At 39.5% G+C, this 233,718-nt stretch overlaps 1 protein-coding gene and 2 long non-coding RNA genes across 15 annotated transcripts; 1 reads left to right on the plus strand and 2 right to left on the minus strand.

The window, feature by feature from the left end:
* The first annotated feature begins 89,720 nt into the window (after positions 1 to 89,720).
* Positions 89,721 to 228,026, plus strand: adgrb3 (adhesion G protein-coupled receptor B3). Of its 12 annotated transcripts, none has more exons than XM_037782942.1 (31): positions 89,724 to 90,917; positions 92,456 to 93,224; positions 148,042 to 148,152; positions 150,651 to 150,812; positions 158,839 to 159,003; positions 159,759 to 159,923; positions 161,683 to 161,847; positions 162,356 to 162,457; positions 169,091 to 169,197; positions 170,152 to 170,346; positions 172,621 to 172,689; positions 176,316 to 176,424; positions 183,091 to 183,237; positions 184,157 to 184,232; positions 187,421 to 187,523; positions 188,774 to 188,817; positions 206,130 to 206,256; positions 207,350 to 207,453; positions 207,585 to 207,687; positions 216,028 to 216,178; positions 217,941 to 218,010; positions 218,413 to 218,479; positions 219,822 to 219,925; positions 220,271 to 220,369; positions 220,723 to 220,894; positions 221,527 to 221,622; positions 222,478 to 222,517; positions 223,899 to 224,578; positions 224,717 to 224,752; positions 225,638 to 225,742; positions 226,987 to 228,026. In XM_037782942.1, exons 2-31 carry the CDS (start codon positions 92,471 to 92,473, stop codon positions 227,173 to 227,175), a joined length of 4,617 nt encoding a protein of 1,538 aa, XP_037638870.1. In that variant the 5' UTR covers positions 89,724 to 90,917; positions 92,456 to 92,470; the 3' UTR covers positions 227,176 to 228,026. The 12 variants fall into 12 exon arrangements, with proteins under 12 accessions (XP_037638876.1, XP_037638877.1, XP_037638873.1 ...); XM_037782943.1 differs by having other exon boundaries at positions 219,822 to 219,907; XM_037782939.1 differs by having other exon boundaries at positions 89,727 to 90,917; positions 226,939 to 228,026.
* Positions 136,674 to 157,609, minus strand: LOC119495983. Its single transcript, XR_005208604.1, has 3 exons — positions 154,416 to 157,609; positions 152,483 to 152,611; positions 136,674 to 136,960 (listed from the first exon to the last, which is right to left on the minus strand). It is a non-coding gene; the product is annotated as an uncharacterized LOC119495983 (long non-coding RNA).
* On the minus strand, positions 160,455 to 199,424 carry LOC119495984. 2 transcript variants are annotated; one of them, XR_005208606.1, is made up of 6 exons: positions 198,565 to 199,424; positions 194,400 to 194,524; positions 187,343 to 187,514; positions 180,968 to 181,063; positions 161,663 to 161,839; positions 160,455 to 161,168 (listed from the first exon to the last, which is right to left on the minus strand). It is a non-coding gene; the product is annotated as an uncharacterized LOC119495984 (long non-coding RNA). The 2 variants fall into 2 exon arrangements; XR_005208605.1 differs by lacking the exon at positions 198,565 to 199,424 and having other exon boundaries at positions 194,400 to 196,175.
* Positions 228,027 to 233,718: the final 5,692 nt, after the last annotated feature.

Below are 233,718 nucleotides of genomic sequence, written 5' to 3' on the forward strand. Positions count from 1 at the left end.
TGATGGCTGACTTGTTGTAATGCATGTGGCTCCATTCAAACAGCTGTTTGGTTTTATCAGGCAGGCATCGCCTACGAATTGACAAAACTCTCCAATCCATCCTGGGGCACAAACACACTGCAGGAAAAACAGCACAATGTTTACTGCGCAGTATACAAGAGTGTGTATTAGAGCTCTACTGCAACACACTGGATTTCAAATTAAACAATGAAGGGTTAAGTTGTTGACTTTCAGTTTTAAGGGTGTGTGGCGGTGTTCACTTTCCATGTTGGGTGAACAGTGTAGGAAGCCTGCCTATTTTTACCTTTGGGCAGCATGAATAAAAATGGAAATGATTTGCACACCGTTCATCTATAAACACCCTCAAATAAAGAGGGCAAGTTCACTTAATTTACAAAAAGGTGTTTTGTGGTTGGTTTGTCTTAATTTGCTCGGATTTTGATTTATTCCCAACTGAGATTTCTGCCACTACCTCAATATGATGGAGGTAAGAGGGATTTGTGGCACTCACAGCATTGAAAAATTATTTTAAATAAAGTCTTATTTTTCAAAAGAGTTCACCCGTTGTTGTGGATAGAGTTATCTAGATTAGGAACAATTTCTTCTGTAGACAGTTTAAATGGAAACTGTTGACAATTAAGTTTTTGGATTAGCCTGAGTAACCAGTCAATGGGCCTCATGCAGGAAGCAATATGAACAAAATTAAGAGGATATTTGTTCATATATCCACGATTTGTTCTTATTGTGTTTGTACCCATTGATTTCTGGGATTCACCAATGTTTTCATATTTTTTTGCTCTTCTTTTAGGTAAGAGAACATCTTACGAGTGGTCGAGAGACCAAGATAAGAAAAAAAAAAATCTTTTACAGTCCACAAATTGTTTGTCCAACGCAAAGAGACATACATTTTAAATTACAGGAGGATAAAAAAATGCATGAATATTTCAATCCAATTTACATTATTATATGTTTTAGAGTAATTACAATGATCAAATTATCAAATTTTTGAACTAAATAAATATAATTAATTATTAACGACAATAAGACTATAAATACCCTTGGATGATATTGCGTGCGTTCAGCTCTGAATGGCTTACCTATCAATCCATCTACCTGCTTTTTACATCATTTTTTGGTGGTATCTCTCCAGTTCTTGGGCATGTTCTTGATATAGTGTTTAGGGGGCATTACCTTTGCTAATAATAAAAGAAAACGGCCACACATCTCTAATTTATGATCTAGTGGGTTTCATCATTCAGCCCACCTCGGTAAGAGCACGTTTGATGCATCTGGAGTTGACTTCCATTATTTTTTCTCTTAACAGAAAATAGAGAAAAACAATATAAGAGAAATTGAAGAGAAGGTTGCTGCATGAGGCCAATTGTTTCTGAAAATTAAAGTTGCTACTGATTTTTTTTTTTTTAAATGTAATATATAAATGCTGAGATCACCACAAATGAAATCACATTGTGGTGAAGACAAGGTAACATGAGACATATCAGCATGGCTTAATACTACAGTACTACGGGTAAAGTAAGTGAGAAGACGTTTTATTTATTTGTGTAACCTCAGTCATGTTTTCAATTCAGTGTCCTAGAATACAGAACCAAAGAAAAACAGTCCAATTATTGTCCATAAGTTCTGCTCTGTATATCCACCAATAAAATCAGTTTTATGGGACCTCTAGTTTTGTTCTGTCAGTTAAGAGCATCTCCTTGACAGAAGGAATAAATGAGCAGGCTACCTTTAATGAACTACCCAATGTTTTTTCTTTTCATACTCAAAGGAAAACCACATCAAAAAATATCAATAAAAATGAAAACATAAAAAGAAATGGCCCATTTGCAGAGAATGTTGGATTATGTCTGTACCCTGTTGAAGGAGCATCTAAAAGTGGATTTTAGATTAAGAACACTCTCAGTGGCCTAATGGAACAAGACTGATGGAGAATAATTAGGAGCTATGGGGCATTACGGAGCAGTCTCAGGTGTTGTTAAAAAAAAAATACAGACGTTGGAGGAGACTGAGCAATAGAGAGGCAAATTAGACCAGAGCCAGTCTGTCAGAGCAATGTGTCCACATACTCACAATGATCAATGGCTTAGAATTAGATTACTGCTGTCTGTAGACATATTCTATCAGTGTCCTTTCTGTTATTCTCTTTGTTTTTGTATTTCAACTAATGACAGGTTTTCTTATGCATAAAGCCTATTTTAGGCGTTCAATAGACCACATCTGTTTGAAAACTTGGGTTTAAAGTTTGATGTATTCAAAGATCAAAAAATGTCAGAAGCATTTGGCAGTAAAATCGATCCAATTTAAGGTTTATCATCATTAAAAGACATTTTTTAGTCTTTGAAAACTATTACATGTTGAAATGTAATACACATAAATCATGATGAAACACAAGATTTATGAAATGTATCACACATCTGCTTGTGAGTGTGTTTACTTCATGTTCATACTGTAAATGAGGTGCAGCATGAGCCATCTTTCGGGGGCTTCGGAGTATTTCATTAGGACTGAAACATTGAATTACTTACCTGATGTCCGCCAATTACACTCAAGCACAATCCCTCATTCAGGCAGTTGATATTGAGCAGCCTGCAGTAGTCAATTATTTCTTCACATTTCTTCCCGGAAAACCCTCTCAGACATCTGTTAAGAGGAGGTCAGTGTCATCAGAATCAATTCACCCAAAGCCTTGAGCGCTAACAAGCCATATATTTTTTCTTTTCTTTTACAAGATACATGGGGTTGTAATTTTGTTTTCTGCACCACCTGTTTGTTGACGTTTGTGAGATATAGTCTGCAGATTATTCTTTTAGTTTTTTATGTCCTGGATATCTGAATGGGTGGAGTTAGCATATCAGGACAAATTAAGGTCCATTATAAATCACAGATTATACTTTCCTATAAAAACCCCACTGCTCATTTCACTGATTGTACTGTCTGATATGGCAAACATACCCTTCACTTCCTTTGTATTTTCCATGTACTGTGTGTTTGATTAAGATTTGATTTAATCTAAGAGTATAAGAGCCGTCATAATGAGAAAAAAAATAAATTGTCACATTAATAATATGGAGTCTTGTGTGTTGAGTACTTAAAACTAATCAGTCTTGTGATCTGGTACAGTATAATGACTGGATTTAAAAAGACATCAGCTGTAAGGTACTGGAGAGTTGAGACCTTGAAAGCAGAGCCTAATAAAGACAAATTTCCTTTTCTCATCAATGCAGTAGACCTTGTCATAAAAATCAGAATAGTGAGTCGCGAAAAAAACATTTCTGTCTTGTCAGTTAGAAAGGTGTTTTACATGGGCATCACATTTCAAGGTGTTTCTGTGACTGTACAACTTCAGTTTGAATAAAACATGTTTAGATAAGGACAAAGACCAGCAGAACAAGCAGTAGCAGTAGTTTTTAGTCTGTGTTAGAAACAGGTTTCAGAGCTGATAAGTATCTAGAGAGCATCAAAGGCAGACTAATGTAGTGGAAGTTTGTATCCTCTGAGAAGCAAACTGTTGTAACATTAAATGGAAAATCTGGTTGCCTTTCACTTTTACTGGTTTAAAGTGGAGCCAATACAATACAGGACACTTTGTTGAAAACTATATTTTTTTTCAACACAATCTGAATAAGAATTAACCAATGACTTCATTTATATGCCAGAGGTATTTCAACAATTTGAAAGCTAGCGTAGAAAAGGCTATTAAACACACAAGTTACTGTTAAGGTCCATGAACACCAACCAACCATAATGCATGGAAACATACTCAATACTTTTACAACCACCATGATGTTAAAGGTACAGTGTGTAGGATTTGGCAACATTTAGTGGTGTGGTTGCAGATTGCAACCAACCGAGTGCAAAACTGTGGTAACGCCGTTCGCCTGGCTCAGAGGCCATCCTCACCATAACACTACTTTCACAAGGTGGTTGGAGAACTACGGTGGCCTTCAGCTAACGTAAAAACATGAAATGCTCTCAGTATAGCCAGTGTTTGGTTTGTTTGTTCTGTGTAGAAACATGGTGGAGCAACATGACGGACTCTGTGAAGAGGACCCGCTCCCTTTGTAGATATGAAGGGCTCATTCTAAGCCAACGAAAACACATCAATTCTTAGTTTCAGGTGATTATACACTAATGAAAACATAGTTATGAATATTATATTCCATTTCTGCAAATAGATCCCCTGAAATGTTACAAACTGTTCCTTTAAAAGATGCATGTGGCATTATATTTTTCAAAAACCCATGAAAAGACATAAACTAACATTGTGTTAGCCCATCTCTTAATAATTTCCAACTTCCAAACAATGTCTGCAACACTTTGCCCCAAACCCATTCATTTCTACTAAAGACATAAAAGTTTTCTTTAAAAAAGTGAATAGTGAATTTCGTTTTTATAAGTCACATAATTTCCTAAAACAGCTGAGCACTGTAGTTTTTAGCAAATGTTACTTAAACAGCAGTAAGTAGTGCATTTTTGTAGGGGACTATTTTCAGCTGCGGATTAATACACACTTGGTGTGCATTACAGTATTTACAGCTCCAGGACAGTGTATGCAGGATTGATTTAAATTACAGTTTCCATGCCATCCAGTAGAACAGTGTGACTCACTGATGTTTTTAATAGTCTTTTTCTTAAATAGGTTTTGGATAATAACGGAGGTCTACGGCACAGAGGATTAAGCTACTCCAGGCTATACAGAAAATACTTGTAGCTAGGATCAATTCATTGTTGGTTTTGGTCTTTACATGGGATTATTGACAATAATAGAAATATAGAATACCGCCAGCCAACAGTGAAGCTCGAGGTCTGCCAGACAGGTATGTATTAGTCCTCGAGCTTTTAAGCCGGAAAAATAATAAGACACTGCAGTCATCTAGAGAGGGGACTGTGAGAGTGGCCCCTATTAGAGCCCTGTATGTGTTTTACCTGCAGACATAATCATTTCCCCTGGACACACAGGTGGCATTGTTGAGACACGGTGATGGGCTGCACAGGTTCTGCTGCCTCCTGCATGCTGGGACCACATTACCATCTGCACAGACACATTCAGAGGCCTGCATACAGAGGCAAAACAAACCAGGTCACCAGGCGGCTTGGGAGAACAGGGTTAGATTACACAAAAGGTACAAAAGATCACTAACTGTAGGACCGTTATCAATGAAAGAGTGATTCGTTGTAATGATAAAACTGACTTGATTGACTCACATTATTATTTGTTACTGATGTCTACAGTTATATTGAATGGAATGTAAGTAGGCGAGTAAATAATGGCTTTTATATATGTTTTAATATGAGTTTTAGACACCGCAAGAGGCTAATAAATGCTAATGGTGTTGTAATTCAAAGTTAAAGAGATTTGAATATCACATTAAGCTTTCTAGAAAAATATCTACGTCAAGCTGCAGCAATATCAGGCATTATTTTGATAAATGTCCCTTTTAGTCGGCTCTGCTCTGGTATTTTTAAGGTGGGCTGTGAAAATGTGCAGCGCACTTGGCAAACTGTAATGAACAAAACAAAGGTCAGGGAAAGACAATTAGACCATTACAGTATTTTCCCCTGTGTATCCTCGAGAACATTAGAAACACTACTGCCTTTGCGAAATGTATGACCGCGATGGCATTTCCAGCGGAAGGTGAAAATTGCAGCAGGCGTCTAATTACAAAAAGCTTTTGCTGAGAGCCATTTCAAACTGGCACTTAAACATGCGCTGGGTCATTCAATCGAATTGCTAGAGGAAGCAAACACTCTTTCCCGTCGCTCGTCTTCAGGAGGAAATATTAATTGCTGTTGCAGCCCTCAGAATGAAGCCATTTGATCTTGTTTCAAGACACTATATTCATTTTCATTTCTTGTTTAGCGCCCACTGAGATAAAGCAAATAAGGGAAATTAAATTCTCACATGCCCCCCTGAAGCGCAGATTCGTTCTTCCTGACATGCGTGTGACATGCAAACTCGGGAGTCGCAGTAGACGCCCCCGAATCCTCCTGGACAATTACAAACAAATCCTTCGGGGCTCTCCTCACATACGCCGCCGTTTCTGCATGGGTTTGGATCACAGGGGGCTTTCCTCTTCTCACAAGGTGGGCCTGAAAAAATAGACAACACAAAATGACAGCACTTTGATTCAGACTGTGGGGATTGTATTTACGTCTAGAAACTATTTAAAGTCTGTCAACTGGTGTTCTTTGCCCAGCAGACGTTTACACATCCCTTTAAACCCCAGGTGGTGAACATGGATGGTAACATGAGACAGGTAGGAAATAGCTTCAAAGCAATTTGACCAAGTTTATGCCTGAGAAGACAAGACTGACATGACTTATGATCCATGGAGGAAGGGATGACTGACTATCAATAATTACACAGGATGGAGGCATGTGCACGACCACTAATTTAACTGTGACAGGCACAATTAAACTAAAGGCAGGATCAACTGTAAACAGCGTCATTGCTGTCAGAATCCTATGGCGGCCTGTGATTGATGATGTACCGTTAGAGCCTAATTACCCATTTCAGAAACCATCCCACCGAAGCCAACAAGTCCTACCAACTGGAAAATAAGCTAAATCAGCAACATGTCATCCAGCACATGGAAACTATGGGCCTCATTCAGCAACCGCTGTTAAGAAGAAATTTATACTTAAAACCCACTAACTCATGATGATTCTGGCATTCACCAACGTCGTCTTATTTGGGATTTGTTCTTAGGTAAGAACAGAATCTATACGCACCCTCAAGAGCACTCGTACGCACATTTGAGTGCTGACATGTTTGTGCAAAATAACTGGTTACTGTGTTTTCTTCATTTCTACAGTTGTATAACATAGGATTCAAATTACAATCATATTTTCATCATTTTTTATATTTTATTAATTATTTTCAATATTTTACAAAGTATTATGGTCTTTTAAAATTAACACTAAAATAACACTTACACGCTGAAAAAGTAATACCATCCAATGCATCTTTTTCTATGTTATTTTATATCCATTACGGATTATTATTTATACCAGTTACTAAATATGATCGCTCGTTTGGTGTTCACTTCCTGCAGAAATACCTCCACTTCAGAACTATTGAAAAACCTTGTTTTATGTTTGGAGTAGTAGTAGTAGTAGTAGTAGTAGTAGTAGTAGTAGTAGTAGCAGTAGTAGTAGTAAGTTATGTCAGTCCATATTGTCAACTTTCCAAAAGGAATGCACATGAAAATAAAGAAATAACAATAAGGCATTACATTAAAGGGAAATCAAAAAATACTTTCCAAAAAGGTGTAGGCCTGAACACTTTCACTACTTGGTTTACAGAAACAAAATCAAAGTTCCACTTGTTTCATACAAAATACCTCAGTTTTATATTTGTTTACTACCTTGTGTTTTTGTTTTTTTTATTTAATATGCAAATTGAACTACACATTGTTAATTTCTTGTTTAAATGTACTTATTCCTCTAAATTCATACTGGCTCTGTCTAATTTCTAGCAATCTCTGAATACAGTCAGGAAGCAGATTATTTTTGTGCTTTGTAAATTATCTCTGCAGTTTTAAGATCAACTAAATCACAAATTTGAAAGTGTAAGTTAATAAATAGTGCACTGGTTGGTTTGTAATAATCTGATAAATGTACGATCCTTATAGCTCTCTTCTACTGTAGCATAAAAATGTAATTAGTGTTAGTTTTGTAGGTGTTTCCCCAAACCTCTACACAGTAATGTATGGAACTATGAGACAACAATACATTATATATAGTGAGTTATGATTCAAATGACAGTATATATACAGTATAGTTTTAGATAATATCACAATGGTTTTAGACAAATATTGTTTTTACATTATCTATGTGTTGTTTCAAACATAAATTTATGATCAATTATCACTCCCGGAAAGTAATTTCCATACACTTTCTATTTCAACAACATTTAAAATAATTTTTACTTAATTATTGATTTGCTGATAACCAAATATGATACACTTTCGTCCGGTGTTCCACTCTCTTTACACTCTCGTTTGGCCATTATTGACTTAATTCTCTCTTTTCAAGCTCTTTGTGTGCACACGGCCCTGCAGTCTTATGCCCTTTCATGGGGATTGGCATGGCGTTACCTATGTTAATTATTGGATCAAACGGCACACGCCTTCAACACAGGAGGATAATGGGATTCATCATTAAAAAAACACAGGTACGAGCAATTCTGAGGTTTAAGAACACATTGTGAATCTGACGTAAACTTTTCTTAGGACATTAAGAACACATTTAAGAATAAACTTAGGAAGATATTGGTGAATGAGGCCCGATGTTTACATCAAGATACCGAAAAGACTAACTAGGCACACTATAGTTGCCTCTAAGTTCTTTAGTTCTTGGTGCTGTACAGAATTGCTGTACCAGACTAGTTGTTATTATTAGAGAAGCGAGGCGCCATTACATTTTTACTCACTTCACTTCAGGGAAACCAAACTCGTAGTGAAGAGCGTGACCAATGTTCTGAACAGCTAGCGATACAAATCATTAGGTTTGGTTCACCTAAAAATGCATGGTTTTCTCTGAAAGCTATAAACAGAGAGTTGAGTTTGTGCCCTTGTGTTTTTCCTGCATAGTGCTTGTGGTGGAAAATTGCCTCCATCTCAGGGTACTGGTGTTGTGTTTCATGCTGTGAGGCGTGTGTATTAAAGTTTGAGCTTGTGCAACACAGAGGGGTCAGTCTGCGGCTGCCATCCCGTGAAGTCGAGTTTACTGCAGCATTCATACAAATGAGCATTTGGGTCAGGACCACATGTTGTTTGATCGTACTGTAAACTCTGAAAACACAACTTGCAATATAATACAAATAATGTGCGGTTACAACCTGTGTCAGTAATCTGTGTTTGTGTTTTTTAGGGAAAACAGTTTGCTATTAAATGCTATTATTTTGGTCAATTTGCATTATATTTATTTGATCTCATTTAATTTACGTCAATTTACCTATTTTAACTGATTTTGTTATAATTTGTAATTGTTTTCATTTGTGTTTTTATGTGTTCTTATGTTGTTCTAATACATTTCTTCACCTTCTCTGTGCCTAAAAGTTGCTACAAACAAACTTGCCTGCATCGTGAGTCTATTGCATCATTTCGTATCATGTCTCAAGATGTGCAACAGACTAGGTCCTCCCAAAGTGGGTAGTTATATTCATTATTAATTCTTACTGTATTATTCAATATTTTTGTGCTCGCAATACAGAACGCAGAACATTCAATCGCTTCATTAAAATGCCTAAAAGTTACACATGACAAAATTGTGCAGCCATAATTATTGCTACTTCCACCACATTATTATTATTTCTAGAATAATTTACGACTTTTGTAGCATTACTGTACTGTAATATGCATCACTTTGGTATGTAGCGATCACTAAAAAAAGCGATTGTCAAAGTGGGGTCCGTGGCACTCTGTCAAGGGGTATGCGATATAATTTGCTATAAATTTTAAAATTGTGCTGTATCATTAAAAAGTGCATATCTACAGATAAGGACCATTTACGCCAATAAAACAAGGATATTGTGTCCAATACTACCACCCACATTAGCTTTGGGCCAATAGAAACTCTGTTAAGAGTGTGACACACAACAATAAGTTTATTATTTTTAAGTTGAAGCACTTACTGAAAGTCAGCTTTACACTGATATTTATACATATCTGGATGTATTAGGACTATGCCAGTCCTGCTACTGTTCATTTTATGAATGCTTTTAAGATCAATTACTCAAAAAGTATGTTTTCAAGCTGAGTCCAAATGCAATTTCAACAAAATGACTCTCTGTTTAAAAGGGTATATAAATATTAACATGACTCAAATGTGTTTCTGTTCATCACTATGACACAGATCTGAAGTATATAGGTTGAAAAGTTCTAGAATACAAATAGCTCCGACGGCATCTAAGAGTAGAACTGGTAGTACGCATTATGCTTGATTGGTGTTACGATTATGATGGGGTCCTTGGAACATTTTCTCCCCTGTAAGGGATCCCTGGCCCCAAAAAGTTTTGGAGCCCTTGATTTAAAATATGGACTGAGATAATGACTCCCTTTGCACAGACAGATAACACAAGAGTTCTCAACTTGGAAAGATATTTTGATTCCGTAAACTAAAAAAAGAAGTCGATACCTCTGTAACGAGAACAGTAAAGGAGAGTCGTCTTAATGATGTAGAAATGATTTTCATGGTGGATTTGGACTGAACTGTAAACTAAGTAGTCAGAGCTGCAGCCTGTTTCATAAGCATCTTCCAAGATAAAGTACTTCAGAACTAAGCCCTAGCCGGTAGTTTTGTAAATACTGCAGGACCACAACATTTTCACCAGCAGCAGCAGCAGCAGCAGCAGCAGCAGCAGCATAGCCAGTGACACCGTATGCAAAGGATAAAATTAGACTGAATTCCCTGCAGGTTCAAGGTGAATAAAATTTGATGTTATTCCCCAGTGAGGGTTTTCATTTTTGTGTTCTTCACAAGGTGCCTACACATTTATCTTTCCAGTGACTCTTTCTTTGCATATTTTCTTTAATCCCCCTGCTGATACAAGTGCTCATGTCCCCAAGGCTCCTCATAGCCTCCTCTGTGGGCATCAATCTTACTATGTACAACTTCAGAGCTCGCTTCTTCCACAACTCATTTTCCACCAGAAATTGAGTTTTTTCATAACTGGTCCACTAAAAAGTCCCACAAATACAAACTACTATATGTTGAGGGACACTTCAATCCGTCACATATATATTTATGACATAGATAATGGTTGTAGCACTCAAGAGAGAATCTCCTAATATGTGATAAATCTAGTTTGGGTAATGCATGGTTTAATGTAATTAATTATTTATTTACGATCATTTGTATTTACGCTGGCATTAATGTCAACCATTATTGCAGTGATCATAAACTGCAGCAATCTAATAAACATAAAGAAACAACACTGTGTCAGTATCTAATTAAATTGTTTAACAAGGGGTAATGACTGCATATATAATCCAAATTAAACTTTAAAAATATGATATTGCTACCAACAAGATTGCAAAAACAATTAACACCTTACACCAAATGGAAATGGCCCTATAAAGATGGTAATACCTTGCAACAAATACCCAAGAGATGGTGCAAAGGAGAGTCAAATCAAAAGAAAATCTCATTTGAAACGTCCCATGAGTTTGGCTCATTATTCTGTGCGCATAGACTTTGGCCTGTGAGGGCAGCCGGCGCTGGAGCAGCCACTAACTTCCAGTTGATTAATGAGGCAACTGCAGCGGGGAGGTGGAGGAAGCGCGAGCTCCACAGAACTCCCAAGAAGCTGATGGGACAGCAGGACACCATGACTATGCGAAAGCACCCAGCGGAGTCTGCTTACTTGAGAGAGCAGCGGCAATTAAAGCAAATTAGATAAAAGCTGCAAAGGCAGAGGGTGCACGCAAGTCACCAATTTGTTTCTGATGTGAATTATATGAATTATCCAGTTAACATCAGACAAGGGCGGACATATTTTTTTCACAATGCCACCTGTTTTGTTTGGTTTTATTGGAATGTCCTGTTATATCAGTTATTTATTGCAAATGGCATTTTTTGTCTTTCTCAGCTGTATGCTCGGTCATCATTGACAGCTTGTCTTAAAGGTAGAGTGTGTAGGATTTGGCGGCATCTGGCGGTGTGGTTGCAGATTGCAACCAACTGAGTACCCCTCTGCTCGCTCCTCCCTTTCCAAGACCGTGAGCCGCCGAGGGCAAAACCATGGTAACGGCGTTTGCCTCGCTCAGAGACCATCTTTACCATAATAACACTACTTTAGGAGCAACGGAAGTCAGACGGCGGCTACCGGTACCAAGGTTTAATGCTCAAGTTACCGCAGTTTCACAAGTGTGTCAGAACTACGGTGGCCTTCAGGTAATGTAAAAATGTGAAAGCCGCTCTAAAGCCAGTGTTTGATTTTTTCCGTTGTGGGCTACTGTAGAAACATGGCGGACTCTGTGTAGTCAAAGGCCCAATTCCAATCCACCCCCTACACCCTCTCCCTACCTACTTACACTCCGTTTGCGCATTCGCGTGGAGGGTCCGCCATATTAAGTGCCATCCCAAAACTATTCGCGGGGACTGGAAGTGGGTTATGAAACCTTCCAACAGCGAGCCTGCATCCATGCCGATTTAACCAGCAGCCCTTACTGATGACGTGCAACGCTGTTTTGTGTTCGTCATGGAACACGCTCACCTTTCAGTTCCATGCGACTACCCGTACAAACATGTAATCTGCTCAAACTGATAGACATTTAATCTATTCTACTTTATTGTCATACAGATATCAACAACTTAATGTAAATAGATTGTATTTAGGATCAAATATACCCTTGACCAGTCTAGAAAAACAGTAAACATGTTCATTAGATTGTAAATTGTTGTATATATATCTATATATAAATACACATACATACATACATACATATATACACAACATATATTTCTTATTTTTACTCCTATCAGGAGCAATAACCCCATAATTTATTATATCTTCAACTGTACAATACTGACTTATATACTGACTGCTATGATTTGGTGCAATAATTCAGCTGTGCAATAATCTCATTTACCCTGGCATTAACCCTGCATTTATTTACACAGTACATTTAAAATAATATTCTTGTTTTACTCTATTCTTGCATTTTATAAATGCATGCATTTATATTATTTGCATAGATCCTATTTTTCAGTATTATTATTTTAGCACTTTTGTTATATATATTTCTTATTTATATTTTCTTATGATTTCTATATATATATATATATTTTGGACTGAAAGCAACTACCGAACGCAAGTAAAACGTCCGCCTATAAAGTGCTCTACAAAAGTAAACAATTATTTCTATTCTATTGTCATATTCTACCGAAATGGCCTTTGTTGAACAATAAGATATCATAAATATGGTCTCTTTGCTTCTATACTCTTTGATGAAGAGGACCCGCTCTCTATGTAGATATGAAGTGCTCATTCTAAGCTAATGAAAACACAGAGTATGAAGGGGTTTACCAAAGGAAAATGTAAAATTGCAGAGACATAAATGAGGGGAAAATAATCTCAGAGGTCATTTAAAATTACTTTGACATTCAATCTGGTAATTCAATGTTGCCTTGATAATCAAACATAAACACTTTGCTGAATATAAGATCTATCCTTTATGATTATAAACATCCAGCATTCAATTCAGTATACATTTGGCATTCACTACAAGAGGATGATGCAAAGCGTTATTGTTCCCTTTCAAAGATTCTGAGAATCATCTTGTAATATTTAAATGTTAAATACGTTCAGACTCTGAAATATCCTACCCTTCACCCCCTGTACTGTACTTTCTTCTTCTATACTGTATATGACTTAAAGAACGGATGCCAGACAGCATTGGCAGTAACCTTGAAACCACTTCTCCAAAAATAATAAGCTGAAAGCATGGGCCGGACTCGAAAGAGGCGAAGCTATGACACTTCAAGAATGCTGCCAGGACAAACTGTGCTCCAAACAAAACAATGAATCAATGTGAAGAGCCACCTGGAGTTTTTACTCCAGAAAGTTCAATGCAGGCTTGTTTTTACAGCAGACACTGATATCCAGGGCAACCGGAGGAGGATCCAAAGTCTTGTAACCCACTTGTGTGTGATACCCATTAACCTAACTGTACGTTACTGGAGCAAATGAGGCTCATTACCTAAATCATGGGTGAAGCGATAATGTCTCATAAACAAGCTCACCAGATCATGAGTGCCACCCAGCGAGCCTCCAGCAACTTGTCTACTTCACATGGCGAGGAACACAATTTGGCTGCTAATGACAAATACGTTACAATTGAGTCTGATATGGGGAGAGGCATTAGCATATTTAGACTCGACTTGGCTAAAGCTGAACAGATCACCAAAACCGTGAGCACGGCACACAGTGACAATACGTCGGACTCAATGATCAACGATCCAGTATCATCGAAGCAAAATTAAAACATTGATATAAATCATCTTTAAGACACGCCTTTATTTTGAAATTCCTATGGCATGTCTGTGTCTCCTTTTCCATCCAAGCGCACCTCCTTCCTAAACATTCAAACAGTGCTTAAACATGAGAAATGTGGCACTTTATAGTGAATAACAAGAGGTCTATTTTTATTCTTTTTATTGAATAGAATAAATTGGTTTTCATATAAATGTCTTGAACAACCCAGTAATAAAATTCTCAAATCATATTTTGGTGTTTTGGTTTTTTTTTGGATCATTTTTTTGATTATAATATTGTATCGTGATAAAACTTGTGATTTACACCCCTAGTGATTTATACAGAATTTAGCAGCAATGAGAAATAATAGAAATATAATGTTGAACACCACCATACATTAGATTTTTCTTAGACCAAGCTGCATTAAACAATGAAACATTAAAAAAATCTGAATGTTGTGTTTCAGCCATGCAGCACTTTTTCCCAGCAGGCTCACAGGCATTGACCGGTATCAAAGTTCTGATTTAATACGCTCAGCAGAAACAATACACAATAAATTACATTTTAATTGATTGCTGTAAACCTTTGTTTTATCAACTGTGACACGCTCAGTTAGCCAGCAGTTTAGCACCGGCGTTTTACAACCGCATGTCACCGGTCGTAACACGAGGTGAGGTATTTGATTTGAAGTGGCCGCTTCATATATTATGATGACAAATATAACACCAAGTGGGATTTAAAGCCCACGAGGAAATGCTGATGATGTAAAGATAATACTGCTTTTGTAGTTTTCAGCTTTGACCTTTTCCAGAGATAGTTGCCCCTTTGAGGCAAATGACATGGCTGTGCATATGGAACTGGGATGCAGCAAAAATCTCTTCCACTCCCTTTTGTAAACAGCATCATGAAAATCTGGTGAGGGATCAAAGTTGTACGATTGCATTCAAATATTATGCTTTCATTGTGGAAGTCCCAGATGATCCATCTATATTATACAAACAAACCAGCTGAATACGAGCTGCTTACCAGAGAGTCCTGTGTCACAGATGCATCTGAAGGAAGTGGGCAAACCTTGAACGCACGTCCCATTTTCACAAATTCTTTCACAGTTTTCTTTTCCGACGACTTCGGAACAGTTGACGCCTAAAACAAACGGCAGGTCAGTAACAAAGAAACACACGGAGATAAAACGATATGCCTGGGTTATGAAGTTCATGGGCAATGCACAAAAGCTATAGCTGGTGTTATTTATTAGACTTTCTAATTGAAAAACTAGGAATGAAACATGTGCTGTATTGCAGAGAGAGTGCACGTTGGCAGCAAAGAGATTAAGAAAGAGGTCATTAGGAATGCAAACTGTTTTAATATTAATTCTGTTTGCGTTAGATGCGCGTGTTTGGGTTCATGCTGAATGACATTAACTTGATGTGTCCAATAAATATATAATTAAGAAGGCGGCTTGCATTGCGTTTTAAGTTATTTTTATATTATTTTAGTTACTCTCGACTAATTTGAGAGTAAAATTCTGTCAAATGCATCAACCAGATTACACAAAAAAAAATTATGGGTTTCTCCAGGGAGTTCTTTCATACAGACAAACCAGAATATCAAAAAATATTTGATTTAAAGAGGACCTTTTATGCTTTTTCCCCCTTTCTTTTAGTGTGTTATATAGTTTTTTTATGCATGTAAAAGGTCTGCAAAGTTACAAAGCCCAAAGTCTAGGCCAATGGAGTTACTCTCCCCCAAAGAAACACTGCTCCTGAACTGCCTGAAACGCCTTGTTGAAGTCCTGTCTTTTTTTCCGTAACGTGGTGATGTCACCAAGTAACACATTTGCATAATACCTGCCTAGTGGCTAGTATGGCACGCCCTCAAATAAAGCTAGTTAGAGCGGAGCTGGAGCAGAGTCCAAAGGTTTGGTTCTGTTGACCAATCATAACAGAGTGGGCCAGCTGACCAATCAGAGCAGACTGGGCTTTTTGGGCTCAAACAGAGCGTTTCAGAGAGAAGGTGAAAAGAGGTGCTGCAGCACAGCCGGTATGAGAAAGATAAAGTTTTTTTTTATCATTAAAGCATGTAAACATGTTCTAGTAGAAACCCAAAATACAACAATGAACCGGAAAATAAGCATAATCCCCTTTAAAGCAATTTCATCGAAGAAGAGAGGTAAAAATAGGGATGTACCAATCCAACTTTTTCAGTCCCAATACCGATACCTGGGCTTTGGGTATCGGCCAATACTGAGTAACAAGCCGATACCAGTGTTTAGTTAATAAGCTGTATGCCTCACTGTGTGGAAGTGACACGGATCATTCTTTTATGTGTAAGGCAACTTCAGGCTTGACTTAAACATTGCTTTCCTAATCTTGTAAAACAAAATGTGGCCAATAAATACATATAAATATATATATATTAATTGATTTAATGTTATTTATTATTAAAATAATAATTTGTACACCAGCAACTTGGTAAAAAATCTTCAAAATGAACCATTTCAATGCAGCAACAAATTGGTCAAAACGTAAACAGGAATTAAAATTACAGAATATAATGTATATAGTATATAAACATAAAATTGAATTTAATAAATCGGCCCCATTGTCACCGATATTTGACGTAGCTATTTAATTTGGCATCAGCCCGATCCAGTATCAGTGCATCCGTAGGTAAAAATCAATGAAGTGTAGTGAATTTTTAGATGTTTTTGATCTATTTCAAAGAAGTTAAGGGGCTCAACAACTGGGATCGGTGGGTTTTTGTTGTCCTTACCTGTAAAATGTGGAGGACACAGACATTTATATGTTCTGTGGTTTGGATCTGTGGATCCATTGCTCAAACAGACTCCTTTGTTTTCACAAGGGTTATCCAAACAAGCATCAGACTTTTCACAAAACCTCCCGGAGTAGTGGTGGTGGCATCGACAGTGGTATGCACCTTCCCAGAGGCCTGTTTGACAAACACCGCTCCCTGAACAAAGTCGAAGCAGAGGAGAACGCTGACAAAGTTGCGTTTTAACAGACACATTCAGCCGTAAGCCAAGCTTGCACAGCTGCGCGTCTCCCTCATGCAGCGCGATGAAGTAATGGTGACCCGGGACGAGCCACTTGGCCTCGACTTGCTCACTTCCATTTATATTGTGGGGGAAAAGAAACTGGTCTTTTATCTGTCCACTTGTAGAACAGCCCTCAAAGCTGTCTTTTGACACATTGAGGAGTCTGATGCCGTATGACTTCAGTGTTTCATCAGCGGACATTAGCAGCTTGTCTCCATGTTGTAGCTGAAGTGGGCATATCTGTGGGAAGTTGACAGGGTGCCCAGCTGACTCCGCTCCTTCTTGAGAATCCCAACACTCAGAAACGCTCCTACAGATGTTTCCTATGAGTGTCCAATTCATTTGGATTGCATGTTGTTTAGGGTGCCATTCGAGTGAAGCTTTTCTGTTGCAAACCGTTTGGCAGTGGATCATGTGGACAGCCACAAAGACGGCAATCAAGTAAAACAACGATGCTCCCATGTTTCCTCTCTCTTGTTGTTTAATAAAATCAATCTGAGACTTTTAAACTCAACTTGTCTCATCTGGAGAATAGATGATGAATGGGTTATATTCATGAGACGTTGTTCCACGTACTCCAAGAAGTCCACATGAAGAGTAGTAACCTGAGGAAAACAAAGATTGAGATTAATGATTTGCAAAAGGAAGTTGAGTTCAACAAAACCTATAATGTTTCTATAATATTTTGTTATTTCTACACCTTAAAACTTGATGAACTAGAATTGCCACCTCATAGTTGTATGCCTCCACCAACCACGTTGCAGTTTACATGCATGTCTGTGCAAAATGTCATCACTTTTATCCTATTTGTGTGAAATTGTCTTAATTGGCATGTGAATTCTTGAGTTACGGCCAAAAATATGCTTTGAGAGGTCACAGTGACCTTGACCCTTGACCATGGACTGTACTGTATATAAGAGGTGGACATAGTCACCGTGACATCACCAATTGGTTTGTGGACTGCCGTTTTGAAGCCTTGAATTCTGCAATTTAGCCGTCATCATCTTGGTTTTAGACTGTCGCTATCTTGTTTTTTTGCAACCAAGTGACACAAGAGGGTGGAGCTTAGTACAACCGAATGCTGAATAAGACATTTTTAGGCAACCAAAAAGGTTATAATTAACTTTTATGAACTGAAAACACACTGTGAAAGGGTTAAAATTCTAAGACGAAAACACGGACAACTCTCAGACCAGCCAACGCCGTGGTAGCGACCTCTCAATCACAAGGTAACCACGCCATTAAGCATACCATTCTTTATAGTCTATTTGACTCTAAATGGGACCATAATTTACTAAATGAACATCATGCTGTATTGAAGAAGACTTGAAACTAGCGATTGAGACCATAAACTCATGTTTACAATGTTTACTGAGGTAATAAATCAAGTGAGAAGTAGGCTCATTTTCTCATAGACTTCTATACAATCAGACTTATTTTAGCAACCAGAGGAGTCGCCCCCTGCTGGCTTTTAGAAAGAATGCAAGTTTAAGGCACTTCACCATTGGCTTTACTTCTCAGACCCAGCGGTAGTCCACTGCCTTTGACCACCAAAAATCGAATCAGTTCATCCTCGAGTCCAAGTTAACATTTGTGCCAAATTTGAAGAAACTCCATCAAGAGCGTTCATGAGAATAAGACGGACTGACAGACAACCCTAAAACATAATGCCTCGGCCGTGGAGGCATAAAGACCACAACCACACGGCTATCATGAACACTTTGTTTCATTGTAACAAACAGACTCGTGGCTTCAGCGAGTCTAGCAGAGCTGTCATAATCATATGCAGTGCTGCTGACCACCAAGTGTGTCACAGCAGCCTCGGCCTCCCCGAGGTTTCTACAGAGAGTGACAATGTCAGATAAAATATTCTCTCTTCCCTGCCGGTGCCTGATACCTCAATGTCACGCAGGCAGATGAGTTAAAGCAGACAGCATTGTCTTTTTCCCTCAGGCCCTTTTCATCCGCGCGCAGGAGATAAAACAACAAAGTCGAGAAGCCTCCCTGCAAGAGAAAAACTCTGCTCCTTGATCAGCTCACAAGGGCTGATATGAATAACTGCATGGTGATAAGTAATAAAACGCTGAATATGGAACAACAATATCAATAAAAGGGGGAGTGATAAAGTGAATGAGATTGCGAGTATTATCATGAGGGCTGTGTGGGCACCCAGAAGACCTCATTTACATGAGATGAGGTTGGCTATTGTGTTCCACTGAACAAATCGGAAAGGAGACACCCGATTTCTGAGGAAAAAAATTATTGAATTCAGATTCAAATAAAGAAGATAAGATGTGTTTGTGTACGTAGTTTCTGCAGGATATTCATTATTAGCAGCATTGAAGTAATCTATTTTTGATTCAACTTTTATTTAAAGCTGCTCTAATCAATAATTGTATATTTAACAATGAATCAAATGTGAAAAGATTCCCCCGTAGTTATGAACCTACAGTATACAGAGAATTATCCTTTCAGCTCTACAGGGCGAGGGACACTACCGAAGGTGTCCCTAGCTTAATCAGAGAAGAAGAACATAACACAAGTGTACATGAAAAATTAGTAAGACTGCATTAAAAGGGAAAAAGCAGGACAGCTTGTTAATCTATCTGCTGTGTTTCTTTATTCTTTCATCTGCTCAATTTTGTGATCCAAATGAAATCAATGCAAAAATGATGATTGTGAGTTAATAAAAGAAAAAAAGCCAACCTCCATAATATGACTTTATAACCTTCATGTGTATTTGTTCAATTGTAACTTATATTTAAAGGTGCTAAATGAGAGATTGAGCGCATATATTGCCTCTGCACAGCTCTCAACATGGCGACAGTAGCTAACGGTGCTAACAGCGCTAATAATGAAAACAAACCGAACCGGAGAGTGGGTGCTACACTTACGCATCGGCGCCATTGGTCAGGACGGCGTTATCAGATGTAACTGTGTATGAAAGCGGTGGAGAGCGGTGACCAGTGGGTCACGCTCACATGCACAAGCCGGCCCGGACATGTCAACAAATCACAGAGAAGTTCGGATTACATCACACTCAGAGGGAGAGTGATTTCAATCTCTGCTCAGGTAGACATTACTCCTATATATCTTTACATAGACAATAGTAGTTCGCTGCTATTTGAATAGTGTGAATATCGTATAGAGCAACAATAAGCTGACTTCAATATAGCTGAATCTGTCATTTCTGTATTAAGGCTCCACATTGCACAGAACTTTCCCTCAGATTCTTTAATGTGTGAGTTTGTTGACTTCCTGCTGCTCTGTTCAAAACTGTCTGTCTGGAGAAATATCGGATAATGAACAGCTCAATGTCACCGCAACAAAAAGACAACAAGCATCATTCTCAAGAATCATTTTCTTCTGAAATGTGTCTTTTGTAACATTTTAAATAGCATCTCAAAAAACATAATCAAACCCACAGCTAGTGTGGAATAATGTGTCTAGACTCAAACTGCCTCTAAACATATTCGGTACATAAAATATATAACATTTTCCAGTATTTTTTTTTTTTTAACTCCTTCCCGCTCAGAATAAAAACGCAACCGTACAGTTACTTCATTGATAAACACAAAATCACCGTATTCAACAAGCTAATCTTAGCGTTTAATGTGAGCATTATGTCAGATCCTACTCTATTATTTCCACGCCTTGCCAGAGAAACGCATCTCTAAATAACTACTAATGATACTCCATGTCTGCTAGATGTGTAAATAAGCAACCATTTGCTAACACGCTCACCTGATCAACTTATACGGGTATATCAACTGTTCACAGCTTGTTGCGCTGCTGCCAAAAACAAGTACTTCATACTTACAAGCCCAGGATCAACCTGGAGAGCCGCCTTTAGATTTTAAACCAATATCTAACTCAATGTCCTAGCCAAGATAGGCAGCATTAACGATGAGTTTGAGACTAACAACATATGAGATCATAACTAAAGATAAAAGTGATACTAAGATCATAAATTCAATTGCCAAAAATAATACAAAAGATAACCCAGAAACAATCTAAAGGGGCACTTAAAGACAACCTAAACACAGTTCAAATAAATAAAAAATAAATGAAACTAGGGCTGGGCGATATGGCCAAAATATTCACACTTATATGTAATTTCATATCTCAATAACAATATGAATCACAATATAACATGTTTTGTTCAATAAATAAAGAGTCTATATGACATAACCATATGGTAAAACATATTTTGTATACACCTGTGTGAATTAAATACTTGACAAATTAAGTTTAATTAACAACTTTAGTGCAAAATGAACATGACAGTTTGAAGTGAAATTATAGAGAAAAATGAATACATATTTCCAGCTATACACTGTTTACATGCATGCACACAAATACAGAGTAAATACCTGAGTTTGACCAGATTTTCTGAGAAATTTGTGTTCGTATGTGCTTATTATTATCAATTTAGACATAATTGTGTGTATCACGACAACTCAATAATGTGATTTAATCATGATATGAGTCCATTGAAATACAATAAATTATCATATTGAATTATCGCCCAGCCGAATCAAAAAATGGAATAAGACTAACACACCTGATTGGAATACGCCCCAAAACAATGACTGCCGGAACAGTTTCTGCAGCTGTGGGTAGTACTGTTCTAGCAGTGGTGACTGACATCAGTTGTCTATACAGTAATGTGATTTTGGCAGGAGTTCATGACTGGTACTGCAAATATATATTGGACTTTTATAGCAGCTGCCACAATTCAATAATACACGGCATGCTGTACAATAATATATATAATACAACAATGGACTTATTTTCACCTCATCTACCAAACATAACAAGACCTTGGTCGCCTCGACAGCGATCCTGTCTCACCAAGATCTGTGATCCAAAGTTGGAGCAGAGAGACAGCTGGGATAAAAAGAACATCTTATATCACCACGCATGTGACAGCAAACTGGCAACGTCCACAAGCAGCAGGAGGAACGGATCGATGCTCGAGGAAACACTGTAGCCAGGGGGAAAAATTGCAGGAAATACTGCCATTTTTTTGTCCTCAATTTCCACAGATGTGCAGCAAGGAAGCAACACACATGCAAAGTCTAGTGGTTTATATTCTAGTCAATACATTTGATCCCAATACAGATTTTTTACAACAACCTCTAATACAATTTGTTCAGTGCAAAAAAGAGTGAGATATTCAGAGGCTGCTTCGACTCTACACAGCTTGCATGATGAATGCAATAAAGCACATTCATTCTTCTTAATTGTGCAGCAGTTCAAATTCATTTAATCTGAATTACATTCAATACTAATTTGCACCATTAGAGCAATCTATACTGTTGGCCTCCACCTAGATAAACAGACCAAAAGATTTTCTGGGATATTAAGACGCCTTAAAGGTATTGATCGGTCAGGATTAAACCGCGGGCCACACACTGGAGTGGTTCAAGTAATAAGGGCCACGGGGTCAGAAGCAAGGTCACGTATGTGGGGGGTTTGGCTAAATGTCTCGCACAGCCTCCTGCTTTCATTAGAGCTCAGTTCCACACACATTTTAGGATGCCAATCACGCAGGTGTGCAGGGGGCAATGGATCAAGGGAGCTGTGTAAATCCTCGCTTGACTGATGACTGAGAGAGACGCCGAGAGGACACAACAAATTATCACATCAAACTGGTGGGCCTACATGTCATACGACAAAAAATAGGCTACAACTAGGGATGTCACAATACCAGAAATGAAGTAGTTGATACCAATACCAGTGAAATTCCACAATTCTTGATACCAATTCTATACCACGGTAAAAAAATAAAGTAAAACAATAAATCCCATGTACTTCAACATACACTCCTTTATTACCGTTTGCATACTGGTTATTGTTATGAGGTTACAGAGGTCATAATTCAATCTCTATTATCTATTTTATATTGCTGTGAAAACATATCCTTCAAATAACTGGGTGTTTCTAGGTTCTCGCCAAAAACTAAATTTTACAAAATTACATATGAACACATCATGACAACATTACATTTACCTGCGCCAACATTCATTTTTACTGAATAGAGCCTGAATGCATCATAATATAAATCAATGGCACCTCCAATGTTACCTCCAATATTGAAATCCGCAGGACGAGAGCTAGTTAACATTAGCGGTTAGCAGCTGTAAGCAGCACAGTCCTGCACGGAGCTAACAGCTAACATTAACTAGCTCTCGTCATGCTGATTTCAACACAGATTGGTTGTTCATAATGTAGCATTATCAGGGGAAAAAATAGGGTTGATAGTGAGTTTACTGCGTCCCAAACACATTGTCTATCGTCCCCAAGACAACGGGACACGGTTAGTCTCGAGCTGTGATTGTACCTAGAAGAACGAGTACCGTCACGCTTTCAGAATTTTGGCATCGACTCGGTACAAAAATATCGGTTCTTGTGACATCCCTCGCTACAACTGCTAAAATGCTTGTTCCATTAATTGATTAGGTGATGGACAGAGAAGTAATCTGCTAAATTTATTATAATTGATTAATTGTTGAAGTCATTTGTTATTAGCAAAAATGTATTAGTTCAGTGTCTCAAATGTGAATATTTGGTGTTTTCTTAGTCTTCTTATGACAGTAAATTGACTGTATTTCCATTTGGACTGTTATTTGGACAAAACAAGCAATTGTTATATGTCAACTTGGGTCCTAGGAAGCTGTGATGGCTACTTTTCACTATCATATGACTTAACAATTCACATAATTATCATGAAAATGATCGGCAGATTAATCAATAATTAGATAATCATTGGTTGCAGCCCTGTAGGCTACATACCATTAAAAAAATAAGCACTAGACGAGCTCTTTCATAACAAAGCCCACAGAATACAGTTTGATCGTAAACTAGGCCACATCTGAAAACATTTGCCAACTTGCCATCTAATGAGAAAAAAAATTGCATTTTTCTTTTTTTCTACACAAGTTGCAAAGTTTGGCTCATTAAGCCGTCAGCGCGATGCACAGACGGTGATGAAGATGTTTGGCTAGCGAGTGAGGCGCAACCGCTAGTTACAGTATAATGGCACTTATGCAAGAATGAGGACGCACAGGTGTAAGTTGAGGCAAACACTGTCGAGATAAATAGTGCAAGCCTCCTTGTGTATGGTAATTTCTCATTATGATTTCCTTGATTCAGAACTTCTCAGAGCCCGACAGCTGCAGTGACTGAACGTTGTTAGTGTTTTGTGCTGTATTGTGAGTGCACTGTTGTTTGCCTGCTCAGGGAAAAGGGGAGGACTTCTCGGAAAGTTATATTTGTATTGCATGTTAAATAAAGTAGAATAAAAATAGCCTATCAATTCAAGTTGTAAGCCAAGTCGCTACACTGATGAAAGCTACTGCTTTTCTGTCATATATTCCTCAGGAGCATCAACGAGAAAGAGCCCTTTACAAATCTCTCCACCTCAATGGAGCTGCTGAAATGATTTAATCAGAGGGTGAGAGCAAATATCTCTCCAGTTATCACTACAGATGAGGCAGACAGACTTTATGACTGCCATTATGGAGTCCACGGCCTTTTTTTAATCTCACCAATAATTTGGCAGAGAAAGAACAGCATCTCTCACCAGCATGCCAATTCATTCTAAAAAGCCCAGAGTCCTTTCTTTGCGACAAATAAAACAATCTTTTGGAAAGTTATTTCACCTGAAAAAGCAGTCTCAAAGTAAAAAAAAACACAGGCTTTAAATCAACTGGCACAGAACTCATTTCTCTGTCCACTCACTGTTTAACAGTCTATTTCATTCTGACAACACCGCGGTGATGGATTTGGTAGACGGCGTCCCATTTCAGAGTAGGTTAGAGCAGAAAGAGGTCAACCGCCATCATCATTAAGTGCGCTGGATGGAAAGCAGACGTGTTACTGAACACATTTACAAATCAAATCAGCTCCAAGATTTGCGATGACGGACCAGGAACATTATCATTACTTGATCATGTGAAACATAATAACTCTCCTGTAGCTAAGCTTCAAAACCTATAAAAATCTGTTTCGTTTTCAGTGTTCTATCACCAGCAGGATGCCACTAAAACAGCACCGAGCCATTAATGACAGTGCGGAGCCACTGGAGGACTGATAAGCCAAACACCAGCAGGCTGCTGGCCACAGCCGCTGCCGACTGATCACTGGTGCTCCCTGGGTAGCTATCTGCATCACCGCTAATCAGTTATAACACTGATGAGCACCCGGGCCCCGTAACCCTGAAAACCAACCCCACATCAATTTTCTCACTCTAAATGCCCAGTAATTGAAGCCAAAGGAAAAAACAATTTTAACTGAAATTACAGGATCGTTTTGTGAACCGCTAACATTAATTTACTTGGTAATAGCAAAAAGGAAATTATATCATTCTGAATTATATCTCAGGATTGTTACGAGAGCATGGAACGTTACTTTCACCTACACAAATATACATTTTTTTTGTTCTCCATAACCCCAAGGAGCATTTCAAACTGCAACAGTAGGATGTTTCCAAGACCAATACCTCAAAGAAGTTATAACCATGGGTTAAATTAGGCCGGAGCCAGCAGCAGCACAGCTCCACCAGCGTGACTTCACCTCTATGAATTGCTCATTTTTGTTTGAGGCCATACCTTCATCAGTCACCAGCCCCCCTGTAGTATAGAATGCAGTGTTTCCTGTTTATTTGGTGCTCTGGAGGAGAACCTCAATAAAGCAAGGTTGTGCGTCTTTGTTTGTTTGTAACACTTGTGCAGACCTTCGGGGAATTGCGGTATATACTATTTCAATCACAGAGAGCCTTAAGAGAAAAAAAGGAAATACTGCAGGTCTATGACGCAGCATGCACGGCCACATAATCATTATAAAGTGATAGGTTAGTACTGTATGTGGTACATCTGCAGAACCAGGGAATTGCTTTATGATTTTATCACCGTAGTGGGTATAAGACAATGTATGAATTAAAAAGTTTTTTTTTTATGTTCACCAACACTGAGCAAGCTTTCTCCTTGGTGTTAACAGGTGTTGTTGCTTGAGTTAAAACAGTTCAACTCACTTCAATCAGGCAAACAAATCCTCACCATACCCCCTACCCCTTCTACCGGAAAGATCTAGTGCACTTATTCGCAAAAAATTAATCAGCCGTGACAGCGATGCTGGCATTGTTTTCAACTTATGAGTCTCTGTGTGTGTCATCATGGCAAAATGTGTTCCTGGAGACACTTACTGTAGCGGGAACTAGCACAGAAGTGGTTTGGGGTACTTTATGAGGTGTTTATACAGTATGTCTATAGACAGATTTTGTCACCGCGATAAGAGTCACAACCATGCCAGATGCAGTCACGAAACTTTAAAGATTTATAGTTGAGATCAAAATGAAGGTTGGGTTCGAAGATGGGTGCAGAGGTAAGGGGGTAGGACCTTACGTCCCTAGCCCGATTTGGCGTCGCGGCTGGTGTGATCCCAATGCAAGATGGTCTCTAGTTAAGATTTGTTTCGCACTTCTTTTGCTCTGATATGAGCTGAAGCTCAACACAAATGGAGAAAAACAAACCAACACCTGCTAAATCTGATACTATAAATACATATACATTCTATGGTGAGAATAGAGCTACAGTATATAATAATGAAAATACAACTAAATGTTATGAGATTGCCCTCGGAACATATTTCACAGCTTCTAACGGTTTGCTAATGATAAAAGATTAAGATGGCTTAACAGTTTTATCTACCAACAGAAACAAAAATACATCCAGCATACAGTATAAGGGCTATGGTATGGCACAGTTGATTGTTGGAGATATTTGCTCTATGTGCTTCACCTGATTTCATTTTCAAAATATAGCTGCTAAAAAATCACATGAATACACAGACTAAATAAAGAAGGCAAACACTTTTCTTATCACAAGTAGGTCATGTCTCACTGTTGAGCCCTATTAGCATCATATATCTTGTCATACACGTATACAGTACAGTGTTTGAGTTTTGATCACCCTTGGCAGTATAGGAGGAGGCAGTCTCATTCAGTCAGGCTCTCGGGGCCCTTATATCCACCACATCAGTCATGTGTATTGTTTTTCAGTCGTGAGTTTATGGGGATTTTATGCCATTTTCTCCCTCTTGTGTTACTGCACAGATTGCGTCTATACAGAAGACCAGGTTCCAAATGGTCTGAGCAGGTAAGTGTTGTACATCACAGTGTAAGAGAGTCCACCTGCTCTGAGACTGGCCAGCACGCTGCAGCTCCTTCACACATTTCAAAGCTGAAGTAGGCCTGCAGCCAAGGGGTCTGCACTAAACAACAGCTTAGCGTTAAACTCCACCGACGCGTCTCTCTGCCCCCATTCTGGAAGGCCCAGGATTTACTACAGACGGGTAATCTGACTAGTAGGGTGCACTGAAACACATGGACCATCTGCCACCACACTGCACACTACTAGCAGCCATCTCTGCTGACTGACAATAACACTGTAAGGTTACATCGTGTGTGCCGGTAAGATGCATGCTCACCATTAAGTTGAAAAGGTGGTCCGCCCTGGGAAGGCGACTTGTAACATCATTTTGGAGAGTTTCTCATTCAGAGCTGAGACGTGTTTCTCTCTGGGGGATATGACAGCTGAGCTGGTCTAAGCGCACACGGGAGGAAACATGTTGCTAAGGTAATGTGATCAGACGCTGAGGGCTGAAGGCGGGCCTGCCTGCCTGCTGAGGAGATATGGCCCTCTGGGGCAGCGGGGGGGGGCGGGGATACAGCCTGCCTGATTGATTATTTAATTAAGCTTAACTAAATATTCATTAGCCAAGCACATCTTGTGAAAACAACTGAAGCTCTCTCAGTGAATGGGAATTATTTTATATAGTGACTGTGGGGGGGGGAAACATTTAAAAATTAAACTGACTGGACTGTCTTATGACACTAATTGGCCCATAGCAGATCCGGAAACACATTATTAAAGCAGAAGTAGGCAGATAAAAGCAAATGTGTTAAAAAAAAGTTATTTTTATCAAATGGTCAGGTAATAGGACAGGTAATCTGAAAAAATGTGCTCCATTGTCCTCCAGTGTTCCTAATGGCATCTGCAAGATTTCACAAACCGGAGGAAAACAACCAATCAGAGACGAGCTGGAGCCTGCCGTCTCTGAGCAGCTGTCAATCACTTGTGTACTCCGATCAGCGCTGATCAAATATGAATTAATATTCTAGCTGTTTAGCTGTAAAATGACAGAATGTGTGACCTGGCCACGATGTTGAGATCAGTTGAGGAAATACCAAGCACGAGCAAACTTTCTCATTTAACAGCTAAACGGTACACTACAAGATGTTTCTGAAAACGTTTGAGGTGAGAAATCGGCATTACAGTAACATAATATGAATTAATATTTGATCAGCGTTGCCTAGTTTGACCGTTTGATCAGAGTTTGCGAGTGATTTACAGCTACCTCTGTTGAATGAACAGCCAATAGGAACACTCTCTCTCTGAAATATCCTGTGATTGGCCAAAGTCTCCCGTCATAGGCGATTTTTTAACGCCTAAAAACAGAGCCATGAGGAGGTGCAGAAGTCTAGTTTTCTCTCAGAACACTTGAATTAAAATATGTTGAAAGGTTATTATGGATTTTTTGCCTGATGATGCCAAAGATATTCTGCCTACTGGCACTTTAAGACCCCAAAACTACTTTACCCGTTTATTCAATGAATTGATACTTTGCCATGCAGCTTAACTGATTTGGTTGATAATTAAATGAAGATTATACTATCAATAATGCAGCTATTCAGAAACTTGAATACTGTAGGACTTTTAATGTTGCACTGGATTAAAGGAGACAGTTTGTCATTTTTGGGAAATGCATTTATTTGCTTTCTTGATGAGTGTTAGCTCAAGTCAATTTTATGTAAGTAGCCCAATATCACAAATCACAAATTTGCCTCAGAGGGCTTTACAATATGTACAAGATACGACACCCTCTGTCTTTTACAGTACGATCCTCATATCGGATGAGGAAAAACAAAACCTCAGGAAGAGCAACTGAGGAGGGATCCCTCTTCCAGGACAGACAGACATGCATTTTAATGTGTACAGAGTAACAACATAATGAAAATACAACATAGACAATCCATATGACAAATTGTACGTATAATGTGATCATATATGAAGAGATGGATCCAGGAGATGTCAAGCAGCTTCCAGGTGTCGCCAAACAGATTGAGCCTTAGCAACACAACCTCCTCTCCACCATGTAACCTAGAGAGAGGGAAAGATTTTTTGTATTGTATTCATTCATGTCATATTTAATGTTTATTTGCCCAAGGAATGTTTTTGACAGCTTGTGCATGATGTTTTTTTTTGTAATGACCTACATCCCCTTCACTGTACAGCTAACGTCACACCAGGGATCTGCACTGCAATCAGTCTTGTACTGGTGGTTGCTGAGCAACAGTATAAGTAAGGGGTTAAGTGCCTTGCTCCAGGGCAAATCAGTGGTAGTTGCCGAGGGAGAGGAGAGTGTTGGCCATTTATAAGTTTCCTCCAGCTGGCCAGGGATCCAACTTGGAGACGGTCCATTTGTCTGTCCAGGAAATGTACCTAAGGAAATGAGTTTAGTCATTCAGAGACATCTTCCGTCTTATCAGAATATTGTTGTACATGTCATTTTACTACAATAAAAATAAAAGCACTGATTATTATGGACACCTGACCAAAGCACTGACATGATTCTTTGACCTACTTTAAAGCCCCACCAGCAGAGAAACACAGAGCGAGATGGCAGATGTTTTCATAAAGGTCACTGGCTTCTGTTACACCTTACTTTACTTGATTGTTTGCTCACAGTAGGATTCACACTTTTCATTTTTTACGAGTCTAGATTCCTCTGTGGTTTATGTGGTCTATACTCATTTTGCCCTCTACAAGCTTTCGCCCTACAGAAGCTCTGCAAATAATAGTCTTGCCAGTAGTCAGTTTCAAGTAATTTCAGGATCAATTTTAAGACGACTGTTCTTATCAAGATACATCAGCATGAAGCACCCATCTGACCTTAAGATTTGACATATTCTATCTCCTATGCTTATCCTGGTGAAAGACATTTAAGTTCTCAAATTTGGTTTGCTTCCCCACTGTGACTAGATTAACGAGCTGCCCTTTTGCTTGTAGCGTCGGCCATATTTCCTGCAGCTTTAGGTATCTTCATTAGATGTAGAAATATTGACCTTCAGTGCTTTTTATGAGAATGTATAACAGAGAAAAGCAAGCATTTATCTATATAGCTCTGCAAACTATTCTCATCATTCCTGTACTGTACCAAGTCCATGGCTGGTATTTTCTATTGCACTTTGAGTTCTTATGCGTTGTTCTTATTTTATTTCTTTTGATTCCTATTTCTGAATTTGGTTTTTATAATAAAAATACATTTACAACCATTGCAGTGAATTGGTGAGTGCGATCGGCCACTCTGCTCTCTTAAAACCTCCTTACCACCAAACAAGAAATGAAAAAGACTTTATTGTACTCCAATAAAATGTAATGATTCTGATTATATGAGGACTTGTTCGGTCAGTATAGTGCTAAAACATAATTGAAATGGAGGCCAGCTTTATGTACTATTTGATCCAAACTACATTATGTCCACTATTCCAACACGCCAAGAAATCTATAGGAAGTTGTACTGACACTAAAATGATCACATTTTAATGACTGCAAAGATTTGCTTGTCATATGCTGCATATAAAGCCAGAAAATGTGTATTAAATACACAATTTATTGAATTTAATTTGCCTAAAGGTCTTGGTAACAATTAACTTTAAAATAATTAAGTGAAAGTGTTCAAGCAAATCGACCGTGAGTCGACGATAATCGATCCGCAGTGATTTCTGGTACTTTTTAGCACCTTGCTGTAGGTTAGAAAGTCTGTGGACTTGAAGCACTTTACTACAGCATGTGCTGACTCAACAACTTGTTAATCAAGCCCACAGTTATGCACACACAGTCAGCTGCATGGAGCCCGCTGAGAAATACTCGGATCCCTCTTGAATATAGATATAATTAGATTGTTGCACAAGATGTTGCCGGCTGAATTATGAACTCAGGCACACGCTGTATGTTCACTAAACAGAATGTAGTGAGTGATGCTGCAGTGTGCAATCTAAACAATGTCAAGTCTGAGGTTTGACATTCAGAGGTTCACACATTTCTGCCTACGTTGTGGCTTGTTTGTAATGTAAATAGCTGAAAATGTAAAAGTTTGAGATGATTACATTAAAATATTATATTTCATAATTTTTTTTCTGAGAGTTGTAGAGATTAATCAACATTTACATGTAGCAGCACTTATTCTGCCCCTGAGTTATGTGACCTTTCCTGCTCACTTAACTGCATATAGCAGGGGCTCTGGGGTAAACGCTGTTGTACTGTATGAAGCGTATGCTCATTTAATACAAATGCAATACATTATCCTGCAGAGAACAAACTCACAAAGAATATATTCCCATCAGGTTTGGAGGAAGAAAACATGTACAAAATGAGTAATTGCTGCAAACAGAGGGAAATGAATCTGTGTTTACACAGTTACGAAAATCTTAACGTCCACACGGCAAACACACATTATCACAGATGAAACGGGCGATGTTGTAATGTATGCATCATATGCTGAAAAAGTGGAAATGTCAAATATAAGAACAACCACAAACAAATAGCATCATAATCCTGGCAATTGGGCATGGATATTGCATGAAATTGCTGTATGTGTATCATAACCTTTACACATTTCACATTATGATTGCGTATTGCGCTTTGCTGTTTGACTGATTACCCTGGACCGACTTGATAGAGTAGGGAGGGCGCTTGAAACAAGGACACCGCCATCTTTCTCTCTTTACCTCATGGGATTTAAATATTAAACATAAAGGATGGCAGATTATTATCCCCTTCACCTTGCCTTAAGCAATGATATTCTGTTTTAACAGCGCCATCAAGTACCTGCTGTGTCACATATTAGTGTGATTTCAGGTTCTCTGAAATGTTTATGAGGCAAGTGAGTTAAGGGACAAAACTTAGAGAACAGCTTCGTCAGGCTCATAATCATTGGTTACAGACAGTCTCAAAGACTTAGTGTGAAGTGTGTTTAAATTAATACTATAATGAATTTGTTTTTTTTTCTCTAAATAAAACAACTCTGGATTTAAATCTATTGTTCATGCAGATTACCAAAAGTCTGCAGTGAAAAAGTCTTTGGGCCATCTAATGTGAAATATATTGTGATTTTTTTATGTAAGCTACACCCGATTTGACCGTTATATAGGTCGCTATAAGCACCATAGATGTGGGTAATTAGGGGCCTACTACGCCTACTACGTTGTAAAAATGAAACTTAAAAGCAACATGTTCTAACATGTTGTAAGACTGAATGAAAGGTCATGTTTTGAAGACAAACAAAGAGTCTTCTTTAGATTTAGGTAATAAAACTACAACTTCTTTAGGTTTAGGCAAAAAAACAGTTAGGTTTAGGTAATAAAACTACAACTTCTTTAGGTTTAGGCAATACAACTAAAACTTCTTTAGGCTTGGCAACAAACAACCATTTAGTGTTCAGGGAAAAACATTGTGTTTCATGACAACTACATATTGTTGGTTTCACACGGGATGCGAACTCCAGTCTCCTGGATGAAATTCTTGTGTTTTTGTGTCTCAACCATCGCTTCCGCCTCTGCTCATGTCATAATCACTACAGTCGCTCTAGGCCGCTGTCGTGTTCTTTTATACCTTCTTTTTGGTGATCTACCATGTGAATAGATGATAAAACCTACTAGCGGGTATAGTAGGCCCCTACTGGCCCACATCTATGGGGCTTATAGCAACCAATAACACCTATCTAATAGCTTGTGGATCTTTAAGTTCTTGCTTTTTTAGTGTTGCATTTAGATAATGATCTTTGAGCAACACAAAGCAGCAACGTAACAAGGTTGTTCTTTCCCAATTCAACGTGTCCTTCTACAACATAATCTTTATGTCAAGAAGCTATTTGAAAGTTCATAACACAACAACAAAGAATCTTTTCAGTACTGACGCTAAAGTAAAAAAGCATTCATCAGCCTATTGTATGTTTGTACGGTGATAAAATTAAAGAACCTAATCAAATGCAAGCATAATCAAGATGACCTGTTGAAACGCAGAGGAATATGTCTCCAACAAACCACAGCTCCGAAAATAGCTCTGGGAAAATGATGATAAAATCAATGCTCAGAGGTCAATCTACTGAGAGCTAGTAAAAATTGCTAGTGAGAGCTGGGAATAAAGAGCAAATGTCACATGGTCCTGGTAAGTGCACACTGAAGGTTACAATATTTACACAAAGCTCAGTTATGCTTGATTGCACCAAGTTCAGTCTGTCCTAAAAAATCTGCCAAAGAATAACATTTTGTTTCCCAAGATTTGTACATTTCACATTTCTGGCATGCCAACACAGTACATTTCCACCAGGAGGAGCTCATATTTTCAACTTATTTTCTATAGCCCGTTGCCATGACAACATCATCAAAATTCTGTTGCTGCCATCGCTCTGCATTACAACAGAGATTGACATGACATGCCAGGGTTCATTCAACCCACTCAACGTTTAAATTGGATATATTTCTTTTTACTGAATACAGAATATTTATAGATACACAACAACACATTCACAACTACTCTAAAGAATAATGTGTTTTTATTATTATTTATGTGTTTGGAACCAGAAATGTAAAGCATCTCTAAGGCTATAGCTGTTTTAAAAAAGGAAACTTGGGTTATCTTAAATTCCACAATAGGATAGGGGAGATATAGTTAGAGACGTGACTGCTGTGGCCATAAATAGACTAAGATGTATAATATTCTAAACCACTTCAGCAAAAACTTGTCTTCACAAACTTTATTCAGCAAGCCGGCTGATGGATTTCACGCTAGTTTAAGGAAAGCTACAGAGTCATAGGCATCACATTACAAGTCAAACTTTGTAGTGTCCTAAGAGAGCTATGTGAAATCCTCAAAGCCGGCAAAACATAAATCATCACAGAAGCACCAGATACATCAGTTACTGAGCTCTGCACTCTCATGAAAGTCCACGCTGGGAAAATCAGTGAAGTAAAAATGTCACTACCTGTCTATACTGGTGAGCTTTCTGGCTGCATCCTCAAAGTGTCTCCATGGCTTCCCATACCAAATCATTTGGATCCAAGCTTCATGACACACAGAGAGAAGATACTGTACCCTAGTTTCTTTGACATGGTGTCTTATCTCATAAGACCCACCCAGAATGCAGAGTACACTGCGTTAAGTAAGAAATAACAACATAAAATCAAATAGTTTAATCAAAATGATAATACCAAGATAAGCCAATGGCAGCACAGTAATTTGTTAAGGGTGTGGTAGGGGAAATAGGACCATTGCTTCACTCCCTTCTTCTATGGTTACCTCCTGTTATAGATACTAGTACATTGCCCGTTCGGAGCGATTGCTTGGCCCCCAGAAGTGCTACTTGCAGCGTTGTTGAGAACCATAGTATGGCTGGTTGCACTCGCCAAGTGTAAAGTTGATTGGATGAACAGTTCTTGAGATATATAAAGGAAAATAATACATACATACACGTACAGACAGGCAGATATTCCTTCCTTTATAGTTAGATGATGATGCTAAAGCGCCACCTATTGGCCAAATGGTACCAAATTTGTCATGGGCGCTCAGACATCATATCTACACATGTTCACCAAATGTGGTCACAGTAGCAAAAAGCTGTCAGGAGACATGACGATACAGCAAAACTGTATGGAACATCAACAATCCAAAAAAGTAACTTTTTTCCGGCTTGGTCCAGAGATGTTCTGTACCAAATTTGGAGACTGTTACTAAAAATTTGTTGGACAAGCCGCTAAAAATCTGATTTTGACACAATTCAGAATGGTGGAAAATCCATCTAAATGTAAATAGGTATAGCTGATATGGATAGATTTGTCTGGACCCACATAATTCTGTTTCTGAGAGTTACCGTTCATAAGTTACAGGCCAAAATGTGAAGTTCATTGTTATAGCGCCACCATCTGGTCAAATTACACCACATTCAACACTGCGCTCCCTTGGGTTCCCAGCAATACACCCGCCAAGTGTGAAGTCAATCAGATGACGGGTTCTCGAGATATGTAAAGGACATACATAAATAGAGACAGAAAGAGATTCCTGGCTTTATCGTTAGACACCATGAGCTGCTCACTTCACAATTGAATTTCTATGGGATGTTCGACCGTTTAAGGGTTTTAATTAGACAAAATAATTAAGAATACATTCCTTATAATTGCTTATTAACTATTTCTACCTCCAATCCCAATACACATCCTTTGGAAAATAACTTTTTTGGCCTCAGCTCAAGCTAATTTTTGTTCTGTTTTGGCATCAGCTTTAGTGTTCAGCAAATAACACTTCCTTTAATGGAATTCAATGCACCAAAACAAGCATGCCAGCCGTCCCCTGTAACCCCAAACCAGCTCTGGTACTGAATTTACAGTAGCTTTACCCTGTGTTACTGTAGGGGCTGCCTATTCTCTGTCTTGTGCCCTCACATTTCCGTCTGCACTGCTCTCACACAAGTAAGCCTGGAGTTTTCAACTGCCAAAGTATTATAAAATATGTAGCCATCCATGACAGCCTCCCCGTTGTTATCATGGGAGGCAATTTTTTTTGCTGTTGGCTGAACCAACATTGTTTATTCATCTTTACTGAGTGGTATTTTTGCAGCAAGTTATGCTCTGAGGAGATCCAGTTTCCATTTCACCATCTTTTTAAGTGACATTTGATAAGTGGAGGATTTGAATGCAAGAACATATGCTTGTAGATTTGTTGTACTGGCCAGACTTCACTGCATTAAAGTGGAGGTCAGTCGTGGGAGGTCACTGAAACTGACCACTGAGAATCAGAAATAAGGGGCCAAAATGAGTCTCTATTGACATGCTGCTGTTATGATAATTATCAAGGTGACAGTGCAGGAAAAATAATCACTCAAGTCTGTACAGATTGTCAACATTAGCTCCAGGTAAATAGTTTTGAAATATCACCATAAAATGCCCTGAGTCAACTTCTGTGTTTCAAGAATTGTGAAAATGTCAAACTATTTGGGGGGTTAAGTCTGTCACCTTTACAGCGGGATGGGAAAACTTGATGGAAAATGGCAGTAAATTCTCGTGGTTCATATAAAAGATGAAACCTTTCTTTCAAATAGACAGTGGGTGGCATTTACATCTTCGACATTTCACCCTGAGATCTTGTCAGACTCTAACTGAATATAGAAAATGTGGCCCATGATACTTAAATAACGTTGGATTTCATTTTTGAATGTGTCATCTAGCAGCTTAGTCTAGAAACGTCTCGCAGATCTGTCAAGAAATCACGCTCCTGCACATCTGAACTTGTTCACAACGTCTCTCTTCAGAACTAAATGAAGTCCACCTTTGAAGTGTTATATATCTAATACCACCCATAAGAAATTATCCCTGACACATTTACCCTGACCTGCACACCCAATACACCAATTCTAGTTCAGATTATCTTATGAATATTAATTCACGTAACCCATTAGCAGAGAGAACGGTTTCTGATTGCCGTGAGGTGATGAAAACACTTTTTTTCCCGCTGTAACCGATGAAATAGATTTTTCTTTCCTGTCTTTCTATTAAAAGGAAAAAAAGAATAATTGGAGCCGAGTTGTAGCCATAGGATCTAGAGGGGACGGCTCAAGCACATCCTCCTTTTGACCTAGTTATCAGTCGACCTGGTCTCCCTCCAACTGAATCATTACATCTGTGGCGTGATCCAAACCAGACGCCACTACTGTCCATTACCCACAGGTGTCTTCGAGTCACTTCTGACTTTCCTCAGTCTCGCTGTAACTCCCTTGATATATTATGGGATGGTAATTGGATGGGGAGTAGCCATGACTCAGAGTGGCCGCAACATGAATCAAGTTGGACAGAGCATATCTTTGTACCCAGTGACACCTACGTACGAGGTCATCGCTCTTGGAAACCATAAGTGTGTTTTTTTCTTTCTGATGGGTTACGACAGCACTAAAATTTTACTGTGATGCTATTATGACGGTTATTTCCTGTGCTACATCCTCATATCTGCGGCTGGCTGAGGATAAACTGTGTGACGACAATGTGCTCAAAATGACAGAGAGAGAGAGAGAGAGAGAGAGAGAGAGAGTTGACAATGTTTATTAACTGATGTGATTTAGAATGGTAGTCATTGTTTTGTTGCACCAGACTCTAAGGACAGTATATTCCCTTTAATAGACAATCCATTGCTGAGCACACAGAGGATGACTTGTTTTCGTCAGAGGAATAGTTTGTCATTGTGGGAAATATGCTTATTCGCTTTCTTGCTGAGAGCCAGCTAACAAGATTGATACCACTGTCATGTGTGTGTATGGTAATGGCCAAGCACAGTAATAGTCCGGCACATAACCCCCATTACACCAAAACATGTCTTTTTTTTTATGACTCAGTTTTGGTAAAGATTAAACTAATAAGATATATTGTGTTCATTAGTGAGCTTCAGAGGTGCTGGTGGGCTCATTTTATTACCTTTGGACTGAGCCAGGCTAGCTGTTTCCTCCTGTGTCCAGTCTTTATGCTAAGCAAAGCTAACAGCTGTATGTTCAATTTGGGCTCCAGGAGAAGCCTGGACTCTCTCTAACAGCTCAAAATAGCATACTACTAATAATACATAATAATATTTTGTATGAGACTGTTATCAAGCTATTAAATAGGCGTATCGGTTGTTATAAGCACAATAGATGTGGGTCAGTAGGGGCCTACTACACCCAATAGTATGTTTTATCATCTATTCACATGGTAGATCACTGAAAGAAGGTATAAAAGAAGATGACAGCGACCTCTAGTGACCATAGTAATTATGACGGGAGCAGAAGCGGAAGCGAGGCGCTATAGACTGTGTGAAACTCCAAATGGTGGGGAGGTCAGGGGCGATGGAAGGGACAAATAGCACAGGGTTTCCACCCAGGAGACTAGGGTTCACATCCCATGTGAAACCAACAATATGTAGATGTCTTTGTGTTCACAAGCCTTAACTTTCACTTGTGAAACGTAGTTACTTTAAGCCAAAACGAAATGTTTTTACCAAGACTTAACCAAGTGGTTTTTAGCCTAAACCTAAAGTAGCTGTTTTGTTTGTGTTCAAAACGTAACGTTTAAGTAAGAGATAATGTGCAGCGAGCCGGTCATTGTTGTGAAAGAAACCCTGACAGAGCGATGCCGCGGAAAGCGGAGGGGTTTCTTTCACAACAATGACCCATTAGCTGTACATTATCCCACTTATTACACGGCTACTTACTTAAGAAATCAATAATTTGACACAAAAACGGTCCGCCAGAGTCCGACATCAGAACTGTGCCCTTAGCAACAGTCTGCTATACATAGCAACGGTCTGCTATAAAGAAATAACAGACCGCAGAACACCTTGATTAACCAATCAGAATGGAGTATTCAACAATGCCGTGTAATAATTCAGTTTAACAACATGTTCCTTTTATATGCTTTCATTTTTACTACATAGTAGTTGTAATAGGCTCCTATTGACCCACATGGTGTTTATAGCGACCGATAACGCCTATTTAATGGCCTGATAACAGTCAAATTGGGCGGTTCTTTAATGAGCTTATTGCTAATAAACATGATTTAAATGACATACTGTAAGTCCCTATAATGAATGATAATGTAAAGATCAATTTGAGTTTCTGTTATTACCGTTATAGAACGGTACCATCACTATGAAGGATAAGATACTTTACATGTCCTTGTCTGCGAATGCCCATTTGTTCATTTATTTATTTATTTGTTCATTTGTTATTCATAGAACGAGTAACATTTAAAACATGAATATATAAACATGAAATATCTCCTTATTTGATGTAATACTGTAACAAATTCTTTACCTTCATGTTGTATTTTTTCATATTCATCAAGCCCAATTTGTGGCAACGGGAAAGACTACCAACTTAATACTTTTCTACATATTAGGTTTTAATGAGGTCAGAAAAAAAAGTTGTTGATTTTGCAATTATTATTTGTACACAGACAGAACAGCAGTGGGGTCTCTGGGACCCCAAACAATAAAGAAGGAAGGCCAGCGTCAACAAAAATCACCACACATGTAAAGATCTTAATATCCATGTTTGCATTTGAGAATACAAATGAGTATCAGAGTAAAAGCGAAGCAATAATTAATGTGTGAGAGTGTGTGATCATATCTCTAAAGAGGTGCATTGCATTGTCCTTGCTGCCTCCAGTTTCCAGCCTCTGCTTATTCTGCCAGGTGCTCGGACTGGATCAATTGTGCCTTTGTGAGGCATGAGAGGCTGTTCGCCTTGGAGGTTCCCTTAGTCAGCACACTGGTTCCTTAGATGCAATATCCTGTTCCTATACTGTATGCTGCAAGTTATTTGTTATATTTCCCCTGGCGCTTCATACAATATGTTGTTCAGATGAAGTTGTGTATTGTGAATATAGCAAAAATATTATATGCAATTAGAGGCTAATGGCTCAGAGATTATAATGCGGCATTGGTATTTGTTTGAATAATCAGTATGGAGTCTCATTTCTAATTTGTCTTATAGCCTTGTGCGGCACACACTTTTCTACATTACTGTGCTTGGAGTATTTCAGTTCCAAACGAACCATCTAACGTGAGCTTGAAATAAAAATACATGTGTTCATGTTTCCTCTGGGCCTGGAACTGCATTGTGCTATATTCTCTGCAAGGTGGTGTAATTCCCTGAAGACATGTTCCATCAAAGGCAAGAGTCAACCTTGCAAACTGTAAAGTGAATTATTTCCATATGCATGCAACGCTACAGTATCAATGATAATATCAATAACATGGTTTAACTAGTTTACATGCCCTTGAGACCGCTAACCCGTTCAAGAGGGTCAAGAGCCAACAATCTCAATGTCAATATTTTACCCCACTCAGTAATCATCTCAGAGCTGAAATGTAATGTTTTGAAATGCAATAATTTTGACCCATTTACCCATCAGACTTTATTTGCACAGACAGCAACATTCTCTGCGTCTGTGCTCGGAGGAAGAGATTTACCCCGCTCATTGCATAATCATGTCTTTCTCTTTGCTTGCTATACTTAGCAAGCAGCAGCCTGACATGCCTCACCAACAAGGCCCACAGACACCTCCATCCTCATGTACTGTTTTCCAAGGACTTTTGGCCTTTGATGTACGTAGACCTGGCATTGTTAACATCGGGGGAAGGTGTGTGCCTGTTATGCAAATATAGCCGATATTTCTTATTTTGTACAGGAAAAGCAGAGTGTTTCTCCGGATCGTTTCTCCTTGCTGGCTGTGCTGAAGGTTAGTGTCTGAATCTGCCTGTATTCTAAAAAAAAAGTAATGTTTACTCCGTCTGAAACAGATTTTCTTTTTTACAATATTTACCATATCTGTTATGTAGAGCGTGTTCCCTTGGCAAAATATCATCTGGAGGAATACTGACAGGCTATCTATAGCAGATGTATTCAATGATATTTTCATTTGATGCCATTACTTCTATGATTAATACACAGGAATCATATTTAGTATCCACTGACATGTAATTAGGGCTGACCTGAATATGTCGAAGCTTCAACCGTTGCCATGGTATTCAACCTCCAAATCACTATTTGAGTGTTTTGTTTTTACATTTTTTGTTTTTATTTTTAGATATAAGTATGTAATAATGTATAAATCCCCAAATAGCACATGAAATGAGGAATAATCCCATAACATTATTCATTATTCATATTCAACACTAATTATTATTGAAAAAAAAAAGCTATTCAGGACAGCCTTATGATATAAATGCACTGGATTAAGACCGACTGGAATTAAAGCTGCAGTGGGTAGAAATGGAGCAAATATTATAAAAAAAAAGTATTTTTTATAAAACAGACACTATATCCTGACAGTAGTGCATGAGACAGGTAATCTGAAAGAAATCATGTGCCTCTGTGTCCTCCGGTGCTCCTAACGGCATCTGCAAGATTTCACAGACCGGAGGAAAACAACCAATCAGAGCCGAGCTGGAGTCTGCTGTCTCTGAGCAGCTGTCAATCACTCACAAACTCGCCTTAAAAGGGTCAAACTAGGCAGCGCTGATCAAAAATGAATTAATATTCTGTTAGCTGTTTAGCTGTAAAATGAGAAAGTTTGTGACCTGGCCGCAATGTTGAGATCAGTTGAGGAAATACCAAGCACCGCCCACCAGCCGGAGCAAACTTTCTCATTTTACAGCTAAACCGTACACTACAAGATGTTTCTGAAAACATCTGAGGTGGTTAATAGGCATTATAGTAACAGAATATTAATTCATATTTGATCAGAGTTTGCGAGTGATTTACAGCTGCCTCTGTTGAATGAACAGCCAATAAGAACGCTCTCTTTCTGAAATATCCTGTGATTGGCCAAAGTCTCCCGTCACGGGCGATTTTTTAAAGCCTGAAAACAGCCACAAGGAGGTGCAGAAGTCTAGTTTTCTCTGAAATGTTACTATGGAATTTTTGCCAAATGATGCCAAAAACTTTCTGCCTACTGCAGCTTTAAGACTGACTGGAATCAATAAAAAAAAATCCCTTATCGGAGGGGGACAGGTGATAACAGCTATCTTATGCAATATAGACATATTGGTAGTTTTTCTTTCTGTTGTATACTGCACGTATTTTATTCAACAAAATATGTTAAGCTTACATAACAAAATAAAACGTTCAGCCATACTTATCCCCGGTGAATTGCAGTGAGTGACCAACAGCTATAATGATATCATATAACAACCCACACGCTGCTGGTAGAGTTTCCTAACAACCTCATCACTCAGAAGCTGAATAATAAATGCACCCTCACTCCAAAACAAGACGTCAAAACAAATCTCAGATAGACACCAAATAACTATGAGGAATAAATGCCCTGAGGCTGCATTGTTTTTTTGACATGTTATCTGCTGTCGTTTTTTTTTTTCAAATCATGACTGAAAGTGTGTGTAAAAAATAGAAATCAAAGCAAATTAAAACAAAGCAAAGCACGTCATTTTGAGCAATCAAAGTCAAAATTGATGGATCAGAAAAGCTGAGGGAACAGATATCAGGGCAAGTGTCAATTGCTAAGTATTGACTTTTAATGGATGTTCCTTTGATTTGAAAAAAACACAATGCTGCTGTGATGCCGGCAATTGCACCCCGCGCGCCATTAATCCCCCTCGCGAGACAAATGCTCTTTAAAAAAAGCTGCAGATCAATCGACGATTGCTTTATGTCGCGTATAAACGGAGCGTGAGGAATTGAGGGAGCACAACAATGTGAGGCGGTGTGCTGGCGTTGTTCCAACAGGAGACTTTCAAACAGAAGGGAAGCCGGCTTTGCCAGGTGTGGATGCAGCAACAATGCCAACACCTTGACGTGAGCTGGTGAAACAGAGACTACTCAGTTTAAAGTTATGCACATTCTGTAGTGGTTGGACTCAGGCGGCTGGAGTGGAGGGCTGGGAAAACTGTCAGATGAGTTGATACGTTCCAGATGAAATATAGGCCTACAGTACTTGTGTAAGTAATTGATAGAGTGTCCATGAAACCTGGAGAAGGACCCTTGAACCGTCACATTCTCCGCATATTTCCTGGCAATAATACTAGCAATTGTAATGGTATGAAAAACCCTGAATTCGAGCCTCTTTAGTGAGGCAAGTTCAAATGTTATTATCAGGAAATTGCAGAGTGGAATAATCTTGCATGTTAATATGATTTTAGATATTTGCAAAGCAGATAGATGAGGCGGGTCCTCCTCAATAGAAGCCATAACAGCTCAAAGAAAATTGCTCCCAGCTAATAGCTCAAAAAGCTTCTGAAGGTGTACAAAGGCTGAGACGCAGGTTGCTTTTCCAACCTATTAGCCCACCTCTTCATCCAAACAAACCCCTGCCTTATATTTAAGCCTTTAAAGGTCAACCAGAGTGGCACAGAAAAGGCTGCTGACTGTAGAACTGGCACATCGATTATAGTGAAAATGTTATTGAGATTAGAAACCTTTAATAATGTTGCTTATTTAGCTAAATGCAGTACACTGCAGCACATTACCGCCAAAAGGAAAAGTGTTTATTAGGCCCAGTTCTAATGGCTGCTTCACGGCTCTCAGTTCACAGTGATTCAACCATAAGGGTGTGTTTTGAAAGCTTTTTAACCCTCCACACTAATGACAGAATGAGCACTCAGACACAGCCACCGTCTTTTGAAATACACAGACAGCCGTACTCCCACTCACTCTGCTCCCAGAGTCTCTGTTCTGCAGAAAATATCTCCTGCCCCACGCTGCCAGCTTGAACCGCTCCCATTGGGTTTCTGTCTTTGCCATACCGAGCGGACAACGGATAGACATCGAGCCTGCTTCTTGCCTCGGGCCATCCAGTTACTAAACTAAACAGGACAACAACAAATAACCCATGCATCTAATGCAGAAACAACTCTGTCCGCCTATAAGTAGCAACTGAATAAATGCACTTACTCTTAGGACCTGTGCCTTTGTAGGATCGTAGTTCATTTGCTGTGAAGCACTCTGACCTAAAGCAACTCCTCAGATAAGATGTAAAGATAGCACATATATTGAATTGAAGTACACTGAAGGTAACAGAGCTCGAAGTGAACTGAAATGAACCAAGATGCACTCAACTGCACTGAGTTGGTGGTTTAGAATGGGATGAAATGCAATTGCTAAAAGAGGTTTTAACCGACTAATATGTGAATGTGAGCAATTAAGAGCGTCACCTCACCTCACCTATACTGTTACTGTTGATACTGAAGTGGAAATACAGTCTGTGTCTGCTGCAGAAGAAAACCTGCAGCATAAGGATCTTTGACAGATTGGTGATGTACTGTAGCTCTTGGCACAGAGGTACTAGTGTCTTTCTTCTATGTGGTTTGCGGCCAAAAAAACAAACAAACAAACAAACATATATATTTTTTATACATACTTGTAACATTTTTAGCCACACTAGCAGCATGTCTGTAGGATGGCAATCTCACTTTGGCAATCCTCTGACTTTTCAGGTCTAGTGTCAAAGGTTTTACTTCTCAACCAAAATATCTGTTTATGTACCAGATGAATGGGCACAAATTTTTGTGCAAAAGTGAAGCCAATGCAGAAGTGCCTTAAACTTGCATTCTTTCTAGTAGCCAGCAGGGGGCGACTCCTCTGGTTGCAAAAAGAAGTGAGATTGTATAGAAGACTATGAGAAAATGACCCTACTTCTCACTTGATTTATTACCTCAGTAAACATTGTAAACATGAGTTTATGGTCTCAATTGCTAGTTTCAAGTCTTCTTCAATACAGCATGATGTTCATTTAGTAAATGATGGTCCCATTTAGAAAAGCAGGGTATGCTTTAGGGCGTGGCTACGTTGTGATTGACAGGTCGCTACCACGGTCTTGTCCGGTCTGGTTGTCGTCCTCATATTCGTCTTAGAACGTTAACCCTTTCAAAGTGTGTTTTCAGTTCATGAAAGTTAATATTAACATTTTGGTCGCCTAAAATGTCTTATTCAGGGTTCAGTTGTACTTCACTCCACCCTCTCTTGTCACTTCTGATTCCAAAAAAACAAGATTGGGACCAATGGGTGAGGTCACGGTGACTACGTCCACTTCTTATGTACAGTCTATGTTTATTAGATTTAGAAGGAGGACAACGTTTCAAGCCCAAATTGGCTTTTCATCAGGTACATATAGCATATTAAAAAATGTCGAATTACAGTGTGAGAAATCTGTATTAAAATAGAGGAAACAATCCACTGTGGCAGAAAATATAGGGTAGTAAATGCTACTATCAAAACCATCTTACTCATAAAAAGGGATTTAATAGTGAAACAGAAAGTATCTTAAAAATGTTTGGACATGTAAGATGTAGTATAAATGAAGCGTTTTGCACACTGGTTGTTTAGGTGAAATGTCTCAACTATTGGAAGGATTACCATGACATTTGGTACACACATTCATGTTGTCCTCAGGATGAATTGCAATCGCTACGGTAATCCTCTCACTTTTCTTCTAGCGCCATCATCAGGTCAAAATGTGTATTTGTTTGATTTGTGACTAAATAATAAAACTGTACATTGTGTAAATGCTAATTAGCATGCTCTAAACTAATATGGTAACATCATACCTGCTTAACATCAGCGTGATAGCATTGTTATTGTGAGCATGTTTGCATGCCGATGTTAGCATTTAGCTCAAATGGCTGTAGACTCTTGTTTTATATTGATATATCTGATTTAAAAAGCCCCAAACACTCAGCAGCCTTCTGGTTGTAGCTGTTTAATAAACACACACAAAACTTTTTGCTGGCTCGTTTGTTGTTTTGCTTTTGCTCCCGCTGACCTGGAACCTCTCTTCTCTCACGTATGTCCAATTAAAGTAACAAAATAAGGTTAACTTGTGAAAATCACAGCAGCTGCATCGGGAACTCAGAACAATGAGGCATTTAATCCCTGTTGCCTCGCACGTTGCTCACAGTGACACCACACAGTTTGGTGTCAGGACATAAAAAAAAATTGTCTGGTTTGCACAAATGCATAATAATGATGTGGTTTGTTTGCAGAGAGAAGACAGAGCAGGGGGCATGGAAAGGGCCAAGACGGAGTGGTTTTATTTTGTAAGCTCTGTAATAAAGGTTTTGAACCACAAAATCAAGATGCACACTGATTAGCTAGGTTGTCGACCTGCCTCTGTGACTACAATTACTATCAACAAACACACCGATACTGGTTTATATGAAGCATGTGGGTTAAGTTTGTTTGTTCACTAAATTGGAATTGGGAGAGATTGTGAAATAAAAGTCGTAAAAGTATGCCTCCATATTCCATGATTATACTTAAGTACATTTTGTTATAATTGTTCAGGAGTTTAATCCAACATCTGATTTGATGTAAAGCTTCACCTACTGACTAATTATTATGAGGACTGTAACTGCGACTGCTTGATAAATATGTGCAAGAATTGGAACAATGTGACCTTTTGCAAATATAAATCTCTCTCACAAGACTGTATAATTGGCTGCAGTGAATACCACGGGGAGAACAATTAAGGATAACAAGCAAATATCTTCGTCCCTAAACAGTAATGCGATGGGAGTTAAAAATAAAGGATTCAAAGCTGTAGTCTGCAGGCTTTTACATTAACTTAGCACGGCGTGCATAACATCCCAATAACTCTTCATACTGTATATGCATTTACAGTAAATGTACACTCTGCTGATTACAAGCTGTTCTGTTGAAATAGATTAGACGTACGGTGTACTGCAGAGGTTAAGCAGAGCGCTACACGTGCAGGAAATGACAGTGTAATTACCGAGATGACTGCAACATCCTGGAGACCTCCTTTGGCTCAGTATGCAGCTGACAACAAACAAGCTCAGCCCCTAAATATGACTTGTCATGCCTTTGTAAGAGAAGCTGCAACACACAGCGGTACATACAAACTGATCACAATCAAACAGATGTTTCCGCAACATCGTACAGACATGTGAGGAACATGATTTTAAATCCATCTCTGTTTTCAAGATCTATAATTTTTGACAACAGATAAGGACGGCAAGGGAGTTTTGAATATTGTATTAGATGCTCTACATTCTACAAAGTGTGTAACATTTATAAGATAAGAATAAGAACACTATAATGTTCATTATAAATGAGTTTTGTCTGCTTACTTTTGCTCCTGAGGAGTTTGTGGAGCCTGTGCAGCACCGCTGCTGCAGTATAGCTGTGCTTGAGGAGTCTGTTTTTTTGTTGTCAGCAGGATTTTTTTTTTTTTTTTACTCCTACATAATTCATAACTCTGTCCTTCACTTTCATATAGTTCTACTTGAATGCAAGTCAACCCCCTCCACACAGACACAAAAATAGATTTGAGTTCTGAGCATCCTTTTCCTGGCACGGTAAACCCCCTAACTCACACAGACTTGAAAACTAAAATTTGACTATGGCAAAGTGTAACACTGTGCAGATTACAATGGAGCTTGTATTTGCACTGGTACGCAGTGAATTAGTGGTTTCAAAATATTGTATAACGTAGGCTACAACAATGTGACAATCAACTTTTCAAATATGGTGTGACGGCTATATTTCAGCACGTGGAAGGTTTTTTGTCAAATTTGCAACATAATAAAATGTAGTCAGTGAAATGTTTCTGGAACGTAGACATCTAAAACACTTTCACCAACATTAACCAAACCTGTGCTTACATGCATATTAGTCTTCTGATCATAGAGAAGTGGACGTATTCACCATGAAACACCCATTTCTTTGTGGACAATGTTTTTGAAGCCTCGAGTTCGGCATTTTGACCGTTGCCATCTCGGTTTTTGACCGTTACCATCTTGATATTTTGGAACTAGAAGTGATACGAGAAGGTGGAGCTAAGTACAACCGAATGCTGAATAAGACGTCTTTAGGCAACCAAAATGTTACAATTAACTTTCATGAACTGAAAACACACTGTGAAAGGGTTAAAGTTCTACAACAAAAACATGGACTACTCCCAGACCGGACAACGTTGTGGTAGCGACCTGTCAATCACAAGGTAACCACGCCCTAAAGCATACCCTGCTTTATGGTCTATTTGACCCTAAATGGGACCATAGTTTACTAAATGAACATCATGCTGTATTGAAGAAGACTTGAAACTAGCAGTTGAGACCATAAACTCATGTTTACAATGTTCACGAGAAGTAGATTTTCTCATAAACTTCATACAATCAGACTCGTTTTGCAACCAGAGGATCTACAGTATGATTACGTGTTTAAAATTCAGGAATAGTATAAATAACGTTACTTGAAATGTACAGTTATATTATAATACAGAATTAAAGTAAATCAGATTATTGCACAGTTGAATTATTGCAAATTATTACAATAAAGTCAGTATAGCACAGTTTAGACATATATAGATGATGGTTATAGCTGCAGACAGGGGTGAAATAAGTCTGGTAGGCAGATTGTGTTACCTACGGACAGACTCAGAATAGATTTGTATCCCTGTTTCCATTTTTATGCTAAACTAAGCTACCTGGCTGTTGGAGGTAGCTTCATGTTTAACAGACATGTGAGTTGTATCAACCTGGCAAGAAAGCGAAATAAGCGTATTTTCCAAAACTATTTCTTTAAGAAATGTGATATGAAGCAGCAATTGTGCAATTTACAGGAAAGATGAGCTCATGTGTTGTTATTTGTGATAAAGTCTGAATTATGTTTCCTTTCCCTCCATCTTTCAAGTGTTGTGTTGTCCTGTAGGTTCAGTCAGATTTCATAAAACCAGACCCTTGCTACAGTTGGCTGCCCGTAACGCTTGATAAGAGAAATGCTCTCAGCAACTCAATAATAATTCACAGAGGCTGGAAAACCTGGAAGAAAAAAGTGCATAATTCAAAAGAGTATCAACTATTGAGTATCAGTGTGAAAAAGGATTTTAAAAGCAAGATTATCCCATTTTTCTGTGTTCATCTTGTGCCATATGGGAACCAAACAATAAGGCCAAAGGTCTTGTCTGTCTAAATGTGCTATGGCTCTGTCATTGCATGGGACGTGTTTCCAGAATAGGTCAAATCATGTTGCCATTAATATTTCAAACATGCTAAATGGAAAAAGATGTTCATATCGCTGCGGTTTCCAAATAGCTGTCTCTTTTTCCTAATAAGACAATATATATGAGCGACAATTTCCAACATCAGATCGGGGGAGATGGCCCTATCAATTTCTTGTTGAGCCATTTATCTTACCAACATTGATGAATTCATTATGGTGACAATTCCTGTCGCTATAATGAAATGCCACCCAAAGATTGGCCCCTGGTTGAAATGGAGAGCAGAGATATCTACCCAAATTATTGTAAAAATTCACTCCTTGGGAGATCCATCTTTCTTCTGTAGGCTTATATTATTCAGCACACTATTGTGTCTGCCATCGCTGAAGGTCTCTTTGACATCTAAATGAGTTTAGAACATCCCCCTTCAGCAAACCCTTTCCTTTAATTGGGCCCTTTACAGGTTTAGACAGGGATAGGAAACTTTGATTAAAACTCATTATGGTCCAAACCTGTGTCATGAGTACCAATCAAAATTTTATTACAGTATATTATCAGGTTAAAATGGCTGTTAGTCTTAGATACATGAGTTTATTGGTGACAGACGAGCACGTATACCTTGATTACTACATCACAGTATATTAATACTATTAACATTCGGTAACAAGCACTCTTCCTGAAATCAACAGCTCGAGGAAAACAAAGAGCAGTTATAGCGCATATTATATTCCAATTAATTTAAGTACAAGTTTGGTTATGAAACCATGCAGAGCACAAGAATGATACACTCGAAGCCCTAATGGGGTATGAGTGCATAATGGTTCCCAAGTAGCCAGTTAATATAAGGAAGTGCTCAATAACAATATCTTCTACACAGGCAAGACATGCATAAAATCCATTAGGCAAAACACTTCAATATACTTCAGTTAAAATGAAAACAAAATGGGAAAAAAAAACGCGCTGTCCTTCACAAGCTGTTCTCACTCTCCACTGCCCAGTGCTGTAAAAAGTTTTGATGGGATGTGTGTCACTGGATTATCTCGCCTACATTCCCCCCAGGCTTTCATTGTAGATCTGTGACATGGGCACAGGCATTTAGTGTGACTCCCAAGTGTCAGTGGCAGCACAGCAGGACCCTGCAAGGCTCCAGGAAACACCATCTATCATTGTCATAAGACCAATCATCCACATCAGCAGGGCCTTTCTTTCAGCAGGAACCATGACACCCATTAAGCGGTCTCTCTGACCCTGTTCTGGTATATATCATTTCCCTTTTATCTTGTTTTTCGACTGTGGTTAATAGAATAAAAATATCATCATGCAGCATTAAAATCAAATCACTACCAAATTTGTTTAGTTTTGTGCTGTTACCATGGTTGAAACCATGGTAATCACTTTTTGATGAAATTGCTTCTAACCCCAGGGCAGAGTTTAAGTTAAGTGGTAATTGCCTGCTTAGATATCAAGTTGGATTTGGATATTTTACGCTCCAGATAAAAAGTCCAGGTCATTTGAAATCACAATCGTTTAATCATCACTTTGCTCCTCACCAGATAAGGAACTGTTTGTATGATAAAGAGTTATTGGATATTGGAACTTCAATATTAGCCAACTATTGAGGGGATCACGCTGTAATAAAGTCTATGTGACCAGAATCATGACAGGAAATGAAAGTTCATGTCTTTATTGAAGAGAGAACACTGGGGTAATTCAGGGCTGCGAGAAGAGATTATCTGACATGTTATGAACAGTCCAGAAAGCATACATGACGAAGGTGGAGGCTAGTAAAATCTCAGCTAAAATCAGTGTTGCAAAAATATTTACGGACGTATCTGCATCAATTCTTACTCCTATCTGAAATATACTTTCTTACTTTGGTTTTATTGGAGTTTTTTTTTATCATTTTGTTGATTTAATACATAATTAACCTACATTCTGTTGAATTGCTTGATCATAAACTGGGAAAAAAAAGTTCGGAAACTTGTGTTTGGTGGATTATTTCTCTGTTGTTACAATGCTAATTGGCATTGTATTTACATCGTTGGAAAGCCTGTTTATGAACCTTCACAATGATGTCCAACTTGTAAGGATCATGCATTTGTGGGATGAGCAGCACAGCTGATTATGTGGGTAGCGCCAAAGAAAAAGTTGCCAAAATGCTCTGCCAACAGAGAAATAATCCCAGTTTCCCAGTTTATTATTTCCAGAAACTGGATGTAACAGAGATGTATATTATAATTATAACTTATTTTCTACTTTTCGTGGACACATTACTGTGTCACAAGAGCGTGGATTTGATGAATTTCAAATGTTATAAAGGTTTCTTCCTCCCTCTAGGGTGCCCTTCCAGTGGAGAAAATGTGATCAAGTACTCTTTAGGGTGGCCTTAGAATTAGGGAAAAAAAGATGCAGTGGCTGCCCTACATGCTAGGAAACTTTTTGCGTGCTGGTGCCCCACCGCATGCAGCTGTTGCCCTTTTTATTTTTTTCACCTCTTCCACTCAGAAAGCCTGAGTCCGCCACTGCAAGAAACTGCAGATGATTTGCTCATGTTGATTGAATCTTAAGCTTACACACTAAGCACTAAAGCACTCCTCTGCAGCGTTCATGTGATTTGACTACACCGGCCATAAATAGCAATTCTGATAGCACTATAAATGTTTAAGATGTCTACTTCAGTGCCAGAGTGTGCTCTATAGACTCGGGTGTACGCATTCATAACGACATACATACATGTAGACAAATTGAGGCTTTTAACATACAGTATGCTCCTGCTATAGAAATCACGACGCTATAATCATGCTCATTTTCTTTAATTGCATCTTAACACTAAGCCCAAAGACATAAATGTTATTTGTGTGAACTTAATATGGTGAGGCTGGTTCAACCTTTGTGCTTGCAGGATGCTCCGTCCGGTTATTTAAGGTGAAAACGCTCGGCAAGAAAACATTGTGATTGGTGTTCAAGTTGAAATTCACTAGCGACAGTGCCTAGTGAGCCAAGAAGTTAATTTCAAGCCATGCTGGCAGTACACAAAATGAAATGCAGTTTATTTTGGTCAGTTAAAACGTTTTCATGAGCCTATATTCCTTGCGTGCTTATATTTCACTTTACACAGCCTGTAGCTCAACCATGAAATCCAACTACAAAATGTAAAATTACTGGTCAATCAAAACATGCACATGCCAAATCTCAATGCACCGGCGGTTCTTACAAGACATTCACAAGCGTTATATAGTACATGCTGAGCTCTCTGCCCACACTGCTCCCACGTTCCCGCAGCTTGTTAATGCAGATTCCAACAAGGAGAACCTCAGGCTTTTATTCTCTCGGTGCAGATCATGAAATAGGACGCGGGCTCATTCAGTTTGATGGAGCTTTGGCTTATCCAGGGCGATAGCGCCTTGGCCAAGCCCTGTGCAGAGATGAGCTCCAGCTGTACACATCTGGAATAATTCACCTGCACCTTCAATTCAGGGCACGCAGCCATGTTTCAGCTGACCCGAGTCAAAACAGCTTACAAGCTGGACCATGCATCATTTTCTTTGGTTGTCCAAGCAGCAAATGGACATCGTCATTATCCGTGTCAGTCATTTTGAGGAACCCAGTTACATCAGTGTCCAGCATTAGAATATTTTATTTTAGAAACAATGATGGCAAACATTTCTAGATCCCATTATGTATGAATGTTTTTTGGCATTTTTTCCGCTCTGTTGCACAAATCTGCCATCTCATGTTTGTCTTTTATCTTAAAATATATGATTATCATTATATACACTGAGAGACATTAACTTGGATGGATGGTGTATATCAATCATGACTGAACGCATGGCTGCAGAAGACAGCTGTTTTGCCCCGAGCCGGAGAATAACTGCTCGTGCGCTGTCCTTTTGGAAACATTCGTCGTGAGGGGCTGTGTTGAACAGCAGAGCAAGAAAACATCCTCCAGCCGAACAGCCATAAACAGGATTGATGTCTGCGACCGAGACGTTTGACTTTATCCAGTCGAGCTTGAGAGGGATCATTCAGCTTCATTGAGCTGTACTAAAGTTTTGATGGAATTGTTTTTGCCACAATATTTTCTTTACCTGTTGTCAGCCATTATCACTGCATGCCATATATCGGGAGGATCAAATGAAAGCTACTCTTAGCTAAAAAGATAAGTTTTAAGGTGCCCTCTAGCTGGGGCAACAGTATTTCTTATTGGATTTAGAGTTTAGATTAAACATACTCGACTGAATGTTTAAAGATGTGACGCAAACTCTTCTTCTCCCAAGGAAATATGAAATAACAACACTTAAAAAAGATGGAATTTGTGTTAAAATATGGATATGGATGGCTGCCCAAAACATCGCTTTAGTTGAAAAATCTTAAAATGGAATATTTCCAGTGGAACTATGACCCCATCAACATCCCAAATACTGAGCTCTGAAACATATTAATTTAAATTAGATTCCTAACATCCAGTAAAAAACATTTCCGAATATTAAATTCCAGTATTCATAGTCCACTTTATCTAACATGACTTTTCTACACTCAGAATTGAGGAGAATTCAATTGATGCAGAACGAAGGCAAAGTAATGGAAATACACGACAATATATTAATTCCTTTTGCTTTCACTGCAGGTTCAGTTGCACAAGTGTGTGTCTTGGAATATTAGACAAATCCTCTTTGGTCAGGTATAAAGATAACATAAATCTGCCTCACACTCACATAGAAGTTAAATGATACATACGTTATTCGAGGCCTTAAAAGTGTATTTGACTTCATCTTAGTGTTTATGAAACCACTTTTCTATTTGTTAAGCAGTGTGCTGGGAGGTATCAGCATCCTGCAATATTGGAACATAATAAGAGACTGTTTGCACCATAGTATGCATCTATTCCTGTAAAATAGCCTTATATTCCTTGGTAGCTACTCATAATGCATTGCAATCGTGGGACGTATTGTCTCTCATGGCTTCGCTGTCCATACTATACACCCCCATCATGTTAAACAGTCTGCGGCAGTCAATGCATTTTGAATGTAATCATTTTCTCCAGATTGAAGCCCATCTGGACTTAGAAAAATGGCCGAAAGAAATATTACTTAGTTTGTACTGTTGCTCTTTGGTACAGCAGGTATTGTGCTTTTAACACAAACATATTTTGGGCTTGGTGGTTTCTGCTTAACTTTGTATAGATGCAACCAACATAACATGGTATGTAGCACTCGCTATCCCCACTGGTAACAGTCTCTAAAGACAGATTTGATTTTTACTGGTGCATTTGTTTGTTTTCAGCAAATGATGAGAATAACAGGAAAATACTGAATGAACTGTGATCTGTAATTACTGAATTCACTGTTACCTGTTATCATGATTCTCTAATTAAGTGCCTGAGATATAAGTAAAATTGATATTATGAGTGGTTTTAATAATAAGAGTGAGAGTGATGAATTATTTGACTGAGGCTTGTAGTGGATTCATTTATTTTTTAATGCCCAAAATAACACTTTCTGACAAATTTTTAGTCATATATTAACAATGCATGTAATAAAATCTATTAGTTTGTTGTGGCCTGAGGAAATCATGCAATTTTTAACATATTTTGCAATCCAGTAAATGCATTTTCATTTGAGCATGTTCCCTATTTAACAAAAGAGATAAATAACTGATGTATTGAAAGCACAAAAGGTAGCACACAGCAGCACAGATTGTAAATATTTGACTGATAGGTGAATACATGTTATTACATCAATGAGCAAAGACACTTTATTTTTTGAAAAATGTCGTGCATTAGATCTCCTTGGTTTTATTGTTGTATATCCCTGGTTAATATGTCACTTTAAACATCTTCCTCAAAAACAGTCTAATTAGACTTAGTAACCTCTGCCAGCTGAAATGTGTTTGGTGTTTGAGGTGAGGCAGATGGTGCAAAGGTTTGGCCAGAGTCCAAATTGATATTCATCTTTTTCAGAGACATTTATGCAGCATCGTGTTATCATGTGCAGCCTCAGTCTGACTCAGTTTCCTCTCTGCCGGGCAAACTGTGCTACTGGAGTGTGCATGGAAATGAGCTTGTGGTATAATCCGCAGCGGTATCGGCCCACATCCTACACTCAGACATCTCAGAGTCTCTGCTTATCCAAAGGAGTTGGCTAAGTGCTCTACCTGCCGCACTTTATTCAATGCACCCATTCAGGGCATTGAAAAAAAGAAACTGGGATGAACGATTTATCCTAAAACTTCCTCTCAAAATGAATGAATTTTAAATACATAATTAACCTACATTCTGTTGTATTGCTTCATCGTATTATTTCCAGAAACTGGATGTAACAGAGAAGTATTAATAATAACTTTCTTCCTACTTTTCCTTGACTCAATACTGTGTCACAAGAGTGAGGATTTGTCGAATTGCAAATATGATAAAGGTCCTCTTCAAATGTGATTCCAGATGAAGCATCCCTGGCGCATTTTATACGAGAATGAGGGCACAAAAACTTCACTACTTGAAAGCAGCAAGTGAAGTAAAATAAGACCCTGCTTCTCAGAACTCTCAAAGTATCAGTTGCATGATATAAAGACTGCAGGATAATGCACCTTTTATGTCTGCAATGTCTCCCAGACCCTTTACTCTTTGCATGTTTAACACATCCAGTGATGTTTTGACTCCTGCAGTCTCAGCAACTGTCTTTCTCTCTCATTACCTCATTTTAATTTCACACAGGACCTCGTAAAACAAAAGATAACACACTTTTCTGTCATCTAATTGCCATTACTGCGCTAGATAAATAGATCCTGGAGGATACCAGACTGAATTGCTACTGTATATAATTAAGTGAATGTTATCAATTTCTGTAGTTCCAATTTAACATTGCTGATTACATGTCCTGGGTGAATACTTGATTGTAATAAAAACTGCCTTATCTATGCATCATTATGCATTACAGATCAGACCAAAGTAGGCCAAATTAGGCTTAGAGTGGAAAGGTTTGAAAGGGTGTGCCCCATGCCGAGCAGTCGTGTTAAACCTGCAGTGGGCAGAATGTTTTTGGCATCATTGGGCAAAAAATCCATAATAACCTTTCAGCATATTGTAATTCAAGTGTTCTGAGAGATAACTAGACTTCTGCCCCATCCTCATGGCTCTGTTTTCAGGTTTTAAAAAAATCTAGCCCGTGACCGGAGACCAATCACAGGTCATTTCAGAGAGAGAGCGTTCCTATTGGCTGTGCTCCGGCTGGTGGGCGGTGCTTGGTATTTCCTCAACTGATCTCAACATGGCTGCCGGGTCACAAACTTTCTCATTTTACAGCTAAACAGTACACTACAAGATGTTTCTGAAAACATAGGCGAGAAGTAGGCATTACAGTAACAGAATATTGATTCATATTTAACCAGCGCTGCCTAGTTTGACCGTTTCATTGGAGTTTGCGAGTGATTGACAGCTGCTCAGAGACGGCAGGCTCCAGATCGGCTCTGATTGGTTGTTTTCCTCCGGTCTGTGAAATCTTACAGATACCTTTAGGAGCACCGGAGGACACAGAAGCACATGATTTTTTTCAGATACCTGTCTCGTGCACTACTGTCAGGATATAGTGACCGTTTTATAAAAATAACTTTTTTAAATCATATTTTCTCCAAATCTACCCACTGCTGCTTTAAGTGTAACAAAACACAATGGATTTGAGACTGTTAACAGGCAGATTTGAAAAGATGATCAATGAGACAAATGATTTTTTCCAATATCTTGCTGAGATAAGCATTTCACTTAAAGCAATTTATGCTTATAACTAATGAAAAATTAATGGGATGAGTCCTATATTGGGAGGGCATGCACAAATGGACATTTTCATAGTAATAAGCAAAAAAATCCACCGCTGCAGTGCCTTGTGTTCTGCACGTTCAGTGAGTGATGGCAGCAAGCAGATTAACTGATCATGCAGATCATGCAGACATGCAGAAGCAATCATACCTCTAACCCACAGTGACATGTTTACTCTGAACCCCCTGAAGAATCACGAGCACCAGCGTGCCGTAGCAGCCGCCCCGATCACTAATGCACCATGTGATGAAAAGGGAATCCTGTTTGGAAAAAAAATGCCTAAACGGTATTATTTAGACTAATTTCAAGCATGGTGGCTATGTTTGTAATTCACCTCAAATTACTGAGCATATTTGTAATTACGTAATAAGCACCCAAAAAGATAAAGAGCAAAACAAAAAAAATTGAGTCAGCATTTTCTGTTGCGCATCAATTGCTGAAAGGATGATGAATAATTAACAGGAGCTCCATTTAATGCTAAAAGAATGCTGATGAAATGCCTACCCACATAACTAAAGAAATTTATACCCTACATTAATATATATTGGAAATGGAGTAGAACACATTAATATAGATTGGTATTTTCTATATGGGTCAGTTTAACTGGTCAAATGTCATTAATGCAACCCGGGTTTATGAACATCGCTGTCTAGTTTCTAGACAGCTCACTGAGTTTTAGCTAGGTCATAGCCTATTTACAGGAGGGCTACACAGAATGATCCCGTTATGGAAATGTGATACGGATCACTGAAAATTGTGAGAAGTAAGATGCATTCTGAGCAGAATGAATAACACTTGTTAGCTGCAAATGGCTACTTTACAAAACGTGGTGCTTTCATTTAAAGTTTCAATTATGTGTGTCAATTTTATCTCTCTAAATTATGGTTTAAATGTTCTTTCACAACAATGCCAGGTAATTCTAGTGGATAATTCTAAATTACTTCAATTGCAAATTTTCTTTTCTTTTTTTGTTGTTGCATAAAACCTGATATTTTCAATGGTTTATCACAAAGGTAAAACAAGAAGTAAACACTATGTTCATCACCAGGAGACATGTTTGTAGTTTTCTGGTCTCTTTCCAGATTGTGTAATGATGATGCCGTCTCTGAAGCAACTGACTCAAGATAATCTTAGGAAATTTAATGTGCTATTCTCCTGTAATTGTTTGCAGTGACCGCTGTTCAACAGAATTCACAGTCTCGCTTAAAGGGTAGCTACGGCTCTTTAAACGGCGTTTATTTTCTTAGCAAAAATGTGGTACATTTCACAATAAAAATACCAGTCTTTATTCATATAATGCCTAAGATGTTCTGTGTATTTATTTGTTGAATGTTTTCTTTTAAAGGTACATTTGAAATGCAGATCATTTATATTGCCTCCACATGGCTCTCAACATGGCAACGGCTGAGCCGGCAGCTTGCAGCTAACGGTGCTAACAGCTGCAACAGTGCTGACAGAGCTAACAGTGTTAACCTGAAGGGGGGGGCCCGGAGGGTTGGTGCTGTTCTCCACGACGGCAACATCGGTTGGGACGGCGTTATCAGCTGTAATTGCCATATGAGAGCAGCTAGTGTGGAGCAGTGGGGCATGCTCACATGCTCTAACATGCACTACAGAAGCTCGGATTACAACACACAGAGACAGAGAGCGCAGAGTGACTTCATTCTCTGCTCACGGAGCAGCGCTGATGCACAGAAAGGCGTGTAGAATGCCACAATAATGTGCGAGGCAAAAGCCTGCAGTAAGAATGCTGTTCTTGCTTTAGGCGTGTCATTTGTATGCCATGTAGTCTGTAATGACTGCAATGTGAATGCATCCATGTGAATATGTTCAGAGCTAGTGATATATAAAAGGAATAAAAGGGGAGAAAGACCGCTTATGACAACGGGACGGGAGGTGGATGGGTCCAACAAACACAGGACTTTAAACCAAGAGACCAGTGTTCAAGACTGCTGTTTTGTTTGTTAAGTTACGTTACTGACGTTTGTGACTTGTGTTCCGTACCTATGTCACTTTGTTTCTGTAAATATTTTACTGAGTTTACGTACTTATTTTAATGCCAACCATGATGTTTTCCCTAACCTAAGTGGTTTTGTTGCCCCCTGCTTGTACTGCACCTCCATGCACTCGTGTAATATTCTGCCTCAGCGAGGCAAAAAGTGACACTGACGCGCTATCCTCTGGTGGACAGGCGGGTCTATTATCACTATACCTTTACATAGCAAACGGTTGTTAGCTGCTATATTAATCTCAATGTTGAAGAGAGAACCTTTAACATTGATACATGTGAAGTGGAGATATTGGGAAGATAAAACATAAATATTGTTTTCTACCTGTACCCATGTAAACAAATTGGTAAGGTTTCTAAAAAACCTCTTCTGTGAGATCCTATACTTTGTTATGAAAGTATGAGGACAGAGAGAGAGACAGAACAATGGAAATGTGTCTATCACGATTAAGTTAACTTCAAAGAGCAGTCTCTGTCACCACTGTGGGCTTTTTTGGCTGCTTAAGAGGAGGAGACAGCTTCAGTTGAAACCTGCATTGTTTTCTGACAAATCATGGGCGAATGTTATGTGCTTTCAAATTCTGCTCGGCATACAAAAGAAAAAAGCTCTGAGCAGGTACACGCGGCCCCTGTAATCACCTCTGCACGAATTCAAAACATTAAAGCAAAGGGAAGAAAAAGGCAGTTATAAAGACGTTGCAGTTGCACTGACGCTTTGAGATAAATGTAAGTGGAATATTCCAACATATACTTTTACAATATGTTACACTGAAAGCACTTGTTGTTGGTGAAATAACACACACGTGTATTCAATTGGTATGTCCGATGAATTTATCTTTTAATATCTGTGTTTGGGAGTGTTGAGGACTATTTGTCACTCTTCCCAATAAAAAAAAAAAGCAGGTGAACCACAGTATTCTGACTTTATGCTTTTTATCCTCCTCCAACAGGTATTATAGGTTTACTGCTCTCACTCCTGGGACACGGTAAATATTGTTACTTTAGCAATCGGCAGCCTCCGAGCTGCTCAACAAGCTCCAGTTTTCATTGGATAAACGCTAAATGTGTTTGTCTCCTCGCCACCACCGGAGCTCTAGGAGTGAATTATAAACAAGGAACACAAACCAACCAGCTACACCACAGCGTTTACACAACTGCATGTAGAGTCAAGCACACCGCTCTTCACCTCCTGCTCACAACTAGACATGGGTTAGTTTACATTAAATATTAATGCCCCATTATGCACCCCGGGCACATTGTTGGTAACCTTGGTCCAGCTGCAGGCTGACCTCCGGGAAGGACCCCCGCCACCTGGAGTTACTTGGCTGACCTAAATCCATCCTGGGCAACACCGTAGCGCTCGCTGTGACTCACCTTCTGTCTTTTGGTCTCAGCATATAGCAGGTACACCTGCTATCTTGTGTATGCTCTTTGAATCCTTTTGCGCAGCCTATTGTAGGTGTAGCATCAAAAGCAAAGATGTATGGTGACCTAGATTTATGTTTTACCTTCAGAAAAGCCTGTTTTCACTGAAATGAATAGAAGCTGCCGGGGAATAGTACAGTATGAACCGTCTCCACAAAATAATGCTGATAGAAGGTTTTTTTGAAGTGACGCTCACTACCCTTACAGAAACGGAATAACTGAACACATAACAATAATTGTGTGCTAAAAGTTCAAACAGATAAATAGTATTTTTTAAATTTATTGACATAAATTGTATTCAAACGAACAAATAAAAAGATATCTGCCATGAACTGTGAAGAAAATCCACAGTACATGTTGTATGTATTATATGAACAAGTTATGTTAATAATTGATACGTATATGTATTGATCTGTATATTAATATGCATATAATGCAGGCTTATTAATCTATTTTTTAACGCAGCAGTGTTATATCAGCGCCCTTACACTCTCATATTGCTCAAATAATGGGATAATGAAGTAGAATGATTTGTGGTTGTCTCATGCATGTAATATGTATGCAAGAATGACCTAACCCTTGACTTAAATCAAGTTATTTGGACTATTTTGTTCTAACTAAATATCTCATATACTGTTGAATAATTTAACCAGTAGCATTGCATTGTATTGCATTATAAGATTTTTAAGAGTTTAAAAATATAAATTAAAAATATATAAAATTGGAATCTAACTCAATGTACTGTATCCTCATACAACAGTTCTTCTTACAAAAAGTTATTCCTCTTATTTGTGCGTTCTCCTACGAATGTCCAGCAACACCATGTCAATTTCCGCATATTACGTAGATAGTCTTTTCAAAATAGACTTCTGTCTTCACAGGAAATAACCTATATAACTGGTTAGGTTTAGGCAACAAAACGACTTGGTTAGGTTTAGGAAAAGATTGTGGTTTGGGTTAAAATAACTATGGAAGTGGCGATAATTAAGTACAGAAGTTACGTGACAAATAAATCAACGTTGACTTCTGGTTTCACACGGGACAGGAACAACGGTCTCTTGGGTGAAAGTCCGGTGTTTTTTTCACCAATCCATCCACCCCGACCTCCTCCCTATGCGCCATTCGTCGCTCTTTTCCTGGTTCACGATTACGTGGATTACATATGCATTGATTTTGTGAGGATATACTGTATACGATTTACAGTGTATTACTTTTCATATATAGCTACGAACGGTGTATGAGAACAGCCAGATTAACTATAGGTGTTAAATAAACGTAGTCGAGTACAAAGTACAATATTACCCTCTGAAATGTGGTGGAGGAGAAGAATGAAGTAGCATTAAAATGAAAATACAAAAGTACAAGTACCTTGATATTGTACTTACGTACCCAATTTACATTCCAACACATCACTTACGTTGCAGAATGCTGTCAAACAAACTGAATGTCATCTGGATTACAAAAAGGAAATGTGAAATACGTCAGTGGGTATATTGCCAGAATTAAATGGGACCTAGAATGAACCCTTGAGGTTCTCCACACTTACAGTAACATGTGCTACAGATCACAAGAAGGTCCCTATAAACCCACAGAAAACCCCCTTGAATGGTAAACACCCACAGAGCTATGTCAGCAATAATAACATGCCTTCAGTATTGATCAGGACTGTGATAAATTGTGTTAAAAGAAGCACTAAAGGCTGCTAAATGCATGTCAATACTGATTTAAGGTGACAGCATGTTTGCTGGAATACCATCTTTTAATAAATCAGCAACTCTCATGAAGGCTATCAATTGTCTGAATTTGACTTTATCTCTGTTGTTTGATATAAATAGTATTTACAAACGTGTGATTAACTCAGGCTTTTTGAAAAGAGGCTCGACAATAGCGCATAAACATATGTATTAAAAAAGATCAAAACCAAAAATCAACCTATTGAGGCTGAGCCAGAGCCGAGAGCTGTCAGCCACGACATGACAAAGAGCTGAAAATGTGTCTAATCTGTGATATTGTGATATAATCACATTTCTAGCAGATACTAGCACATGTTCACATATGGTCCTCAGGCGACACATTATATGTGTTTCAGGATTGGGCTCATGTCATCAACCTTTATGACATAAAGATGAATTAACAACATAAAAAATGATATATTACTCAATATAGCTGGCTTATTTATCCTCAGAACATCAGTCCTTTGCTCTCTGTCATGGTGGCCAACAACTACTGAATGAATCTGATCCTCTCTGCAAACGCTGCCAGCTGCGACTCCAAAGGAAACATAGAGTATCCTCCTTATCAGCAGACTACTAACCACAGCAGACAATGATCACAATTTATCACCATCAAACAAGTTCCAGTGAAAAAAACTTTTACTCACCACATTATGTGTCATATCTATTAATGTTAATGTTCACCATCCATATACTGAATGGAATAATCATATTCAGTCAATTTGAAAATGGTAAAGATGGAGGGAAAAACTTGTTAAAGTATTTGTTGAAGATAATGTAAAAAAAAAAAAAAAAAAATGTTCCCATTTCCTGTACTTTTTTATGGAGGTGAGCATTGGAGTGGATAATTAAATGTAAACTGCCCTGTGTAATTTGTCATGTCATGTGAAGGACCCAAGGCGTTTCCACAGCGAGCAGATGCTACTCAGCACTTCTCTAGCTGAAGCTTTCATATGGGTCACAGTTTCCTTTGCTGTTGTTCGTGCCAGATGGCTAAGTTAGAGGGGTTTGCCTTTCAAAACCACCTTTATGCACATTTTAATAGCTTCTAAGTGTAACATTAATGAGAGGCTGGAATATACAGTTGTTGTCCAGGTGCCTTTGAGCAAAGCGCTTGACCCCCAGCTGCTCAGTCATCAGCAGTGAGGCTGTGGTTGTACTGGCCAGATACTGAGTGTAAATACATGGGTACAAATAAATAAGGGTGCTGCTGGAAACACAGAACAGTACAACTGAACTCACTGGATGCATTAACCCTTGACCGACTTTACTGTCTTTAGAGGCTGTAGCAGGTTCAATAATGCGCCAAAGTAATTTTCAAAGGGGTCCCTTGACCTCTGACCTCAAGATATGTGAATAAAAATGGGTTCTATGGGTACCCACGAGTCTCCCCTTTACAGGCATGCCAATTTTATGATAATCACATGCAGTTTGGAGCAAAACCATACAGTTTTTTGAATGCAGTATAAATGTGTTATTTTTGCCTGTTCTAAAATGGTGTATTTAAATATTTCTGCAAACTGGGGTCTTGAAATTACATAAATTGGGTATGAATGTAAAGCTGAGACTCTTGTGGATCCAATGAGCCCAATTGTATTAATGTGTGATGATGTTAGTCCCCTACTAGCCATTTCATTGTAGTGAGACCATTTTTTTTTTGACCTCACTGCATAAAATGACCTGTCATGACCTCTAGGTTAATCACAGCCTCATGAAACTTTACAACCAGAAACTAGAGACCTGGGGCATTCAGAGGATGGATGGCTTTCCTAGCTAGATTGACAATAAGGGGGTTTCTGAGCAGTTCCCAGAACAGAAATGCCTGCCATCCAATCACCGAAAAATGCCATTCTTGCATAAATCTTCAAATGTCAAAAGTATTTGATACCAAATCACAGCATGGCTTTCTCTGTGTTATTCATCAAGGCCTCCGTGTCTTAAAGTGGTATTTTGGAGGGATTATTGATCATTTTTATCAATTCTCGAGTGGTAAAAAAAAAAGGTTAAATTTAGCACCAAATCTGTGTAACAAATGGTATCAACCCAAAAATTGCTGGAACAAATTATGATACATAATATAGCCTGGAGATGACAATCATATACTTAAATCACAATGTTCTAAGCCCTTATAAACTTTCACTATTTATTTTAATTCATGTTTATTTCTGATGCATGACTAGAACAACTTGACACAGTGCTGAGATGCTCAAATTAATCTTCAGTTTTCCAGCTTTCAGATGATGTTCACGGCTTCTATGTGACATCTACTGCTGACCTGCTATCTCCCCCTAAAGCCCCCCTCAAACCCCCTAAGAAAAAGAAAAAACGGGTCTATTGTGGGCCTCAGAGGGTTAAATGAAAAATAGACAAATATTGAAGAACGTCATTCCTGTATAAATCAGTATGCATTCAGAGGAAACATTTTAAGTGAAAAGATCCAAATCAACTGTATGCTTTGAGATCTGAATTCTGTACAAAAGTCTGCAACATAACAATCTACTTTACAGTGGGCGTTTAACTTGTCCATATAATCATAAGTTGATGTAAAAATGTTCCATTATCTCTTATGCCACTTTAGCTGCTTTAGCGTGGTGTGTACAGTATGCATTAGTATGAGTGTAAGTGCAGATCATTATGTTCTCAAATGCAAAAAGAGCGTTGACACATTTATGTCCTTGATGCACCAACAATACCTTACAGTTTCTAGTCAGTTGGAGTTGTATGGTTTAGATTTTTTTTTAAACAACAAAAACTACTTCTAACACTTTTGGATTTTTGTACATGCTGTTTGACAAATTAAACAAATATCAAGGGGTGATTCTATTGGTCAAAAGTGAAAACAGGCCCAACTGTGTATCGCACGTGGGTTGCATTCTTCTAGTCACAAAGCCACCAAAAATCAATAGCCACAAATCTGAGCTATCAAAGCGCGTGCCCCCGAGCCCTTAATCGCACTATATTTCATAGACTGATTAACAAATTAAGAGCAAACAAGGTGAAATGTCTGGATTTACATTTCTTAGAAATGGGATAAGCTCTTTGTAATTTTCAATAAGCAGGAAAATTCATTCCCAGCATCCTGACTATAAATCTGCAAACTCTATTTTAGCACTGATTTAACTGTTTTCAATGTGATTACAAGCTGGGAAGCCATGGTGTAGATGAGCTATCCACATTTGCAACACATTATGTATAGCTTAAATCACGAGCTGGTCTTACATGATATTATTACATCATACTGTTAATATTCGCAGAAATTACAAAGTTTTAGACTGGGTTCCTGTGTATGAATCCAGTTGCTGAAGGTGCACTTTTATTTTAAGTTTTGCTCTCAATGAGAAACTGACTTTTAAAGCAAAACAAGCAAAACCCATTAAAGCTCTTAACTATAAAGGCCTCCTTTGGTGTAGCCCACAGCATGACTCACAGATTGGAGTATATTTTTTAAAATGTTCTTTTGATTTAGCTTGAATGAGATACTGAGAGCAAAAGATGTCTCCTGCTGTGAAACCTGTGTAACCCCGTTGTTACATTGTGCACCAGTTACAGAAAATCAGCCTGTGATCACATTTTACCGCTTTTACTTTTATTGCAACAGGAAATGTAGAAACTAAAAATAATCGGAGGTGGCACATTCTGAATGTTGTGTAAACACTCTCAGGCGAACCCTCTGACTGTGATTGTTCTTCAAAACACTTATTTTCATATTTTCATAAAGACACAACTGACTGGCAAAATACCTCAAATGTAACTTATTAACCACCTGTTATTCACTACACTACTGGAAAACCCAAATTGGAAATTTAATTTTCTTCAACCAGTCAGGGACAAGAGTTGCTTGCCATCTCAAACAGAAGAGGAATTTGTATAGAGCACTGCACAATATACCTGCACACTTATATCTGGCCATGAGGGACGTATTTCTTCAGTAGAAAATAGTTTGAATTGTCCACAATGAATCAGTTAATTATCCAGAATAGCAAGGATCCTGGCTTGAAAACCATGTATTTTTTATAATTTGTTTAATACCACAAACAAAAGGGATGCACTGATTTATCGGCCGAACATCTGTATCGGCCGATATTCGCGTTGTTGACTGCCATCGGCCTATCGGCAAATAAGATGGGATCTGCCGATGGCTATCTATTGTGTCGCACCAATTTTGCACCGGCTAAATAAATGTTATGTTGGTTATTTGCGGTCGGTTTCGGACAACAGTAACCAGCTGCTGATTCGGAGAAGAAGCCACTGGCTGGACACGACTCTGATGGTGTGCCATGCTCCGTGCACACGAGCACGACAAAAGTCGACCGTGTGGGAGTCTTACACTGTCTCGGAGAAAGATCAGTGACAAAAAATGTGTTATCTTCAACAAACAATTAAAATAAGCAGTGAAATAATGGCTTAGAAGATTTATTAAAAACGATCACTGTGGTCTGGGTGGGAATGAACCTTGTGTGTGCATAATGTGTCACTAGAAGCCTGTCAGTCCAACGAGACGCAGCACCTGGTACGTTATGTGGGAACATCCTCCATGCCGTGCAGCCCGTGCAGCGGTCCGTCCCGAAATGTTGAATGACTTTAAATCTGCTCAGTTATTTTTTTTTTGATAATGAAAACGTCTTTGTTTCCTTGGCACAAAAAGGGGAATAATTAACAGCAAAAGAAAAGAAACAACAAAATTGTTATCGGCCAAATTATTCTTTTAAACATTGGTATTGGTGTATTCCTAGGGGGAAAGTGCAGGACAAGTAGAACAACTTCCCTGTTTAGTCTAAGGAACAATAATAAGCTTGTAAAATGTTGTGAAAAGGATTAGCATAACCAGTGTTTAACCAGGAACACTCATTAGTGTAACACTTTGCGGAAGAAATTATATCCTTGCAGCACCAAAGAACATTTGAATTGGTGTGAATTGACTACAGATATTTTAGTTAACTGTTTGCCATTCATATGTGATCGTCACTTCAGTTATTGCAGTCAAGAAAAACGTCCAGCTGCATTTTGGTTTACCATCCACTGTCAGCAGAGAAATTATTATCTCTGCCCAGCCTATCATCGATTTCAATCTGTATGAATGCTGCAAAAAGGCCGCTGTAGAAGGAAGCCATTGGAACTGGGAGAATCTGACATTGATGTTTTTAATCAATGAAAGACTTTCTGAATTCAAACTAAACTCTAGCCGTGCTGGAAATACCATCTACATTTGACCGGTTTAAACCACCGTACAATTTGAGCTTTTTTAAATCCTGCTTTCATTTAAGAGTGAGCATTTTATGGTGAATAATAAATGTCCTAACTCTAGATTAAGTAAGCCTGTGGTCATCTTTTATCCTGTTATCTTTTAGTCATTAGGTCCTGCAGACCTAATTTGTCAATCGTGCCATAGTAAGCCCCCGTCTTAAAGATTGGTGGTTGTGTGCAGGCAAAACATCTGCAGTTATTGATCCACCAGACTCTAATGCCCTTCTGATCCATATCACTGTAAAGCCTTATCAGTGACATGCAGGGATTTTTCTCTGATGCTTATAGTCTCCACTGAGGTTTCATGCCTGAAAGGATACTAAAATATGCAACTTCTCTTTAAAGCACCAGCCCGGAATAACAAGATATTACGTGAAACTGATGTAAACGAAAGTGTTTGATACATTGTTTCTATGCATTAAATTGCTCTCAAGGGACTTGCTTTACAGACCAGCTCCTTGTAGATTACTGTTCTTTGCACACATAAACTAGAGAACACTTCTAAAGAAATTTAGTTGATTTGTGCTAGTTCATAGTGCTTAAGGGTTATTATGAGGCAGAGTAAAGCTTGACTGAGGATAATAAAGTGTGTGCTTATACACCAGTCAGTATAGTAACAGTCACCTAACGCTCTATGGCATGTCGTTAGACTCAAGCAACAAACTTCTTTTTTGGACCTCACACCACCCCTTTAATTTCTTTAAATTAAAAAAATGTATATAATATCACCAGACTGTCCAATGAAATGAGGCGCTGAAGTGGATGTGATCTTTTGTCTCAGGGTGGAGCAAAGCTTCATGGGACACAGTGCCACCAATTGATGAAATAAATATCCCTTTGTAACCATAGACTGTAAATAACAAGTGGACGTAGTCACTGCGATGTCACCCATTGGTTTGTGGACTGACGTTTTGAAGCCTTGATTTCGCCATCTTGGTTTTCGGCTGTCGGCATCTTGTTGTTTTGCAACCAGAAGTGACACGAGAGGGTGGAGCAAAGTACAACCAAGCTCTGAATAAGACATTTTAGGTGACCAAAATCTTACATTTAACTTTCCTGAACTGAAAGCACACTGTGAAAGGGTTAAAGTTGTAAGACAACAACACGGACAACGCTGTTGTAGCGACCTGTCAATCACAACGTAGCCACGCCCTAAAGCATACCCTGCTTTATGGTCTATTTGACTCTAAATGGGACCATAAATTACTAAATGAACATCATGCTGTATTGAAGAAGACTGGAAACTAGCGATTGAGACCATAAACTCATGTTTAAAATGTTTACTGAGGTAATAAATCAAGTGAGAAGTAGGCTCATTTTCTCATCGACTTCTGTACATTCCGACTTCTTTTAAAGGAGTTGCCCACTGCTGGCTATTAGAAATAATGCAAGTACAAGACACTTCCGCATTGGCTTCACTGTTTGTAACATGTTTAAATTGAAATATCTTTATATAAGAAAACATATGCATGTGAATGAGTACATTTTTATTTATATAGTAAAAATGCGTGTTTTTGTTCGTTGCCTCGGGGCAACGTTGTGCAGTTAGACCACTTTTGTGGTGTGAAGATGTGCTTGGATGCATAATTGGGTTAGGTATGGTCAATGTTTTTACTCTATTATCTACTTTTATTTACAGGAAATGTACATAGGAACAATTTATGGGCGGAAGGAAAAGGATCAGGCTGTAAGGGTCGTTCCCTCTGACAGTGAGGACAGTGGGCTTGAAAAAAGTTGTGAAGAGTGGATCCACAAATCAGGTTTGAGAGACAGTTAGGAAGTCAGGGGTCAGTGTGTGCGTGTGTGTGTGTGCAGGTATATGTGCGAGTGTGAGGGTTTGAATGTGGGTTATTGTTTGAATCAGTGTTTCCTCTTTTTGACAAAACAAACTCTGATTTCCTATTCTGTGTGGAGCCTCAGGAAGCAGTTGCTGGTGGATGTGAAGCTAAGGTGGACATCGCATTTCCGGCACTTGGCTTTTTTTTTTAAGGTTTAGTCCTACCTCGATCCAGGTGTGTGAATCCGTGTCCTTGTCCTGGGAATGTAGGTTAGTCTTGCAGAGGCAGATGTCTATCCAACATTATTTCGCCTATGGGTTGCTCGCCATCTTTTCTTTCTCCAGCTTCGGGTGTACAAACCTCGCCTGTCAACACAATAACAGTGCAATATACATACAAATATTTTAGTCTTACACATTTTGTAAAAAAATGAAGTATTTGAGGAGGACTAGCACCTAAATACAGGCTAATGGTCAATTTAATCTGAACGTTCACCTCACTTGACCAAGAATACTAAACTTGAACATGCCTGTTGCATACAGCTTCTCAATCTGCTTAACACAGAGAAGAAACACAAAATACAAAACATAAAATTTAGTCATACTGTCTTAGGTTAGATACTGGAAATTTGGGCTGCACATTCAGCTTGAAAAACAAGGAAATAGCGTGCAAATTGACACGGGGGAAATAGTCTTAACTCATCAAATCCTTGTTCAAAACTCAAACGTAAGAAAAATGCAGCAATGTGGACAGATGGTGAACACAAAATACTCCAAAAATTAAAAAAACAAAAAATCAAAAGTTTACTCCTCAAACTTGCTTCTTTACTCTTATTTTCCTTCTCTCCTCACTCGGTTTTGTCTCCTATGATCTACTATTCTCTCTCTATCTTTCTTGTCTCTCCAGCAAGCGGCGCTACAGTTAAGACTGATTGGCAGTTACCACTGCACTTGTTAAAGGAACAGTACACAAAATTAAATAGCAAAATCAGCAGTGTAAATTATTATTATGACTGTAAATGTTAATGAACTTAAAGGAACAGTGTGTTCACATTTCAGGGGCTCTATTAGCAGAAATGGAACTATGTTTTCATTAGTGTATAATCACCTGAAACTAAAAGCCATTGTGTTTCCGTTAGCATAGAATGAGCCCTTCATATCTACATAGGGAGCGGGTCCTCTTCATGGAGTCCGCCATGTCGCTCCACCATGATTCTACAGTAGCCCAGAACAGACAAACCAAACACTGGCTCTAGAGAGAGCCTTTCACATTTTTACATTACCTGAAAGACACTGTAGTTCTCCAACACGCTTCTGAAACTGCGGTGACGTGAGCCGCACAGTGCAAAACCGCCAGCCGCCGTCTGACTTCCGTTCTCCTAAAGTAGAGTTATTAAGGTAAGGATGACCTCTGAGCGAGGCGAATAGTGTTACCACAGTTTTACAATCGGTGGCTCACGTTACCGCAGTGTTGGAAAGGGAGGAGTGAGCGGAGGGGTACTCGGTTGCAATCTGCAACCACACCACTAGATGTCGCCAAATCCTACACACTGTCCCTTTAATAACTAATGTCATTTGATTTGCTTACATTATATTTATTATTTATTTAACATTTTATTTGTTTACATTATATTAACCTAGGTTACACCTATCAAGAATAAATGTTGTTGAACTTCTTTTCCTCTAAAACCACGCGAATGTGTAAACTTTCTCGTGGATTACTGCTCTCATTTCCATCATTGAGTTGGGACAGGACTTTATTATAATATTTTATTACACAGCTTTGTTGAATACTCAATTCTGATTGGTCAATCACGGCGTTCTACGGTCTGTTATTTCTTTATAGCAGACCGTTGCTATGTAAGAGACATTGCTATTGCCGCAGTTCTGATGTCGGACTCGTCTGGACCATTTTTGTAAGTAGTCATGTAATAAGCAGGATAATGTACAGCTAGCAGGTTACTTTTGTGAAATAAACCCCTTCAGGGTGATGCAAGACCTGTCGGGGTTTATTCACAACAATAACCGGCTCGCTGTACATTATCTCTTACATGAAAATGTCTGTGGTCAGATGCCCTTCTCCTTTCCAAATTCCTCCCACTTTGGATGCACAACATGCAGCCATTTGGCGACAATGTCATCTCTCATTTTCTCTCTTTACATTCCTGATTTTAAACCCCCTTCTTCATTCTCTTTCCATCTGGTGTGTCCTGTCAGAGCAGAAATCTCACCATTGATTAGCCCGAGAATTTCATTACGATTTTATTGCAGAAACCTGAAGCCACCTCATAAGATACAGAGAAAGATTACAGAAACCATTAAACATCTCTCCAACCTAATGACCCCTTTAAAATGAAGTTTATATGGCAAAAGGGGCTCCCAAGCAAATTCACGACATATACATAAATACTCCAAAGAATCATTAGAAAAAAATGTAAAACTATAATTTACTACTGGCGTCATTGTAGAAAATGCGCCATTAGATTTATGTGTCATGTTAATCTTTCCATTTGTGCTCATACCAGGTAGTTTGAATACTAGAAGATGAATATATCCATCCAGTTGGCATTGTTTTTCATAGTATTTCCTATAACTTTAATGTTTTTTATCCTGATTACATTGTTGGCTTTGAACAGAAGCATCATAGCAGTGAGAGAAATACATCATTTTTATTTGGGTCCAGTGTAACCAAACCTATAGCAGGATGAAATCTGAATTTCTAATGTTACCCTTCCGAGCTTACTTGGGTGCATTGAGGACACTGTCACAGTTATAATATAAGTTGTGTTGTGACCCAGCTGGAAATATATCTATTAAAGCTGCACCTCTGCACATGTCCAGCATAAGAGAGCAGACATACTGGAGAAAGGCTAATATCAAAGAGAGCAGACTTCCCTTTTAGAATATATAACGGTTAGCGGCTTCCTAATACATCATCCAGTCAGATATGTAAAAAGCAATATGAATATGTACATAAGAAAAAGGATAGCATTAGTAAACTATGGTTTATAATAATAACAATACACAACTTCTTTAAATTATTGGAAATCAATGCTATTATATGGGATTTTAGAGACTGCAGTACATATTTATATGTATTTGAAAACAAAACGGTGCAGGAGGTAATTACATAATTAATACTAAGGTTTTATGATGATATATGTTGCTTCACATATAGTTATTTCATACATACTTTACCAGTTAGGCACATGGGCTATTCAATACATAATTTTCCATGTTATTTGGATGTTTATGTTTTCTTCCCACATGTTGTATGATTATATACTGTATGTTTATATCTCAGTTCTTGACCAATCAATGATAAATATCACATAATTTGTGCCAAGAATTACGTGATTTATATAGCTTGCCTGGGTGGAGGTGAAATGAACAAGCGACATCCACCAGCGCGAGACATCTGTCCATCAAGTAAACATGTTCAAAAACGTATTATTATTATTTGAGAGAGAGGATGAGATTTAATGAATGGAATTGTCAGGAGTAGGGCTGTCCTTAATACCAATTTTTTGGGCTTCGAAGCTTCAGTAGCAATATTCGAAGGTATTCGAAGCTTCAGTAGCAATATTAGAAGGTATTCAAAGCTTCAGTAGCAATATTCGAAGGTATTCAAAGCTTCGCAGCGCAACAGGCTGACATGTTTTTCTCTCTGTCTGTCTCCATCTCCCCCGTTTTAGTGCCCGGGACAACGCCGCTGCTGCACTACTGTACAAACACGCACCTCTACACACAACAAACAGACATATCTGTCTGAGAATAAGTAATAATAATTAATGTTGAATATGAATAATGAATAATGTTGTGGGATTATCCCTTGTTTCTTGGGCTATTTTGGAATTTATACATTATCATTACATACTTATATATAAAAAATAACAAGAAAATAACAAAAAACGAAGCATTCGATTACTGATTTGTAAGTCGATTACCATGGCAACGGTCAATGCTTCGAAGCATTCGGGTCAGCCCTAGTTCTGAGTCAAAGATTTTGGTATGCAACACTTACATAAATGACAAAATAAGTTGTCATTGCCTTCCAAAAAAAACCTCATATGACCATAACAAAAACTGTTATGAGCGTTTTCTGATCTGCAACCTCCTTGGTTTAAGTCTGGTTAATATTGGCCAACTTGTTTAATGTTTGGGAAAGATCCTGGTCACTGTTAAAAGAAACTATTGCTAACTGTTGGTGAGACACAGGATATGAACACGATCTCCGGTGTCAAAGCCAAATGATGAGGATACCCAAGCATCTATGGTGGCAGCTTAATACATCAGAAAGACAGAAAAGCACTATATACACAAAGTGCAGTCCATTTACAAGAGACTGTACAAATATAGGTCATTTTAAGCATTTTTTGAGAACAGCTTCCAGCCGCCACTTGTGGTACTGTACCTTAAGGCACTTTGGCAATGGCATCAAGTTTTGGCCATGGCTGTGGCCACATGGCTCGCTGCCTTCTGTTGGAATCCAGGCTAAGCACAACGTATGTCTTCCATCACTATGAAGCTGTTGTCAATGGTTGAATTTTATCACAGTGAAGTTATTGGCCAGACTTAGATCCCATCACTTAACAGTTAACATTGATAAAGAGAAATGTGGTTTGTTTACTTTGTGTAAACAGTTGTATTCAATTATTCACTTTATATTGCATTTTCGCTTGACAATAATAAGGATGTTTATTTTTGTCTCTACGAGTAAATTTTGAGTCCTAAAAACAAACTAAATTTCATCACTGTCCTGCATTGACAGACTGACGTTGGCCTACATCCTCACATATTGTAATGCCCCCTTTTTTATAAGGCCAGTGACTCATTGGCATCATGGTCTGTAGTTTCACATAAAATATTAATGTGTCTCTGCGAGTCTTTTAAGTCTGGCCAAGTTAACACTTGCAGCACACCTAAACCCCATATCAAACAGCAGCAGCTGCAGAGAAGCCCCAAGCCACCTCAGCTTAATCCAATTTGACTGGCCATCACTGTGGGCGATGCTGGATGGAACATTATGTGAGGTGGATAGAGCTTTTTACTCTGCATTAGTGGAGAGGGATTTATCAGTCCACTTTTGACTTTGCTGTGAAAAAATAAATTGGTCAAATGCTTATATTTATGCTGTTATGTCCCCACCAACAAGCCGTTTGAGTGATAAAATTAATAAACTGGCATTTATCATTATTTAATGACGAGACTGGGTGGAAATTGTGGGCCCATGTTGACAGGAGGCTTATCATATTTCCCCGCAACTATTCATAAATAACAAATTGTTTATACAACAAATAATTGCAAGATATTTGTATTTTCACTCTCTGACCTTGAAATACGAGAAGTTGGACAACCTCCATCTCTGTTGCTTTGGACGCTTCACAGCCTGTGCATAATTTGGAAACTAGTGAATTGTCTGAGGAGTGTGAGCTCCAGTGACAGAGAAGGTGCAGAAATAAGCTTTTAGCTAATCCATGCCAAACATATCAGACATCTGTCACTCGCGGTGCCGGCCAGCCTGCTGCGTCGCGAGCTCATTTGGCACTTGAAACTGAAAAAGATTCCGCATACAATCTTCAGATTATGCGGCTATATATCTGTGTCTATACTTTCATGGTGCATGCAAAGAGGCTATACTCTTGCTGCCAACATACCAGAGGGCTCCCTGTGGTTTAAATGTCAGAAAGACGCTCATTCCGACCGACAGAATTAACTTACAGTCAGCTCAGCGGGGTGGGGGCCCTCAAATGATAGGATGCACCATCAGGAGATAATGGTGCTCACCTGAGCTGCAGCAGTGCGAAAACAAATAAGATGTGAGCCGACGCAGAAACGCCGTGGCATTGGGATGACCTCGAAACAAACAATTAACACCGCAGAATTTTAACGTGACAGAAAATATGGCATGATCTATCTTTGACAACGACAACAAATAAAATGCATGAGCAGGTATTGTCCATTTCTTTTCCACACATATTTCATATTCTGTCTGTCACATCCTCTTGCTATCTCTGTTTCTCTCTCTCTGTCATAACAGATGGTGAGAGGGAATCACTCCTGGGTGAGATGCACACACAGAACAGGTACAGTAGTAACTCAATACACTTCACTGCAGAGTCATGGAAGAGCGTTTTTACACAACGGCTCAATTTGAAAAACAAAAAGTTTGCCTAATGGTATGCAATATTACCAGTACTTGACGCGGTTGTGTTAACACGGCAACGGCTGCTTCCTAAGTGAGCTCTAATTATCAGAAATAGATGCAGTGTGATAATGGCTGCATTACAGGTGCCTCTGTATGTGTGACTCTGGGCTTTTCTCATTAAAATATTGCTGTGAAATTGGTTGGGGATGGCAAAGAAATAAAGAAGGAAAGAAAAAGAAGAGAGAATATGAGAATATGAGACAGACAGCGGTGCAGTAAACCCAATTATTTGAATCATGTTTCCATTTCATCCAGACTGGAGATCTCAGTTCCTGAAGAACAAAAGAAATCCCATAACAGAGGACAGGAAAGTCAGTTTTAAAAACACCTGGGAGTGAAACTCGTGAAATATGCTGATAGAGAGCAGCTCACAGGGATTATGTAATGTTGTGTTGACGGTTCATTTGACGACGACGTGCTAAAGAGGCCCCAGTGAGTCTTTTTGCCTTTACATTTAGTCCCCCTTATTAAGTTAGCTCAATTGGTTCGACTGAGCAAATTGTATTCCTTTAAATCGTGAAATAGAAACATGATCTTGTGCCTAAATAGGGAGCTTTAAAAGGCGGTGGGAGTCAGTGTGCCTAGGAAATGTAAAACTGAAAAGCTTTGGCACCCTCTGCTGTTAAAGTGATTTCCAGATGGCAGCTATTTACACAGACCTGCTGGTGTGATGCAGACATTGGCGGAGGGCAGGAGGAATGCCGAGCAGCCTGACTGAAAGGAGGATGAAAAAATAGCTCCTTTGTGAGACTATATTACGCTCTAATTAAACCTCCTATCAAGGTGATATTGTTAATTTTAAGGGAACTTGACACATTTTGTTTAATATTTGACTCATTTGAAGGAGGAATCACAGGAATCTGCAAATCTCTATAATAAACAGTACAAATTCTCTATAATAAAGAGTAAAAATGCTTCTCCAGTTTTGTTTTTTGTCCAAAGTTCCCAGGTGATAATTCCCAAAGGAGCACCAGACTAATTGTGGCTGTTGGTTGTTTCATATCCACCTACAGGTAATACCTCGCAGCTTTCCTCGTGCTCCCAGGAGGTACCGCACATTTGCTCGGCAGTGCTTTGCCCGCATGGTGTAGTATAGTGTGCTCTGGTTATCCGGGGTGAACTAAGACAAACATTAATTGGTGGCACAGGATCCTCTGCTCCGTGCCCGCTGTGAGCCCACACGCCGCTTCGGTGTGGCAACCCCATCATCCCTCCCATCCGAAATCTCCTCCGACAGGGCCAGCAGCACCGAGCTCCTGGTTATCATTTATCATCCCAGCAGATTGGCTCGCGCAACACACAGCAGACTGACGGGTCATCCTCATGCTGTGGGACCTGGTTGGAGTAAAGCCGCGCGGCCAGTTGTCTGCATGATTGCAGAGCTGAGAAATGGAGAGGAGGGCTTGTCATTAAAGAGGGAGGAGGGACGCGTCTAATTCATCTCGCCAGTCATCGCTCTGCAGTATAAGTGCTCCAGACAGCTCCGATATCGTATTAGCACACCTGCACAGGCCCCAAGAGGAAAGGATAGTGGTGTTCCTCACCAGCTCCCTCGGAGATGTACACCAGAGATTACCCCATTAATACATCCCACTACTCACTGGGGTGGGCGGGGTAGCTCCCCTCCACGGCACATCTGTAGGATACCACAGGTGGCCTCTCATCCACACAGGGAGGTACCCTGATTTGTTTTTCCAGGGCTCTTCAGCTCGGTTGAGGACGTTCGGTGGGCTTCGTCGGAAGGGTCGCCACCTGCAGCGTTCTTTACAAGCCATCAGATCACTGGACTCGAAACAACACTTCATTTATAGTGAATGCCTCGAGTCGATCAAAGGATGGCATCTGACAGGTCATCATTAAGTCATAATCTGCCCCCCCAAAACTTCCTTGTTATTCTTAAGATCTCAGGAAAAGCAATAAATACATACTCATGAGCGAGGAGTATTGTTTTGAAAAGGTCAGAGCCAACACAATCAATGAGCTGCTCCATCAACCAGGAGGTGACTTTGTGGACTCATGGGGATATTTCCTGCAGCCTCTACACATTAATGAGGTTAATTTCATAGCAATGCTCAATTAGGGAATCTCTCTCTCTCTCTTTCTCTTTCTCTCCCCTGACCGTCACCATGGATACTGAATCTTATTGTGTGTGTTAATGGGGCAGACGTGGACACTTTTGCTATGATGACAAATTGACTTATTGGCTGGCTTTCATCTGTTTTAGAAGATATATGGTCATAGACACAAGTCTAGATTTCCCTGTCCAACTTTATAGAGGTAATATAAACTATGTTTTAAAATGGACTTTTACTTTCATGGAAATGCATTTCATTTTTTGGCATCCAGCATCTCAGCTGTTACTCATCTCCTGGGATGGACAGGCTATGACAGTTCCTACTCAATATTGCAAGGTGAGTGAATGGTGCAAGATATTATTAAACATAGCCAAGGCACAAATAATAATTTGAACTGCTGTAGGCTATTAAAATCATAGAGTGAATATAAGAAATGGACGTAGTCACCGTGATGTCACCCATTGGTTTGTGGACTGCTGTTTTAATCGCTCGATTTCGGCATTTTGGTTGTCGCCATTTCGGTATTTGGCCGTTGCATGCTGAATACGACATTTTCAGGCAACCAAATAGGTTCCCAACCTATTTTCCTTGAAAGCCCCCCCCCATCTAAGAAAAGCTGAGCCCCCCCCGACGTCATCACCCTAAACAAAATTGCAAATCCTCAATTCGTCAAGTGAATACAGATACATAATATGATCTCTTTTTTTGTAATGACTTAATTAATTTACTATAATAGCGTTAGAGCCACCATAGATTTTTTGTCATTGTGATTAAATAAGTGTAATTTATAGTGTTGTTAGATTGCTGCTAGACCGACCCGTTATTACAGGTGCGGGCCTCCCTTTGTGTGCATCAAGTGGGAGAGCAAACAGTTTTTGACCGCAGTGAAAATGTTATTTTTGAAAGGCTAAACGCCAACAAATATGGATTGAAGCAGAAGATTTCATTAGATTTTGCTATAGTAACAAAAAAATATATATTTTTTATATAATTTTACAGACTTTAGTATAAATTATCCAGTAAGTGTGTTATTGTGATTTTAGTTATACACAAGCAAGACCAAGGGCCCAGACCCCAGGTTGGGAACCACTGGCCTAAAGCATACACTGCTTTATGGTCTATTTAACTCTTAATTGGACCATAATTTACTAAATGAACATCAGGCTGTATTGAAGAAGATTTGAAACTAGCGATTGAGACCATAAACTCATGTTTACAATGTTTACTGAGGTAATAAATCAAGTGAGGAGTAGGGTCATTTTCTCATAGACTTCTATACAATCAGACTTCTTTTTGAAACCGTAGGAGTCACCCCCTGCTGGCTATTAGAAATAATTCAAGTTTAAGGCACTTCAGCATTGCCTTCACTTCTCAGACTCGGAGGTTGTCCACTGGTAAAAATACAATAGAGTGTTCCATTATTACAACTCACATTACAAAAGACTTCTAATTATTTTCGAAGAGCGCTAAATCTGTCAAAAATCACCTACCCACGCTGGTACAATATGTGCACGTCCAACTGGTTATAATAGAACTGAAGTGTTGGTGTAGGAAATTCTCAGAGAAGCTGTGTGGTGTGATTTAAACGGACTGTCTGGTTGTGATGACAGAGGCACAGTTTACCATGACCATTCATGCTGTTGAAAGCAGCAGCTCTCTGGGCAGATGTGATCAGCGGAGGCAGTGTCTCCCTCCAGCCCAGATTGACAAGCCAGACCAGACTCAGGAGATGGATATCACAAGGGACAGCTGAGCTGCAGGTAACCAGCGGTGCAGGCAGTTTTCAGCCAGCCTCATTACAGCGGGCAGGTTGATCCAGGCAATTGCTCCTCAGACAACGTTGACTCCAAAGCACTAAATGTGTAATGCAGTATAGGATGATGATTATGAAACAGTTCCCTGGTTAAAGAAATGGGATGTTGCACTGCGATGGCAGTATTAAACAATGAAGTGAGAGGAGACATATTGTTCAATGCACTTGCAAACCAAATTCCTCTATGTATAATTTCAGACAGGCCACATTAGTCAGAAGTGAAACTGTGAAACAGTGAATGGGCAATTTATTCCAACTGTGTATACTACAATTGTAATCACAATTAGTGTAATGAAGGAAACATCTTGTCTGCAATTTTCTCATTTACTTCATCTTGCAACAGGGCATTGTTTTGTTGCTTGTCCACTTTTTAACATAAAGGCATTAGATCAATTATCTCCAATGCACGGTCTGTCTGCATTTCAGTATCCTCTCATGTGTCTCTCTCACCGTGGCAAGAGCATAATCTCTGAGCATTAATCTTTATTATTCAGCAGAGGCACTGCAGAATTCAAATCACCAACCATATACCCAAGGTCAGTGTCAAAAAAGAAAGAGAGAGAGAAAAAAAAACACATTTTACACGGATTAATAAATCAAAGTGTATGCCCCCAATCAAAATGTAAGTGGGACACTCAGTATTGATTGAGGCGTCCTTATTTTGCTCAGTAAAACCATACTGAATACATATTTCATAACACATCCAAAGACACAAAAGGGGGTTAAATAGAAGGATGTTTGCTTTTCTATGAATCTGGCGATTAAGCATTCCGAGGCTGTAGTTTCCATCTACTGTGCTCTGTGAATGCAAACTGCCTAAGACAAGCAGTTGTCCCCAAACGTGCTGTGAGAGCAGACAGATCACCGGTCAATTTACTGATTGGAAACTCATTTTATGTGGACAGAGCAGCAGCCAGTGCTGACCACATACAGTACACACAATGAATTTCTCAAAATCATATTGGGAAAATTAAAGTTGTGTCAAAGAGATGTTAGAGGAAAAGGGGGACATATTTTTAATTCAAGCTCTTGTTGTAGGAGTCCTAAAACACGGAAATGAGTAAGCATTTTTGCACTTCTGGTTCCCTCGTCTGTGTTTGTGTAGATGCCTCAAATGAGGTCTGGTTAACACAAGCTTAAGATTTCATGTTTTGTTCTATGACATAAAATATATCAGTAAATACCCCACTTGTGAATTTTAATGTGTCTTTTTCATGTCTTAAAAAAGGCGGTTGCTAACATTTGGCTAATTGAGACTACTAAACGTCATCACGCTGAACACTGGCTAAAAGTGGTGTTCATTTGTGAAAATGATCTTGCTGAACAAAACGTGTAACGGCTTGGACACACCGGGAACGTGAGCAGCGCGTGACGGCTGCCTCGTTGAACTGCTGCGTCTCTCATGCGTGTGGTGACAACATCAGCAGCGATTCTGCTGCTGCGTTGCTACTGCCAGCTGTTTCTCTCTGCATAGAGTTTGCCTTTCATAATGGCCATTTCATTTCGTTATAAATGTAATTCATATTTATTTTAATCAGAAAAAGGTTAAAAAAAGGTGTGCTCATTTGTAATAATCCACAATTAAAAGCCGGTACTCTATTAACTTATTGAGCCCTGCAGGTCACTGCATTTTTTACAACACTGTGCCGCAAATATTTCAGAATAAAAGCCTTGTGTTAAAAAATGAAGGGATTCTGTCCACAGAAAAAAACGCTAGAGGCTTTTAAACAGAAACAGGAAGTGTTGAGTTAAAAATACATAATATTTTTTTTCATGTTTGTGACATATTCTACAGATATAGACATTGAAACTGTAGTAATGTTGTTGGTATGATGTCAATATATTGTCAAAAGTTCATTTACATTGTCCATCTTTGCTGTGAACCATGCATAAGGAAAAAATAGGCCACCAGTTAGCAAGGAGTTCAAATGAGCAGGCACAGCCCGGTCTGTCCCGCCCCTAAACACTGGGCTTGACACCATGTTTCGATCCACTAGTGCACATCCACCCACTGGGATGTGGGCATTCATCCAGGTAAAGAACCTTGTACTAAAAAAACATATCTGCAAGGGAAAATTAGTAAATGAGTTGTGGATGCCCTGTCGACAGCAAATTGTTAAGATGCTTGAAAAGTTTCTTATCAGTTCATTTGAGTGATTACGAAAGAATTTCACTCTCCATTGTCTGCCGGGGAGGCTAATTATTTTATCACAGAAATTTTAATTAGCTGTATCTCAGAGTTGTCCACGGAGCTACAAAAGCTACAATAGATAGAGCAAATAGTGTATGTGAGGCTTTTCATAGGAAGCACTAGGCTTCACATAGAATAGTACAAAGAAAATATAGACTGTACAGGATGAATGAGGAAGCAGTGCTTATGATTAAAAAAAAAAAAATTCTCTGCGTGACATTCTGCAATGCATTCGGCACAGCTTAAGGGAATGTCAGTATTAGACCATCTCACAAGGCAGTCAGCGGTTGCATTAATGTCTGAGTTGTAAAGACGCTCACCTGAATCTGATTTCTACAGTAACATCAGTGAAAAGACGAATGTGATGAAAGGATTGTGCAAACACAGAGAGATCATCAATAAATCCAACTGTGCCTCGCTCAGATCAGGTTGCATAATGCTCGGGATTTAAAGTTATTAATTTTACAGCATTGGAGCGGATATCAGGGGTTAAAAGTGAAGGTGACAGAGATTGATTAGTGGCTCATGATTGATTGGCGACACTGCAGCCAATAGAGGACAACGAAGCACGCTCACGCCAATGACAAAATGATGGGGTTAACTCATATTCCTCTTTATTATTAATGACTAAGCAGCTATTTTACAGGCATCTTCAAGATTGTCAGGTTTTTTTTTTTTCCATCCCGCCCCCTCACTTCCTCGTCGCAGGGTAAAATAAATTATAGACAGGAAAATGAAAATGTGGCAGGTGATTTGTTGGAAAGATGGTTTGTTATTGTGTGCATTCAGAATTGATAATTGCCAAGGTGACCTGTGATCTTCTTGATTAACAAGGACACAGCTCTCTATCTATGGGGCTATTTCCAGAGCCCTTTGTCAGCATGATTTCTCTGCCCTTTTGTACTGAACGAATCACACCATACACCACATCAGTCATTCATATTGTCTACCTTGTAAAAAGCAAAATCATAATGATGTTTTCTTAATTTACTTGTTGTAATTGTAACACCTGTAACACGGGACGTTGTGGGTTGTTGCACATTAATTGACATGTTCCACGACTGCAAAGGGTGAAGTTTAAAAAAAAAAAAAAATTATAAATCACAGATATTGCAGGTTTAAGTCCGTCATCCAACCCGCTGTTAGAGATGAAGATTTCAAGTAAGGAATGCTTGTCAATCCAGAGTGTGGGGGCAACAGCTCATGGAATATTTACACAGCCAGAGAGGGGGGAAATGAGGGAGTCTAAGGCCTGGTGGTTGGAACCACATTCAAAGGAAACGGATAAAGGCCCTGAGGATTCATGCAGTGCAGCATTGTCTCTGACAAAAAAAAAAAAAAAAAAAAACAGGAACAATGCTGGGGAAAAATACCTTGATTTAAAATTCAGTTCTAAACCCAGGCACGGAAAAAGGCAAATAGTGGTGTGAGTGGAATGTAAAGCAGAGCTGTATGCACCAGTCTGGTATAGTTTAGGTCACACATGCATGACAGGCCTTACATATATTTTTTTTTTTCCCTGAATGATAAATTCCAGTTAAAGAAATTGCGCCTGTTGAAGCTATCTTGTCCCACTAAAGCTGCCCGACAAAGCATCTGCAAAGCTCACTAACATTCGATTTCCACTCATATATTCAGCTTCCCAAGAATCATCCGAATTATGCCCGGTTTCTTTCACATGTATTAAAAATGAAAGTGAATTTATAAATATTTATACCGAGCCATATGGTAAACAAGTAGCTGGGAGATTTGGTCCGGTTTGGTGGATGTCAGCATCATTTCTCTAAAAGGGAGAAATCTAAAAAACAAATTCCTTTGAGTAGACAGCAGACTGGTATATTTAACATCAAAAAGACCTGGGAAGGGTTGTAATGAAAGATGCTGATAGAAAGCACGCACTTGTCATCATGGGAATTATACAAGTCTGTTGATGTTTGATTGCCTTTTGTTTGACTGTTCGAGATTGCAGCCACTGATCATACAAAAGACTGCACTTTAAAATTTCAACAAGGTGCTGAAATGGGAGAAAGAAAATGTTTTTTGTTCCCAATTATCCATATTATGATGTAAATGTTTCATCAAGAAATGACAAAAATATGATCAGATCCCATTACTCACTGTGCGAGTACTGCGTGTGCATAAAAAATACAGCCAATAACACCATTACCGACTCCTGAACACCTCCGTTTACCTCCAGCCATCCCGCCATATAAAACCTGCCAAATTGCAATTTTCAAAGTGGCAAAGTATGTTGGTGCATGGCTTGGTTTGCACCTGTAAAGTAGTTTTCATGATTGTGTCCCGGTGGCTGCAGTGATTATTTCCATCTGAGCATCCTGCTTCTTCCAGAAATATGTCAAACCGCTGAAGCAAGACAACATGAGCACTACATCCGAGCTTTACAGGCTTTGCTTATTTAAATACTGAACACTGTGTGTGGGTGACTGCTTGCTCAACTGTGTACTTAAAGTTATTCTACAATGATTAATTAAAGGCAGCACCCACACTGTTGGAGCACCCTGGACTCATTTTAAGCCTCATCATCCGCACTCTACGCGTTGTTGGCAGACTGTTATCGATAAACACAATGTTTGTGACTGTCAACTATTAATCACACAACGCACAGTTAGTGCAGCCACTTTCAAATAAAGCCTTAAATCAGATAAGCACTGAGTGTTTATTTTACCCCTGTACAGCAGATTCATCTGTCATCCATGCAAACTATTTTAGTCAAGTTTAAGGTTCCATCAATGCTTTTAGCTCTTCTGCTTGACAACAAGCAGCAGAAAGACAATATTGTTACACATGAGTATCGCGATATTATGTGTTGTGATACTGTATAGATTCTCCAAAACACTGTATTGATTTTTAATTAAACTCTTGTAGGGGGATCAGTTTTAAAGCTAGAGACATCATATGAAACTAAAAACCTTAAGGAATCCATTGGTACCAACCATGTCATACTAGCTTGTCGCAAAGAACGCTTAATAACGCTCCAAAGCTATGCAACAATTTGGCAAGGAAAACTAGCATGGCCATTTTCAAAGGGGTCCTTTGACCTCTGACCTCAAGATATGTGAAGAGAAAACTGGTTCTATGGGTACCCATGAGTCTCCCCTTTACAGACATGCCTACTTTATGATAATCACATGCAGTTTGGGGCAAAAACCATGCATTTTATTCATGCAGTACAAATGTGTTATTTTTGCCTATTCTAAAAATGGTGTATTTCTGGTGTGTTCTTTATACTATGACAATTTTCCAAAAATTAGATTTTTAAAAAATCACAATATATCGCCTTGCTTACAGTATCGCAATATATCACAATATATTGAATCGTTACTCCAGTATCATAACAAGTATAGTATCGCCAGATTCTTGCCAATACACAGCCCAAGTCACTGCTGTTATAAGATGAGATCATAACGCCCCATAAAGCATTTTTACACTGTTGACTAACTGACTGTTAGATTTACCTGATTACTGCGAAGACGCTGCAGGGTCAGAGGCACAGTCCCATTTAGACCATATGAGACAGACCTTGGCCTAATGTCTCTGAGCAGAGAAGTTTAAAGACTTAGTGCAGTATGTCAGTACACCATACATTTCACCTCATTAATCAAGCAAGGTTGTTCTAAGTTTAAATTTAAAGCGGGGTTTAAGTTGGAAGAGCATGTCTCAGCAAATGAGGTAACACAGAGTCCGTGAAAACATTTGAAATACATTTTTCACTTACGGAATAATGAAGTATATTTTAAATGTTAATATCCAAAGGCCGTTAAATGTTTCATACGCATTAAAATTCGGATAAAAGTGGACCTCTGAAACTGACGAGTGAATAAGCTATCCAGATGTGCACGTTTGAAAGATCCCGATGACGAATTTCAGCTAATAAAGGACTCTTTTTATGGCACTTTGTTTTCCCGAGGGGCTCCGAGGGATAATTTCTCACTCACAATAAATGCAAATGTGTGTTATTTGCAGTGTCGCTGATGTCGGTGAGGACAAATCAAATGAATAACAGCGTTAATGTCCTCTTTTCCTCAGCATTGTATTTGAGTGAACACTAGTTTCTTCCATTATATTAAAAATTCAAATTGGGTTTGTGAAAATAAACGTGGTTAATAATGCATTGGTATTGACTAGCAAGAGGTCATGTGTGCTCAAGAGTCACAATGCTCATAACCTTACACACGAGAAGTCATTTTGATACATCGATCGCATGTGCGGTAAATCTTCAAAGAGCCTCAACTATGCATCTCTTTGACAGCCATTGATTATCTCACGCAGTTAACACACATTTCCCTTTGCACTCACTTGAAGTGTTTATGATTTCCATACAAGAAGTGCAAGAACTGCCCTTAGCACTTAACCTCATCTCGACGACAGCACTCTGCAATTTCTGCAACAGTTTTTAATTAAATATGAAGAAAAATGGGAAAACAGCCCTTGAAGGGATGCAAGGAAAGAGCCCACACTTTTAATTTGTTAATAGAGCTGTACATCATTAGTGTAATGATCGCATCGAACCATAAGACACACGCCTGTATACAGTGATAGTGACATCCAGTAGACATGACACATGGAGAACATTACTGCGAGCGTGAATCCATAAATGCAAATAGTTTGTGAGCGTGTGAAAGGGAGTCAGACTCAAAAGTGTTTGTGGATATCCCCACTCTCACAGTGTGTCTAGACATTTTCACGACTTTCTTTGGCATTGCCATGTCTGTGAAAGTGATTATGCACTTCTATTACAGCTTCCTTCATCATGTTGCTCTAAAGAGTGCGAGTTCCTCCTGTGAGATTATTGTTTCTTACATGAAACTGCAGGACAAAAAGACACTTTACGGGTTCACAGCCTTAACTAGAGTCAGCCATAATAGCTGCTCTGTGAGGCTGTACTTAGGCACAGCGGTGCTCTGAGTTAAATGCTAAACAAAACATGCCAACATGCTCCCAATGATAACACTAACATGCTGATGTTTAGCAGGTCTAATGTTTACCATGTTCACTATCTTAATTTATCCTGTTAGGACTGAACTGATTGAGCAAATTGAATTTTTGACCTGATGATGGAGCTATATGAACACTCAGGGGATCTACAAAGTGATTACAATTCATCCTGAGGACAGCGTGAACGTTTGAACCACATTTAATGGTAATCCATCAAATAGTTGTCGACATTGCACTAAAAAATATAGACTGTATACAAAGATGGATGACATGACAGCTCCCCAAAAGTGAAGTCAAAACATCCTGGTGGCTGGCTGCAGTATAGGTCATAAATCCCGCCCTCCATGTTAACGGATGGGACATGGGCCAAACTGAAAAGTCAAAGTAGATGTCAAATAATTATTTCCCAAAGATGGTTTCTGTCATTTTAGGTAGTTCTTTTCATGCTGATGTTTGTTCAACTGTTAATTTTTCTGATAAGTTTGGTTTTAATTAGCTATTTGATGCTATAAAAAGGGGGCGGAGACGTCATGATTGACAGCTGCTCTAAGTGGTTGCAGAGCTGGAGGCTCGGGAATTGTACGAGAGAGGAGATGTAACTTTAACTTTCCATAACCGTCACAAGTCTGTGTAATAGAACATGGGTCAATTTGATCATAAATGTAGTTAAAGAGACATTATGGTTAGTTGTTGTGTCTTTCTGGCCAAACAGCTACAGTGGTGCTAACATAGCAGCTGGGTGGCTCTCACGCTAAAAAAGCTGCTGCCGTGCTCGGCTCGTGATTGGCTCGGGTGGGTGTATGGGCGGGACTTTGATACCGCAGCTCCAGCCCCCCGATCGCTACTGCGTAAATATTTTGGCTTCACTTTTGTACAGTTGGAAGATGAGACGTGTCATCCATCTATAAATACAGTCTATGACACAAAAAAACACAAAGGTGAACCTCATGATGGCGCTGGAGGAAAAGTCAAGGGATCACCAAAGTCATTAGGATTCATCTTTTAGGGAACATGAATGTCTGTACACATTTTTGTCCCAATCCATCAAGCAGTTTTTGAGATTTCACTTGATAGGTCAGAACTTTGACCTGCTGGTAGCACAAGACGAAATGTCGGGATCACTTTTTCCTTTTTTTAATTAGGATTCACTCTCTGGGGATCATGGCTATCGGCTCCAGAGTTCACAGCGATCCATCCTACATTACTCAAATATTTCACTCAAAACCAAAAAGACCAAAGTCTTTTTTTACATCCTCCAGGGACCATGAATGCACAATCCATCCAAAAAAAGTCATTAATGGCAAAAAAACAGAGGAGTGCTATCTTTTAGCACACAAAAATCCCTAAACCAAGCTATCTATACGTATATGATACTATAAACTGCAGCAGGGAGAGGCAGATGTAGCCTATACCGCTTCTGCATGGCGATTTGCTGGAGAAAAAGTAGCAGTGCAGATGTAAAGAGACAACTCCCAGATCTGACCATTAAAGAAATATATCCTGTAATGACAAATGGTGTAATAACTTATTCCACAACAGCAGCACAGGAGGATACACAACCGAATCCAACACTTCAAGAAAAACTTCTCTCAGACGTGCTCATTCGGGGTTTACCAATAAGTCATCCGGCTGAGATTCCTACAGGGAGAAGAGCCCATTATCACTGTACCCAGACAAATGTAACATATGGACTACCTGATGGTGACTGAGTTGAGCTGAGGGTCTGAATACATTTCACCGGGTGTCTGGAGAGTTTACCTTATGAGTGTGTGTGCGTGAGTCTGTGTGCCTGTATGCACCGGTGGGTACAAAGAAAAGCCATCATTTTTCTTTGAGAGTTCATGTTCTTAAAGCAGTCATGCTATAATGATTCATAATGGTCGGTTTACATCATAGACTGATGTTTATCGCATGTGATTTTGTAATGGACATGAATGCTGTAAAACAGTCATTATATCAAACAGACGTACCATTTGGCACACACACACACACATGCGTGAGCGCAGGCTCAGTCACACAAACAGGAGCAGGTGATAATAGGGCTATTCTTTATGCGAGGTCATGAATAATTCAAAATCCATGTGCTCAAACAGATTCTCGAGTTGACAGAACAATGTGGCAGATTTTTGCGACTGCTATTGGATGAGAGATATCACAAATGTTTTAGAGATAGATTCTAGCAGGGGATATCTGATCCACCCTCTAGTAAGCTTTAACCAAATGCAATATGGAGACATTTCAGAAAATCCAAAAGGCTCTATGAATGTATAAGTGTTTATGAATATACAGCTATTCAATCTGTTGTACGTAGCCATTTCAAAGTCCTTTGGCTTGAACATAAGGCAAGTTACTCTCTCTCTTTGACACAGACCACATGATGTCATTTATGTTGTTTATTTATTCATTTTCAATTTTCAAACCATTGTAAGGAATACATTTTTTAAAGGGAATATTAAATTGTCATTGAAATTGCACAATGATGCACATCATTCCACTGTAGATCCGACCTCCTGGTCATGTCATTATTTCTTATTCAACTCTAGCTACATGGAACCACATGTCCTTATGAATTTTCTCCTGGTTTTGAAATGACCAAACGTTCAGGGTGCCATTTGGACTCTGGGAAACGTCCTTGCAGGGAAGAGTGATGGCAGCGTTCCTGAAGCTTGGCAATTGGCCTCTGCATGAGTCACCGGAGAAGATACTTATTGTGTTTTTCGTTGTTCAATAAGGCTTTGCATGAATTTCTTCCACCTCTTAGCTCCCTGAGCCAAAAGCTCCCCGAACGCCAAAGTCTTCATTATGGCCGAGGAGAGAGCGGCTGGCTTCGAGGTCACCCCTGATGTTCCACCGACTGCCTGGGGAAGACTGGAATTAGAAAGCGACCGCAGTCACAGGCCACGGCGACCAACTGTGCTGAATGACTCCAATCTCCTTTATAAGTTTGGCAACAGATTAACAACGTTGTAAACGCTGCTTGGGACGGGATGCTGGGGGTATAAACAAGTTCTCTCAGATTCTCACACTGCTGCGGCTGATACTCTCTGTGCATGTTCTGGAGCATTCTTTGGAAAAGGCTGGCTCGCAAACACTTCACACTTCACACTGAAACTTCCTGGAAATAAATAAACAAATGGGGCTCTTCATGCAGCATCTGCTCACATGGAACACATTCAGTCAAGGCCTGAAAGAGACGGCCAGGCTAATGAGAGTTAACTGTGCACAGCAAAATGATTAGAGTGGCTGACCCAATCTCCAAAAAAAAGGAAAAAAAGTGGAAAAAACAATTGCCTCTATCTGCACTGCCTAATCTAATCCCCCCCCCCTTTTTGAATATGCAAATAATTCTAAATATGCAAATGAATGCATAATAAATTGTAGGCCTATAATTATGAATCTGAAGCTTCATTTGCACCTGATACAAAAAAAGAAAAAAGACCCAACAAAGCCCTCCCTCCACCTTCAATGGGAGGGCGATGATTCAGATGACTGTGTAACTCCCCCTCCCCATGTCCATTACAGTCCCATTGTCCCCATGTATTTAGCCAATGGAGGAGGCTATTGCAGAGCCATTGATGCCGCATTGTCAGTGACCAACTGCTGAAGCCTGGAGCTTACACTGGATTTAATTGACTGTTGATTGTTGAATCTCAGCATGTCTCTCGGGATGTCATGACAGGGCAGAGAGCATTTTGAAGAAAAAAAAAAAAGCATTCAAGCCGGAGCTGCCTTTAAAAGAGTTCCTTTTATTTAATAAGAAGGTTGTTTTATTCTTACCTTGAATATAACGGTAGGCTACACACATAAGCATGTCTAAGAAGACGGTGGAGGAAAAGGAAGAAAAACAGCAGGTTTGAGCTGCACCTGTAAGGTGCAAAGAGACTACAACTTTTTTTCCAAAGAGAGCACAAGTTTGCACCCAAAAGCATTAGTTCTTCCAGCAGCAAGAAGGCTTCGAACAGTGGAGGACAGTGAAGAAATCAAAACAACAGCAGCAATCACCCATCAGGAGAGAGAGAGAAGGGAGAAAATTACCAGGTCCCACTGATAGAGCGGTGCAGGTTTTGTTTATTATGTCCCTAGAAGAAAAAAAATATAAAAAGTCCATGAAATATTCCTGTTTTTGGAGAAAGCAGCAGCAGCAAAGCCTGTCTGAGCACAAACTGAGAGGGTCCAGTTCAGGGGGGGAAACCCTTTTGACTCGAATTAAGGGGAGGCATACATGAGAAGAAAAAAAAAAAAAAAAAAAAAAAAAGAGAGAGGAAGGAAGGAAACGAGGCGGACGACCCTTAGGAGAGGAAAAGTATTGGTGGTGCCAGACGCAGCGGCAGTAAGAAGCGTACGTACGTGCTTTATCTTAGCGGCTGTGAGAGTGTGTGACGTGATATTGCAGCCTTGCTCCTGGAGCTCTGCAAGCACACCACCAAGCAAAGCGCGTCTATTTCTCTTCTCTGTTGTAACTCTCACTAGCCCCCCAACATCTCACATCCACCCACTACGGATCTTTGTGTTTTTTCTCCTCCTCTAAACCCCCTGTTTTTTTTCTCCAGAGGAGGGGTCTTGCTTGCTGCGCGTCTTTGCTGGAGAGAAACCATACCAGTGGCAAAATAGAGACGTGGAATTAATTGATGGTAATACTGTAAGAATTCTTCTTTTTCATCACTCCAAGAATTTCTCTCTTTCTCTCTGTGTGTGTGTCTCTCTCTCTCTTTCTCTCTCTCTATCTCCCTCTCTCTGTCGTGTGTTGTGTGCGCTCTGGTTTTGATGGGAAAAACCCAGAAGAAGAAGAAGAAGACGGGGGGGATGTGAGCGGGCACACCGGAGGAGTGTAAACGCATTTTATTTTCATCCATTTGAACCATCATCTTGTTGCGCCGGACTTCTTCTTCTTCTATTTGTCTGGAATGGGGATGAGTATCGATTCACTGGAGCTGGGCTGCAGATTTTATTTATAAAAAAAAGGATGTGGTCAAGTATGTTGGAAAAATAGCCATAGCTTCCGCAGTGTAAGGTAAGAATAATATTATTCTTTTTTATTATTATTGCATTTTTCATGTGTCATCCCTTCAGTTAAAGTTTAGCCTCCTCCTGTTAAATATTTCTATATTCAAACATGATGGCTTTGGGAGCTTTTCATCCGCTCACCATTAAGTCCAGGGTGCTTAATTTTTTTTTTTTTTTTTAAAGAGCTGATCTCTCTCTTAAGAGGCACAAAAAAAAAATCACTTTAAAGCGTCGAACTGACACTGCATGAGATGTGCAGCTCCGTGTGTCTCTGTGTATTCAGATGTCCTCCCAGAGATCAAATTGCTCTTTAGAAATAAAAAAAATCTGCGTCTCTTGACGACCGATTTCTCATCTCCCAGAATACTGATTTTTAATCCGTGTATAGCCATGAATCATATGGATTTATCGCGACCAAAGAGCGCCGATCCTTATGTAACTCATATGTTATCCAAAATGTGGTGTGACGCGCAGTGTTTTATCATCCAAAAAAAAGAAAAAAACGAGGGTTAGAGGAGAAGTTAAGAGTGAGAATTTATCTATTATATCTCTATATGGTATCTATAGCCTACTTGGGATTTCAACGCCCACACACACACACACAGTTTGAGACACACACACACACACACACATGCACGTTTCTGCTGTGACACTGCTCACAGCTGCATAGCCTGTAGGATTAAAGCAATCAGGACATCGCATTGCATTCTCTCTCTCTCTCTCTCTCTCTCTCTCTCTCTCTCTCTCTATCTTGCACGCACACACACACACTAGACACACACTCACACACTGGCTCTTTATCAAATTGCATTGTCAAATATGTCAAGCCCTGAATTTCGGAGAGACAGGCAGCCAGGTTTGGTGTATGTAGTGGAGAGAATTGCGCGCAGAAAGGAGGAGGAGAAGAGAAGCCATGGATGGATGGATGGATGGATGGATGGTGACCATGCAGGCGCACAAGCAGAAAGACATTTTCAGTGTGTGGAATTTGTCTTTCTCTCGTTATCTAACTGTCGTGAGAGGAAACAAGACTAAATCACGAAGAAAACAGCCTGATTTGAAAACGATCCTATGCGTAAAAATGCTCCACTGCATGCACTTCTTTCACTGTTCTGTCTTTTCATGTCAGATATATTCTATAAAACAGCTATATTTGAATGCCTCCAGGGTATTGTGCCATACCAAAATACGACCCAATTAATAACATCTAAATGACTCACATTACTGCACCCCCCACACCCCCCCCCAAAAAAAATAAATAAATAAATAATGACAGAAGCAACCACAAGGTGGCAATGTTTGCACAAAGTATAGTAATGAGGGAGGCAGGATGGAGATGCAATAGACATGTTGCTGAGGTTAACGTGGCGTTTTTTTTTTTGGGGGGGGGGTGTTTCTTCATTTTCATGGGAGGACGTGATAAGAAATGTGTGAAGCGCATCAATCAGACTTCATAGATGATCTCTATCAAGGTGTGATTGATGTGCTTGTCCTTAAAAAAAAAAAAAAATCCCTTTGTGTGACTCTCTCCGTCTCTCCCTGCAGGCCAAATGACATAGGATGAAGGCTGTTCGAAACCTGTTGATTTATATATTTTCCACCTATCTTCTGGTTATGTTTGGATTAACTGGTGCCCAAGATTATTGGTGTTCCACTCTGGTCAAGGGGGTCATTTATGGATCGTACTCGGTGACTGAAATGTTTCCTAAGAACTACACAAACTGTACATGGACGCTGGAGAACCCAGACCCTACCAAATACAGCATCTACCTGAAGCTATACAAGCGAGACTTGAGCTGCTCTGAATATTCTTTGCTCGCTTATCAGTTCGATCACTACTCGCACGAAAAGATCAACGAGTTGCTGAAGGTCAACGAGTCTATAGTGTACCTGTGCGATTCGAAGAATATTTATGTGTTCTTGCTGTACGACAAGAACTTCGTCCAGCTACGGAGAGTTTTCCCTTACGATTATAACGGATTGACGCCGCAGAAGCTGGATGAGGAGGAGAAGTCGAACGTGGAGTTCTTGGTGTTGAATAAGGCCAGCCCCAGCCAGTTCGGGTGTCAAGTGCTTTGTACATGGCTGGAAAACTGCCTGAAGTTAGAGAAAGGGACGGTGGAGACGTGTGGGATTGTGTACACCAAATGCACATGTCCGCAGCATTTAGGCGATGGAGAATCAGAGAACGTGCTCATGCTCAACAACGTGGTTTTACCGTTAAATCCACAAACGGAGGGTTGCTTGTCGCCCCAACTACAAGCTGGGCAGGTCTGCAATCTGAGTGCAGAAGTGAAACGGCCTCCTAAGGAAGGTGAGTATCCTGTCATCTCCCTCGTCTATGCTGAAATAGATTTAACAGACTTAATGGACTATATACTGTATGCATAGATGAGATGGTAACCATGTCAAATGTGCACGTCAATCACTCCCTTCTCTGCCCTTACTGCATGTTTGAAGCGTGATGGCCCATGAAACAAAGAGCACACATAGATACGATATAGACTGCAGTTGGCTCAGAAATGTGTCAACTTCTATAGAACAAAGCTGCCAGAGGAGTTGGGTGTAGTAATGACCACAGCAGCACAAATCAAAACCACCCACAGTACAGGGGGTCTTTCATTTGGTTGGACTGAATTCCAAAATCATTGCTGTGAATTTAAAATGGCTGTTTTTTTTCTACACATCAGCACAGAGTTAAAATGGCTGCAAATCAAAAGATATATATATTTTTTTGTGTGTTATACATTTATGTCAGTCGTCATCCTTACAAAGACCAACATTGGCCAATATGGATGCATCCTTCGGTTTTTATTGGCACCTATGTCACGTGGAACAACAGACGCAGCAGCGTCAGATTGGATCACTTTGCTTATGCAATGCAACATTTAAAGAGTTTTGCGCTTAGTCAAATCTCTAGCAAATAATAATTAAAAACATTTATTGAATAAAAGAGTAGTAGTATTTTCAAAGCTGCTCAATCACTGTACATAGAGATGCTACTTGTCCAGTGTTGCCGTAGAGCAATGCAACGTGTTTTCACTATATGTTGGCAGCCCGGTCACAAGAAAAGGCGTATGAATGCCACGATAATGTGCAAGGCATTTAGCGTGCAAAACGAACGCCTTTCTGGCTTTTGCCGTGTCCATTTGTACGCCATTTAGTCTGTACTGAGTCCAATGTAAACACATCCGCGTAAATACGCTGCGCTCAGAGCTAGTGACGTATAATAAAAAGCGAAGAAAGAGCGCTTATGGCGGGCAGGTGGGAGGGGAGGTAGATGGGTCCAACATCCAACACAACATTTAACCAGGAGACCGTTGTTTGAGACCGGTGTTTTGTTTTGTAAGTTACAGTAGTCACTGCTTTTTGGTGATGTACTTATTTTAAACCCAACCATGACGCCTTTTCCCAGACCTAATTAAGTGGTTTTGTTGCCTAAACCTAACTAAGTGGTTTTGTTGCCTCAACCTAGCTAAGTGGTTCTAGTGCCTAAACCTAGGTGAGTTGTTTTGGTGCCTAAACCTAACTAAGTGGTTTTGGTGCCTAAACCAACTAAGTGGTTCTGGTGCATAAACCTAACAAATTGGTTTTGGTGCCTAAACCTAACTAAGTGGTTCTGGTGCATAAACCTAACTAAGTGGTTTTGGTGCCAACACTTAAAGTGAGTGGTTTTGGTGCCTAAACCTAAATGAGTGGCTTTGGTACCTAAACCTAACTAAGTGGTTTTGGTGCCTAAATCTAAGTGAGTGGTTTTGTTGCCTAAACCTAACTAAGTGGTTTTTGTAGCTAAACCTAATTAAGTGTTTTTTGTACCTAAACCTAACTCAGTGGTTTTGGTGCCTAAACCTGACTAGGTGGTTTTTGTACCTAAACCCAACTAAGTGGTTTTGGTGCCTAAACCCAACTAAATGTTTTTTTTTGTGCCTAAACTTAACTAAGTGTTTTTTGTAGCTAAACCTAATTAAGTGTTTTTGTACCTAAACCTAACTAAGTGGTTTTGGTGCCTAAACCTGACTAGGTGGTTTTTGTACCTAAACCTAACTAAGTGTTTTTTTTAGCTAAACCTAATTAAGTGTTTTGTACCTAAACCTAACTAAGTGGTTTTGGTGCCTAAACCTGACTAGGTGGTTTTTGTACCTAAACCTAACTAAGTGTTTTTTGTACCTAAACCTAACTCAGTGGTTTTGGTGCCTAAACCTGACTAGGTGGTTTTTGTACCTAAACCCAACTAAGTGGTTTTGGTGCCTAAACCCAACTAAATGTTTTTTTTTGTGCCTAAACTTAACTAAGTGGTTTTTGTAGCTAAACCTAATTAAGTGTTTTTGTACCTAAACCTAACTAAGTGGTTTTGGTGCCTAAACCTGACTAGGTGGTTTTTGTACCTAAACCTAACTAAGTGTTTTTTTTAGCTAAACCTAATTAAGTGTTTTGTACCTAAACCTAACTAAGTGGTTTTGGTGCCTAAACCTGACTAGGTGGTTTTTGTACCTAAACCTAACTGTTTTTTTTAGCTAAACCTAATTAAGTGTTTTTTTGTACCTAAACCTAACTAAGTGGTTTTGGTGCCTAAACCTGACTAGGTGGTTTTTGTACCTAAACCCAACTAAGTGGTTTTGGTGCCTAAACCCAACTAAATGTTTTTTTTGTGCCTAAATTTAACTAAGTGGTTTTGGTGCCTAAACTTGACTAAGTGGTTTTGGTGCCGAAACCTAACTGCGGACTTCACCATACTTTTGTTGCGTGGCGTACAAATGGCACGCGAAAAGCGGCGTACAAATGACACGCGAAAAGGCTAACATGTGTCATCTTGACATGCAGAATTTCCGTGTAATGTCCTGCTATTTATACGCCTTCCAGTGAGACCGGGTTGATGTTGGAATTGAGCAATAATTTACATCTTGTCAAGAGCTTACAGGAGAAAATGGCGTTATCAGCAGTTGTAACTCACACATGTGCACAAGTGCATGCTTTACATCCACACGTTCACAGGTAGACAGCTGAACGAACATTTAAGAGTAAATAGTAATGATAAGGTCATAATGATTCTGTTCATTAGTGTCACCGGGTAGCAGGGGGGAGTTTTTTGTAGTTAACGCGCTCGTGTAGCCCTTTGAATTACAAAGGGAGCCCTTCTTGACACATAGCTGCTTGCATTTTAACAGATAGCAGAGGGAAAAAAAGCCCAGAGGAATATGCTGCATACTACAGAGGTGAGGTGCGTTTACCGTGAGACATAAAGGAGGCGCATTCATCACAGCACACCGAACCAAAAAATAATGAGTCAACCTTTAGATTTTGGGGAGAAAAAAATAATGATAGCAGGAATGTTATGGAGCTATCTCCCTTGTGGCACTTACCAAAATAACAGTTGCTATAATAACACCCTGGAGAACAGGTGCCAGTTTTCTAATCAGGAAGAGCAGGTGAACATTCGATTGTTCAGCTGTTTGACTGCTACATCACATTTTTAGGCATGTTTTTGAAACACATTCATACAGGACTCTTTTTTTTCTAGAAATTTTAAACCTAGATACTACTAAGCCTAAGGTATTTTTAATGCTTTTATAAGAGTTACTCTTGCAAATTTCCACATGATTTATTAAGTGGCTAGCCTCCATCAAGTCGGATGATGAACTCATTTGGAGTATCGTTCAACCACCCTTTCGCTAGAGCCCTTAAGCAATAATGCACACAGTTTCTGATTCAAACTACTGTTACAACTCACCCTGCAGTCAAGTAGCATCACAAAGTATGACTCAGCTGTGTGTTTTTTTGTTAGATAATTTCATCATTTCGCAAATCTCATGTTCAAATTACAATTTACTGGGAAGCATTATGCTTATTTCCACACAGGAAAAGTCTCTGCTCCAAAATAACATTTGACATTTTTCTATCAGCATGTTAATAACGGCTTAAGAGCACAGCTTATTTTTTTTTTTCCCCCTCTCAGAAGATTTTCCACAAGCTTCTATTTATAGAGTCAGTTGATGGGAGGTTTGAATAAATCCGTTTTCATCTGGATAACGGGGAGATCACCACTGGGTTTAAAAGAGCACTGTGTCTCCTGTGGCATCATGGTGACAGAGCGTGGGTGTTCCTGATGAGGAATAAAGCATTACAAACAGTCGACAAGGGCTCCATTTGATAAAATCGCTCGTCTTTGATCTTCTCAGTTCCTGGTAGAGGACGGCTTCAGAGCACATCAAAGAAAAGCAGGGCTGGAGGTTGTGTACTCCAGCCACGCCACTGAAATGCCCCTCCAGTGTTTCACAGACTGAGCAGGACAACATTTTAAAGGTTAAAGCTCTTAACTATTTAAGGTGATTATGCAGACAAAAGGACGGGACCTCGTTCCTTGATATTGTGACATTTTAAAAAACCAGAGCGACACGACAAAATCCTAAACAGATGTACTACTCGGATGACTCATTTATGCAGTTTTATTTTTATCCCATTCTCCCGTTTCATGAATAAAAGTTGTAAGAAGACAGCTCAGTGGTGCAGTGGCACTCGCAGCAAGACAGATTTAATTCTTTGTCTATTTTTTTTTTTCCTCTTTGTGTTCGCGTGGGTTTCCTCCAACAGCCCACACATGCAAGTCCAATGGGCTGATGACTATGAGCTGCCCAAAGGTGAATGAGTGACTGTCTGTGTTAGCTCAGTGACGCCCTGGTGACGTGTCATGGGTGCTTTCTTGCTTTTAATCCAATGAAAAAGCTCCAGCTAGTGTGCATCTGGAATTTTTGAGTATAGAAACAAATTTAAAAAGTTCTAAATTCCAAATTCTAAAAGCAAGGTAGAAAATATTTTTGCATATTCTCTATACCGTCACAAATTTAAATATCAAGTGCATAAAGAGGCATCCAGATAGAAACTACAACCAGACATTTTAGAGTTCTCACTCACACATCTGCCCTTTCCCTGCCCAATCCTGTGCAGATGCCTGTATTTACATGTATGCAAGCTTCAAATCCTCAAATTCACTATGCACCGTTCAAATCATCCACAAATTGCACTTGGCTCCAGGGAATAAACAACATCATGAGGCATTGTCTTGTTATGTGGCTCAGCCTACTAGTCCGCCCTTGGCTAAGTCTTTGTCTCAGTCTTTTGTTTCGTTTGGTTGGAACTCGCCAGTTCTCAAGGATCGGGGTCAAGGAGTCTCATTGTTTGAGAGGAACGTGTCCTCTAAGATGTTCACTGTTAATGAAGCCTCTAAGTGCGACGTCCATGTCCAGATTCCTCACTATTACATGACGACTGTCTAGTAAACCTTTCTGTTCCCTAACATATTGCTATTGTTTTACAAAGTAATTCTGTTAAAATGAAAAGGGTGATCTTTTTTCATCCAAAAATCATTTTGGTTCTGTCAGATATTTCAGTTCATGTCTCTGCCCCCACTTCCCATTTCCGTGTTGTCATTGATTTATAGGTAATAGTGGGGAAAGGTGATAAATGTGACAGTGACAGCAAGATGCTTTCTGGATGATAAAGGTTTATAATTTCTTCAAAACCCGATTAGGCTACAAAGAACTGCTCATATGTATGTAAAATATACAAATACATATTTTATGAGTCCACAAAGTGGGCCTTGAAATTCATTCTTAGTACAAGAAGTAGGCTAGAAATGACTTTGACTTTGCAGATCTGAGTCCCCATTGAAAATTGTTCACACTTGAATGATTTGGCTCTTATGCAATATGTATATAACATATCAATTCTTTATTTCCTTGCTTTGTTTGACATAGGTGATTTAATGGAATGGAACTGAACATGTCATTACTGCAAAACACCACCAATATATCCACTTAAAGTCTACACGCAGATGCTTATTTGTGCAGATGCAGATGCTTATTTGATCATCGCGGTTTCCGACGACGCAGAGCGTGAGCCATGTGGAAAATGGCAATAGGATTTTATTGGCAAATGAAATGTGTGTGAAGCGTTCTAATGCACTGTCACCCGCCAAAGTCCTGAGCACTGCAGCAGCTCAGCCTAGCTGCCTCACATAGTGAGGCCTTTTATTCACTTTGGATCTCAGTCAAGTCACTCAGTAGTCACACTGCATTATGCTCACCCCCATTGTTCAGTACACTTGGAGGCCATTTTAGTTCCAATTCAGTGAAGGAAAGAGCTCAGCTCAACAGCACAGACTCTGTTTAATCTTAGACATACATTATTTGTCTTTAGCTATAGTAAATATCTTGAATATCCCATGTCCCTATGGTCCCCCTGGGCTACGTTATTCCACCTTTTAGCCTACTGTAAATATTGTTCTCATGTTCTGCCCTTGGATTTTTAGATACAGTATTTTCTCCCTGGTTTTGTAGCTATGTCTTCTGTATTCAACCTCCTGAGGCAGCTGTGTTGAGATGGAAATGCTAAAGAAAGTTGTTAAGGAATGAAAGGTCAACACAAAAAGCATGGTAGACTGTAGGACCCTGAGAATTAGCGCGAGGGCCAGCCATTGTCTTTTCCATTAACTGCGTATTAAAGGACAGTGTGGAACGATTATGTTTTATGCTGTAATCAGTTACACAGCTTTGGGTTGATTCCAGTCAGTTTTGTGAAATATATACAGAAAAACTGCTAAAATGAGGTCAAACATGAACCGCGATCTGCAAGACGATGTGATTCTTAGGAAAGGATAATGAAGACTGGAAGTGAGTGGCTCAAAAACACACATATATATAAAGTGTATATTCTTCAAATGGCCCAAGTCGCTGTTTCTGGGTATAAAAATTCATGAGGCTCTGAGGTGACTCCTAAGTCATTTTACACTAAGATATAAAACCACAAAAAAACTGTTGCCATGTTTAAAGTTCTGCTTAAACCACTCACACTGTCACACATGGATGCAAATGGGCTCTTTGGAACCACAAAAGTCTCTGTTTTCCCACCCATTACAAATTTATGATACAATAAAGTATAAGGTCCACCACATGAGGCTCGGCACGGTTTTTATTTTGCACTGCAAGTTAAAGGATTAAAAAGATAAAACGTGTACTTGTTCAGTTATATGTATAACACCAAAAAGCACTTTCTGATAATTGCTTTATTAAAAAGGCCCTGAAAACCTAATTCCCCAAATAGCCACTTACAACAAGAGATTGGGTTCAACATGAACAATAAAATTATCTGCCAAATTACAATTAGTTTTGGTTATTTCAAAGGGCTCAGCCAGAAAAAACAGGTGATGTCATGTATTTCTGTGCACCAATCACAGTTAAGCAACATTTTAATCAAAATCTGATGACGTTTTGTTAATGATGCATGTCACTCAAATCGGATCAATCCACATCAGGCTTTAAATAGCAACTAATATAATGTTTCAGGGTCTGAAATCAGCAACCGCCACCCGCCAAATGCAAGTAAATTGTTGGCAGTGGTTGGTAAAATCATCATACCATATGCCAATTTGGCGGACAGGGAAAAGGCGAGGGATTGGAATCAAGAAACGGCTCCTAGTTGTCCTTAACCTTGGAATTACATGCCTACATGACTATCAATTCCTCTTATCGATGCTTTCGTGGCGCTAATAAACTATAGGGAGGCACCCTATATTTCCCTGATAACGCTACATTGTGACAACAACAACAAAATCTCTGTTGAAACTGGCAGGAGGAGAGTTAGTAACGCTAGCTGTTAGCAGCCGGTGGGCAGCACAGTCCTGCTTGGCTAAATGACGGAGCTCCTAACTTTAACGGAGGCTCCAATGAATTACATTATGATGCGTTCAAGCTCTATTAAAAAATGAGGTGAAGGTAAATGGCGTTATCATGATGCGTTCAACTGTAATCTTGTAAAATGTAGTTTTTGGCAAGAAACTTGAATAACTACAGTTGTTTAAAAGGACATGTTTTCACAGCAATATAAAATAGATATAAGAGTGGAAATTAAGACCTGTTTAACTTCCTAACACTAGCTCTAAGTAGCTTATAATATATGATTTAAGCAGCTTATAATATATAATTAAAACTAATAATCCCAAAGCAAGTATTTAAATAAAGAATACAATAATTTATTATAATCATTTGAATTGTGTTCTTATGCAAATAACCACTATAGATGACAATAACAAAGTACAGTACAGTACTGTGTACAGTACCTTTTGGGATTTACCTGTAAAATACAGTATATAGAACATTAAAAGACATCATATCTCAAATGATAATTATATTCATTAATTTAGTGCATAGATTTCCAAAGTAGCAGATACAATCTATGCGTGGCTGACAAAAAAATATATATTCCTGCCACATTAGCAGGCAGTGATAAAAGTTCATTTCAGACCCTGTTTAAAAAATAAAATAGGCTGCGCAATCATTGTGTAAAATGAATAGTTTATGTGATTCTGTTCTTTGGATGCACAGTATTGACAAATGACTAAAACCAAAAAGAATTCTGGGTATTTTGTTCAATTTCAGTTGTGAAGCATAATTTTTTGTATAGTCAATTACAGTTACTCATCAATCCTGACTATTTTGATATGTTGTTTAGTTGTATCTAGAGCTGCTGTACATTCACTGTATAGAGGCAGCCTTGATGCTAACAGCGTTAACCTGGCGGTGGGCTGGATGCAGATCAGCCGTGAACACTGTGGTTCATTTGACATGGATTTGTGAACTCAGTCTTGAGGCTCTGTTTCAGCAGCAGGGCAATTGGAAGTCAGAGTGATAACTCTCCACTATACCCAGACTGTGTACTGCAAACTGCCTCAGAGTAAATTAAAGGGTTGCGTTGTCACAGCTGAACTGCAGACAGGATGCAATGAAATGTAGTAAGCCTGGAAGAAAACCTGAAATACAATTTCAAAAAAGTGTGGACATGATTTATGGTTTTCAGACATCCAGAGAGCATTACACAGTAAGATAATTGGTGGCTACATACCAAATGACTACATGAATAAATTTAAAGTTAAAATGTCCCTCAAATGACGAGACCCTTAGGTCATCTTTTCCGGTCTTGCTCCAAGCTCAAGAGTTTCTGGGATGACATTTTTCATTTCTACGGCGACATATACAGCAGACAGCTCATCCCTGACTAGTCTTGCATAGCCAGACCATCTCCACAGCGCTGTGTCAGCGCTAAAGAAAGGTCTGGCTCCACACATTATCATTCTTCTATAGGGCGAAAAACATTCTGTCTTGTATGTATTTCTTTAAACCAATCGCAATCATCTTGGACGGCGCTAAGCGCAGGATGCAGCGATGGTGCCCTGCAAAATAGATAGCGCAGATAGCGGAAGGGGAGGTGAAATATGAAATATGAAATATGCATCCAATGACAGGCTTAAACCCACTGTCAGACTAATCCCTGGCAGTCCCTCTGTGATATTGGGTTGCTCCAACTACTCTTTGACTCTTCCCCCGGCATTACAAAAAAGCCCTCATGTTTGGTATGGCTATAGCAAAAATGGTTATCCTGAGAGAGTGGATATCACTTGCCACTCCTTGTCTTAAATAAATTGCTAAATGACCTGGTTTCATGTCTATACCTTGAAGAAATTCAGTATACTTTGTCCAAGGCCCATCCCAAGTTTCTTAAGATCTGGAGGCCCTTTATTGAACATATTAAGAGGGAGAGGTGTCAACCTGCTGGAACTCTTTGTATCGTATGGCATTGTACTTTGATCCGCCAGGATTCCAGTTTTCTAGTCTTCGTCTTGGGCCTTCCTCGACCTCACTTGGTTTTGGTTCCATGGATGCTATTTCTGACCCTTAATTTACTTGTTGACATTTCAGTCATTGTACGGATTGACATGCATATGTACACTTTTTTTGTGAGCTGGAGTTTGGTTGTTTTATTTTGTTCTACTGTCATGTCTATTTGTTTGTTTGTTTGTTTTTTATGTAAAAATGGAAAACATTTCATAAATAAAACATATATCAAAAAATGTAGCTAAAACTACAAAAAAGACTGATTTTTGATGATTCATCTGAATCTGATAAAAGTAAAAGTACAAAAATATTATTAGCTAAATGTACTTAAAGTAACTCATAATTCAGAAATTTTTCCCCAGTGAGTGTTATACTATTATACATTATATCATTATTTTTTCATACTGAAGCATTGATTTGTAAGCAGCATTTTACTGTTGTAGTTGGTTGAGGTGGCGCTAAGTATATTTAGTAAATATAGTTTTTATTATATTAATAAATATAGTGGATTAAAAAAGTACAATATTTCTCCCTGAACTAAATACTGAAAATATTAAAGTACAAGTACTTTAAATGTATACTTAAGCACAATACTTGCGTAAATGCAATTTGTTACAGTCTGGCACTTACAATTACTGTACATATCAGAGCAGTGTCATGCAGGTGACAAGTTCACATTTACCGCCTAATAAATATAATTGTAATAAAATGTGTGTGTAGCAGTTGTTGCCCGTAATAATGTCATATTACAGCAGAAATTGTAATCAGAGTAATGGGTTAAGTAATGTAGTATCTAATTCTCTGATGTGAGGCAGCCTGGTAGCACATCTCTAGTAAAATCCTGCATAAGCAACGAGGAAATGTAAATGGCTGATTTATTGGCGTGCGTATTCCACCTGTATGCATTTTTCTTGTCCAAACAGCGGTAGATTTGTGTGCCTGTATATCCACGCTGCAGCAGCTCCCACAGCTACTCATAAATTCTTCTTGAAACGCCACAGATTTGCCTGTTTAGCACTCAGGCTCTTATTCAACTCGTTCAGCTTTCCCCATTAAATAAAAACGCAACACATCTAAACCACCACTGGAGACGGAGTAAGTGTTGAACTGAGGCTAGTTAGATGCACTGTTTCACATTACAAATGATCAAAGTTAAATAGTAAGTCTTATCTGCTTAATTTATTGTCCATCATTTTTTAAAAATCTGATATTTGGCAATGCAAAAGACTGTTTTGCGTAATACATAATTTGCAATAGGTGAAGAACATTATGTTAAAGACCTTTTTGTTTTTCCACATCAGAGAACATATTCTACATCTCATCATGTAGTGGAACAAACTGGTGCTGCTTCTATTTTGGTGTGTGCATGGCTGAAGCGAAGCCGATGGTGTTCTTTGTCAAAGGCTCCATACAGTACGCCACGGTGCTGTTTCATCACCACAACAGCAACAGCGTACTTATCATGAAACATTTCCATTTGCGATTGCACGTCTTTGCTTTGACATCACAGCATCCAGTCTCTATTTTGCAATTTATGAGTTTATAGATAAGTGGACCATATAAATCAAAGGAACAGCTACCGTTGTGCTCTTGTTTCCTTTGACTTCAAAAAGCTTTCTATATGAATGCAAACAGAACAAGTAATGAGCCTCTGTAGATGAAGAAGAGTCATCTTCTTATTATACAAATTAGATTTGTTCGCTGCCATCATATGCATAATTCAGTAGTAACTATCATTTCTGATTTCCTGCCATAAAAAAAGGGGAAATATTCCTGTAGTCTCATTCAGGAGAAGAGAGGGAACACCATGAACTTGTTTCCATTACACCCAACTAGAACTCAGTGTGAAATGACTGTTTGGTATCTTTGCTTCACAACAGAAAGGAGCAACTCATCTCATTGTAAAAAACAAAATTGCACAACTACAATAGTGATTCTCAGATGACAAATTCATTTAAGCAAAATCATTCAGAGTGGGCCTCAGCAACCACACGATTCATCCTTCTAAGAAAACATGAGCAACATTCATTTGTCTGTTGTACAGTTCTGAAGAGAGGGCGAGTCTTTGAAGCTCTTACGGTGGATAAACACTGTCAGATGTCTTGTACATTTCTTGTCCTTTTTTTTTTTTTAAATAGGCTAAAAAAAAATCATATTCTAACTTTTGTGTGGGCTGGCTTAATGTGGTAAATTTTAAAAAGCCCTTGTTGTGCGGTGCCAGAGATGTTAATGTAAATTATGCACTGCCTTCAGCCTCTCAGTTGCCTGTTCCCGCATTTCAACCCAGTTAGTTTTGGCCTGTCACTGGCTGGCTATTTCAGCCCAGAGGAGAGGCATTTGCATAAACATCCACCCACAAAACCTGGCAAATGAGTCTGTCACTCAAAACGCACTGTCTATGTGGTAAAGTGGAGGCAAATTCCATTTTTGTTCTCAAGGGGGTCTCTGTAGCTGCTCTCGCTGGCAGTCCCTCTGCCGAGTATGGCAAGTGTCTTCGTGTAGCTGTAATGGATGCTGCCTTTAAACTTACATGGTATACTATGATCTGGGGCAGGATACACACTTACATAATCAGTGTTGCGTAACAATATCATGTAGTGTGTACATATTCCCCAAGGACATAAGAGGTAAGACTTCAAAACTGTATTTCTCATTATAATATTAATTAAGAGCTGATAGAAGCTATATATAGTAGTAGATTTATAAATACAATATTTATTAGACCTTTAGTGCTGACAACTGAAGCATTTACTCTATGATGCAGTTTTATGGTCAAGGGCATGAGCTAAAGGTGAATATCACTCAATTCACATATTTTTTCTTTATACCCAGAATGTCCAATGTAAAACTTAAAGGTGCTACATACAGGATTGGGAGCATTTCTATTGCCTCTAAACAGCTCTCATCATGGCCAAGGCAAGCTGGTGGCTCACAGCTAATGGTGCTAAAACAGTGCAAACAACAAAAAAAAGTCCTGACAGAGCAAACAGGGTTTACCTGCGGGGGAGCCGGAGGGTGGGTGCTACAGTTTCGCGAAAACGTCATTGGTCGGGACGGCGTTATCAGAAAGTAAACAACGTATGAGAGCAGTGCAGAGCTGGAGCTAGCCAGTGGGGCACGTGCGCGAACATGTACTAAAAGCATGCGCGGCTGGCCCGGCGATGTCAACGAAGCAAGGAGAAACTGGGTTTACAACATACGGAGGGAGAGTGACTTAATTTTCTGCTCAGGTAGACATTACTCCTCTATATTTTTACATAGCAAATAGTTGTTTGCTGCTATATTAATGATCTAAATATCAAATTTAGCCCCTTCAAAGACTTTCTCCTAATGTTGGAAATAAGGGAATCCAGACTGATTTGTCAGGATCAGTCAAATCCAAATTACCATGGGCAGGGTTTCTTCTTCTTTTTTTCTTATAGGAAATTCTAGCACTTCTCATATTGTAGAAGAGAAGAGCAGAAAGACTACATCAAAAGTAATGAGGATTGAAAGGAAAATCATATGTGAACTTCCCTTGTAACCAAGGCTTCACTTTGATGTGAAAACAACACAACTGACAACAATTGAAGATGAATGTCCATGCCAGCTCCGTAGAAGATGTAAAATAGAAGAACAAGAAAAAAAATTGCATAATGTACTATAGGACAAACAAAAACAATACAATCTGTTCATCTAAATATGTCAGTGTTCAGGCAAAATGTGTTTTGTCTTAAAAAGGGTGCACTATGCATATTGTATATCAAGCTTAACTAGTGATACAACGGTTTTCAACAACTATTTTGGAATGAGAAGATGATGTTTTGTTGTATGCAAGAATAATGAAAGTTGAATTGAGTTGTATAGTTTAACAAGTTAATACTTTTCAGCTTTTACAATACAGCCCCATGCATTGTCCACATAGGAATCCAAAGCAAACACACAAATCCAAATATAGCACACACACAACAGCTGACAGCATACAACAAAATTATTAATAAATAAAATAAATCAATAAATTGCCTACAAGTGTAAATGCATAATTTTGAAGGAAAGGTCTTTCAAATGGCAGAGCTAATGCTTTGCAGATGCATGATGGGATATTTCAGTAATGGCAATCACTATCTAACAGCTGACATTTTGTGTATGCTTCCACGGAGCATTGTGGGTATTCAGCTCCTCTCACTGCTAGCAGAAGTGTTATGTAACATAGAATGAGATTCAGAAATTATCACTCTGCTTGTGCCAGATTGTCAGCTTGTCTACAGCTCTCTGTCCATTTCACAGACAGACATGATAACGTGCGACATGCAATACTGAAGACAGGTGTTATTTTAATGATTGGTGAAACAGTGGAATCATAATTACATGGCGCTAAAATGTCTAAATCCGTGTAACCTCTATTTGTTTTCGGCTGTTATTAAATTCCATGACCCATATGCAGTTATAGAAAATGGGAGGACGTGTGTTGTTCATCACTTCTCAATGATATTTGGCATTATATCCACATAGGAGTCAGACCATTTCATCAAGTCTGGACACATGGAAACTTAATATACAAATCAGATTTAAAACCACATTGATCCGATTTGAGTAGAATGTGTAGGATGTGTCACAGTCTGCCTGGTTAAGTCTGATTTCAAACTGTCCTTAACACTACCAACACCGAACACTGATGTCACATTCAGAGCATGGTTAGCCTGCCAAACGTTGCTGCACATCTTAAACTCATCTGTCACTGATGCTGTCTGGTGCGGTGGCAGGGTTCTGCACCTCGACTAGATATTGCTATGGCACGAGGAGAGAGTGTGACGGTTTATCTCGATTCCTTATCTGGCCTGCTGCAATGCTGGTCTGACTTGGGTCCACCACTTAACATACCTTCACACTACTAAGCCCTTACTATAGCAACCAGCGCAGATGGTTTAACAATACATGAACATACTATTACTCAAAATCGATAATAGCAGTGTGGACATTTAGTCCTCTAAATTGGATTGGAGACACAAATGAGATTTTCTAGCTGTCTGGATATTGTCTTTTTGCAAGACAGCTTGTATCCACTTTCTTTGTTATTAAATGCGTGCTCCCTGATCTGCGGAGACCGTTGTCAGGGCCGACCAAAACCCTGATGCCCCCATCCGTTCCATTTGTTAAAGTTTGGTCATGTTTAGGCAACTAAAAGTTCTTGATCAAGTTTAAGGGAAGATTGTGTTCATGGTAGCCATAGGAATCCAAAGCCTTGCCAGCGGCTGTACAGCAAATGTTAACGTCAGCATGTTAACAATGACAATGGTAACACGCTGATGTTTAGCACCTTCTTAGTTTAGTCTGGTAACATGCTAACATTCGCCAATAATTACTTAACACAAAGTCAAATGGATTGGGTACCAAAGTACTTGGCAAATTGATATTTTCATCTGATAATGGTGCTCCATGAAAAGTCAGTTATCACAAAAGATATTACAATCCATTAGGGGTGTAAGAAAATATAGAGTATTGCAATATTATGATTTGTGATACTGAATTGATTCTCAAATACACTATTGATTTTGAATTAATAGTTTACATGCAAAAATTAACTCAGTCAATACTTTATTTCATTTGTAAAGAGACACGCAATCTCAATGCATGTGCCCTCTCAAAGTAGTGCTATGATGTTGGATGTTACAGAGACTGTGTTAAATGCCAATGCAGATCCCACTGTTCTGACTGAATAAAGTAAATCAACTTTTTTTACTCAGATTTTATGCATATGGTTGTGTGTTCTTTATACTATGATAGTTTTCCTAAAATTAGATTTAAAAAAAAGGCAATATATCGCCTCGCTTACAGTATTGCAATATATTGAATCGCAGCCCCTGTAACATGATACGTATTGAATCACCACATTCTACAATCCATCCTCTAGGGAACCTGAATATCTGTAGCAAATTTCACAGCAATCCATCTAATAATTTTTCAGATATTTCACACAGAACCAACAATGTCAACCTTCCCACAGTAGTTGTTGAGATAGTTCAGTCAGGAGAAAAGTGGTGGACCAACTGATCCACCAATCGACAGACTTTTTGTTGCCACCCATAGAGCCAGGCTGCCAAAATAATAGTTTTTAAGTGTGGTTGTTTTGGCAGTAAAAACTACTTGGTCAAGGTTGGGAAAAGATTGCTGTTATGGTTAAGGGAAACCGCCGTGCTTTGCTCTGTTATAAGAAAGTCTCACACTACACACATGGCTCATTTTCACCTTCTTGAACAAACGACCCATGCTGTCATTTTCCCCGAGAGAACTCTTTGTTTTCGTGCATTAATTTAGCAGCAACCTACAAAGTACTCAAATGAAGAACCACTAATTCCGCCATATATATCATAGAGAATGTAATTGCTCTACTTTAGCATTTATGCGTCTCCCATTAAATATTCCATAATTGTTAATTTACTCACTCTTAAAGTCTGAATGGCAGCGGCAGTGTGAGATTTCTAAACACAGAAAAATGAGCAAATCACACTCCACCAAATTAGTGAAAGTCTGCTGCAGGGGACTCCTATCCATTCAGCCAATACAGACGGCATATCAGATGGTTAGATGCTCTCTGCAGTATTGTATTAAAGAGAAAGAGCTTCAGAGCACAAGAGCCATAATGAAATGTGACAGATAAATCAGAAGCACTCGGGAGATGGCTTTGGATTACTAAATCAATACTGTATCACCACTGCTAGTCTAAACTTCCCAGACCTGCTCTAGAGCCTCCAGTAAAAGGGCTTGGGATTTTTATTTTTTTTTTATCCTCTGACATCGCACCAGTTTTTGTCCACAATACAGACTACAATATATTTGAAAAATAAAAGCGAATATGCAGATTAAGTTGTGAGAAAGCACGTCACTCACATCTGAGATCATCCTAATTACTTCTCAGAGAGTCTACAACGGCCCAGGTTTCAAACTGCACACACACTGTGTAATCTCAAGCTTTCAAATATGAATCACAAACAATTTTGACATGCTGGATTTTAATTCTTAAATAGTAACAAAACACCAGCGAGAAATCGTTCTGTTTTGCCGCCTGGTTAATGTAAGTTGCAGCAAAGTGAGAACATACTTTACTACAATGATGTAAAAATGTCTTCAGTGCGCGTTAGGGCTGCAGAATTAATCGAATATTAATTGCGATCACGATTTCGACTTCCCACAATTAAATGAACATGATCGACTGCAATATTGACGTTTAAAATGCATGCTCCGCTCATAAAAAAACTCTGCTGCATGAATCAAGCGCTTCCTAAATTAACAGCTAGAGATGCACCGTCAATCAGCAGCGGATCAAAGCCGGCCGCTTTTCAGCAGTCTCGTATCTGATTTTATTGCCGGTCACACATGTGCAGCCGCTACATGATGGTTTTACGTTGGCACTGTCTGCAACGTTACACACACACGAACAAACACACAATATGTCGTTGGTGTGGAAGATCTTCGGCGTGAGTAAAAAAGAAATAAAGCTGCAATTTGTCACAACTGCCAGTCCAAAATAAGCCATAGAGGAACAACCTTAAAAACATTTAGAACAACTAACTTAATCAGAAACTTTATATTATGGTGTGTTCAAGCTCTTCTCAGTAAATGTGGTTATTGAGCGTATGTAAATAAGATGTTTTCACAGCAATATAAAATAGATATTAGAGAGAGAAATATGACATGTTTAACTTCCTAACACTATAATACATAATTACAACTATTAATGCCAAGGATTCTTTTAATCAAAGCAAATATTTAATTAAAAATACTATAATTTATTTCCTAATCATTTGAATTGTGTTTTTATGCAAATAACCGTTATAGAGCAATAGGATAACATAAGAATACAATTTAGACTTTCTGATGGTTGGAAAGTAGCACAACATGGAAGTGAAAGCGACGCTCATTTAAATGAGTTTATTTAAATGTGAAATTGCGATAAATATATTTAGTCCCTAAAATCTATGAATAATCGTGATAAATAATCGTGATCTCAATACTGATCAAAATAATCATGATTATCATTTTAGCCATAATCGTGCAGCCCTCATGTGCGTTCAGTCTTCTGATGGTATAAAGTTATACCTTAGAACCACGTGGAAGAGCTGTATCATAACTGTATTACTAGTATGAAAGATGCAAATAAAAAAAAGTGAATAAATAAATGACCTTGAGAACCATCTAGTGATGATCTTGCCCTGTAACACACTGGATGAAGCTCCAGCGGCTGACAGAATTCATCTGTTATTACAGTGTTATATATATATACAAGTATATCAATCTATGATTGGAATATGCAAGAGGTCAACCAAGCACAGTGGGTCAGTATCAGCATTCCTCACCCCGATGAGTGAGACGTCTATCTCTGCGCGAGGCAACGTGTTCATTACTGGTAACTGTGGCTCTGCTGTGGCCTTAGTAACCGTGCTCCATGTAATCTTTGCACTGTCTGCCTATTTGAATTTCACGTAGGACATCTCGCAAAGCTTACATATAATGAGCAGCAGTAATATAGCAAATGTTCTGCAAATGTCATTCATATTATGTAACCTACAAAGGAGTGTATGGTGTTAAACACTGTTTTCGAATCCCTGTATAATTCAAATCCATTTAAATTGACTTTGACCAAATGCAAATAAGGCATTTGAAGGGATAAAGAATTAATGGTACATTAACTAGCACCATTATAGCATTTATATTTAATATTGGAAACATTCTACTGCATGTTATACTTCATAGACTCATTACTGCATGCATTGTATATTATCTGCTTGCTCTATACATTGTCATTATGTTTCATTAACTACAAGTAGTCATAACTAGTCTGCTACAGCAGACCTATTGGCATCATTTTAAGAAAGTAAGGGACTGCTAAGTGCTCATTATGTAGATTTGACATCTCTTTTTGTGATCTTTAATTGGTCAGTGGTTGATCTGGCCTCCATTTGATCATCTCTTGACAAAATCAAAGCATCATTCTGGTTTACATTGTTCTTCAAAGACTATCTTAGATTATCTTCTATTTCCACAGTTTTTGCTGTCTTCTGGTTAGTTTCTGCCACTCTCGGCATGATGTAAATCATATATGGCCGCCCTATAAATTCTGTGTTCACTTCTATAATCTATTTAGTCTTTGATTTGGTGCATTCAAAGACACCTTTGTTTCCCAAGGAAACATTAATAAACCATTTCTATGCGTGAAGCAGTTTTACAATCCTTTGATTTTGTCCCTTTGAAACATACATCTATGAAAAGAGGTCATGTACACAGCTGCTATGTGTGAGTGTATATTGTATCAAGCTAATGAATATAGAGCAAATGGTACTGAAGTGATAATGTAGAAAATAATCACCCTGTGATTCTTACCCTGCCTCTGAGCGGCATTTGGTTTTAGTCACTATTAATGAACATTTCTTGCACTTTTATTTCATGATGACTCAGTGCATTACACAATTGTGTCTACTCGGGCTATGTACTTGTGTCTGCTTTAAAGGGGACATATTAGGAAAAACTCACTTGTTCAGTTCTTAAAGATACAGGTGCTAAAACGAAGCATTTCAGACAGAGGGTGAATACAGGTATATTCAGACAGATGGTATGAGAAAAACAATGTGTTTTTTTAACTTTAAAGCATTTAAACATTTTCTAGTAGAACCCCGAAATACAAGTATGCACCTGAGAATGAGCATCCTTTAAAATTTAATTCCAAATGCAGTCAAAACATACACTATATGTGGCGTTTATTGTGTGCCAGCATTTCTGGGATAATCATACAATAGTGATAGACATTTAACATAAAATGATATTTGTAGTAAAAAAAAAATACAGTAATAAAAAAGTAAAAAAGTAGATTGGTCTCGCTTTACCAATTCACCGCTTCATTTGTTTTAATTTAAAATAAAAAAAATTGGTTATTTTGTCAGTTGCTTGTTCATCCTACTCTATCATGGCGCATGTCGAATTATATATCAATTATACAATTTCTTCTGTTTCCTATTATGATCAGAGTGCGGCTTAAATCCAGGTGGAAGTCCGAACATCACAGTTGTTGAGAGTTTGACTGCATAATTGTTCAGGCACAGTGGATTTAGGAAGCAGAATCCAGGTGGACACTGTAAAAGCTGACCTTCATCAAGCTTATTTTACAACATCAGTATTACCTGTATTAATGCGGGGATAATAGCTGGAGGCCATTACTTGTTGGTTACCCTTGAGCGTCAACTGGTCATAGTGTTACTCACTCATACACAAAAACTCTTTTTGCACTGTGCCAAGTATTAAAAATATGCCTAAATAGTTTGGGAAGAAAGTCTTTAATGTAGTTGATGAAATAAATAATTGAATGCATCACTGTTTTGGTTTATGAGCAATATATTTAGATTTCTAAATGTATTCAGGCTATTGAAGCATCTATATTTGATGCTGTCCTATTTGAGATGCTGGAACACAACGGATATCATGCCACAGTAGAGGGGTAATAATAAAATGATCTTCCTTCCAAACCTTGTTTTTGCATCAAGAGACGCACTGTTATTGCAACAGCGAAGATGAAAAGTTCTTCAGTAAATTGAGGTTGATTTGGACTCAGTTATACTGCAAATTAAACATTTCTAAAAATGCTGAATTACTGGACTTTGCCAAGGTGAAATATATGAAAAAATCCATGCCACGACAGCAAGCCAAGGATTTATTTGACATAAGTTTCATTTCTACGGCACATTTAATTAAAGTGTAAAATTTCAATCCTGCAAATGCATTTGAAATAGCAATATTGAGCAAACACCTCATTTTTGTGCGTGTGCCAATGTCTCTAAGAATGCCGGTATCCATGGAAACCATTGCTGCAAATGGATCATGCATTCAGAGACAGTGGTGCCATACTACAGTCTCTTTAATCACTGTTCAAACTGGAGGAGCCACAGTTGCTATACACACGCCAGCACTCTCTTAATAAAGCAAATGCTCCATCTCTAATGAATAGTAAAGGTGACCCTGCAGTTACGTCAAAACCTGGTGAAATGAAACGTAAATTGACTTTGCAGAGGGCTTTTTAGGAGAACAGACTTGCTCTACAAAGTGAGGTGTAGATGCGTAGATGACAATATGAATCCTCTTTTTTACCCATGTTAAGCCAAAACGAATATCATACTGGACTGAATGTTGTAGTTGTGCCTCGGTACATGAAAAACAGAGCGGAACACGTAACACAAATTAAATCTTCTTCAAGGCAAAACTCCAGCGCTTCAATTCAAAATCTCCCTGCCAAATTAAGCTTTTGTTTATATGCTTTGGGTAATACTGTGAACTAATTCTCAGTTTTTGTTTTCTGTGATTTTTCTACATGTCATGAAGAAAATTGTGACTGAGGCAAAGATTGCGGGGTTGTTTGTACTTGTCGGTTGCACATGTACATTAGTGGTAGCGTTAATAATGACGGGCAGGGGTTGGACCTTTCTCCTTTGACCTGATTAAGATATACAGTAAAACTCCCCATAGTAGCCAAAGTCTTTATTTGCATGAGCAACCAAACTGATTAGTCCCATAATTTATTTGATGCAGGCTAATTGGGGAATGATTAGCAATAGCAACTTATTTACCCAAAGTTGATTAATGTGTGCTGTTAACACAAACTAAGGGGAAAAAATGCTCTACTTGTGAAAATGTAAAATAAATCAGGATGAAACACTTCCAGCATGATTTATGACTAATTGCTATAATAAAAGATAATAGACATTAATTTAGCAACTTTCCCCCTTTTAAACACAAATACAATTGAATTTAAGTGTAATTTTACATTTGGAAACTTGTATTACAAACAAAGTAGTGGTGGGAATCACCAATATCGTATTGCAATTTTAAACATTTTGCGATATGCTGAGTATTGCGATAAGATATATTGTGATATATTGCAATTTATGAATTTTTTTCAACTGCAAATTATACAGTTTTTTTAACTAATAAGATACAGTTTTCACTCTGTTCAAGTTTTTTTCAACATCTCTTGAGGTCAGAGATCAAGGGACCCCTTTGAAAATAGCCATGACAGTTTTTCCACGCCAAAATGTAGCGTAACTTTGGAACGTTATTTAGCATTCTTCCCGACAAGCTAACATGACATGGGTCATTGGTCATTAGGTTTTCTAGTTTCATATGAGACCAGTAACTTCAGCACGAGGTTAATAGAGTGCTCCAGGGAAGATTTTTGGAGGAAGTTAGCATCACCCTGGGTTCCCTCAACAAAAAGCCAATGGGATTCTGTGGCTCTGTGGCAAACACACGTTTATGATACTTACACGTTTTGTTCAGTAAGATAATCTTCACAAATGAACACCACTTTTATGATTTTTGATGTGCAAATACAATCGGCAGAAGTAAAAAGCTAATGTTAGGCTATAGTCTAACATTAGTCTAATTTAGCCACTTAAACAAATAAAAAGACAAATAAAGGCTTCAAAATTCACGATTCGGGTATTGATTGGTCTATTTTATGTCGTAGAACAAAACGTTAAAATCTCTTAAGCTTATGTTAACCACAGACCTTATTTCAGTCATCTAAGCAAAAACCCATCAAAAAACCCATTGATTTCCAGACGAGGGAACCGGAAGTGCTAAATGCTAATTCATTTCTGGGTTTTAGGACTCATTCCTGTAGCACTCTATAGTTTATATAATAAAAGATCGATACTGACGTCCGTGTAGTGATACACGCAAAATATCGCAATACTATGCTGTATTTTCTCCCACCTTTAAAACAAAGAGCCCATTTTTACCACAAAGTGCCCATTCACTTTTAAAGCGTGTTTAACCATAAGCCCAAAAATGTGTGACATTACAGTTACTGCTGCTGCTGCAGGGCTACTAAGCAGTGATGGAGGCATGTCAGGTTTCTTTAGGCACCAACACCTGGAACGGCTCTGTGGGTTTATACCGTTCTATGGGCACATTTATATGAAAGTGTCTATGCCCTGCAGTGTTCTCACTAAAGCTATCATTTAGCAGGTGCTTTGGAGCTTTGAGATCCTCCCCTAAAGAGCTCTGCTCCTCAGACCATCTTGCCTAACCATCAGCTCAGCGGTGTCCAAAGCCCGACTGTTGTGATGTTGTCTCAACAGTTAGTGAAGTGCAATAATTGCAGCTTTCTTCTCTGATGTGAGGTGACAATTAGAGGAAGGGGGCGAAAAGAAGAGGATTAGCAGCCAGAGTGAGAGAATAAATACTTTGCCATTTGGCAGACTGAACGCACACATACTGAATTGCGGGAAGAAAAAAAAAAAATCAAAGGATTTTGTAAACATTGTTCTTTGTGGGTGTCAAGAGATGCAGCGTTGACATTTTTTTTGCCGAGCGGCTCCAGATAAGCGATAAGGCCTGAATATATTTTCATACTAACACAGAGGCTTATTGTGTTGCCTTTTGTCTTACACTTTCACTTTGGAAATTACAGATTTCACCTTAGCTTTGCGCCTGTAAAGTGTAATCAACAGCGTTAAGGTCAGTGTTGCCTGACATGTTTGACCCGAGAGACAAATGAAAAATAGTGGCTGACAACGCTGCCTTTTGTTATCTGTGTCCTGAGCAGTCTGTGGCATTACAATAAGCCTCCGAGGTCAGGGTCAGTGGGCGGATGCAGAGATTGCTCATCCTAATGTCAGCGCTTATCACAGCAGCATGTTCCAAAGTGTCCATGTCTGCGTGACCCTATTAGGCTAAGTCTCCATCCACGAAGCCTAACTGTTTAGTCCATAAGGTAAATTTCACCCTCCATTTGCCATTACAGTCTGTACCCTCCAGTCCGCTGTGCACTCTTATAATTTGCACATCTTTCAGATTGCTGATTGGAAGTGTCTTTCTTAGAGCTGTATTAGCTGGGACATATGTTGCTGGCACAGCAGTAAAGAGTGGACAAGTGATGTTAATGAGTTACAGATTATTGGTGGACGTATCCCCACAGCACCACTGCCGGTTAAAGGAAGAAATACAATATACTGTAGAGTCGAATCAATTGAATATTTAAAAGGTCATGAAAAGCTATTTTCTCCATCAGCTTCTTGCTATAAGAGGTTGGGTCCTACATAGAGATGAGATTCTTTGGTTATTTTACATGGAAGCTTTACGTTTGTACTCTTTTGTCTGAGGCCTTTTTTACTAGTTTGAAGTGGGCAGAGGCTCCTTTGGGAAGACGTGATGCCACACACTTCCATGCACCAATCAGAATTTAGCAATACTTGAATCCATTAAGATGACAGTTGTTGGGTTGTTTGCTCATTGTAAAATTTATAGTCACCTGTTTAGTCGTGAATATTTAATGTTATAGAGAAATACTCAAGACTTTCAACCAAGTTGTCAGGGGATTTAAGATTTATTTAAAGTTAAAGATTTAAAGCTTTATTAAGTTAAAGTATTTAAAGCTATTTTATAGACTAAATAGTAGGCCTGTCAATCGATTAAAACATTTAATCGTGATTAATCGCAAATTAATCATACGTTTTTTTATCTGTTCAAAATGTACCTTAAAGGGAGATTTGTCAAGTATTTAATACTAAATATTAAGGACTATTATAAGGACTTACATAGAACTATAATTAAGACAAAGGTCTTAGTAACATGTCACATATAGGTGCCGAGTATGAATTAATTCTTTCATTTAGGTTTAATATATGTGTTGCATCGACTAACTGCCATCGAGGCACAATCAAACACTGCAACAGATTGTAATGATGAGACCATTCAGTCAGATACTTATAGTGAAATAAGCTCATGTATGACATGTTAAACATTCTACATTGAGTTTAAACAAATGCAATGAGCAAACAGTTGAGTCTCCATGGGTTGGATATTCCCCATACTTGCCTCCCTATCGCTTGCACTTGCTGAGGTTATACTATGATAAAATTTCATCAGAATTTTTCCTCAGGGTTTCGCTGAGCTCAGCGAACCACTCGCAAATGTATTTGACAATTCAGATATTGAGCCAGGGGTTATTTTGACAAAGCGGGCAAGTAGAAGTGTGGATGTTACCTGGTGGATCGTTATCAAAGTTGTGACACCGTCGAACACACAAACCCATGAACATCATGTCAAGAGAGGTGCAGACATTGCAGTCAGATGTTGCAGGTAGTGAAATGTAATACACCACAGTATAAAAATATTGTATCCTAACAATTTTGGCAGTACTGGGAGTGGAGGCAATTCAGAAAGTTGTTTAACGAAGCGACGGATTTTTTAGTTATTTAGCTGATTGGTTGATTAAAATAATATAGGTGATTAATTTCTTGAATTGATTTAGTGGGACAGCCAAAAGTAAAATTATACAATCATGCAAAAATATGCATAATCACAGATTTGTTTCGCAATTAGTAACTCACTCTGATTTGCCAAAGGAAATCTTTCTCTGAGCTCTGATTGACTTAACTAATTGCGTGTTTCTGTCTCGCCACCACCATATCGGAATGCATTTTTCACTTTGTTCTTGTAATTTCCCAACCATGTCATGGAGCTACTAAGAGGACTCTCATGAGGTTTACTTTACACGGACACACTGAACAAATGTCCGTGTGTATACTTTCCGCCCTGAGGCCACGCTTGCTCACAGGGAAAATCATGGAACACAATTTTTGTGTCCTTGAGGGGAGAGCATATTTGGATGTTTGGCCGGTACTTTATTTGTGCCTGTCCTTCCAATGTCCTCCATCAATTTCTTCTCGCGTTCGTCTGAAAAAGCATTGATTTATTGGCCTCGCAGCATTTTTGGACATTAACGGCAAAAAAAAAACAAATTTGATCTGAGAGGGAATGTTGGTTTGTGTCCATTCTTGCAGCATGTCAGGTGTGTAACTCCAAGCCTGACTGAATTCCCAGATGGACTGAAGCCATCAGCGCCGGCCAGACAGATGAATCTAAAGCAAGCAATGAGATTCCTGCCGGAGTCTGCCTTTCAGGACAGAACGGCATTGGTGAACTTAGTGTGAAAGAGGTATTTGGTCTAGACAGTGTCTCCCTGCTTTTAATGCACAAAGCCGATGCTTTGTTTAGGACGCCCCTCACGTCCAAGGCTAGGGCAAAGCCTGTCAAACAGGGACTGTCAGAATACCTCCTCTCTTTAACAAACAGAAGAGCACGCCGATCCCATTTAATTATTCAAGACCTTGGACTGGCAAGAAAAAATAAACGCCACCCATCAGATAATGTCAGTGTTGGCTTCGACAGAGTAAACACCCACACAAATCTGTCACTACATCGGTATGTTTGTACTTTCTCATGAGATTTGAAAAATGTAAATTGAATGCCTATGGAGAAGTGCTACATGCATTTCATTTTTAAACTGAAAATGCCATGTAGAAACAGTTTGCATCAAGCACTGTAGAGAAATGAAAAACAACCTGTTATCTTGATTTCTGGCCAAAATCACAAGCATGCCTGTTCACACTGGGACCATCAGGGGACCACCAGCTTCACTGACAACACAGCGCTAATTTGTGCTGTAATTCAACTAAAAAAGCCACAGACATGTTTTGAACACAATCAATGAAATCACAGCAATGATTGCAAAAGGTCGTACATTATTTACCAAACCAATCCAAACTAAATCCAAAGCATATTGAGTCTGTTTTCATGCTGTTATGCGTAAGAATAAGATTTACTGTATGTTATGTAGTCTCATACTTCAAGGTCCCCATATTCACCTTGAGCAACTTTAACTAAAGGTCTTATTCAGCGGGGTCTGAAGTTCGACAGTTTTGCCTGCCAAATTCATTTAAAATGTTTCCACAGCAATGAATTACAGTATGCCCAGAAACTATAACTCAGCTATTGCTGAAATGTTTTTGCATTTAACGGTTGGCACCAGCGCCAGGTTTTCATGAAAGGTTTTAAACAGTAAACGTAAAGTAGATTGGCTCGTGGGCACTGGTACATTACATTATGTCCCCATTTGAGTTACGTACCCCCATCGGAGCTGGATTTCAGTGTCTGTTATGCTTGTACTAGTTCTGATCATCCCAAGGCTCGCTCTGTTAGAGACTGCTAAAATCAGCTCATAGACAAGAGCAGAGGAAAGTTTGCCCTTTAAAGTCTACACAGTAACACTGTGGGAGTGGGAGAGAAAATCAGATCAAAGATCTAAATTATAAAGCTACATGGTTTAAAACTCGTTCCCAAAAGCAGATTAATGATGAAAAATAACAAGCGCCAATGCTCTTGTTAAAAATGTACCTCAAAAAGTGCTACATTTCTCTTCTTTAAATATATATTCTGTTTCTAAAATGTCCACAGTCAACCAGTCAGACACAGTGCAGCAGAAGCTTCATCAGATGTAATTTATTTTTCCATCCATTCCTGATGCTATTCATTGGATAACAGTTTGCCGGCTCATGATGGCGTAGATGTTGTCGGAGTTGATTAATTGGCTTATAATTGTGGAAACAAACATGTGTGATGCCTGAATGCTGTAATGCATTGTACTGTGCTGTCGACCTGATTTATCAGTACAAGACAACATGACTGTATTTATGGTCTGTTTGCTTTCACATAATTATTTGTATGAATTTCTTGATGAGAAAGGCTACGATCAAGTCTCACATCCCTACACGCCATATTCTGCCACTTCGGCAGAAGCCCCTGGTGTCACTACGTTGGGGGCGTCACTACGCCTTTTGTGTAGTATCTTGACACTGGAGGTTTGCGCGTGGTTAACATTGTAACAACTGGTTTACCAGGCGGTTAGGTTTAGGCAAGCAAAACCACTTAGGGCTAGAAGAAACATCATGGTTTGGCTTAAAATAAGTATGCTTGTAAAGTAACATAAGCTACGTACGTAACATCACTCTCAACTTTTGGTTTCACAGCGGACACAAACACCCGTCCCCCACTATTTCCCCCCGTCCTTAGAAGACTTCTCGCTCTTGAAGGAATAGTTTGGGTGTTTTGAAGTGGGGTTGTATGAGGTACTTATCCATAATAGGCGTATTATCTACAGTAGATGACGGAAAAAGCAATCTACTGCTGTGGACAGGGCCGGCAGCAAAACATATTTTAGCCACCTAAAAGAAAGGCTCACCTAAAAAAATCAATATCAGTTCAAGTGTACGCTGTGTTTAGAATATATTAACCACTTTGTTTTGCTGTCAGACAGCCCTTTCCGACAGGGCACTGAACTGAAAGTGAAACTTATCTATGCTCTCTCCAAAGCCAGCAGACTCTATAGACAAAAACAGTATAGATACTTTTCACTTTCAGTTCAGCTCCCCATAGGAAAATATTCTAAATATAGCGTACACAGATATTGATTGTTTTAGGTGAGCCTTTCTTTTAGGTGGCTAAAGTACATTTTGCTGCTGCCCCAGTCCAACAGCACTGTATTGCTTTGTTCCAGTGCTCCTGTCTGTTTCTCCAAACTGGTGGCGTATAAGTACCTCATACAACCTCACTTCAAAACACTCGAACTATCCCTTTAATACTATGTCCGTTGCTAATGTCCGAGTGTCTAATAATGATGGGTTTACATTGGAGTTAGTTGCAAGCCTGGTGCGTCTTCTACGGACGGGTGCCCTGTGCATCAGTATCAAGACGCAACGGGCCACTGCCCAAGCATCGGTATTTGACGCCCTGGGAGTGAGACGAGGCTGCCCAATTAAAATATTAGAGTTGGATTTCTGTCTCCATGGAAACAGGAAATAGTGGCATGAAAAATCTGTTGCCATATTATTCCAATATATCATATACTCAATTAAAACTACAATCTAAACATCCATTAACTTTCTTAACAAGCATACTGTACATATCTATGTATGTTCTGAATATTATCTGATATAGGAGTTATATGTACGGCTTGTTTGGTTCATAAAAGTGACAGGAGAAGGTTTAAGGTACAAAAAAAAAAGGGTTGTGAGCCAGATTGAAAATCACAGTACACTGCATGTCCCCAGCTTGCTGAGCAACCAGGACACCCCATGGCATGTTATATTTTGATATTTTCATAAACATGTCCTATTATTAGCTTGTCCTCCAGCTCATGTGACATCAGTCTGACTGCAGCAGTCTCCCTTCATGTCTTGGCTTCGCCTATTACACTTGGTCTGACTCACCAGTGGACTGTGCCTCCCAGCTGGCCATAGGCTGACACTCTCTTCCACCTCATTACCAGGAAGGCCAGTGAGTGAAGTGAATGCGCCTCCTAGTCTAGTTAGAGGTTGGCACCTGGGGCCGTACAATACCTTATGTCATTTACCTCGGAAGACAACTGAGAAAACACATATAATGAACCAGTTAGGCAAGGCTCGTGCAGCTGCTAGATTTCGCTTGAAATTTCATAGTTGCTTGCACGAGATGAAAACACAGACTGCACGCATTTCCATTTTTCAATATGCCTCTTGCAGAACAGTGATGTTGTCAGATGCTGGCGAGAGCAGGAATATTTATCCACACGACGCTAGGAGAATTCCTCTCTCACCGAAAGGCGTCAGACCCGATTCATATTCTCATATCTTTAATGTCCCCTCTGAACAACATGTACAGATTTTTCCTCGAAGCATTTTTGCTCAAAAACTCATTTAAACTATACTCCGAGCAGATATGATTGTCACAAAATATTCATGCACTCACTCAAAATACTGTGGATGTGACTCTTGCAACATTAAACCAGTAATTTGTTGACAAAATGATTTGGGCCGTGATAATGCATGCTGCTTGTTTGGTCTGAGTCGAACTTCTGTGTACAGTAAGTGTAGTCATAGCTCATTTAATTCTCAGTAGAAAACAAAGCTCAATATATCATGTTTTTTCTGTAGAGTCATCGGCTGCACTCTCCGTTATTAGTAGGTTGTTTAGAGCAAAAGCATGAGGTCACCTTTGTTGCTTTCAGGGGCCACGCAAGCTCTGCAATTTGAAATTTTGCCATTGTGCTAAAGAGACTCAATTATGGATGGGCTGAAGCGAGCATTTATCATATTTCACACCCAATATTATGACATATTTGTCAGAGCATTAATTTAGATTAATGGCACGGGGAGGGTTTTGGGTGATCTCTGCAAAGCCTTTGACAGCTCATCCCTTTAGAGTCAGATGGTTTTAATGAAGGTGGTCTATACAGTAGGCAAATGTGTAATAAACCTTGAGCTGGTGAAATATATTTTAGGTGCTGTGAATCCACATTTGGTTTTAAAAACGATGCTCAGTATGCAGTGATAGTGTCCCAACCTCCATCCACCCGCCTAGGTATGTGTGCAGAATTAAGAGGAGGCAGGTGCTCAGTCCAAAAATAAATAAATGAAACAGTGAGGGGGGCAACTGTTCTTTAGTTAAGAATAGATAAAAAGAAAAAGGAAAAAATAGGTTAGTTAACAAGGGAACCGTCACCTCAGACAGCTTCACTGACCTCTGTGTTCATCCTAATTTTGAATAATCTGCACTTTCTCTTTGTTCCTTTCTTAGCAAAGAGCATAGCACGGCCTCTAAAATGTGATAAAAGCAGCTCCCATTAAAAGCCTATTTCATTGAGGGGGTAGTCAGGCAGGTGTTCGAGCATTAGTTGTCCGTCTATGTGCCTTTAGACCATCACATAAGCTCCGGCATCGCAGCACGCCGACAAACGCCTGCATTATTCAAATGCATTTTGTGTCTCAGTTATCTGTCATGCAGAGGGCTGTCAAGTGCCATAAAAAGGTGGGTGGTACTGTTGTGCGCATCCCGCCCTCTGCTGAACTGAAATGAACTTGACACATAAGCAGAGGCACAGACAACATTATGGGATGGATATTTGTTGTGAGCGTGGATGGCTTTTGTAGGGGCGGATGCATTCTGCCCACTTTCATACGCATAATGGGACAGCTGTGTACTTTAAAAAACGTCGTGCTTATAATACTGCATGAGTCAGGGCTTTTTAGGATCCGTGTTCCACCGGTGATAAGCTATATTGTGTCATGCAAAATTAATTTTAATTAACCGTTGTGGAGATTTAAAAACTATAAACGAAGACAATACAGATGCTTTGTGCAGCTATTTGTTCCCTAGTTTCCAAACAATTTAGACAGCTTATTGCTTTCATACTAGCACCTTTTAAAGCTATTTCATGAGGGAGTAGTCAATATTTTTTCACCCCGAGGATCTCATCTGTCTTTCTATATGCTCATATTGATAAATGGCTGCCTGTTTTCAGGTCTCAGTGATTCTTTGATTCATATCCAAGATTTCAGGAAAAAAAAGACGTTATGAAACTCAGCCACAATAAGAGGATAAAAAAAAATGCATGCTTTGTTTTACTACAGACAAAGGAACATCTAAAATAGCTGAGATATCTTGCCCTGTTTGCCTTTCACTCCCTTCCTCTTTTCACTTGTTTTTTAAAAACCCTGCAGAGAATGAATCGCCCTTACCATCACCACTGGCCAACTGCTTTGGATTCAAGTCACATAAACTTGGGAGTCTCAATAATAATGCCTCTAAATGAGCCAAGTTCTCATTAAAGGAATTTCAAACACCCCACTTAGACTTGATTTGCTGTCCACATTCCTACTGCTTTGTCCTTTAACATGGTATAGCCACAAACAGGGAGCCCAATTCCTCCTCACCCTGCCATTAATACAAACACAGTGGTATGCACATTGGTTGGTTGCTTGGTAACAAGAAGCTAAGGCTAGGCAATTAAGAAGACGTTTTATAAGTGATATGCGGGTTAGCTCGGTTACGATCTGTACCCATCTGATACATTTGAGACTATCTGATTTGACCCAGCTCAATATCACACAAACAAACCAGAGATGTGCCTCATCTCTGACCCAGAGGATTGAAATGAGTGCAGAGTGGAAGTGCAGGAAGACACACAAAAACTATCACTTGGCAGTACTTTTAATCCCCGATGTAATTTGCTCGGTTAGATTTCGAGTGGAAGTGAAAGTGGAAACAGTATTGCTTGTTCGGTAGCTCACATTAATAAACATAGTCATTTTCCGGGACAGAAGCTAAATCCAGCAGACATCAGAGCACTGAACCCCTCTGAGTTAGCAAACAAAAGTCTCCTTGTTCTAACTCCAGAAGCCGCACTTTGTGCTGCTTGTGGCATTGCGGTCTCCTTTGCCCTCCCCTTGCTCGCTCAGAGATGCTGCTGAATAGAGAGAAGGCGTGACTCTAGCGGGGTTAGAGGCAGGAGGGGGTGGAGAAAAAAGCATCATGTAAGGGAAGAAAGGTCTGAGAATGTTAGGAAACAACTCTTTTACAACCATAAAGATGGAAAAATGAATAATTCTTCAGTTTTTAATAGCTGAATTCAACTAAAGCAGGGGTCAGCAACCTGCGGCTACGGAGCCACATGCGTCTCTTTAGCCCCTCTTCAGTGGCTCCCTGTGGATTTCTAAAAATGGCAATGAATAACTGTTTTGTGTTTACATTTTTATTTGTATTTATCATCGTTGTAGGTCTAGGGTACGACGGTACGACGGAGTATTAGGGCCACATTGAGGGAAAAAAAATAAACCTGAGTTTTCTGGAATAAAGTCATAATATTATAAAGTATTAATTTTACGTGATATGACTTTTTTCTCATAAAGTTATGACTTTATTCTCGTAATATTACTACTTTTTTTCTTGTAAAGTTATGACTTTTTCCTCATAATATTATGACTTTTTTTCACATAAAGTTATGAATTTTTTCTCGTAATATTATGACTTTATTCTGGAAATCTCAGGTTTTTTTCCCCTCAATGTGGCCCTAATACTCCGTAGTACATTGCACTTTGGCCCTCACTGCATTAGACTTTAATGAATCAAAAAACAGTCTTACTATTAAATTACTCTTATTACTCTTTAAAATATACTATATACTTAGACTTTAAGCTGTGTTACCTTCATTACAATGCTCAAATGTTTTGCGGCTCCAGACAGATTTGGTTTTTGGTTTTTGTTTGCCTAAAATGGCTCTTTGATAGTAAAAGCTGCTGACCCCTGAACTAAAGCAACCACAAGCATTTATTAACATCTCATAGGGCTGCACAATCAACATATCGTCGGTGTGGAAGTTCTTCAGCGTGAATGAAGAAGACATAAAGCTGCAATTTGTAACAACTGCAAGTCCAAAATAAGCCGTGGAGGAACCACTTTAAAAATATTTGGAACAACTAACTTAATCAGACATTTATTATATTTGAATTCATTCCCATGATGCTGCTCAGCGTAATCACAGTGACCGGCTCGTCTGCCGACAGCACAGGGCTATATAGTTCCGTTAACGAAGTTCAATTATGGTGCATTTAAGCCCTACTCAGTAAAAATTAGTATTGTGTGATGGAAAATTATAACGCTATCATGATGTGTTCAACTGTAATATTGTAAAATGTAGTTTTTAACTTGAATAAATCCAGTTGTTTGGAGAAGATGTTTTCACAGCAATATAAAATAGATAATAGAGAGAGAAATATGACCTGTTTAACTTCCTAACACTAGCTCGAAGCAGCTTATAATATATAATTACCGCCAAGGGCCCTGAAGGAGGTAATTATATATTATAAGCCGGCGTTGGTTTGTTTGTTTGTTTGTTTGTTTGTTTGTTTGTCTGTCTGTTAGCAGCTTTACTCCAAAAGTCCGCAACGGATTTGAATGACATTTTTTGGAGGGGTGGGGTGTGGCAAAATGAACAATCCACTAGATGTCGGTGGCGATCCGGATCATGATCCTGCGCTCCTCCGAGTGCCATTCTAGTTAAAACTACTAATGCCAAGGTTTTTTTTAAATCAAAGCTAACTAAGGCTGCAGCTAATTATTTTCATTGTTGATTCTTCTGTTGATTATTTTCTCGATTAATAGATTAGTTGTTTGGTCTATAAAATGTCAGTAAATGGAGAAAAAATGTTGATCAGTGTTTCCCAAGATGACGTCCTGAAATGTCTTCTTTTTTCCACAACTCAAGATATTCAGTTTACCGTTATAGAGGAGTAAAAAAAACAGAAAATATTCACATTTAAGAAGCTGGAATCAGAGAATTTATACTTTGTTCTCTTAAAAAAATTACTCAAACCGATTAATTGATTATCAAAATAGTTGCAGATTAATTTAATAGTTGACAACTAATCAATTTATCATTGCAGCTCTAATCGATCCAATAGTTATCAAGACATTTCACTCAAAACCACAAATTTCAACCTCATGGTAGCAGTGGGGAAAAAGGGGTTCTTCAAAGTCACAAATATTTGTGCCAACCAATCAAGTTAATGTTGAGATATAATAATAATAATAATAATAATAATGGATAATAGTGGAGGAGGTCAGATAAATACTGAGGAGCCAGGGCATTGAGGGATTTGTAGGTGAGGAGGAGGATTTTGTAGGTGATGCGGGACTTGACCGGGAGCCAGTGGAGGTGGATGAGGGTGGGGGTGATGTGCTGCCAGGGCTTGGTGCGGGTGAGAACCCTGGCAGCCGAGTTTTGCACATACTGGAGCCTGTCCAGGGCTTTGCTGGGAACCCCGGACAGAACTCCATTGCAGTAGTCCAAACGGGAGGTGACGAAAGCGTGGATGAGATATTTCAGAAGATACGTGAAAAATCTGACTTGCTGGTGGTGCCAGAGGAAAAATAACAGGATCATAAAAGTCAAGAGGATCTATCCTCTGAAGACCATGATAGGCTGTATGAAATGTTCAAGACAATCCATCCAATAGCTGTTCAAATATTTCAGTCTGGACCAAAGCAGTGGACAAACACACCAAGCAACACTTCCATCCCTAGAGCCAAGCCGCTAGCATGGCGAAAAAGCATTTCTGCACCACGTCATCACTCCATTCTTTAGGCCAGTACAATGCTATTTAAACTGTTTGCAGTGTTGTGATCAGTGATGGTGATGATAATGTGTTCATTTCTTTCCATTCGTTTTCTTCTATTTCTCTTAATGACCAAATACTTGCAAATATAAAAAATCAACAACATGCATGAATTAAGCAGTAACTCCTACCTGCAATGTCTACAAGCTAATTTGGTGGTAAATTAATAATTTATCCTAAGTAGACCCAGAAGAGATGACATATCAATGTCATGTTCAGTATATTCTATAATTGTTTGTTTATTGAGGGGTTCACTCACTTACCTTGTATTTGTTATCATATTGTACACGCTAATGAGAATAACAGAATTGATTTTAGTTGTACAGAAATGACAGTGGTAACAGTTCATGAAAGTCAACCCTGTGAGCATTAAAACCTGCACATAAAGCTCTCTCGGATGTATCAAAATAATTAGATGTAAGTGTAGGTTGACCCTCAATAGATGCATTTTATAGATATTGCTTTTTGAAATGAGCGCCGCATTGACTGAGCTTCAGAGATTCTCTATGAGGTTTATGGAGGTCTTCTGTTATTGCAATTAAACTTTAACTGCAAATTTAAAAGACGGGGGTGGGAATGTCATTAATTGTCCAGTTCTCCAACGCAACAGAAAGTCACAGTCACAAAATGAGTGAAAAGAAAAAGTGAGGGATGAAGCCGCAGCCTTGAATAACTGTGCAGCTCGCTATCGGAGATAATGAGAGAAAATCTCCTACTGATTTGTGCGCCTCTGCGATTCCCCTTGGAAGTTACTTCCGTCCGCCGCATGTGTGAACTGCTTCAGATGTGAAAGAAAGTGGGTGTCTCTGGTGTGTGGTAACAATGTGTTCTTCACAAAGCGAGGGGGTCGCGGTTAATCATAAGTTGATCATGGAGGAGGTCACTCAACGCAAGCTGCCGAGCCAGGGTTGACCGAGACATTAAAACAAGGAGAAACAGGAAGGGCTCATTTGTAATGCATTATTGAGAATGTCATATAATGAATCCAGTCTCCTGTCTCTGTAGGGTGCCTAGAGACACAGGAATCGCTGATTGCTCTAACTTCAAATGAATGTATTGCATTTTGCATTAACTTATAAATATAGTCATGGAGAAAGTGTCTGGGCTCATTAGTTTTAGCTATTTACATGTCAGTGTGTATTAGATAAAAAGCTACTTTGCAAATGATTATCCTCGCTGCGGAAAGGAGCAGAATTAACCACAGAAATGCCATTGTTTGCTTTGAATATTTGTATTTTCATTAGTGATATGCATAGCGATGAATCTGTAATCATAACATAAATTGTTTGTTGTCAGTTCCAGGGGGAAGAAAAAAGATTTTTATTAGATGTCGGGTTTTTTTTCCCTTAGTTTTTGTGACGGTTATATATTATGGGAAACTAACCTTCACTTAGTATTACTCCTGCTGGGTATCCTGCCAGTTATAGTCATGTTTATTATATGCCCTGCTGGGGCTGATAAAAAGTGTCTGTCTGCCTTAAAGGGGATGGACTTTATTTAATTTTTAAAGACTGATTTATACGTCTAAATAATAGATTTTTGACATCAGTATTATCGCGACTACCAATGGCACAAAAGCTTATCAGCAAATAGATCTGTGTGTCTAAATGTCACTGCTGTCGGCCGCAGGAACGCCACTGGAAATTAACAGCGGGGAATGCTAATTGTTGGCATGAAAAATGGCTTTGTAGATGCTAAGTGAAAATATGTTGCTTTTTAATGGGCGAAACCACAACCAGCAATAAAAATTGTGCCTTGTGGGACTAGACAAATCAATAACGTTATGTAAGGAGTCCCATTATGAATTGGAATTGCTCTTTTATGTTTAATCTACACAGTCTGGTTGAAGTGATTGTGTTTTAGTACAGACACTTTAAGGATGGGGACACAGATCTGTAGTAGCATTTTGTATTGTTGTATCCTAGGTATACACGTTAGGCTATGCTTTATTGTACATATAACTCCAATATAATTATTGTTGGGTTCAGAAATGCCAGTTATCAGACGCTGAGTTATACTAAAAAAAATGTTACTGTTGTGCTTTATGTGGGTCTGGAAAGGTTTAGCCAGGCCTATAGCTAAAAGGAGATACATCTGACAGTTCTATCAAATGCCAAACAACAAGGGAACAACTTGTATGATTGAGCACCATGTGCCTTGTGGTGGGTAGCTGGCTGGTTGGGAAGGTGGGACTGTTTGGAGATCAGCGGCTGTGTGGGAGCTGTTGGACTACTGAGCATCACATAAAAAACACAAACAATGAGATAGGATAGCATGGCATTTCTCTGTTCTGGAGCAGGCTATAGCCCTCAGTAGGCTGTGTATGGTTTGTACGTTTTTATATTCACATTACAATTTTGTTAGTATTAAACAAATACAGCTCCAATGAGTCTTGGCCATATGCAGTGCTGTCAAAACTAGAAGTGGGAATCACCAGAGGCCCCACGATACGATATTATCGATATAACTTTGGAGTGTTATTTAGCGTTCTTCCCAACAAGTTAGCATGACATGGTTGGTATCAATGGATTCCTTAGGTTTCCTAGTTACATATGATACCAATATCTTCAATCTTTAAGACTGAGCCTGCTACAACATCTGAAAGACAGAATGGCGGCTGGGTCTGTTGGTAGGCTGTCAGATTGTTAAGAGGTTAGTAGTTTATGTAATGAACGATTGATGTCCGGACACATCCATGTATCGATACATTCTTGCCACGCAAAATATCACGATACTATGCTGTATAGATTTTTTTCCCCCAACTCTAGTCAAAACCTCATCCGAAGTGTTTAATTCTAACAAAATCATCTAGATAGCTTGGTAAAAAGGACATAGTACTTTTATTATACTTTCCACTATCACTAGTAGATACTAATCTATCTTAGCGTAGGGATAGAAATCCCAGTATCACATTTCAGTTCATCGCCTGGCTGAAGCTGAAGTGAAACAGAGGTTACTTTAAAATGAAGGCAGCACTCTGGCTCTCTATTACTGAGGCAAAGGCGGGGCCAGTGAACAACCTTTCCTCATCTGAAAGGTGATTGCCGCCCTTGATGCCCCATTTTATTTGGATCAGACTTCTGTCAATCTGGCTCTTTGATTTCAAGACCATCAGTACGGCAACTTGACTGCTGCTGCTCTAAAAGCACAAGGAAATATTCGGTGCTGCCGGCAACCAATAAATGTGAGGTATGAACACATTGATCAGTCACAGCCAGTCAATCAATCAGTCATTCATGTCTGTTCTGTAATCTGACACTTTACCCATAACCTCAAATGGCACTCGCTCATATGGTATTGAGTGACGCTTGCTTGCCCCATACTGCAGTCTTGCTAATGTGTGTGAGATTGATGTTTTACTGCAGTGCCGACTGTATACAACAAATATTTAACTTCTCTCCGTTCTCCCAGCCAGTGAATGAGTCAGTCCCGGAGGATCCCGTATAGCAAAGCCTCGGGAAGCAGCTGTGCAGAGGTGGGGTGGCTAACCAGACATACATTTGCAAAACTAACCAGTTCAGATAAAGCATTAATCTCACTTTTGTGTCACTTGTTCAAATAGGTTTTTCTAGTGCGGCATCTTGTTCGCCTCATTGCGGTGCGCTTAGCTGTAATGGGTTCATTACTGCCCCTTGAGGCTGGAGGCTCACTGGTACTTTGTAGTAGTGGGTATGCAAATGTATGTCTGGTTAACCGTCCCACATCTGATAAAGTGTAGTGCACAGCAGAGCTTTTCTTTGGGACCTTCTGGGGCTGAACATCCTTCACGGGGTTATATTTTACTGAGGACTCAACTGAACTAACAAAGCAAGTGTAGAAGGTATAGGCACAAAGCAATCAGCTAAATGGACACTGTCTCATGACATTAAAGAACGGACAACTACCCTAGGGCTGCACAATTAATCAATTTGATCAAAATCGCGATATGGCCTGCTCAATTTTCAAATTGCGTGTGACAAAATACTATTTTAAGTGAAATATTGCCATGCTGCAGAGATATCCTGGCCTACACATTATATTCTACAGACTTAATAAAACGTCTTTGTTTGGTTCAGATCACCGCAAAAATCCCACCATAATCAATTAAATAGGTTTTTTAATGAATATGAGAATAATGATGTCAAAATGATCATTCACTCTCATATCACAAATTATCTCGCAATTGCAATATCAATTAAAAGAATAATATTTTTTTTATAGTAGTTAATTTGCAGATTATTTTCTCAATTAATGAATTAATCATTTAGTCTATAAAACATCACACAGCGTGAAATATTAATCGTGATTTCATGTTGCTGAGGGTTATGTCTTTAGATTGCTTATCTGCGCAACCAACCGTTCAAATCCCAAACATATTCAGTTTACTAGAATGCAGAAGTTCGGATATTTGCAAAGCTGGAGCCAACGAATGTTTGACATTTGGCTTGATAAATGACTTAAACAATGAATTGAATATCCAAATAGGTGCCAAATAATGTATCTGGACAATGGGAGGGAGACTGATGTGATTATACTAATTATTTCATGATAGCAGAAACTTCCAACTAAAGCAGTGGTTGATGCTTTTAATGCTTAACATACTATTTAATGAAAATACAACCTATAGATTAAAAAAAATGCTTTTATTGTTATATTATAATGATAAAAAATAAAAGCAAATAATGACAATTTCATTATCAAAATCTGCATACATGTCAATCAAATATTCTGCAAAATGGTTGGAAGACTGCATAAAATAAACAATGATTTTAGTACTAAGACTTGCACGAAGCTCGTTTTTATAGAGTTTTCCTTAAGGTAAAGCATATACCCGATTTATTAATAATTCATACAACCATACCATAATCCAAACACATTCCTGTCAGGTGATCCATGTTTTGCTAATTAAATATTTCTGACAGCAAAGATGCCATTCGTGCATTTACTTCTGATTTCGTATCCTTTTTCCCTATTTATTAATTTACATTTGAGTTTTCATATTGACATTAATTGGTTGTTTGTGTCCTTTGTGATTAGTATGTAGAGAGCAATTCTCCTGATGCTGGATCACAGATACTGCATTTTTAATAAGTTACCTGCTTTGATATTTTTTTAAAGAAAAAATCAAATTGTATTGCACCAGTAGAGGGCAGTGGTAGTGCCAAATCTCAGATATACTATATGAAGATATTCAGATATACTTCAGAAAATTTGAAAAGCAAAAATGGATAGGATATACATGACAAACCCTAGAGATTTAATGTGAATCGTGTATGTACTTCTGAAGCTGTAAGAAACAAACCATATTTGCTTTTTGACATATAATTATTTCTGGGGTATACCTACATAATCAGTTAACAGAACAAAAACATATTTTACACTTAACATATTTCATGTTGGGTTTACATGCAATAATGCTGTAAGACTAGGTGAGAATTTTGGATTCACGACAGTCTGAAATTATATTTTTCGCCACATGCAGCCATCCGTACACTAGCTTATCTTTCTATATATTAAGCATGTCATTTTATGTATTTTAGAGATAGCATGCATGTTCTAATGCAGAGGTTTTATCTTTCAAGTACATCTACAGCACTTCATTTGCAGATGGTGTTTGAGGAGGAAAATCATCCATCCATTATCCTGCTGTTCCATTTCTTGTCTGCACAGTATTCCGTAAATACAAGAACAGCACATTGTGCCCTCTGATTACCCTCTATTTTTATATCATCTTATGTCCATGGAGATTCAATTACTGGCTGAATATAGTTGATTTATGTGACCATTCAGTGCCGCCTGTTTAAAATCAGGAGGAAATATAGAAAATAAGCATTCATCAGTGCCTCTAAATGCCATAATGAAGTGAAAGGATAGTCAGTACTCAAATGGCTCCTTCGCCCATTTGGTGTACTATCCTCTTTTTTACCGTCTAAGTAGCTAACTGCGTGTGTGGCGGAAAATGGAGCTATTGATGTCCTTGAACTTTTGCCTAGTTTAATAAATTCTAATTAGATTAGAGCAAGAGAGTGCATGAAAAGACAGCTTTTTTCCTCTGCTGATTAGGAGTGAGGAAAAAACATATGCATGGGGCTCCATTTTTTTGCATTGAAAAGCTCATTAAGGCTGCTCTCACAGAAGTGCAAGGGAAGTGGAAGGAAATGGTTTTGTCATTCGGCCTCATAAACAGATCACACTTTGTTTGTTGAGTGAGAAACGCAGAATGAACAAGCGGCTGGCTTCATACGAGGAAATGGTGGATGCTATAGTCTGACAGTGGTGTATGTGTTGATAATTTCATGCACGTACACAACAGCATTTTATTCATCATAGGGTTGATCATTTAGAATTTTTTTTCTGACCGATAACCGACCCTTGTTAACCGATTATTAACCGACAAGATTAGTGCATTATATGCAGCGTTGTGCCAGCTGTAGTGTATTTGCAAAACAGGTAACTGGGTCCCCAGTTCACCCGTCCGGGGGAGTTAGCAGTCACGGTTATGCGTGCATTGTCGAGGAGTGTCCGACAAACCGTGTATGTTTGTGCTACGTTCGCAGCTGTGGCGTTGATGGTGGCTTCGTGCTCGCCGTTGTCACACACATACGGTCTGTCAGCGCGGCGTAATGTTAGCGAGTGTCCGACAGACCGTGTGTGTGTGGCAGCGGTGAGTCGTTGGCGTTATAGCTGTGAACAAAGCTGTGCAGTGTGTGTAAAGTTTATTTGTCTGTGAATAAATGCTACAACTCCTCAAGACCCAAGCCAACCTTCTGTATCTTGCAACGCTGGCTCAGACTCACTTAAGGTGGGCTGTTAAGGTGGACCAGCTCCTTAAAGTGACAAGCCACTCCTCTGAGTTTTTTTCGGCTTTTAAATTCATTTTTAATATTTCTTTTAACCGTTTAACCAATAGCGTTAATCGGTTAAAATGTCTTAATGCTGGTTAACAGTTAAACGGTTAACTATTAACATCCCTTATTCATCATGATTATTCATAACAAAATTAGAAGTTATTCCGAGCACTTTGGTTGATTTAAACAATGTGAGTACATTTCGTCATATTCATCCAAGCATGATCCCAAAAAACTGGAGACATTATGTGGAATACTTGCCATAGCCATGACAGATTATTCTGCGAATTAACCGCTTCACCTGGTACCATCGGTGAATTGAAGAAAGGGATGTTTTAAAATCACATCCTTTTTTGAGCCTTTGCTGAGAGGCAGAAGACGTGAGAGCTTTCACTGCATATCAGACGGGTACATCGACAATAACATGAACTCTCCGACAATGGGTCAGACAGGCTATTCAGCCAAAGCTATTGGGTGGCTTGGGTGTCGGGGGCCTTTAAAACTCTTCGTTTCTCTGCAGTGAGCGTGTTGCCAGCACCCTATTTCAGAGCTCTGCAGAGCACAGCTGAATGGACAGCAGCCATTGTGTGCCCAGATAATGCACTTCAATCATCCTTAATGTCATCACAGCCAAAAAGGCTCGGAAGCCGAGTTGAAGGGGCTTTATTTCCTCCCATATCCAAGAAGTTTTAATAATAAGATTTAGGACCGCGCTTATTTTGCACACTAATTATCCTGACCAGCTCTAATAAGACCCGTGTTGTGTGTGTGTTTAGGGATTGAAATGTGAAATAGCTGTTTTTGATGCACATGTGGTAGTGGCCTCTGGGTGGAAAACGATTGAGCAGTCATGTTTAGGTTAAAGCTGATTTAATTTACTTTGTTGAGTTTTACTTTTTTTTACACAACACTTAATATTCTGGACATGGTAGGCTGCAGGGAAAGCTTGTGGTGTGGTAATCAATTCCATACATTGGCCAACGGTAAGATGTTGAATGGCTAATTGACCACAGTAATGGTGCATGGCTATGTGGTGGTGGACGATGGAGACGTGCACATTAAAAAACAATTAATTTCCAATACTAATGTCACTCTTGGCTGCCTCCGCTGCTGCATATAACAAGGAGCTGTCACTGATTAGTAATTTCATACTCCATCTAGGATTTGATCCAGGCTATGCAAAGTTAGAAGGCCTTTTTGTAAGATTGAGATACATATTTTTCCCCGTTTTAAAGCCACCTGATGAGAATCTAGGCTTCCTTTTTTCCGTGATGAGTATATTTAAAATCTTCAAAGCTACAAGGTTATGGTCTAGCCACGACCTTGCAGCTTTGCTTCCAGCCACTGAGTCAGATTTCTTTCACTCTTGTTTACAGTATATTCCAAGCTGCAGCAGGCAAATTTGCTCTTTGGCAGCTCCACATGGCAACAAGACATAATTTTTAAAGTTGGAATAACTTCACTATCCCGAAATCATAACATGACTTCAGTAAGCTCTAATTTGACTGTGTTAGTGGCTAGGCAATGTTGGAAATTGTTTTTAAAAAATAAAATAGAGCCAGCAGGTTCAGCCATCATTGATTAATACTGCTTTCTGGTTGTGGAGTGTTTGCTGGCAGTTTGTTTTCATTCAAATTTTGATTTATTACTTCTAGTGCATACTCATTTATTTATTTAAACGCAAATGGATATTTACTTTGAAATGGTTACAGTGCAGTGCAACCATATCAAAGTAAAATAACCCCACTGAGGCAATAGTTTATCGAAACACAGGAATCTAATTTCCTTTATAATCTGTGTGTAAATGATGCATTTGATAATCCAGTTAATGTTCAGAAAGATGTGGAAGACTACAGAAAACATCTTTGTTGGTGTCACGTCGTCGAGCAAGTATAATTAAGCAACTTTATTGGTGTTTATTCTTTTTTTTTCTATTGACGAATGAATGCTGCTTTCACCCAGAACAGTGATGTTTTTGTTTTCCCACCACCATTGGCAATACAGCTGACACAAATCAAGTAGCATGTGGTTTACCCCATGGCCTTTATACAGCCTAGATGAAAGACCAAAAAAATGACAAACGTGCAAATTATAATGGAAATGTTTTCCTATTTGTTTACTCTCTTTCATCAGTTCTTATAAATGGTAAAAGGATGATTCCAAAGGCTTCAAGTGGATAATAACCCGAGACCTCTTTCAGGATATAAAAATAAAAACAACATGAATTAATTATTCCAACTTTTTTTTTTATGTGCCCTGGCTTCTTTCTTCACACATTACTTTGCCCTGCTGAAATTACAATTACCCTCCACAAAGACTCAGCATAATTACAACAGCGCTATTCAGCATAATTTAAAAATAAGATAATGCTTTTTTTTTTTTTGCTCTATTAATTTAACAGTACTTAGCATCTCTTTGATATAGGGTTGAAAAAGTTTGAAAAATAAGACCGTGAATACATTCATTAAACTTGGAGCAGTTCAGTTTAGATGCTAGTTTATTGTTGAACCTTTCCGATGAGAGAAAGAGGCACTATTTATTTGACTTTGACATAATCCCTTTGAGAACGACTGGAAGAGCCATTTTACAGGAGGTCGATTTGAACCCTTTGTTGATTGTCTCTGGAACATTCTGGGTTTCCAGAGATCATCAGGTGGTTAAATCTCCTGCCTCTCGAACTAAATGCCCCCCGTGTCCTGGGACTGAATCCCTGCTGAGTTTTCTCTCCTGTGTTTCCAATTTGCTCTCTCAACACTTCACAACGGTCTAAATAAAGAACAGAAATCACCACAGGTTAGAGGACTGCCAACCTTAATTTAAAAGAAACATACTGAGGTTGTGGGAGTTCACCTCTGACTTGATTAATGCAGAACTAGTAATACAAATGATGATGTATAGAAAGGCTGCATTATTATGGTCAAAATGATAATCACAATTATTTATCACGATTATTCATTGATTTTAGGGACAAAATATTTCTATTGCACTTTCACATTTAAACAAACAGAGCACTGCTTTCGCTTTCATGTTGTGCTACATTCCTGTTAATTAACAAATCTTTGCATCAGAATAACACTTAAAATAAGGTTCTTCTTCACCTGAATTCAGTGCGTTTTTGCTTTGTTTTATTTCTCTTCTAATCTGGGCTGCAGTCGCAACATTCAGAAAAGCGAAGCCAAAACATGTCGATCGCCCCCTGGTGGCTGGCTGTTGATATGGAGCTGAGTTTTCTATGAGCGGAGCACGCATTTTAAACAACAATATCGCAGTCGATCATCTTCATTCAATTGTGCAAAGTCAAAATCGTGATTGCGATTAATATTTGATAAATTACGCAGCCCTAATGTATAGTGTTAGGCATGCTAAGTTAAACCAAATCAAGTAATATTGTATTTTGTGTTTAGACTTTAAACCAAAGCTGTTAGTCATCTGGTTATGTTTGATTAAAGAGCTTTAAAACCGACCACATAAACAAATTATCATTTTGTGGGAATGGCTAAACATAATTGCTTTAAAGTTAAGCAAAATTAAAATATCAATTTCTTTTGAAAGGGGAATAATCAAGTTATTGTAGCCCAAACAGTGGATGCGCTTAGTTATACAAACACAAACAGTGATTACAATCCAGCGCAGCCATGCATGGCTTTGAAACTTGTACTAACTCTGATGGTTCTCATGTTCCCAGACTTGGCATCAGAATCCATTAAATAAAAATCCTATTGCGTTGCTGTTGTGCTCTTGTCTGAGGACATTTCAGCATCACCGCCGTGTCCTTGTAATTATTTTGGAGAGTGTATTTGCTTTAACATGAGCTTAGCCGATGAGCAAAGACAGGGCATGTTGCAGGCATCTTCCTCATGACTAACTTGCATATGACACAATGTTCCCTCTGCTGATAGATGCAGGGTGGCAGTCTGAAGCAGTGGGCTTTACCACTGCAAAAGGATCGGACATGATTGGTGCTGTGGAAAAGCTGACAGCATGAATTATGAAAGTCTCATTAGGGGCTGTTGGAAATGATTTATCTCGCTACAAAATATGGCCATCCAACCACATTTGCCTCCATGGTTACAGAGTCCATATTGCGTGTTTGCTCTTTTAATTTCTTCGGTGTATCTTTTTCCGTTTATTAGCGAGGAGTTTCCATCGACGGCAAAGCATGACTCTATTAAATGGAAGGTCACTGCTTGGTATGCCAAGCAAAATAGCTTAGAAAAGGACAAGGTATGCTCTTTGAAAATTGGCTGCAGTCGCAAAAGGTGCTAAAAAAATGTGTCATGTTTCTCACTTGACAGATGCATTGCTTGGCATGGTGGCATTGAGCTTGGCAGTGTGTGTGACTGCCAGGTCATCTACTGGGGTTGTGTGTTTCTATAGTGATGCCAAGAGCTGCTTCCTTAGTTTTCTAATGTCCCTTAGCAAGAGCATTGTAGTAAAGAATATCCCCAAAAGGGTTAGGGGTTATTATGATGTTTTATTATGCATAATTTACATCAGTATTTTAAGATCATATCCTGCTGGTCAGAAAGAGAAAAAAAAAACTTTTGAGGCCAAAACTTACAAGAGAATATTTCATGAAACGCTGTAAGCGACTGACTAGTGCCCCAGATTTGAGAAGACCTCAGCATGTCTATTTTTCTATACTATTCATGTAACCGGACTTCTCTTTTCTGAAATGGTTTCATTAGTAATCCGCTTCCATCCTTGTTTCTGTCGGCGCACAGTAGTCCTTTCAGTTGTGTCCCTGCAGCAGCCCCACTTTTAGTCACGGGTGGTTTCAGCAGTGTCGCTTTTCTGAAAAGGCTGGTGATTTTGCAAGTTATAAGCCGCAATCTTGGCATTGCTTTCACTTTAAAATGCTCCATAGGCGGATCCATTTTCTGATAGCATCATGCAGCTGAACTGAAAGCACGACACATTATGATGCAGAGGGTACGTCTTTGTGAAAAACCCGGAATAGACGACAATGAAATGAGTATCTTCATTTGTACTTCTTGTTGTTTTCAATTTGTTTCCCCCTCTTTTTTTTTTTTCCCTTTAAATCAAGCCTACTTTCCGGACTTTGATAAGCATTTGTTTACAACCACTATAATGTGGATGATGCTTTTGATTCTTGTGATGGCAGATTATTGCACTGAGCGATATGCATCTAAACCGTGCAGCTTTTCATAGAATAGAGATTCAATTTATACACGTTTGGATGAGCTGAAATGATATGAAGTCAGACTGCTGAGGCCTGTTCCCTGAAGTGTATACGGAGAAGAAGAGGGGGAATGATCTGCTCACGGCACCCAGCAACAGGGCTTCTTGATGCAGTGCTTTGATAACGTCAGAGCTCCATCTAGGTTGCTTTGTGAGGTACTGCTCAATAACCTTGTGATTTAGCATTGTGCTGTAAATTATCAATGCGATCTCCAGTAGCACCTCATTTGCCTACACATCAGCGATACAAAATGCATCCTCTCCACTCGCAGCAGACTGTGTTCCGAGCGCTCGTCTCGCCGCACTCGCTCCATTTTAGGTGAGTTCACATGACTCCTCAATGAGGTGCAGTGGCAGTTGCTCGGAATTCTAATTTGGCTTCAATCTAAGTCATTAGGAGAGTCAACAGGAAGCAAACAGATGGCAGAAGGAATATGATGGATAATTGTACGTCTCAGAGGACAATTCGTAATTTGTATCTGATTCCGTGCAACCCCCTCATTTTCTTAATGAAGGACTAATTGAGTTTTTTAGATTGGCTCAAGCATATGGTCCCATCAATAGTGAAGGGTTTGTATAATGGCTGTAAGGAGATACATTGAGGACATCTAAGTAGATTTATAAGATCGTTTATGAATGGGTAGCGTGCTTTTAAGTTTGGAGAGTCCCAGTTTGGATGTGGGATTGTGATAATGAGCTAAAATATGATGCACGTTCATTACGTCATAATCATCATCATGATATTTATTATCATTTATTTTTTTTAGTTTTGTCTAAAACACTCCGAGATAGGGCTGCAACTAACAATTATTTTCAATATCAGTTATTTTCTCGATTAATCGATTAGTTGTTTGGTCTATAAAATGTCAGAAAAATGTCGATCAGTGTTTCCCAAAACACAAGACGACATCCTCAAATGTCTTGTTTTGTCAAAAAGTCAAAGATATTCAGTTTAAAGTCATAGAGGAGTAAAAGAACAAAAGAAAATTTCACATTTAAGAAGCTATAATCAGATCATTTTTACTGTCTTTGGAGATTACTCAAACCGATTAATCGATTATCAAAACAGTTGGTGATTAATTTCTGACAACTAATCGATTAATCGTTGCAGCTCTACTCTGAGAAAACCAAATGTACTATCCTGCCTCCAAAATGTTGGAATACATAAAACATAGTAGTCAAATCTGTCCTTTACAGTACTTATGAATAAATGTATTTTTGATGTTTTTTATGTATTGTCTTTTTTTATGTATTCCACCGTACATAATGACTGATTTTCTTTTTGCTTTCCTCTGGAATATGCTTTTGTTATTGTAATGTTCTCTTTCTATTGTAAAATATTTGTTAATTGTAACTGTTATGTTAATTTTTTTTTAAGTGAAAAGTCCAAAATCAACCAGAACAGGCTTTGATTATTCTTCAGCATTGATGTTTTGGTTTTTAATACCTCCAGGAAACAAGAGAATGAGCAGACACTGTTGGCACAAACAAGAAATTGTAGCCCCTTAAATTATAATACAACTGTTTTAGCATTTCGTCACTCTTACCTTTTGTAAAGTTTAATGTCTTTAATTATAGTTTGGCATTGTTTTATGTTTAAATATATATTTCCATTGTAATTCATGCCTCAAACAGAAATCCAATATATAAAAAATGTACTGATGAGCAAAAGACAGGCATAGGATAGTGAGGTGGTATCCCTCTTCCTGGTCTGCGTGGAGTGGACTGTACGCTTGTCTCTATTCTGGGAACGTACACTCTTCAAAGTGTAGTGGTAATGAAGTGCCTCTCATTAAGAGCTACATTTGTGACAGTCAGTCAGTCAGGCAGGAATGCATGGAGGGCACGGAGCCGGAGCGCCCCTGATAGAAGCTACTCATAGGGGCCTCAGAGTAAAGGCTCATTTCATGCAAGGTTAGACACATCAGTCATTGGACATGGGGCTGGCTTTTACTGCCTTTCAATAAAATTACACATGGAACGTGTCCACACAGTGAGGATGAACCTGGAAATCAAATGTCTTCCATTAGGGCTCTCTGCGGCTGGCGTGATTACCGCCACTGTGTGCGCTTAGAATTCTCTGCATGGAGCGAATCAAAGCCTCGGCGATGACAAAGGTCACGGACCTGGGGAACTTTGATTCTCTTTGATAACGTGCTGAGTCTTTATTTGTTTGTAATGTGTGCTGAATGTACTTAGTAGTGGGACATTAATTAAATCAAGCGTAAATACGGCCACTAATTAAGCTTGAAAGCATCAATGAGCTGTGATGGGTAAGAAAAGCTTTGAGCCCACCAAATCAGGCTCACATGAATAGTTTGGCTCTGGCAGGAGGATACTGTCAACACTATCCATGTTTGCACATCTTTGACACTGTGATGAAGGCCTGTGTGGGCCACAGTGCATTCGGTAACACCGTTGCCTCAACAATCGGAGCCCTGGTATCCCCTTGTTATAACCTTCATTTATTGTCACCTGCTGAGGTCACAGCCCAGTGGTGACGACGAGGTTGTTGCGCCTGCACAGCCGGTTATTTGAGCAGACATTTCGTTACATTTGGGACAAAAGGTTTTCATTGTTTCTGTTTCTGCATGCAGGGCTGGCTTTGCTAACACATGCACCCCTGGAGATCAGCCTCCAAAAGCTGATTGAAACAAAAGAGTTATTTTCCCCTTTCCTTATTAGCGTGGCCAGACATTATCTCACTATAAGATCAACTAGCAAAGCAGCCTGACTCACGAGACGATAGCCACTTCGGTTTCTTAAAAGTTGAAAAGAAGGTATTTTTGGTATCTCATCCTTCACCTCTTCATATCTCACCTGATTTGTTGATAAACCCTGACAAGCAGGCAACATGTCTGCCTTTATAAACTGATGGCACAGCATGGTGGCAGCATGCATTATTCTGCTTTAAAAGATTTATTTTTGGGCTTACTGGAAGTAATTGCAGGTTTGATGTTGCACTGTGTTACTGAATGGAGAGCTAATTCGGCTTCTTCCTTTAGCGAATTAGGAGCTTTAAAAAAAAAAAAAAAATAGTAAAAACGTGAGAAACAGGAAGAGGGTGTACGCATTAATTGGTCTGTGCTTGTGTTTGTGTGTGTGTGTGTGTGTGTGTGTGTGAGTGTGTGTTAGGTAATTGATTTTTTTTCTTTATTGTAGATTTAGCTATGTTCTGTGACAGTGAGTTAATATATGAGAGGCTCCCAAAATTGTAGGTCTATAATTTTGTCAGTCATAGTCAAAATCCTATTTCATTGTATCAGAAGATGTTGGCTGACATTAGGTTGAACCTGCTTCGATGCTGTAATGTTAACAATCGTAGAGAGACATGTAGCTGACAAGGAGTTGTTTTGGTTTATGTGTATCTACAGTGAGTCACACAAATCAGTGAATCTGCTTCTGAGAAATGACGCTATCATAATCTCAGGGAGACAGCTAAGTGATTTCCTGATGCTACAAAATACTTATTGTTTCACGGAGTTGGCAATTTGATCCAAAGGGAAATACATTGCACAGAGGAAATAATAGACATGGATACAGTCCAACAACACATTGTTTGGATATGAGTCAATGAAAAGGGAGGTTAAGAAAATATCCAACAAGTATATATTTGACCAGGAGTCCCGCTTCTCCATGAACACTGTATCTATATCAAAACAACAATTTTTATTCCACTATAATGATAGTTATGATGATGATGTAAATGATGTTCTTTAGCCTCACTTTGTTCAGTAAATACAGTACACTGTGCATTGACTATTTTTCCATTACAGTATCTGCTACATAGACTGGCTTATATGACTGCTCTCTGTAAATCTTTAATGCCAAATGTTCCCTCAGTTCTTACTAATTTCATGCATGTACTATAATTCATAATATACTGGTTACACAGCCCAGTCGCACAGCAGTTCCTGAAATAGTCACAAAATTGAATGTATTGATTTGTGTACATAGACATGAATTTCAAATTTTTTTTCGTGATGGTCAGCACGAAATCAATTCATATGTAATCCACGTAATTGTGAACCGGGAAGTATAAAAAGCGGCAAAAGCCGCATAGCGAGGAGGTCGGGGTGGATGGGTGGGTCAAAAAACACTTTCGCCCAGGAGACCGCCGTTCGTGTCCTGCGTGAAACCACAAGTCAAAGCTGATTTATTTGTCACATAACGTCCGTACTTAAGTTACAGCATTTCTGAGTTATTGTAACCCAAACTGCGATCTTTTCCTAAACCTAACTAAGTAGTTTTTGTCACGTAACTTCCGTACTTAAGTTTTGCCACTTCCGGTGTTATTTAAACCCCAAACCACGATCTTTTCCTAAACCTAACTAAGTCGTTTTTTTTTTGCCTAAGCCTAACCACGTTGATCTATTCCTAAACCTAACTAAGTAGTTTTATTTTGAAAAGCCTGGAGCGGAAAATGACACATGCATCAAATGTTGCTGGATATTTGTAGGAAAACACGCGAAAAATACATTGTTGAAAGTTATGCTGAGCGTCACGAACAAAAAGGGAAATTTGTGTCTATGTATACGAACCAAATAGATAACATTTTGTGACTATTCACTCATTTAAATCTACTTGTAAGAACTACTATTCTTTAGAAGCAACTCCTTCCTGTGTGATCCATTTGGTCCAGTAAAGTGTTGGAGATTATTTTGCTTTTTAAATGCTTGCTGGAACACACTGCATGGCTTTGACCATGGGTTAAAATGCTTTACCCGTTGTGGAAAAAAAAGTGGCTACTGTCGATCTGTCAAGGTCATCTAAGGAATTCAGCTCCATATTTTAGGCAGATGTATTTAATCCTCTACAAACATGTATTTCAGAAAAGCAATGCCACTATCCCTCAATTTTGTCAATCCTGCTGTATTTAATGGCCACTATAAGATCTGTAGGTATGTCATTTTTAATTCTCAGGCCCAAAATGCATGCTTTATCAGTGATGCATGCCATCAAGGTTATGTGCATGCAAAGTGAATGAATCTTGCACAAAGGGAAAGAAAGCGAACAGTGATGGATTTCTCTGAATGGCATTGCCTCTCCTTTGTTATTGAAGCATGATGGCTGATGGATATCAATAATAAGTATTCTCTTTAGTTCCGACTGAAGGGCAGACACCTCATAAATCTTAAACTTAATTTTCTTAAAAACGCACAGTTAAAAAGTTCTGAATACTGGCCAACACATGACACGATGCCGTCTCAAAACAGAGGAAATGCTTGAAAGGTAATGACACGCTAAATGCATCATCTGCGCTTTCTGCCTTGTAATACAGCGAAGACACATTGTTTCTTGGGCTGCTTTGACAAATGACAAACAGCCTGCCCCTCTAGTTATTTAAATTCTGGTTTGTCTCTGATGTTTACGGTTATATAGCCACGGGCTCGAATGCAACCCTAGTAGTTCAATTAAACCGCTGTGCTTATTTCTCAGTATTTTTCTGGTGTCATGTCTCGACATCCTGCTGTTTTCCATTCTACCTCGGGCTCTCTGAAACTCGACGTTAGGATTAACATCTTGGCTTTGTGGCATCAAAAGAGACTCCAGTCTCATACACTTAAAACTGAGACTTGTTATGCACTAAATTAACCAGTTCTCATTTGTGAACTAACAGGTTGAGCTTTTTTTTTTAATATCTTCCTGTCCACACTGATGTAGATATAATAACTCAAACATCAGTGATAAAACAATGAATCCATGACGATGACAAAGCTCTATTTAAAAACGTGAGCAGTTTAATTCATACAGTACAGTGTGTGCTCTGTAATGAGCGCAGCACAGTAAGTATCTTACTGACGACACGCTTAATGACATTTTTATAGTCTCTTTCATGTTTCGATGCTTTTGTTGTATTGTTTATCAGGAGCTGCTGAGAGCTAGATTAGATTAGGTGTGACTGACTTTAGGGCGAGTGTTCAATAGGCTGAGTTGATCGATGTTTTGCAGAGGCAAATCATTTTCAAAGGTATGATGGAGAGTTACGATCAATGATATCCGAAGCTGGTCATGTTGATTAGTATTTTAAAAGGATAATATAGAATATAATAGCCTCCGGCTCTAAATATAATCTCCTTGGACAATTTAAATTTATGATGACTCTAAATGTAAATAATATAGCAGAGAGCAGGGTAGGAATTATTTTCTTTGAGTGTACAGTCTCGTGATATTCACACTAGGGATGCACCGATACCGGATCAGATATCGGACTGCTGGATCGGATATCTGTGACAATGGGGCCGATCTATTAAATTCAATTCTATGTTTATATACTATATACTTTATATACTGGAATGTTAATTCCTGTTTAAGTTTTGACGATTTTGTTGATGCATTAAAAAGGTTAATTTTGAAGATTGAAGTTGCTGGTGTAGGATTTATTATTTTAATAATAAATAACAACTCACTAAATTTATATCTATGTATTTATTTGTTACATTTTGTTTTACAAAGTTGAGAAAGCAATGTTTAAATCAAACCTGACGTTTTTTTACGCATAAAATAATGATCCCAGTCACTTCCACGCAGTGAGGCAAACAGCTTATTAATTTAACACTGGTATCGGATGTAGTCGGTATCGGCCGATACCCAAAGCCCAGGTATCGCTATCGGTAACGGGACTGAAAAAGTTGGATCGGTGCATCCTTAATTCAAACACTTTAAGCTCTGATGCCTTTTGTACTTGCTAACACCGTTGCTATTGAATACAGGACAGTAGGGGGTCTATAATGATTTGTAAACTCTTTTTTTGGCATTTTAACATTGAATGTTACTGAAAACCATTAAAAGAAACCAACTAATTCCGTATGTATTGTCTAACTCCATCCAGCCCCACTGAGCCAAGTGGCATGAAAGTGCTACTGTATGCCGTCTCACAGCTTTTAGTGTTTAGTTTCACTCGTATAAATTCATTAAAAAGCAGTGGGCCCTGCTTTTTGTCCGATTTCCTGCAAAGTAGCAGGCATTCAGGCTGACTAAATCAGACAGCCCTTTTATTCTGCTAAATGGAGAATTGGTTCATGATCCAAGACACCACAGGGTAGAGCCCAAATCGCAGTAAAGAGATAACATGTCAAAGTATCTACTGTAGTTAGCCTCGCATGACTGAACGCTAGATCAAACTGCCCGCTGTTTGTCCAGCCATCAGTGTACCTGCACAGTTTTTGTCCGGCACAGAGTTCACACTGTGCTTTCTGCTCAATTTGAGCAAAACAGATGTGGACGAGATCAAATCAGACTGGAAGACCTTTGAACGTGCTTCTGATGCTCGTTACTTTGTGCAGTCATGGTTCTGAAGATCCCAATCAGCATCAAAAGGCTGCCATGTTTGCTTCTACCTGGCGGCTTTCTTTCTCCTTTCATTATACCCCCGTAATATTCTAATTTTTTATGCAAACGCAACACAGTTTGCCTGATGCTATACTCGGAAGGGATGTTGCTTTGGATGTCGCCGAAAAGTCTTTTATTAATTTATTTTTCTTAATCCAATCATGGAACATGTTTGTTGATATAATTTGGTTAATGCCAACAGTCTGATGCGTGGTTCAGACAACTGTCCTTTCTTGTAGTCAAGTGATTTACCGCCATAATTAGTCTTAAAAGTTTAGCTTTCAGATGAGATGACAGATGAGCCTCACTGTGAGGGAGGTCAGTCTTTCTAGGCGTGCAATCTGCTGTAGGGAACGCGGGAAACTGAGGCTACAAACCAGATCAGAAGTGATGATTTAAACGTCCTCCCTATCAATGGCTGATGCATTGTATTGTCTAATGTACTAACATAAGCTATGTGTGAATTTGTTGTTGATGCATCACCTGCATTGCCTATTTGCAAATGATAAAATCACCTCATTAGGACCACACTGCCAGAAGTAATGCTAGTTTTTAATTAAGCTCAAAAACAATTTGCATCAACTTGTAATAAGTAAGTAACATATAAATGTTTCACAGTGTGTCGGATTTACTTGTAACAGCTGATGCAAATTCGTAACCAAATGCAATAATGCGAGCATCACTTTTCTCAGTGTGGCGTCAGAACATTGTGCTCATTGTCTCTTTGTCCCTTTACGGGAAACAAAGAGGGCATGCATTGTAATGAATACAGCTCAGAATACATTTGCCTAATTTAACAAAAAGGCTCACAATATTTTTGGACCGGGTAAACTAAAAAAGAAATCCTGCAAAAAGATGACAAACTGTCGAGGAAACTGTGGATCAATAGCATGTTATGTCCATGACCCCCTCCTCTGTGGCTTCCTGATGGCTTACACATTTTTACTTTCATTTTGTTTTCTTTTCTTTTCTGGGTGTGCAGGAGGGTGGGGGGGAGGGCGGGAGCTGGTCTGATGACGTGTTAGAGTTAAAAAAAAAAAAAAAACGATGTGAGTTTATTTGCATGTTTGCTATGTGTCTACGCTGTGCTTTCAAGCTCAATTAATACTTCCAACTCACCCTTATAAATTCGTTGCATTGTTCTATGCCCTAGAGTAAAGGACAAACTAAATACAAAACTTGTGTGGTCTTTGTTTCTAGCCATGTACTGCAGTTGCTTCGAACATCCTGAAAAACAGTATGTAATAAGCTTTTGTTCTCAGAAAGTCATGTATAAGCCTAGCTTTCATATGAACCTCTATTTTGTCCCATAGAATATGGAATGATCGGAGAGCATACAGTAAAAAGTCAGCGGCCAAGATCAGTTCATGACACAAAGGCCCTGCAGGAGCAAGCCGAATCTGCTAAATTTATGGCACAAACTGGTAATACCGTAGTTATGTTTCTTTACTTTATTTTGTTAACTAAACTTAATTTCATCATGCATGCTCTCTCTTGTACTGCACCTTTTTAAGTGGAAATGTTTTGCATTATTATTTTTTTCCAACTCATTCTCTATTGCTACATATGAAGTAGGAAGATAAATTTCCCATTTCTCTAGTATTTACTTTGAATATAAAGCTTAATTGGGTTTTGTGGGTCTGTTTGTTTTATTGTCACATAGCGAGTTGGCAAGTGGATTACTCACACAGTATATTCATGGAACATTAATTAAACAGCAGTTTAAAAACTAAGGCCCAGATGTAGTTAATCATTTCCTCCAAGGCATGATAAATTAAATGTCATTCGTTGAAAAACCCACCCCTTCAGCCAAATATGAAACACATACTTGGCAAAAGTTGAACTGATAGATGCTGCCCTTAGAGATCAAATGAGGCTGTGTTGCTTAATCAAGTGTAGCATCCAATAAATTAAAAACGGAAATTATCTAAATTCATAATGACTTTTACAACCTACCACCTTAGCATTTTTAATAAATCAGAAAGTACTGAAATAAGTGACAGCAAAACCTTAATTTTGCTTTCATTATTTAGATGTTTTTGCTTTATTCTATCTAGAAAACACTTTTTTTTTCAGTGGGTGGGTTTTTGATCTAGCTGAGACTTTTTTTTCTATTCTTTATTTTTGATTTTTGGGAAATGTTTTAATTTTTTCATGTGTTGTTCCATTTAAATTGCCGTCATTGTTTAAAATCTCCTTTCATTACCATTTTAATTTGCGACACGCCATACATACACACCGGTACTAACAAATACTCATTAACACCTCTCCATTTTACACACGCCGTAGGTATGTTGTTTCCCTGTCGAGTCGCATCGCTGTGCTTTTCTGTTTCTCATTCTCACACAATTTACTCTCCCTGTACTGCCTCATTTAACAAATTGATCCACCTTTCAGTCTATTTTATGATCTGCAAAATTAAGGGCAGGGTTTAGATCCCTATTTGGCTGAATCTATTTATCCGAACATGCTGAGAAAACTTCTTTAAAGCATGTTGTGCTTCAAATTCTAATACGATTTGATGACTTCCAATGACATAAATGTATTCAGAGCTGCAATTGAAACAATTCTTCTTTTGTATTAAATCTCTAAAGCCTCAAAGAAAATGAATACTTCACCTGAGGGTTTAACATAATCAAACATCAATTATTCGGTGACTACTCGGATGCAGGAATTTGATTGTCCATTCACTTGTCACCAAATAATTTATTCTTTTTTTTTTTATTTAGGCTTTGGAAAATCACCCCACTGCCTCCTCATAATATACAGCTTTATTTAGCATTTCATGGCTTTTTGATATTTGACCCTTTTGGACAATGAAGATTGAAAGGCTCAATGCTGTTTCTTCTCATTATTCTTTGTAATTTAACTCAAAAGAGATCTTGAGATGAATGTAACAACTATGATCCTTATCTTTACTAATCTGCAACTGAATGCTATAGAGGATTATTTAATGACAATTTGACTGCATGCGGAGATAAAACTACTTCAAAGTCTGCTTCCAAAACCTCCATTTAATGTAGGCACAGAGGTCTGGACAACAGAAACAGAATCCATTGTCATACTGTGGCTAAAATAGCACCTCCCTTCAGGGCACTCACAACTGAGTCTGCTTTCAGCCTCATTCACACACATGAAAAACGGCTGTGATCTGCTGAATAAAAATCAGCTAACTTTCTCATTTTTTCCTCCACCCCTGGGAGTTAAGAGGTTAAGATGGATTTGAAAAAGTATTCGAAACCATCGTCTAAAACACAACAACAATAATTTGCTCCGCTGTTGTCAAGGAAACTAGATAGTTTGCTGCAGTGCAAGGGAATCCATATCTCAGACCACTTTCTGAACTAACACCCATTAAATTCCATTTTATTTTTCTCAGACGCTGTCTTTCTTGCATGTCACCCATGTTTCTTATGAGAGTTTTCTTTGTTTTTATGGTCTCACTTTGTTTAAGCACATTATTGGGTTTCATTGAAATGCATGAATTATTTTTTTTAAGGATGAAGTGAAACAGTTAGATGTGACCCTAATGTCTATAGTGTTAATTTGTATAATCATAGCTATGCCTTCACTGTGATCTTTGCATAAATGCACATTTAAATTTGTTGTAAAAAAGGCTGATTCATTTACACATCTCTCCAAAACTATAAAAAAAACATTGTTAATGATTGCAAAACACTTTATTGTGCTGTATACAAATAAACCGATTCAGGATTTATCAAAGATCACATGAAGGTAGTATAGACTGTACAATAGTATTCTTGTAAATCTTAAAGACCCCACTTCACCCCAACGTGACTCATGTTGGCCCCACCCCATCTGACTCAACCCCGCCCACCTTGCCCCACCCCGCCCCGCCCCGTAAGCCCTGCCCAAGGACCATATTGCTGCATTTAACTAGTGTCACCCTTCTCCCACACAGGTGAATCAGGTGCAGAGGAGTGGTCCCAGTGGAGCTCATGCTCTGTAACATGCGGTACAGGGTCGCAGGTGCGAACAAGAACATGTGTCTCACCATACGGAACACACTGCAGCGGCCCTTTAAGAGAATCAAGGGTTTGCAATAACACTGCCCCTTGTCCAGGTAGTGTTAGCCGCAGATTCTTGAATATTAATGTCTTGCTCATTTGTTGTTTAAAGGAGGAAATGTGTTGTTGTGTTTTAACAAACTTTTCAATGTGTCTCTTTAAGAATGTATTATTACTACTGCAGTTATTATTATTATAATAATTAATCTAATGCTTTCTTTCTTTCTTTGATGTTATTTTGTGAATGTGTTTTCTTTTTTTTTCATTATCACTTTTGTGTTTTTCCATTTCATATAACTGTGAGGCAATTCATCAGCATTGAGAATGGTTTAATGACATGTGGTTCTGCATGGAGCTCGGGGAGCAGTAGCTACTGATATGTTGTCAGCTTCATTTCCTTGAAGGTCAGTCGTGCATTTTAAAATAACTTGGCAGCGTTTCTTCAAACGCGCTGTAAGGCATTTCTTCCTCAACCCGTGATGGCAGGGCAGATGAGTCACTGGCAGTCAGGTATCAGCATCAGATGCTTTTCTGACTGGTGATTGTGGCGTGCTAATGTTTTGTCTGGATGCGTAGGACGGCGTTCTAAAACAAGTCGCCATTATCCGTTTTGGAAGATTGTTTACGCGGACAAACATGTAGATTTAGTAATGAGATTCTGAACTCATGTTTAGTCAAGATATTTGATGGCGCTGTTAAGTGTAGAGCTTCTGAGTCTGCATCACAAACTCTTAGGTAATTACGGCTGATATAAAAAAACACTGCAAGCTGCATCCTCTGACAAACTGATCTATGATGTACTGTACTTCATTTTTAGATGTGGCATGTGTTTAAGTGGGAAGTTGGCAGTTTTCAAACGGGTCACTCTCTTACTGTGCGTGGACATTAAGAGCTAGAAGGAGAATGAGTCATCTCAAAAGAACAGTTGCCTAAATACCAGGCTTGGTGTGACTCCTCTATGGCCATTAATATTTAGCTCTGACAGCATTAAAGCTCATATTTCTCAAAAAGCTACACAGCCCAATTCCAGGTATATGCATTCATTTGCATGAAGAGTACTTATTAATTTAGAAACAGAACTTACTGCCCATGTGAATTCATTACTGTCCTTGATTTATCTCAAGACCTGCAGACATTAGGCGTTTGCTCATGGCTAATTGTGGATCCGGAACTTTCTTTCACATAATAACGCAGAAACCCTTATCATCAAATAACTGGGCCATAAAAGTCTACTCTAAAGCAATTTTGACTTTCCTCACAAGAGTAGAACTTTTCATTTTTAGATGAGGGGGCAGTCTTTTTAATTTGGAAAACGTCACTCTTCTTAATTTATTGTATTGCTTCGTGGATTATTAGATCATATCAAATGCACTGTAGTCCTGCAGTGTCGTTAAATTGCATTTTAATATCTAAAAGATAATGTTTTTTTCTCTTCAATTACTTATATTAAAAACCTAGCACCGGGATCACAGAATTGTTTTTTCAAAGTCATCCTCAAAAATACAGCTGATATAGCACTAACTTTACGTAGTAGAAAACTGGTATAAAAGAATTCCACTTGGCGTGGTGCCACATGAAACACAGTTTATATCTAATATACTGTAAGGCAGACCGATCGATTCACTCTCTTCAAACTGTGAGTAGTAAACCAAGGTGGAAGGATACCTCCAAAATAGAGCAAGCTCAAATTAAAGACACGTCACTTCAAGTCTAAAAGGAGCCTTACCTTAGAGTCACCGTGGCTGAAAACATCATGGATGAACAATGGATCAGGCGCTGCAGGGCTGACATCCAGCACGTTGTTAGAAATTCTGGGCGTCCAAACAAGTGATGCCGCTCATCCAACACAATGCATCTGCCAAAATACAATAACACTTCTGCTTTACTAAATATTACTTTTACCTGAGTCGATCCCTTTTCCAACCGAACCAACAGCACCGGTGGCTAGTTATTTTTCCTATTTTCTTTCTAATTCTGGTGCAGTTATTCTGCAGAAGGCAAGCAGTCCAATCGTACATTTAGGGATGCACCGATACCGATAGTGGATCGGATATCGGGCCGATACTGACTCAAATAACTGGATCGGATATCAGTGACAATGAGACAGATCAATTCAATTCAGTTCTATGTTTATATACAGTTCTACATTATGTATTTGAATTTGAATTCCGCTTTATGTTTTCACTAATTTGTTGCTGCATTAAAAAGGTTTACACTTGAATTGTAATTCCTGGTAATTTGGAAGATTTTTTATAAAGTTGGTGGCGTACGATTTATTATTTTAATCATAAATAACAAATCACTAAATTTATACCTATGTATTTATTGGTTACATTTTGTTTTACAAGGTTAGGAAAGCAATGTTTAAGTCAAGCCTGATGTTGCCTTATACATAAAAGAATGATCCCAGTCACTTCCACACAGTGAGGCATACAGCTTAATTATTAAACACTGGTATCGGATCGGTACTCAGTATCAGCCGATACCCAAAGCCCAGGTATCACTATCGGGACTGTTGGATCGGTGCATCCCTAGTGCCAATGTTCAGAGCCAATACAAAATTAGTTTTATACTATAGCTCAGAGAATACAGCGTGATGTGGTCGGTATCAGCATTCAGTATTGCATGTTAATTATTCAACCTGACCCTATCCTTATTAAAAACAAGCATGTTTATGATGTTATTACTGTCATGGGTGCTTAAAGGGACTGTTTGTAACTTCTTACACGTATAAATCACACCGGTCGGTGTCCCATGCGCGCTCGCGTGTGGTTACGCTGTTCAGACAAGACTCCGACACAAACTACACGGAAGCACCAAAACCACAAAGTTACACCGTGTTGACCGCGGTCGGAGTACGCGGGGGAGACTGTAGCTTTGATCTCCAGGGCCGGAGTCTCTGCTCCTCTCCCTGTTTGCCTTCATTCAGCTCGCTCCACCTCACGTGCATGCGCGCACACTACACACTGCAGAAGAGTTAGTTTAGCTCTGAGAATATCTAGTGAATGTACAGTGGACGTTTGTGCAGAAATAACTGCTGCAGCTCCTCCAGACCAACAGAGGTCTTCCGTGTCTTGTGAAGTGACGGGGCTCCGCGACGAGTTACGTTATCGTCTCCGACCGGTTGCCGGTGTCTCCCCTGTTTCCTTCTGACCGCGGTCGGGAGGCTGAAGCAGGAAAAGCCAACACTAGGATCAACAGTGATTCATGGAGAGACCTTCGTCTGGTCAGCTAACATTACTGCCAAGCAGCTGAAATATAGAGTGATATTGTGGTTTTAGCTGACGTGTGTCGCCTCACTGTGCTGAGCGATGCTCATTCATGTCTATGTAGAGCGAGCAAGCGCGAGCAACAGGACGCTGACTTTCGTTGACTTAACAGCAACAGGTGTCACTGTTAACAAGCATTTCTGATTCTTACAAACAGTCCCTTTAACTTTCAAAATGTGTAGCCTGGCTTTCTTTTATTTGGGTTAATATCAATTATTTATTACAGCATACATTTCACAATGTGTGGTTTGGTTGGAGTCAATGTGATATTTCTTAGCTGTCAGGATGAAGCTTATTCAACAAGTGAGAAAGTATTGCCTGTTAATACCCCATGCCACTGCCATCATCAAAAAACTGTCAAAGAACATAAAAGAGTTTTAGTGGTTATACCTTTGATCTCAGGTGGATGTCCTCTCATGTCAACGAGCACGGCTAGATTAGTTCATGAAGGTGCTAAAATCACAATCCAGAGCATTAATATAACGTTAGCAGCAGACAACTACTTCCTATGTAAAGATATACTGAAGTAATGTCTACCTGGGCAGAGACGCGCACTGACGTAAGGACGTAAACAATGCGCCACATGGCCGCGCATGCGCAGATGTGTCTGTCACTTAACACTGACTCCTCATCCACAGGATGCAAAGCTTTGTCTTCTGGATCTTTCTGACTTTAAAGGGTTTATTTTAACCCAATCTTTTCCCTAAACATAACCAAGTAGCTTTGTTGCCCTAAGGAGATTTCTAGCAGAAAAGCCCTGGAGGCAAACTTCTCCCATGTGACAGGATGTTAATGCATTTCTTTCAAAATAAAGTAGCTGTGCTCATGGCAGTGGAGTAATATGTCACCCAAGTGCTAAAGGGATGTATTTTTAATGGGTGTTGGACGGCAGTGGAGTTATGTAGCTTGGAGGAACTACCTACAGGCTATAGCTGTCAGTAGGATATTTGTTGTGGTTTTGTCATGGGATTTGTTGACAGGAACCTAATAAATAGATAGAAAAACGTCAGCCAGGTTTTATTTTAGACCAGATTATTGTCAATTAATATACTGTACAAATATTGCCTCAATTAATGAACGTTTCTATTTTAGCTGTAGGCGTACTAAACACCTGCTGCAACTAATAAGCTAACTTGGTTGGTATGCAAACAATACAAACAGAGGAAAAACTGGGCAATTAGAATAAGCACCAATAGCTCCGATGGAAACAAAGCACAGGCAAACAAAGTTGTCTATAAAAACATTTATCAGCAGAAAGCACTGGGAGGTTCAGTCTATAAAATATTTCATTATTGCCAATTTGATCATAAAGACCACGCCTAATTTAATAAAATTAAATTAAAAAAAACACTTTGGCACAAAGCAAAACTTACAACCATGCCAGACACATACCCTTAATATTCAGAGCAAACCAAAGACAAATGCAAAATTAAAGACTGGAATAAGTTCGGTCTTTTATCATTAACCAATTAAAAAAAAAAATTATAAGACACGATCCTGGTACAAGTAAAAGATTCAATTTTGACATTGAGCCAGTAACACCTGATAACTTAAGAATGTAGGGAAATATTATTAAAAACGTATTGCAGAAGAGCAAAAAGGAAATCATTAAGATCATGATTTCACTATGTGTCATTTTTAATGTGATTAGGTCTTTTTCATAGAGAAACTCTGAACCTAAGGACTCTGAAACCAGTCCAGTTACTTTACTGCAAGAGGCAAACCTATTGCAAAAGCACTTCCGAGTGCCTCTGATGCTTTGTTTGCATTGTGCAAATGTAAGAGCCAAGTGCAATATTATGCACAACAGCCTTGAACTGCAGCTTTATGATAAGCGTGGATGTGATTGTATTTTTAGTGGAAAGTAGCTCAAACAGTCCTGTGGGGAAAAAAAAGATATGACAGCCTGCAAAAATACTATACTATACAGTCGGGCACAAGAGGAAGGCTAACAAGTTAAAAAATGTTAAAAAAAAAATCACTGGAATGATATGAAGTAAATGAAGTAAATCCCAGTTTACCACAAATTAATGAAAACATTCTTGGCGAATGCATATGCTTTGTCTGCCATCTTGTGCTGGTCCAAGAATTTCACCTGTAACACGGCACAGTGCGATTGCTCATGGCCGTCCTTGTAAATCATGGCTGCAGTTCAGAGAAAAAACAAGAAGTGGAATTCCTATTCCGTCACTGATAAAGTAGCTTTTGTGACTGCCTGCTTTGAACTCGAAACATTTTCAAAGTAAATGCTTTGGCCACCACGGACACTTAGGTAGGAGCATCAAAACAGCGCTTAGAGGCAGCGCCTGGGACAGACGGTGGTTCCGCCTCATGGTCGACCATCAGATTGATCCTAAGATCCAACTACTATACATCTGATCCTAAGATCTAACTATTATACAGCAGGAGCTTTGAGCCTTTACACAAGCTGTGGATAGTGACCCTCTGAACAGGAACCACCAATTCCCTGTGGACAAAGAAGCCACATTTTCAAGGTCTTAAGCCCCATCCCACCAGATAGGTTGTGTGCACTGCCAATCTCCATTAATTAGTTGTTTAATTAAAATTAATTAATTTCATTAAAAATAATTACATTTATTTTGTGCCTCAGTCTTGTGACGCAGGAAATGTATAGGCATGGCCGTACCCACATCTGCCTGTTATTGCAGATCCCTATGCACCATTGTAGCTGATAGAAAGCAAAGATTGTGCAGCTTGTTATGCTTCAGTATACCAATACTTCTGATTCTGATAAAAATAGTTCAGTGTGATTTGGGTTTGATACAATTTCCGTCCCCTTAAAGTTAATTTTGGAGTCTTCGGTTCTGTCAGTCAATGCTCTTTATCGCTGGGATCAAGAAGCCAGCAGAAACTAATAGCAGAGGTTAAACTTTTACATTTTGAGTGTGTTCATCATTTGATAACACTGTGTAGATTTAGGAACACTGCAACTGCTGAGATGAGACAGGATGTCTCTTAAGTCTGTCTGACTCTCAGATTCCCATATTTCCCTCTCCAAAATAAAACTTTGAGCCATCAGCAAACATCCTCTGCAGTTCCATAAAGTCTCACCATCTGTCAACCAAAACCCAGTTAAACCTACACGAAACCAAGATGCACGAGGAGTGATGCCTTTTGCCAGCTATTATTTGAAAATAATTAAATGTAAAAAAAAATTAGTCGTCAGTTTAGTTGCTCTTTGACAGGGACCACCTCATGATATTTAAAAGCATTTATTTAAAAATATGTATTTTAATAAGCAGCTGAGATGAGGAAAATTACAAATGTACCTTTTATTGTGGTGATAAATGTGCTTGAAAATGATCTGTAGTGTTGTTAAATAGAAGTGGAAATGCAGAAAATAGTTCAACTTTCAAGTTTATTGTCATATACTGTACATTAAAAAAGTACAGTTGTACATTCAAATGTAATAAAATGCATGTGCCCTGGCTCTCTCATCCCATAAAAATTATACATAATAAAAATAAATAAAAGATAACAACACTAAGAAGAAATCCTACAATAATAAATAATTAGAAACTCAAAGCATTCCAAAAGTATCCTTTAAATAGGCGTTATCAGTCGCTATAAGCCCCATAGATGTGGGTCAATAGGGCCCTACTACACCCACTAGTCGGTTTTATCATCTATTCACATGGTAGATCACCAAAAGAAGGTATAAAGGAACATGACAGCGACCTTTAGCAACCGTGGTAATTATGACAGGAGCAGAAGTGGAAGTCAGGCATCTTTGTGTTCCTACTTATTTTAACCCAAAACTTAATTTCACTAAACTTAACTAAGTGTTTTGTTTTATTGCCTAAACCTAAAGAAGCCTTTTTGTTTGTGTTCAAAACATGACATTTCATTCAGTTTTATATCATGTTAGTACGTGTTGCTTTTAAGTTTCACTTTCTCTTTTACAACGTAATAGGCGTAGTAGGCCCCTAATGACCCACATCTATGGTGCTTATAGCGACTGAAAACGCCTGTTTAATGGCCTGATAACAGTCAAATCGGGTGCAATTAAAGGTTTTTAAAATTTAAATTATTTAAAAAATAACAATATGCCTCATGCGATTTAGAATAGTTTTTAATTATGATAACATTACTAGCATTTTAAACATTTAACATTAATTGCTCAGGTATATATCTGATGAGGAAAACACCATATGAATACTTTTGATACATGTCCTGTTGGATTTGGGCTGTCTAGCCGGATATTTAGTCTGAGTGGCCATTTCATTACCGATCGTAAAATGTGGGCAGAGTTATTCAGAGGTCTGGAAGCAGGTTACGGGCTGTCTGCTTTGTGCATAACCATGATAAGTATGTTGGTGTAACGACAGATTTGCAGAACCATTGTCAGCTCGCATTAACCTGAAGGTCCGCCGCTATTAGATTCCCAGTCAACCAAGAAGACTCAACAAACTGTAACGCTGTGCAGACCCGCTTCTGCTGCTCACCCACGCCTTGAAAGTCAGGTTGTTGCTATTGTAGGCTGAAAACTGCCAGGTGGAAGATTGACATATTTATCATATCCTATACCTTTCCTGAAGCGTCGTTAGCGGGGGTAGCATGTATTGTATTAAATGTACAGAGGTGATTGAAGCTCGTGGCTGAGGCTGTGTGAAGCCCCACAGTCTGTCTGTGTGCTCAGTGTTTCATTCACATTAGCTTTGTTACTCGCTGATTATTTTTGATTGATTTTATTTCATTTATGGCTCAGTGCAGTCTGTTATGGGTTTTGTTTATGCCATATAGCAGAGACCAGAGACATTGATTAGGCCTGACGCCTTTTCTGTGCCCGCAGTACACGGTGTGTGGGAGGAGTGGTCACCGTGGAGCCTGTGCTCATTCACGTGTGGCCGAGGTCACCGCACTAGGACTAGGATGTGTGCCCCTCCCCAGCATGGAGGCAGGGCCTGTGACGGACCTGAGACCCAGACTAAGCTTTGCAACATAGCCCTATGCCCAGGTATCATCTGTCTGCTCTCTTAAGTATATTCAAAATATTGACAACAAAAAATATCCCTGAAGGCATGACGATGAGAGGAATGTAAATGATTTCAAAAAGATCAATTATTGAGAGTGGTAGCAGTTTACTTCACACTCACTGAATCATTAATAGATACAGTATACTGCAAAGGTGAGTAAAAAAACGAGTGGAAGCCCAGTTTGTGTGCGCATTTAAAGTAAAGGTGCTTACACAATAATGCGGTTTAGAAAACCCTGTTGAGAGTCAATACTGTAATACTGACGTCAAAATCACTTACCCGCAATTGCCTGTGAATGTTAAGCAGATTAGTGATGATGAGTTTTTTTCCACACAGTAAATGTTAGCTTTGCTCTGGTAACAGACTCAGTGAAAACCACTCAATCCCAGATGCTTTCCCTCTGCCCAGACAGGGAAAAAATGGAAGGCAGTTAACAAATAGATTCTGCAGTTTGTGCCTTTGGCATTTTAATAATCTAAATCTATATATGAAAAAACACTTTTTCTTATTCTCCTTTTGCCTTTGGCTATGTTGGGTTGTTCTAACCAGAGTAGAAAAACCAGCTGTACAATTCTCCAAAATCTACAAGTAGTCATGTCATTTTGTCTTGTTTTTTTTTTTTGGCTTTCAATCTGAGAGAGAATATAGTGATCTGAATATCTCCTCCCATTTCTGTCTGCCCTCTTTTTTTCCCTTCACATGGGACATGCTTGTTGGGTTGTGGTTGGTGCCTCAGTGGACGGACAGTGGCAGGAGTGGAGCTCTTGGAGCGATTGCTCGGTGACCTGTGCCAATGGCACTCAGCAGAGGACCAGGCAGTGCTCAGCGGCCGCCCATGGGGGATCTGAGTGTCGCGGTCACTGGGCAGAAAGCAGAGAGTGCCATAATCCTGACTGCACAGGTAAAAATCCTGAGCCTCTTAATTCTGTATCCGCTTTGATGTCTAAATTCGAAAATCATGAATTGAAATGGGGGGAAAAGAGAGTCCAATATTGTCGTCGTCATCATTTCTATCAACTTTAGATAAAATACGCAGCCTGATTTTACTGTTGCGTACAGAAAACCCCTCCAGCAAGAACCCAAGCTGTGTTGTAAAAATCGAGAATAATGTTTAAGACCATGCTCTATCAATTGGATTTGTAAAATCCAGTTAGACATACTGAATGCCTTTCACATAATTCTGGGTTAGCTGTCCAAACTGTCTGTCAACATCATAGATGTATTAGAGGCTCAAAGATGTCAGCTTAGTGGTCTCCATCAGGCTTTGAATTGTCTGATCATATGAAGGGCCTGAGCACTCTCATAATCTCCTGATGCAATTTTCACTGCAGAAGCCTAAAACAGCTGGGTGCTTTCTCACTGGTATGTGTGTGGCGAAGAGATTCCTCTCACATTGTTTGAAAGTCAGTGGAAAATGTTGTGTAACCGGTCGACCTTATGCTCTCTCAGACCGCTAAAATAGCAAACGCTTGTGAATGCCTATTTCTAATTTGTGCTCATGATAATGAAGCAGGCGTCGCTGCTGTTTGCCTCACAGTGAGAGGATGCATTATACAGTTTATTCATTTAATAATGAGGCCCCTACCTATTTAGCAATTCTTATTTGTTTCCGAGGTGAGAGATCAAACATTAGTGAGACAACGCAGTCTGAGCCTTCATTTACCAAGTCAACACGGTGTCCATGACTGCTAGAGGCGTTGCCTTGCTTTGCGGAACACAAAGAGAGTTCATGGCAAACCCAAATATGTGTTTCAGAAACAATCAACTATATCTTTGAGTAATTTAGAGTGCTGAAAGGCAACGGGCATTCTTTGAAAACATGAAACAAAACAGAATGAAATAAAGAAAAAAGAACGGAATAATGACTACAATAAAGGCCTGTGCAGGATTTGAATCACTGTTTCCAAATTGAAAGAATTTTTCCAGGACTGCTGGCACAATGAGCTCTTTGAAAACACATGAGCATGCATCTGTCTGAGGAATCAGCTGCTCTGATGTGGAGCAGTGGCCTCGCCGTCTACTGGGATTTGATCAATGTCTCACGGATAGTTTTTAGCCAACAGGTCATAGTGGTTTCTGTTTCGTTTTCTCCGCCGGATGCGATCCCGACAGAGGTTAGTTGTAGGACACGAAATAGCCCCCGAACCTGTGAAGGAGGGGGTAAGCGGAGGTTAAAATGAGAGTGGAGTGTGTTTCCTGCTCACAGGGTGTTGTACCTTTCCGCTCAGACAAGGGCATGTGATTTACTACACCGCTGAAGGGAAGCATCTGTTTTTTTTGTCTAATGCACAGTTTAACAGTGTTAGTTACAAGGGCATAAAACATGCTGCTGGTTTTGTAAACTTCAGCATAAATGGCGTTTAATATTGGCAAAGCGAGGCGAATAATCACCACTCACAGAGCAGCTTCTTTTAGCCATAAAACACACATTCTCCTGATTATTCAAAGTAATCTTTGGAATATTACCAACAAACTGTATCTACAAACTGAATGCATGGATAGGAAAAGAAATAAAATGCAATCAAAAATCAATAAAATGAAAATAAAAGCTTTTAGAACGGCACATGATAAAATTGATGTGATGTATCATTTTGGTTGATATTCAGTTGGTTTTTGAAGTGTGGAGTATGTGTTTCTCACCGAGGATGATTTTGTTTTAGCTAACGGCCAGTGGAATCCCTGGGGTCCGTGGAGCGGCTGCTCGAAGTCCTGCGACGGCGGCTGGCAGAGGCGAGCCCGGGTGTGCCAGGGGGCAGCGCAGACCGGGCATCAGTGTGACGGCACGGGAGAGGAAGTCAGAAAGTGCAGCGACCAACGCTGTCCAGGTGAGCAAAAGGATAACAAGACTTGAATCAGAATGAAAGTGAAGAGATAATGATTATCTCTGTGGAGTTGCATAACAATAACAGAACCTGGAGAGGAGATGCGGATACAGAGGAGTATGAATATATTCCAATAAATGAAGTCATTGAAATGCTGAGTAATGCGAGCATCATCAAAGCTTATTGTACCATTTTCAAAATAATCTCTTTTTTTTTGAAGAACATGAAGTCACTTAATACTTCCATTCTCTGAAGTACAGAAGCAGTATTCCACAAAAACATTATTATAATTATGTAGCGCCTACACACGAAAGTTGTGATTAAAGAAGAGGGTGCATTTTATCATAATCCGTAGACGGCATGCTCATGTTCACCAACACTATAACAGCTTTGATCTCCTATATTTCCATACCTCCCTGTGTGCAATATGAAGAAATGGTTGCATCATGTTGGAAATCCTGAAAAGCTCTTTGAATCGATGTAGTTACAGTTGTACCACTTTGCTTTCTAGCGCCGTATGAGATTTGTCCGGAGGACTATGCAGTATCAATGGTGTGGAGACGGACGCCTTCGGGAGAACTGGCCTTTAATAGATGCCCACCCAACGCCACAGGTAAGACATGAGCAAGATCTTTATTTATTGAGTCTCTTGCCTAATTTCTAAATGCTACAGTGTGCACTGAGAAGATGCATTTGAGCTTGTCTTATTATATTATTATTGTTCATCTGCCTTCCCCTGAGGAAAAAACAAATCTTTGTGACCCATCCCGTGGGTGTAAAACAGAAAGAGTAGTCCTCTTATTAAAGCTGCAGTAGATGAAAAAAAAGTTATTTTTATAAAACTGTCAATATATCCTGACAGTAGTGCATGACACAGGTAATCTGGAAAAAGTCATGTGCCTCTGTGGCATCTGCAAGATTTCACAGACCGGAAGAAAACAACCAATCAGAGCCGAGATGGAGCCTGCCGTCTCTGAGCAGCTGTCAATCACTCGCAAACTCTGATCAAACGGTCAAACTAGGCAGCGCTGATCAAATATAAATCAATATTCTGTTACTGTTAATGCCTATTTCTCGCCTCAAATGTTTTCAGAAACATCTTGTAGTGTACTGTTTAGCTGTAAAATTAGAAAGTTTGTGACCCGGCAGCCATGTTGAGATCAGTTGAGGAAATACCAAGCACCGCCCACCAGCCGGGCCACAGCCAATACGAACGCTCAATAGGAACGCTCTCTCTGAAATGACCTGTGATTGGTCAAAGTAGATTTTTCCAAAGCCTGAAAACAGAGCCATGAGGAGGTGCAGAAGTCCAGTTATCTCTCAGAACACTTCAATTACAAAATGCTGAGAAATTATTATGGGATTTTTTGCCCAATGATGCCAAAAACGTTCTTTCTACTGCAGCTTTAATGGCAACAAAATGGTGGAATATATTTTAATATGTATGCTGTGGATTCAGCCCTTTGCTAAACTATATGATCACGCCATTGATTGATCTAAGTTTGATTTCTTTTTCAAGGAATGGCTTTTTGAATCACTCCAAAAAATGCAACTGTCACTTTACAAATGGTAGAATTACCCTGCGATTTGACACTAATGTTATAGGATCACTCAGTGTTTGAATACACATTACAATGCTACTAATTATGCTACATTATGAGGAATAATGCCTCCTATATTAAGCCGTCCTTTAGTATAGCAGTTATCAACAAGCCTTTGCCTGCCTAATCGTTGCATGGAGTTTAAAAGCACCAAAACATCATGATAATAAAACCATATCTGGTGCTTCTCCAACTGAGGAGAAAGCGCATATTATTCCCTTCATCCCATTTCCACATGCAGTGATGTAACTCAGCCGTCAGTACGCAGCATGTGCAGTGGACGGGAAAGAAGATGGTAACTGTGATTCAGAGAGCATTGTTGAAGAAAAGGTCTGTTTTCAGACATTAAGCAGAAGCTTTAATATGTGCACGGAGGGAAGAGCATTAGAGCAGAGGATGTGAGTTCTCCAACAGGGTGAGACTAACACTCGGCTTTAGAAAAGAAGAGAGAGGGGAGGGTGAAAAGGAATGCATCCTCTGTTAAAGCTGCTGTGGCACAGGTTGCTTTTGTTCTTGTTGAAGGTCAGTTTGCTAACAAACAGACAAACAGGACAATGCAGTGCTGTTGGGCGCTAAAAGTTCCAGGTTGGTTTGACACATTGTAAAAATTTAAACAGTCTAAGGCATTCTGAATTTGACATTTCTCCCACAACCATAAAATAGCGAACTGACAAACTAGATGTAGCAGCAAAACACGCCGTCATTCACAGATGGCTTACCTGAGGCAAAGTTACGCAGAGCGAGATTTACTAGCATGACATTAGCTTTCTGGCTTGACATTAGTTTTTATGGCTAATAACGGTTCAAAGCTCTCAGTGAGGGTTTTTTGTGTTATTCTCTGTATAATATTGTTGGAAATGTAACACCTCTGCTGATGAAGAATTTCATTCACACCAAGAGGTGTCTCTATTTGCCAGATTCAGGTCAGTCAGTCAGGGTTAGACAATCGCCACCTTTATACGGCAGAACTAATTAGTGTCCTTTAATGAGCAGGATCACATTAATAAATTACAGTAATTATATTTTAAAAAAGATTGTTGTGCACCCTGAACATTAATGATTCATTTATCCCTTTTTTCATATATGCAAATGAATTCGGATGCTGTTATAGTACAAGGGTTGCACTGACTGCATGCCATTACTGCAGTCTATGTACTGTTTTGTTTTATGATCATACAGTTGGTCAACACATTCTGTCATTTTACAGTAAATCAGACCTCTGCATGTCTGTATGCATGGATACATATACAAAACAATTCGCACACAGGGTGTTGTATCTCTTTACCAGAGAACCAGGACCTTTAAAGGTCCCATATTGTGCTCATTTTCAGGTTCATACTTGTATTTTGTGTTTCTACTAGAACATGTTTACATGCTGTAATGTTCAAAAAATCCTTTATTTTCCTCATACTGTCGACCCGAATATTACCCTCCGTCTGAAACGCTCCGTTTTAGCACATTTCGACGGAATTGCGATGGAATTGTGTTGCTAGGCAACAACTAGGGTCTATGTGTACTTCCTGTCAGCTGATGTCATTCACATACAGCCAGGAATAAATTGGGACACATTTAAATTGTTTACGTTTAAAACTGTGTAATGGTCTAAATATTGTGCAGTTGTGACATCACAAATGGACAGAAATCCCAACAGCTTGTTTCAAATGAGTTTCTGAATATGGGCTGTGTGTGTTTCCCCGTGGATTGAGCGTTTCGATACTTTCACAGTATTTATATAGGACTTAAGCCTGCTTTATAATAAAAAAAACATGAAAATCTCCCTTTTTATAATATGGGACCTTTAATGCCTGTGCAGCAGCAGACCGTTGTCATGATAAAAGGGCGAAATAACAGACATCATTCATGTTTAAGCACGGTGCATCCCTCCCTGTCAAAGCCGGCACTGACCACTGGCAAAAAGACTATGATGGACAACAGTTCAGGTCAGGTCAAGTTTGTTTGTAAAGCCATTAATCACAGTTCCAGTGTCAGCGGCTTTCACAAAGCCCACATTATGAACCTATAAATGAAAACAACACCTCCCAACCTGTGACCTGTCATTAGATCAAGGTCAAGCTCACACAAGCCTTAATGAGAAGAAAAGCCTCACAGACAAACTTCCTCCCTCCACGACAGCCAGACGTGTAATGGCTGCTGAGAGCGAGTAAACAAAGATGAAATATTGATCAGCAAACGCAACATGACAAAATGCGCGACATGAATGCACAGTAAGACCGCTCGGGTGAAGCGTCCAAATGTGTTAGAGGGGCATCAGCGGCCACTCAGCCGTAGTCACTGCGTGTCGTCATCAAGGTCATCCCGGCGACAGCGACCGGCGCAGCGGCACCGCCTCGGTCATCAGGGATGACAACTGCCACCAGAGGCGAGAAGGGAGGAAAAGTCGAGAGGATGCACACACACACACACACAGCAGATGTATTTGTTCGCTTTGTATCAGTCAAACAAAGGTCCATAGACTGACAAACACATGAAGTTACAGCAGCCTTCTGTCAAGGCTAAAGCTCAACACAAGCAGAGAAAAAATGATGGAAAACTGCAGTTTCTGAATTTCTTTTATACTGCAAACTTTATCTTTGCTCTTAATTTTTGTACATTATTAAAGAGCCAGTGTGTAACAATAAGGGGGATCTATTGGCAGAAATGGAATATAATATTAATAAGTATGTTTTCTTTAGTGTATAATCACCTGATAATTACCTTACCTTAGAATGAGCCGTTTATATCTACAGAGGGAGCGGGTCCTCTCGACGGAGTCCGTCCTGTTGCACCGGCATGTTTCTACAGTAGCTCAGAACGGACAAACTAAACTCTGTTAACTCTTCCCGCTTCAGCCGGAGTCAATAACGTTACTCGCTCCCATCGCCGCCGCTCTCTCTCTCTCTTGCTTCACCACTCACTTCCCACGTACACACACTCTACGCACTGGCTCTGCTCCAAATTACTCTAGAGAGGGCCATTCCTGTTTTCACGTCGGCCATCGTAGCTCTCCAACACGCTTGGCACACGGGAGAGGCTTCAGTTGGCTGCGATCTCCTCATCTCACCGCTAGATACCGCCACATCCTACACACTGAAAATAAAAATGGATAACTTATAACATCAAATATGCTAAGTACCAGTAGGGAAATGTAATCTCGTACTAATCTATTTCCTTTTTTTTTTTTTAGGCTTTATGCTTTTACATGCATTATTTTACTTTGCGGACACCTGCAGTTACTAGTTACTCTGCAGAAGAGATTTTGCATGTTATGATGTTATTTTGCTCTTAATATTTATGCGCCTGTCTGATGAGAGCCCTAAATCTCAATTATCAATTAAAGTTCGAGTCACCCAACTGAGAGAGGCAGCGATTAAAGCAACAGAACCACAAGCCATTAAACAAACTCTCTACAGGTTAATGTGGAGGAAAATAATCATGTGCTCAAACACAAGAGACACCATCCTTTAGAATGAACGAGGCAGTTGTATTTGTGATATTTGACTCATTCGTTGTCTTGATACTATTGGCGGTAGACTTTTGAATGCGAGGTTTCTTTCACTAAAGTAAGGGCTTTTAGTTGTTGATATATTCAACACGCTAAGTCCGTAAAAAGTCCTTCTCAGAGAGTGCTTTAAGATGCGTCTTATCTGTGACTCCAGTAAACACTGTTTTATCCTCCTGTCTTGGGGAGGATTGTTTTGAATAAAAACTCTCCTTTAATGGCAGTCGAGTGGAGAATGCCGTCAGGTCGCTGCCTCGGTGGAGCGCAGCCTTGGTTTTTTGATCAAGCATCATCTCCGCTGACCAATATTTCATACTCAACCTATTCTACATACATCACCGATGATGCAAGGAGAGACGACAGATTGGTGCAGAATCACAGCGAAAGTTTCACTTTGCTCTTCCTCTGACCTTGTTTGATCCTGCTGCCGGTTCGGATGTTTTTATCAAATGCAGATATAAAAGTATAATATGAAATATTGCATTTGTTCAATTCATAAAATACAACTGAGCGTAGATAAAGCTTCTTTTAGTGTTGCTCATTCCTCCCTCAGTAATGCATATCCCATGAGCACTTAAGAAGTTCTTATGGACATTTTTTTAGTATGAAATGGCAGAAAGTATGCTATTAGGTTTTATTTTATACAGCCAATAAACCACAAACATGATTTGTTTTTTCTAAAATCTCGATTTTTCTCTGCAAAACTGTTTGTGTAAACAAAAAAAATGAGCTCCGGTCTGGGCATTTCACTTTAAAATGAATTTGGCCTTGGGCAATTTGTATCTCCCAGTGCTGTGAATGCACATTATAATTGCTAAATACAGTATAATACTAAAATGAAAGCAGACTACGGGTCATCGAATATCTTTTTAAAAGTCTTTCTATCATGCTTTTGATTCAAGCTCTTCTTTAAAAATCAATACACACAAAGAAGATTGTCAGCTGTCATTTTAGGAACTAGATCTCTTCTTACAGCTTTGTGTCTTTTCTCACTTAAAGTGCAGTCTTTTCTCAGTTTACAATGACCTTTAGGAAGGTCAGAGCCAAAACTGAAGTGAATCCTTAATTTCTAGGTAGCAAACTATCATAAAATACACTCTTTTGAGCCTGAAAAACGATCGAATAACAATGTGAAAATATTCTGTTTGTGTGTTGGCGTAGGGGTCTGGAATATAAAAGCACATATAACCGGCCAGGTGAAGCCAGTTTGGAGGGAAGAGCTGCTCAGCGTGGTGTAAAGCTGTGGGCCTCTCCCGGTGCCCTTTGGGCCGTCTCATGGCGCTGCATGGGCGCTCTCGCTATATAGCACTGTTTGGTGTGTGCACTCACGGCTTCAGTGCATATCGCCAGGTAGTAGCTTTGGAGAGGGTGGGCGTAGGAGGTGTGGTTTTGATCTCTCTCTGTCTGTGTGTGTTAGCGTGTGAGAGACAGAGAACAAGAGATAGCGAAGGGGTTTGTGTGAAGCGCGGACGCCAGGGGAAATGTTTTGTACTGTGGGAGTTTTCCTCAGGATGTCAAGCACCTGTGTTGGAGCGGCGGGGCGATGTGTGAAGTGCACTCCGCCGGGTCGACAGCAGGGGAGGTGTGATGTCGGACCCCTCTGTAGGATGTGTGCGGCGACGTGGGTGGATATTGGGTGGTTTTCTGCTATTTCTGGATCACTGTTTAAATGCCTGACAGCTATCACACAGCTGAGCTGCTGCATGCTTGAATAAGCCACTGTAAAGTTGTATTAACACAGCACATATTAAAAAGCCATGAGACAGTGGCTGCTGCTCATAATATAAAAAGCAGCTCTGTTCAAATACTGCAGCACTTTCCTTCCAGAAAAATCTCTCTCCCTCTTTTCTATAACGCCAATGCAAAACGTAACGGGGCGATGTTTTGATGGTGAATGATGGGCAACAGAAGTGGACAAAAGATAAGTCCCTCATGAAAGGAATTAATACTTGTGTCTTCTCTCTCCTTTTTCCTGTATCCAACTCCCTCCACTTCCATCTGCCTTTCTTTCTCCTTTGGTCTTAATCCCACAACCCCCCCCTCTCCTCTCCTCTCCTCACTCTCTACGCCCCGCATCCTCATCTCCCCTCTCATCATCCCTCGCCTCCTTCTCCGAATCCGTCACCATCTTCTTTCCCCTCTACAGGCACCACTAGTCGACGCTGCTCTTTGGATCACCGCGGTATGGCCTTCTGGGAGCAGCCCAGCTATGCTCGATGCATAACAAATGAATTCAGATACTTGCAGCAATCAGTAGGTGCAAAGTCAGCTCCCTCTCACAGCCTCTGTTTCCAATGCATCATAAATTACCTCCCCCCGGTGTTTTCCCCCCCCATCCCCCCGCCCTCATCCTCATTGCACTGTAGCCAAAGATTAACCACTTTCAATAGCGGAGCAAATTAAAACACAGATATTTGCCATTTTTTCTGCGTGTAATAAATGGTCATCATCAAGTCCTTTTGATTTAGAGTTTCTGGCATGTTCTCATCTGTGTTTGTCTTGTTGCACTTTACTGTTTTTTTTAAATAACATCCATTTCAATATATTTTTTTGTATTTATCATGTGATAACAAAGTTAGAGGGAACTCAGTGAATGGTCTTTTATTTACCAAAAGAACCTGGTGTGAACTCGTATCTCTTTCATCCTTTTTTTTTTCATCTCATGAGACGTCCGGATCACAAAGAAAATCTGTTTTTTATTGAAGTCTGGGTCCATTTTAGAGGGCTTTATTTAATAACGTTTTTGTTTTGCTTTTGTGTGTTAGCCTTTTAGTCTGGAAACACAATAGTACTTCCACTAGAATGGGCCGTTTTGGTAACCCCCCCTCCATCACTGTTAAAAATAAAATAATTCAAAAGAGCTGAGATAGCACATATAGCGCTGCACCTGTGAACGTGTATTTATGGACATAAAACCCCGGTGCAATGATGTGAAATGTCATTTCACTGTGCAATTCCTGCCCAAGTGTGTGTCTTCTGCTCCAGTTAACTCTTTTATTCATATTGGCTCATTTCAAAACATCCGTGAGGCAGAATACATTTTGGCCCCGGCTTAGATATAAGTGTCACATTAAGGGCCTCAGAGAGACGAGCCTTTCTTCCTGATTTTGTGCACTCCATTTACTCCAAATGTGGAGTTTAGTGTATGTAGCAAAAATCTGCAGAGGACACCGATGCCCCAAGTTCCGTCTTCTCCTGTTTTTGGAGGTTCAGGGGCACCTTGCCAAAGGCCAGAGGATGCTTGCGGGTGATGGGATGTCCCAGGTGACGAAAAACCTGCTTGACCTCACCCAGAGGAGGAACTTCTACGCCGGCGACCTGCTGTCTTCCGTGGAGATCCTTCGCAACGTGACGGAGACCTTCAAGAGAGCCAGCTATGAGCCGTCTTCAGATGACGTGCAGGTTAGTGGACACGTAGACACGGATCTGTGTGAAATTTATTCAAATCCTACTGTATAGTGGCTTACAAATGCATCTATTGTGACTAAATAATCAACTGGATAAGTAGATGATGTTTGATATATTTTGCTACCGACACAATGTGGGGGGAAAAAAACATTTTGCAACATGTCTGAAATAGCACAAAGGCTGACGAACGCGCCCCAGGGCTCTATTGTATCAAGAGATCTCCTCCCCATCCTAAGCCGTTTCATCTCATCATGTTGGGGTTGACTGCAGTCTTGATCCTCTTTATGTCAATAGGATGATGGAGATTATAGCTAAAGCTCCACCTCCATCACCAATAACGTAGTTTATGTCCTCAGAGCCGTGTCATTTTCAAAGACACCCTTCTCAGGCCTCTTTGTGGTCTTTGTGATGTCCTGCTTCAATGTGTCTGCCTCATGCTGGTTTTTTTTTTAGAGGGAGCTAAAAGGGAAGGAAATAAATGTTGCTCATTATGTGGATGGTAATAGCGAAAGGGAGCTTTGAACGTTGTACGTGTGCTGATGAAAAATTCTCCATTATAGTTCTTTTGCGAGTTTCTAATGCTGCTTTGTTTTGTTGTTGTTCTGCATAGAGAAAATTAGAAATGTAGGAGTCTTGTTGCCCATCAGCCATTTTCTGTACGGGAGTAGAAATAATTTCTGCTTTAATAATGTGAAAGTTAGTTTAGTCCCGTAACACAGTGCCGTTTCCTCCGACTAGTACATGTTTCCAATAGCCTATACATAATGTTGGGTATTACACCATTCTCATCGGGCTTTGTCACAATCGTCGGCGTTCGGTACCGCCGCACAGCTATAACGTTAACCCATCCGCAGCAACAGTAAACGCTCCGAGAAAGTGCGCCGGGAGTGTGGTGACGTAATTTAAAGAGCGAAAGACACACAGTATAATGAATCGTAAACCCCGGTATCACGATACGTATCGTATCGCCAGATTCTTGCAATTACACAGCCTTACACGTTACAATCAGCTGTTCGCTCGTGTCCCCTCTTCACAACGTTCAGCGTCATTTTCACTGTACAAACTTAGTAGTTTAAAGCCCAACCATGTTGTTTTTTTCCTAAACCTAACTAAGTGGTTTTGTTGCCTAATCTTAAAGGTAACTTATAGTGGTTTTGATGCCAAAAATAAAGTGACGCCAAGGGGCCGTGACAAAGCGGCGGTATGTGAAGAGCTACGATGAGAACGTGGACAACCGAGATATCTAACATAAGTGATGTCAGTGTATTTGAGCCTCTTTTGAATGTGATAGGATTAATTGGCATGCGGCGTGTACTTCAGTTAATTAAATGTTGAACTCACTGAATTATGCACGTCCAAAGCACAGTGGTATTTGCGCTACAAAATGTCATGGATGCTCTCTTTTCCTTTTTCTGCTGCTTTCATGCACATTTATCAACAGTTTCCGCTGAATGAGAGATGTAAACGTCTAATATTCTGCAGAAATGAAACCCAAATGTGCAGCCCATGGTTGGGCAAACATAGGACCCATTCACCCATTTTCCCACCATAGAAAAACTATGAGATGAGGAAAAGCATCCCGTGTCTGGTTATTATGAGAGCTCTATAGTGTGTGTGTGGGCAGACAGGAGAGCAGTCAGCCAGCCCACCCCCTCCGTGTGTCTCTGAGCTAATGCAGTGTTAAAGTGGGCACATTACCACCAGAGGGAGCATAAGCATTCAAGTAGAAAACAAGATAGCCTGTGTCAAGAGAGAGAGCCACTCCCTCAGGCACATTGTAGACCAGACGAAATAACAAGGCTAAAGATCAGACAGGGGTCCTATTACTACTGCAGGCATGCACCCCGAGCAGCGCCTGCTGCAGGAGAACAAGACAATCCACACAGCTGCTTAAACATTCCCTTTCATCTTTCTTTCTTATGGCGACGTGTGCATCTCTCCTCCAGCATTAAGTGTTTGCTGCAAGCTGCAGGGGGGTTCGAGGTATATTTTTGTCAGAGCTAATCCACATATTCCATCTTTTTCCTCTGATGAAACCATTGTGGTTTCAGTGTCAAATTTCCTGGTTGATATTGAGCCCCGGAGGGGGACCGACATCATTCCCTTATAGAAATCCCTTCGATTGAGAAAATGTCGGTTTATTATCCATAACAGTCCCCTTTGAGTGTTTATGTGTCATGGTTTTTTAAAAAAAGCATCTCGCCGCAGCGCCTGTAATACTTCTGCGTGGGTGTGTTACATGTTTTTTCCCTTTCATCATCTCCGCAGAACTTCTTTCAAATCATCAGCAACCTCTTGGAGGAGGAAAATAAGGAGAAATGGGAAGACGCGCAAAAGGTAAGCACGGTGCACTGTACACTTGGTAAATAATTCAGGGTTGGCTGCATGAATGTTGTGTGCCGACTGAAAAGCTCCTTTGCAAGTCGCTCCGTATCTGAATAGCAGAGATAAAGAAAAAGTCAGGCTAGAGTTGAGAGGATTTTATATTTACACATATCATTTGTGAGAGGTCATTAAGCAGGTGTGACATCTGGCCTCATTTAGAAGAGCCAGTTCCTCAGAGCTCCACTTGGTGGCAGTAGCACTGCCACAGACTCTGTCCAAGCATTAACACTGCAGGACTCACTCACACACATTGTATCACCCAGCGGATACAACCAGCGGGATTAGACCATCACTTCAGCTGAAATTTTGATCACAAACAAACACAAACAGTGTTTGTTTTTATTGTTTTATCTAATTCCCTGTCTCTGACATTGAGAGGCAACTCCATCATATGGAGAAGCAGTATAATACAAAACATACTCTCAATATCCAATACGAGCAGACTGCAGCACTGCAGTAATGTGACTGTAGATCAAAATCTGAGCACAGAACAGTTCTCGACACTGTGTTTACCCACGGAGGTCGGCTTCTGGCTACGTCCTCTGTCGGACACGTCTCTCAGCTTGAGAGGTGGCAACTGTCGTTTTCACTGGTTGTCTGCGGCGACCTGAACCCTGAAATCGCGCACTTCCAGACTCTGACAGAGATACCATCTGTGACGACTGCGAGTCTGCAGAGGGCATCTGCTCTGTTGTCACCTTCGCTGGTAAATTGACTTAAATTGGGTATCACCTGCGCTGACACATGACTGAGGGGGCGTCTTCAAATCAGTCTGCGTTGTTTCTCCATGCCTGACTTAGGTAGGGGAAACGCAGGCGGTTCAAGCTCTGCCAGGAGTGCCGGTCCTGGCTGTCTCTACGTGGCAGTAATTGCGTGTTTACTCGCTGCAGCTTTAGTTCGGCGGGGCCCCCGAAATGTGGGTTGTCAGTGACGAAGGGCTCGCAAATGAGCAGTTTCGTCAGTGAGAATGCGTCAGAGATGGAGACAGACAGATCAGAGGGAAATATAGGCAAAGTTGTGTCTGTGATTGAACACCCAGAAGAGATATGTGTTAATTATTTGTGCAGTCATTAATGTGCCTGTCCAGGGAGTGCTGCTTCAGTGTCGTGGCGCTCCGCCGCGAGAGACGTTGGCTGATTTCAACAGACGACTGCTTGGACTTCACAGTTATCAATTTTTCTCACTTGTTGGCTTTTCTTGCATTAATGAGCGTTCCGAACACCCCCCCCACACACACACACACACACTGTGGACACTCGCATGAAACACCTCACTATGAGGTTTCACTGGCTGCGCAGTTGGCTCCGTGCAGAGATCACTATATATTCACCTCCTGTCACTGTTACCATGGCGAGGAAAAAGGAAGAGCTCTTGTCTACAGAACCTCCACTGCAGCCCATTTCCCTGCGCTGCCTTCACATCTCACGGTTGCCATGGCGACCGGCAGAATGAGCATGACTGCACTGTGCGTCAGACATGCCGGAAGGGGCGACGTGATGTGCTTTTTCTCTCCCCCCCCCCCTCCCAGCCACCCCCCCACTCCGGCTTTCACTCTGCTGTGTCAGAGGCTCTCAACTTCAGCATCACTGATCCGCCTGCCTGGCTTAGCAGCAGCACATGTAGAGGCATGTGCAAACACACACACAACACAAGGTGTTACCGAGGGAGGGAAATACCTGCCTCAGGTGTTTGTTGAACATCGAGAGCGAGGTGTTAATTGCTAAATGTCACTCAGAGGCCTTTCTAATTGCCTGAAATCACCATTGTGTGCTCACACTTTGGTTAAACTCCTGCAATATTTGTGTAACGTGACACATTCCTCTAACAGACGTTTTTGAAAATGTTGTCACAAGCGTTGTTCCGTGCAGCTGATATTTTGCGAAAGCGGCAAATGTGTTCCCATTCCCAGGATCCCAGTCAAAGGACAAAACTGGTGGCCCCCAAATCAAAGCCTCTCATTAGATCCGAGCCATCGCCACCATGTTGTCAGCTATGACAGTGGTCCAATCTTTTTGAGGGTCAATTATCGGATTAGTGTGCCGTTTGATTTATCGACTTGGAGGGAAGAGCTGGCGGGACCAGCAGCGTTTGCTGGTTGAGCCACGGAGCTGTCCGTGGTGCTGAATTCCTGCCTCTGCATTCTCTCACCGAGTCCATGAAGCGTCACATGAACCCAGGCAGTCGCCCTCGACTTGGCAGAGCCTTTCGGAAGAGGAGCCAACCAGCAACTGTGTGTCCCAACCCGGTGGTTGTCGCTCTGGTGCTGATGTCACACGGATGGATCAATTAGGACCGCAACTTTACGCCCATTCATTTCTCGATCATTTGGTCTATAAAGCATCAGATGAATTTCAAATCTTCACATTTGAGAAGCTGGAACTAGTAAATGTTTGTCAGTTTTGCTTTAAAAACAACCAACTTAAACGATTAATCGACTGTCAAAATAGTTCAATTGCATTTCAATGAAAATCAAAGTATGTGCAAATCAATGTTGCCAAACCCAATACATTTTAAAGGTCTTATTGATAACATGTTTATGTAGACGAATATTTCTTAGAAAATAATTAGGGCTGTCAAAGTTAATGCGTTAAGCCAAGTTAGTTTTAAAGTTTGGAGCGAGGAGTTTAAATTTTGGCGAGGAAAAACTGGCATCCCCATTTTCAAAGGGGTCCCTTGACCTCTGACCTCAAGATATGTGGATGAAAATGGGTTCTACTGGTACCCACGAGTCTCCCCTTTACTGACAAGCCCACTTTATGATAAACACATGCAGTTTGGGGCAAGTCATAGTCAAGTCAGCACACTGACACACTGACAGCTGTTGTTGCCTGTTATGATTTGAGCATATTGTTTATGCTAAATGCAGTACCTGTGAGGGTTTCTGGACAATATTTGACATTGTTTTGTGTTGTTGATTGATTTCCAGTAATGAATATATACATACATTTGCATAAAGAAAGCATATTTGCCCACGCCCATGTTGATAAAAGTATTAAATACTTTAAAAAATCTCCCTTTAAGGTACAAAATTAATGTTTAGTTTATCTCTGTAGAAGATATCAGATGTTTGGTTCCGACTTCTAACAAGGCTTGTGAGCCAATGGTAAAACGACATTGGTATCACGTGGTATCTCTGGGTCGTCAGTTAGTGTGGGGAAAAAATGGATATAGAGATTGCTGAAATTGACAGTAAGTGCCTGGCAATGACTTGTTGTGAAGTAAATGCAATGGAACAGGGGAGGGAGGATGCGACATTTAGTGGCTAAATGTTATCAATGTTATCGATAGCACCTTTAAAGTTAATCTAAATATCTAATTCGGTGACCTTCTTCTAATACTTCTTTCCCTTTATTCAATTATTGCTTTACTGTTTTTTTTAGCTATCATCCTTTTTGTGTTTTTATGTTCTTTACAGCTTCTGTATTTAAGTATATACCTGAAGTTTATTTCTTATATGTATTTATGACCTGCTTATTTTAAAATTTGCTGTCTTGCTGACTATTTTTCTGTCACGTTCCACACTCCCATCTTTCAGGTGATAATGTTCTTCTTGTCTTTTTTTTAAATCTTTTATCCAGATCTATCCCGGAGCAGTGGAGCTCATGCAGGTCATCGAGGAATTCATCCACATCGTCGGATTGGGCATGAAGGATTTCCACAACGCCTATTTGATGACTGGGAACTTGGGTAAGAATGCCCTCCTCCAGACGCTGAGCTCGTTTTATCGTTTATTTCTGCTTGACATGGGCACATAATCCCTGTGCTCTGCCGACTCCTCGTGTCAATTTCCCCCACCATCATTAATTTAGGATAAATGGCGCGTGGTAAGGGTGGGGGAGTAAAATTACTGCTAATCAATAACGTTAATTAAAACTGAGCTTGTGGTCTTAATGTGCTAAATTCCTATGAAAACACTTAACGCTCAATCCAATATCAAGAGTGGGCATGAGGAGAACTCTCCTTTTAATAGAGCTGTGAAGAAAAAATATCCATAGCACTCATAAAATAAGATATTTTAGATGTTATACAAGCTAAATACAATTGTGAAGTAACTAATAATTGTGTTAAGCAAATGGGTTTTGAATAGTATTAAAATAAATGCAGAAGATTCGTAGTTTCAAAGCTTTTTTGTTTTTGTTTTTCAATGATCAAATACAATATGTGTGTCATATTTGAAGGTGAAGTAATTCTGTGTGATGTCGTACTGTACTGCAGTCCTTTGAGAAAAAAACATGATTAGCCGAGCGTACCCTAAAGCGTGTTGTGCAGAAGTGCAGCGGCACAACAAAAGATTGTTTGTCAGTTTCTTTCCAGATAAGCAGTCATGCAAAAAAAAAAAAAAAAAGATTGTGGGAGTGTCTGATAAAAGGCTATGAAATTGGAAGTGAAATTACAAAGTTATTCTTTGCAGCTGTAATGAGCAACATTTTTGTTTCCGCACCGCTGATTGTGGTCCGGATTATAACTCCCCCCCCACTCTTTGAGAAAAGTCTTTGAGCAATATTTCTCTTCCCTGATGTTCTCGTGGGCTCTTTTTTGCTTCTGTCGTGCAGCCTCTCGGATGATCTGAGGTCTCTGTGGCATTTCATTTCTTACTCAGCCATAAATGGTGTCTTACTGGAATGGAATAATAGTACTGCAGTCTTGATTTATTCATGCTGCAAGTGAATGTGAGCATGTACGGCCGTGCTCGGCGGCAATTCCTCTGGAGCGGCGAGCTTTCTCCTTCGTATTCTTTACAATGGCTAACATTTTGACCCACTTCTAGCAAACACTCACACTCAGTGGCTCTTTATGGTATTTGATTTCCATAATGATGAATAGGTACCCCCCCATACATCCCCCCACAGAATGGCATAGCAAACATGGCACAATGAATGCACCCATCAAAATGCCATTATGAAGCACCATGAGAAGCAAATTAAGTAATGGACGCTTGGAAATGAGGCTTGAATGCGTTTCGTAATGCCAAGCATTAATGAGTTCTTTCACAGACGTGAGAATATTTCTGTGCCCTTCCCCTGTTTTATACTTCTTCCAATTTGGCTTAATGCTCATCGTCCAAACTCAATGGTGCTGCCCGCCCTCCCTCTTTCTGCCTGAAAAGCATTAACACATGACCCCTGCTTTTATGCACAAAATGCAATCCATTCTGTGGAGTGTTTTATCCGGATTCATAGAAATTCCTTGAACAGCAGTGTGTATTTAATGGCTAAGCTTGAATATGAAACACTTGACTCTTATTATATCAGTCAGCCATATGACTGTCGAGCCTCCGCTCAAATCTGTGGGACTGGGGATTACACCGTGTCAGGCGTGATGCGACAGAAAATCTTTCGGTAAACATGGAGAGCGATGATGCAACTCGGCATTGTGTTTCAGTCTCGAAGAAAGCACAGACTTTCTTTAAGCCCGTTCTTGAAGGACGACACTGGAGTTATTGCGTGTCTTTTTGTTTGTCGTTGGTTTCTTTTTGTCATTTTCTGCAAACCACATATATTTTAGCGCTGACTGGTTTTCCAGGCATACCATCATATTTCACATTTCATAATGTTTTTTTCTTTAGTTCCATTAAGTTCCTAATGTCTTTATGGTTACTTTCATCAAAGTTATGATGTATTGTTTTGTGGCGTGCATTTAAAGGGGCCTCCATTTAAAAATGCATTTGACTGAAGTCGTGTCTGCACTGTATAACAGCAGCAATGTGATATTTACATAAATACATGCTGACATAATGTTTTTTTCATTTATGTACTGAAATAACAGGAAACACTGGCTGCCTGTAAGATGGGATAATCTTATACAAAAAAACTCTAAAAGGCTGTGATATTATATTTGGCAATAATACATTATGCATTTGTCAATTTTCAGTAAATGAGCCAAAACACACAGAATTTGTTTCCCACACCCTGTTCTCGTCGCAAATTACTCTGATTGCCGTAATGAGGAAACTACTGTATAATCAATGGTAATTTTGTAAAACATAAGACTAACTGTGGTGCTATGTTGGCGTAACCTGCAGGCACTGGAATATATTAAACACACTGACATGTTTAATTTTGATAGGATAATTAAAGTCGAACATTTCAGACTTAGGTGTAAATGCTAAAATAAATGTGATTAAACCTGATATTCATTACTCCGTAAGCAGTAGGGGGGAAATGTAGCAGCGTTTTCAATATCATTTGACTTTTTCTCTCATCTAGCAGCAATACAGTTAATACAGAATGAGCATCTAAGGCATTAAGAGCTTTTTGAGAGAAAGTAGCCTCCAGTTGTCTTTTTTGTGTCTTATGGTGCCTTCAAATGAAACTCGTGAGCTCGTGTTTACAACATGGGAAGTCGTGTACGCAATATGCTTGGCATTCAAGTGGTTAAGTCGGGAGAACATCGTTGCTAAGCAATGGCAACATTAACGTTACTGTCAGCATATAGAAACCACAGAGACTAACAATTTAGCAAGTTAGCAAGTGGGTAACATAATGCAGTAAATACAAAGGCATCATGACAGAGGAAAAAGCTGAGGCCGTTGGAAATATCAACATTTTCCCTCAGACATATTATAAAATTACTAAGAAAAACAATATACGACTAAAATTACAATATATGCACTTATTATGTACCGAAAAATGAACTTCCAAGGCCTCCGCCATCTCTGACAACGTCAACAAACACGTCACAACTCGTGAACTCGGAGCTTTCAGAAACTTTCCACTCACTTGTTCGTGAATACCACGAGTTCATATGGACTCTTCTCGTGAACACGGTAAACACGACAGCATTTGACGGCACTATAATTCAGCTGAAATACACAAAATGGACAAATTTCTTCGGACTTTAAAAAATGTGAACTCTTATGTTATCTTGCTTCCCCTGCATTTTCCCCCCATTATGATGTTTACTGAAAGAAACATGATTATTATTATTTTTTTCTTTTATAACTCAGAGAAAAGGACTGATAAATATGATGGCTGAACATTTTAACATGCAGTAATTTCAGGCCATGAAAGGTTTGAGGTTCATGTACAATTTGAATGTTTGTGCAAAAAATGTGTACATTATTTTCCATTAGAACTCTTGAGGAACACGTGTGAAAGAAATGCTAAAGTGCAGCATGATCATCATGTGAGGCCGGACCGAGGCAGGCAGATTTCTCAAGCAGCTTTTTGGAGAATTTTAACATCTTAGGCTGAAGGGCCATTTGGCTTTGGAGCAGTTATTTGAAGACGCAGCAGTAATGAGTTGCCTCTGGCTAGAATCAACCACCGCCTTGCCTCGCTGCTGGTGGGAAAATAGAAAGGTTTTATTTATAGAAAAGGTGCATTAATTCAGTCATGTTTTACTGTGTGTTTGGAAAATGGCTCAATATACCAAACTCTGTTTTCATACACATGATTAATGTTACCTTTGGACACAGCACATGCAGTAATGCCAGCTCACACTACAGCGCCATGGTGGCCACATGGCCCTTTTGATTAAAGGAATGGAAAGTTTCGCGGATCCATCGGCCAAGAGGAGAGCATCTGGCTGAGTAAGATATTGCGGCATCATTTCGTCACTAATTTATGGCAGCCTCTTGACACCTAGATAAATACTGGCTGTCACCGGCGCGACGTCCTCTGTCCTCCTACTTTTAGTCAAATAACCTTGATTGCGAAAGCCTCTCCAATCCGGCGACTTATTCGCTCTCTTTACAAGCAAACACTTGGAGGACAAAGTGAAGCATGGGGATATGTTTGAAAATTAAACACCACTTTGCAGGTGAAATACATCATGCACTTTTGACATTTTTTGTCCCCGGCTGTCTATTGTGAGGCTGTATACCTCACGGTCGAGAGAATATTTTGACGTTAATATCGATTAATTGCGATGCGATGGCTGCGAATGCACATTAATTTATTTCCCGTGCAAAATGTTTGTGTTGTCTGACTTTGACAGTTCACTTAATGCTGAATCTGTCATGAACACATTCAGACGTAATGAGCGACGCTATAATTCCCTCTTATGAAAATGAGCCATGCAGAATGCTCTCGGCGCACTGAATCGTTGTTCGGAAGCATCGCATTCCTAAATGATCACTTTATTTGTGCTGTCTGGCCCCATCAGGCAAGTGCGAAGCCCCATTTACCTGCCGAATTACCCAGGACTCTAAAAGACAGTCGTCCTAGCACCCTGTTGTGTTTCACAGTGTGCCCCGTGACTAAAACCACAAACACACACACACACTTACCTCCGCTGCTCCCAACATCTGGTGCTGTGAACAAGGCCCCTTTGCAAATGGCGGGTCTCGTGGCGCTCTGTGATTTCGTGCCCGCTGCTGGATCGTCTGAAACACACAGACACACCTTCTGTCACAGATTTCACTCAAAAGCGTGGAGTCTTGCCAGGATTCGAATTGTATTATTGGCAGAGCGCGAGGAACAATAGAGCTTTTGCATCGGGATTAGCCTCAGATTCCCCCTCGCTAAAGCACCACCTGACTGGGACTGGATGTGATACCAGGTAGAGAACAGTACAGCTTTATCCTACCCGTGTAATACTTAGGCCCTTTCAGTTGATCCTGGGTATTTTCCTTGTCACTGCCTTAGTACATGGACTGGCCTTTTATGGCACCTCAGCAGGGATACGAGGGAAGGAAAGAGTGATTAAGGAGATTACCTGCCTACCAGTTGTCAGGTGCCAATTGTAGCTTTGATTTTATGGTAAATGTGTAAATGAATGCATTAAAAGCCGAGTCAGGGATTTCTTTCACATATAAATGACCTGTATATTCACATGCACAATTTGACAAATGAAAATAAGTATTTGTGAGAAAATAAAGGCCTATCATACTCCAAAGTGAAACTTTTAATCTGCTGCAAAGCTGAAAATTCAGGCTTTTCAGCCTCACGACATACAGTGAGTTTGATTTATAATAACTAGTGCAGTGCCCGTGCAAAACATGCTTGTTCGGTTCGCTCATACAAACAACTTCACAGTCGACGCTGCGCTTCCTCTGCAATACACGTCTCATGACATAGTTGCGTCACATACTTGCGGCTACTCTGAAACACGGGTGAAATATAGTCTGTTTCATGGGAAAAAACACACCCAAGGCCCGTTACTTGTGGTTAGAAACACCGGCGAAACATAGTTAGCGGATGTATTAATTTCCAAAAAGGCGTATTAGTCGCTTGCTTTGACATTACCACTGCTGTTATAAAGTAGAGCATGGATTTAATTAGTGGAGGTATTTTGCCGATGGTAACATTATAAATTAGTATGGCAAAAATGTACACAATTTGAGGTGGCGCAGTTCCTGTAGGCTATCCGCTCATGTTCGTTGACTCAGGGGAAGTGAAGAAGAGATCAGTTAGTATATCTAGCATCCATGTAACGTTAGTATCCAGCATCTAGCTGCAAAGTTAACTTCAGTCAATGAGTGGTGGCCTTTAAAAGCCTGCTGTGGACAACATGCTCTACTCAGTCTGCAGAGCCCTGAAGCCCCGCCCCCGCTAATGCGCAGAGCGTTTTGTGCTTGTTTATTCAAAGTTTATTAATATTGAATATGTCCAAATTGCACCAAATTCTACACAGCACTCTTTTACGTCCCCATCAATACCCCCGCCAAGTGTGAAGTTGATCGGATGGACGGTTCTTGAGATATTCAAAGGACACACACACACATACTACACCCTGAGTGAGAGATTCCTCGCTTTATAGTTAGATAAAGATTTAAAAAACCTCACTCATGTGGTATCATTTCAAAACTTGAGTCTTACACACTTCCTGTCGCTTTCTCGATGACAATGATTCCACTCTCATATCTGTGCAGTAATTATAAAGCTGCAGCCGGTTATCTTAGCTTAGCTTATCTTAGTTTAGCTTAAAGATTGGAACAAGGGGAAAAGCTAGTCTGGCTCTGTTGGACATCACTGCTGCCAGCCAAGAAATAGAAATGTTTCCACCCAAGCTAAGCTAAGCTCATTGGCGGCTGGCTTCAACTTCGTAGGCTATTTACCACACAAACGAGAAAGTGATCTTTATCTTCTCATCTAATTTTCAGCAAAGCAAATAAGCGTATTTTCCAAAAAGAATTATCAAAAGATTAGTAAGAATGATACAAATCCATCTAAAACTATAATGTAATGGGTTTATACAGTGTGTATGCTGCAAATTGTGCTAGTTCACGTGTGAAATGTTCCTGTATGAGACAGGAAAAACGTGATGTTAAAAAAACGTCATTACAGGCTGACTTTTTTGGTAAATGAAACCCGGACGATTCTCCATGAAACAATCTATAAACTCATAAATACTCTAAAGTATATTGATCATCAGTATTTCTTCGTTGGTGTGTTTGTTTGCATTCTGCAGTGGCCAGCATCCAGAGACTCCCAGCAGTGTCTGTGATGACTGACATCAACTTCCCCATGAAGGGTCGTAAAGGCATGGTTGACTGGGCCAGGAACTCCGAAGATAAAGTGGTCATCCCAAAGGGCCTCTTTGTTTCCCAGTCAGCAGGTACGCGACTGTATATATGTCACAGAGGCGTTCTACTACTACTCCAACACATCTTTCTGTAGGACTCAGAGCTGTATACGCAGTCCTCATGAACTTTATTAGTCTTAGAATGTATACAGTAGGTAAAGTTTACTTCTATATAAAACTTGCTGTAACATTTTTAGAGTCTGCAGAGGAAACTGTAGTGGAAATGTTAGGATTAATGCATAGTGAATAGACAATGATGGATTCAGTGGCCACCGCTGAGGAATGGGCAATAAATATCTTGACATCTCAGCAAACGCTGAATGATTTTAGTTGAATTGCTCCGTCTGTAAAACTTACAACAGGACTTGCACGCAGACACATCAGTTTTGTGTATTTTCTAGATGTTTTATGCTACACCACCCCTTGTTTTTGGGGAAAGTGAAATAACGCTACAAGCCTTTGAACACAGCCTGTTTGCTTGTTCAGTCACTGAGTTTTCCCGTCGACTCAGCGCTCTCAGCATCCTTTCAAACGCTGCCAGTCGCCACTGTACTGTATATATCGCCATCCGTAGCCAGACAATTAGGTTAATTGGTGTAATCAGTCTTATCTGGAATATATCAAAGATAACAAAACAAGGGATTGATTAGGAATCTGTGCCACGTGCCTAATCCCGGCCACTCTAATTTGGACAGAAGCTGATTCTGTAGGAGACTTTAGCACTTCTCTGACTGGAGTCTGTAGAAAAAAAGTTGCGAAACGTAAAAACAAAAGTTTTCTTAAAGTGTAATTGGCAAAAACTGCAGAACTAGCAATTAAAACTTGCCTTTGAATTATGAAAAATCACCATGTTATTGAAAGTGCAAAACCTACAGTATTAAACATGTGCAGTATGGACTTTTTGAATGTTTACTTTATTTCTCCTTTTATTTTACTTTATTTTCTCCTTAAGATATGGAGGGATCGCCTGTCTTTATCCTGGGAACAGTTCTCTACAAGACTCTCGGACTCATGCTACCTTCACCAAAGTAAGAGCAGCACTTCTCCTTGACTGTGTTTTCTGGTCTGCTGGCAACAGGAAATATGAGACAGATTTAATCTGTTGGAGGCTGCAGAGGTGTATTAGATCAAGCCTTAAAAACAGGCTGTGCCTGTCTCCACTGTCCCTGAAGTGTTCCACTTTAGAGACATGAAATTCAAATTTCAACGGGAGCAAGAGGAAACCAAATACCTTTCCTTTACTGCTTTTTTGTGTATGTTAATTTAAAGCAGCAGTAGGTGAGATAAGAGCAAATACGATTAAAAAAAAGTTATTTTTTAATGGCATCTGCAAGATTTCACAGACTGGAGGAAAACAACCAATCAGAGCCGAGCTGGAGCCTTGCTGTCTCTGAGCAGCTGTCAATCACTCACAAACTCCGATCAAACAGTCAAACTAGGCAGCGCTGATCCAATATGAATCAATATTCTGTTACTGTAATGCCTATTTTTCAGAAACATATCTTAGTGTACTGTTTAGCTGTAAAATGAGAAAGTTTGTGACCCAGCAGCCATGTTGAGATCAGTTGAGGAAATACCAAGCACCGCCCACCAGCCAGAGCAAACTTTCTCATTTTAAAGCTAAACAGTACACTACAAGATGTTTCTGATAACATTTGAGGTGAGAAATAGGCATTACAGTAACAGAATATTGATTCATATTTGATTAGCGCTGCCTAGTTTGACCGTTTGATCAGAGTTTGCGAGTGATTAACAGCTGCCTCCGTTGAATGAACAGCCAATAGGAACGCTCTCTCTCTGAAATTACTTGTGATTGACCAAAGTCTCCTGTCACGGTCTAGATCTTTTAAAGTCTGAAAACGGAGCTATGAGGAGGTGCAGAAGTCTAGTTTTCTCTCAGAACACTTGAATTACAATATACTAAAAGGTTATTTTTGTTTTTTTTCCCTATGATGCCAAACATGTTCTGCCAACCATCGCCTTAAAGTTCAAATTGATGACTTTTGAGGATACTTAACATTTATAATTCCTCTAATTGTGTCCTGCAGAGCTAACAAACATCAGGCTTTGGCATTTATAAACCTTTTGAGAAATGAGTGTGTTGACTCTAAATGAAACATATTCACTGTAGCATGGAACATGTAGTTAATTAAGGATGACATTAGTGCCTGGAAAAACAGCGGGATGTCCCGAACAAACACCTGGTGTCACACCCCAGTCAATAAGTCCCTGGCACCGGCGTCCCAAGGACAGAACGGTCATTCCAGGACCGTTCAGGCCAGCTGTCACAGGTTGGAGCAGCAGCACCTCTGTGCACATGTGGAGAGGAGCTCATAACGGAACGCTGAAGCTCGCCCTCTCCAGACTGACGGGAGGATAAGCACATCAAGTGGCAACTGTTTTATTTGCCAAATGTAATGCTTTTGAAGTTTCAAAGAAGAACATAACTTTTTCGCCACCAAATGTCAGAAGTCTCTAAGTGCTAGCACTAAAGAAACTTATCCATTACTCCATTGATTTCCATTTTTCAAACAAGTCCTGAAAACTGACTTGTATTGTAGGAGAAAGTCAGATAAAGATATTCTCAGCTCAAGTGGTGCTGGTAGGACACCTCTACTTTCCTTTGTGAAGTTGACAGTTTTGCTCCTAGTGAGAAGCGCTCATGGATTTCAGCTTCTAATAAGAAGACTATTCTGTCAACTGTACAATAGCTGGAGACGGTTTTTGAAACGGGCTATAATGGCAGATTTTTTAAAAAGCGTAGGATACAAAGAAACATCTCGTTCGGTTTAGACGAGCCTTTGATTTGTGCTCTCTGCTTTCTGGTCCGCTTAGATGTTTTGGTGGACATCCTGTATAACTGCTTTGACATCTAATGGGCAGCTTTTTAAAATCTTCCCGTCTTTGATATTTGGGTTTGTATTCAATACAAACTGCACTAGCAAAAATACCTTAGACTAATACTCAAGTAGTTTAAAAATGAATTCAAAGCACTCTAGATTTCAGATGATTAGATAAGATTAGAGGGGAACTTTAAATTCATACTATTTGTACACAATATCCTCTCAGAGACCCCGAATCAGGTTTGGTACTAGTGTTCGTTATAGATCTTGCATTAGTCTCCCTGACCCGGCAATTAAACCTAATCCTTAAGTGTTGATGCTTCTAAACAGAGCATAAATAAATTCAAGGTTAGGGCTTTTGGAAATGTTGTTCATCCTTTGTACCCATAAGACATTTATAGGGATATACATGGTAACACAGTTAAGTTTATACATCCATTGTGAAGAGCCTCTTCTTTACGACATGGTGTTAGAAAAGTGAGGGTCAATTTTGAGATTTTGGGCTATTTTGCTTCCATAACATATCTCCTTTCAGACTAGTGGAAAGAAAACATTCAAAATACCCATTTTATTTTTACTACTTTTTCTATTTACGTCTGTAGATTTCTCCTAAATTCACCAAAAGTTAGCATTAGATAACGCCTCATTTGCATATTTTAACATAACATTTCAGAAAAGAAAATAATTGTCTTAATGTCAATAATCAACAGGGTAAGTTTCATGGTGATACCCCATTCACCTGTAGTGTCTTCAAAATGTATGGAATTTTACATTACATATCTTTAAAGATCATTTTCTTTAAATTTAATTTTCTTTTTCTCATACTATGAAAAGTCATCTCCTCTTCAGTAGCACTTACATACACCAAACTTTCCAGTTTCATTCGTATCTATATTAGGAAGGTTCTTACAGAGGGGTTTGTTTATGTCATTCGTAGCCTGATTTATAGAACATTTTATTCCTTAAAAACATCAGAAAATAGATTTTTTTTTAATGGCTGTTGACAGTATTTTTCTGATTTATGAAGTGATGAAAAGAGATATCCAAAAAAAACGTTGAATATAATACGTATGTCAAAACAATGAAACAAGAATGTTTAACCTGGCTTTATCCAATGTTCAGATTTCTGCTCTGGAAATGTATGCAAATTAGCACATAATAAGATAATGCCTCATTTGCATAATAACATAACATTTCAGAAAACTTGCAATACAGAAAATAATTGTCCTAGTGTAAGTAATCAACTGGGGAAGTTGCATGGTGATATCTATTAGTTCAAATGTTACCCTACTCACCTGTACTGTCTTTAGTGATAGGAACATCCAAGTAGTTCCGTTCATTTTCTAATCGTTGGGCGTCTTTGTTTGACTCAGGAACCACACAGTTGTGAACTCCAAGGTCATCGCTGTGACCGTGAGACCTGAGCCCAAGACGACGGATTCCCACCTAGAGATCGAACTGGCTCACCTGGCGAATGTAAGCACCACACGTCATTCTTTCATTTTTCAGATCCAGTGATGGAGGAAGTATTCACATCCTTTACTCAAGTAAAAGTACTAATACAACAATGTAAATATACTATATTATAAGTAGAAGTACTGCATTTAAAATCTTACTTCAATAAAAGTACAAAAGAATCATTAACAAAAATGTACTTAAAGTAACAAAAGGACTCGTTCTGCAGAAAAATGGCCATTGACTGGCGTATTAATATACATTTTATTACATTATAGATTGTTAATACAGATTCATCAATGTGTAAACAGCATTATAACTTAAACAACTACTTTATATACAGTTTAGTCCAGTGGTTCCCAACCTACTGTAGGGGTCAGGCAGATCGATTTCTTGTAAGAAATCACGAGTCAAAAATGTTTATGTTTATTTGTTTTGCACAAATTGAGACTACACAAACATAACAAAAAATAAATAAATAATATACAGTGCAGGGAGAGGCAAAAAACCTAGAGACAAGATTAATATACAGAAATAATATGACTACAACATTGGAAACACCTGCTGTAATCTTAAATAATATATTGTATTTTATAAGCTTATATGTGTTTCATGTCAAATATTACTCTGGAAAGTAACTAAAGTTATCTAATTAATGTAAAGGATTAAAAAAGTTTAATATTTCCCTCTGAAATGTAGTGGAGTAGAAGTATAAATTGGCAGAAAATGGAAAGTAAAGTACTTCAAAATTGTACTTAAGTAGCATACTTGAGTAAATGTACGTAGTTACTTTCCGCCACTGTTCAGATCTACAAATACAAACGTTGTTTGAAGCCTTTCATGTTATTTGTGGTATAAAACACTCTAGAAAGAGTCTTTGTCTGTTGACTGAATGCCCGAACAATGACCACATCACATATAACCTCCCGTCAGCCGACACACAATGGCGGTTAATTGGCTCGATAATTAATTTGCAAGCGGCCGGTGTCAGGAGAGCTCCGCCGCAGTCAGATAATTACATGGACAATCCCTTTTATGATCCGGGCCCTTTTTATTCATCTCGGAGATAAAGTGCACGCAAGTCTGAACGTGTCAGCAAGTGTCTCTGATGGTGCACTCCGCGCTCTAATTTATGTGATCCATGAAACACAAAGATCTACACTGAAGGACAAATGCGCGGTTGGTTGATGATGATGATGATGATGGTGATGATGATCAATTATCGTCATTATTTAGCTGATAAACATTTTGTCCTTTTCTTGGCCTTCCAGGGAACAATGAACCCTTACTGTGCACTGTGGGACAGCAGCATCATGTAAGTGGGCATGCTCTTTCACTTGTCTAAATTGTTCTGTTGTTGTTATGTTACTTCTCTGTTACGCCTCTGAAATGGGGTTAGTGTGCGTCCTCACTTCGTCTTCAGAAGTAAGGAACACATTTCTCTTTTGCAAAGAAGCTGGGTAAGCCAATAGCACGGCAAACACGAAAGGGAGCTGGAGAAAATATACCCGCAAGGCAAAAATTAACATTAAAGCTTTATCAGGGGGTGGACAAAATAATGTGAATACCTTATGAGATATAATGCAGCCCTCTGCAAAAGTCCAGCTATAAATTAAATAGTTAGTGCAACATACTGTATGAGCTTTGCCGAGACTCTCGTTTCCACACAGTTTTGTTTTGCGTCCGTAAATCCCGTGTATTATACGGATTACGCCCCCTAGTGGTCAACGCCAGGACATGCATCTCTTTACGGATGGATGGTTCAAGTTCAAGAGTTCAAGTTTGTTTATTCGTCATATGCACAACAATTACAGAACAGCAAGCAGTCGTTAGCAAAGACAATTTTGGGTCTCAGGTACTTTTCAACAATGCTCACTAAAAATGTATATATCAAAAATGATGAATAAAGTATAAATCCCAGAAGTAAAAGCAAAAGGAGAACCAAAGACATAAAATAATGCAAGTTAGAATAGCAATATTTCAAATGGATAAGCTGAATGTAAACAGTAAACAGAATGTAGTACGTATATGCATGATGAGAAGAAATACATATAATTTAAATATATATACACAGAGGTGTAAACAGGAATGTAGTATGTATAGAGGAGTAGAAACGCCACTGCAGATATGGGAGAGAAGTAAATTTTGTCTGTTTTTCACCGTCTATTATAATTTTTTTCTTGGTGAAAAGTTCAACGGCATATTTAGCTAACATTGGTACAAGCTAGCTGTGTAACATATACGTAGAGTGGATGCGTAGTGGTTCATAAGCTATATGTGTTTTAACAAAATATTTCACAAAATATTCCTTCGAACTTTTCACTTGGACAAAAGATAATAAATAGAGTTGTATTACATTCATCAATCAGTTATTAATTCGCTAATTATCCACGGAAAGTTAGCATTTTATGCTTATGTGGTATTGCTGTGGCACATGCAGGGGCACACAGTGCATATGGTTCGTCCGCAATCTGCGGCAAAAGTTCAGTTTTTTTAGGCAAATTACCCCAAAAAAACGTAAAGCAGAGTTTCACGAACACATCGGAGGTCACAGAGTTTCCCATGGCTTTGGGTGATTGAATGAACCGCAGGTTGACTTGCATACGTACACAGATCTATGTGGAAACAAGGCGTTGACATATGTTGAAGTTTTTCAGTGTCTTCGGTGTCGGAGTCAGTGTTGGTGAGGTTCTACAAATTGCAGTGTCCCTGTGTCCAGCATATACCGTCACGATTTCGTCAAGACTCGAATGAGAAACCCCATGAGTCACTCGTGACTCATAAGTCCACTCCTGTAAATCACAGTTATGGACAATATTTGTGCAAGTGAGTTGCACTATACATAATATTAAAGTTAAAACCAATTAGCACTATGTGTGGGCTTCAACAGACTAGGGAAAATACTAATTTTATAAGGCAACTTCCAGAGATACAAACAGGCCGGATAGTCAACGCCTGAAGTGCTGGAGAGTCAGCGCCACAAATACTGCAGCATTATATAACATAGCGAGGGGGAAAACTCTCAAAAATCATGAGGACATATGCAAACACAGCTGCATTAGCAAAAGGAAACACCAAACGACAACGGCACAGACCAATGATGAGACCTGACACAATCACAACAAAACTTTGCTACGAAAAAGCATTCCTAAGAAAGTTATAAAGCTACAGTATACTGTCATGTGTTGTCATTATTCTGTCCACACCCTTTTACACACCTATACTTTTCTGAAACTTCTGTTGACTCTTACAGTGTATGTACACTCAGTCAAGTTGCGATTCTTTGGCCTGAGTTTGGTGTTGTGATGCCGTTTAAGTGGATTTGATGTCACCGTGTTTGCACTGGAATGGTTTTCGTATCTGAACTGCTGTTAACATTTGACAGCAGCGGTCTTGTCACAGTGTCACTTGATAAAAACAAAGTTGTTGGAGCATTTCCACTCACAGAAAGTCAACTTTTCTTGCTACTTTGCAGTGAGGTCTGTTCACTTATTTAGCTGAGAGGCCACTGTTTACTAATTACATGAGAAAAAAGGGAACAGAAGCTAATAGCTGTTTAATTATTAACAGTTCTAAGCCTTCACATTTTCATTATAGCAAACCCTGTTTTTAATACTATTTATGGCTATTCAATGTATTTGCATTCTCTCTTTTTACTTGCTACTGGAAGAGTCCACTTTTCCCATGCGGGATTCAAATCACATACCCATGCACTAGGGATTCACATAGGAAGCGATGCATTTCATATGCTGTCATGTGGAAGAAATCATTTGGTGTCGGGATGGCATTATTGAATGTGGGGAGTCCTCTCAGCCAGTGGTTTGTTTGGGTGTGCTGTAAACTGACACACTGGTTGTTCTTCTTCTGTTGCATTTCTGATAAAGTGCAGTAACTGCTCAAGGTTTGCTTCCCCCAGTGGTCGATATATATTTGTGTCTTTTGAATAGGGCTGAACAATTAATCGAAATTCTATCGAAATCGTAATATGGCCTTGTGCAATTTTCAAATCACAGTATTTGTTAAATGCTGGTTAAAGGCAGGTTAAATGTGTGTCAAAATACCATTTAAAATTAAATAATGCGGGGTGACCTCTACCTGGTAGAGCGTGTGCCCCATGTAGGCTGAGTCCTTGGCAGCGGCCCGGGTTCCATTTCAAACCGTGGCCCTTTGCTGCGTGTAATCCCCTCTCTCTCCCGCCTTTCCTGTCATTCTCCAGCTGCACTAATATAGGCAATAAAAGCCCCAAAAAATAATCTAAAAAAATGATTAAATATTGTGGTGCTGCAGAGATGTCCTGGCCTACACATCATATTCTACAGACTTCCACAAAACATCTTTGTTTGGTGCAGATCCCCGCAAAAAAATCCATTATCATTGAAATATCTTTTTAAATGAAAACGAGAATAATGATGTAAAAATTATCATCCAATCTAATATCGCAAATCATATTGCAATATCAGTCAAAATAATCGCAATTTTATGTTTTTTCAAAATTGTGACCACAGGTGTCAACAAATCAACCAGGACTGACACCGATGGCTGACCTGATTTGTATATCTAATATTTTTCAGAAACAGAATGAAAGATAGCACATAGCATGTTACAACATCAGCCCTATATACTGTACATACTAACTATTAAGTGTGTATTTGAAGTTATATTTTGGACATCAGTTTTTGCTTTATTCATGGGAACCAGCAGCTGTGGGTGAACCAGCTCAGGCAACAGCTTATACGAAGTTGTTATTTTGACTGTGAAATAGCATGTGAACTGTGCATAGTCTGTCCTCTATCATGCTATTTGAGGGCAACTGGTCTATTTTTGAACAGCAAAGATCCAACTGGGACAAATCTGCTCTATTCTCTTTCTCTGACTTTCACAAACCCAAGTGTTTCATTTCTGTATTTTTTATTTTTTTCGTTACCGTATCTGCACTAAGTCATTTTAATCAGAGCACCGCCGAATGACTCCACGGTATGATTATCATGTTCATTTCAAACAGTTGGCTCGCCCTACAACACAATAGCAGCCACTCTCAGGACTCATTGAGGGGGCAATACGCCATCTGTCAGCCATGTTGGTCCAAACCAAAAGAGAGTGCTCGCCGTAGCCATTAACGGGATGAAAATGTTGTTCACAAGTGGAGAACTGTGTCCTCGGACTTGCTGAGGTCCGGATACAGAACGTGTGAACGCCAAGCTGAACACTGGAGACAGCTACAGTGAGAAAGCTGCCACACCTGAGTCTGTGCTGCTTTGCTTTCACCACAGGGGTGGAAGCCTGAGGCGCCGGTATCCTCATGTGACAACACGAGGAAAAACTCTTGTGATTTGTCTGTTTATGGAAGCAGCTGTGAAGAGAACATGCTGTTCATCGCTACAAAGCTGGAGCTTGATATTGTGATAGAGTACATGCATTCTTCATTTACTTTGGGGCCACATGTTTTGCTATGCAGAGCGAAACGAATGAGAGCAATTTTAATAAGGTGCTGTTAAATCTTAATAACATGCAAAACTAGATAAATGTATTGTTCTTTTTGTAGCAAAAGAGAGCTATAAAAGAAACGGCTAGAGTTTCTCATGCTTTTTATTTGGGATGTTTTCTACTGAATCAATGCACTGGTTTAATGAGAGTAATTTGATATATTAAAATCCATCCATTTAAGGGGAAGCAGGCCAGTAAAACGATTCAGAAAAAACAATGATATAATTAGGCAATTCTTTCTCACCAGCTCTGAGTAGTTTGTTTGATTTAAAAAAATACATTTACATTTTTTTGAGACTAGAAGATCCACATAATTGTATAAAATATCCTGATACTCGGATTGATAATTTGCAGTGGTGGAAAGTGACTTATGTACTGTACTTAAAGCTGCAGTGTGTAGAATTGGAGCAAATAGGATAGTTATTTAGTATTAGTTATTTTATAAAACGGTCACTATATCCTGACAGTAGTGCACGAAACAGGTAATCTGAAAAGAATCATGTGCCTCTGTGTCCTCCGGTGCTCCTAATGGCATCTGCAAGATTTCACAGACTGAAGGAGAACAACCAATCAGAGCCGAGCTGGAGCCTTGCCGTCTCTGAGCAGCTGTCAATCACTCACAAACTCCGATCAGACGATCAAATTAGGCAGCGCTGATCAAATATGAATCAATTTTCTGTTACTGTAATGTCTATTTCTCACCTCAAATGTTTTCAGAAACATCTTGTAGTGTACTGTTTAGCTGTAAAATGAGAAAGTTTGTGATCTGGCAGCAATGTTGAGATCAGTTGAGGAAATACCAAGCACCGCCCACCAGCCAGAGCACAGCCAATAGGAACGCTCTCTCTCTCTGAAATGACCTGTGATTGGCCCCAGTCTACCGTCACGGTCTAGATTTTTTTAAAGCCTGAAAACAGAGCCATGAGGAGGTGCAGAAGTCTAGTTTTCTCTCAAAACACTTGAATTACAATATGCTAAAAAGTTATTATGGAATTTTTGCCCAATGATGCCAAAAACTCTCTGCCTACTGCAGGTTTAAACACAAGATTGAGGTACTTTTGAGGTATTCGATTGAATTCCAACTCTAACATTAAAACGCTATCTGTAAGTTATGCATCAGTCATAATAATTCAATAATATATATTTGAATGCAGGACTTCTACTTGTAATGCAGTATTTTCAAACTGTGGCATTTATACTTTTCCATAAGTAAAGTATCTGAGTAAAACTTCCACCACCGATAATTAGCAATATTAAGAAGATGATACTTAATGTGACGATGAATATAACAATCAATACAACAGATGTTTTTCTGTATCATTTTAAATACTGAAATAAGTCTTGACAACATAATTAGTTCCCAAGCAATCTTCATTTAGTTCTTTGCAAGTAGAATAATAATAAATGACTCACCTGTCACATGAGGCGAAGTCCTGGACCACATTTAATGACACATGCTTCCTGGGATTGTCATGTTATGACTTGTTTTGTAACCCAGAGGACCGGTAGGATAATCCACTGCTCCTGACAGCGATTATCTTAAAAGGAGTAAAGAATAAAACGCAGATATGAATAAACATGCTCATATGCAACTCTCCATGTGAGAAATAAAACATTGGGGCATCCAGAGAGCCAATATCTTTTTTTTTTTTTTTTTCATTTACTCTTCAAATCTGCAGCTCCACGGCACCGAGTGTAAACAGGTCAGATGCATACACTTTTATTACTCTTTGAAATGTCAATATTTTCAGCCATCAAACAAGCCTGAAATTGCCAATATCCCACCACTGTGCCAAGGGAATAATGTGAAATGCAACCCAGTGGTTTTAGATCAGTCAACTTCCCTGTGGTGTTAAAAAATAAATATATTTGGGGGGGATTCTTTATCTTACACTAATGTGCGTTATCTTTGAGATCCAGCATGAGTTTTTAAAATCAGATTACTTCCCAGCCTGTCTAAGCTGAGAACTCATCTTTCTTTAACTGGTTTAAGAAGATAAATTAATCTCATTTTAAGCATCATCGTAACCGCTTGCATGAATTCTAGCCCCTTAGTTGTTCCAAACTGCCACTAAACTTGCAGAAAAAGAAAATTACAGAATGACATTACAAGCTCATTACGAGCCTTTTGGCGTTCCCCTGCAATTAGATGCTTTTAAAATCCTCTGAATCCTTGTAAAGCGCAAGGAGTGCATGGAAAGCCGTATGAGTGTCTTTCTGACGTTTTAATCGCAGATGTTTTTTTGCATCCCCCGCTCAGATTATCCACCAAAGTCTTATTGAGGCCAAACCTTAAACTGAAGCGGGCAACCTTCATCATTAAAGGCTTTTAGATCCTGAAATAACTCGCCACATCAGAATTAACAACATCTTGACCTCTCTTTAAATCACAGCCTCTTTACTGACTGCCGTATTTATTACACCTGTTTTTAAGATCTGATTCCCCTTTTTCATCTTTTTTGGCTTCCTCTCTAAAGCACTCTAAAGGTAATAAATAATACTACAACGATAATATTGTAAGTATTAAATCTTCTTTTCTTTTTACGGTGCAGTAAACAGATTGTAATCTTTATGGCCAAACATGTGTGGTACATTTGGCTTTAACTGCAGCGGGAAAAGATGTGCTGAGACCACAAGATGAAATGTTTCCTTCTTTTAAAGACTACTCGAGTCAATTTAGGTGATTTACTCTGAAAAACATACAAGGTCATATACTAAATAAGAACAGCCTAAAGGATGTGGAAAAAAACTGTTGACATGTTGTAATAACACAAGGCCTTGTAGTTTGTTGGTGGATTTAGTTGCAATATGTTTTAAACTAATAATATTAAATGAATGGTCAATGAAAAATAAACTATTGGTTATGATAGTAGAAAAACCTGCTAATTCCACAACAAAATATAGTTACCTACACCGATGAGTAGTAAAATGCTGTAATTCAGCTTTTATTAAGGAATTACCTCAATAGTTGTATCTCAAATTACTTAGCGCTATACAGTTTATACCATGACTTTACCAAGAACGCTCCACCTCCTGTGGAACCAAAAGCACAATTAATAATTTATGTGTTAAGGTGTGAAAAGCAGCTGTTCAGGTTCTACAAACATCTGGAGATCCTGGATTTGAGCCAAACAGGCCACACCAAACACTGGCAACCAAGAAGAGAAAGCCTTTACTGCAAGATTTGGTTCTCCATCACCTGGGTTCTTATACATTTTTATAATATAGTACCAGAAAATTCTAAAACTATGATTTTCTCCCCTGAGCGAACACAAGTTCCAACCCTTTCTATTAATACTCTTGATGGTGTCTCTATTCTACTCTAATTGTCTATTGACAATTACAAGTACTTGGGAATTTGGATGGACAACAGTCTAAATTTTAAATTCCATATTGACCATCTTGCAAAGAATATAATATTCACACTGGGTTTTCTGTACAGGCTGATAACTGCAGTCGCTTCAATTAAATAATAAACACATGACCAACATGCTGCCCTGTTAATGCACTGATGTATTTTGTTGTACATATTGTTGCTGCCCTGATATGTGTTAATGCCGCTATTTGACCCTGTCTCTAGCTAGTTAAATACACTGTATATATGCACACACACATTTATATTCCAGCTTTGCTTTACTGATGCTTATTAACAGACAAAAGAAATCAGGCTTCTACAGCCTCTCACCGACTGTTGGACCGAAATCAGAATCTACCATCAACAGGTTTTGTCTACTTTAGTTTAGAGCTACTTAAGAAATTCAACAAGTTGTGTAAACAGTAAAAGCACCTGCAGCTGGTGATATATATTTAGCGCTCAAAAGTCACGTCTCCAGCTTTCTCTTTCAGTTAAAGTTGCATTCGATTTTAGGTTCAAGCTTTCTAAATCGTCTGAAAACGCTCTCTAATGGCTTCCTTCTTTGACGTCAAGCTTCTTTTGACATTTTCCTATCTGAGATCAGCAGTTGTCAAAAGTTTTTCACATCATAGATCCTCAAATAGACACATTTACTCCACAGACTCGCACTTGATCAGATTTAGTCCTGCAGGGACCCATGTGGGAAGACTTGTTTTTAGGTCGGTTTTGAATGGAAACTGTGGACGCTGCAGATGGGGAAGGCGATAACGGTGAGAGCATTGAATTCTTTGTTTCTGGTGGATTTCGTTTATAATGAAATGAAACTGCTTCTGGTTTTTGCTCGGGACCTCTGGTTGTCCACTGCTGCGATGACCTCTGTACACTGTGAAAGGATGTCGGGAGGCAGAAGAAGCAACAACGTGGGCGATGTTTACAGTAATTCTAAGCTTCGCTCCAGCGAGGACTTGTGATGGACACAAACCATGCATTAGTGGACGGCAGGAGGTTTAGCTGTGTTTGTGTGGGTGAGAACACAGGATGTGAGTTGGGGTAAAAGCACATGTGCACCCTGAGGCAGTACAAGTATAGCAGTGTCATTGTCTGTTCTGACTGACTCCATTCTGTTTGTTGTATTTATATATTGCATTACTTTAAACCTCGTGGGCTTGATTCATACATGTGAGAGTATAGGATTCACATGTTGTCACCATTTTTAGCTTTAAATTAACACATACAGTAGTTGCAACAATAATTCACTTATCACATTGGGTTAAATACCTCAGCATTAAAGGAACAGTGTGTAACTGTTAAGAGGATCTACTGGCAGAAATGGAATATAATATTAATAAAGACCCACAGAAACCACAACAAAACAATTCAAAACATTCGGAAAAAACGCCCAGTAGCGCCCTCAACAGTACCTCCCGCTGTACCCGGTAACACATTCATCTCATACAAGTTAGCCTTTAAAATGGACTCAACTGTCTCCATGAGCCTCTTGTCACTGATTTCAATCTTATAGTACAACACAGTCTCGCGGCAGACGTGACGCACGTGTTAATTTCTGCTCCAGTCTTTTCATAAATAAAATTACTTAGTTAGGTTTAGGAAGAGATCATGGTTTCGGTGAAAATACCACTGGAAGTGACAAATAAATCAATGTTAACTTCTGGTTTCACACAGGACACAAACGAAAGTCCGGTGTTTTTTGACCCACCCATCCACCGCGACCTCCTCTCTATGCTCTTTATATTTCCTGGTTCACAAATAAGTGGATTAAATAGGAATTAATTGGGAAATTTGTGTCTACGTACACAAATCAAGACATTCAATTTCGTGACTATTTCACGAACTGCTGTGCGACTGTGCTGTATAGTGGTCTGCCATTTTTAACAACTGCTTTTTTGTGCAGTCATCTAAAAACAAGTCTGATGGAGTCTCAAAAAAACCCTCAACAGTAGCCATTTTACACACAGGAGCGTCCCCATGATCTGACAAACCAAATACTAAACTAACTAACTATGCACTACAGATCATTGGTATGGGGTAGCGACCACCCCACAGCCACGGACATGCTCCTGAGACAATTAAGCTCAAAACGCTTTCACCCCAACACTACAAAAAAACAAACCAGCAAAACTCAAAGGAGCAATGCTGCTATGCCTAACAGGGGAACATAATTTTAACTCCAAAACAATTACACACCAACCTGTCAACACTTACCTTCCTTTGGTCAGACTCCCGCCACACTCTGCCCTCCACAAACAAAGACACTCAGCTCACCCTGGTGTTTTCTCCAACCTGCAATCACACCAAAAGAGGCTCAAACCAGAGTATGCAAATACATCAGGGAATCCCAAAAGAACCCGCCTTCTAGGTAGCAGCCAGCCACTGATTGGTCGCTCCACTCACACTGCCTGGGAAACCCCTACAATCAACAGCACCTGGAAGTGTTCAAACACAAAGAGGAAAGTGATTAAATGCACACAACCAAAACACCTAGGAATCAGAATCTCACAAGCGCACAATTTGTTATGTCCGGCTATAAACAATGGCAAGTAACGGTAGACAGCACTAGGAGCTACGGAAAAGAAACCATTTGTTTATTCAAAAATAACAGAAACAACAAGAAATATTAAAAAAAACGATTTTATTTAACCTTTATTTAACCAGTCAAGTCAATTAAGAACAACTTCTTATTTACAGTGGCGCCCTGGCAAAAGGCAAAGCTTCTTGAGGGAAGGGGGTAGGCGGTAAAAAGGAATATCAAATGCTAAACAGACAGCACTGGCATACATGACAAGCATTACATAGAAGAAATGCAGACAGGCACACAATCAACGGACAGGACCAGACAAACAGTATCAGGCAAAACAACAAGAGAACAAGAGTAGCAAGTAGTAAAGACAAACAATCACAACAAGCTTTACATGGAGCAGCAAGCACTACATAAAAAGACATAACTTCCACTGTACATTCACTTGATATTCTCAAAGCTAGAATATCTCTTCTGCTCCACTAGCTCATTTGTTCGCTCACACACATTCACCGCCTCTCTCTCTCTCTCTTGCTTCACCACTCACTTCCCACCTACACACACACTCTCTGGCTCTGCTATTCCATAAATGACCTACGCTACTCTTACAACTAGCTCCGTTCACGTTTTCAAGTCAGCCACCGTAGCTCTCCTACACGCTTGGCGCATGGGAGAGGTTTCAATCAGCAACCTCACCGCTAGATGTTGCTAAATCCTACACATTACACCTTTTATGTGACAGCAAATGCAAGTTGTGCAATACAAACTGATCTGGACAGACACAGTTATGGCTGCATTGAAGTTCAACTAATTGCAGTGATAATAGGCATAATGGACCTACTAGCTAGCCGGTGCACAACACCTTCACTTTGTCTGCACCTCAGGAGCCATTCATGCCCTCACTAACAAATCCAAACTGCAGCTTCTTCTTGCTTGTCTACCTCCTTTTGAGGGTTTTGTCCATAGACTATATATAAGAAGTGGAAGTAGTCACTGGGACGTCACCCATTGGTTTGTGGACAGACGTTTTGAAGCCTCGAGTTCAGCATTTTGGGCGTTGCCATCTTGGTTTTTGACCTTCGCCATCTTTGTTTTTTGCAACCAGAAGTGAAACAAATGGGTGGAGCTAAGTACAACCAAACGCTGAATAAGACATTTTTAGGCGATCAAAATGTTTAACTTCATGAACTACAAACACACTGTGAAAGGGTTAAAGTTGTAAGACGAAAACATGGACAACAACCAGACCGGACATCGCCGTGGTAGCGACCTGTCAATCACAAGGTAGCCACGCCCTAAAGCATACCCTGTTTTATGGTCTATTTGACTCTAAATGGGACCATAATTTACTAAATGATCATCATGCTGTATTGAAGAAGACTTGAAACTAGCCATTGAGACCATAAACTCATGTTTACAATGTTTACTGAGGTAATAAATCAAGTGAGAAGTAGGGTCATTTTCTCATAGACTTCTATACAATTAGATTTCTTTTTGCAACCAGAGGAGTCGCCCCCTGCAGGCTATTAGAAAGAATGCAAGTTTAAGGCACTTCTGGATTGGCTTCACTTTTCAGACCCAGAGGTAGCCCACTGGTTTCGTCCGATTTTTCTTGCTACATGAAACAATATGCACCCGTTTTTCTTTTCTCTTCATTTAGTTATTACATGGAATGATATGAATTGCCCAGCGTTGTCCCAACCCTCTTCTGCCTCTTCTGTCATTGTCTGCTGGTCTTTCAAGACTTTATAAAAATGCCTAAGGCACTCTTTAAGCCCTCAGCCCAGCGGCTGGCTAACCTGATGTGTGCATGCCATGAATCTAAAGAACTTTTTGGATGGTTATCCCACATTCCTGAAGAAATACAAACCGGTTTCATATGCAAAAGTGACTGACGTGTATAAGAATAGTCAGATCATTTAGTTTATACGGCTGCACCGGCTTGTTTAGCTGGACAATGATGAGGTTGCGGAGCTTCACTCTTTGACTCTTAAGTGCACTGCTTGGAAGTGTGGATAAGTTATGGGTTTAGTAATAAGATCTCTGTGGCTGGAGGAACACGATCTGTCAAAGTTCAGCAAGGAAGACAAACCTAATTGGAGTTTTGAACAACTGTCTATCTCTCTGTTTCAGCGAGACACGAGGGTTCAAATACTGAATGTGTCTAAAACTTTGTCGACTTTTTAAGTCACTCTGCTGTCACTTATCTTGCGATCTTGACACCTAGATATTTTTAAAATTGGAGCACGATCAAAATCTGTCACAAATTTCAGTCCTGGAAGTTTTAATGCAAAGTTGTCAATACATCACTGCATTGAATAGAAAGTGGTCAACCAAGGGTGTGTGATGACTGTCATGTCATCAGTCTCACTGTGGTTAACATCACCACTGACACTTTCTCTAGGGGACGTTTTTTATATTCGGAGGCCACCTAACCCCCAAATAAGGTCAGACAACACATCAAACATGGCGTACATAAGTCCCCAGTCAGGGATGTTCTCCTGTCAGCCCCTCTCACTGGCACAAAGGAGAAGCAAACATCTAGCAAGTCAGAAAGTTAGGAACAGATCACGTCGAGGATTGAATCCTCACCGGGGGGGGGAACAGTTGATTCATCCAAAAAGTTATCGAGAAGTAGAGGCATCACACGTGCTATCAATCTCATCACAAGGAGAGTGGGTTTGCTTCTGAATGTGACAATCGTTTTTTTTTTAGAGTGCAACAGCAGCAAAGGGTGATCTCAGGTGGGCAGCTGTGTGAAGGGTGTGATGTTTGTTGGTCAACTTCATCACGGCCCGTCTCTCTGTCCCACAGGAATGACCTCAAACAATGAAAACCCTGCACTACTATTAAAAGATGTACTTTTTTTTAGCCCGAGCCGCATGAAAATGTGTATGACTATACGCAGAACAACGTACCTTGCACGGCAGCTGGATTCACGCGATGTCACAAGATCACGTGAGAATCACGGGATCGCATATCACAAGAAAAATCCATCTTGTCAGGCTTCAAGTAATGAGTTTGTGTCTGGCAAGCTAGACCACGGACCAATCAGCATCCTGTGAGGACGTACTAGCAGCTACAGGCGTGGCTTAGGTGTTTGAGGTGACATGGAATGGCGACTGTTCGTTCTGGCGTCTCCTGAAGAGGTTAGCGTAGATGCTGCAGTAGCATCAGTTATATCAGAAATGGAGAGTATTTCTTCATTGAAAGAAGAGCAGAGAAGGGCAGCAAAGAACGTATATTGCCAAGAAGTGAAAGCCAATTGTTCGTTCCATTGCAACATCAGCATCAAACAGCAAAGCTACACTTTCGCCATGTTGGACTGAAAGTGACTACCGGACGCCAGTAAAATGTCCGCTTACAAAGTGCCATACAAAAGTAAAACAAAATTAATTCTATTCTATTGTCATGTTCTACTGAAATGGCCTGTGTTGAACAATACAAATATTATAATTATGATAAGGGCATTCAGTCAAAAATGGCGACTGTTGTCAAGAAAACAAAGGAGTTTCGTCTCTGTGTGTCTATACTCTTTGACGGCACTGAAATCAATGTTTTCGCTCTTCTCCTGACTGGATTCAGCAAGAGTTTGATTGACAGATGGTTCATCCAATCACCTGCCAATTATTTTTTTGAAAATACTTGCCCTTTTCCAAACAGTTGCCAAAAACGGCTTCTCAGATGGTTCTGTGTAACAAACCATCTGGTAGGTCAGGTTACAGAACAACCTCCCCAGTAGCTACACTTTTGAAGAACTCACCACTCTGTAACTTCTCATTGGGCGCATACACAGTCTAAGGCAATTGTTCAGGCTGGCAGGGACCAACGTTAATGTTTGTTTTAAAACTGGAAGCTCACAGATGGTCAGCCACCTCTGCTGATGAAAAGCTGCAGCAAACAACGCTTTCTACTTTTGCACAATTTTCTGCCTCTGGGGCAGCTGTAGTTACAAAATGAAGTCCAACAAGTCCTTTAGCCTTTAAAAGTGCTTTGGGATGCCGGCAGCAGCATGTTTTTGTCAGTGATTGGAGGTCACCAGTGTAAAGCGTTATATTAACTGTTTTCCCCAGTTCTCAGGGGATGGCTCCTATTCTGGTGCTAAACTGGGGTTTTTATTGCACCCACAGGTGCCTAGCTTTTAGCCACCCAGGTTACTGCCTGTCAGGCGTAATGTTTTTCTGTCTATACATCATGCACTCATTTGGCATCAAGGTTAAAGAAATGTTCAAGTACACAGTGCTTTAGAACATGGCTAATGCTACTGTCTATGAAATCAATAGAAGAGGTTCCCAGAGTCACTGTTTTATTCGTATTATTCAGTACTGCTCAATAGTACAATAAAGATACTCATGAGGACTTGTCCAAGGGCCTGACCCCATCTTTTATTCATCACCATGAAACATCAGTGTTTGAACCTCCCTTTATGAAGCCATTGAAGAAATCCTTGAAAATTTCACTATAATTCATACTCATTTTCTACTATAGACCCTGAAGACTTGATGCAGCTGCAGTGAGATACAGAGAATATACGCTTTACATATCACCTTTACAACATTCTTTGCTTTTAGGTAACTCATAGCTACGTATTCTGATACGTATGTGTGTGTGTGTTTGTATATATATATGTATATATATATATATATACATATATACATATATATACTGTATATATAAATATATATATTTATATATTTTAGGGCTGTCAAAGTAACGTGATAATAGCATGTTTTAACGCCACTAATTTCTTTAACGCATAAGGCTATCTATCTTTCGGAGGTTGAAGCTCAGGGAGGTTGGGCTCAGTTTTAAAGCTAGAAGATACTGGCATCATATGAAACTAGAAAACCAAAGGAATCCATTGGTACCAACCATATCATACTAGCTTGTCATGAAGGAGTCTAAGTAACGCTCCAAACTTACGCTAAAAAACTGTCATGGCCATTTTCAAAGGTTCCCTTGACTTCTGACCTGAAGTGAAAATGGGTACCCACGTGTCTCCCCTTTACAGACATGCCCACTTTATCATAATCACATGCAGTTTTGGTCAAGTCATAGTCAAGTCAGCACACTGACACACTGACAGTTGTTGTTGCCTGTTGGGCTGCAGTTTGCCATGTTATGATTTGAGCATTTTTGTGTATGCTAAATACAGTACCTGTGAGGGTTTCTGGACATTTGTCCTTGTTTTATGTTGTTAATTGATTTCCAATAATAAATATGTACATACATTTGCATAAAGCAAGCATATTTACCCACTCCCATGTTGATAAGAGTATTAAATACTTGACAAATCTCCGTTACTCGCTGCGGAGCCCCAAGCCAACACTAGGATCAGCAGTGATTCATGGAGAGACCTTCGTCTGGTCAGCTAACATGACCGCCAAGCAGGTGAAATATAGAGTGATATTGTGGTTTTAGCTGACGTGTGTCGCCTCACTGTTTTGAGCGATGCTCGTTCATGTCTATTTAGAGCGAGCAAAGCGCGAGCCAGACGCTGACTTTCGTTGACTTAATGGCCACAGGTGTCGCTGTTAAGAAGCATTTCTGAAAGTTACAAATAGTCCCTTTAAGGTACATTTTGAACAGATAAAAAATGTGATTAATTTGCTGTTCCTGTTTATTTATGGACAATCATGCGATTAATCCCAATTAAATATTTGAATGGATTGACAGCCCTATAATATACAGTACTGTATGTATACAGTATATGAAATGGCTATGTGAGTGTGCTGGAATACTGAATTGACTGGCTTTCTGTGTGCAGTCTGCGGGGTAAAACATGCATCAGTAGTTTGCACCAAACAGGTGAGTTAAGAAGAGAAGAGATGAAGTTTTTTTTAATATTTATTGTTACATTACTGTGTACAGACAGCTCAAAACTGCTGTTTGGAAATTTGCAAAGGTTCTCCATGCACAGTCCCCTTCCAGGAATAATAAATATTGCAGCCTCATATTGATCAAATGACAAAGCAGGATTGCCTCACACAGCAGAGGCCACACTTTGGCACACAAATCAGCAAGCTATAGTCTGCTCTGTATTGTTCTGAATCAGTGCTATGAATCCTCATATCTCATGTGAATCGTGCAGCTTTTATCATGAAGGATGCAGTAGGTAGGTAGAGAGTGAGGAAGAGGAGACAACAGGTGTTTGTGACACGAATCTTAATATGAAGAAAAAAAACCTAGTCATGTTTAGTGTAACTTTTCACATGTAATCAATGTGGGTGATTTTTTTTTTTCCTTTGAATATGAGTGTGGAGGGAGGGCAAAAATCATGACAAATGGAAGAAAGAAGCGCTCCTTTTCATTTCACCTACTAGCGGTGTGAAGTGGAGACTGGCTGCAACCATTCGCGCTGCTTCCGCGGGGTGGTATTGCTTCTGCAGTGTTTTTTTATTTTTGCAAAAAGCGCTTAAAAACGACTTTAGTGTCAAAAAAAAAAAATGATTTTCAGGAATAATCCCAAAGCATCTTATATGCCCGTTTTATCTCCAGACCTACAGCCGAATAAACACATCCTGCGACAGCGTGCGCTTCTCTTCTTCTTCTTCTTCTCCCCATTGTACCAACCTCCCTCCTCTCGCGCCAGCAAGAGAGGAGAGGAACAGAGTATCAATCTGATACTGGCTGGTGGAAAAATCCCCCTAAGGAAGCATCTAAACAAGCTGCTAATTAAAACAGTTAAAGGTGGTGGTGGTGGTGGTGGTGGAGGTGGAGGGGGGGGAAATCAACCGAAAAAAGGGAAACATTGAGAGAGGAAGAGGAGGAGGAGGAGGAGGAGGAAAAAAAAAACGCGTTTGGATAAAAGAGGAATTACAAACATGCAGGTAAATATGAGCGCTCTTATCTTGTTAGCATTGCAAAAGAGGGTGAATAATGGTGTTTTCAGAGCACAAATCTTATTTATCTGCGTATGCTGAATCAATCAGCTACCGGTCTGCTTGGACAGCTCCGTGCATCCTCCTCCTCCTCCTCCTCCTCTTCGTCTCTCTGCCTGCCTCTCTATCTGCTCCAGCTGCTCCTATATAGACACACAAGAGATGCGTCTGCTCGCCTTTTTTTTTTTTTTTTTTAACATATATATATTTATATAACAGTCGGATCCATAGCTCTCGATTTTAAATAAATAATGAAATGAGAAAAAAAAGCCGAAGAGATGGCGATCAGCTGTGTGAAGTCGTGCCACCGCTGGAATTAAAAAAAAAGAAAAACCTCCTTAATTGCCTTTTTCTTCTTCTTCTTGTTGCAGGAACGATTCTTGGGGAGCCTGGTCCAAAAAGGGATGTAAAACGGTGCTCACAGATGCATCCCATACTAAATGCTTATGTGATCGTGTATCTACCTTCGCCATTTTGGCTCAGCAACCAAGAGAAATAGTAAGTAGGGCTATTGATTTGTTATTCAGTGTGGGTTTTATAGGCCAATGTAAAGGAGATGCCTGTGTGTCTGTGTGTGTGTGTGTGTGTGTGAATAGGAAATTTAATCTTTTGCTGTGCTAATCCTGTTAAGTAGTAATTCATGGGTATAAGGTGGGGATTGTGTGTGTGTGTGTGTGTGGGCTGATGATGTTTGTAGTTTTGCACATAAGATTTTTGGATAACTCTGTGTGTGTGTGTGTGTGTGTGTGTGTGTGCGTGCGCGTGCTCGCGGGAGGGCGTGTGCATGCTGATGCTTTGGTGTGTGTCTCCCATTTCTCATCAGTTTCAAAAATGCACATTTTGGGAGATCAAAAGTTGTCAGATTTGACATGTTTTTCTGTTGTTTTTTTCTGACATCAGAAAATCTGATAGATTCTGTGAATGAGTTTTTTTTTTTTTTTTTTTTTAAAACCATCTTTTGAGCTCATGTGCTGAAATTAAAAGGAGAAAGAAGAAGTCTGTAATTCATTTATTGAGATGATAAAGTAATTAACATTGAAACAGAGAGTATTTACACTGTGGCCCTCTGCATTATAGCACTTAGTTTGCCTTTTTCCCTTTTATCAGGCCTGAAGCATTCAACAGCAGAATGACAAACATTCATGTATAGACGTAAAAGTGCAGTTTTTGTGGTAATGGTTCACTACTGCATGACTATGTAATGTATGAAAGCACATACTGTGTGTGTGTATATAAAGCTATAGCTCCAAATTGCAGGCCTGTGATTGGCCCAGCTCGCACAATTTCAAATGTGACTGGAAAAACAAACAATATTTGTGATGCTCTGCTTCTTCAGCCTTCATTATTTGTATCATATAATGTCCATCCAGCCACAGATAGATGAAAGGACTCGCATCCAAACAGCCTTCAAGCCCACGCATTGCACTTTCAAACCTCACAGCGTATTAAGGAGCCCACCGTGGACTATTCAGATCGAGCGGTGGTTGTTTTGATTGGTTCCCTCTCTGGGCAACAATAAAGATTTACTGTCCTGCGTGAACCGCATCCAACCTCCCACTGACTGGTCCGTCTTGCTCTGTCTCCTCCACAGACCATGGAGTACTCAGGGGTCCCATCTGTGACATTGATAGTTGGCTGTGGTCTGTCCTGCCTCTCCTTGATCACGTTGGCAGTGATCTACGGCGTGCTATGGAGGTAACCGCAACGCTTTACGAGCATAAGCTTCGAACCACGTGACGTGATGAATCATTTCAGTTTGTGCATTTATGTAACATCTTGCTTGTTTCATCATCTGATGCACTGATTTGCTTTTTTTTTGTCTTCAGATATATTCGCTCTGAACGATCCATCATCCTGCTCAACTTCTGCTTATCTATAATCTGCTCCAACATATTGATCCTCGTTGGACAAACGCAGACGCACAATGCGGTGAGTGTCGTTTAAGGATTCATTCAGCACATTTTTTTACAAAGATCCAGCGGTTGATTTACTGTATATATCAAAGAATATAAGTCAGGATAATGGTGCAGTGGAAGGATCCATGTGGCTCTTCACTGTGGCCTTGTAGGCTGAATAGAGCTCAGTATACTCTGTGAGCGTTTTGTTGAGATATTTTTACGCTGTATGGTACAGTTTATCACGCAGAACATCACAAGGTTCCACTTCATGATTTTAAGAGTCCATCATATCCACCTGTTCCCACTTAATTCGAGACATTTTAATCAACTTTACTCTTATTTTGAAAAGCCTGCGATTTGATTTAAAGTCTCGCTCATCAGAAGTCGAATCTACAAAATGCCTTTTGTGTACCAGATGTTGGCTTTGTCATTGAGAGTACAAAAACAAGAATATAACAGTTACATTATAGCCTCTTCCAAGCAAATTACTCATCTTCTTTTGGGTCCTCGCGCCGACACGCTTCTCATATTTCATCCAAATGGAAAATTAAGTGTTTCTAATGCCTCTATGAGATGTAGATCCACTTTTGCGTTGGCTCGGGACCACCAGTGTTGTATTGTCCTCTGGTAAACTTTAGACAACCCCCGATCGCCAATGTTGGCATTGAGACAGCGATGATCTTTAATTGCAATTAAAAGTGCGATGCCATAAAGAAAACTAAAAGGATGAACAAAAGAAACGAGATTCAACGACGTAGGAGCAGCAAAGCAGACACCGGTCAATCAAAGACTAATGGTTTATTGCGATGCCGCCCCTGTAATGGCGACGATGAGGCGCAGCTTTAAAGTTGGGTCGGTTGGAGGGATGAAAGCTGCTCTCCTGCTTAGATTTGCTGTGCAGTGTTCATTACCGAAATGACTCATATAAAACAGTTTTCGTTCAGATGTCAATAAGAGACGATCGAGTCAGCAGGATTCAAAAGGACAACTGCTGTAGTTAAAGAGGGACTTCTTCCAATAAATATGCATCACTTCCTGTCTCCGTCTCCATAACTGGCCGGTACATAAGTGGCTAATGTAAAAGATTGTTTGGCAAACAGCAGTTGGGATTTACAAGCTGCCCACACAGATGCCCTCCTCAGTCATTTGGCAGCGCTACAGAATAACACATTATCCATTTTTATTGTGTAACTATATTCTCAGTGTACCTTTACCTTTTGCAAGGAACACGCTGTTTTTTCATTCTCATTATGTCCCGGTGTCTCTCCTCATTAATCCATTCTCTTTCGTTTTTTCGGCTCATTAACAAGCCAGTGTTTTAATATATGGACGTTCCCACGTAGCAGAAGTGATAGATTTTAGTCGAGATCAACAGTTCATGTAAAACGGAGCCAAAAATCTTTTAAAATGCTTGCAAAAAAAAGTATGTCTGTCGGGGGTATTCCATCATTAGAAATGCTTTTTGCTGGAGCTACAGTATATGTGCTTATAGATGTGACTTATTGTGGGAGCAGATGGGCCTACAAGCAGTTGGGGCTCATATTGTACCCTATACTCATAAATCAAAATGCTTCGCCCTATTCATTTTCCTACGTTCAATGAAAATTGAATCATGAATAATGAATGAATGAACCAAAAGGTGTGTTTAGTAAACCTAAAACGTCGTGTTCCTGGTGACACTATAGATTAAATGTGGACAAAATGTCCCTACTATAACCGTTAAGCAGAAACTGACCGTTTTAATCTCATAAAATAACAAAGAAACAGCATCCACATGTGATAAGTTCATCTGTTTCCTTGCTGGCCCTTACATATCTGGCACACACAGTAGTACCCAAGACTACAGTATGAATGCACAAAGCTTCAGGGCCTTTTTAAAGCTGAGCTTATTTGAAGCCTTGTCAGATTTAATCAGGGCTCCATTCATCTCCTGTCTTGATTATGAGGACCACCACTTAACATGGGATACTCACTCGGCATGCTGCTAATAGGATATCTGTCTCTGAAATCTGCAAAGAGATTAGGAGGTTTTCAGAAAAAAAATCCACTGACATACTGAAGATTTCAGTCATTTCAGCGTCTCTCGGAGTGACTCGACAAACTGGGTGCCAAATTAAAGCAGCACTGATTAATTTATTTGTAATGTTGTTATTATACTCAACATTAAAGGTGCACAAATCAATATTTGTATTACTATAACTATGGATCAAATGACTATGTAATGTGAAATGGTTGCTCTTAGTGAATGAACCAACAGTGAAATATCACCAGACTCAACAGCTCTATTGAGCATTTTAGCATCTTTCAGCTCATTGTTTTGGTTTTACAGCCTGCAACGTTACTGTTTTGGACTCTCACGGCTCTTATCGACCTTGTTTCTTGCAGCAGCAGCAGCAGGCAGCTGTTTTCATTGAAAAGCTCTGATATATCTGCTACCCACCCAGCTTTAAATGACAGACAGGCTAAGTTATTGTCTAGCTGTGGAACACTGTGGAGCATTTCGCAGCTAAAGAGCCAGATATTTCCCTCAGGAGAGGCTAATAATGCTAATATAGTTCTTCATCTCTTAATGTGTCATTTGGCAACAGTTTGCTATATCGCCATATCAACTTTTAATATGTCAGTATTGTGTTTATAGCTTGTTACACTACACCCAAGTGGCCAAAAAAAATCAATAATGCAAGTTTAATTATTCAATTCTGCAGGTTTAAATGCTTAAAATATATCAACATGAAAGGCTGCCTCTGTATATATACACATATAACTGATAAAGTTGTTTTTGTTGTTGTTTTTTTAACCTGGAGCTTATAGATTAGATTATTTCAAAACATAAAAACAATTTAAAATTGAATTAACTTAAATTCTAGGTTCTCAAATAGCTAAATCAGTATTTTGCCTAGTATTTTCTCACTGCCTCAAGAACCCAATGTTTACACTACGAGGCCCGTCATCAACAATAGTAAAACACGTTGTTGTTGTTGGTTCAGTCAAGTTTAGAAAGCTGCATTTGTCTTGTCGGTCTCCGCGCTAAAACTTCCAGGGCAATGAATTTATCACTATCGTCCCTTTGTTCCGTCTTGACTGCGTCTCTCCTGTTGTAATAATATTTGAGAAATATTTTCATGTGTTTGATCAGACACACGATGTTTGAGTGGTAGGCCGGCAAGAGGAGAAAAACATAGCCCCTGTGTGGGTTTAATTGCCATGCTGCCTGACACTGCCTCACTTGTTTTTCCTCCATCTCTTGTAAGAAGTGCACATAATTGGCTCCACTGTTTGTGGATTCAGAGTTGCTCATCGTCTAATAGAAATCATCTCTTTGGTGTGGAGGTGTCCTCTGGGAGCAGGAAGTCAGTGAGTCACCTTTGCCTGTGCCTTTTTCCTTTGTCCTCTGTCGTTGTTCATCTCGGTTTATAGAGAGAAGACAAAGAGAAAGCACACACCGTTGGTTTTGTCGGGGAATGTAGAATTAGGGAGCCTTGGAGACTTCCTGTAAAATAGTTCCTCCTATAATGAGTAGAAATGTATTATACAAGCAGGTGGAAGTTTGGGTATCCAGGGTCGATTGTGTGTCAACAAAACATCACCAGACAATGGTTAGCTTTATAAAATGATATAAAACTTGCAACCAACATGTCATAAAGTCATCTGGTAAGGAGTGGACACAGTTCTTCTTTTAATCTGATTTTCTTTTCCTGATGCGTCACAAGATTAGAAATTATCACCTTGTACGTCATGTATCAGCACAGATGGCTTATCAAAGCTGGTATCTGGTCAAAAATTAATATCGTTATAATTATGAAGAGCTGACCATTTTTTATCCCTAAATGTTCATACAAGACGTCAAATATGCAACATGCTCAAGGGCATATATGTACTGTATATTACACGAGCAGTACCCGCAGTGCGCACATTTGAGCGATAGTATATTTTTAGTACACAAAGCTTGACCTCCCTTATAGTGAGGTGCAGCAAAGAGAGATTTAATTCATTCCTGCCTTCCAGTCGAACGTTAGACTTCGTAACTAAGTGATCTATGAATCAAAACATGCAAAATCAACATTAGCTTGGCAGAAGCTTTATGATGACAGGAATCCTCTGGTGACGTTTTAAGCATTGTTTTGAGTCTTAAGAGTGTTACATATTGAAATAAAGTAGGCAGAAGTAGCCATTTTCTGACTCTAGTGGAGCAAAAGTCAATGATTTTGTTCAGTGTTTCTCTTCAGTTCAACAACACTTTGCCACCAACACTGTGTTGTTTGGTCCTCCGCCCAAGCGCCTACTGTATAAAGCACCGGGGCACTTGTTGCTTGATTCAAAAGGAGGGTGCTTCAATCAGAATAACAACCAGCCTCCTCCTCCCACACTGATTCAATGTTGTAAGGTCTGGTTCAGATTCTTCTGCAACATTTTAAATAAGCTTCACAGAATATACTGTATATTATCAGAGCAATTCATGTGCTTCACCACCAACAAGCTAATTGTTAAATCGTGCTCCAACTGGACCAAAAAAGTATACTGTATTCTTATACAACCAATTAATGAATCTGTAAATTATGTAAATAACTAAATAAGAAATTGGGATTGGCAAAATAAAAAATGCCTGGAGCTCTGAGGAAAATAATTTAATCACCATGTCAACATTAGTTCAATCCAATTATGAAAGAGGGGGTTCTCAGCCTCGCTATAAGCAAATCCCTTTTAATGTTTCGCCTCAATAATATATCACTGCTCCTTTTTTTTCATTGCAGTGGCCTGTCATTGCATTATGAAGCAAAGTGTGCAACAGTTCACGGCAATTAGGCTTTCGGTTCTTAATATATATAGCGTCGAGGCTCGGCCCGGACCTTTCAGTCCGAGTTTAGTCAGAAGTTCTTAAAATTTCCTGCCCTGACCTTAAACTGCTGTTATTGAACGGACTTGAAGTATACTCCATCAGTCCCTACTCTTACCTTCATGTCTATCAGCTCCGCTATGTTTTAATGTGGTCCCTTCCTCAGCTCCTCTGTTTCCATGGATACTTACACAGTGTGCTCAACATCTCCAGGCATTTGCCTTTCTAAAGGGCAGTGTGAACTCTACATTTCAACCTTGTTTTTTGTATGATCGCCTATGTCTGTCCGATCCTATCATAACGTCCTCATAATATACCTTTCTGTCTTTTTAAATGCACAGTTTTTTTTTATATTTGGGGACTAATGAGACTGGATGGTATATACAGTAGGCACCAGGAATGAGCCGTGAAACATAACGGTTGCATATGACCTGTTTCCAGGAAACAAGGCAGGCTCTATTTTCAGCACCTTGGACAGCGCACGAGCAACAGCAACACTAGAATTAGCTCTGGATGAACAGGCAGTGAGGCTGCAGACCCACATGTTTGTCCCCTTCACTTAAAAATCCAGTAAAAATGCTCCCATATAAGATTTTCATCACTGATTTGTCATATTTAACCGCATACAGCACATCAGCGTGCTGGCATACAGGTCACTGAATTCATTAATCCACATGGAACATCCCAGAAGTAGGCAGTATGTCGCTATGAAATAGCTCAGAAAATGCCATTTCTTACTCAAAGCTTATTAAACAAAAGATTTATAGCACACAGAGTGTGTGTGTGTGTGTGTGTGATTTCTACAAAAGCAGCTGTACGCACCTGTAATTACCACATTGGCCAGGTGGCAATGTGTCATGGGAGCTTCGCGTGCTTTGATTTGATGTGTCGCTTTTATATTTTCATCTCTGCGACATTAGCAGCTCTAAAGTGATTCTGCTTCTGTCACCTAAGGGACATTTATTTAAACATTTATAACAATGTAAATATCTGCCAAAACTGACTCATATTTTAGTATATTATAATATAAACAAGGTGGTTAAATAGTGTTTTAGCCATGTGTTAGAGAAAGTGGAGATTTTTTGGTTTTAATGTAAGGGATAATGTACAGCGAGCAAGAATCCCCTTCTGGGGTTTCTTTCACAACAATGACCTGCTAGCTGTACATTATCCCGCTTCAAATCAATAAATTTGACACAAAAACGGTCCACCAGAATCTGACATCAGAGCTGCGCCCATAGCAACGGTCTGTTATACATAGCAACGGTCTGTTAGAGAGAAATTACAGACCGCAGAACGCCGTGATTGAATCGAGTATTCAACACAGCCGTGTCATAAGTAAGTTTAGCGCACTAGAAATGTGGCATTGCTGCTTGTTTATTATGTTGTTGCCACCTACAGTATATATTTAATGTATGCCATTAATATAAGCAGGGTGAATCTATTTTATAAGCTACTCATTAATAATACACAGCTGTTCTTTAAAGCGGACCTATTATGCTTATGTTTCTTTTTCCCTTTCATTTAGTGTGTTGTATCGTTTTTTGTGCGTAAAAGGTCTGCAAAGTTACAAAGACCACACCAAAGGGAGTTGCTCTCCCCCACAGAAACACTGCTCCTGAAGTCCCGCCTTTTTCTTCCGTAACGTAGTGATGTCACCAAGTAACGTACTTTGCCTAGCGGCTAATTTAGCACGCAATCAAACAAAGCTAGTTAGAGCGGAGCTGGAGCGGAGTCTGAAGAGTTTGGTTTGCTTGAAAAGTAAAGCTTTTTTTGAACATTAAAGCATGTAAACATGTTCTCGTAGAAACCCCAAATACAACTATGCACCTGAAAATAAGCATAATAGGTCCTCTTTAAAGTTGGCCGTTAAAAACCTGCCGATCACATTTAAGCATCAAAGACATTTGAAATATGGCATTACGACATACATAATGCACCTGAATGCACCCTACAGGAACTTCAATATTTAGGTTTACGTAATTACTATCCCTCGTGGCTGTAGGTAAGCAGGATTCCCCACTTCTCGCACATGAGGTAATGCAGGATTACTGTCTCGTGTGAACCCCATGAACACTACGGGGGATGGATGGATTTAGTGTGGTTTTCTCGGTGGGGATGTAAAGCGTATGGCAGATCTCACAGTATGGTGTGGACGCCCTGGGACGAGATGATACACTTCAATCTTTCCCTCTTTGTGCGGCGTCGCTCAGATTACCACCGCTTCACACTGCAAACAATCTGAAGTGGAGAAAAAAAAGAAGCTTAATCTCTTCTCACTCACAAATGTCAGCGTGCAATGACAAGATTCTCCGGGATACTTCTTTATTTTCTAATCCTCTTCTAAACAATCGCATTTTGGAGATGCCTCCTCATGGGAACAAAGACGGACAAGCTAATGAAGCTGACTGCCACATTGTGGAGCCTGAATGCAATCGGCTACGTGCATTCTGTATTGTTTTAAGCAGCGTTGTGTGTTTTGCTCCCCTCCTCTCCGTGTAAAACAGTTGACCTTGGCTCACATGCCTCCAGGTGGGATCCCCAGCATACTAATGAGGGTTAGTGCAGAGGAACGCTACACCATGTGTCAGCTAGTCCGGCTTTGATCTTTACTACAATTGCCACCTCTGTTGCTTTGTTTCATTCACTGCACGGGACGGTACTTAAGTGGACGGTCTAGACATGCATATGCTGTTGATGCTGCAAGAATAGTTCAAGGAAATATAGAAATGTCAATAGAATCGATTTGCAGGAATCTGTACTTGTGGAATCTGGTGCATTTGTTTTTGTTATGCAGCAACATTTTTATTAGGGTTGTCAATTGATTAAAAAATATTTAATATTGATTAATCACACATTTTTTTATCTGTTCAAAATGTACATTAAAGGGAGTTTTGTCAAGTATTTAATACTCTTATCAACATGGGAGTGGGCAAATATGTTTGCTTAATGCAAATATTTGTATATATGAATTATTGGAAATCAATTAACAACACTAAACAATGACAAATATTGTCCAGAAACCCTCACAGGTACTGCGTTTAGCATAAAAAATATGCTAAAATCATAACATAGCAAAACTCAAGCCATACAGGCAACAACAGCTGTCAGTGTGTCAGTGTGCTGACTTGACTATGACTTGCCCAAAAAAAGCATGTGATTATCATAAAGTGGGCATGTCTGTAAAGGGGAGACTCATAGGTACCCATAGAACCCATTTTCATTCACATATCTTGAGGTCAGAGGTACCTTGACCAAGTTTTTCCTTCACCAAGTTTGGAGCCTCCTTCACAAGAAGCTAGTATGACATAGTACCAATGGATTCTTTAGGTTTTCTAGTTTCATATAATGCCAGTATCTTCACTCTAGCTTTAATTCTGGGCCTGCTACAACCTAAAAATCGCAAGTTGTATTAATGCGTTAAAGAAATTAATGGCGTTTTAAAGGTAATGCTTTTCTAGCTGCATTTCTGTGAAGCAATGTTTGAACCCACAGTCAGTCACTGAATGCATCTCTTTCTGACCCTTGTATTAATAGGGTGTCTGCATCATGACGACAGCCTTCCTGCACTTCTTCTTCCTGGCGTCGTTCTGCTGGGTCCTCACCGAGGCCTGGCAGTCCTACATGGCAGTGACGGGAAAGGTCCGGACCAGGCTCATCCGCAAGCGCTTTCTGTGTCTGGGCTGGGGTAAGTAAAGCTAAGCAGCATGTTTCCCTAAACCTCTTCATTATCTCCCATCATCCCTCGCAGCTGCCATTTTTCCTCTCAAGGTCTCTGGCCAAGGTGTCTTTCCAAGTATCTGTAGGTCTTTTTCCATCCTCTCTGTGGGGCGGCCAGATCCTCATCCTATCAGGCTCTTTGTTGTGATGCTATTGTGCACCAGTCAAGCTCTCTGAGGGCTGGGTAAATGGACCGGCCTTGAGCAGCCGGGGGGAGACAGACTTGTGCGGCGGCTCTCCAATAGCAGGTTGCAATGACCTTATGTCTGATAAGGAGGGCGTGAGCTGAGCATTTACGTACACTGCAGCAGAATACATTTTATCTAAAAAGCCTCAGAAATGGAGTTCAGGAGAATTTGCAGAGGTAAAATGTGGGGAATTGATATACTCTGCTGTAAGATTATTCTGAAATCCTTTTCCAAAGTCTAATGTTCAATCATTTGTAACTGCAAATACAGGTAGGAACCAATATAATGCGTTTATTATCCATATTGCGACAGATCTGAGTCAGTCAGATAATTAAGTTCCTCCTGCCTCCCACGCTGTGCTCCCTACACTTGAATATCACATCACGCAAAAAAACAAACTGACTGTATTGTACATATCTGTCAATAAACACAGGCAGTCCAAAAAAAAATTCTGTATCAAAATTTTTGAAGATTTAAATTCTTTCTTCATTAAATAAATGTCAGTCTGAATCCTCGTCCAAAGGCTTCTTTTTTACAGACTGCTAGAAATCTCTCCCTTTAAAAAAATCAATTTGATTATGAAAGAGCCCACACTCATTCTTCTTGTTACCTAGCAACAAACAAGGCTCTCTTAGTCATTGCAGTGCCACCGCTTGCTGCTGCAAAAAGAAAAAAAAAAAATGGACAAAGGCTGTTCTACAATCACATGGATTTCTCAAAAAACGGCATCGCAGACGATTTGATGATAGATAACACAATCAATGTCTTGTTGTGCGACAATAAGAATGCATTACATAATATGAACACTATTTTTACAACATAAAATGACTCTAATTCCTCTACAGATTACCACCTGTATTCAAACGGAAGACAAAAAAACACTGTTTCGACACTGATTTCCAAAGCGACGCGCAGCACACGGTACCTGTTGTCTCTTTAATTCAGCCTGTTTGAAGTGCAGCGTCTCCGCCAGGCTGTTGGTGATTCATGACATGCTTGTGTACACTCGGCACTCTTTACCTCTTCAGCACTGCAGAGAGGCACTGGATGGCCACGGGGTCTTCGCCTCGTGCCTCCAGGAAACTGATTACATCAATATCCGAGAGCAAAAAGCGTTAATATTCTGAGCACACGGTAGTAAGGAGGACCGAATCCATTACAGCAATCTATAATGAGGAGCCATACAGCAAAAAAAAATCCCTTCATATAAAAAGGTGTGGAAAGGGGCGGTGAAATTTCTTACAGTACAGTGATGAAATTTCACTACATGGTTTTTTTTCTGGACTCGATGCACCGCTGCTGCTGCCATTTTGTCGAAGCACAGTACAGTCTGTTCTCCTCTGCTACTGAATGGACTAATGTACAGCATGTTGACTGAAATATTGAAATGCATATAGCTGATCATATAGTCTCATACTAGTGAATCTAGCTGCACTTTTGTTAAATGACTGGAAGGCACAGACTTTTTTTTCTGCATTGAAATGGACTCAATTCTGACAAGAACAGCTGACTAACTATTGATTGTTTTCCCTTTTTTTTAAGGATTACCAGCTTTAGTGGTTGCTGTTTCAATGGGATTCACCAAAACAAAGGGCTATGGGACACCCTTATAGTAAGTCTTTTTTTTTCTAATTCTGTATTTATCATTCAGCACACACGCAGTAGGTTCATGGTAACACTTAAGAGTAATGATGAAGTGCTCCTGCAGTGGCTTACTTATCCTAAATAGTGCCATAAACAAAGTCCCCTGAACCCAATCAGATTTCAAAATAGCGCAGCGAGACCCCAATTCCGTGTGAGTTGTATCCCTGCTGGATACCAGACGCATAAACACTGCTTAAAATCTCTTTAGCATTTTATTACCCTGTGAAACTTTGGAAATAGACTTACAGCATATGGCACCTCTCTCCTGACAATTGAGGGAAATACAATTGTACGCTGGTGTGCGCCATTAACTTGGATATTAATGTCTTTGTGGGAGTTAACTGTTTTTTCTTCCTGCTCTCCCCTGCAGCTGTTGGTTGTCTTTAGAGGGTGGGCTCCTGTATGCCTTTGTTGGACCTGCAGCTGCTGTTGTTCTGGTACGTGTCAGTCCTAACATGTCCTGTTTTTACTTTTATATGCTAAGAATAAGGGAAATGTAGCTTTACAGCCAAGAAAAACTACAAAAACACCCCTGTACAGTATGTAATTGTAGTGATCCTGTTCAATCCTGTTTATAAATAATTCTTATAATAATAAAAAAATAATAAGACGCGCAAAAAAAACACAATGTAGTCTTAGTGACACAGTATCAGTGTGGTACAAATTGTTGAAACTCGACCAAATGTTGCTGTGAAACCGCCTAACAGGAGGAACACACTCTGCTTTCAAAGTCAAAGTAATGAGCGTCCCATCAGGCAATGTGCTCAAACAATTCCCTTTCATTTACCATAATGGCGCTCCATGTAGCTGTGAGGTTATAAAGTATTAATGCATTAGATTTGTTCAGAATCTAATATACTGGGGTATTTTAATCATCTCCTATTTACATTGTTGCACGGAGGAAATTACACAAAGAATGTGATTATGCAAATCACTGAGTCTGTGTCAGAGGGACGGAGAACAGTGAACACTGAGTAATAGTTTTCATTGTCAAACCTCTGTTCTGTGCTGGGATTAGAAATAATAATAAAGTGATGTCAATTTTTTTTTTTTTTTTTTTTTTTTTAAAAGCGACTAAACGTTTTAGTTTAGAGCTCTGAGTTTTGAGACTTGAAGTCTTGCTGTGCTGTCGTTTGTGACAAACCTCAGGAGGAACGCAAGATAATCTCTGCAAAAAAAGTGGCAGAAACTACTGAATCCTCCGCAGTGAGGAAGAACACCATACCGCTGTTATCGCTGTATTGATAAATCATAATGAGATGTCTCACAGACACAAAGCGTGTTGAAGAAAAACTTCCCCAAATGTATTTGTATAAATACTTAATGAGCTCTTTATCTCCGCTACAGGGGGATTTTAAAATAGTCGAATATTTTAAAGAATTTTCCACCCAGCTGCTGTAAATCTTCAGTTTTCCTGTTAGCCTAGGTGCTGCTAATAATAGGAGAAGGTGCCTTTGAGAAAGGCGAGTGTTCCTTGTCAAGCAGATCTTTTCTTTAGGCTGTTGTTGAGGGGCTGACTATGCGCGGCATGCCTCATCCATTGGCTGAAATGTCACAGAGATGAGCAAACAATAGAAGCTAGAGGTCAAAGCTCAGCACGGGCGGAGGAAAAAAAAAAAAAAAAAAAAAAACGCCCCGCGGGATAATGACATTAAATCATTGGCTGCTATGTAGAATGTCAAGCTGGGAGATTAAATTCAACATTGGTTTTGAAATCATCTTGTTGCAGATGATTTATTGAAAAGCTAATATCGCTGTTCCCCTTTTTCCTATCGACAGGTCAACATGGTGATCGGTATCTTGGTGTTTAATAAACTAGTGTCCAGAGATGGCATACTGGACAAGAAGCTGAAGCACCGAGCAGGGTATGACAGCACGTCCTTGTTAGTACCCTGGTTTTTTCTTCTAAACATTTTTCTTCATGCAAAAATACAAACATGTTTAGATGTTTCATACACACACACACACACACACACACACATATGGAGATTTAGACCTCCTTTTCTTGCCGTTGAAAAGGAAAATTACAGGCATAAACATAAAGAGGTCAGATCTCTCTCGGGAACGACATGGCTTCGTATTTCTTTTGGCAGAATCAGTCCAAGATGAAAATCATTAAAGCGCCCACACATTGGCTGCTGTTTGCTAATATGGCGGGGGAAGAATTTGAAGTCGGGGGTAGTGGCTGTTAGCGTTGTTTGTCATGCTGTTGTCTCTATGTCCCACAGACAGATGAGTGAGCCGCATACAGGATTAACTCTCAAGTGTGCCAAATGTGGTGTTGTATCAACAACTGCTTTATCAGCAACTACAGCTAGCAATGCAATGTAAGTGCCTGTCAGTGTCTCTGAATCAATACGACGATGCTACAGGGAGTCTCTGCATGTACAGCGTGTCCACCTCTACGATTTAGACCTTGCAGTCCACTGCAGCGTAAACTGATGTTGCTGTTACATCCACAGCATCAGAGCTGCAGTGTAGGAATGTACTTGTACTGTAAACATGCGATGTTACATGCGTATTTTAGAGGTACGCTCACATTACTAGCATGCAACATTAAAGCCCTGGAGTGAAAAGAAGCGAGATGCCGGCTTGTCACTCCAGACCTTATCGTGTCATCTGCACCAATTTGCTTGCTTTCATTTCCTCTATACAATCCTACCCCCCTTCCTTCTCTCAGGGCGTCCCTGTGGAGTTCCTGTGTCGTCCTACCTCTGCTGGCGTTGACCTGGATGTCTGCAGTGCTCGCCATGACAGACAAGCGCTCCATCCTCTTTCAGATCCTCTTCGCCGTCTTTGACTCGCTGCAGGGTTTTGTCATCGTGATGGTGCACTGTGTCCTACGGAGAGAGGTAGAGGATGATTAAAAGTCATCTTTTCTTTCACCTGTGATCTTTGTTTACTTGGAGATACAATCCGTACATCCTCAGATACATTTTTTTTTTATGTTGTAGGGAGTAGCTCAATCAAAGGTTAAATTGGAGATGCTTTAACTTCAGCTCCAGAGCTTAACCACCTTAAAGCCTCTGTACATGTAGAGAGGTGTTTTCAGTTATACTGGCTGATTAGACATCTTCTCAGGTTGAATGTGGGCCGGAGCGTTGATCACAGATCACAGATCATCTACCAATAAGAATGATAAAGGTGTAATTTGTCCTGCCCCTCACAGATTCAACAAAGCTAAGAGGAGACTCAGTAAGACGTCACTCAATTATAGCGTACACACACCCACACAGTCCTGAGCAGAAGTCTAATCAGCCAGATTAACTGACAACACCTGAGTGGGTGTTCAGAGGCTTTAACAAAGCATAAACACATCAAGGTATCACAACCAGACATAAGTAAAAATCTTTTTCAACTTGACAGAAGATAAGACCTAATAATAAAAGCAAGAATGAACATTCAAAGGCTTATTTTTTTGAAAGCATGTGATATATGCAGCATTGTGGACACAATGAAAAACTGCTTCCTCCCTTGTCTGTAGGTCCAAGATGCTTTCAGATGTCGGCTCAGAAACTGCCAGGACCCAATCAGCGGTGATGCAACAGGAACCTTCCCTAATGGGCATGCTCAGATAATGGTAGGCATAGTCACCCACTGTTATCTGTAACCATTACATCCTCTGTAATTTAAGAAGACCCAATGTTCCCTGGTTATTTATAATGCAAATGCAAACCTCCTTATTCTCAATTGACCCTAATTTAACTTGTGCTCTTCATGTTTTTTTTTTATTTTTATTATTCATTATTTTTCAGTTTAATGTGTTCCCTCTAAAAACACGAAGCATTGTTTCCCATAGATTTATAATTTTCCACACAACGCTTTTGTAAAGCTGCAATTACATGCGGTGTAGACACTCGGCCCTCTGATAAATGGCATTAGTTCCCTTTGGTTTTCTTAGGCCCTGAGCCCAATCCTTTATTTCCATTTGATTGAACTTACTGTCCATGTTTGCCATGCATCCCCCCCCCTCCCCTTGTTTCCTCTCACGGGGTAATAGAGGACTGTTTCCAGCCTGACCTTTGAAATGGGACACCAGTCCTCTTCATCTAGCGCGACGACGCCACTGGCACATCATAGCAATGATCTGCCATTAGTATTCTAATGCAAGGCGGAGTGAAATAGTTTTCATGATAGCAGAATGGTGTCAAGGCCCCCTAGTTCAATACGGTCATTAGCAGAGAGCACAAATATACTCCCCAGCTGCTGCAGTTGCATTTTTCTTTTCCATAGATGTGTTATTGATATATTGTTAGGGTGCTGCAGGGAAAAAAAATGACTGCTTTGCATTTTTCTAAAGCATTGGGATATAAAATATATATATCGTTAATACTAATCTCGCAGCATGAGGATGCCCTTTTGTTTTATATATACATACAGTATAAGAGTCTTTATTCTTAGTAATACTGACCGTTTGACTGTGCTCTTCCTACAGACGGACTTTGAGAAAGATGTGGACATCGCCTGCCGATCAGGTACAGAACAGATGGTCTCTTATTAACAAGATTCTCCTTGCCTTGCATGTACAAAAGAAAAAAAAAACAACCCAAAAGAGGTTAGACAGTAAAAAATAGCTGAGGTTACATAACAACCACCAATCCCCACAGGAGTTTTTTTTCACAGTTACCAAAACACTTGACTTTAATCTGAGAACAAAACAGTATAAAGAGAGCTGATGGATATTCATTTTCGGCTTTGCTGCAATAAATGTGAATTTTCCCATTGTCTGGCAGTCGCACTTCGTAATTATGTTTTTCATTAACATGTTGACGCCGTCATGGAATAGGTGCGTAGGTGCTATGTGTCTCATTTCAGGGGGATTTTCTTCCCGGGCTCATACTAGTGGGAGGATAATATTTCTTCCTGATTCTCCAGCGTCTGCTTCTTCTGTACTTTAGAGCCGCAGTAATTGTTGGTAGACGAGTGTGTGATTTAATAAAAACGAAATGTTCAGAAGAGATCGTGCAAATTATCCATCCGTCCAAAACCGATGGAAGGACACGTCCTAAATGGATCCGCAGGGAATACCGAGCTGACCGCCGCTATTAAGAGCTCTCAGAAACACAGCTTGTTAAGAGTTGAAAAGGGTCGTCTGGCTCTTTTGACCCACATCTCTTCATGCTCTGCAGTCTTGTGAAGCTAAAGTGGACATACCGATACAAAAAGGCAGAGCAGACAGGTGTCATTCATAAATCATGACCAGATTCAGAGCGAAGTAGAGCTGCGGTTGGAAGAGAAATGCACTTTACAGATTACTCTCTGGGCTCGCAGAGTTTAGGTTGGTGGTTTACAAACAGGGATTATTGTCGGCTGCAGACGTGATATTCTGCAATGTCACCCTACACAATATAAGAGTAAACTGAATACCAGACTCAGACCACACTGAGCATTCAATTAGACTCAAACAGGCTTTTTGAGAACAGACAACATAATTCCTGCTGATTCAGTGGGGAGGACAGGGTGTTCTTATAACCAGAAGGTATTTCTGAATAGATAGCTGCTGGTTCTTATATAATATTTGGTGCATTGCAAGGTTATCACCAATCACTGAATGTAGGATCTGGATGCTACATGCTGTACTGTATGGCAGGGAGAGGATGTACTTTATTTACTGTTACATCCTCCAGAGATACCTGCCGTTGTGTCCCTTTGCATTTAGGTGTAAAGTCACACTCAAAGCATATTCACAGCTATTTCGTCCTGTCGTTACCGTTTTCCCTCTGCAGCACAAAATCCTCTGAGAATTAATTTGAATTTGTTCTTTTAGTCGTATGCTGGATAATCTCAGACAAACTGTGACACTACTTTCATTACTTAAGACATTCCGACTAATCCTCGTATCACTCTGCCCCACAGCACTCCACAAAGACATGGGCTCTTGTCGCGCCGCCACCATAACAGGCACCCTCTCCCGCATTTCCCTCAACGATGAGGAGGATGAGAAGCTCCCCGAGGGCCTCAACTACTCCACGTTGCCTGGCAACATCATCTCCAAAGTGATTATCCAGCAGCCTTCGGCTCTGCACATGCCGATGGGAGTAGGCGATCTGAAGGAGCAGTGCATGGCCGACAGCAACGCCGACATGCGCCGCACCGTTTACCTGTGCACCGACGACGCCATGCGCCAGAGCGACCACGACATGGTCGGCCACGACATGGAGGGCCACGGGCTGCAGGGCCAGATGATGGAGACGGACTACATAGTCATGCCCCGTGCCTCCGCGGCGGCGCTGTCGGGGTCGGGCAACGTGCCCACGCTCCTGAAAGAGGACACCAAGATGAACATCACTATGGATACGCTGCCGCACGAGAGGCTGATGCATTACAAGATGAGCCCTGACTTCAACATCAGCCCGTCAGGCATGGACCACATGAATGTGAACCTGGAGCAGCAGTATCCTAGCGCTCCCGAGCAGATGCAAAACCTGCCCTTTGAACCTCGCACGGCTGTTAAGAACTTCCTCGCCGAGATGGAGGAATCTGCGGGGCTTTCTAGGAGTGAGACAGGGTCGACAATATCTATGAGCTCCTTAGAGGTACATATGCTCATGTGGATGACGCGCAGAGGATACAGAGCTGCAACAAAACAGATTAAAATATACTTTTATTAAAGTATAAATGTACCTTTAACTGATGACTTATTAACTTAACACCTTTGTGTTTTATTTTCACAGAGACGAAAGTCGCGATACTCTGATCTGGACTTTGAGGTACGTAAAAAGATGTTTCTTTCCATATACATGCATCTAGCTTTTTTTATGCAGAGAAAAGCCTTTTTTTTTTTGCAGTTGTGTTTGTCATTTGATTTACTAGTACTTGTTGTGCCTCTTAAGCTTATTGGAGTTACAGCACACAGCCTTGACTCAACATGATTTATTGACATGCTGTGTAGTTAAGGTAAAAGCAAGGCTGTCAACTGACAAACAGGGCAACAGTTCTCATCTACATTTTGTCCCTCTCCTCCATCTCCTACATCCATTAGCTATACGTTGATTTTCAAAAATTGTATGCTTTTAAAGTCATTTGCACATTTCACATCTGATTTTACCACTGGTTTCAACAATGATTATATTGGCTTGCAAAACACATATTCAAACCCCCCGCCCCCTTTGGCAGGTTTTAGCATTTCCTTTATTGCCTTATTAAAGCAGGCTTTACTGCATATATATTGTACGCGCTTTCAAAGTAAAGGAAACATGAGGCTTCTGGCAGCGATTTTGGCGAGGGCTGCATTTTGTTTTAGCTTCGATGCACACCAACCCCTTAAAATGGAAGTTTTGTGCCAAGGTTTGATTATAAGGATTTTCCTTACGCAAACAAAACTCTAAAAGAGCCAATTTGTCACTGAAGAATTGTGTTTAATTCAGATTCTCCAGACATTGCAGATTAAAACAGTTCCGGCGTTCAGTGTCCTATCACTTCAATTATCTCGGTGTTTCCTTTATTTTGGCAGTCAGGTAGATTTGTTTCAAACCTGGCCTATAAGTAAACTGCCATGACACTAACAAATTGATCAGAGTCGGAGGGGGTGGAGAGGCAAGATGCATTTCCATTATTGGCTGTCAATACCAAAGACAAAACCCTTGCCATTGCAGAAAGTCATGCACACCAGGAAAAGACACATGGAGCTGTTCCAGGAACTGAATCAGAAATTTCAAACCCTGGACCGATTTCGAGACATACCAAATATGGGCAGCATGGTGAGTAACAGGAAACCAGCGGGGTGGCGGTCAGCCAGTTTAAAGAGAGAGCAACCCTATTTAAATATCCGGTGCAGGACACATAATGTGTGATTGTGCAAATGAGCGGTTACAGTATGAAGCTAAAGTATTCATGTGGCTGCCCCTTTTAAAAAGCACCGAAGCATTTTCCTCCACAAGGCCGAAGTCAGGGAAGAAAGACCTTTGGTAATCTTGTTGCAATAGAGTGCATCCATTCCAATGCAAGGCCATGAATGCACTTTTATTTACATGCACATTTACCTACTTAGCACCCCCCATCATTTTTCCATTAATGCATGGCAGATTATTTAACCTATCAACATCTATACAAATATGACCCTTAAGTCCGCTGTTCTCTTACTGCAACTGTGTGGGGAGGGGGAGGAACTCTTCTTCTTTTTCAACTGAAGTCAGGCGAGGTTATGTGAATTCTTTCCTGACCTTGCTGCAAATCAAAGCGTCCCACCATCTGTCTCCACACCTGGCTGGAGCTGTGGACAATGGGGATGTCGAGCTTTATCCGTCTCTCTCAGACAAGCAGCAGTGTGTTTTTTCTCTATTGACTGCAACAAATAGAAATTGGGCTGGTGACCAAACACAGCCAGACTATTAGACAATGTCAGCCACGCGGTAGCCTTTTTGGCTGCATGTAATCCTTTTTTTTCACTCGCTCACATTTCAATCACCCCTACAGCACAATGTAATTTGCGGCCCGTTGCTTAGTTACCACTAGTGCAAGTTCTTTTGTATAGAAAGCGATAACTACAGTACATTCTCACTCCCCCCCCCCTTCCCTTTTTCCTTTTTTTTTTTTCCCCAAATGAATCTACTGCAGAGCTGGCTGCAGACATTAGTATCCATTTTATATTCCCTGACTGGGAGCAGCTTCTCTCCCTTATTTGCAGTAGTGTCTCTGGGACTGTCAATGAGAGCACATTCAGACGAATGGCTCACACATGAAGCCCATATAGCGCAGCAGTTTTCTGAGCTTTGGGGAAAACACAATAAGCATGGTCACATTTAACACACTACCATTTATCTTTTGTTATTTGATGCTTCCCACAGCATTAATCCATTATTTTTCAATTAGCAATGGTTTAGGAATTCATACAATGCCCTGTTGAATGAGTTGAATGGAAATGGAAACGTCCTTTTTGTTTTTTTGTTTTTATAAGGGAGGATGTCATGCCACTAATATCACACCCCACTGGCCATGTTCACAGGACAAGGCAATGCCAAACAAGAACCCATGGGAGAGCTACAATCCAGCCTGTGAGTACCAGAATTACGCCACTATGAATGTACTAGAATCTGACACCAAGGACTCACTGGAGATGACGCCTGCAGAGTGGGAAAAGTGTGTCAACTTGCCCTTAGACGTCCAGGAGGGAGACTTCCAAACGGAGGTCTAGAGGGTGAAGGAGAAAAATGCAAACTAGAAAAAAAGGAGGAGGAGAAAAGAGATGTATTTTGCACTGAATAAAGCAACAGACTTTTCTAACAGCCTTGGCATACATATCTGGATAATACGAGTGTGGCAGGGACATTATGTGCCAATACAATATAAGGACTGAGGAGAGAGGAAAAAAGAAAAAAAAGGGAAAAAAACATCAGTGTTACTTTTTGTATTCTCACTAGTGTACTTAGTGTGGGGCAGCCTGGTGTACAATATTTACCATCATGTGTTTCAAATTATCTGTTGAGGAATTGGCTAAAAAAGGTGATCTCTCAAGATGAAACCTCACAAAGCAAAATGACATGCCATGTCGTCCCAGCTTCATTGGGTCCAGTTTTGATTTCATAAAACTGGACCCGGGAGCACAATGTATATATTTATGCAGGTTTTTAAAAAGTTTATAACAGTCTGTTTGGCCATTACTACACTTTTTACTTTATGATATAAAACATGGGAGGCAAAGAGGATTTTTTCTGTCATATTAAAAATGAATGTTTGTCAAGCTACATTCTTCATTGCTTTAAATGCAATAAAGATAATACTCACTTTTATATAAATAATATATTTCACAACTTTAATACTGCAGAATCTGCTTGAAGGATCCCAGCAAGCTCTCTCATCTGCAGCTCTGTATAAAATATTTAAAAACAAAATGTTGTATGGTGTAAATAAACTTTTGTCTACATATGTTTTACTCGTGCCAATTTATTTTAATGAGAACAAATGCCAACCTGATCAAAAGTTATAGCGAAAAATGTTAACATTTGAAAAGGAATGTAAATAAAAGAGGAAATATGTTCGTACTGCTTCAGCGGTTGTGTCGAGTTTATGTGGTTTGTTGTTTTTGTGGAATTCATTCACTCACATTGACATTTGAATGTATAAAAAATCAGGTGATGGGCATTTATGCAGCTATCTTGGGTATTAATGTGAGATTTAATTGGACTTTTAAGATAATAACACATGATTGACAGTGTCCCATTAACTCTAAAATTCATGCATTTAGTTCAGCACAGACTGGATTATTTCCAGTACCTCACATACTGTCCTCTTCTGATGATTTTTATCTCAGGCTAGTCATTCCCTTTTATGATTTAAACCTTCCCTTTAACTGTAGCTGAAGGTGAAGCGCTGCAAAGTTTCCTGACTCACCTCATAAATCCACCCCCGTATCTGATTTCTGAATTTGGATAGGAAACATTCAACTCCTAATAGGTTTCTGTGCCTCCAGAAGGTTCACCTGATAAGATCAGTTCAGATTTTCCTGGGCAGACAGGGCCAGACAGAGCACAAATGGGAGGAGGGTGCAGAGGGGCTTAGGGGTGGGGTGAAATCTTGTTTGTCCCGTCTGGTGGTCTGCGGCACGGCTCACACTTCGGCAATGAGAGCATCAGCGTGGGTCGAACCCAGCAGGAGAAGAGGATGCGATGGAGGAGGAGGAGGAGGAGGAGGATGGTGTGACTTGGATCTGCACCATCGGTGGAGAATAATGACAAGAGGGAAATAGGGAAGAGCAGACAATAAACGCAGGCTCACATTAATGAGGACTCCCAGTCGTGCTCTGACGTCATCACAAGATAAATTAAGTTGATTACGTGTAGAGCTGCAGTCTAGACATTAATGTCTGAATTTACAGTGCATTTCAATTTACTCCAGCAGACATAATTAGGTTAATTATATGCAGTACTGCTGCCTGTTACAGGCCTTGTGAGAGATTATTTTCATTAATGTGCCAATGTCCAATATAGTGAAATGCCTCCGGAAACACTGGCTTTTCTCTTTTACCCAGAGAAACTGTCGCATTGTACATACAAAACCTGACAGTGAGATACATTATCTTTATTAAATAACATCTATCAGTATTGAGAGACCATAATGGCACCCTTTAGCAACTGTGCATTTATTAGCCGGTGTAAGAGGACACTTCATTTGGTGCAACATTTGCATTGCAGTAATGTCATAATTTAGAAACTCTTGGTATATTATTCTAAAATAAATACATGTTCTTGAAGACAACGGAGTAGAAAGCGCTGCTTGGTCTTTGAATGTGTAGTCACATACAGGTTGCTCTTTGAATCCTTCAGGTGTACTGTGCTTATTCAATCTTGTGAAGGGCTCATTGCATGGGTGGATCTAAAAAAAATATATATAAAAAGCAAGTCTCCTTCAAAAATAATCCAAGGTATACTGTAGAGTTAAAATGCCTTTTTATTTTATTTATTTTGCATGGTAATAATTGTTTTATTGTTTTAATTTATGAAAAATCACCTCAGGAACAATAGAAACATTTATTTTAATATATTTAACTATTGAAGGGTAAGGTAATGTAGTCAGTGCAGTATGTGTTTGTAAGCATGAATAGAAAAATGTGGACCAGGCTATAGTAGTTATAGATTGAGGAATTCATCATGTGTAGACCTACATAAGAAAATATTACGTCAACATCGACTTAGTGTCACATTATATCATATTTATCATTTGTTTTAATCATTTAGGTTTATTCCTCATCTCCTCTTTCTTTCCTTCACTTCATTCCAATTCCCCTTCCCTCCCCCCTTCCCCTTTTTGTTCCCTCTATTGATGATGCATCACCTCCTTGTTTTGGACAAGGCCTATTGAAAGAGGCTGGGTCATGCGTCATCAACGCGTCACATCTTCGAGGTACAACACATGTGCAGTGAAATCTGGTCTGCACTCGCCGAAATTGAGCCAATCGCAACGCACGGCCGCAGCTTCAGTTACACTGCGCATGTGTTATACCACATACCCCAAGACCCGTGTCCACCCGTGTCCCAGCCTCTTTCAATACGCCTTGGTTTTGGACCAATAGGCTTCCACGTTGATGGAGAACCACCCTTCCACTCTACTGATTAGTTTAACACAATATAGGTGTGCAAGCTACTGCTGAATGCTGACAATGACCTTGATGAAGACCTAAAGTATGTCAGTTGCAACACGTTGGTCATTTTAAACAATTATTGCCATGTAAAACAAAGGCATTTTACAAATCCTACAGTGTGCCTTCGATTGTTTTTGAAGGAGACTTGCAATTTGTACTTTTTGAGATCATATTCCACCTTTGCAATGAGCCCTTCACAAGATTGAATGTTCTCTTTTTTCACTAATAAATTAGTGTTTTTTTATGTTTGAAAGGACAGACTGTACTGTACACTTCAAGATGAAAACCCCAAATAACCAAGGCCATCCTAGAAAAGCGCACATCATAAGCTATTGAATGCAATTCTGTTATTCACCAGTGTTGAAACTTATTCTCTCTCCCAAAACTGTAAGCATTTGTTCAATAAATGCATGGCTTACAGATTTTTTTTCCTCCACAGAATAAATATCATTAGGAGAGAGATGAAATCAGACAAGTTTCAGTGCCTCCAGTGGTAATTTATCATCTTATATCACCTAATCGTATTCAAATGTGGAGCTCTGAATGTGCATGGGATCAGAGATCATCAGCTCTACTGGGTGAATTATGTCACTGTCAAGACGTTCGTTGTGACTCACCAGCTACTGAGCATGACAAACTTCATGCACATAAACAAATGAAAAAGGTCTATTTTAAGTTGGTGTTTGTCTAAAATGCTATTTTTGACAGTTCTGTGCCTTTTTTTCTTTTCCTTTTGTGTCAAAAAGTCTCAAAGAAATGGTTTAAAAGGACTCGTGACAGACTTCATGCTGCTCAGTTCCTGTTTTTTTTCCCCTATTAACTATGTGGTAGTTTCCTCCAACAATACTGCTCAACGTATTGAGGTGAAACACACTCCCACCTTTATTTTGACAGCCTGAAAATAAGTCTCCAGGCAAAATTATTATATTCTCTACGTGCCAACACTTCCTGCAGTAGCCAAGTTGCAGTTTCTCTCAATTGTTTACACACTAACACTGCTGATACTTCAGACACAAGACCACAACCTGTAACTCAACCCCCTGAACCAATTCTGCTAAAATACAAGCATGTTTCCTACTATACTCACACATACTATCCACTCTGACTCCTCACATCAGGGCAAACACATGTTGCACACTAGTTCAATTAGCATTAGAGTTAAATGGGCCAAAGGGGAGCTCTTCTGTTTTTGGAGCAGAAAGACATAGAAAGAGGAAAGAGAGGAGGAGGAGAATGAGGAAGAGGACCAAGGAGAGCCATAACCCTTGACCATGTGCTCAACTATGGTGTAACAATGTTTTCTGCCCAGAGACGGAAGGTCTATGAGTGCAATCCCCATACGTGTATACCTCTTCTGCAAGCTATGGAATATAAAAGAATATAAACTGTATTCTGATATAAAATATACTTGCAGAAAATGTCTGTAAACAATTGAGAAAAACTGTAAAATGCAAAAATAAAAAATTCAAGAATCATTCACTGTGTTAATAGCCTTCTTTCTTTACTCTCTGTAGCTCAGTTAATGAGAGTAATATGATTGAGTTTGACTCATTTAATGAAATACTGCGGCATATTAGAAACACAAATTAAAGATTTAATGCTGCAAATGTACCTGTTATAAGTTTGACAAAAATGTCCTGTGTGTCTGAAAGTGAAAGCCGCATTATTTAGGCCTAGGTGTTGGTAAATTGAGCTGGGACGTGTTGACAAGCCTGGTGGACAAGTCGTCATTTGGGAATGAGTGGCAGGCCCCACAGGCCCATGAGAGCAGAGAGGTTAACCTGCTTAGGGGCCTGCAAACACTGAATCAACATAATCACATTGATCCTGCTCACTTTTCCTCTCTGGAGGCGTGACGGGGGGGTAAGGCAAACTGTTGGTCTATCAAGGGCCTGTCACAGGAGTGAAAGCCCAGAGGAAAGGCTCGGGGGACACCCAGAAATCACAGAAACCATCCCGACAAATGTTGTGGAGGACATAATGACAGAGGAAAAGTTGCGTAATGCTGGGCAAAAACAGTAATAGATGTGCTTTTTTGGAAACTCAAGTTCACCACCATAACTTTGGCTATATTTTGTCTGATGCCATCATCTCATCCAAATTTGCCCAAGACTTTGATTAAGACAAACACATATTTATCCCCAGACTTATAAAAGCTACAGAAAGGCTATAATGTATTATTAATAATTTTATTAAAAGCTAATATTACAGTATAATTAACTGTAAAACTAAAACTTTACTTTCCAGGATAGTTGCACTAGAAATGAAAAAAAAAAGTTATGAAACAAAAAGTGTAACTTTGGAAGAGTCCTCCTCAGCAGGTAGGCTGCTTCCCATGCACTGTATAATGCATTATGGTCTTTTATCCTGTGGAGCAGAAAGATAGATGACGGGTACAGAGGCCCCTAACAATAAGATAGGCCTTTTTTTCACGGAAGACATTTTGACTTGTCACAGTAGGAAAAGCACAGGTGTACATAATTAAATTAATGATGGCTGAATTCCATTTAGCTGCTTTGACTTTGGGTTGTTGGTGTGGTGTATGCTGGCTCACTGGAACACTTGAATGGAACTGAGCCGTCGTTAGTGTTATTAGTAACACCTGTGCTTCTCCTGCTATGACAAACCATAATGTCTGCTGTGAGAAAGCCCTCCGGCTACTGTTCTGTAATTCCTCTTGGTGTAATATCTACAGTAGCCGACACAATCATCTCTGCCTTATTTGAAAACAGGGTCTGCCTCAGTAAAAATAAAATGTACTTTTACTGTCGGATGCCCAAAAAGTGGGCAGTTTTTTTGGTTAGGTTTATTTTTTTAAGTTTAGTTGTGATATCAGATAATCACATAAAATGTTTCATTGTTTAACTGATAATTAGCTGGATAGTCAGGCATGATACCAATTAGGACGTAATCAAATTGATGCTTCCTTGGTGGCTTAAAGGTTTAGTGCATGGGTCAGCAACCTTTACTATCAAAAGATAGTCATTTTAGGCAAAAATAATTTAAAAAAAAATCTGTCTGGAGCCGCAAAACATTTGAGTATTGTGATGAAGGTAACACAGTTTATAGTCTAAGTATATAGTGTATAAGTCTAATGCAGTGAGGGCCAAAGAGCAAATGTACTACGGAGTATTAAGGTCACATCGAGGGAAAAAACATCTGAGATTTCGAGAATAAAGTCAGAATATTCAGAGAAAAACAGTCGTAATATTACGAGAATAAAGTCATAACTTTACTTTACTTTACGAGAAAAAAAGAAAATAACACTTTATATTATGACTTTATTCTCGAAATCTCAGATTTATTTTTTTTCCTCAATGTGGCCCTAATACTCCGTCGTACCGTTGTACCATAGATCTACAACAATGATAAATAAAATTGAAAATGTAAACAAAAAAACAGTCACTCATTTCCATTAATTTCTTTTTAAAAAATCCACAGGGAGCCACTGGAGAGGGGCTCAAGAGCCGCATGTGGCTCCGGAGGCTCATGTTGCAGACCCCTGGTTTAGTGCCTTGTTTTTGGAGATCGGAAACATTGAGACCCAAAGCAATCAGGTGTGCAGGTTTAAAATCTCTCCTGCTTGCATCATGTAAACAG

The sequence above is a fragment of the Sebastes umbrosus genome, chromosome 10 (assembly GCF_015220745.1).
Source record: "Sebastes umbrosus isolate fSebUmb1 chromosome 10, fSebUmb1.pri, whole genome shotgun sequence".
Classification (NCBI taxonomy): Eukaryota; Metazoa; Chordata; class Actinopteri; order Perciformes; family Sebastidae; genus Sebastes; species Sebastes umbrosus.

Coding starts and splice junctions, on each gene's coding strand:
- adgrb3 (XM_037782939.1), top strand. CDS start 92,471: ATGAAGGCTGTTCGAAACCTGTTGATTTATATATTTTCCACCTATCTT. Junction 206,257..207,349: donor CTCAGCAACCAAGAGAAATA/GTAAGTAGGGCT, acceptor TCTCCTCCACAG/ACCATGGAGTACTCAGGGGT. Junction 216,179..217,940: donor CTTTCTGTGTCTGGGCTGGG/GTAAGTAAAGCT, acceptor CTTTTTTTTAAG/GATTACCAGCTTTAGTGGTT.